This window comes from Notechis scutatus, chromosome 6 (genome assembly GCF_049901735.1).
Source record: "Notechis scutatus isolate UNSWTSFEM ecotype Mainland chromosome 6, rNotScu1.2, whole genome shotgun sequence".
Taxonomy (NCBI): domain Eukaryota; kingdom Metazoa; phylum Chordata; class Lepidosauria; order Squamata; family Elapidae; genus Notechis; species Notechis scutatus.
This window is the reverse complement of record NC_142014.1, coordinates 8,402,196-8,642,547: the sequence shown is the minus strand read 5'-3', so window position 1 is coordinate 8,642,547 and position 240,352 is coordinate 8,402,196. Positions and strand designations below refer to the sequence as shown.

The window sequence follows — 240,352 nt, the reverse complement described above, 5'->3', positions numbered from 1 at the left end:
TTTTCCCCCTCTTCTCTTCCCACGCACGCAGCCGGCTTCAGGTGATTTCCTCCACCCACCCACCCCCTGGCCCCGAAGGAAGCGCCTTTGGAGGCAGCGCGGGAAGGAAAAAATGCTCGGTTGAGTGGAAGAAGAAAAGCTTATACTTTCCCAGGAGTTACCGAGCGCAGAGACAAAGGCTCGGGAGGAAAAGAGCTTCGTTCAAGCTATTGTTAGCCGGCCCCTCCATTGTCCTGAGGGAGGCGGCCGGCGACGAACTACACGGATTACTAAGCAACTGAAAGAAACGCTGCTTCGCTCAAAGTGACAGATTTCTTTAAGGCAGAGGGAAGGCGGTTTTTCTCTTGAGGGAAGTTGGATTTCACTGCTCTTTGTGTAGCTGGGTGGGATACCTGTAGCGAAGATTTGGCCAACAAGACTTGACGTGGATATGACTTCCTCTTCTGTGACTTTAAAGGTCAAATAATAGTTGCGGCCCCCAACCCACCCTCATAAAAGATAAGGCATATTGCACTGCCTGAGCTTCCCACTTTGGCACCTAAGTTTGTGGCACCTTAAAAAAAACCAGCAAAATGTTATGGCACCTTTCATAGAAGAATGCTTCATTAAAAGGATGGTTGCAACTACTCCACATTTCTGCAACACGGTCCCCTCCAGCTGTTTTGGATTTAAAAACCTCATTTTCTCATCATGTGGTGCTTTTTGTTGACTCAAGTTTATGGCTGCTGAATTGAAATATATTTGGATAGTAACACACTGGGAAAGGTTGCAACAGTTCATGAAAACTGAGAGCACAATAAAACCATTCAAAATGCCATTCAATGCTCTCTGTTGTCATATTTGTGCCTCAGTGCTACTGTTCATGCTTGAAATTTAACACTCCGCACCATCCGAGTCTTCCGTCTTTTAGATTACTTTTTTTCTAGAGACCCATGAAATATGAAAAATGGACTCAGTCAGTGGCATTTCACTATTCACCAATCTCTACAAATCAATTTCTACCCTAAGAAATGCCTTCACAATAAGCAAAAGAAAAATAAAACCAGTTCTCAACAGGTTTAGGCTAGTTACTGGCTAGTCTGTAACGGTTTCTGTTGCACAAACTCAACCAGCACGATTGTTTTAGGGCTGAGTATTCTGCAAGTCTAGGTAATTGATGTTAATGGAGTGAAACAGTTCTGATCCCTATGAGCTAGAATGGCATGTAAACACAGCCTTTATTATGTTCAAATATGAGCATGTATCAGCTGAGTGTGTGACTGCACTTTTAAAAGAACCCCTCTGCCCTTTAGATTGGAAGAAGTCAGATCTTGCTATCAATAGGCACATAGAAAATAAAAAGAACAACTCACATTACTAATTTTTATAAACACCATTATATTTAATATCTATTGATGTTTCTTTCCTGGAGAGAGCATTAAACAATGCAAGCTGTTTTCTGACTAATGCAGTGTAAATGAGCAAGCTCATGTAGATTAGTTGATTATGGGGGTACGTCAGTTTATATTCAAAAACAGTTGGTAAATTGCAGTTTCAGTGGCAGGTTTTTTTTTTAATTGCAGTTTAGAATATATTAATATCTTCTGAGATGAATTATTTGATAATCACATTTTCCTTGTGGTAACTTCATTTTGTCTTGCCGTTATCAGGTTAAAATGTATAGAATCAAAATATAATATGACAATACAAATAACAATTTCTGCCTGTAACTTAACTCCTAACTACAGAAGTCAGTTTTTCACTTAACCATATGCATATGTCCTTTGACACTAAAACAAAGGCAGAAAACTAGCATTTAGGGAGTATGAGTAAATGTTTTTGTTTGCTAATGTTTTGTTTAAAAAACTGTAAAACACAAATGTTGGTGAAACCTTGTGATTTTTCTAAACAGAAGATGCTATAAAATACAATGTCCTTATCCTCCATTTAAACTTAAATGGATATCTGTTGCTTTTCTTCTCTATGCCGACCTACTGAGATAATGCAATGGACCTCTGAGAAAATTCAATCTGTATTGTCTCTGTTGTGACTGTCAGGGGTGAACATCTTTCCCTGGAGACCCAGATTTAAATCACCACATAAACATCATCAAATCACCATCTATTTGTGGGTATATGACTCCTGAGAAGATACTAAATACATGGACTGTTCTGCCTATAATACTCTATTTTATATATGCTCCAGAAATAGGGCCTCTTGAACCAACTGCTTGAATGATAAAAGGGAAGCACTGGGATTTGTAATGACCACTTTGATAATCAAACCCTTGCAAGCATGAGCAAGCAAGTAGAATATAAAATATTTTGTGCCAAGTAAGTGCATTCGTAAACTATGACAGTGCTCAGAATGAGAAGGAATGGGTGACTGTTCTTAAATTGGGGTGCACAGCTTCCTTTCCAAGTTTACCCCAAATCTGTTTTTATTGCATATAATGTTAGTGCTCAAGAGTTGACAGAAACAATTTTCCTTTTCACTTCCAATCCCTTGAATCCAATTTCAAGATAACCTATAATCACTGTGTTCCAAGACTATGAAGTAGAAATCAGTCATATTCCAAGCTGCTTCAGGTTTTGGTAACAAACCCCTTGCTACTAACTCATGTAAAATAAGGGAATTGCTTGTATCCTATCCTCAATCTTACTTAATGTTAATTTTTTTGTTAATCATTCATATATTCCAACAGTGTCGTGAAAGGCGCTTTTCCTCTTGTAGACCTGAAGCCCATGAACTGGGAGTCAGAGGTTCGTGCAAATGGAGGGATTTCCCACAAATTACACTGATATGCAGTGTTTAAAAGAAGCAAGCCAACAAAACAAAGAATAGTTTTGTTGTGGTTTCAAATAGAAGGCAAACATGAATAGTCTGTTATCATGGTATCACAAAGATTCAGAGCACTTTCTGGGGTGTGATGCTAATTCACCTCCACACAGTGCACCCTGGATAACACAGTAGTGTGAACCAAATGACCAGCAACCATTGGCAGCCAGACTACACTGAAGAATTGGCAGCAATGACAGCTGGCAGCCAGACATCTTTGTAAAACTCCTGGCTCTCTAAAATACATGGCAACAGATAAACAACAAAGGACAAGACAGATTGGGGACATTGTCGTGGGGTCTTTCCTCTATCCCTCAGTGTGAGTGTGGTGCTCCTCGACAAAATATTCATCACATTGTGTCTGAATGTCCTTCGAGAGTTTACACTGGCCCAGTGTCTGATTTTTTTCGGTGTGGACCACCCTGTCCTTGGATGGCTGGGTGGACTGGACATTGACATTTGAACTACTGTGGGTCCATGTATTTGCCATACGCTGAATAAATAAATAAGAGTTCTTTCTGAATAGGAATGGAGTAGTCATGTACAGATGTTCTATAAAGGAGTTGAGAGAATTAAACATGTTTGCCCAGTAATGTTTCATGAGTATCAGTATCAACTTCATATAGTGTACTAAGCCAAAACCAAATAAATAAATGTATAGCTTAACATGATAGTGATAGCCTTCTGTCTAAACTCTTTTTGCTTCCTTCATATTTATACTCAGTGGGTTTTGTACTTGTACTGTTTAGCTTTATTTATTTATTGCATTTATGATGTTCATCTTGTTATTAAGAGTGACTCTGGGAAGCTTCCCATTCAGAGAGGTCCAAAGAAACTGCTATCAGGAATCATATTCTGACAATTCATCCCTATAACTGGGCATCATGGATTATCATGAAATTGTGGAATGCATGGTGCCTTAAGGCAAATCCAGAATTATAGTCCCTAACTACTGTATATTATCTTACACAGTGGTAACAATCCTCAAACTGACCTCGTTTAAGTTAAAAAAAAATGTATGTGGTATCCAGATGTTTAAAATGTGCTAGAGATATTTTGGAGATGAAAGTATTAGTCTGCTGATGCCTTTGGAAGCAACTTCTCTGTAGAAAAGTGAGTCCCCAAATGCTTAATACACAATTATATTTTGGAATCATTTGCTTAGGAGAAAATGCAGGGTAAAATTGCAGAACTTCCCTCATCTATAGCAGATATTGAACCTTTTGCATTACAAATATTTTTTTGTCCAAAATCAGTTTTTGTCAGGTAATTCATAGAATTGTAGATTTAGAGGATGATATCGAAGTTCATCTAGTCCAACCCCTGCTTGAGGCATGATCTGCTAAATGCATTTGGAACAAATCCCTATCCGGTTTTGATTTAAAGACAAGTATACCATTTTAGGAAACAGCGTACTGCACTAATGGCCAGCGTCTAATGTCAAGGTATTTCTCGTATAACTAACCTGAATCCACTTCCTTATTGTTTGAGCTCATTCTCACCCTGCCTTTTAAGTCAACAAAGGATTAAGTCTACTGCCTATTCTATATGACAACTATTTAGATTGCTGAAGATTTCTGTCATACCCCCCTTCCGGTTTTTCCTTTTGCAGATTAGACAATTTAACCAATTAGTTTCCAGTTGCCTAACCATTACATATCCTCTCAATTCACTATGATTTGTTGATGTTCACTTTAGACTACGTATCTCACAACTAGATGTAATATTTCAGGTAGGATCTGACCAAGGCAAGCATAGAGGAACAATTAATTCCCATGATATCTATTACGTTAAGATATCACACCATAGAACTTACTGCTTTAACTACATCACACTCAACTTGAGATCTGGGGTATTTAGATCCATTTTACATATACTACTACTAAGCCAGCTTTTCCCCATTCTATACCTGTGCCTTTCAGTTTTTTTCTCTCCCGGACACAGACATTTCTTTATGTAAATTTCATCATGTTTGTTTCAGCTCACAAGCAGTAGCCCCCAACCTGTTGGGCACCAAGGGCTGGTTCCATGAAGAGATTTTTTTCCCCACAGACAGGAGGACATGTGGTTTCACATGCTGCCTGCATCCTGCAAATGGGCCTTCACTTGTTTGCGCAGCTGCGGACGGTGCCGGTCTATGGACTGGGGGTTGAGGACCCTTGGTCTAGAGTTCTTTGAAACTTCATTTTGTCCTCTAAAATGTTGAGTACAGGTCCTAATTTTGTATCACCTACACCCTACATTTTTATTATTAATAAAAATGTTCAACAGTATTGACCCCAAGACAAATCCTTGCAGCCATTCACTTGAAATGACAGACTACATCTAATATACTCTGTCTTAACTGTCCAATTAGCAAACGCAAAACAAGGAAACGCTCTCGGGAGGATTGAATTCCCAAAAGTAAACCTTTATTGGATAACCATGTTGTTACTGAAGAAACAAAACCAGCACTGGTTTCTCCTGCAAATGTTTGTCCAGTTAAGCAATCCTTTTTCCTTCTCCCCGCCCCTGGATGGTCACACTGTCCAATTATGAGATAGTCTTTTGTTATGAAAAAAAAATCCATCTCTTTCTCAAGCACCTGCAGCAGTGACCTTGCTAGCTCCAATCTCTGCATACATTCTCCACATTCTTTTTCCCTCCCCCACTTCATTGGCATGTTGGAAAGCATTATTTTTGAAAGGAGCAAAGTGGTTCAGTCTTGACACCCTGTGGATATAAGTTGCTGAACTATATGAATCCATGCAGCAAGTGTGTCATCTAGCTTGTATTTTAATCGTGTTATTAATGATATTATGAAAACTTTTTCAAATATTTTGCTCGCATCAAAGTACATCATATACATAGGAGTCTTCTCATTTAGCAACTATGTTAAAATCAGAGACAGGATAAGCCTGAGACGACTTGCTTAAGAAACATGCCCAGTGTAAAAATCAAGTTGTGTAGTTTCCTGGAGCCACCTTTTTGGAAAATGAGGACACTATTTACTTTCCTGTCTTCTGAAACCTCCTAGTTCTCCAGGAGTTGTCAGGGATTATAGTTGCCAGTTCTTCTATCCTTACTTTTATGTTTAAATTTTGATTGATTTACTTATTAGAATTTGTTAGCTGCTCAATTCTAATAAATTCTGAGTAATATGAAACTGGAAACTATAAAAACAGATAAACATCAAACCAAGTGAACAGCCCAAACTATAAAAAAAATATCTTGCAAACAACACGGATCAAAGAAAACTGGGTTCCCGACAAACAGTAACATATCAGCTCCCAGCCGGGAACCAAAGATAGGTTTTCAGAGTTTTCTGGAATCCAGGTACAGAGGCCACCATCCTTATCTTCAGGGGCATGCCATTCCAGAGTGTGGGCGCCACAACAGAGAAGACATGTTTCCTTCGTCTCACAAGATGACAACATTTAATAGAAGGGTAACGGACTACACCCGCTCTCTAGGAACATGCCAAGCACAACATGCCAAGAAACAATTGGAGACAAGCATTCCTTCAGATATCCAGGCCCAATGCTATGCATGGCTTTATAAGTAATAACCAGCATCTTGAATTGCATTTGGAAGCTTGAGTGTCAGTCAACAAAACTTATATAGCAAAATTGATTAAAAAAAAAAAGATGTATTGAAAAGCACCCATTACTGCTAATGCTGCTACATGTTAAACCAACTGTAGCTTCTTTAGCCTTGGGACACCATGTGACACTATCCTTATAGTTTTTATTGAGTTGAATTCAACTTTTCCCATTTCTTATAGGCATCCCTTTTTCTTTTCAGAAAACAGTTCAGGGAGGAGTAGCATTTCTGGTGTAGGGGCATGTTTCCTTTTAGAGCAGCTCGTCCACCTTTGGTCCCCACCTGTCACTCAGCTCTCACCTGTGGCTCCTAGCAGCTGTAGCATGCCCAGCGGCCATACCTCGGGCAACAACTTCAACAGGCTGGCCAAACCAGATTGAGGATAGCCATCGGATCATGGACCTTCGGTCAGATAGGGACTTGTATATCCCAAGCATGTGAAGACAGATTCTGGTGGGCTGAACGGATGAAACGTACCAGAATAGGACAACGGTTATGAAGGCAGTCTCCACAAACAATGCGGCACGCTGAGAGCACGGCAAGACACAAAAGATGCCCTGGTCAACCACTGTGCCCAGCCCATCTCCAACTATCTCGACTCTTGTCCTGCCATTGGAGCAAGATGGAATCTGGGAAGAGAGAAGCGTGGCTGACTATGCGCACCTTTCCCTCACTTTAATTTAATAAATCAAGTTGTCAGCAAGAGAAAACAGGGATTTTTTTTAGACCTCTGATTCTTGGAAAAGTTAGATTTAGTAGATGTTAGAGAAATTGAAATCTCCCATTGTTATTGTTGTGTCTCTTAGAAAGTTTGATCCTTGGGCACAGAAAACCTTCCTTTTTATATATATTTGCCTGCCAAGACGCTCTATAAATTTCCACAACAATATCACTTTGGTTTCTCCTTCTACTCTTTGTAAATGCTTTCAACTGGATTTCTTTCTTTCTGTTTCCTAAATTTCTGTGCAGGCATAAGTTTTCTTTCTACGTTATTACAATGTTCCCATTCTGTCTATTGAATCTGTTTCTTTTGAATAAATTGTAGCATTCACTGTTTATTTCCCAATCATGAATGTGATCTCATTAATTTTCACTGAGGTCTATGCAATATTTCTTCTTCTATCTTGGGATTTCATTTCCACCCCCCTGTTTTCTATACTCTCTGGGTTTGTATAGAATAATCTGAGGTGTCAATAGAGTACCCCTTATTGGCTTCACTGTATTAATTTCCCTGTAATATCCTTTCCCCTCTCCTTTGTTCTTGCGTCCCTTCTTTAATCTCTTACCCAATTGGCCCCACTCTTTGATGGTTTTGAATTTTTGCCACTTTTCCTCTTTTTCCACTAGTTTAGCAGCCTTCTGGTTACAATGGCAATATTCCTGTCAAGCATGTGTTCTCCAGTCTTAATGAAAAGCCTCCTGTCTTTTGTCTGGAATCCCTTATGTGGGTAACATAGTTCATGGTTGAATGCTCTTCTTACAGCACTATACACAAAACTAGTTGTTTGCTTCCAGAAACCTGTTCTTTTTGTTCTTTCCATGACCTGCAACTGGATGGATCGACAAAAACTGTACTTGGACTTCCAAGACCCAGACTCTAGAGATGAGTTCAAATTTTATTCCAAATAATTCATCAAGTGAATTATTGGGGAGGGATAATTATTGATGCATTCAAGGACACCTAGAAGAAAATACACCTCCCATGCCATCACACTAGGTTTACATACTGTACTTCGGTTCTTCTTAGCAGTGAATCGTCTGCCATCATAAAATGAACACTTCATGGGATCACATTCTTCTTTCTAAAGGTGGTTCTTGAGTTTCTTCAGCTCAGGGTGCTCCAAGTGTTTATTGTCCTATACTCTAGAGCTGAAGTTGATTTGCTTAGGTGGGCAATAGATTGTAGAGTGAGCTGAACTTTATCTGTTCTCATTCTTTCACTTCTCTGGATGTAATAGTAATAGCACTTATTACTGCATGCTGAGTTGGCTTGACAGCACTCTCTTAGTAGTGTCAGCATATTGCCCCCAACAATCTGACCTTGGAAGGATAGAAGGCTGAGTCAACCTTCAACTGATCAGGATCAAACTCCTGGCTGTGGGCAGAATTAGCCTGCAATATTGCATTCCAACCACTGAGCCACCATGGCTCATCTGTAGAAAAGTATTTGAGAATGACCTTGCAGGCAGGGGAAAGAGTCATAGTCATGGCAATGGTCAAATAAGAGGTAGCTTAGCTTGTAGAATATATGAGGAAATGGCCAATGTTTCACGACGGGCTACTCCCTAGTTTCTTGGGCTGCAAAGGTCATGGGAGAGAAAGATACTCTAAGCCTTGCAAGACCGATGTTAGCCTTGCAAGACCGATGTTAGCCTTGCAAGGTAGTCAGACAAGAAATACATCAAGATGAAACGATTCTACTTTATTGTAAGGTTTCATTAACAGAACCTTGCAAATCTCAAAGTGCATTTTCCCCAATCACCTTTATCACTCAAGAAACTAGGGAGAGTCCCTTATGAGACATTTGCCATGCCCATGTTCTTTCTGTGGGCTAAGCTGCCTCTTCTCTGGCCATTGCCCTGGCTGTGTTCCTTCTCCCTGTCTCCCAAGGTCACTCTCACATATTACATGGCTCATGCTTTCACACTTGTCTTCCTCTTTGTATTCTCTGACATTCACATTTCCACCCTGAAGAGATCATCATAAAGAACATATCCTGCCTAGAAACTTTCTCTCTTTCCTAGATATTCCCATAGTCTTTCCCTTTAAGTCTTTTCTATGTTTCTCAAGTAATGGCACAAAGTTGTGCTTCCAGTACATTATGTTTGGACAGAAAGACAAACAATGGACTCAGCTTGTGGATTGCTATGCAGCTTCTTTTGCATTCTATAGTGCTTGAAATTGATTGGCATCTCTCAAATCCACTTCATCTGTCAAATCTGCATGCAAAAGTACCACCACCACCCCTTGTTCGCTTCCTCAGCATACTGTCTGGGCCCCTATCTTCATTATAGGTACCTTGAAACTGTCTTATCTAAGACAAGATGCAAACAGTACTCCAAACATACATACTGGGCAATCAACAGCACATCCTAGTAGGATAAATATTTATTACTAGCTATAGAGACTGTTGAAACTGCATACTCAAATATAGTGTCTGGGTTAACATAACTGAGCAAATGTCTGTAGAGATTCTCAGTCATCCAGGTCATGCTTGTCCCAAAGATGCTTTTTCAGGAGGCAACTGGAACTTTCTTGTTTCTTTGTTGAAGACATTTCACTTCTCATCCAAGAAGTTTCTTTAAATCTGACCAGGATAGTGGAGAATGGAAAGTTTACTTCTCATGGTTCATTGAATTCTGTAACTGATTAGTTCACATTTTATTACTATATAAGCCATGGCTTACAAATTACAAAGTTGGAGTCACAACTATACTAAAGCAAAACTAAACTAGTTTTTTTAACCTTAGTATAATGTATTAACCCAACCAAATAGGAAATCTAGGTAAATCTTATGGTTCAGATTGCAGTCCTGTAGTTGCAATCTTGTTCCGTGCTTTTCTCTAGTTCACTAGATCAGTAGTCCCCAACCACTGGGCCCCGGACTGGTACCGGTCCGTGGATCATTTTGTACCGGCACGCCTATTTTGCTTGGGTGCCGCCATCTTGTTTCGACAGCGCTTGAGAAAGTGCTTCCAGGTGAGCTTGTCGGTCATCGGTTGGAAAGTGGAGTTTGGGTGCTGAAGGAATCCTCGCGCCTTAGTTTCGTCGAGGGGGTGGTGGCTTCGAATGAAGAGCCATCCCGATGGCGGTGGAGTCTCGCGTTACTCAGGAGGAGATTAAGAAAGAGCCCGAAAAGCCCATTGACCACGAAAAGGTACAAAGGAGGAGTTGAAGGTGGCGGGGAGAAGCGGGGGACGGCTGGCTGGCCAGTCGCTCGGCTCGCCTTGCCTTGGTCGTGCGTGCTGATGCTGGTACCGGTCCGTGGATCATTTTGTACCAGGCCATGGTACAAAAAAGGTTGGGGACCACTGCACTAGATGTATTTTTATTTTTTAAAAAAAAAGGGGGGGTGGAGGCAGAGAAATAACTGCTGTTCTAACAGAAAACCTCAACTTTCTTCCGTTCTATATTATAGTAGTAATTTCTAATGCTACTCCCATTTCAGATCTGAAGGTGATGTCCCTAAATGTGACTGGCCCAAAGTTACACAATAAGTTCCCATTCAGTGAGTTTGAATAGGCCTTATCTTTGCTTTTACTAATTCAAATCCAACATTATCCTCTATAGTATACTAAACAGGCACGAAATGATTTTTAGCAATTGATCACGCATGGCCTGGCAACCATTTTGTGAGGATGCCCTTGGTATGCTCTCAAAATAATGTCTTACAATTTGCATTTTGTGATGTAAACACGTCAAAAGACATTTGACAACCTCAAAAAGAGAAAGTTATTTATTTGTTACTTCTGCTCCTATTGCAGTTCATTGTGGTAATAACACTTTGTTATTAATATTTATGCTTTCAATACAAGACTGAGCTGGTATACAAGCAAATGAGTCACCAACCCAATCACACACACCCTTTTTTCCTGTATACAACACCTTCTTTATTCTATTATGCACAGCAATTCTGATGAGGAATGTTGTTGTTTTTTTCTCATATTGTCGGTATCAGGAAAGATAATGTTTCTTGCGGTACAGAGATGGGTTTTGGCAACATATCCAAAGAAGGAAACAAAAGTTACACTCTATTTTTATTCTGAATTAAAATATCATTATACAAGAAATAAACTTTACCACCATTATGTGAAAGTCTGACTATTACCTGTGAGATCTTAATGAGATGTAGCCTTTCTATATTATTTTAAGGGATGGGCAATTTTTTAGAGGACAATTGCCCTAATTGTCCTCTAAATTAACTTAATATTTTAGAAAGGGGAAAGATAGCACAAATAGGTGAGCTAGACTTTTTTTAAAATATTTCCTGAAAATTTGTATATTTTTGTTTATAAGATTATATTGAGTTTAGGGTTTATACTATTGCTTCTGCTTCCAAGTAATGGAAAACACACAACTAGACTGTGTTTTGCAGTTGTGTGCAAAAAGGAAAGCATTTGTGGTTGTGAGCAACTCTGTAGCTAAATGTTGCCCATCTCTAGCTTGCCTTCAAGACTGTGTGATGAAGGAAGCAATCAAACATGTGATCCCTGTATACCTACACCTGCAGACTAAAATAGCATCGACTTGCTATGAGACATTAATGTTCCTATCTAGCCAAGTTAAAGCTATCATTCAAAGCATACTTAGATTGTAAGCCTGTACTCACTTATAAAATTGTATAATCCACCAATTGCACTGGAACCTACAATCCTATAAATAATTGCATTGTTACAAGGCAGTAAATGTCTCTGTACTCAGTAGGAGTATCCATAAAATTGTGTTCAAGTCCTGTTTTTTAACTAAAAATTGCACATAAGCAGTCCTGCAAATCAGAACACTTTTTCAAAATGAATCCACAACAAAACTGACCTTGCTAGATATCATTAATGTTTTGCAATATGTTTATCTTTTTCTGTTACCTACTATTCCATAGATAGCTAACCTACTTGGAAGATAAGTCCCCAACTGACCAGAAGAATGAATAATTCAAGAATTAAAATTAACATAATTTGTTTGAATTGGAATGTCCAATAAGAAATACATGTTCTATTAGTTATTTCAACAATTACTAAACCTAAAAACATTTTAAAAAGAGAAAAAGATTGAACACAGTAAAACAATATAGATACTTGTAGCATGAACAGTCTCTGATCCCACCAGCATAGTTAATGAAAATATAGTTATGACATTTAAAGTTTGTTTTAAGTAATTTAGTGCTGTTTTGCAAGCACAGAATGACACTCAATATTTTGATAAAATAGAGAAAACAGGAACATGGAACAGATGTTTAAGCAAAACCTGACAATAGCGAGCTATGTGGATTTAAAATGTTTAGATAAAGTGAAAAGTGCTCAGCTATCTCCTGAAGATAAAGTTTATATTTCAATTTTTTTAAAATAACCTACTCATCCTCTTTATTGAAGTGAACTGTGATATCTCTGAGATGGGGGAAAGTAAATTCCACGTCTATGTTATTTTGCTTGCATTAGTACTAGGAGAAAAAATTCTGCTCCATTTTTTCGTCTGCTGGTTCTAATTACATTTTCTGAATGAGATTTTTTTTTTTCCAGAAGAGAAAGGTTCAGGAAAAAAAATATAGGTAGAATATGAAGTTCCTGTACTTACTTAATTACAAAAACAGCCAAGAGTGGATGTGAACTTCTCTATCTTTGACTCAGTGAAAGATTGTAAACCATTCTAAGTGGTGACCCTATATCAACATAGAATCACCACTCTTCTATCTAGACCAGGGGTGTGAAACTTGTGATGACACATTGTCATCATGTGACGTATCCCAACTTTTTCCTCCTTTGCTAAACCGGGGTTGGACATGGCCAATGCATGATGCATCCGGCCCGTGGACCACGAGTTTCACACCTCTGATCTAGACAAACTGTTTCACTGATTAATATTGTTGCCATGAAGAATTTTTTTTCCTAATATGGAGCCTAAATCTTTCTTTAAGTTCTTATTTCCAATTTCACCAAACAATGAGTTTATTTTCTCTTACATGTGATACTGTAGACTTCTATCATATCTTCCCCCCTTGAAAGCTAGACATGCCAGCTCTTTTAATTTGTTCCTCATGGCTCTTAGTATACAGACCCATCACTATTCTGATAGTTCTCCTATAAAACAACTCCAAGTTCTCCATGTCAGTTCTAAGGTATAATGTCCAGAACTGGGTATGGTATTCTAAGTGCCGCTTAATCAGTGGAGAGTCACAATGGAATGATTAACTCCACGGATGTATTCCAAAGGTACTTTTCAAACTGGATTTTCATAGGTTTTTCTTGAAAACATTTTGCTTCTCATTCAAGAAGCTTCTTCAGCTCTGACTGAATAGCGGGGATTTATGTTATTTGAAGTCATCTGGTCATAAGCACTCTGAAGGTTGATTCTCAAGAGAATTAATCACCAATCTTCAGAATGCTAATCATCAAATGACTGCAAAGAACATAAATCCTTCCCTTCCCGCCATTCAGTCAGAGCGGAAAAAACTTCTAGGATGAGAAACAAAACATTTTCAAGAAAAAAGAAAAAGAAAGTCCAGTTGCCTTTTTGAAAAGTACCTTTGGAATAACCATGACCTGGATGATTGAGAATCAACATAGATATACAGTAACTCCCTGGATATATTTCTTCTATTAATGCATTCCAAGATTACATTGATCTTTCTGGTTGCTACATCATACTGGTTGCTCATGTTTAGATGGCGGTCACTAGTACTCCAAAAAACCTATTACAATGCATATACCACAGCTTTCCATTTCTGTATGTATAGACTTGATTTTTTTTTCACTCAAGTGTAGGATCTTAACATATGTCATAAATTAACCTCATCCTATTGGATTTGGGACAGTGTTCAAGCTTCTTGAGCTCATTCTGATTTTGTGATTTTTGTCTTCTACAAGAATATCAAACCCATCTAGGCTGTCTTCTGCAAATTTGGGAAGTGTTCCTTTAGATCATTTATAAAGCATCTGAATATGAATGGGCTGAGGAGGGAGCTCTGGGTGGCCCAACGCTATATTTTCCTCTAGGACAATGCAGTGCCAATTGTCTATGGAGATACTCAGTCATCCAGGCCATGGTTGTCCCAAAGGTGCTTTTTTCAAGAGGCACTTGGGCTTTCTGGTTTTTCTTTGAAGACGTTCAGGGCAACACAATGCCAGTTGCAAATTTCTCACCTTACAGTACTATCTAGCTCCTATTTATCTACCGTGTCTGCAAATATATCATGAGAAATCTTGTAAAAAGCTTTACCAAAATGAAGATAATATATATTATAATATATACAATATAGCTTGTCTTGGTCTTCTTCTACAACTATCATAAAAAGAAAAAAAGGATAGTTTGGTTAAATATTCATAGACCCTGTACTTGACTATCTATTTTAGTACCTGTTTCAGGATGGCTGTTAAATTAATAGATTTCTGGGGTTTTGGTTTTCTTTCTCTCTCCTTCTCCCCCTGAACCATGTTTGTTTTTCTCCAATGTTCTGGCACTTCTCCAGTTCTCCAGAAGTTTTCAAATATTACCATCAGTGATTCTGAAATCACTTTGGCCTGAATTTCTATGCCCTGGAATTTATTTAGTCCTGAAGACCTAAATTTATTTAATGTAGCAAGCATAAGCTCTAGCTATGCCACTATCATTCCTGAATTGTATTTCTCTTTTTCCTCAAACCAACATCTTTCTTCACTCTTTGGTTTTAATTTCAGACATAGTCTCACTCTTATCTACTTTAAATTTCTCATAACCCTCATCTCATCTGAGACTTCACCTTCCTGACTCAATTTTTACAAGCTCTAAATATATTTGTTTGTACACCTCCTTATTTATTAACTCCTGCTTCCATTTTCTATACATTTCCTTTTTATTCCTCATCTTCTCAGGGAGTTTGCTTTTTATCCATAAGGGGTTCATTTTGCTAGTGATCTCAGTATTGATTCATAAGATAATTTGTACCGTGCTTTCCATAGTCCTTATACATCTTTGGCAATTATCCTTTAGAATTTCAGTGTATTCTGCCCATCTTTTCCTTGAATTCTTTAAACTCTGTTCTTTCTAAATTCAGGGAAACCCTTCTCTTAATATCTTTCCCTAATTGTTTTGAAACTAATATGATGTGATCACTTATTATCAAGATCTCTTCTGTCCATCAGCTGATCCCCCCACCCCTGTAAATCTTGATTAATTGAGAATAACTAAGTCCTATTCTTGTTGCCTCAACTTTTTTAAAAAATAAAACTGCTACCAAAACAAATGAGAAATCCATGTGGCTTCCCACTGTTAGCTGACTTCCTTTTGCAGCTGCTAGAGGAATAAATGAAGTCTTCATTACCACTTTGGGGAGTTTGGGGAGCTGATTTTTGAAAAGTCCAAATATCTTGCCTGGAAAGGTAGCTTCTGATAAATTCTCACAATTATAACTTATTTCTTTTAATCTTACCCAATGTTTTCCCCATAGTACCTCCCCGCCACACACACACACATTTTCTCTGTCAAATCGGTAATCAGCAAGATTTCATCTTTAAAAAGACGTATGAGTAAATAACTCTGATTTATTCCATGCAGTCTATATTTAGCCAGAGTCATGGAGATCTGCAATAATTTGCAAGATTTTTTTTTTCTTCTGATGGAGGCAACATCATTTCAGAGCACGGTGATATTATATTGATGGTTCGGCAGGGACAGGCTTCGTCAGTAACACAGCTGCCCTCGATTATTTCTAGTAATGCAATAATGGGGAATCTACAGCACCTAAGCATGTATCTCCCTCTTTTCTTACACTCTACTTTGTTTAAGACAACTGAGGATGGTGGGTAGTTTTGGTTAGTTTGAGGCAGGAATTACACTGCTGCACATTAAGAGTGCAAACCCAATAATAGGAATAACATATTTTAAAAAGAATGAAGGACCCTATCAAAACTCTTTACTCTTCAGGGTAACTGTTCTGTATTAACATACTCCAAAAGGTAAAATCTGATTGGTCCACACGAACTGCATTCTGATTGGCTCACTCAACAACCGTGATTGGCTTACTTAGAATCGACCACAATTGGCCGAGCCAATCGTGGGAGATTCAAAGCCCTGTCATTGGCCGACGAGCCGCGAGCAATCCCTATATGAAGGGCTGCCGCGGCTCCAAGATCTTGTACAGGTCTATACAATGAAATAAAGAGCTTGAAGTACACTGGTCTCGCGTCTCTGATTGGAACCGATCTACCCGATCTAACAGTAACAAACACAAAAGACCTAACCCTCTCTACTTGCATTATCACCCTATATACTGGGGCTTTATCAAAAGATGCCATACCCCTGCACTAGGGCATGGAGCTAAGAAAGTGCCACTTGATTAACTTCACTTTTTAAACTCTTTCCCCAGATTTTCCAGTAGCACCAATAAGGTGCTAAAATTCATATTTGACTACCCTGAATAATAATCATGACAGAAAGGAGGACCAAAAAGAAAGTAACCAAAGGCTGTGGGGAGGGGCGGGAGATGATTTTGGAGTCACCACACACCTGATTTTTTTTGGTAAGTTCAGATTGAGTCAGTTTATTCTAGATGTTCTCTGTTTTCATACTTTCACATCGTTTTGGTTTTCCCCACCCCATTTCCCCAAGTGAGTCTCCTCGCAAGGAAAGGTTGATGCTCCCAATTTTATCACTAATCTGCAGATGGATTAAGAGGCATGAGGTAACTCTGGCCTTGCTACTTGTCTTACCCTTCAGGACAACAGCCGATGCTTGAAATGGCTGAAGCTTAGTGAAAGTCCACATATTTCTTTGCTCACAATTGTTATGTGACTAGCCCAGACAAGAATTAGAGGGTGGAGATGTGCTTTGGACAGAACATGCTGATTATGTTTGTGCTTTTCTTAATATTTGATCCCTCTATTATCCCCACTCCTTTATGTCTCAGTCCTATGAAGAAACAGGAAGAGGATTTGTTTGATTTGAGCTTCAGGCAGCGTAGAAAACACACCTGTGACTGTCACTCTGTTTGTTCTGTCCGAGTTCAAAAAAAGAACATAAGGTTATCTAATCAGACCTTTAGACTTTCAAAGTTTATTTCTTTTAAATCATTGCCCTACAGCAACATATATTAGCTAAGGCTGAATTCCTAAACAGACTTGCTTGAAAGTCAGTTTTATGTAAATAATATTAGGATAATAATAAGGATTATATTAGTAATATTAGGATAATAATAAGGATTATACTCAACAAATGTTTTTAGGATCAGGAGTGGTAAAGTTACTATACCCATTTTAAGAAGAGTTCTGGAATTTTGTGTGGCTATGACTGAACAAAAAGGAGAATCGCCAATATACACTTTCTGGAAATATATTTGGGTTTTTTGCATTAAATAATTCTGTTTGCTGGGTAAAACAAAGCCAAGGATCTGGGCAATCATTTTGGTCTCACAATAACAACCTGTATCTAGAATGGATTCCAGGCTTCTGAGATCTCTTCAGGCTACCGTTGACTATTCAACTTGCCTACTCCACTCTTCTTTTTCTCCCTTTTCTCCTACCAATGATCCATTAATCCCTAGTATTGTGAACCTGGCAACATAGGCTGAAATTAAAAAAAAAAAAAATCTAATCCCTTGCTGAACTCCTTTCTCTCGCTGCTGCTGCAAACAGCTAAACTGACTGGCTCTTTTGAAATGAAAGTGCAGAAACATTAACAGGTTGGAAATAAACTGAATTATCTAATCAGAGAACCATTTGAAAAATGTAGTGAATTGCTTTGCTGATCCAGAGGCACTACTAAGTAGCAAGAATAAAAAGAGACATTCTTGCTTCTACAATATTTGGAGGATTAGGCCTAGTTCTTCAATATTTTTCACTCTATCAGGAAAAAAACTGTGTATATTTATATCAAAGTAAGTACTGTATATTTCTTTGCCAACTATCTTGAATGCAAGATTGTGTATCCTGATTCTTAAGCCAAAGATTACTTAATTAGCAATCCCTTGAGGATCCTTAGGGCAACCCAAAGAAAAGCATTTAGAAAAGTAGTTCAGCCAGCAATATCTTGTTTATATCTCTGTTTATATTGCTTGGCAGTACAAAAAGGTTGACTTATGAATAGCTGGTTATTCTGTTCCAAGTTCAGGTTACAATATCCCAATAGGCCTCTTATGAGTTGAGCTGAGTTCATAGAAGCATCCTGAGTCAATACACTGCAACTGGTTGGAGGGATAAGGGCATCAATATTTCACATAATGACCAAAATTTGTCACAACTGATCATCTCTCTCTCTCTCTCTCTCTCTCTCTCTCTCTCTCTCTCTCTCTCTCTCTCTCTCTCTCTCTGGTATTCAGCTTTGTTCGGGTATTTTCCCACATCATTATAGTTGTGCTTTTAAAGTTGTAGTGACGTTTCAAAGCTGAATACCATACATATAAATACCTGCGGAAACTTAAGAAAACACAACACACAAAATAGTTCTGTGTAGATAAGAAGTTTATATAGAGAATCACCAACACTTTGTCAAATGCTGATGCCTAGTGTCTAGGCAAGTATCTAGTGCCTGATCTCTTCTGCTATCTTAGGCAAAATTACCATGAAGAGAAGTTGCCAGTAATTGACACGTCCTCAGCAGTCAAAAACAGACCAAGCCCCTGCCATGTTGTCAACATAATCTCTATCAAAGCACCACATGCCTTATGCATTATACTGTATAAAGCCTGCATTGGATGACATGTTTCAGTTTTCCCTTCATATCTCCCAAACTCAAATATGTATATTTGTGAAGCCACTTGGCTTCTGTGTAAGACCAGAAAAACATGTAGTTTTTTTTTAAAGTACCACTGACTCATATGTCAGTGGAATGGAAAGCTCTATCTACTTCATATCTGATTATTGTATATCTTCACTTTCAACCTGTGCTTGTTTTCTTCCATCTGCTTTTTATATTTGTATGAGAAGTATACAATATGAGATCACAAGCCACAAGCCAGAAAATGACACTATTATGTCGGTACTATTTTTTATTTATATCAGAGTTAAAGATATACAGATGGCATTAATTCCTCAAAAAATTATATACTATTGATAAACCAGTTTTCTTTTTGCTCCTTACCTGGCCATGTTCTTAGATGTTCATGAAGGCCTATCTTGTCCTATTATTAACAGAATATTAACAGACTATTCATGACCCTCTTCAAAAACCTTTTATTGGTACCAACTCTATTGATAGTTTGGCATCACACTAAGAATCACCTGTTTTTAGGAGCTAAACATCACGAAATGAAGTAGGATTTATGGAATCACATATTTTCCCCTGATCTTTTTGATTGGTTTCAATGTTTTTCATAATATTTTAGTCCTGTACTCTTAAATATACATCTCTGGGATTTTTGCAGAAGAGTGAGATGTGGAAAACAGTGAGTGATGAATGAATGCAATGTCACTTGATGAATGATCAGGAATTGAACAAAAGAGGTGAACAGTTCACCCATGGTCCATTTAACATAACAATTGAGACCAAATAGTGTTCTCTGACAGAGATAAAAGAGTTTGACTTTGGACTCAGGCAGAATCAAAATGTTTTATGTTTTTATTGAGGATTGGTCAATTAAAGCATCATTGTGGTCCAGTTGCTTTTTTAGGAACTGATGAAATAGTTATGATTAAGCTGCATGGTGTACAAAACTCCCACTAAGCTTTGTTTTAAATCTATAAAGGAAAAGAGAAGAAAAAATTGTCAAAGGCTCACAGGCATCCAAGGAAAGCCAAAGCTGTAGTTCTATGGATACTTATCTAATAATTGCTATGGAATTTAGGCAGATAAAATTCTAAATAATCACACAACAGGGAACTATTTTGTATATGTTGTTAGAGAATCTATTAGTCCTCCCCTTCTTCTGGTATTTTAATTATTTTTTCATTTTGATACTTTTAATGATTTTCTAATTTGATATTCAAAATATAATAGAAATTTAGACTAAGCATTGGTCTAAAAAAATATACCGTATTTGCCGGCGTATAAGATGACTTTTTTGCCCCGAAAAACATGCCTCCAAGTGGGGGGTCGTCTTATACGCCGGTATATCCACTGCCGGCTTCGGATGCTTGTTGGACGCAGCGAAGGCGCCTCTGGCTTCCTGGATCCCCTGCGCCGCTTCCGCTTCATCCCGCTCGCCTCGCTCCGCCCGAGGCTGCAGCCTTCCTGCTCTTCCCACGGCCCCTGGCACTCTGCCCTGCCGCTGCAGCCCCGGGATTTCTGGAGGGCGTTTCCGGTGGTGGTGGGGGTCGCCTTATACGCTCGGGTCGTCTTATACGCCGGCAAATACGGTATGTCTCAACAGGTGGAAGTACCTGGCTGACCTTATTTGGGTTCAGCTGTTAAGTAGAGTTGGCTTGTATGGTACATAAATGACAATCGGTTACAAGCAAATGCCAGGGCTATAGGCTAGATTGGGAAGCTGCAAAAGCAACTGGGAAAAAGATAATACAAATACCTTCTATATTACTACCAAGCAAACTTACAAGAATATGCCCATCAAGTCACCAGAAACTGAGCTGAAGTTGAAACAAATGTGAATTTAGAAAAAGGAAACCTACCACATCCACACTTCTTTTTAGTTTAACTTTTACCAAGAAATATGTTTTCTCTGGATATAGCCTTTAAAAAAAGCTAAACTGATCTCCATTCATTCCAATATTTTTTTAAAAAATCATTCTAAAACAATATACACCCCCAAACTATTTTTAAGAACCCCATGTTCTTGGATATCATGACAATAAAACCGAGCACAAGTTAATTAAGCATAGATCAATATTTGGTGGCAAACAAAATAAATGATTTTGTAAGCTCTGAATCACCCATCACCTTTTTGCTCTCTTCTCTCAGCTGCTGAAAAACATACAAGATAATTTGCAGCTATGAAATGAGAGGTGATGTATTCAGATATTTTTATTAATTAAATTAAATAAATAAAAACTATAAAAATGTAAAAAACATATGAAAACCAAACACATTAAATAAATACAGTATATAGCTGAAAAGGTTTCATATGTCATATTACCCAATTCTCCATTTTCAATCCAAATAAAATATGATAGCTAATGCTCATATGGATTGTGGGTATCTGATAACATGAATAAAGATGCAAACATAAAATGTTGATGTATGATGCTGATCACTTATCAAAGTGTTTAGGGTGCTTTTGATTGCTAACTTTTTTAACTACACACATTAAAAGGTTCCTAGTGAGACTATGTTGTGAATAAACATATGTAAGATTTACAAAAAGTGTTTTTTTCCTTATGAGTTTTAATTACACTAACTTCAGCAATGAACTGTGGACACTGAATTTTAAATACCACTTTGGTGAGGCTTTCTGGCTATTTGCAGGACTAGGATAACTTGATGCATGTGACATTTAGCTCACACCATTAGCTACCAGAAGACTGCTGCTACATAGATCAGATATTTATTGTGTGCAATAGCTGCTAGATTAGAAATAGTCTTGCAAACAGTTTAACATTTCTATTTTGTATGTGTATGCAGGCAAGATGTATAAAGCATGCTACAAGGAGTAGAAGTATTCATTGGCATTTAGTAAAGGTAATCCTCGACTTATGCTTAGTCACTTAGTTACACTTTGATATTACAATGATGTCCAAAAAGGGACTTACAACCCAGATCTGAAGTTCTGATGGTCATGTTCTGGATTGTGACCACAATTCAGGCTCTTAGCAACATGGCCACGTTTACACCCATTTGCAGTATCCCATGGTCACATGAGTATATTTTATTTTATTTTATTTCTGAAAACCAGCACTTGTGGCTTTTGACAAAACTGCACGATTAGTGAACTCTGACATTTGCTTAATGATTGTTGTGTTCACTTTACAACTTCTTCATCTGTTTAACAATCCATGTGAAAAAAAATTGTAAAAATTGAGTTGGTCACATGACTGACTCATTTTATGGCCATTAGAACTTAAAACAATAATGGGCATGCTTCATTATGGTCGTAATTTGAGGACTATATGTACTGACACAAATGTGGAAGAATCCAAATATGGTCAGGATATGAAATGTGTATATGGGATTTGTCAGGATATGAAATTTGTGATACATTCACAAAAGAAAGCTTATGATGATATTATTGCAACTGTTTTCTTAGACATAACAACACACCTAGGTTTAAATAACTATTCTGCATAAACATTTACATATTAAATTAACTCTATTCAATGTTCAACTGAGCTGAACACAGTTCTTTATATATTTATTAAATTTATTTGCTGCCCATCTTGTTTACTGTTCCCAAACAGATGACAAGGATTATTTTAATACATGGCGATGAATGTTTGGATATGCTGATGAAACTGAACCATCTCAAATGCTCTAAGGCAGGGATGGGAAACGAGCACACAAGCTTGAAGATTTTATATGGTTTTATATGGCAGCTTTCTTGTTGTCAAAAATTTTGGGTGGTCATGGGGGTTTGGTGGTTTGTTTTTGCAGTTTCTGGATTTTTTCTTTTTCTTTTTGTAAATGATACAAAGATCACATTTGTCATTCAAGAGGCAAAATAACAACCAATAGGATTGTTACAGGGACTACCTTACACACACACACACACACACACACACACACACACACACCCACACACACAATTTCAATTGAGGCACCCACTACTGACTTTTGTCCAGATAAACAAAAAAAAGCAGCTTGCTCAAGTAGTAGACAGTTACTCACCTCTGCTCTCGATTATAGTTTCTATGAAACCTTCCCTTAGCCAAATATTTTTGATCCCGACAGTAGGAAGGCAGCTCTTCATTTATCAGGTTAATTTTAAAATGTTGACACTAGAGATTGATTTGTAGAAAACTAAGGGATTTTGATGGAATAACTCATTTATAGGCCATTCCTAAATATAGCTATCTACTGAATAATTACTGGAAGTAAGGAAGTAAATCCTACGCATGAAAATGATCGAGTGTTTTCATGCATAGGATTTACTTCCTTATTTCCAGTAATAAGGGCAATTGCATGCAGGGTCTTTGCACTGCTATATAGAAATGACTGTACATTTAGGTGAGCTCATGTTATCATCTGTGTTCAGCTGCTGAACAATTTTTTCTGGCTCACCTGCAGTAGCTGGAATTTCACAAAGACACACTGTCCATTTGGAACCCTAAAGCTGAGGAAAGCTTTTGAGTGGGCAATTTTGCCATTTGTAACAACTTTGATTAGAGGGCTGGAGGCTAAAATAAGAAGAACAGTTGAAATAATTGGGTAAGTTTAGTCTAGTGAAAAGAAGGACTAGGGGTGACATCAGGGGTGGGATTCTACCAGTTCGCACCTATTCACTAGAACCGGTTGTTAACATTCTAAGCAGTTCGGAGAACCGGTTGTTAGAAGAAATTACTGGCCTAATCCTGTAAGGAAGGCAGGAAGGAAACATTCTGGTGTTGCTTACAGAAAATGACTCTCTGTTAACCCTTATTACATTCTTGGCAGGACTAGACTTCCTGTCTCAGGAACTTCTCTGGAGTTTTTTTCCCCTCCTTTGCTGGTACTTTGCTTGTGTGGAGTGACCATTCAAAGTTACAATGGCACTGAAAAAAGTGACTTATGACCATTTTTCACACTTATGACTGTTGCAGCATCCCCACAGTCACGAGAGGCCAGGCGAGGAGATGCGTGCCTCGATGTGAATGATATTGAGTTGGCCATGCCCAGCCAATAACATGACCACCAAGCCACACCCACCAACTAAGCCACACCCACAAAAGCGGTTGTTAAAAAATTTGAATCCCACCCCTGGGTGACATGATAGCAGTATATTACTCCAATATTTGAGGGGCTGCCGCTGCCACAAAGAAGAGGGAGTCAAGCTATTTTCCAAAGCACCTGAAGGCAAGGCAAGAAACAATGAATGGAAACTAATCAAAGAGAGAAGCAACTAGAACTAAGGAAAACAGTGAGAACAATTAACCAGCGGAATGGCTCACGGAAAATATGTGTGCTACATCACGGAAGCTTTTTCCACTTCTCTGGAATAGTATAGGATCTCCTGCCTGAGCAGGGAGTTGGACTAGAAGACCTCAAAGGTCCCCAACTCTGTTATTCTGTTATATTTGGTCTCACTCTTCCTCCCAGCTCGTGAGTTCATATCAGTATCCCAACCTTTTCTAAAGTCTTTCTCGCTTTATTATGATGACAAGATGCCATCCTTTTGACTGATTCTATTAATGAAACAGAGGTGTAATCTCTTGGATCTGTAATAATCGCTCTCATAACTGCTTTCTTTTTCTTTGGCAATCACCAGGCATATTTACACCATGTGAGCTAAATACAGTACATATTTGGGCATCATGCTCTTTTTTGGTCAGTTGGAATAAGCACTGACTCATAGTGTTTTAATATATTGAGGTAGGAAGCAGAGAGGATGACTATGGATAAACTTGAAACTTCTTTGGAAGCATTGGGAACAGAATTAAATGGCATGATGGTGGTATGGAAATCTCTGGAGAGCTAGATGGAGAAAATCAGTTGAAAAGTTTAGAAAAGTTAACAAGAAAGAAAGTAATAAGACAACATTTCAATAGAGTCAAGAAAAGGAAGAATGAAATACAAGAAAGATACACCGGTGAGGGTAATTAAGGATAAGCAGCCCTTCTGTGCTTATGGGCCTATCTCAGATGTTGAGTATATATTGGGAGATATTCTCACAATGTGGTTGCCAGTGGGGCTTGGGCAGTTCCAAAATACCCATTTACCAGACAGGCAAACTAGTAAAGGAACAATCCTTGCCAAGTCTTTCCAAGGCTGTTCCTTATTAAACCAGATATAAAATAATCAGTTCTCAGAAAGGAATAATCGTGCCAAATGCAGTTAGTGCACTAGGATGCACCCTACCGGCCAACTAACTTTGCCTATTTTTTTAAGACAGGTGGGGCCACTTCCCCAGGATTAGACTATAGTCATTCGTAATTTACTTTTTAATGCAAATGAAGTTGCATTTAATCCAGATTTTTAAAATTAGAGCAAATATGAAAGTCTACTGCAAGTTACTACTAGAGGCACAAATGACCAAGCTCAAATTATTCTAAGTCAGCGCGCTTTGTGAAAACTTAGCTCTCTGTAGAAGCTCTAATGCTGGGAAAGGTGGAAGAAAAGAGAAGGGGATTCAAATACAGTGGCAATTAGTACACACTTGGGAGACATTAAAAAACAGATTAGGAATTGATCACCCTGGAGAAAATCTATGCGATCAACTATGAGTCAATAAACAATAAAATGATTGCAAATAATTGAATACACATTTTAAACATTAAATTAAGCTATAGCAATTTTATAAAAATGCTTGTGGAATTACACAGGGATTCATAGAATTATAGTATGTAAGAATCAGAATGGACCTTGGAATTCACAGAATCTAATACTCTGCTATAGCAACAATCTACTACTACAGCATTCTGGAACGTTCTGGAATCTCAAATAAAATGATGCTTTTTCTACTTCTATATGCACCACGGAATCCTGAAGTTCACAATATAAGACCTTCCAATTTTGTTCCGATTCCTCCAATCTCTTTTCCACCACCTCAGTTCTTGCCTCTACTGTGTTTAATTTTTGTTCATTTTTTGTCATTGTCTCCTGCATCTTTCTGATTTTACTATTCAAAGTTTGTATCTCGTTCTTCACTCCTCCTATTTCTGTTCTCATTTCTAATTTCATATCTTCGTGATTCCTCGCTATCAGTTCCTGGGTTTTTACTATCATTTCCTGCATCATAGGAAGTGTTGACTGTACTGCCTGAAAACTTTGGGCAGAACTTGTCTTTTCTACCAGTAACATTGCATCAATCTATCTCTGTCCCAGAAGTGAAGATGTCACTGTTGTAGGTTTCTTCCCTGATTTTACATTTGTAGTTATTGTTGCCATTTTAACTATTTGTAGAAGCTCTCTCCAATCCACCATCAACTATCCCTAGTAAAGTTATATTGTCTTCTCCTTTGAATACAGTATACGTATTAATACATATATTGTTAAATAAGAGTTTTCTATTATAGATAGTCCCAGACAGATCTTATTTCTATTTCTTAAATGCTCAAATATTCTAAGGTTTAGAAAGTTAAATATTGATCCAATATATATATAGTTAATCCACTATAAATACAATTAAATAGATACCAGTATGCTTAACCAGAAAACACCAGACCTATATAATTAAGTAATTAATGTAAATAGTTAAAGCACCCAGCTCATTAATATATTTGAATTCCTATATATATATATGAATTTATCTATTTCCTTAAGATTATATATTTAATCGAAGTAAGTAAGTCTAATTTCTTTGGCCCTTTTAGGTCCTTTTTTCCCCTTAGAACCTGCCTTTCTTTTTCAATGTCTTTTCCAAAATGCAATGCTATGTTAGAGACCCTACACACCCACTTTATGGTCTGTTTCTGTTGCTCCCCTCTTGGAGGTTTTAAAGTATTTCTAGCAGGACTACCAGATTTGTAATAGCTTTATTCCCTATATGCTATCCATCTGGTAAACTCACAAGATTTGTTTTTCTCACTATGTACTGCACATGTATAAATGTATGCATCCAAACTAAACCGTGTTTAGTTTCTCTGTGTCAAATAATATATGTGGGTATATGCATAGTTTTGCATTTATTTAGTCATGTTTATGTAGTGTATATTGGAGGTGGTGACCCTTTGAGAGCTATATGCAATGAAATTTAATTTTAATGTATGCCGATTAGTGTACATTCAAAGTGAGTTATTCTAAGTCTAAGTCATGTGGTCTGGCCAGTACAGAGTAGAAAAAATGGTGGCTTCTCTATCTTTCTATTGTAGTTCTATTGATGCAGCAAAAAGGATTGTGGTTTATTTATTGCATCTGCATCACACTGTCAGCTCATGTTCCATCAAGTGATCCATCAAGGTGGCCAGATTCTTTTCATGTGTATTGTTGGCTGGTATGATGCTGACTCTTTATCCATTTTTCCTATCCAATGGATGATGTACAACTTTGCATTTGTTCCTGTTGAAATTTCTCTTGGTTTTTTCCCCTCATTATTCCATTGAGAATCATTGTCCTCAGATATTCATGTTTGTGGTAGCCGCTTTCCATCTAGGAGCTCAAAATCATAAGTCTAGGTTTCTTTGTGTGAGAGCTCTGCAAAGTATTATGAAAGTCAGAAGAAAAGAGCTTTTGTTGGCATTTATGTAAAGTTCCTTCATTTTTCCATCTCTCCCCACTTCCATCCTTTCATATCTTATATCTTCTGATGGATTTATTGATAGTATGCCACTTTTCAAATGTTATTTCGAATCCATATTTCTAAACATTTAATGATAAATTGGCGGAGTGCATGGGTTTACTTCTAGCTGCTTCATCTTATGCACTAAGAGTGCAAATAGCATTTAAACATATATAATGCTTTCTTACATTTAGAGAAGAAATCGTAGCACATCCAGTGCAGATCACAAAGGAGTTCTATCAAACTCTGTGTTACTCAAGTGAAAAAAGAACTATAAGAAAAAAGAAAAGAAAAAAGCTACCTTTTTCATCTTTCCCTTGTCAAGCTACCGTTTGCTCTCCCTAGTCACTCCGCCAGTGAACCACTTAGGGAAATGAAGATAACGCCAGAGGCTGTTGCTTTGCCTCTCAAATAAAAAATACCGCCATCCCTCTCTCTTGTGGCTTTTATTTTGCATCAGTCCTTGTAAATTTAAACTGGTGTGTCTTTTAGTCTTGAAGATCCTGATAGTAATATGCATCTCCCCAAATGCAGGCTTTATTTACAAAGCCAAGTCTATTAAAGCAAAATGCCTTTTCTTTCCTGTAAATCGGTGGTAATAAGGCAAAATAGTGGCAGCAACTTATTATTAAGAGAAATCTGGACTGTATGGATAGCTGATCTGAGTTAACCGCTAATGTCCAAAGAACCTGGGACCACCTCTTAGATGGACTTCCTCAACCTGACACTTGTAAGGTGCATTATACTGCAATTCCCCACGTTCCATGCTATCTGACTAAGAATTCTGGGTTTTCCAAGCTTAATATAATAATCCAGTGAGTACTGAGGTAGAGGCTGATTTATAAGATTGCTACCCAAGTTTCATGTTGCTATTATAAAGGAATGCAAATATTTCACAGCTTATTAACCTTAAAAAAATGGAGTTTCCGGGTGAACAATCAGAAGAATTAGAAGCAGCAACAGAAATGTTTTCAGTTTACTTGCCTGCTTATTTTTATAAGTGAGGTTTCTTTCCAGTCAATTAGCATTGTGAAATCTGTTTATATGTTTAAAAACAATGCAAGAACTAAATAATTGCTACTGCTCATTGTATAATTTCATTTCTTTGCTTTTCCTTTTTTTTTTGTCAAGTTTTTTATTTTATGTTACATACACATATCAATGCATGAACAGTGTGGCACCTGAGCACCATAAATTTCAATACAAACAAAACAATATTATTAATCAAAGCTGTTACATTTATCTAGCTTATATGTTTCTAATAATAATACATATTTATTTTAAATTATAACCTTTGATTATTTCATATTGTTTAAACATATATACTACCACTGTTCAGTTTCTAAACCTCCCTCTTATCCTTACATTTATCTTGTTTTATAAAAATGTGTATATTGCTATTCCTCCTTTCTCTTATTTCTGTCTTCATTCTAACTTTTATTCACTTTTATATTAGAAGACATTCCCTTTCTATCTTTCAACTCTCTCCTGCTTAAACTCTTCACATCTATTTGTATTGCAATACTACCCATCGTTATTTCATTGTACAGTATTTCAATATATAATTCTAATGTCAATCAAAACATTATTTAAATATACAAAATAATTATATTCATATTTTTTACATTCATCTAATCTATTTGATTCTGGTGTTTATACATGTTTATATTAAGACATATTCTGTCATTATTTAATTGCTCATCATTTCACTTTTTTTATTGGACTGCTAGTCATAATATTATTTAAACATACTCAATAATACCATCATTTAATCTCTAATGTTCCCATTTTTAATATTTAGATCTTATTTATATTTCCCATATTTTATTATTCAATGTTTCAATGTTTTAATATGTTATTCTAATATCAATCACAATATTATTTAAGCATACAAAATAACTTCATTCATATTTTTTTGTTTTCATCCATTTATTCTAGTTTCTCCTTGTGACACGATTATAGAAAAAGGAAAGAGAAAAAAAATATTTTTTCCCCTTTTTCTTCTCTTTCCCATTGCTCTCTATCCATCATCTCTTGTCCGCATCAATCCTTTGATTCTTATTCTTTTTTTGACTTGCGTCCCATATTCTTCCCTTAGGTCCATGATGGCGAACCTATGGCAAGTGTGCCATAGGTGGAATGCAGAGCCATTTGTGCTGGCACACGAGCTGCAGGCAAACTTACCTCACTGGGTATGCGTGTGCCTCACAGCTGATTTTAGGAAAAACAGGAAGTGATGAAATGGGGCTAATTTTCGGCCTGCAAAGCCTACAGAAGCCTTCCTCAAGCCTTTGGGAGGCCGTAAAAGGCCTCAAACCAGCCAAAAATCAGCTGTGAGGCGCAGTGCAAGTAAGGGGGCAGTGGGGGTGGGGATTACGTGTTAGGAATATAAGTCACCTAACAGGTATTTGGGTTAGAAATATATAAACCAGGATAAACATTTTAGTACTATGTCTTTAAGAGATTGCAAAAACTGCAATTGGGTGTGGTTTTTCAAACAGCCATAAGATGGAGCCAGAAATCTGGTTTGCTTAGTCTTAGTCTCAGAAAAGAGTGTGTCTGAGTGAGTATCTCTGTTTCCTTCTGTTGGAAAGTATTGCCGTTGCTCCATTTCTTCTAATTGACTGATATTACTGGATTTAATGTAAGTCTGATACTGAACTGTTTTTGACACTGGAATTTGATATTTGGATTATCCCTGGATGAAAAGTGACTGATTTTACCTGTGAATGACTTTGAATTGCTTATTTTGGACTTTGCTTAAACCTTTCTGGAAGTAAAAACCTACATTTACTGTACAGTGTATCTGTGTGCTGTATGTGTATTATTCAAACACTCCTCTCAAATACGTCTCCCTTTATGCGCTCATTCTCCTAACGGGAAATTACCTCAACATTACATATGCATGTATAGGGGCTGTGGAGGGGTGTGCATTGCCTTCTGGGTACTGGCACACGAGTGCAAGTGTGCAAGAGTGCGCACAATTTTTGGCACAGGAGCCCAAAAAGGTTAGCCACCACTGCCTTAGGTCTTTATCTCTATTTGTGTCTTATGTCTACATCCTGTCTAGTCAATCTAAGTGTTTCTCCCATCCCTACCATCTTCCACTGTCTAGTTTTGAGACTATCTACCCTAACCTCTGTCTCCCTTCCCAGGGCATCTTCCTGTTCTTCCCATTCTCTTTTCAGTTCTCTTGAAATGTTTTCCCCCTTGTTTGATTCATCAGTCATTATTGATTTTAATGGTGCCTCCTCTTCATTATCTTCTTTTCTCTGTTCCCTCAATTCTGCTTTTCCCTCTGTTCCTTCTGCTGACTCCTTTTTTTTCCCCTGGGCATCTTAATCTTTACTCATTGTCCCTTGTGCAATATTATCCAGTTTTTGATCTATGCCATCCATTAATTCCATAAGCATCTTATGTTCTTTCTGTATAATATCCTTTATGCTCTGAAACATCAACTCCATTTCATTCAAAGTCCCACTCGTTTCTTCCTTACGTTGCATCTTCTTGTTTTAGTAGGTTCCACTTGTAGCCAATTGCCCAAAAATTATTTGTTCAAACCTGAGGTTACTCTTCAAAATATGCACTCATTACAGTTCTTTATATTCCAAAAATAGACAATCAGTTCTATTTAAATAGTCCAGAGGGTTATCCAAGCCTCTTTAAGTCGCCTTTTTAGGTTCAGTCATATAACATAACCTCAGGGGTCTCTTTAACTGAACTTCTTCCCTGTTCTCATATTTAAATCTCTAGTGGTCATAGGTTAAATAAATGAAATCCAATATTCAATTGAATATTCCCAGGTGTATATATTTTCCTTTTCAGGTGGCGCTCTCTGGTTAGTTCAATATTATCACTAGAAAACTCTAATTTTAATTATTTTAAGTTGTAATCCACTTATACAAGCAGTGTTCATTTTTTAAATCCGTAATTCCAGCATTTTAAATTGCCTTCCCAATGCCGCATCCTCCCAGTTTGAGAGTTCTATTGTCTGTGTTTCTAGAGAATTCCCCCCTCCCCCCCCTTTGATTATTTCCTTCCGGTCTGGTAATTTCCTCAAAGTATTTGATCGCTGCTTCAATAAATAATTCAAAGTAAATAGTCCTCCTACATTTCTCTTTGGGGTTATATTTCAGATAAAAAGTATCCTCTCACCCAGTTGCACATTGTTCACCAAAATCCACTCCACAAAGCTTAGATGGTTATCAGCTCTCCCAGCTTTGTGGCAGCCATCTTTAGGCTGCCTCTTCTCCTTGTGGTTTAGAGAGGATAAAAAGGGCCAAGTGAAAACAGAGAGCTGCGATTCTCCGAGACCTTGCAGGGCATCCCTTTTAACTTCACCGCTCCTCCAAGGTGGCTTTGGCTCCTTTCGGAGTCCACCAATGGGGAGAACTCGGTATGGGAAAGCAGAGCCCCGCTCTCTGTGTCCGATCTCTCCACGACATCAGCCGGAAGGACCTTTTCCTTACTTTTCCTTGAAGGCCTTCTCTGGTAAAAGATATATAACATATACACCAATTTTCTTTTTCTTTTTTAAATACATTTTTATTATTTTTAATTGTTACAAACAACTCATGTGTGAACAGTGTGGTCCCAGAGTGTTTTACATTTTAAAAACAAATCTGACAATAATTTTACATTAATATTGTTGACTTTCTTATATAATTTTGTATTCATATGTCTTATTAATCTTAATTTTAATTCTTCAACATTCCCATATACTATTTTGTATGAATCTCTACATTCTTAACATCCCTTCTTTTATTATAAATACTGTATTATTCATCATATCTGCAATATTTAACAATTTGTATAATTCACAGTCATTCATTAGTCCAAGTTTAATTGATATTTTCAATTATTTATCCCCTATACACACCAATTTTAAATTTCTGTGTTCTACTAAAGGTACAATAGCATGAGTAAAGAGCAGTTTAACTGTATAATAGGTGTACAGTAATAAACAATAGACAAGACAAATCTAAGATAAAAGCCAGTGACAAAACAATTTAAAGCATATGATTTAATAGGAAAGTATATTTTATTTTTATTTTACCTGAATGCTATTGAACATGCTTAATAAAAGAAGAACATGTTTTAAATGTTTTAAAATGCACAAATACTCCCACAGATTGACTTAGGCTCAAGCCCATATAATCCTTCATTACTTGGTTATGTGAATAAAACATAAAAATAACAAGGGAATTATATGCTATTTTGCTGCAGATTACACATGTATGGCTTGGGGGACAGGTTATTTAAAACAGTGGCCCCAAACCTTTTTTGTGCCACGGCCCGGTACCAGCATCACAAAATGATCCATGGCCCAGTACCGGCATCAGCACGCATGACAAGGCAAGGCAAGCCGAGTGACCGGCCAGCCAGCCGTCCCCCGCTTCTCCCCGCCACCTTCAACTCCTCCTTTGTACCTTTTTTGTGCTTTTTTGATCTCCTCCGCCATCGGGACGGCTCTTCGTTCGAAGCCGCCCCCCCTTCAATGAAACTAAGGCGCAAGGATTCCTTCAGGACCCAAACGCTGCTTTCCAACTGGAAAAGCTCACCCGGAAGCACTTTCTGTCGAAACAAGATGGCAGCGCCCAGCAAACCGGCAGCCCGGAGAAAATGATCCACGGACCGGTACTGGTCCGGGGCCCGGTGGTTGGGGACCCCTGATTTAAAGGATTGCCACTGACCCATTATATCACCCAGCTCACCAGGATGAGAAGACAAGGTATGTTGCGGCGCCCATCTATCAGGGATGTACATCTGATGGGACTGTCAAAAACAGCCTTCTTGGTGGTGGCCCCTTCCTTATGCCAGAGATACCAATGGCCCCCATGTTGCTTTTCTGAAAGATTCTGAAGACTTGGTTTTCTCAGTGGGTCTGGGGACCCTGAATGGTGATGGAGTTGATCCAAGTGATTGATCTGATTGTATTGTTGCAGCAATGAGAATATGTGCGTTACACATATTTTTATGTTGTGATTTATAATGTTGTAAGCTGCCCAGAGTCACATGTGAGATTGGGCAGCCGTATAACTTTGTTTAATAAATAAAGTACCTAACACCATTGCTTCTAATAATATTTAAAGATTATTTATGTATTGAATGTATAGGACAGTGATGGTGAACCTTTTAGGTACCAAGTACCCAAAATGCAAGGCGTGCCTCCCTGCACATGCGCCCTGCTCCTTGTGCATATGCCCCACCCCTGCATGTGTGCACCCCCTGTGCATGCATGCACAGCCTGCGCATGCGCCCCCACCCACCCCATACATACGCAGCAGAGACCCAAAGACCAGCTGGCCGATGGGAGGTACACACACATGCGCGGCAGAGCTGAGCTGGGGCGATAGCTCGCATGCCCAAAGGGCTCTGCGTGCCACCTGTGTGCCATAGATTTGCCACAGTTTTAGGACGAAGAAGGTCATGTTGAGCTTCTGTATGAAAGATGGGATGTAAATCAAATAAATAAACAAATAGCTACGGCCAAAAAGAAACTACTGCAGTACTTGATGTAGTTGCCAAGATCAGAAGTGTTATGCCTACAACTTCTGAAGGCAAGCTGTTCCACTGGTTAATTATTCTCACCATTAGGGAGTTTCTCTTTAATTCCAGGTTGCTTCTCTCCTTGATTAGTTTCCATACGTTGTTTCTTGTCTTGCCTTCTGGTACTTTGGAAAATAAGTTGACCCTCTCAAATACTGGAATACTGCTATCAGGCCTCCTGGTCCTTCTTTTCTCTAGACTAGCCATGCCCAATTCCTGCAACCCATTCTTCATAGGTTTTTGTCTCCAGGCCCTTAATCATCGTAGTTGCTCACCTTTGCACTTTTTCTAAAATCTCAACATTTTTTTTTTTTGTAGCGTGGTGACCAAAACTGGATGCAGTATTCCAGATGTGGCCTTACTAAGGATTGATAAAGCAGTACTAATACTTCACGTGGTTTTGATTCTGTGCCTCTGTTTATTATACGACAAAGATCGTATTAGCATTTTTGGCTGCTGATGCACACTGCTGTCTCATGTTTACGTGATCATCCATTACGACTCCAAGAGCCCTATCACATTTACTGTCTACTCTGAACTTGTGCCTTTGGTTTTTCCTGCCTCCCTGTAAAACTTTGCTTTTCTCCACATTAAATTTCATGTTGTTGGATAGGGCCCATTTTTCAAGTCTATCAAGATCGTTTTGGACCCTGACTTATCTTCTGCGGTGTTGGCTATTCCTGTCAGCTTAGTGTCATTTGAAAATTTGATGAATTCCCTTTCTATTCCCTCATTTAAGTCATTTATGAAGATATTGAAGAGTACTGGGCCTAAGATGGAATCAGGAGCTACCCTACTGCTTATTTCCCTCCAAGTAAAGATTATACTCAAGGACAAGGGAGATGGTGGTTAAGAAGTATGAAATATAAATAAACAAACATGTATTATCGGATAATGAGAACTATTTATAGTAATTATTATTGTCTGATAATATAAGACATTTAAAAGTACATTTAATTCTCTTTTAGTTTCCAACTCGGGGAGATTATGTTCATTTTTACTTCACTTTTTCCCTCCATCAGACATAATATTCCTGTATGGCAGTGCAATAGATAAAGTATGCATATGAAAAGCTTGTACCAATTAAACTGAGGGAGGATTGAATTCCTAAAAATTTTGGCAACAGCTACCACCCAGATGGGAATTTAAACATCCTGGGAATTTAAACACATGATGACAATGTACTTTATAAGGCAATTTTTTTTCAACTGCTGCAATAAACTTGGATGCTTTAATTTGTTATGAGCAAGTAAGAGGAGTTTGAGTGGCATTTGAAATTTTATTTTACATAAATGTAGGCTGGTTTTCTATGCATAAGGTTGCATTCTGACTACAAGGAACGTGAAATAAATCATATTTCAGTCAAAATAAACAAGTTAGTAAAAATTCTATACAGACAATACTAGGTAACAATTTAAGAATAAATAAAACTTTACAACAAACAATAGTAAAATTAGAATCAACTCTGAAATTAGGATTACAATACAGCAAATGCTATTAATATACAGCTTATTTTAAGTTATTAGTCAAGAGTCCAAATATATCTGAACTTCAAAATAACACACCTTCATCTTTCTAATCCAATTCCTAAACCTTTGGACCAGCTGTATAAATATGTTTGATCTTATGTCCTTTACAAGGACAGGAATCTCAAACTGCCATAGTTGTCATCAATAGTTCCTAAGCAAAAGTAATCTGTAAAATGGCTAAAACTCCTGTTAGATCTGGATGATAGTTTACAAACTGATTTATAGACCAAGTGGTAGGATATTATATTCTGTCCCCTTGCTTTCCTCTGTTCTAACCTTTTTCTCCTCTGCCTATAAATAGGAGAAGAAGGGGGAAAATATCCACAGAATATGTCTAGAAGGGCTAGCACAGAAGATTTTCACTGAGACATTTTTTAAAGTCTTGCAATAGACCGCAAGGGGGAATTTTTCTAGAATCATTTGAGAATAATCGCAGAATACTTGGTGAATTCTATGAAAAGCATTTGACTTTACTACAGTGAGAGCCAAAAAAATAAGTGTGTGCAAATAAGCACAGATAAATAGCAAAACAAAATAATTTAAGCAGATAGTAATAAACACGATTAAAACTTCTGCTTTGTGCTCTTTTCTGGAAAAAGAAGAAAAGCTTTAGACCTTTATCTCAAGGGCCAAAGACTGGATCTTTTTATTAATTCACAGATAATCAGCAAACATAATCTGGCCAGATATAACTGGTAAGGACAGAAATGTCTTACTGAAGCTATGTAACAAAGGTCAAATTGTTCTTACCAAACGTTACAAGCAAGATGCATCAAAATTTTAACAGTGCACAAGAACAGAGTGACCCTCAACGCTTGTCACTTGATAAGGGCAAACATTCAAAATCATCTCTACCAATTGCATTCAACAAGGGCATTCAAATACTTTAACAATTAGGTCACTCCGAGGCCTAACAAAGAGGGTAACTTGGTTCATTAGTGCCTGAATTCCATGAAAAGGTAACCAATATCTATTCAATTCAAGTAAAATGCCAGCCAGTTAAATCTGGGCAGGTTACCAACATGCCATTTTTTATGAAACTCCATCCCAGTTTAGATTAAAAAAAAACAAAAAACTTCATACTGCTGGAAACCATTCAGAAGTGTATCTAACTAAGGATGATAATGCTTCTCCCTAAGAATTAAAGTGAGCATGTATTTGAATAAGATAGAAACCATTTTATGAGCTTTCAGCTGTGTTTCCTTGTCTAGAAAAAGACAATGTTCTATTGGTACTCTTTAACTTACAACCATTCAAAGGTACAGTGGCATTGAAAAATATTACTTACAACCAGGTGTCACACTGATAACGGATGTAGCATCCCCTTGGTGAATTAGTCAAAATTTAGGTGCTTGTCTACTGACATGTATTTACAACAGTTTTAGCATCCGGGATCATGTGATCATCATTTGCCACCTTCCAACCAGCTTCCAACAAGCAACGGAAATTGGGGAAGTCAGATTTTCTTAATGACCACCTGATTCGCTTAACACATGCAGTGATTTGCTTAACAAATGTGGCAAAAAAAGATTGTAAAACTGACAATCACCTTGTTTAACAATAGAAATTCTGGTTTCAATTGTGGCTGTAAGTCAAAGATCACCTGTATTACCAAACGAGGCTTTTGTCTTTTTTCTTTTATGATCATGTGGCTGATTTTAGCTGCAGATCCGATTGTCATCATGTCATCATAGCACTCCCGTCTGAATTTCTGCAATTGTTGCCAGTTTTTTTTTTGGTTTGCCATAATAACACAGACTTATAAGGTACTGCATACATTCCCCCAATGGCAGTGTCTAGAGCACATCAGAAGTAAATTGGAACAAACTTTTCAGTTCCATTTATTAATTATTTTGTTTAGAAAGCCCCGCTCTGAAGTTTCACCAAATTAAGTTTATTTTTTCCCATTAATCCCATCCCAGCAATTCCTTTAAGTCATTGAAAATCAGGAAGAAAATGTTGGCTTTAATATTCTGATGATGTCATTACATCACTGAACAAAGCTTCTGAAATCCTTGGAAGCCTGTTAAACACATGGATTTCACAGATTTTAACAGATTTAACAGATTAACAGAGTTGGAAGGGACCTTGTAGATCATCCAGTCCAATCCCCGCCCTGCCTAAGCAGGAAACCTTACACCATTTCTGACAAATGGCAGTCCAATCTCTTCTTGAAAGCCTCCAGTGATGAAGCTCCCACAACTTATTTTTATTTTATTTTTATTTTTTATTTGGTTTGTCAATTGATTACAAGATAATAAGTATAGTTATGAATACATGGATACATATAAGAAAAATAAAACAAACAATAGGACAGGGACGGTAGGCACGTTGGTGTTATGAACGTCCCCTACAGACCTCTTAGGAAAGGGGTGAGGTCAATAGTAGACAGTCTAAGGTTAAAGTTTTTGGTATTTGGAGAAGAAACCACACAGTCAGGTAGAGTATTCCAGACATTGATCACTCTGTTGCTGAAGTCATATTTCCTGCAATGAAGTTTGGTGCGATTAACCTTGAGTTTCTATTGTGTGCTCTTGTATTGTTATGGTTGAAGCTGAAGTATTCATTGACAGGTAGGACATTGCAATGTATGATTTTATATGCTGTACTTAGATCGGACCGAAGGCGGCGTAGTTCTAGGTTTTCTAGGTTTAGAATTTCAAGTCTGGTGGCATAAGGTATTCTACAACGAGTAGAGGAATGGTGAACACTTCTTGTGAAATATTTCTGGACTTTCTCAACTGTGTTAATATCAGAAACATAATGTGGGTTCCAGACTGATGAGCTGTATTCGAGTATTGGTCTAGCAAATGTTTTGTATGCTCTAGTTAGTAGTGTAATATTACCAGAGAAAAAGCTAAGTAAGATTAGGTTAACAACTCTTAATGTCTTTTTGACTATGTAGTTACAGTGGGCTCTAGCACTTAGATCATTAGAGATGAGTACTCCAAGGTCCTTGATAGAGTTTGGATCATGAACAAGGTCTTGACTATTCAGCATGTATTTTATTTTCTGAATTTTTTTGCCAATATGTAAGACAGAGCATTTATTTGTTGAGATTTGAAGTTGCCATTTGTTTGACCATTCTGATACATAGTCGAGGTCTTTTTGAAGGGTAGCAGTATTATCTGTGGTGTTGAATAGCTTTACATCATCAGCGAAGAGAACGCAGTTGCTGTTGATATGACCACAGAGGTCATTTATCTAGAGTATGAAGAGAGTTGGTCCTAGAACACTGCCTTGGGGGACACCACTGTTGACAGGTACAGAATTTGATAGGACTTCCGAAGTCTTCTGAAGGCAAGCTGTTCCATTGGTTGATTGTTCTCAATCAATCAAAATTTTTCTTCTTATTTCTAGGTTGAATCTCTCCTTGATCAGTTTGCATCCATTATTCCTTGCCTGGCTTTTGAGTGCTTTAGAAAATAGCTTGACCCCTTCCTCTCTGTGGCAGCCCCTCAGATATTGGAAGACTGCAAACATGTCTCCCCTGGTCCTTCTCTTCACTAGACTTGCCATGCCCAGTTCCTGTAATCATTCTTCATATGCTTTAGTCTCCATTCCCCTAATCATCTTGGTTGCTCTTCTCTGCACTTTTCCTAGAGTCTCAACATCTTTTTATAGTGTAGTGACCAAAACTGGATGCAGTACTCTAGGTGTGGTCTTACTAAGGCTTTATAGAGTGGTATTAGTACTCACTTGATCTTGATTGTATCCCTCTGTTAATGCAGTTTAGGATTGCATTGGCTTTTTTGGCTGCCGTCACACACTGCTGGCTCATATTTAACTGGTTGTCCACTAAGACTCCAAGATCCCTTTCACATTTAAAGGATTCAAGAAAATTACCTTGTTTTCTGTCCGTAGAGCACCCAACTCAATGACAGTTATAAAAGAATTCTTCATCTCTCATGGTATTCAGCCATATACACTGAAAGGCACAATGTCAGGCCTGCCTCCATTCAAAATTCAAGAAAGAAACCCCCCAATTCCATTGAATTAGAGAAGAGATACTTTTATTAAGTTTGAAATGATAGCAGCAAAAGCAAGGAAAAATCTCATTCAAAACAAGTGAAAGTTATACATTGAACGTCACCCCAAATGCACCTCCCTCCAGGGTCCAGCACTGAGTGTCCCATCAATGTCCAGTATTTTGTTGTGGGAAAGCTTCTCTGCAGGTATCTGTCACATATGGAATCTCAGGATGGTTGGCCTTGAGGAAGTATAAATAACTCCACTCAACAGCATCTTAATTCATGAATGCAAACCTCCCCTCCAGTTCTCATGGGACTCCTACATACCAGCTCACTTCTCCATCCCAAATGCTCATGCCCCCCTCTCAGTTTCTATGGCAGCCGAGAGCAAGCATGCTACAGAAATCCATGCTGAGATGTAGTGACACACAACGTTCCAAATTCAATTTTACACCTTATATGTTTTGCAACTTTCTCTCCTATTGGATAGCAAAACCTATATGTACTTGCTGTTTATTTATATACGACTCTGGTATGAAGACCCGAGAACAGCATGCAAGACATCAAATCTAGAAAAGGATCAAAAGCAATAAGAAACAATAACAAAATTACTCATAGCATTATATCTAGTTTACCTACACCTCAATGATCTTTCATTTTGTCTTCAAATAACATCCAAAAGCTCTCCTAGGTCACCAAAAGTTTAATAAAGAAGGAGTGACCTAAGAAAGCTTAATAATGGGTGTTGTAATGATGAGGCAGTCGAGTTGTTTGATCATGAAAAACTGAATCATGATGATTTTTATTGGAGTCTAGCCTTGCATTTATATACATTTTTAGTCATCCTCCATCACTGGTTAACTTTGGTTACTGCTTAACTTTGGTTACTGTTTAGCACAGTAATCCATACAATTAATTATCTCTAGTTAAAGTCTAACATATGTTTACTTCCTCTCTCTAATCCTCCTTTAGATTAGTGACTTTGTTTACCTGAGTTGTATTTGCTTGGAAACATTCCTTATCTGAGGTTTGCCATCCGAGATTGGAACATTCCTGCAATTACAACTCTACAAATGGGCTCCCTGTAGATGACATTTCCTCAGTGGGGTGGGGTGGGGCATCTTTGGAAGCCTTGTCTTCCAGATCTCAATAGATGGATTAACGTAAACAGAGCAGGTAATGGTGAAGATTTCTAAGCCCTAAACCAGACAGGGTTTAAAGGTGAAATCTAACACCTTGATGAAATGCCACATAGAAGCTACCTGGCAGACAATGCAGCTCTTGCTGTAGTGGCATTACATAAGATTGAAGCATATCCATAATATACTGAAAAAGCTGAAATTTCCATATAATCTTCCACTCACAGTTGTTTATTTGCTTATTTCTATTTCACATTTTTGAACCATCCAATCTTTCTCAGAAAGGGACTCTGGGCAGTGGACAATAAAAAGTTAAAATATAAAAACCACGTATAACAGTACATAAAATATAAAAACAGGGTTTTTTAAATTAGATTTTTAAAAGGAGGCAAGGATAATTGAATGCTGCTAAAATGAGTTAAAAGGTGAAGAAAGGGAGAGCTCTCACAACACACATAGAGTGAATTGCAAGAGGAGAAGGAGATTAGTGACTCTGAGCAAAGCCTCCTGTTTGAGGAACAGTTGGAAGTGACACATAAGGTTTAATTATATTATGCAAAGGTCCTCTTAGCCACAACCTTCATTGGCGGTTCAAACTGGAGACTGAATGCCTGAAGACCTTCAGATTATGTCTCTGTTTCAAGGTAAGCAAGATAAAGAAATAGAGGCAGTGGAAATTCCAGGAATGCTCTTTAATGTTGTAAAATAGGGTAACAGAATCTTGAAAGCCTATCAGAGTTTCCCTCCATGTACCAAATAAAATCAAAGGAGGGTTAATCTGAGTTTCTCACACTTTCCACTTTTTCAGTACTGAGTTGCTGTTTTGTTTGTCTTTAATGTTTCATTGTGCTCCTTCCACTTCTGAAGGTCAGATCTACATTTTTTTAAAGAGCAAATTGCAAGCCAGCTCCATCACAGAAAACACAACCTCATCCACCGTTAAAGATGGACTACCTGTGGAATCAGTCAGTCTTTGGATCCATAGCTATCTCATTGTCCAGATACTATTCAAATTCATTACAATAACCCATCAGCCAATCTTTTGGCATTGTTTTCCATAACAAGACGCGAGCAAACATAAACAATGCTGCTGGATAGCTAGCTGCAGGTGCAATAAAAAACAGAGAAGTAGCGCTACGTTGCTATTCTAAACCGCTATAGTTTAAGACTTGAACTTGGCTCTTCCTCATGTTCTATTGCACTCATTCTTTGCTTTCCTTCAACATGTTCTGCCATTTCATCTCCACACTTTGTACCACGTCTCAGATTCTCTCTCTCTCTAAAAAAAAAGTTAGATCATATGTGTTCCCTCTACATGTTATCTAAGGTATACCAATGGTTGTCATTGTGGCCCTGAACTCATCAGCTGCCTCCACCCAAGGGCAAATTGAAGTCTCTCCAAATCAAAGGACAAGAGTACTCCCATATTAATGCTGCAGTGAGCTTATACAACTCAGACAAGGATGAAATTATGTAGCAGAAAGGCCAGTACAACAACAACAATCCCAATTTGTAGATAAAGCACAAAAGGAAAGGGTTTCTCAGAGAAGAACATTTATTCTATTGGTTGATGCGTGATAGCAAAGAATCCAGAGGGGATTAATTTTGAGTTGGGGTTAGAAAATGAAAGACAAACTAAAAGAACCAACATTCCTGACTAGAACTTAATGGTTGCCATGGCTATAGGCAGGTAGTGTTTATATCAGCTAGTTTTACAATTATATTGAAACATTGTCAGCTAAGTGTATCTACTATTGTTTATTATATTATTATAAATTAATATTAAGTGATATTAAAAGTAACTTATGCAACTGAGGTCCATGTGCTTTCTGGGATACTGAATATCTGATATACTTTCAGGAATTTTCTTAGGAAAAACAACACATTTCAAATCTCTGTATCGAACTGTGGTTATTGCAAAATATATAGAGATTGTAACAGCAAAACAGAAAATATGTATGTATGTATGCATATGTGTGTGTATGTATATATGTGTGGGTGTGTATCTATACACACACACACACACACACACACACACACATATGTCACAACAACAGAACTCAGAAGGTCATCACACAGCCCATTACCCAGGTCGTTACAACACAGAAGGCTGATAGACACACAGTCAGTACCTCAGCCACACAGGTTCTTACAAAAAAGCCAACCAATCTGCAAACATCGATCAACCAATCAAGAAATAACAACACAGCCAACCAGCCCGCTTACAACAGAGCCAGCACACCACACCTCCCCACCAGTATTTATAGAGAGACGGCAGCCCCGATCACGCTTTGCTCGCACAAGCACGAAGCCGAAAGCACCAGCCTGAAGATGGTGAGTGGGACCTCGTCGAAACGTCACCAAGATACTCTCAATCTTACACGGGAAAAGACCCGAACATGCCAAAACCTGCATATATATACAATACACAAGCCTGATGATGGCAGATGAGATTCTGCCAAAACGTCACTACAACTTTAAAAACACAACTATAATGACGTGGGAAAATACCTGAACAAAGCTGAATACCATACATACATACATACATAACATACATACATACATACATACATACATATATCACAATTATGCATGGTTTTGCCACTCAGTTCTGTTTGTGGGATCACTGCTTGGGGATGCTTATTGATATTCAACAATTATATGCAAAGCAGGATATCATAATCATCATCCATTACTATAATTATTATGTCAACCATTATAAATAAGTCTTTGATATGCCTTTATCATTTTGACCATTATGATTTATGTTGAGACGCATGCAAAATGTAGCCACATCCCTAGCGGTGTCCAAACAAAACAATATTTCAATAATCCTGTCTTGTACAAGGAACAAAATCTGTAGTGATTTCTGATGACTGGACTTTGAGCTGGAAAAAGGGCAAGATAGTATATTTATATTCAAGTTTCTCTACATTGTCCTATTGTCCATTATGGAATTGACAGGAAGATCTTTCATCTGCTCAGGAATGATTGTGTAACCTCGAAACAACCTCTCTGTCCAGAGTTATCTTGAAGTAAGATGGGTGGCCTATAAATTTTATAAACAAGCAAATCAAGAAACAAACCTAATGTCAGCCAGTCTGCTGCCTTGGAGAGGGGATCAGTGGATTTTTTGAATCAAATACTTTTTCACAACATTTCCCGGCCTGGCTATTGCTTGCCTCTGCTTGCCTAACTACTAAGGGTTTGGACTAAACGGATTGTTTCAATTTGCTGCTTTGCACGCTTTTGCCACAGATCTTGCCTAAAGCTTGTTGCATTCAGTTCTCTCCCAGTAAAAGTACCTTTTCTCTGAATCTATGGAGCCAAGGGTTTTTCCTTTCCTAGGAATTGGACAGAGGCAGCACCAACACCTACTTTTCCCTCTGTCACTGTGTCTTAGTGTGGAAATGGAAACTATTGCCTTTGAATCATTTAGTGGTTTATCCTGCCTGAAAAAACCTCAGTATTTATATTGCCCTTTACAGTTCTAACTCTACCTAGACCAACTTCTTTTGATTGAGGAATATCCCAATGCATGTACATTCACACAAATATGTTTCATTCATAATGGTCCTCATCCAATAAGGATTTTAAAGCAGTTCATTCGACATGCGTTCATTGCTTTAAATAAAGTTGTCTGGATCTCCATTTTTTTTTGTGGGTTCGGTTCAATAAGCACAAAGGAAAAGGCAAACCGGGCCTTTGTAAAACACCACTTAGAACACAGCTGAGGAATTTGCTTCTCGAAGGGCATATGAAATATTCAGCTCAAATTATCTTGTACACAAATAATGTATAGAAACATCTGACACATGTGGCCTATTTTTTCCCTAGTAGTCTACCATGTGATGGCAAAGGGAAATGGAACCTAGAATGCCAAAAAAGAAGGATAAAAGAGAATGAACAAAAATATGACAGAAAAAGGAAAAAGAGAAGTATGATATGGCAGAAAATAGTAGCTTTGCTCTTCAATTTTATTTGCTTCAGGGTTACTCAGCACTGGGAAGTGATAAGATTCCAGAACATTAATTCTGAGGAAATGTGGACTTTAGGAGAGAGAAAAAATAGAGAGAAAGCGCTCTATCAGTGACTTCAACACTTTCTGGTGTTGATCCTATTTAAGAAATATGCTAAGAAACATATTTAGAAATATGAAATAAGAAATAAGAAACAGTGTGGCAAAGAACCACAATGTTCTGCTATATATAATGGGGCTGATAAGCTACATGAAGGTACAGGAACCTTGAAAACTTCCTTAGGCATTCAAAAACCAAATCTTTAGTGCAAAGATAGTGCACTAATATTTTTCTTGGCAAGATAACATGTTTATGGTGTTTCCGAATAGTTAAGCAAGCGCACTGGGGGTGCTGCCACCCAGTGGCCTGGCTCTCACATTAGCAAACTTGATCCAGTGATGTAAATGTGTACAGGTAGTCCTCAATTTACGACCATAATTGAGCCCAAAATTTATGTTGCTAAGTGAGAAATTTGTTGAGTGAATTTTTGCCCCATTTTAAAATTTTTCTTTAACATTTGTTAAGTGGATCACTGCAGTTGTTGAATTACCATGTTTCTCATATAATAAGGCCGGGTCTTTTTTTTTTTGAGCCCCGAAAAAAAAATGGCTAGGCCGTCTTTTCGGGGGTGACTTAATTCCCCCCCCTTGCATCTTCAGGCGGGCGGCGATGGCTTGGATGTTGACCTCGGCATTGGTGGGGCACTTCGTATCGGGGTCAACGCAGGCAGCACCATATCCGGGTGTGCAACAAAAGTACTTCCTAATGGCAAGCCCCCCACCATTCCCCCCCATTTCGCATGTTTTAATATAGGCCTTAATTTGGGGAGAGGGGCTTAATTTCATTTCATGCCTATAAAACATGCTGGGACTTCCTATTGGGGGAGGCCGTATTGTTGGAGAAACAGGGTAGTAACACAGTTGTTAAGTGAATCTGGCTTCTCCATTGATGTGTTTTCTTGTCAGAAGGTCACAAAACGGGATCACATGACCCAGGACACTGCAATCGTCATAAATATGGAGCCCTTGCCAAGCATCCAAATGTAAATCCTATGACCATGGGGATGCTGCGATAGTCGTAAGTGTGAAAAATGGTCATAAGTCATTTTTTTCAGTGCCATTGTAACTTTGAATGGTCATTAAGCAAACTGTTGTAAGTCGAAGACTACCGGCATAAGGATTCCTCATCAGTTGAAAAATCATTTCCTAAAACTATTTCCCCAACTTTACTTACTTTACAGTAATATTGATAATGATGTGTTTTTAAAATGGAGTGCTTTTCATTAAAGCGTGATCGTGCTTTAAAGTGCGATTGTGATTGTGTAAAATACATGAAAGGGACGTATTCCTTAGTTTGGTGAGCTAATTAGCCAGTGAGTTGCAATGCTTTTGTCTGAATGATTGCAGACTATAGCCATACCATCTTCTTCAGGGGTGGGATTCTACCAGTTCACACCGATTCGCTAGAACCGGTTGTTAACATTCTAAGCAGTTCGCAGAACCAGTTGTTAGAAGAAATTACTGGCCTAATCCTGTAAGGAAGGCAGGAAGGAAACATTCTGGTGTTGCTTACAGAAACTGCCTCTCTATTAACCCTGATTACATTCTTGGCAGGACTAGACTTCCTGTCTCAGGAACATCTCTGGAGTTTTTTTCCCTCCTTTGCTGGTACTTTGCTTGTATGGAGTGATCATTCAAAGTTACAATGACACTGAAAAAAGTGACTTATGACCATTTTTCACACTTATGACTGTTGCAGCATTCCCACAGTCTTGAGAGGCCAGGTGAGGAGATGCATGCCTTGATGTGAGTGATATTGAGTTGGCCACGCCCAGCCAATAACATGACCACCAAGCCACATCCACCCAGTCACATGACCACCAAGCCATGCCCACCACCAAAGCCACACCCACTACCTAAGCCACGCTCACAGAACCAGTTGTTCAAAAATTTGAATCCCACCCCTGATCTTCTTCCACCAATTTCAGCAGAATGTTTTAAATAAGTGGATTTAAAAAGTGAAATTAGGAGGGGGAAGGAAAGGAAAAAGGTTTTTTCATCCTAGTTGGATGTCCCAAAGGTGCTTTTTCAGGAAGCAATAGGATTTTCTTGTTTTTTTTCTTTTGAAGACATTTTGCTTCTCATCCAAGAAGCTTCTTCAGCTCTGACAAGATGGTGATGAATGAAAGGATTTATATTCCTTGCAGACAGCTAGTCATTTGCATCCTTTTTAGCAATTTCTGATAAAGGATGAAGGCCATTCCTCCACTCGTGACTTATAGTTTCTTGGAGCATTACCCAGTTGTCGTTGAGGTGATATAAAGCCTTCCCTCATTACTGCTACATTGACGCCATAATTGTTGGATCATAGCATAAGTCATTAGTAAGGGCCCTTAATTTCCCCGGACCCTAAGAGCTAGAATAAAGCAATGGTATTGAATCACACCATTTGTGGGAATTGGAGTGGCTGGTAGATTCGCCCTTTATGGATTGTACTTTGATCAACCCAGTTAGAGGAAAGAGTAAAATGCTTCAGAAGTTGTTGGTATTTCCTTGCGCTAAGATGTTCACCAGATAAAAGTATTTACTCAAGCTGATCAATGATCTTTTGCCGAAATATTGGATTCTGAACAGTTTATTTTATTAACTACTGTTCAGCTTCAGTAGATACGTTGTAATTCATCTTCTATTTAAGCTACCTGTACTGGAGGCAGATTTCACTATAAACAATTTTTTTTTTAAAGTATTGATTTTTCGATTTCAATAGGTTAAAAGCAAGGAAAAAGGCAAGTAGTGTGAGAGGAAAATTAACAATGCCTTGTTATTTAAAGATGACTCGTCTGCACAGAAATACTTCGGACTTTGGTAGAAATACTGGGACCCACATAATCTGCTTGGAAACAATAATGCTTTTCTCCATGGAAGAGAAAGGAAATTGATTTCACAAATCATTTCAAAGCTTGAGAATTTGGAAGAAAAATCCCTATCAGGTGATGGCATCAAAAACAGCAATAATTATGCTATGCTCAGGTGGGTTTTCTAGAGTTTCATGCAGCTCTATCATATAAATGCAGAATAGTTTAGACACAATGCTGCAAACAAACACCTAAATAGTAACATTTAAAAATGAGACATGATTGTAGATTGTAGGGCTGGAAAATTTATCAAGACAATTTGTTTGCCTTACTGAGTACCTGTATCCCACAGATGAAGAGTAGAAAGGCTTCTGTCTTCTGTAACGTATTTCGTTTCTTTTTCATTAGAATCCTGTACAAATTGGCTTTAATGTCTATGTTGTCTAAATAGCCAGCTGGTACCAAAGATTCAGTTTAGTGCAATGATTAAAGCACAAGGCCAGAAACCAGAAGACCACAAGTTCAGGTCTTGCCTTGGGCACAAAGCTAGTTAGGTAACCTTGGGCCAGTCATATTCTCTCTGTCCTAGGAAGGAAGCACGGGTGGGATTCTACCAGTTTGCACCGATTCGCTAGAACCGGTTGTAAACATTCTAAGCAGTTCGGAGAACCAGTTGTTAGAAGAAATTACTGGCCTAATCCTGTAAGGAAGGCAGGAAGGAAACATTCTGGTGTTGCTTACAGAAACTGCCTCTCCGTTAACCCTTATTACATTCTTGGCAGGACTAGACTTCCTGTCTCAGGAATGTCTCTGGAGTTTTTTCCCTCTCCTTTGCTGGTACTTTGCTTGTGTGGAGTGACCATTCAAAGTTACAATGGCACTGAAAAAAATGACTTATGACCATTTTTCACAGTTACGACTGTTGCAGCCTCCCCACAGTCACGAGAGGCCAGGCGAGGAGATGCGTGCCTTGATGTGAGTGATGTTGAGTTGGCCATGCCCAGCCAGTCACATGACCACTATGCCAAGCCCATCAACTAAGCCACGCCCACAGAACCGGTTGTTAAAAAAAATTGAATCCCACCCCTGGAAGGAAGCCATGGCAAATACCTCTGAAAAATCTGGAGAAGAAAACTTCAAGGTGTAGTCCAGGCAATTGCCAGCAGTAAACAATGACTTGAAGGCACACATACACATACAGATGTACACATACACACACAAATAACCAGGCAGTAGACAGAAGTGAGTTAAAACTTAGACAAGCCAATAAATCGTTTTTCAAGAAAAGTTCTAGCCCAAATGATAAATCCTTTTTGGTCTTCTTTCCCTTAGGGATCTGATAGCCAATTTAGAAAGGTGAGTGTTATCAAGAAAGTAATTCTCGTGTTTCTGTTTCTAATCTTTCAAAATAACAAAGCCAGAATACACATTTAAGATTTGTTAAAAGTTTAAAAAGCTACCCTAAGCATGTATTAGGACTGCACCTTCCAGCGTTCAAGTTGCTGGCTGGGATTTTGGGTGGTGCAATCTCAACTGCCCAGTTTTTAAATAACTGGAACGTTCATTTCATAATTGCCTTAAAATTGCCTTTGTTTGTTCTCATTGCAGTTAATATTCTACAATCTACTATTACTTGAAGCTAGAAAATGGCTGGCACTTCACTGGTGAGTCATGGTCTACCTTGATTCCCACATCCTATACTGCTTTTTGATAGCTACAAAAATAGCATCTAGCTTTCATTGCAATCAACATGCTGGGTGGGGTGGGGGACTTCTAGGCAAGCTTGTGCTTGCAATGATTAACCATATGTCTGGCTAGACTAATCAAGGTTAAAACCTAGCATGCTGTGCGATTACAACCTACATATGTGACACATGCACAAATGTATCCAGCTATGTTTGATTTTGTCAACAGGTTACAGAAGGATGAATTAGATAGAAACATTTCCACATATCTTTGTCTTTAGAATTCCTTTCTGGAATCAGAGTGATTATGCTTTTAGCTGAGATACTCTGAATTAATACACTAGCATGGACAAACTTTGGATAGCCATACTAAATGTTTTTGTTGGAAGACAAATCTAACAGAGATGCAAAGTTGAAAGGCAACAGGATTCTATTGTGCACAATCTTCTTAACTCCTGCAGGCCTTGGCATGTAGGGAAAATGCTTAGATCACTAAGAACTAATCAGCATTCTCATCCAGTTGACTGATAAGAGACTTCAAAAACTTTCTCAGTTCCACCCCTTAACTGTTGCAGTTCCTAAAGCAATTCTGTTTGCGGTTGCCCACCCATTGCTATTTTTTCAGAAGTCTAGGTTCTCCTCTATTTTAAGTAAATTGGTAAGTAAATTGCGTACTACAGTCTCCTAAAAATAGTACTTATGGGATTGTCCTGAGAGCTAAGGGGGCTATTTTCCTTTTGCTTCTGCTATAATTTTGCAATTGCCATGAGCTACCATAAAGAACCAGGTATTTATGCTCTGGGAGAGGGAAAAAGTGCAAAAGGTAGAAGTATTCTGACTAGATACAGTGATCGTTTCAAGGCAGATTCAAACTTGCAAGAATGAACAATCTGGTTAGGAGAGGCAGGAAATTAGACAAGTGCTATGTTGTCTTTATGAGTCAATCAGGTGATGATTCAATAGTTCTTTGATAGTCATAAGATGAAACTGATAAGTAAATATTAAAATTTAAAGCTCTTTTCTACACACCCAGCAATGTGCTTTTGTTTTTTCCTTAAGACTAAAGAAAAGTACTGGAAAACTATTGTCTCTATAGCATTCCTTTTGCTGCACCTCTGAAATGAGACTGGCTGAGAATGAGGGTTTTGCAATAGGCGGATTAAGACATAAGACATAAGAATTTATTTGTCATTACACTCGCAAGCGGGTGCAACGAAATGAGGTGCTCTTCCACAAAGTAAAAACTGGACAAACACCACTAAAAAGAAAAAAATTAAACTAAACACAACCAACCATACAATCATCTCTATGCAATTTAAAAATGTAAATACCCCATTACTCTCAGCCATTTAATTCCACAAAAATCTGATGACCCTGCATTCAAACTCAAAACTGCACTTGGATAAAAACTGTTCTTAAATCTGGTCGTCCTTGTTCTTAATACCCTAAATCTCCTTCTCGATGGTAATAGTTCAAAGAGCTGATGTCCCGGATGAGAGGATAAGGGGATAAGGAACACATGGCAAGGAGGGGGACCTGTTGGGCATGCCATACAAGTGGAAGATGGCAGTGGGCTGTCCAGAGGTACTAGTAGGAATCGCAATCTCACGAAAAACATTCCATAAAGTTAATACTCTCCTTTCCGAGCACAAAAATGGTTGCAAGGTGGGTTTTGTTTTCACCAATATTTGAAGAAGAAATAGCCTCAGAGCAGTGGTGGGATTCAAAAAAAATTACTACTGGTTCTGTAGGCATGGCTTGGTAGTATAATCCTAGATATAGCTATTTGGAAGTAAGTTTATTTATTTTTATTTTTCACATTCCTGAACTGCCCATCTCCCTCAAAGAGGTCTGTTCTGCTTAATTTCCTGGCAGTGAAACACACTGAACATGTTCATATGAGACACCAAGTGAAATTTGATGCTTATCAGGCCAAGGGCATTCCATTAGTTACCTGGCATTCTGGCGGATGATGTCACTCGAAAAGCTGCAGAACTGCATTTCCCTAGGTCGTCCTTCCAGGATGCCATTCATAATAGGCAATCTTAAGACCAACCAATGGGTCCCTAGTCACTTCTCTGAAGTTCAAGAAATGCTACAATAAATTTGCTTTTAAATTATTTTTCAAAGAGGACAAATAATAAAAAAGGAGTTGTTCACTGAGATATTTATGCCAAATTTTTCAGTAAAACTGTTTACATGGTTACTGAACTACAGACTAGCCAACCCCAAATGCAACCAAAGTGATTATGGTTCTGCATATTGTATGAGTACAAAATATTGGATTGAGAAAAATAACCTCTCTCACACACAGGCAAATAATCTCTCTCACACACATGCATATGCACAATGTTTGCAAAAGAGCATGCTTAAGTTATGCTTTTTTGCAAACACTGTGCATATGCATGTGTGTGAGAGAGATTCCAATCAAGAATATTACCAGAATAAATCTTAAGGTTCTTCTTAAAGCCTTGATAAGTTATAAGCACATAAATAAATAATATCAGAAGATATGCCTCTATAATATCACATGGGATAATACACAGTGTTATTTCATTTTGCCATGGATTCCATTACAATTTATATTAAGGCTACGCTGTTTTTCCAACATGTTATATAATGGTACTTCAGATAATTAACAATTAGAATTAATATGTTTAAATTTAGCATCATCATCAAACATTGCTTTGTCTGTAATCCCTTATGAAGCTGTGATTTATTTGTCTCTATTATATGCTCCAGTCATCCATTGTAACTGTGATATTTGTATTTTAGTGGCTTTTGAAGTTGCTCACACTTCATTCTCCTTCAGTGAGCTTAAAGAATAATCCATTGTTTTGTTTTATTTGTACTTCTATATTACTCACGCTCTGATTTGTGGATTTAACAAAAGTAGCACAATAAATGCTCTTACCCTGTCTTGGTATCATGCTTTCTGAATAATTACTTTAGCCATGCTTTTTATAGGATTCTTATTGACGTCCTTTTGACTTAAGTTGTTTGTCTTGACTGCCTGATGTTCACCTTCCAAGATGCAAGGAAAGTCCATTTAAACGAATGGTGTTGCATTTATCTTCATAGCTGAAAATACTGTTATTAATCATAGCTTGAATTCTGAGATCATGGAGAAGACAAGACGCGCAGCGAAAGCTTTCTTATCCTTTCTTCCAGTCTTGTATAAACTCAGGAACTTTCCAGTTTACTTCCTCTATATCATCCCAAATTAATTATTTCACCTGGTTCAGCGTTTATTTTATAACCAGAATATCTCAGTGGCAGTTTTAGGAAGTGTAATTACTCTAATAAGCTGTTTTGAAATAAGGAGACAATTAAATTAAAGCTTCCATGCCCACAGGGAGCAGGAACAAGTTATTAAGAGCCAATCCAGGATCATTGTGATATGGTAGCAGTCGAGAAGCCCTGGTTACTGTGATAGAAACAAACAAACGAAAGGGATCCCAGAGGATATAGCCCAAAAGACTGCTCTCCAAGTATTAATTCCTTGCTTAAGTGCAAGCATCCAAAGTAAAGTATCCCAAAAAAGTCTTCCAGCCTCCAGCTGAATACAGTGGAGAGGGGCTCGGCTCAGAACGCCCTAATTCCAATATCAAACACCTTGTGTGCTTAAGACATATTTCTAGCATTGAACCAGGATCATCCTTCCCTTTACTTAAAGCCATGAAGTGTTGACTTGTACTTTGGAACACCATGGAACAAACCCCTTGATCTCCTTTGTGACATCTTTTCAAGTAACTGAAGAGTGCAATCATGCCATCCTGTGTCTGTTTTTTCTCAAGACGAAGCATCTCTCACTCAAAAGACATAATTTCCATTCCTCCATTTTCTTTAATTCTATGTGTTCATTTGTCAGAATCTGGTGCTCAAAATGGCCCAGTAGTTGAGATACTTTAACCAATGAAGAATAGAATGGAATGATTATTGGCCAAGTTATTAATTTAAACCTTTAGAACTAGACACTTTTGTGACTATTTTAAGAAGTCAAAGTTTATATTGCTGAAGTCTCAGAATGTAATCTTATTTTTCCTTACATGAGAAAAAAGAAACTGAATTTAGAGAAATTGTTTTATAAACATTCAACATGCATAGAAATACATGGCCATTAAATCTATGTTGATTTCTAGAAGGAAATGTCTTCTTTTGTTTCCTCTGTCCCATTTTACAGAGTTGTTCTATACCTATATCCATATCTCCATGCCAATAGTTTGCCAACACTGGCTGCTAAATTATAGATGTGGTTTTTTTTTCAAAATTTCTTTATTTCTTCTGGCCTTTGTATAAGTAATTTCCTTTAAAGCATAATCAGCAGCTACTCCTAGAAATTAGCATCCATCACACAGGTCCATGAAAACTGTCATTCCTTGCTGATGAATAGAGGATGAAGTTACAATTGCTTTTTTTTACAGCACAAAAGAAGGAGCCATATTCCTTGGCAGGCACTGACAGACATTGGCAAGACCAGAAACTGATGAAACACAAGTAACTTAGCAGATGATCACAGCAAGCCTTGCCGTTCATTTCTTTAAACCCAAGATTAACCATTTTCTGTTGTGTTGTATCTCCAGGTTTTGAGTTTAGTGTCAATGTAGTGATCTTGGGACTGCAATGCAGAACAAAAGAGATGCTGTAAATGAGACAAAAAGATTCTCACGCAGAGGCAAACTTTCTGTGTCTTTTTTGGGATAAATGATTTCTAAAAGTTGTTAAAAACTATACCCGTTTTCCCTATCCCCTGAGATTTGCTAGTCTAATGAATCTTCATTCTGACTTTGCAAACAGGTGTTGTCACCCAGGCAGAGAAGCTGGAGCTTCCTGAAAAATGTTTTTGCCATAGTGCATCATTCATGAGCTGAAGAAAGGTTGTTAGGAAGGTGGCTTCTGTTCAGTTCCCATGCCCACCAAGTCCATGATCACTCAGCAGATACCATCTACAAAAGGTCCATTGTGGAGATATGCTTTGGCTCCATAGTTACCACACAAAAGAGACAAGTGGCATTTTCAGGAATCCCACCCCCCAGCTTTCTTGGCGTATATTGCAGAGTTTTAAAACACACTGATTTCTATTTCGTTGTTGAAGCCATGTGTGCAATTGTGCAACAAGCACAAAATTAATCCCCATGACCAAACTTTTTCCTTTATACAACAAAGGGTTCTACAATAGTTCAGCCACATTTGACCGCTAATTGATTCTTAGATTTTTTTATTATAAAGAAATGTGAACCTCACCCCTAGTGATAACATATTCGACATTTATCTGAGGGTAAAATAAGAATCTATGCCAGAACCAGTTGGTAATTTCACTCCAACAATATAAACAAAGCAGGGCCGAAAGCAAAGTCATGAGCTAATTAAGCCAATGTAACCATTCCCATGAACAGATGTAAAATAACCACATGTCATGCCAAGAGTGCTACTACTTCAATCATTGAGGAAAGGGTAGAAGCTACATTAATAAGACCCACTGCATTTGGCATAGACCATCTAGAAGAGAAGATATGAAGATGTTCTAGAACATTGGAAGAAATGGACTTTGATACATAATTATGTTTGATAGTGGAGGAATGTACTCAAGGTAAATTTCATTTTTTGGGAACTATATCTTCTCTTTCTCTCCAACAAATGGGGCTCAGGATGCCTAATGATCAATGCTGTAAATAAAATCCCCAGCAGAGACAATTTAATGTGCCATTAAAAATACTATATCAAATTCAGCAAAAGCAGCCCTCCTTCCAACTGAACTGTCAGACCAACTAACACAACCAAATTTTGATTAAATAGAAAGATTTCTTACCTGCCATGATCTCTTAGCCTGATGCTTTTTCAGAAGGAATTGCATACTTAGGGGATAAACCACAAAGAAGATAACCTAGGTGAACTCCCAACTTGACAGTGAAGGGATTGATTGCAAAATAAATGACCTGCTTTTCACTGTATCTGGTTAGAAGACAGTTGAGAAATGGCCACATAAGAAGCTCAAAACTGAATTGAAGGGCTGAGCTGCAATGAGCAATTGTCCCTTGTGCCTGGAGAACAGTTGCTAGAAGAGAAGGAAAAAAAAGGGTGAGCAGCTCTAAGCATTAATTAAAAATGAAAATGAACTACGTGGGTCCACCAGTTGAGATCTCAGCGTATGTTCTCCAGGGCACTCCTTAAATTTACTTAATTGATGGACAATGTGTCATAAAGAGTAAACTTTAGCAGCACAAAATAGATTTTCTCCATTAGTATCTGCCCCTATTCAGGTCCATCAGATCTTCAAATGGTGTACCCATCGCCACTATACAGTAAATGAGTTCATTCACCTCTCTTCTGGTTGTCTCTCTTTCTTTCTTTTCAAATGGCACTAAAATATCTTGTTATAATTTAATTTCAATTAAGTTACATTTATTACTTCCCCCACCCCCTGGAGCAATAAATAATTTGGCTGTGGCCCTCTGCCACTAATAAGTCAAGCGTGTCCCTTTTGAAAGCTATTACAAAAAGAACAGAAAAGACTAGCCATTTCCTTTAATTGTAGAAAAAAAAAATGATAAAAGAGAACTGTAGAACTGCTGATCCAGTTCTACAGAGGAATTATTGAGTCTGTCATCTGCACTTCTATAACCGTCTGGTTCTGCAACCCAACAGGACAGACACCGACTTCAGGGAGTAATTAGGATTGCAGAAAAAAAACAATTTTACCAACCTGCCTTCCATCAAGGACAGGTATACTGCACGAGTCAAAAAGAGGGCTATGAAAATATTTACAGAACCCTCACATCCTGGACATAAACTGTTTCAACTCCTACCCTCAAAATGACACTATAGAGCACTGCACACCAAAACAACTAGACACAAGGACAGTTTTTTTCCTGAACTCTGCTAAACAAATAATTCCCTCAACACTGTCCAACTATTTACAAAGTCTGCACTACTATTACTGTTTATCTTCTCATCACTCCTTATCACCCATCCCCTCCCACTTGCGACTGTACGATTGTAACTTTGTCACTTGTATCCTTACGATTTATATGGACTGTTTCCTAGTATGATTTGATTGCTTATTGTACCCTATGATTATTACTAAGTGCTGTACCTTATGATTCTTGACTCTTGACGAATGTATCTTTTCTTTTATGTACACTGAGAGCATTTGCACAAATTCCTTGTGTGTCCAATCACACTTGGCCAATAAAGACTTCTATTTTATTCTAAGTAATTAGTTCAGACATATTTAATTTTTTTAAATTCAGCCCCACCATACCAAAACCAAAGTGAATATGAGAGCTGCCATCATTGATATCTCTTACAACATTATACAATAAACATAAGAACCAACAAATCCAAAGTATAAAAATAGAACGTGGAAGACCTACAACTGAAGATAGATATCATTATAAGCAGTACACTTTGTGTAATATGGATTCTGACACATGTGGAGATTCTCCATGAATAACAACATTTGTCTATATGTTTAGGTAAATGAAGGATGAAGGTTAAAAGTCATATCTAGGAGTGATTCTAGTCCTCTGGACAGAGTCCAGGACTGAAATATGAATCCTTTCTGTTTCCTATCCAAGTGCAAATCTTGTCACTTTTATGTTGATAACTTCTATAAAACCAAAATAGTCAAGGTGGAGAATGAACTGTTTCTGTAAGAGTTTTACAGACAGATTTCTTAGACCCCTCCTTTTTTGGTCTGTATGATGGCTGAGCTCACATTCTGCCCCTTCCTATACATGTAATCCTTGACTTGCGACCACAATTCAGCCCAAAATTTCTATTGCTGAGCGAGACAGTTGTTAAGTGAGTTTTGCCCCGTTTTACAATCTTTCTTGCTACAGTTCTTAAGTGAACGACTGCAGTTGTTAAGTTAGTAACATGGTTGTTAAGTGAATCTAGCTTCCCCATTGACTTTGCTTGTCAAAAGATAATCACAGGACCCTGGAACACAGCAACTGTCATAAATATGAATCAGTTGTCAAGTATCTGAATTTTGACCACATGATGATAGGGATGCTGAAAGCGTCATAAGTGTGTAAAACAGTCATACGTCACTTTTCTTTAGTGCTGTTGTAACTTTGAAAGGTCACTAAGTGAACTTTGTAAACGAGAACCATCTGCAGTGGATTTCCTTGCTTCTGTGGGAATCCTGAGTTCTGAGCTAATGAAAATTATTCTTTTAGAAGCAAGTTCTAATATACAGTCTGGAAGTAGGGGAAACAAAAGTATCCTCTCCACACCTGTATTTCCAATTTTGAAATGTGTAATATTTAAGCCCTTATTAAGAATCTTGCCCGTTGATACTCTGAATGAATAGAACAAAATACTTTTAAAGGAAGCAAGATCCATTATTATTATTTATTTCATCAGTAGTGTGCTTTATTACAACGCACACTGTTTGTTACCATAGGAACAGGTTCCCCAGAAGATCGTCCTCAAATGAAAGTAACTCTGGCAAGATCCAAAGTCAATATCAATAACACAAATTAAAACTAAAAGGCCAGTGAGCCAGCAGTCTGTCCCAACTTTATCTGTCCTTAATCACAGGCAGATGCTATCAGAATGAAGCCAAGTTATGCTGGCAAAGAAAAGAAACCCTTGAATAAGAGAAGAGAAGATGAAACAAAGGCTTGTCTTGCCCGACCTTGACTTGCCAGCTTAAAGCAAGGCAGCTTAAGGGTTGGAGAAAGGTGCTGGGCAGAATGCATTCAGATCTGAATGCCAAAGTCCATAAGGAATCAGTACTTCATCTAAGCAAATAAGCTGCAGAAAATTTTGAATAGAATTTAGGAAGCCAGGGTCAATGTAGTAGTCATGATGGATATTAAGCAAGTATATTATCACTATGCCGTTATCAGACATAAACAAAATTGAGGGGACAGATTTCAACGTTACCTGAGAAAGAAGTGTGAAAATGAGACATTAAAAAAACCCCCCACCTTCTAGCAGTTTTTCTTTAGTCTGTCTCTAATTCAGTAAATTGCTGAAAACAGGGAAGAGCAGAGAAGCAGGCCGAAACCAGTGTTCATTTTTTTGTTTGCATTTCTCCATTTTGCCTATTCCCAACCTTATCCTGAGTTGGTCCTTCTATTTTGTATGGGAATAGGAGAAATGCAGGGGATGGGGCGAGGGACAATGACTACATTGTTGTTACACAAGGCTGCATTTTTTTGCACATGCCTTTGGACATCACAGATGTGTTTAAAAGGGAGGGAGTTGGTTTTGTAAAAGTGTGCCACTGCTTTTCTCATTTTCCAGTTCTGTGGAAACCCCTGGGACCATCACTGCTGCTTGATTACATCTGAAGATGGGCTTGCTTCCAAACATTTGTTAGAAAGGGATGTGCATTCTTTAATCATTCAGGTAAATACTTCAGCTTTGATGGAAGAGGTGCATAAAATAAATACAAATATATATATTCTGATTTTACAGAGACTAATATATCTTACTTGCAGATTAATGTACCTCAAGTGAAAAGCCACTGATTATAGATATGCCTTTATCCTCTTGAAGAAATAATGATTAATACGGTTATTTCGATGGAAATATATCACAGAGGGAAGAAATCCGTATTATGGATTCACACTGTAATAGGAATTCCCTCCTATCCTTTTACTGGGAAATACATTTATTTCATAAGTAAATACACTTCACTTTATTTCAACCAGCTTTGTGAAATGATCAGCAGCAATCTAAACATTAAGCATCAAAAAGGTTAAGAATGGAGATAAATTATTTCAATACTGTTATTTCTGTCTTCAGGGATATTCTTAGTCTTGTAGCTTGCTGCAATCCTGAGACTACAATGACAATTGAATAATTTTTTTTTCAGTTTTAATTATGTCTTTTGGTAAGCTATATTTAGTTGTTTCTATCCACAATAAATGATAGTTGAAACAGTTCATAAACTAAAGACGGTATACGGGCCTCTTTATTGTTGGATCAACTCCATTTTAAGGGGAAGAAGAAAAGCTGCTATGGCAAGATTAGTTTGATTTATTCATGAGAAACTACTGCCTCTTGGGTAAACTTTTGTTCAAGTTTTCCTCAAAAAGTAACTTCATAGATATCTCTGTGTCACTTTCTTGACAACAGTATAGAAGCAAGATGCCATTGCCTCCTTTGTAAATATTTTTTAGTCTACAATTCTTGTTTGACACAGAGGCCTTCCATATAAGTATTAAACTATGTTGGCTTTTCTGGCAGCTGTAGCACACTGATGGCTCATGTTTAAGTGGACAATCATTTAAATATGAGCCAGCAGTGTGCTACAACTGATGGTTCATATTTAAGTAGACAATCATTTAAATATGAGCCAGCAGTGTGCTACAACTGATGGCTCATATTTAAGTAGACAATCATTTAAATATGAGCCAGCAGTGTGCTACAACTGATGGCTCATATTTAAGTGGACAATCATTTAAATATGAGCCAGCAGTGTGCTACAACTGCCCAAAAACTCAACACAGTTCTAGGCTACATTAACAGAGAGATAGAATGAATGGCATATGAAGTGTTAATACCACTTTATAATGCCTTGGTAAGGCCACATTTGAAATACCGCATCCAGTTTTGGTCACCGAGATGTAAAAAAAAGATGTCGAGACGAGAAAGAGTGCAGAGAAGAGCAACAAAGATGATTAGAGGATTGGAGGCTAAAACATAAAAATGGCTGCTGGAATTGGGTCTATCTAGTAACTAGATATAGTTTAATGAAAAGAAGGACATGATAACTCAGGGGTTGCCAAAAAGAAGAGGGAGTCAATGTATTCTCCAAAGCACCTGAGGGCAGAACAAGAAGCCATGGATGGAAACTGATCAAGGAGAGAAGCAACCTAGAACTAAGGAGAAAATTTCTGACAGGACAATTAACCAGTGGAACAACTTGCCTCCAGAAGTTATGAATTCTGAAACACTGGAAGTTTTTAAGAAGAGATTGGAGAGCCGTTTGTCTGAAATAGTTTAGGGTTTTATGCCTGAGCAGGGGTTGGACTAGAAGATCTCCAAGGTCCCTTCCAACTATGTTCTATATTCTATTCTAAACAGAGCTGAACCTGCTTCGGTTAGCTTCTGAAGCAAAAGCTACCATACTGCTATTACCTTTTATTGGGGCTTAAGATATTTAGCTTCTCCAAGGTAGGCTAAAAAGCAGCCCAGAGATAGGCAGCAAATAAAATTTATCAATAAATGAAAAAATAAAATAATTAAAACTTCATAAATAACAGGATCAAATCAGGACATCCTATTAGCTGTCTCTGCGAGATCAGTTGCCTATAATAATAGTTAAGTGTATTACCCTTCTCAGTAAGTTGTAAAGAAGTTGAAGTATAGGAGGAAAGGTTAACATAGTTGAAATCAGAAACTAAGTCGCAGAATGCAGACAGCAGAACTTCAAAGATCAGGTTTTGGGGAAGAAATTAGAAACTATTCCTAGACTTGTTGGTTTAAGATTATCAGGTTAATAAGCCTAACTCCAGCTCTTAAAGACCATATATGGAAAGAGTGGATCTTTTTAAAGGTACCCTGTTTCTCCAACAATACGGCCTCCCCCAATAGAAAGTCCCAGCATGTTTTATAGGCATGAAATGAAATTAAGCCCCTCCCCCCAAATTAAGGCCTATATTAAAACATGCGAATTGGGGGGAAATGGTGGTGGGGCTTGCCGTGAGGAAGTACTTTTGTTGCACACCCGGATATGGTGCTGCCTGCGTTGACCCCGATACGAAGTGCCCCACCAACGCCGAGGTCAACATCCAAGCTGTCGCCACCTGCCCGCCCGAAGATGCAAGGGGGGGGGAATTAAGTCACCCCCCGAAAAGACGGCCTAGCCATTTTTTCGGGGCTCAAAAAAAAAAAAAAAAAAGACCCGGCCTTATTATATGAGAAACACGGTAGTTCTCACTTACCTACTACCTCATTTAGTGACCATTTCAAATTACAAATGGTAAAAATGTGACCAATATTCACATTTAATGGGGGTCACAGCATATGGAGAAATTATATACCAAGCAAAGTTTATGAACAGTGCCAGGATACTGAAGAGTGAGAGCAAAAGAGAGCAGGAAGGAAGGGAAGAAGGGAAGAAGAGAAAGAAAGATGGCTGCCATTTGGGTGTCCGGAGACATAGTTAAGGCTGGACTTTCCATTTACGGAAAACAGGTTAACTCTAAAGAGCAGGCGGCAGCATTGCAAAGACTAAAACAGATTGGCTCTCAAGTAAATTGCAGCAGAATAAGAAACACTGCCAAAACCAGAGAACAAATGAGTGCAGAGGTCCACAGCTGATTCAGAAGCAATGCAAAAGCTGTCATGGAAGTACCTTTCGCCTGATGAAAGAGAATTAGCTCTCAAAATTCCTTTAAAAAAAAAAAAGAGAGGCTTCTCACACTTCATTAAGCCCCAAAGGAAGGCAGCATGTGGGATCTCCTTCCATGAAGTTTTTTTCAGATGGGAAATGCTAGCAACAAATGACGTGCCAGAAGAGGGGAGAGACCTCCCTCAGGGGAAAAAAAAACAAAAAAATACCTCACCAGCAGCTTTCAATTTGAGTAAAGTCAGCTCCAAAGCATATCAATCAGAGAAATTTGAAAGAATTCTTGAGCAGCCTGAGAATAAGATAAACAAAACAAAACAGAAGCCTCCTTCCCTGGAGAGCAAAACTTTGGAGAAATTGCAAGGCAAACTTTGGCACCGTATTAATTCAGACCTCTGGCACGAATAATGTGTCGTTCTCTGGCAGTCTTCAGGGCAAAGAGAAATATATGGAGAAAATGAGGGTGCCAGAAAATACCTCCCCCTCCCAAAAAAGGAGCATCAAGCATGATGATCAAATTTAGTTCTGACTTTGGCCATACCTGATGTTTGCTTTGGGCCTTTCCCAATTTGCAGGAAACGCATCCCTCAGCAGAATACAGCTTTGGGAATAGAGTTCTTGATAGACCACAGTACGATAACAATTATAGTCTATATTGCTATTTTGCCTTTGGTTTGTGTAGAATATTATCACAGATATATCTTTTTAAACCCATGCTCCAGCCCTGTTCTTTCCACTCTTTTATATCATTTATAAAAGCTGATTTAAAGTCAAAACATGTGCCGGTTAACTTAACTTAAGGCTCCTTTATATTGACATATTATTATATTATAAATATATATTAACATTGCTTGCTTGCAATGTTACCATTCTGTTTACATAAGCATTTGGAAACAGTTCCTATTTTACTTTAATACATTGGCTCTTATTATGTGACAATTCTTTAATTGTAGAAAAATAAGTATACTACATATGACAGAAAGCTTTAAATGCATTTGCCTCGGGGAAAAAACAATCTGAGCAAAATTAAATTTATAACAAATACTTAACAAGTTCATACGCCATCAAGATAAGCATGAAGCCTAACATTCAGCTGGCCCCTTCTCTGAATGAAAAGGAAAAAAAAATAGCCTAGAACAGACTTTTTTGTAATTTCAATAATGAAATACAAAGAACTCACATGATTTAACGCCTGCAATTTTATTAGGCAGATATATCCAACTGTTTTAATCATATTAAAGTGTTAAAGGTTTAGCACACTGGATGTTCAGATTAGCACTGTCCTCTGCTGGCTGAATATTTCAAGAATGTTAGAACAGGCTATTAATGTGTATTGCTACATCTTGAATACTTCAACATGCAGGAAATATTGTCCTTATCAGAATCTCTCCCATACAGTTGGCAGGACAGCATGACTGTCAAATGCAGCAGTGGTTTATGTATGAATTCTTGCAAATCCCTTATGGATTCTGTCCATAATAGGGACATATGAGGGAAGGATATTTAATGTCACAACTATCTGTTAACAGTGAGAGGAATGGAAATAAAGATGAATTATGTGGAACAATTTTTTTTGAGTTTGCTAATAAATCAAGGAAATATTTGGCATATAAGCTGGAAAAAGAAAAAGGAAATAAAGTGATATTAAGTTACAAGGAGGAAATACTGTCATAACACAATGCAAAAAGACAAAAACTTTCGTCAATATTATTCTACTTTTTGTAAAGTTCTTAGAAATGGTGGGGTAATATTTACATAAAATTTATGAAGGACCAGAGAATCAGAAACAAATTTTGAATGGACCTATAACAATAAGGGAAATACAACATGTGATAACATGGTTAAAGGAATGGATAAATCTCAGAGACAAGATATTGTTATATCTAGAAGGACATGACTTATTACTGGGATGGCATGCCTTCTTATGGTATGAGAAGAATAAAATCCATAGATATTTTCAAAATCACTACATAAGAAACTTACTAATATCTGTATAGGAAAAAATAAAACCTAAAATATATTTGAAAATTCCAGAATGGCTCTCAATGATAGAAGCCTTTACATACCCAAGTTCGAAGAAATTAGGACATGTAAAGATATTTTGGACACTGAAGGGAAATTAAAATCTAAGCAAGAATTATGAGACCAGGGCATTATCATGGTGCCTCAATTGCAAATACAATCTAGAGATGATTTAGATATGAAAAAGTATGGCTTTTATAAAAGACAAACACCATTTGATCAGACACTGTTGAACTCTGATGAAAAACTAATTAAGAAGGTATATAATTTTTTACTAAATTTGAAAATGGGAAATGAACAAATAAAAGACACGATGGTACAATGGGGAAAAAACTTTGGCTATAACCGAACTAGATAAATGGCAATATTTATGGGAAAGGAACTATAAATTAACAATGGCAACCTCTTAAAATAAAGAAAACTTATATAAAATAGTATATAAGATAGCATTTACCACCTGCTAGGTTAGCTAAAATGTTTAAAAATTTGTCTAGCAAATGTTGGAAATGTTACCAAAAAACAGGTACATTTTATGATATGTGGTGGACTTGTGTTAAAGTAAAAAATTCTGGACAAAGATACACAGGTGGCTAGAAAAGATGATAGGGAAACATGTAGATTTTAAATCTAAACTGTTTTAATTAGGTGTAATATCAGAAAAATTAGATAAGAAAAGAATGTATTTAATATTACATGTCATAACAGCAGTGAGTATTATATTCATGCATTGGAAAAATGAGACACCATGGGATTATATTGTAAGTTTTTTTTTAATTTTTATTGGTTTTTAAGACAAACATAGACAAACAAAACAAAAACATCAAGCCATAATCCATATATATACATACAGTGTGTTGGTTGGTTTACAAATTGTTTTGTGCTTCCATTTCGTAGTCTTCAATTACAATTACATTGTATATATTCTCATATTTTCAATCAAATATTAAATACATTAATATCATTGTTAATCAATCATTTGACTATACTTTTATTTATTCATGTTTTATGAAATAATCCATAATTTGTTTTATGACAGTTTATATTATCATCTCAAATCTATCCTACAATCATTTTGCAGATATAATAAGAAAAGAATACATCTTTATATATTTATTATTTTCTAAGAATCTACATATTTCATTACCATGTTTTATTGTCTAACCATTGATAGATCCCAAATTTTATAAAATTGTTTATCATCCATTATAAATTTTACAAGTCAGATAAAACCTTATTTTATACAATACAATTCTATTTTAAGCCATTTCCATATGAGCATAAAAATACCTCTTATCCAATTTCTTTTACTTTCTTTTACTCTTATTCAATTTCACTATTATTATTTCATCTATTTCTTTCTGACTTGATTACCATTATTCTCATTTTGTATTTCTACAAGGTTTTATTAATACTCTCAAAAACATAAACACACAACAAACAAACATATAAAAATCTTTTAGGAAAGTAACTTGGCCCCAGGTACCTCTCTTTATATGGGCTTCAATTATATTCATGCTCATCTTACATATCATTACCTATTTTGTTTACCATTCTCTATCTTCTATATAAACTTCTCCACACATTTCACTCTTCATAATTCTATCTTATTTAATCCATCTTAATTTAAATCATTATATTTGTATCTTTTGCCCATTCTTTATTATCCTCTATCTCATTCCTTATAAAAAAAAAAAAAATTTCTCCTGAAATCACTAATCAGAGTATGATGCCTTTCTATCCTCCCCCTAAATTAATTAGATTAACATTTAAAATAACACCTAATACCCAATCTGATTCTGCTTGGTACATTCTATCTACTAATTTTATCCTTTTAATAACAATAAAAACAGAGTGATAAATCCAAAATGATTAAATACATAGTTAAATAATAAATCTAAATATTAAATCTTATAACATTCCCATTGCCTTTCCCTTTAATATTTTATTACATTTTAAAATCAATCATTGTTAAACATTTCAACATTTTAATTTCTTATTAACTCTTAAGCCATTCTAATTTTCTATTTCTAATACAGATGTTACAATACCATCTTATGTACCTTGCAAAATCTTTTTAAGGAAATTGTACTTTACCCTTTGTCCCTAAAAAAAATTCCTCTTTTCCCATCTAATTTCAAAACTTTGTGGCTTTTCTCCCGCCTTTCCCCTTTCTTTCTTCCCCCAACAAATCTTCCTACCCCCTTCTTCTAGCCTCTGCCTTGCTGGCGTCCCTTCTCTGTTGTGTTCCCTTTTTCTTTTGTTTACTATCATTATATTTATTTTGCATCTTATTTTTCTCTTTCTTAAATGTTTTTTTAGATCTTAAGTCCTTCATTTTCCTCGCTTTCTTCCTTCCTTCTTTCTTAGTTAAATTTTGGAATTCATTAAAGATGGCGTCTTCATCTTCTTCTTCTTGTTGTTCTTCTGCCTTCATCTGTTGTATTGTTTGTTGATAGTTAACCAGCACCATTTCTAAAAATAGGAAGGCTTTTTCCATACCATCTTTACCGGCTGCTTTTGTTTGCTCATATTCTTCCTCAGTTCCTCAAAAGAAAAAGCCATTATAGATCTTTTCTTTTCTTTTCTTTTTCCCTCTTTCTTCTTACACCAACCAAGATATTTCAAAAAAAAAGTAAAACAATCCCAAAATCCACAATCCTCAATCAATCCAAGCCAAGACAAAATTCTCCCTTTCTCTTCCAGGGGTAGTATCAGACAAAAGAAAAAAGAAAGTCCAAATCTGTATTTTGAAGCCTTATTGGAGTTCTATTTCTGTCTTCAAATCCTTAAGGCATCTCCTCCAACAAAATCAAACCAGATAAATATATTTTTTGTCCTCTCCCTTCCGACTTATCCCATAAAGCTAGTTTTACCTGAAAAAAACAGGTTTCTCTATGTCCACTTATTAATTCCATCGGGAAGGAGAGTAAACTTTCCTTTCAGCACCACCAAACTGCCGCTTTTTTCCTCTTAGACACACCATTTGATCAGACACTGTTGAACTCTGATGAAAAACTAATTAAGAAGGTATATAATTTTTTACTAAATTTGAAAATGGGAAATGAACAAATAAAAGACACGATGGTACAATGGGGAAAAAACTTTGGCTATAACCGAACTAGATAAATGGCAATATTTATGGGAAAGGAACTATAAATTAACAATGGCAACCTCTTAAAATAAAGAAAACTTATATAAAATAGTATATAAGATAGCATTTACCACCTGCTAGGTTAGCTAAAATGTTTAAAAATTTGTCTAGCAAATGTTGGAAATGTTACCAAAAACAGGTACATTTTATGATATGTGGTGGACTTGTGTTAAAGTAAAAATTCTGGACAAAGATACACAGGTGGCTAGAAAAGATGATAGGGAAACATGTAGATTTTAAATCTAAACTGTTTTAATTAGGTGTAATATCAGAAAAATTAGATAAGAAAAGAATGTATTTAATATTACATGTCATAACAGCAGTGAGTATTATATTCATGCATTGGAAAAATGAGACACCATGGGATTATATTGTAAGTTTTTTTAATTTTTATTGGTTTTTAAGACAAACATAGACAAACAAAACAAAAACATCAAGCCATAATCCATATATATACATACAGTGTGTTGGTTGGTTTACAAATTGTTTTGTGCTTCCATTTCGTAGTCTTCAATTACAATTACATTGTATATATTCTCATATTTTCAATCAAATATTAAATACATTAATATCATTGTTAATCAATCATTTGACTATACTTTTATTTATTCATGTTTTATGAAATAATCCATAATTTGTTTTATGACAGTTCATATTATCATCTCAAATCTATCCTACAATCATTTTGCAGATATAATAAGAAAAGAATACATCTTTATATATTTATTATTTTCTAAGAATCTACATATTTCATTACCATGTTTTATTGTCTAACCATTGATAGATCCCAAATTTTATAAAATTGTTTATCATCTTGTTCTCTGATTTCAAATGTCAATCTACTCATTTCAGCACATTCCAATATTTTCTCCTGTAATGGTATTTTTTCATTTTTCCAGTTTTTGGCAAATACAATCCCTGTTAATACATTTACAATCAGGTATTTCAATTCTTTACTATATATTTCAGGTAAAATTCCCAATAAAAATATCTCTGGTTTCAAGTCTATATGCTTTTTTGTCATTTTTTCCAACCACGTGTGGATTTTAGTCCAATATTTTTTGGCATCCGCACAAGTCCACCACATATGGTAATATGAGCCAGGTATCTGATGACATTTCCAACATTTTTCAGATTTGTTCTTGAACATTCTTGCTATTCTTGTCGGGGGAAAATGCCACCTGTAAAACATCTTATACAAATTTTCTTTATATGCTGTTGACGTTGTCATTTTATAATTTTGAGACCACAGTTTTTGCCATTTCTCTAGATCAATCCCATATCCAAAATTCTTCCCCCAAGCAATCATAGTTTCTTTAACTTGTTCTTCTTCTAGTTTAATTTCTGATAAATATCCATACAATTTTTTAATCACCTTTTCATCACTACCTGTCAAAATCTTATCTAAGTCAGTCAGTTTATCATAGAAACTTTCTGTTTTAGAATCTTTGTCATACCTTGAATGTATTTGCGCATATGAAAACCAATTCATCTTTATACCTTGTTCCTCTAATTTTTGCATAGATTTAAGTTCACTCCTTTCATTCAATATTTCACCATATCTAACTGTTTGTTCCTTTTTATATATTATAGGATAAGAAAATGCTTCAATAGTCGATAGCCAGACTGGAATTTTCAAATAACATTGCCTTTTAGTCTTCTCCCAGTTTAACCACAGAGACTCCCGTGTTATATTGTAAGTTTCTGACAAATAAATAAATAAAAAATGTTGCATTAATTCAGAGTGAAAAATCCTGGGTGGAGTTTCACAGCACACAGGTCGATTGCTTTCCTTAGTATGTCCTTTTAAAGCTTTCGCAAAGAAAAAGTTGGTTTTATTTCCTTGTTTTACTTCCAATGCCCCTTTCAATGATGGAAGGGCAAATGGGAGATTGTCCAGGGGTGAAATTACTTGAATGAGGCTTAAGTTTAAATTCAATTTAAAATTAAAATGTTATTAAGGCCAGAGAAGCCATGCCTCCTGTAGAAATAGCCTCATAAAGCTAATTTAAACTTAAGGGGAGGAAGAGAGAAAACAATTTTTCATCAGAGTGTTTTTGAGGTGTCTCCTTTTTCTGGCTTCACCTGTGTCCAAAATATTGATCTGGCAAAATCATGTACCTGAATTACCAGAGAATTCAATGAGAAAATTGGTGACCAATGGTAGTGAGAAATGATGAAAGGCAGAAGGATTAAAGCCCAGGGCAGTTAAATTAGTCTGTTTGCTCTGCAACTGCAGTTTTCCAAATCACCCAGTTTTTGCATTCCATTTCAGACCCAACAAAGGTTCTTTGCCAAGGTAGATGTGGGCAGTGTCCTTCTTCTCACCTTTCTCCCTTCCCTTCCTTTCCCTTTCTTCTTCTCTCCTTCCTCCCTCCCTTCCATTCTCATCTGTCTTTCCTCCTGTCCCCTCCCCTCCCTTCTTTCTATTTCTTTTCCCCTTTCTTTCCTTTTTCTTTTTTGGATTCCTATTTCTCTTTCCCTTTACTTTCTTCCTTCTCAACCCCCTCCTTGTGTTTTTCTCTTCCCTCTTTCCTTTCTTTTACATAGTTTTTCCTTTTCTTTCTATATATCTTATTTGTTTCCACTCCCTTTCTGTTACCCCATTTAAAGGAGGAAATCCAAGATTTAAGGAAGCAAAATCTGGACCTTGTGGGTGGACAATATACCAGAAAGAGGCCCTGGCCCACCCAGCCACAGCCACCTGACCGCTGTGAGTCATTATAGTCTTATGTGGAACTGGCCCTTTAAGGGCCACCATAACGCTAATGTGGCCCTCGGTGAAATTTAGTTTGATACCCCTGCACTAGAGGGATTATTATTTATTTAATTAATTAATTTGTTAAATTTATTTACCGTGTGGCTCCTCTAGGTGAATTAGAAACATTAGTAGGAAAATTAAATGACTTTAATATGCTAGCAGGTTTTAAGATTAATGATCAGAAGATGAAGGTGTTAAAATGAAATTAGAAGATTAAATAGAAGTACTGGGGTGTTGTGACTGGAAGGTTTGAGCCTGCTGTGAGCTTTGAGTCTGATGTATCAGAAGACACAGGTTCGAGTGATGAGGAAGGTTTGGCATTGGAATTGGAGCCTGCTCTAATGAGAGATGCAGACGTGAGCCAGGAGGATGAGGGAGTGTCGGAGACACCATCCTCTCCAGAACCTTCCACTTCAATCATGCCTCAGGTGTCAGCAGCTGATCCACAGAACATACCAGAGTCCTTGAGTGATGATGAATGTTGGGTTGATGCAAGGACTAGACGCAGGTTGAGACGTCAGGCACAATTTGAAAAGAAACGTCAAGTCAGAGACTAATTAGAGAGACTGATACGCCCCTTCAAGGAATATAAGGAGGCGTGTTAGTTAACGGTCCTTGTCCGGATCAAACTTCGTTAGTTACTGCGGAGCTTTGAAGAAGCCTTCTGTTCCTGATTTATCTTGTGGCTCGTTATCTTGGTTTGAAGACAGTTTCTGGGAAAGCTGCCAACGACGATTACAGAGACAAGTTAACTCTGTGGTTTCTGGTATTATTTGTTCGTGTTTATTTCTTTGAGACATTTGGACTCTCACTTGTGGCTACAAGTGAGACAGAACACTTGGGTATTTATATGACAAGTATGAATTGTATGTTATTTCAAAATAATTATGTTAAGACATAGAATAAAATTAAGATCATGTTAAAAAGTGGGAAATTAAAATGATCACTGTTAAGAAGAATGTTTTGATAAAAATAAATGTTTTGCCTAGAATGATGTTTTTGTTTCAGACCATGTCAGTCATATAATGGCAAAAATACATCTAAATATATATGGCAAGGGAAAATAGTTAAATATAACTTTTCATTTGACAACTGTGATACATTTTTTTTGTAAAATCAGGTCTGATTCAACTTATGACCTTAATGATTTCCAGTGGAAATCCTGGTCCTAATTGTAGACCAACTATAAAAACTATGAATGATAGAAAGGAATATTAATTATCAGACTTAAGCAAGCTTAAGGGGAGTTTCTCTCTTCTGTAAGAAATCTTACGGGAAATCACTCCTCTGAAACTACCTTTTGTATTGGGAGAAAGTTGGGGTAAAAGAAAACCCTTCTCCTAGTATAAAAATTATCTTCAGAGTAATAATGTGTGTAAACTACAACAGGGAAAGAAAAGGCTAAGTATTTCTAATTCTAATAATATTTAGAATAAATATAATTAGTATGTTTTAAATGCTCCTGCTTTCATTAGGTTTGAAGCCCTGCGTAATCTATTGATTTCTGGAAGTTAAATGGGTGTAAAATGAGAACAACACAATGAATAATCCCCGCAAGTGTGAAAGCTTTAGAATACTGCCAGAGAATTGCAAAGAGTGATTTATCAATCACACAAGCATTTTATTTTATTAAACTTGGCTTGGTGCCCAATCCTTTGGCATTTTAAATGTAAACTTAGACCAAAATATATTGCTTTATGTTGAACGTTTGTAACCTTTATGGATCATCTCAAGTGGAAGCACAGAATTAAAGGTCTTTATTATTGATGTGGAAAAGATTATTTCTCTACTGTTCTCAGTCTGCAGATATCCATCATAGTCCCCGAAGCATTCTTCATTAATTCTTCTCTTCTAGAAGCTAAACCTGTTTGTTTGTTTGTTTATTTATTTAATATAGTTTATATATACTGTGTTTCTCATATAATAAGGCCTGGTCTTATTTTTTTTTGAGCCCCGAAAAAATGGCTAGGCCGTCTGACTTAATTCCCCCCCCTTGCATCTTCGGGCTGGCGGCGACGGCTTGGATGTTGACCTCAGCGTTGGTGGGGCACTTCGTATCGGGGTCAACGCAGGCAGCACCATATCCGGGTGTGCAACAAAAGTACTTCCTAACGGCAAGCCCCCCCACCATTCCCCCCCCATTTCGCATGTTTTAATATAGGCCTTAATTTGGGGGGAGGGGCTTAATTTCATTTCATGCCTATAAAACATGCTGGGACTTCCTATTGGGGGAGGCCGTATTGTTGGAGAAACAGGGTATTACTTTTAGTTCAGGGGGAGGCAGTGCTTTCATTGTAATGGCCTTAGTTATTTGCATGCTTATTGTCCTAAGAAATTTAAGTCATGAAATCCAGCTCAATAAAATTTCAGAGAGAATGAATCATCATACCACAAGGGAAAAATGGACTGTAAATAAATAATGAAACTAAGAGAGATCAGTTTCAATCTTGTTTTCCTGATTCAAAGATGAAGTGCGCATTGATTCTGGTCCTACGAATAACCTTGTTAAGAAAAAGGAAAGATTTATTCAATTAGACACAGAAATCAGCAATTTATTTAACAGATTGGTAAGTTATTTTAACAAGGAGAATACCAATAAGGTTTTCTTACATTCTTTTGGATGTATTGAATGTGCCAAATGTAGAACAAATACAGTTAGCTTCCAATAAAATATGCCACAAAAGAATACAAAGTAACATTTAAAAACAATCATTGTTATGGGACTTAAAATCATCATCCTTCAAGAAATTGCAATGGATTGTGTATTGTAGAGAATAAGCTGGGAAAAATGCAGTCACATAATTTATTTAAGATTATGGCACAGAATGATGGAGCGTATAAATCCAGATGGTGTTCATAAATTATAGGAAAGAAAAGGATTGAGATAAAAGCCACATGCAACTTAATCCAATTGACTCTGATAATGAAAAGCTAAAGCAAAATCTCTTATTTCCTGGAAGAAAAGAGACAAAGCAGCCCCTAGAATTGTTCCGTCGTAATATGTGTGGGTCAGCGCAAGTAACGTCATGCATAGACAAATACTTATTGACTTTTATAGATGATTGCTTTAGTACTTGTTTTAGTGAAGAGCCAAATACAACCCACCCCCCAAAATTGAAGTAATATGCAGCTTTGGTGAGGTACACATTTGGGAAAACGTCCCAGTTATCCATAAGTATTGAAGATGAATGTATGATAGATAAAAAGAAAAAGGACTCTAATGAGCAAGACACTCTACTTAGATTGGAATACCGTATATCTCAGAACAGAATGATGTAAAAGGCTAGAAAAATTACTATCTAACAAAAATCATGATATGCAAGATGCCGAGCTTATAAATTCAAAAGAAAAGTAGCAATACTGGCAATAAAAACAGGTTATCAACCAAGATCCCATATGACGTGCTATGAATTATAGCAACAAAGGAAGCCTCGGGCACACCAGGAGTGTTTGGTATTAAAGTTTATGTTTATATTTCAGGAATAGAAGAGAATCTCAACTGAACATCTCAATTGGCCTTTTAAAATACATCTAATACAGATAGTCCTCAACTTTCAAGCATTTGTTCAATGACCATTCAAAGTTAGAGTGACGCTGAAAAAGTGACCAGTCCTCACACTTGCAACCATTGCAGCGTCTCCAGTCACATGATCAAAATACAGGTGTGTGTATTTACAACAGTTGCAGAATCATGTGATCGCCATTTGCACCCTTCCCAGCCATCCTCTTTCAAGCAAAATCAATGAGGGAAGCTGGATTCACTTAACGACCATATTATTCACTTGACAACTGTAGCACTTCATTTAACAACCATGGGAAAAGAGATTATCAAATCAGGCATGACTCATTTAACAACCACCTCGCTTAGCAACAAAAATTCTGGTTCCAATTGTGATCATGAATTGAGGACTACCTCTACTGCAAAGTATGCCAAATTCTAGGATTCTTAATACATGCAACGTTGCTTATTGTGATGACAAAAAATAAAGAGGATAACCCTGAATACCTTGTCATTCAGATGACCAATGAATTCAGTCCATAGCCTTCAATGGGGTGTTCACCATGGACCTGAACTTCAACAGCAAGACCCAGGAGGGAAAACAAATGGGGCACTGATGCTAAAATGCCCAAAGAGATTCAACAATGGGTTTTCATTCCATTTTTCCTACATTACCAGAAACAACAGTTTGAAAAGGCCTGGAAAGTCCATGAAAAGACATTGAGAGAATGTTAGCGGTTGAATCTTTGGAATGAGAAAAGCTGTGGAATCAGAAATTAAAGCAGTCCATTAGGAATTGATTAATCTACCCACAGGGAAGGCAACCATGGGATGTAAATGAGTTTTCAAGATCAAATAAGATGTAGAAAGGAATCTCGAGTGCTATGGAGCTAGACTGGTAGCTATAATTCCCTCCAAAAAGGCAAAGAAAGTAGCAAGATGTTTGCACCAGTGATAAAGCATGCTTCAGTAAGAATATAGGCTCAGCTTAGCTGTATAAGGATCATGGGAGTTGTTCATCTTGTTGTAAAGACTGCCTTCCTGCATAGAGAAATGCAGCTGCCATCTGACTTATTAAAACCAGGAAAGAAAGACTTGGCATGCAAGCTTCACGAGACAGATTAAGGCCTGGGGCAAGCAGCAAGACAGCCTGGAATGAGAAACGAAAGCCGGTGCTTGTCCAGGGAAGGTTGGTGTATGGTTTTATTCCAGATTCAAAGGCAACAGACGGGCATGTATCCTTACTAGGTAGATAATATTGTCATTATTTACACCCACCCCACCCCCTGCCACAAAAACAAAAATCCCAATAACCCAGAGGTTGTTTTAAAAAAAATGCTTTAACATAGAAATGGAGATGAAAAAACTGGGAAACATGTCGTACCGCTTAAAGTTCCGGATGGAAGGAGAATAAGATGGAAGCCAAGAAGACAAACACACTTCTTTAATGCTGGGAGCTGATTGAAGCCAACAAAAATAGTATGCCAATAGAAACTGAAAGTATGGAATAAACGTCAATAAACTGCTAATACAAGCTGGAAAATTCACATTGTGGGTGGTGCTTTGCTTTACAGTACACTTTCTTCTCACTTTGAAGCAGTATTGTCAGCTGGTGCTCCGTTCAAAATCCAGGGAAGAAATACTTAGACTCTTGTAATTAGAGAAAAGATATCTTTTACTGGAAATGAAGTGGTAGCAACAAGAGAATTCTGAATCTGGGGAAATAAGCACGTACATCACATATATCAAGGGAGTAAAATGTTCCCACCCCCAACAGTTCAAACGGTTCTTCTAATTAAAAGTTGTGAACCTCAGCATGTGGACATCTCCAGGTGGTGTTGATTAGTTGACCTTGGCTTACTCAGAGAAAGGTTTGCAGTTGCGCAGAGAAGAGAAAGCTAAGCAGGAAGTAGAAACCCTCCCCAGTTTATACAATATCAGTCAGTAACACTTTGAGCTCACGTCCCATACATTTCCCCCCTCCACCCCCTGTTACCCATGGCAGCCAGAAAGAAGCAAAGGAAAGGAGGAAGATCTTGAAGGCTGACACAGTGTTTTCAAATCTGGTAATTTTAAGATGTGTGAACTTCAACTCTGAGCTGGTCAGGATTGAACTGCTTGCAGTGGGCTGGCATACTACATTCTAACCACTGTGTCACCATGGCTCCTTTGGAATTTCAATTTTAATATATTGGTTTTTTTTATTTTACCCCAAATTATGAAATATTGATACCACTGCATCTAGATTAATCCAAGGCATCAGTGGGATGCAGGCAGCACTTGAACACCTCTCCTCCAGTCCGAGGGAAAAACCGCTCTCCACAGAACCAGTCCCTGTGACATAAATTTGAGGTCAAGCTATTCAAAATAGCATTTTTCAATAGTTCTTTTATTCTTGTTATTCGGACATAAAGCAAAGCAAATGTACAACTAAGCTTAATTCGTTCTTTTATATTTGTACATGTACTTATCTAATTTTAAAGTTATCTTACTATAATAAGCTATGCCCAGGCTATTCAGGTCACTATGCCCAACAAGGCTATTTAAAAAAACTATGCCCAACAAGGCTATTCAGATGACTATGCCCAACAGACTACTCAAGTTGTGTAAGTATTGTTTGCCCAACTAGGCTGCACATTCACAGAATACTCACATTCACTCTCAATACAGGTGATCAGGCTGCATTAGAGCAGACTGGGAAGCAGATTCAGGGCATCCCCTGCTCCAGGAAGAGTCGTCTCAAACTTTGAGAATCTGGGTTCATAACAGTCTTATCTTTATACCAGAGGTGGGTATTCAGCAGGTTCTGACCAGTTCTGGAAAACTGGTAGTAGAAATTTTGAGTAGTTCAGAAAACCGCACAGCTGGATCATCAAGTGCCTGTATGTCATTGGAATATGCAAATGCATTGGCATTTTCACTGCATATGCAATGAAGCACTGGAAAACAGAACTGTTTATTGGAAGTGAAAGCTACGGACTGGTCAACATCAAAAGGGATTTTCCAGGGTGATTCTTTGTCACCTCTGCTGTTCATCATCACCATGACCCCCCTGTCAACAATCTTACAGAAAACTAACCTGGGTTATCAAACTGCTAAAAATTCACAGAAAATCCCTCACCTGCTGTACATGGATGATCTGAAGTTATATGGAAAATCAGAAATTGAAATCCAGTCATTGACCAATACAGTTCAAATTTTCAGCACTGACATCAGCATGGAGTTTGGCCTGGACAAATGTGCCACAGTGGCACTGAAGAAAGGGAAGATTGTAGAAAGTGATGGAATTGAAATGCCCAATGGACAAACCTTCAAGTGCCACCAACCTGAAGCTTATAAATACCTGGGCATACTGCAGCTGGACAATATCACAACGACGGAATCCCCAATTATAACTTCAAAAAAGGCAACTATGATCTTATAGACAACGATCTCTCATCCCTTGATTGTCAATTTCTATGCACTGGATGCAATACTGTAGAAGACCATTACAACGTATTTTTACTTGAAGTCAAAAGAGTCATCAAACTATATGTACCAATAACAACTCCCAAAACCAGAAAAAACAAATTACCCATAACAATAAGGAAGCTTCAATCCAAAAAGAAATCACTTTGGCGGAAAAACAAATCTGGTCACGTTGCCAACTTCAAAAGCTGATACAAAAATTTATTCCACCAGATAAAAACTGAATGCACTAATTATCATATTAAACAAGAGGAAAACCTTCTATGCACCAATTCCACCTGCACTTTCTACAATTTTGTAAACAACAAACTAAAAGACTCAAGGTCCATCCCACCCCTGAAAGGACCTAATGGTAAAGACTGCAACGACGACACTATTAAAGCCAACCTCTTTAACACATTCTTTGGCTCAGTATTTGTAAACAGCAATGGATCATGCCCAGTATTTCCTAGTCAAACCACAGACAACTACAATGATCTAATACATATCCATTTTACAGAAGACATTATTCAAAAAGCACTGCGCAATCTAAAACCATCTCTATCTATTGTATTGGACGGAATATGTGCCTACTTCTTAAAAAAGCTACCCACTGCCATAGCCGAACCTCTAAGCATAATCTTTGAAAAATCTTTCAGGACCAGCTCCTTGCCAAAACTATGGTCACAAGCCACAGTCATCCCCATCTTGAAAAAGGGAGACCCCAGCCTAGTTGAAAATTACAGACCAATCTCTTTATGCTGCATCACCTGTAAAGTCATGGAATCAATTATTAACCAATCCATCATCCTCCACTTAGAGACAAACAACCTACTCTCTAATAAACAATTTGGTTTAAAAAAAACTATCTTGTAAATTTGTAACTTTTACACTGCAAAAAGATATGGACTACACAACTCAATCAGGGCAAAGCAATAGACGCAATCTACACAGACTTCTGTAAAGCCTTTGATTCAGTGGTACACAACAAACTACTCCTCAAACTAAAATCTTATGGTATCTCTGGACACCTTCATAACTGGATAGAAGCATTCCTGTCAAACAGACAACAAATGGTCAAAATTGGGAGTGTTCTGTACCTGTCAACAGTGGTGTCCCCCCAAGGCAGTGTTCTAGGACCAACTCTTTTCATACTCTACATAAATGACCTCTGTGATCATATCAAGAGCAACTGCGTTCTCTTCACTGATGATGTAAAGCTATTCAACACCACAGACAATACTGCTACTCTTCAAAAAGACCTTGACTATGCATCAGAATGGTCAAACAAATGGCAACTTCAAATCTCAACAAATAAATGCTGTCTTACATATTGGCAAAAAAAATCAGAAAATAAAATACAGGCCGAATAGTCAAGACTTTGTTGATGATCCAAACTCTGTCAAGGATTTTGGAGTACTCATCTCTAATGATCTAAGTGCTTGAGCCACTGTAACTACATAGTCAAAAAGGTGTTAAGAGTTGTTAACCTAATCTTACGTAGCTTTTCCTCTGGTAATATATTACACTACTAACTAGAGCATACAAAACATTTGCTAGACCAATACTCGAATACAGCTCATCAGTCTGGAACCCACATTACGTATCTGATATTAGCACAGTTGAGAAAGTCCAGAAATATTTCACAAGAAGAGTTCTTCACTCCTCTACTCGTTGCAGAATACTTTATGCCACCAGACTTGAAATTCTAAACCTAGAAAACCTAGAACTATGCCACCTTTGGTCCGATCTAAGTATAGTATATAAAATCATACATTGCAATGTCCTACCTGTCAATGAATACTTCAGCTTCAACCATAACAACACTAGAGCAAACAATAGATAACTGAATAATTCAAGGTTAATCGCACCAAACTTGATTGCAGGAAATACGACTTCAGCAACAGAGTGGTCAATGTCTGGAATACTCTACCTGACTCTGTGGTTTCTTCCCAAAACCCCAAAAACTTTAACCTTAGACTGTCTACTATTGACCTCACCCCTTTCCTAAGAGGTCTGTAGGGGGCGTGCATAAGCGCACCAACATGCCTACCGTCCCTGTCCTATTGTTTCTTTTATTTTTTATTTTTTCTTATATGTATCCATGTATTCCTAACTATGTTTTTACTTATACCTATTATCTTGTAAGCAATTGACCAACCAACCAACCAACCAACTAACCAACCAAATAAATAAACAAACAAACAAACAAATAAATAAATAAATATCAAGCACGGGCAAGTGAAAAATGTGGTCAGCAAAGAATACACACAAAGGGTCAGAAAACTTCTAAAAAGCAAACTGAATGGCGGTAACACCATCAAGGCTATAAATACCTGGGCCATACCCATCATCAGATATATTGCTGGGATTCTAAACTGGACACAGGCAAGAGCTGGACAACCTGGATAGGAAAACAAGAAAACTGATGACCATACACTATGTGCTGCACCCGCGTAGTGACGTCGACAGGCTATATTTGCCCAGAAAAGCAGGCGGCAGAGGACTTTTGCAAGTGAAGCAGACAGTCGAAGAAGAGAAGCATGCTCTGGCAGATTATATGAAAGACAGCGTTGAACCAACCTTGATGGAGGTCAACAAGAGGAAGCTGCTCAAAGTGTAGCAAAAAAGAATCATTATAGGAAAACAGTGATGCAAACTCAGGCTGACAGCTGGTGTAACAAAGCACTGCATGGACAGTTCCTTGAAAAGATCCAAGGAAAAGTAGATATGGAAAAGACCTGGTTATGGCTGACCAACAGAACACTGAAGAAAGAAACAGAAGGCCTGATTCTTGCAGCCCAAGAACAAGCCATCAGAACAAATGTAATCAAAGCCAGAATAGAAAAGTCTGCTGATGACCCCAAATGCAGACTCTGCAAAGAAGCAGATGAAACCATTGATCACATACTGAGCTGTTGCAAGACAATAGCTCAGACTGACTACAAACAACATCACAACACAGTCGCTCAGATGGTCCACTGGAACTTGTGTCACAACTACCATCTGCCTATAGCAAAGAACTGGTGGGATCATAAGCCTGAAAAAGTGGTTGAAAATGAGCATGCAAAACTACTGTGGGACTTCTGAATACAGACTGACAAAGTTCTGGAACACAATACCCCAGATATCATGATTGTGGAGAAGAAAAAAGTGTGGATCGTTGCCATTGCCATACCTGGTGACAGCATAATCTATGAGAAACAATTTGAAAAAGTCACCAGATATCAAGACTTGAGAATCGAACTGCAGAGACTCTGGCATAAACCAGTGCAGGTGGTTCCAGGTGGTGCATAAAGACCTAGGCAAGCACTTAAAAACAATTGGCGCTGACAAGATCACCATTGGTCAGCTGCAGAGGCCACCTTACTGGGATCTGCTCTCATAATCCCCCGATACATCATGCAGTCCTAGACACTTGGGAAGTGTTTGTGATATGAAACCCAGCACGGTTATCTCGTCTGCTGTGTATGCTGTCATTTTTGTGTAGTAGAATAATAATAATAACAATAACAAAACAACAACAACAATAATACTAATAATAATACATTATTTACATGCCAATTTACAGTTGCTACATTGCAATTCACAACAGCCATGAGGAAAGGAACAGAAGCTACATTATTTTTATTCCAGGTAAGCATTTTAGCACCCTTGGTTGAAGCCAGCATTGGCCAGAAAACAAACAGTGCCTATCTGAAATATAGTTTGTTCACTGCAGTTATCTGATAAAACAACCAATTCTAAACACAGCAGATATAGTGTAACTTAATATTAATATAGCCTGGAATTCCAAGGCTATTCCACTAAAGAATTTAGTCTGGTTTGATCCCACTTAGATGAAACTTATACCACCTGGAGTAACATCTTATTATGTTTCAGTCCTTTCTATGCATTTCTTTGTAAAAGGTGAGATCCCAAAAATATACAGAGATCCTGAACATTAGTGCTCAGAAGGTGCTATAATGTCAAGCTCTTTTGCAAGTCTGGGGGTGAAGATGGGTTTATTCTTGATTAAAAGTTCACACTTCAAGGAGATTGGAAAAATTACTGCTAAACTTGTGAAAAATGTGTAACATATGGAGATTTATAAAAACACTTTGACAGGCCTTATCCCACATGAGATGTTTAAAACAATCTGTAGACTAATATGCATAGGCAATAAGTCCATATGGTGCAGCCATTTGATATGACACAATAAATTACATGCCATGAAAACTCCTTTAATCATCTTCAAGGCCTTGACCCATTTGATCAGACGCTCAAGTTCTCAGGTTCTTCTAGGGATGGGGGATAGGGCTGAAGTTTTTTTTAAAAACTGGCTCCCATAGTGCAACGTCCAAGTGCTGCAATTCTTCAGTAACGAATTACCACTAGAAGAATAACAATGTCAGTATTTCTTGCAAGAGAGAAATAATTTGATGCTGAACATCTGTCTGGCATTTATTTCCACTTCCTGGCTCCTCTTCCCTCCTCCTGGAGCAGAGGTCAAGGCACAGGTGCTATTGATGTGAAACCTCCTGCCTTAATGTTCGATGGTTCTTCTAAAGAACAGCTGGAGAAGAGCTGGGTTTAGACATGCTTATGTCAAGATCTCTGGAGTTCACATTAGTGGTTTCCCAGTGATATCCAAAACTGAGCTTTTTTTTTGTGGAGAACATAACAGTTTTGAAAGTCTAGGCACACTTTAAATGTTTTTTCCCTCTTTTCCTAATAGTTAGAATCCTGTTTGTCTGTGTTGCTGAATAGCTTCTGGATCAAAATAAGGTTTCTAGTACAGATTTCTGTCCCCCCCCCCCCCCCCGTCATTTCATTTCTACTCTATTGTACCTCAACAGTCAGCTAGGTAAAACATTTACTGAAATTAATTAATCATAGGCTATCCTTCAAAGGAGGTGTATCTCAAGAGAAGCTTACAAATACTTCAAAATCTAAAAAAGTAGGTTGCATTCCAAAGTGTGAAGTATACAATGAAGCAAATTAAATAAGCTGTTAAATTAAACTAAACCATTAAAATGGCTCCTGGGTACCGGAAATTAGGTTAATTCAAATCATAATTAGTGTATTAAAAATAGTTAGGAAACTTGCTGTGCACCTTCAAAAACTTTTGGCTTATTCAATTTGGTTATTTTACACATTTGGAACATACTGCACTCCAGACAAGCATCTCTTCATGACTTCTGGTAAAATGAGACAATAGTAGCCAATGAAATTTGTCCTAACTTATTAGGTCATTCAAGATCAAAGGTTTTTTATTTTGTTTTGTATATACAAATTTCTGGAGGCCCTTTTAACAGACAGCCACCAGATGGCAACATCTGCATTCAGTTTATCAAGGCGTGCCTATTAGGGAGTAACATTTTTGTAAAAGCTTAGCATGTTATGTTTTATTTCCTTGAGCACATAGGATTGTATGACTAAATGATTCGATGCAGCCTGTTTTTTTCTAGACATTTTGGACCACAATGCCCCTAATTCCTGGGCAGTATGTCCAATTCTAAATTGGGGAAGACAGCTAGGCAAAAATGGGAAGGTAAGAAGAATTGAAAAAAATATTTTTCCATAGTTAAGAATGGTTAGATTTTAACAGAAAGTGAGCAGTACATATGAATGTAATGCAGATAGTACTCAGTTTACAGCTGTTCATTTAGCAATTGTTCAAAGTTACAATGGCACCAAGAAAAGTGCCTCACAATCTGTCTTTGCACATATAACTGTTGGTAGAAAGGCAAGAGTAAGTTTGAAATTACTACAAGACTCTTCTCATAGAGAAAGCTTTGGGTTGCCAAACTGGGAATTATACTACCAGACAGCTGCTCTTACTTGGTTAAAAGAATGGATAGCTCTAAGTCATAGACAACTATTAACATTGGAGGGACATGATTTGCAACTGGGGTGGCATGCCTCCCTATGGTATGGGAAAAATAAAACACACAAATATTTTCCAGGGAAATTAGAAATACTTTGTTTTCAGTATGGGCAAAATCCAACGAGAAACAATATTTGAAAATACCAGTCTGGCTCTCCATGATGGAGGCAGTGACATACTCAAATGTGATGGATATGGGAAAAATCATAAGATATAAGGATATTTTGAATGAGAAAGGGGAATTGAAAAACAAACAGGAATTGAATAGGCAAGGGATAGACTTAACATGGTGGCCGTACGTACAAATACAATCTAGATATCAATAATATGCTAAAATATATGGTTTTCATAAAGAACCAACAGAACCAGATCAAATTTTAATAGGACTGAAGGAGAAACTAATTAAAAATTCTGTAATTATTTATTGAGTATTAGAATGGAAGAAGAGCAAGTAAAGGAAATCATGATAGCATGGGCCAAAAACTTTGGGCACTCTATACCGGGCTGGAAAGAATCCTTTTTAAAAAATGGCGGCTTTCTTCACCTTCGGTGAATGCTGCTGGGATCAAGGATCAAGGACACAAATGAAAGAAGGGGAGGGAGGAAGCAACCGGAAGCCTGTCCTTCTCTCTGGCTCAGCTCTCAGTCTCTCTCTCGCTCCTCCACCAGCACAGGAAGAAACTGCTTCAAAAGAGCGGGGCTTTTCCTGTCGCCGAAGCGCCCGTTTCTCCCCACCCCGTCCGCCCGCCTGCCCGGCGCGCCCTTGTGCCCGCGGGAGATTCCAACCAGTGCTCCGTTCTGCCTGCCTGCACCTTCGTTAATGGTTGAATCGGAACAACCGGCTGAGTAAAAGAGCGAATAGTTATTATTCTCAGCGAAGCTGTCCCAAACAACCAGGAAACTACAGGCAGGCAGGCAGGCAGGCAGAGGCGGGACACTGTGGATTGAAGCGGGCGGGCGGGGTGGGGGGGTGGGGGTGAAACGCAGGCGCTGGAATAGCTGCGGCGACAGGAAAAGCCCCCCCCTTCTCTCTCCCCGGTCCTTGCAAAAATTTTCTGGTTGAAACCGGTCCCTGGTACAAAAAGGTTGGGGACCACTGCTCTATAGAATTGGATAAATGGCAAAAGTTGTAGGACAGAAAGTATAAACTAACAATGTCCATTGCATATAAAGAAAATTTATACAAAATGTTTTATAGATGACACTTCCCTCCAGCTAGATTAGCCAGGATGTTTAAAGATATGTCCGCCAAGTGTTGGAAGTGCAACCATATCCCGGGTTCATACTACCACATGTAGTGGATGTGTCCAAAAGCAAAAAAAAATTGGACAACACTACACATCTGGATAGAAAAAAATGATAAAGGAATATATAGATCTAAAACGGGAAATATTTCTGTTGGGTATTATACCAAAAAAATACAGTAAAAGGAACATGTATTTAATAGTACATGTGTTAACAGCAGCCAGAATCATGTTTGCGCAACATTAGAACAGCGAGGAGATCCCTACAGAAGAGAAGATAATGAAAAAAAATCTTAGAATGTGCAAAGAAATGAGTAGAGTAACTCTTGAAATTAAAGAAAAGGAAGACACTGAATATTTTGAGATATGGGATTTATTCTATCGATAGTTAAATAAGAGAAACAGAATTTTTAAAATTACAAGAGAAAGATTAATTTTATCCTTATGGATTACTACTGTAAGCTATTATTAATTCTAATTAGTATAAATAATTAATATGTATTAATATTATGAAGGAAAAACACTGGTATTATAAGATTATTGCTAGAGAATAAGCATCCCAACAATCATGTGATTAAAACACAGGCAAGGGTCACGACCCTGGGACACTGCAATGGTTATAAACACATGGCCATTGCCTGAATTTGTTTCTTCATTTACTTCCCAGCAAAAATATAAAATTATGTAGCCACTAAGAGTGTGCAGGCTTCATCAATCTATTTTGAAATTTGTTTTTCTATTAACTCCTACCCCCATTTCACTGCTTCTGTCAGATAGTATTGTTTTGCCCATGGATTCTCAGTGAATTAAAGTAGTGATTCGTAGTACATTCGAGTAAGATCATGCAAAATTGGGATGCACTTCTGGTGTGTTTAGCTAACAACAGTAATAACAAAAAGAAATCCTTAATCTTTTATTTATGTGTAAATGTTTTTAAAAAAATGAAAGCATCAAATCAAAGGAACACACATTTTTTTTACATGCAGCCAGTTTAGAAGATCAAAGGAGACAGAGTGAGATTGGCATTCATTCAACTTGAGAGGCATGAGGAATTTTTTTATTTTGGCAATAGTGGCATAGATACTCTTGGGGCCAATCCTAGCTGTACTGGATTTCTCTGTTGATAGTTAATAGGCATCTCTCCAATGTCCTAATAGCAACCCAGTGAAAGCCTGTAAATGACCATAAATGACAATTGTGGACAATGACTGGCTCTTTCTGAAGGTTAGGTGTGTGTGTGTTTGTGTGTGTGTACGGACATATATTCCATATATACTGTATATATTATATATTCTATTTCTTTTGCTCAGTCCTCTTCCATAAAGAAATTAGAGAAGAGTAAACTACAACCAAAAAGAGACACAAAGAAGGATAACTGAGATATAGACAGAACAGTTCAATTTTATTCTACTTCACCCTCTCTGCACTCTACTTTCTATTTCTATTCAATTATTGTAAGACTTTCAGTCAGCCTCTGCCATTATATTCTATTCACCAGCAGCCGATTCCATTCTTTACCCTGTCAGCTTCCTCAGGTCCCTTGTTCCTTTTCCAATGACTCAATATTTTCTGTCTATTGTGTATGTGTTTCTCTCTAATAAATCCAGAGCTTTAAACATGTATAAAAATCATTTCTGCTTTCCTCAGTGTCTCCAGTGTTCGCCTTAAGCTGAAGGTATTTCTTCAGTCACAATCCTTTTTATGCTTGTTTGCAGAGTTCATTGTACAGATAAATCCATGATGTACTGCTTGTTCAGGCATATTGTTGATTATTTACATTTATTTATATGGAGACTGTCCAATCTATAGATAAATCTGGGTAGGTTACTTCTAAAATCATTAAACAATAACATAAAAAAGAACTGTATATATTTATGAATAGACACAGCACACCAAAAAAACTAAAGTAATTACATTTGGGGACTCAGACAGCAACCATCCTAACCCCATGCCTGAGAACAAAACCAGATCTTCAAAGACTTCTAGTATAACTAAATGATATAAAATTAAGATGTGACCGCCAGAAAAAGTGTCTAGAATGTCCTGTATAAAAGTGGTTCAAATCTATGTTGGAAATGTGAATAACAATCAGAGTAATTTTTACTATGCTTGGTGGACATGCAAAAAAGCTAGAAGATTTTGGATTCAAGTGCATATACAGTACTGATTCAGAGGATTTTAAAGACTGATATACAAGGGATTGATGGATAAACATTTGGAAAACAGTCGTGGACTTTTATTTTTATATGTGGAAACAACAGTTGAGTTATTATAGGCACAAAATTGGAAAGATTTGGCAATATCCAAATGGAAGAATATTTGGTGAAGATGATAGAACTTGATGATGAAAGAGAAGACAATGTCATCTATGCTTATTGATGACTGAAAACAGGTTTCTTGCATTAAACAGAAAAAAATAAACTTATGTTCTATGGTTTTCATGATTAAATAGGATAGATTATAGAAAGAAGAGAGTCACGATGTACTTTAGAGAAAGTGGTAAATCTACAATTAAACTTATGCACCAAAGGTGCTTTTTCAAGAGGCAACTGGACTTTCTCATTTTTCTTTGAAGACATTGCACTTCTCATCCAAGAAGCTTCTTCAACTCTGACTGGATGGTGGGGAATGGAAGGATTTATACTTCTTACAGACAGCAGGTCATTTGCATTCTTTTAGAGAGTCATTGAGGCCACCTGGAGGTTTATCTATGTTGTAGGGGCACCTGAGTGTGGAGTCTTCTTGGAACTATTGAAAGGACTGTGTTATAGACTGGAGATAGATGATGTCATATCCCTCCACCTCTGTTTAGAGAGGACTGTTCAATTTTGATAGCTTCTTTGACTTCTTTTCAAACCAACAGTCCTCTCTGTCCAAAATGTGGACTTTGCTGTCTTCAAGAGTGGCCTTTGTCTTTTCAATGCAGATGGACTGCCGAATCTTGTCCTGAGGGGTTTGTTCTTCTGGATTGTGCCATGCATTTATGATGTGGTTGTTTTGTTTCCCCAATGTACGGATCTGTACATAGTTCACTGCATTGTACTGCCCATATAACCCATATGAGTGTATTACAGTAGTCCTAACTTGACTAAGTCATAGTCATGAGTGACTGTCAGAAGGGCCTCCTACTGTAGGAAAGGGGATAATTGGTGCACTAGGCTCATCTGGCTACAGCTGCCATGTGCTCTTCAAGCAGGATCTGTGAGTCCTGGACAACCCCCAGATTGCCCACCATTTTTAAATTGGGTTGCAGAACTCTATCCAAAAGCAAAGATGGACTGGCCAAATGGAAAGACCAAACAGAGCCACTTGGTGTTGTCCAAATACGAGTCCATGTTTGTTTCTTCCCATCCAGACCCATACAACTTTCAGGTGCTAAATCACAATATCACTTGGACAGCCTAGGGTTAAGATGTGTATTTTGGGATATCCTCTGCATATTGATTAATAGAGAATTCCAAACAGACGGATAACCTCACTCTACAATTTCATGCATATGGTAAACAGGAGAGAGGAGAACATTGAGCCCTAAGACACCCCATAGATCAAGGATGTCAAACTGGCGGCCCACAGGCTGGATGCATCACATGCAGGCCACACCCACCCCAGCTCTGCGAAGGGGAAAAAAGTCACAATACATCATGTGACAGCAATGTGACGTGGCAAGTTTGACACCTGTGCCATAGATGAAGGACTGCGGACTTGACATAATCTTTCCTGTCAATGCCAACTGCAACTGGCCATAGAGGAATGAGAATCACTGTAAGATAATGACCCGTATCCCAAACCAACTATTCCAGAAAGATATCATGATTGGTAGTATTGAAAGCTGCTGAAGGATCAAGGAACACAAAAATGTATGCACTGCTTCTATTCTGCCACTGCTTAACAAGGGCAACCGATACTGTCTCTGTATTGTACTCCAGTCTGAAACCCAACTGAACCCAGATAGTTCACTTCCTTCAAGTGCTCTGTGGAACAAGAGTATTACAGAAGTCAAGCAGATATTTTTTTTTTTGAATAAGGCAATCATTATCCAAGGAGGAGGATTTCACATTCTCTAAAATTCAGATGTGCTTCCCAAAAATTGGAAAATTGAGCCACTGTCCTTAAGTCATGATGTGGATTGGTTGGTTTTAGCAGATAAGCATGGCTTATTGAGTAAACCATAGCTAAACAGACCATAGCTTAGAGTAATACGTGAACCTGGCCATTCTACATCGAAGTGTGAACCCAATCAATCTGCAAACTTATTCAGACTTTGACAAACTACCATATGGAAGCTGCAGCGAACAGACTATAGTTTCTCGAACTATCCAAAATCTTGTACTAATAACTAGAACTTATTTTTAAAGAGAAGAATGATTCAGACCAGTGTTTGTATTAAAACAGCTTTTATTGTGCAGATTGTAACCATGGCTATTGAACATGCAGAATTAAAAAAAATGGCAGTTACATCTTGTAAGCATATGTGAATATCTTGGATCAATAATGTCATTTGCTTTGAGATGCACTTTCTGAATATACCATTCTAGGCAATATATTTCAAAGTGTTTTTTTTAATTATATAAAACTAAAATATGTTTACATTCTCACAAAAAGTGTGCTGTTGCTGTATTACAACTTATATAGATATATCTATCTATCTAAATAATATATCTTATTTATGTACATTATAAAAATTATGCCAGACCAGTGTATGTTTTAAATGCAAAAGGAAAACATATAAAGTTATTTATATTTCAAAAACTGGTGTTCAAAACACACACAAAAAAGCACTTTTATAAAATGTCTACTTCTAGTGTTTAGAGTTACAGTACTGAAAGCTGATTGAAATTTTATAGGGATTTGCTCCTGGGTAAAACTGATATTTGTGGGTAATATTCTATAGTGCTTGTAGCAATTGCACTTATATCCTGCACCATAGTGTTTTACAGCATTCTCTGTGCACTTTACAATGCCAGCATATCAGCCCAACAATCTGGGTCCTCATTTTACTGACCTCAGAAAGATGGAAGGTTGACTCAACCTTGAGCCCTATCAGGACTGAACTCTAGGCTGTGCTCAGAGTTTGCTTGCAATACTGATATTTTAATCACTTCACTAACAGGGATCGTCTACTAATTTCTTGGCCAACAGAATTATTGCAATGTTACATTTATTGAGCAAACTGTATATAACTACATTCTCATTACTTCATGTTATTTCAAGCTCATCTCAATGGTCTGGACTACATGTTCAACCTGTCATGAAATGAATACATTTTATATTAACCATTTTTGAGCAAAACACATGAATAAACACTACTTCCACATTCCATACCAGCATTCCATAGCTTAAGGTCCTCAACTTCTGGACTTCAGTTTCCATAATTCCTAACCAGCATTCTAGGGGATGGAATTTATGGGAAGTAGAGTTCAAAACATGTGGAGTGTACTACTTTGAGAAAGATTATTCCACTCCCCACAAAGTTTAGTTGGGATATAAATATATTATTAGCATAGGATAGTGATAAAAGAAAAACAATTCTACACCTGTATCTACTGCAACAATTGCCTACTGTCAATAAAATACTCATCCTTTATTCCAAATAATGAGCTGCTATGATCCTGTATCAATGCACGTGGACATGAAAGATAAATCTATCAACTAATTATTTAATGTGTTAGAAATGTAATTTAATGAAGGACACCAAGGTTATTCTTAGTAAAACCTGTATTAGCAAAAAGCAAGGCATTTACAGACCATCCAAGCAATTTTGGTATGTTAGTTTCATTTACCCTTTCAGGACTGGTCCTGTCACGTAGCAGAATGAAGTGTTGAGGAGAGACGAGTGGATTTTTAATTTTATTATACAGGGGCAACTTTAGGTTGGTGTAGGAGAAGAGAGGTGCCATTTGAGCTCCAGTTCAGATAAGCAACATGTTTGGGATCAGCACTTGCCTTCCTCACTTGATGGAGACCAATCTCTTCATGAATATGCTTAGGCTTGCATTGAAAAAATTGACAGATTGAAGCAATCAGACAATTAAAAAAAACTAGCTAGGGCATTATTAATAATTATGCTTAGGACTGTACCTGGAACCTATTCTAGATTCAAGCAAGCCATCTAGTTTCTAACAAAAGCTGAACACACTTTGAAATTCCTCAGTTTTATATTTAAGAAAGCTCATCCTGTTTAATAGGAAAGCAGCACATTCATGCAAAAACTAACCTCTCACTTCATTGTCACTGTGGTGACAGTAAAGATTCTGCAACACGATATTAAACAACGCGATAAATGCTTTATTTCTGTATCTTTTGTACAGTTTTATGCACCTGGAAGGCTCCTTGAATTATGTATAGCTCAGTTGAGAAGGGGTGGGAGGGAAAGGTGAACCGTAACATAGTGCTGCCCAAACCACTTGTATGGTTGATTAGGGAAAAGTTAGCAATGTGTAAACAGGACTAGCAGACTTGGGAATTTGCTTGGATTTAATGAATTTGTTTTAAAGGTTCTTCAAACTGTCTCTCATAGAAAACAGCCAAATCACTCTTAAAATCCAATTTATAGTTGGCATGATTCAACACAATTTGTACATACCTTGCTATCTACTTTTAAGAGAACAATTAGACCCTTTGTAGTAAGTTTTGTTTAAATTAGTTAGAACATCTGTTCTTAAGAATGATGCTAAAAAAAATTAAACACAAGTGTCCTTGTTATTTTAATCTAGGGATAATTTAACTTTCAATATGTGCACGCCATAAGGATTTTCTTGATGGAAGCATTTTCAGAAAATAAATCCAACCAGATTCCTACCTTGACTTTTGGTTTATATATGGAAAGTTTTAGAAGTCTTTCTTCAAAGATAAAATTGTGTTGTATTTCTAAAGAGCTATCTGTTCAGATCCTGCCATTTCTAGTTAAGAAGATTTCAAGGAAAAGGGTCCATTCTTTGCATGAAGCTTCGCATGCAAGTGTCACCAGGGTTTCATAAATTATTTGGTTAAAGCAAAGCATTAAGGCCACCCTTTACATTTTCTCTTAGTGACATATATTATATATTTATAATCCAAATACTCTCTCATGGGGACCACAAGATAAGACAGAAGGAGCACTAGTAGCTTTTTGTCAACATGCCCAGTTATTTGAATTGAAAGCTTTGTCTTTTTAAAGACACTTGATCTCCTTTTCTCAGCACATATGTTACAGTAGTCATTTCTTTAAATCTGTGTGTGGCAATTAGATATGGTCACTACAGTAAAGCGCTACAGTCATCTGACAATACATCTATAAAAGGAACATTCTGTTGACGTCTGCCAGCTTGTTGCCATGTGCATTACGCTGCAGTAGCTTTTATACCTCTTTTACTCACAGTAAAATGAAGAGCAGCGTGAAAGTGCTGGAAAGCGTATTTGCAGTTCTGCATTATAATCAATGTGAGTTTAATTTGCAACAAATGAATGGAAGGGTTAAGCAAAACAGAACATTCATCAAAGGTCAGCAAAACAACAAGCAGGTAAAATGGACGAGCAGCTATTTAATTTGTGTTTGTTTAATGCAAATTGACTTTCCTCCTGAAAAAAAGTAAATAGCATAAATCCAGGAAGGATTAAGTAGCAAAGAAAGTTAAAAAAGGAATTATTTGCTGCATTCAAGTTGGTTGGTTTTTTTTTTTTTTTTGGTTTTTTTTTGGAGTGATGCTGTTAAGTGCCGGTCACTTTATTAATTTATGGAGGCCTTGAGACTGGCATCAATCTATGAAGGAAGGGGGAGGAAAAACTCATTTCTTCAGCTCCTTGAAATGTCATTTATGCTTCCTTTCGTACTGTTACTCTGATAAAGCTCAGCATTTTGCCAACAGCCTCATAGAATGGGTCACAGAAGGTATGGACAAAGATAGAATAAACTCGGCCAATGCACTGGATTTCAATTAGGTAGCTTCTGATACAAGGCACCACAGCCCAGATGTGGAAGAATGACAAAATGGCAAAATAAATGCCCCAGATAAGAGCCATGGGAATGCCAAAGATTGCAGACAATAGGCGATAAAACCAGTATTTTGTCACAGTGAAGGTGGTGAAACTGGCCTTCCAGATCCCATCGAAACTGTGGGTTCCTGCAGGTTCGGCAATCACATCTTCAAAGTCAATCTATACACAAAAGATGACATAAGTTAGAATGAAACTCATAACAGACGTTCCAACACATGCACTTTTAAGTCACAATCAGCAGTATCCACAAGTGGAGGCCAAAAGAGTCAAGGTGGCAGTTCCCAGCATGAGGTTGAAGTACCATTCCTTTTTTTTTATGAATGTTGCATAATACTGACATTTTTCATCTCTGCTCAGGATGCCCCTGGCCACAAGCTAAATAAATGGACAAACATTTCAATGCTACATATGAAAAAGAAAGCCACGTTCCATATTCCCTTTCAAATCATCTGCCTTCCACACCAGAATTTTTACCTACACCCTAAAAGCTCATTACATTTACATCTGCAGCATGCAGAGCAAAATAGCACTCATGAGTTATTCACACTTTTTACAACTGAAATGCTAAAGGGATGGAACTGTAGTAGAAAGATCAAACCAGTAAGTCCAATCATGCTTTTCAGCAAAATTTCTATGCACTACACCAGCAAAGAATAAGAGGATGAATAGAGTGCCACACAGCTTAGATTTCTGCATTGACAACTCTAGAGAGAAAAAACAGATCTTCCACTGACACATTATGCACAGCTCAAGTGAACATGTGCATTCTGCATATTTTGGAGCTTTTAAAATGGTTCTGAAGAGGAAGACTTGATGGATTGATGAAGGCATCTTGAATCTCAATATCAGGAAAAGTCAATTCTGTGAGCTCAGCAGACCAACCCCCCAAAATTAGGTAGTCCTCAATTTACAACAGTAACAAAGCTGGCCAATTACACTCATAGATCGTGACAGCCATAAAATTGGGTCATCACATAACTGACCCAATTTTACAATATTTTTTGTCAACAGGTGTAAAGCAAATGCAGGTAATCGTCAACTTACAACAGTTCATTTAATGACCATTCAGAGTTACAACGGCACTGAAAAAAAAATGACTTATGACCGTTCTTCATGATCAAAATTCAGATGCTTGGCAACTGCTTCATATTTATTATGGTTTCAGTGTCCTGGGATCATGTGATCAGCTTTTGAAACCTTCCGACAAGCCAAATCAATGGGAAAGCCAGATTCGCTTAACAACCGTATTACTAACTTAACAAATTCAATGATTCACTTAACAACTGCGGCAAGAAAAATTGTAAAATGGGTCAAACTCACTTAACAAACGTTTCACTTAGCAACATAAATTTTGGGCTCAATTGTGGTCTTAATTCAAGCGCTATCTGAACTTAATTATAAAGTGAATGGTTCGCTAGGGAGTGTTTTTCCTGAAAACTGGAAATAAATGCTGGTTTTTGGCAAAAACATTGCAAACTGTGGTCATGTGACTGCAGGATGCTGCCAAACACTATAAAAGCAGGCTGATTGCTAAGTCCCCAACATGTGGTCATCTGACCATGGTGGTGGTGGCCATCAGAACTTCTGCCAAGCCAGTAAAGAAGGCAGAAGTCTTCTACTAATTCTTAAAAGAGAACCTGGTTAAGATACAATTCTGAAGACATTCCCCAAGAATTCCTTTAACGAATTCTCTTGATATGAGAAGCCATAAATGCTTTCTGAATTCAGATAATTCTTGTCCTGAATCTGTTTTGTATGGATACTGTGAATATCTAAGAAAAAGTAAGACTTCTTTATGGAGCTGCTGGCAGGTCCAAAGAAAGTGTCCATCACATACATACCAAGTGAAGATGAAGTAATGAACAAAATCTTGATATGCGCTGAAATGGACAAGCTAACTTTAGAAATGAAACATAAAGACGAGTCGGCATATTACACAATTTGGGATAGATTCTATCACTGGTAGGAGCAGAAAGGAAGGTCTTAAGTTGGGAAAGGAATTGCTGAGAGAGTAAATGAATGTGTGAGACGAAAAGAGGACCAATGATGTTGGAAATATAATTCATGAGCGAACAAATGTATATATTTGAATAACTGTATATAGGAAACTATATGTTTATCTGATACTGACCAAAAGTTATGTCAAACCAACTTAACTATGTTCAATGTTTTTAATTGTTTTGTTCAATAAAATATTTTTTAAAAAAGTGTCCATCCCAATTCTGAAGCACTTTACTACTCCAGATCTGAATACTGCACAACTTCAGCGAAGCAACTCAAGACTTTCCTTGCCATGGAGTACACCCATGCCTCTAATGATACATTGGAAACAGGTAGAACCTTCACTTGTTCTACTCACTTGTTATACATACAGCCGTACAGAGGCCGCCTTTTAATTTCTTAGACTGACAACCACCCATCTTACACCACCTCTTTCTTATCTGCATTCAGTTTTAATTTATGGACCCTAATCAAGTCGAGGCACCCGTCAAGAAGCTACAGGCGGAAAGAAGAGAACAGAAGAACTAAGGTCCATCAGTGTGCTAATAACTTTGAATTCCAAATTTCTAGATGACCCTTTTAGACACTCTGTTACTATTTTAGCATTATTTGTGGAAGTACTGTCATGCATAAAAATAATCTAAATATCTTTTATTATTATGGAAGTATTAATTTATTCCTATATGCAAGGCTGGATCTTGATTTTAAAGGCTAACATGTGATTTGACTACTAAGAAGAAATACCTGGTTTTTTGTTTTTTTAATTTTGGGAGTTTGAATGTTGGTATCCCATGAAAGGGGAAAATGTTATCCAAGGAAGTATGTATTTATTCAAATGAAATGCCAAAATATCCCAGGAGGTTTGTCATAACATTTCCAAATAGAAGATTAACAGAAACAACTTGAGACAAAAGAGCCTCTCTATGTATCACATGACTATGTCTTTGATATAATCCACAGCACAGGATATTTATTGCAGCTAAAATAACCAAATAATAGACGTATGTCAAGTCCACAGGAAAAACATAACACAGAATCTTGAATGTAATGAGCTATACACTAAATATGTGCATAATAGACCTTCTGGGAAACTCTTCAGTCAAAGTTTTTCATATTCCTGAGAAGGAGCTACAGATCGCTCGGGAACCTATTGCAATTAAATAAGACAATAGAGTGGTAGCTGTTTGAGAACATGACAATTTTCATAACCTGTTATTCTTGATTAAGCATCTGGAATTCACCAAATTGTTTTATTGTTCTTTACAAGTGGTATAATATGTTACATTTGTCTGAAACATTTTACATCAGTAGTCCCAAACCCTTCCAGTTTGGAAACCAGTGGCAATGGTAGAGGGAGGGGATGGTTTCACACACAAGCCCGCTGCTTGTGCAAATGGAGCTTCGTGCTACGTTCATCCGTCGCTTGCGTGGCCTGGTTCCCAATGGGCTGCGGACTGATACAAGGCTGTGGACAGGGGGTTGAGGTCCCCTGTCCTATATCGCTTCCTAGCAGATATAATCTTCCACAATATGTTCAACAGTAAAACTGACTCAGAAAAAGAGCAAAATTGAGGCTATCAGGTATACTAGCACTAGAATCACATGGCATTTTCTCAAATTTTATGTGTCCACTGATGATAGTTTAATTTTCTTCAGGAAGATAGGGAGATTCAAGATGGATCCTGACATGCATTATTATAGTATTGATAGTTCTTTTTTTAGTACCCTGTTTCTCCAACAATACGGCCTCCCCCAATAGGAAGTCCCAGCATGTTTTATAGGCATGAAATGAAATGAAGCCCCTCCCCCCAAATTAAGGCCTATATTAAAACATGCGAAATGGGGGGGAATGGGGGGGGGCTTGCTGTTAGGAAGTACTTTTGTTGCACACCTGGATATGGTGCTGCCTGCGTTGACCCCGATACGAAGTGCCCCACCAACGCCGAGGTCAACATCCAAGCCATCGCCGCCTGCCCGCCTGAAGATGCAAGGGGGGGGGGAATTAAGTCACCCCCGAAAAGACAGCCTAGCCATTTTTTCGGGGCTCAAAAAAAAAAAAAAAAAGACCCGGCCTTATTATATGAGAAACATGATACTCAAATAAGCTTGAATTAAATCTGTCAATTTATGAAGGTGTGTTAAACTATAGGTTTATAGATTAAGTTTTTTTCTCAATAATTAGAAAGTAGAAGCTGAAAAGTAGCTTCATATATGGAGATTGTTCAGTTTTACACTAGACAACTTTTCTCATCAGGCTCAGCAGTATCATGTCACAAATAGAATGTTTTGTTCTGCCCATCACAGAGAATGTCTATACCTATAGATAATGCTTGTCAGGCTACCAACTGTGAATGTTGAAGAATGTTGAAGATTTTCTCTAGCAAATGTTTTCAGGAAGCCTCTGTTTGGAATTATGCATTTCATAAAGAATTATCCTAAATGACCTAAATGAACTGGAAGGAAGCAATAGTTCTGGAATTATTTACTGCATCTGCTTTATTACTTTTCTTTAAAAAAACCAATCCACTTACTACCTGCTACTTAGATATTTCTACCAACTATTTTATAAAAACCTGCTGTGCTAGCATAATAGAAAGCATGCTATTATAGTAGGTAATTTTTTCCTCAGAGTAATATTTTTATAGAAGGCAGATTAATCAATAGCAAATTATAGTATTACATGAATTTGTAACATTATTTTATAACATTTTATATATTATATTATATTATATTGTTATATTATATTATATTATATTATATTATTTATTATATTATATTATATTATATTATATTATATTATATTATATTATATTATATTATATTATATTATATTATATTATATTATATTATATTATATTATATTATATTATATTATATTATATTATATTATATTATATTATATTATATTAAGAGAAGAAAAGAAAAGAAAAGAGAAAACTGGGTAAAATCTCAAAACACAAAAATCTGCAAAGAGAAGTAGAACAATTGTGGCCAAAAAAGCAAATATAGTACCAATAGTACCGTGTTTCTCATATAATAAGGCCTGGTCTTATTTTTTTTTTGAGCCCCGAAAAAATGGCTAGGCCGTCTTTTCGGGGGTGACGTAATTCCCCCCTCCCTTGCATCTTCGGGCGGGTGGGCGGCGACGGCTTGGATGTTGACCTCGGCGTTGGTGGGGCACTTTGTATCAGGGTCAACGCAGGCAGCACCATATCCGGGTGTGCAACAAAAGTACTTCCTAACGGCAAGCCCCCCCACCATTCCCCATTTTGCATGTTTTAATATAGGCCTTAATTTGGGGGGAGGGGCTTAATTTCATTTCATGCCTATAAAACATGCTGGGACTTCCTATTGGGGGAGGCCGTATTGTTGGAGAAACAGGGTAATAGGTTTCTTGGGTGCAATCCCAAAACCAGTTGAACACCATTGGCATTGACAAAATCACTACCAGTCAATTGCAAAAGGCAGCTTTACTTGGAATAGCTTACATTCTGTGACAATACCTCTAACATCATCAAGCAACATCTGCCTATCCAAGATCTTTAGTAAGGACTTGATTAAGGGATAAAAATGCCAAAACCAGTCTAAACGTCTGGCTGACTCTGAAATCAACCATAATAATACAAAATTATTTTACATTATTATTATCATTATCATCATCATCATTATTATTAATTTGCATTTCTTATTTCTTTACAAATTAGAATTAGGTGAATTTTTTTTTTCTAGTTTTCAGAAACTCATTTGGAAAGACAAGTGTTACTGAAAGAGAAGTACCGTAAGTAACTATTCTACATCTCCAAAAAAACACTAGAGTAAAACTCTCTTTGCTCATATCCTGTAAAATAATTTTCACTCAAGACAGACATAATCTTAGACTTAAGTACATTAATGAGTTACTTGCTTTTATTCAATGTTTTATGATCTATGTGAATTCAGTGATAATCCCTATAATCTTTACTATACTTTTTCACAAATAAGTGGATATAGGACCGCAATATTAAAATGGGAAACATTAAAACCAGTAAAACTAGTAAGATGGGAATGTAAGCAGAACAGAACAGAACAAAACAGAGTAACATAGTTGGAAGGGACCTAAAACTTCTGGTTGTAAACTACGAGAAGCCTCCAAGCATCAATATGTTATACAATTACTGATAAAGAATAAAAGGTGGCTTGATCCGTATGACTGAATTTGTTTTATTTATAGTAATTAAGATAATACTTTTTTTTTGTATTCCATAACCCTTTAGTACTGGCCATGTTCTTTTAAAGATCTTATAATTAGTTTGCTAATGACTTTTGTAATATTTCCTATAGGAATGCTGGGTATTATGTTTCTATGGAATCCGTGATTCTGAGTAATGGCTGAGGACACAATTACCATTTGGCATTTCACAGGACAAAAGTGAAGAACATCCCTACTGCCATAATAAAGTTTAGTTAATTGGGAAACACAGTGTTGCTGTGTATAAAGATATGGGCAGAGAAGACATATTCAGATGCAGAGCGCCAATATCTTCTGGCCGGGGTTGCCCCATATTACCTCATCATTGCCTTCATCAGTCATACATTAGTGATTTGTGACATCTTGGTGATACCTTTTATAGTCTCTCTTTCTATATATTTGTTCACTGGAATGTTTGGGATTCTTGCCACATTTAGCTGGGGACCAGGTGATCACTGCATTTGCTTTGTATGCTAATGAAGAAAAAAAACGCTCAAGATTTCCAGCAAAATTTCTTAAAGATGGGCAACCTTACAACACTCTTGACATTTCTGAAAATTTTGAACTTTTGGTAACATTTTTTTAAAATGTAAAACTAATGTAAGGGACGGGTTTGACCAGTTGGCAAGAGGCTTATTCTTTTTCTACGGAACATCCAGATAAAAATGTACGCCAGCAGAGGATTTCCTCTGGCAATCTGCTAGTGATGAAAAGTTGATACTTTAAGATGAATCATAAAGGAGAACGAATACTTTGATGTAGTACACAAGTTTATAAAACATTTTGATTAATTTAAAAGATACGTCTTGAACCACAATCTGGATGGATTACTTTTTTCAGTAAAAACAGTCTTTTCTTGATAGTAGTCTATTTAATATAAAATATAAATATATAAAAACAGTCTATTTTCTTGATAGAGGTTCAAGTAGACTAGCAAACTGCTGAATTTGGTCAAAAAGATTTTTTTAGGCTTGCATTATGAAAAACATTTGTGTAGGGAAACTCAAGACTTCTTTAGTTAAAAAAGACTTCACAAAGAAATTTACAATTTAAGTCTTTTAATGTAGTGATTACTATATATTATATACGATATATTGGGTACATATCTTTGAGATATATTGTGTACGCATTTTTATGGATAATATCTATGTGGTTGCTAAGAGTCAGCACCAACAGGATAGCATAATCAGTCAATAATGTTGTGGTAGAGGGAAGTGGCCTATCCTTTCTTCTATTTAATAGAATAATATATTGCATTTCTTTTTGTATGTGTCTGCTTTTCTTTTGAGTTATATCTATGCATGTATGTATCTATATCTATATCTATATCTATATCTATATCTATATCTATCTTTCTACTCTATCTATCTATCTATTCTATCTATCTATCTATCTATCTATCTATCTTTATTATCTGCTCAGTATTGTTCAGTGTTCGACGTTTCCTAAAGCACACTGTAGATGTGCTTTAACAAACTGAATACTACATAGCCGTGAAAACTTAGAAAACAGATCCATCTGCCATCATCAGGCTTGTGTTGTGTGTGTGTGTGTGTGTGTGTATGTCTGTATGAGTCAGACTTTTACTGTAAAAGTCTGTAAAAGGAGACGAACACAATACAGAAGCCTGATGATGGCAGATGGATTCTGCCAAACGCTGCTACAACTTTAAAAGCACAACTACAATGACATGGTAAAATACCCGAACAAAGCTGAATACCATACATGTAAGTACCACATAAAACTTAAGAAAACAAATACATACATACATACATACATACATACATACATACATACATACATACCTTGGGAAGCATAAGGCACTTACATATGCTCCACTTTGGATCACATGACCAGAAAGGAGACAAATTTATAATGAAACTGTCAATAATATTCTGAGCTGCTGCTTAATTGTTTCTATCATTAGGATATTTTTTGAAAGACTTTTTTCTGCAGACCAAAAATAAAGTCTTTGGGGATAACAAATTTTAAATAAATGGGAGAACACTGTCAGCAGATACATACTTTACTTCAATATTATCCAAACACTTAGCAGAATAAATCATTTCTGATCTAAACAGCTGGGTAAAACTTCCAAGACTTGAACAGCACATTTTGAACTGGAAATCTCACTCATCTTTAATTTATCTCAACAGAATAGCATTAGGTTTAAGGGATGCAATGCTAAATCTGAGGTAATTCTATTATAACTATTCTATAAATATACTCTTAATTTGGTTATTAGGTTTTTATAGACTTACTTTTTTATATATATTTAATTCTTTTTCCCTCTGAAAATTCCAAAGTAGCCTATGTTGTTCTTTCCTACGTTTCACTATTTCAACAATGCATTGAGGAGAAATGAAGAGAAAGGCTTTGTTCACACATTGTGCCAACACAACTCATTTTACCAGAGGAAATTAACGGGGCTACTAAATACACTAAGCAAAAATCAAACAACCACATTGTATTTTTAGTCTTCAGTTTTATCTCAATTCATAAATAGCCGAAGATTACACAGAAAATCCTACAGTTGAATAAGGATTTAAACCAGGGGTGTCCAACCTTGGCAACTTTAAGACTTGTGGACTTCAACTCCCAGAATTCCTCAGCCAGCTGGCTGAGGAATTCTGGGAGTTGAAGTCCACAAGTCTTAAAGTTGCCAAGGTTGGACACCCCTGATTTAAACCATCACCTCCCTTGTTTACAGTGATAAACTCTTTAATTTGGAGTCTTCTAGTTTGATTTAGTGGTTAAGATATCAGATAAGAAGTCCACTCTCTCAGCCCAACTCCACCTCACAGAGTTTTTGTTGTGGGAAAAATAGGAGGAAGGTATATAGGATATGTTCGCTGCTGAGTCGTTTGTAAAAATAATAAAAGCAGGATATAAATAAATAAATAAATAAGATTAAAAATAAATTAGATCATCTGTTCCACAGCCAGCATGATGATGATGAAATTGGAGTGCAATAATCACTAGAAGATGATGAGATTGAAGAGGCTGTTTTAACAACCTCATCACAGAAATGCAGTGTTTTTTTTCTAGTAGTTTGACCAATTCAACTTACCAGATTTGCCAATATCAATTAATTAATTAATTAATTATACGCCCTGGTCAAACTCATAAATGGGCAGATTCCTATAATACATATATAAATTATATGCAACCTGTATAAATTACACAACTATATAAATGATCAAGGCAAGTTGTGAAGCGAACTTGACATTTAAAATGCTAAAGATATTATAGTACACTATAGGAAGTAAAGAAAATACGTTTTGAGTAGAGACAATAAGTTTTGTAAAAACCATTTGTTTGGGGCAAAAGATTTTAAATTGCAACAGCTTCTCTTTTTCAGTTGCAACCCACATCCTGATCTCAATGCTTCTTTGTTTCCTACTATTCAATTTGGGCATGTTATTTTTACAGGGTCTTTTGTTCGTTTTTGCTATAAAAATACTAAAAGCTAGTGTTCTATTCAGGACATGATTTACCTTTTTTAAAAAAGAAATGCAGTGAATTCTGGTATTTTAATGAGGACAGTTTCAAACACAGGCATTCTTGCGCGAAAATTGAAGTTTAGATTCTCAGCCAAGAACTGTGTGTAGAAAACAAGGATTTTATATAAAAACATTTTTTCTACTTAAATATATACTATACTGGTGGCAGTGCATATCACCAAAGTAGATGGTTAGAAGAATATCTGTGACTAGGCACAATTTTGTCACGAAGATCATCACCTCTCCTTGAAGAAAATCAATTAACAAGGCATTTTGATTGGCAGTATACCATTTTAGCGATCACACTGCAGTGCACACTGTTAAATAAATGAGATTATTATCCCTCATGGAATATCACATGATGGACAGTTTATTTGTGAGCGAGCGTGCAGCTTATCACCAGCATTTGTAGACTGTCAACTCAGCAAAGATTCCTGCATTCAAAAACCGAGAGTAAAAGCCATAAAAACATAAAACAAGAAATAATTTGCAGCATGTAGTATCCATTTGGGGGCCATCGCCTAGTTAATTTTAGGTAGACCGCAAGTTACAGGCAATTGGGGCTGTAATTTCTGTCATTAAGTGAGGTGGTCACGAACTGTAACCTCATTCATGGCAATTCCTGTATTCCTGGTTACCTTCATTCTCTGAATCCTGTAGTTGTTAGGGAGGCAACTTCCTGCTGGCTTCCCACAACCAAAGTCCCAGATCTACAAGCAAGCACATGGCTGCTATGGATGGGAAACAGAATCAGGGGGTGGGTAGGGGTGTACAAAGGAGGGTCGAGGAAAGTGTATTCCTTATTATCTGATTATTCCCAAGGCAACATCTCTTGAGATCACTCCAAACATGCCATTATAACCAACAGAGAAGGTTCCAATTGGCAATCACATGACCATGAGGTGCTTGGCAACTTGTAAGAACAAACGGGTTGCCGAGCACCCTGATCATGTGACTGGGGGGGGGGGGAGTGCTCCAGTGACTAGAACTCTGAGCACCGGTCTTAGCCACCATTCTTCCCTGTGGGGCAGGGAGCAGTTATAGAAAATTCCCAAACTATTAGAAGGTGATCTGACCATGACTAATGATAATATCTTCCAACTCTAAAACATCAGGTCCATGGTTGCCATGGTAGCCATGAATTCCTGAGCCACCACTGCCTCTAGAGAAGACAAACTGGAATTCCACTACCAACCAGCCACACACCACGAAGCGTTCCAAGAAGGGAAGACGCTTTGCAGCAGGTAAGCTGATACAATAGCTGCTAACCCATCTGATCTCATCCTTCAACTAACTTCACAGAGTCTCGCATCTAGTTCTTTGAAGAGCAATGCCTCTGAAAACTAAGAATATAGTCATAGCCCACCCTTTCTGGGAATGCGTGGTGACACATTCAAAACAAAGATGGCTCATTTCTTAAAGTGAAATCCTCTCTGTGTTCGACTAGGTCTTGATGATGTGCATCAAGTCAGCCCTCTCATCCATGGTTAAGGGCTGGATGAAGGAGAATTTATGGTAGGCTATCTTGGCATTCAGTAGTAGCAGCCAAAATATCCAATGACTAGGTAATGGGGAAGACCCCAAAGGCTAGGATGTGAAATCTGTTGTGGGAAACAAAAATATAGGCTATCTGTCAAATTCAATAAGGCCTTTGGATGATAGCAGGCCCCAGAATAAAGAGACATGAACCAAAGTTTTAGATAGAATGATTTCAAAATGTACCAGAACTATTTGTAATCCTGCTGAACTGTTGCTAATTGTGAAACATGATTTTGCAAAGTTTGTAGCTTTATAAATATATTTGGATATAGAAGGACAAAACCACGAGAAATAAGGAACTGAAAGAAGATGGGGGATAGAGGTTTGAGATGTACACAGGTACATGTGGAGACTGTCAGTAAGAAAGAACAAGGAAGTAAGTTGTGAAATGAATGCAGAAAAGTATAAAAAGAATGTCTTGGGATGAGTTCAGTGCCACTGGCTGTAGCTATTCCTTGTTGGATCTAGCTATTGTCTCTGGACCTCATTGCAATGGGTTATTACTGTAAGTTGTGCTATGCTGGCTATTCGTGTTTTAAATTGCTCATGAAAAAAAAACTTTGAATCTTAAAGTTAGAATTATTGTTTGTAGTTTGTCTGTGTTCCTCTTTATTGGGATATTTTTATGATACCGTACTAGCACAGAGAGACAGTCAATCCACAAACACTTCCCTTACAACATATTAAAACATATTTTGTTGTCATTTTCTGATACAACCAATACATTGACTGAGATATCTGCTTTATTTTGCCTGAGGTAAGTGTGCCAGAAGAACATTGGTATCCTGGAGGTAGTTCTTGACTTACAGTCATTTATTTAATGACTATTTGAATGGTGCTAAAAAAAAGTCCAGCACTTGCTTTTATCAATGTTACACCATCCCATGGTTATGTGATTGCAATTTAGGTTATAAAGCACTATAAGAGAAATTTGAGTAAATCCCTAATATTTGGACAAGAAGACATGGGTACTTCTCATTGTAGAGTGTATGCATCTAAATGGAGGGCAAAAAGAAATAATAGCAATCAAATTTAAGAGCTATTTCCAAAGCATTAAAATATTTATTTCAAAAGAAGTATTTTCTAGAAAGCACCTTTGATGTATTCTTGGAACTGGCTTCTACAAAAGTGGGGTGGAATATTACCAAGCATATTTTTTTGCTCTCTCCTTACCAATATACTTATATACAATGACATCATCAGATGAAGTACATAGAAACAAAACTGAATATTCTGTGAGTCAGAGGTGGTTATTCAGCAGGTTCTGACCAGTTCTGGAGAATTGGTAGCAGAAATTTTGAGTAGTTAGGAGAACCGGCAAATACCATCTCTGACTGGAGATTTTACAGTATCCTTCCCCTGCCATGCCTACCAAGCCACGCCCACAGATCCTGTAGTAAAAAAAAAATTGAATCCCACCACTGCTGTTGAGTATAACAAAACGAAGAGCTCGGTTGTGGACAGATTTGAGTGTGGAAGAGATTGCAAAATGGTCATGAGCAAGTCCGATGCCAAGCTAAAATAGAAGAACAAAGTCAACCAGTTTTTACAATATGATCTTGGGCATATTTCCCCTGTCCCCCCATTTTCAAGGACAACATCGGGAATCGCTCTGAGAACCCAGAGGACCTGTACAATGAAATTAAACAGGCTGCTAAGGATAAATATGAAAAGTGACTCAGAAGAAATCAAACAGAAGGAATTAAACTGGATGTCGGAATAAACAGAGGACATTGCCAAGAGAAGAGAAGTTAAAAGCCAAGAAAGACAAAGGAATTTAACACAGACATCAGAGAACTGCTAAAAGAGACAAGAAGTAGTATTACAATTTCTGTAAAGGCATCAAAAGATAGAAACTTATGTGGAAAAATGTTGTATTGGTCGGACGGACACACCAGGCAGACACAGGAGCTGAAGAATAACGTTTCTTTATTTGAAGCAGTAACAGATTAACGTGGCTGCCCAGCTGGGCTGGCAGCCAGCTGGCTGGAGCCGGAGCCCCAAAAGCCCCAGTTGATGCCGTTTGACAGCTCCTTATATAGTCTGCTGTCAAACGGCACCAACCAATGGGAACAGTCAGGTGGTCCCGCTCAAAATGCGGACCAGGTTGAAGACTTAGCTAGTCAGGGACACAACACCCCTTTCCCCTAGCTAAGGGCATGCGCTGCCCAGCCTTTTGGGAATACAATGGTATAACAAGGAAATTGAACTAGTAGCTGCTTTGCACACCTATCCACTAGGCTTACAAAAAAATGGCACCCCACCTGTCACAAGGCAGGAGCCTGAGAAGGGGAACCAGATAAGAGGGTGAATAACATGTCTGGTGACTGCCTGCATGGGGTAGGGCAGAGGTGCCTGAACCCTAAGGCTGGAGGCTCGTTGTGCTCTCCTGGCCCCCTTGGGACACAAACATCCAACCTCCCACCTACCTAGCTTTCGCCCCCCCTGGGGAGTGTAGTGCTACTGTCAAGGGAGACAAGCCCCGGTGGGAGAGACCCTGGAGGTGGGTGCATGGAAGGACTTTAATGGTGGGTGCGCACCTCCTTGTTCAACGCCTGACACCCACCACCCCCTAAATACCGGATCCCATCCCCCAGAGTCAATGGGAAGGAGGGGGTGCAGAGAGAATTTTCATTAACAAAAGTGAGAGAATGAAGAAAAGTCTCAAACAGCTCAGTGAATCATAGAAACAAACACCAGCCATGCTCAAAATCACGAAGGGGCTGCAGACCTGCAGAGCCAATGGCTGCACCCAGTCCACAATGGTGAAGAGCTGCACCGGCAGTGGCCCGTCGCTCGGCAGCCGGTGGGAGTCGAGGAGGCGCTCGGGCTGTCAGCGGCGGCGGCGGCCGGCGGCCGGGACGGGAGGCGACTGCAGCGGAGGCGCGCGGCGGCGGAGGCCGAAGAGGCCGTGCGGCAGCGGAGGAGGAGGCCGTCGCGGCTGAAGAGGCAGCTGCAGCAGAGGCCGCCGCGGCGGAGCGAGGCGGCAGCGGCTGAAACGGCGGCGGTGGCCAGAACAGGAAACAGCTGCAGCGGAGGCCGCGGCGGAGCGGAAGAGGCCGCGGTGGCGGCGGCGGAGGCCGCACGGCAGCGGCGGAGCGAGGCGGCGGCTGCGGAGGCCGCACAGTGGAGGCCGCGGCAGCGAAGGCCGCGGCGGCAGAAGAACGGAGGCCGCGCGGCGGCGGCGGAGCGAGGCTGCGGCTGCGGAGGCCGCGGTGGCGGCAGAAGAAGTGGAGGCTGCGGCGGCGGCAGAAGAGGCGCTCGGCGTCCTCGGCGGGAGCGGCTGCAGCGGAGGCGCTCGGCGTCCTTGGCGGGAGTGGCTGTCGGTGGCGGCGGCGAAGTGAGGCGGCAGAGGCGACAGCTCGGGAAACCGCGGCGGCGGCAGCGACGGTAACGGCGGCCGAGTCGGAGGGGGGGGCAGCAGAGGCCGCGCCAGTCTTTACGGGCCTTGAGGCGACGTCTATCCCTCGGCTAGGAGTTGTAGGCTTTTGCGCTCTTGTAGCGCCAACGGGGTGCCCTTGGCACAGGAGACGGCTCTATGCCTGCTCTACGGGGGTTTCGCCGGCCTTCACGGGCCTTGATGGCGACGTCTGTTCCTCGGCTGGGGAGGCTTTCAGACTTCTGCGCTCTTGATAGCGCCAACGGGGGTTTCACCGGCCTTCACGGGCCTTGATGGCGACGTCTGTTCCTCGGCTGGGGAGGCTTTCAGACTTCTGCGCTTTTGGTAGCGCCAACGGGGTGCCTTTCGCACGGGAGGCTAGAGTGCCTTTCTCTTCAGTCAGGAGACTTTCAGCTTCGCGCCTTCAAAAGGGCGCATGCAACAGGGCCTGTCAGGCAGTGACTTTCTCCTCAGCTCAGGGAGACTTTCTCCTCAGCTCAGGGAGACTTTTTTTTCTCAGCTGAGGAGGCTCTTTAAATTTGGCGCGCGCAGAGACTGTCTGCGGCTCCAGACATTCTGTGGCTTCAGCTCTTTCTTCAGTGACTTAGCTTCTTGCCTGGGTGTCTCTTCTGACATCCCACCCTCGTCGCCAGTGTTGTATTGGTCGGACGGACACACCAGGCAGACACAGGAGCTGAAGAATAACGTTTCTTTATTTGAAGCAGTAACAGATTAACGTGGCTGCCCAGCTGGGCTGGCAGCCGGCTGGCTGGAGCCGGAGCCCCAAAAGCCCCAGTTGATGCCGTTTGACAGCTCCTTATATAGTCTGCTGTCAAACGGCACCAACCAATGGGAACAGTCAGGTGGTCCCACTCAAAATGCGGACCAGGTTGAAGACTTAGCTAGTCAGGGACACAACAAAAAACAAGTACATTCTCCCAAAAGATGTCTAAATTCAGAAGGAGGTTCCAACCTCAGATTGGTAGGTAAAAGATGCCAGTGGATAGATAACAAAAGATTCAAAAAGTTCCAAGAAAGATGGGTTATATTGAATTTCCATACAGTAGAGATGTCAACATTCAGAATAAAACTTACAAGACATTCCATAGTTACAAGAAGCTTTGTACTAGAACAGGGGTGTCAAAACTCAGGGCCCGTGAGCCAGATCCAGCCCATGGGGTGCTTAATTCTGGCCCACAGGGCAGCCGTGAAAACAGCGGACTGGCCTGCGGTGCCTCTGCCAGCGAAAATGGAGCTTGGGAGGGCCGCACGTGCCCCGCCTCAGGCTCCGTTTTTGCTGGCAGATGGCTATCAAAACAAACTAAAAGCAAACAAAACAAAAGGAGAAATGTTTCCCCTTTTGCATTTGAGCATCCAAGAAGGGGCAGGAAAGGAGAAAAGGAAAGACGACAGATAAAGAAAAAGAAGAAAAGACGAGAAGAGAGTAAGGAAGGAAAAAGAAGAAAAGGAAGGAAGGGAAGGGAAGTCCTGCCTTAGCACTTGGCCATCAGCAGATGGGAAAGCTCCTCTGGAGGACAAGGATTTGGTGCTCTTTCTGGTCTCACCTTCCACTACTAGAGACAATGGGTGCCCCCAGCCCCGCCTGGGCCATCACAGGTGCCCCCAGCACAAGTGATGTCGAGCTGACCACGCCTCCCCAGCCACACACCCCGAGGTCAAACACAACCCTGATGCAGCCCTCCATGAAATTGAGTTTGACCCTGTATTAGAAAATGAAATTACATCAGCACTCTGAGATTACCAAGTCAGAAGTCTATAGGAATGAATGGAGTATCTACAATAATATGGCAAATAACAGAAGACGAATCAGCAAATCTGAAGAATGATGCAATGCCCTACAGAATGAAATCTATATACCAATGACAAAGAAAGAAGGTTCATTAGGGTGCAAACTATCGCACAGTAATCTTAATTTCATATGCTAGCTAGCCAAATAATATTTAGAACCAGCCAACACACATTGAACCCTATGTGGAAAGATAGCTGCTAAATATTTAACCTGGCTTTAGAGAAAGACAGAAAACAAAGAACATTATTGCTGATGCATCGTAGATAACTGAGAAAGTTTGAAAAAAGAAGTCAAAATGTGCTTCACTGATTATAGAAAGGCCTTTGAAAATGGGAATCCTGTAATTTCTTGCTGTCCTTGTGTGAAACCTATACATAAGATAGAAAGTTGTAGCCTGGACAGAACATGATGAAGCAGACTATCTCCAGATAAAATGCTATATACCCTTTCTTATTTCTTCAACCTATATGCTGAATATACACTGTGGGAGGCTAGAATGGAAGAAGATAGCATGGAGGAAGAAACATCAGTAACCTTTACTTTCTGGATGATATCATGCTGATAGTGGAAAATACAGGTAATCTCCAAGCTTTCGTAATAAAAGTCATGGATTATACCATAGTGACTAAATTTATTACAAAAAAAGAGTCCATTAACGACAACTGGTACAGCAAACAGCCTAGCCTTAGATTTGAGAATGAAGTATTTATTAGATAGCTTCTGCCTTTAAGACCGATTAACATGGAAGAAACTGGCAGTCAAGAAATACATCACAGACTAGCACTTACAAGGTAGCACTGAAGGCCTTGGAAAAAATATTCATATGCTAACTGTCAACTAAAAAGAGACTCCTTTGGTTGTTTTAGCTGCCAGAAAAAGGGAGTGGGGGGGAAACAAGGCATTCCTTAAGTGCCTAGATAATCACCCCGGCAGCCCAAAGTTGTCGGAGCATAAGAAAGTTATTGGAGAGCATGATGGATGGCTCTTGGAGATGGATGTGTCCCATTGGAGAAGTCACATCCAGGGGGTGGGGGAAAGACCAGGGTCAAGGGGGAAATGTATGATGTGATTTAGTATCAACTGCATCCAGCTTACGCCAACATGGCCACTCCTAATAAATCAATTTACTTTTCTCTGAGATGCAGCTAGAGAGTGGATTTAAATGAGTGCAGATTTGTTTCAGCCCTGACACTAACACACACACACACTCACACACACGTGATATAGATTCATTCTTTATTTTTGTTTTTTTGTGATGTCTTTATCACTTTTATACACAGTCTATCTATCAGTCTATTTTCACTTTAGCTTGTACCATTCTATGCTCACTTCCAATGTTAAAACGATTGATGACAGTACAATTGCAGAATATAGTTTTATCATTTGACTTGATGTTGTCCATTTCACTTGTGTACCCAAATGGACTCTTCCATGTCCATTTACTGCTAGCATTTTTTCTTGTAAAATGAGTTCACGCATCCTTCCGCAAAATCTATTAGTTAGTCACTTCTATTATCTCATTCACCACTTCCATACGGGCCAGTCACTTTTTCTCCAGGTATTGATTTTCCTATTCTTGCATTAAAGAATTCTTTAATCATTCTTCCCTTGAAGAACATCTGGAAGCTTCAGTTGGCACAAAATGCAGTAGCCCGCAGGGTTTTGTGCAGACCCCAGTGTGCATGTTTCACTTCTTCTGCGGAAGCTGCATTGGTTGCTGATTTGCTTTCGGGTGCAATTCAAGATGCTGGTTGTCGCCTTTAAAGCCCTTCATGGCTTGGGACTGGGTTTATCTGAGGGAACATCTCTTGCCGGTCATATATACCCAACCCATCAGAGCAGGGAGGCAGGGAATGTTACGGGTCCCATCCCTGAGGGTGATACACCTGGTGAGGCCCAGAAGAAGGTCCTTCTCCATGGTGGCTCCCTCTCTCTGGAACATCATTCCCCCCAGAGATTAGAATGGCCCCCTCGCTAATACTCTTCCGGAAGGCACTGAAGACCTGGTTCTGCCAGCAGGCCTGGGAAACCCATAGCGGGATGGAGCCCATCAAATGGCTCAAGTGATCTGCTGTCGTCGGGGTGGGGGATGGGAGTTGGGGCGTGATTTTTTATTTTTATTTTTTTCCAGATTTTGTTCTTTTGTACTTTATTAATTTATTTGATTCTTTTTGTTAGTTTTTATTGTTTTTTATTTTAAATATGGTTTTACGTTCTGTAAGCTGCCTCAAGTCGCCATGGGAGAATAGGTGGCAATATACATTCAATAAATAAAACAATAAATAATATAAATTAAAGTCACCCATTAATATTTTGTATTGGCAATTTTCTTTGTCCTGAAGGCGGACCACATCATCTTAAAACTTTTTTTGACCTCATCATCACTATAGTTTATTGTTAGCACATAAGCTTGGATGATTTGAAGCTTGTATTATCTGTTCAATTGAACGATGCATTGGGCTACTCTTTCTAATATACTTTCAAATTTTACTAAAGAGTCTTTCAGCTTTTGGTTAATGAGAAAACCAACTGTACCACATTGTACATTTTGATACCTCTAATGTAGAGTAGATATCTAGCTCTATCAAGTTCAACTCAATTTATGCCTTTTCATTGTGTTTCACATAATCCCAATGCATATCGTTGAGTTCAACCATCTTTTTACTTAAGCATCTGTTTTCATTGTTCAAATGTTGAGCGTTCCTATGTCCAAAGTCCAAAGGCAGCCTGATTTAACCGGATGATTCGTAGCACCCTTTGCCTTCAGGCAGGTCTTCCCGCTGCTGTGGGCAATTGACCCAGGGCCTCTGGAGAATGAGGGTCGTTTTTGATGTTGTATTGGCATGCGGAAGAAATAGACTATAATTTGCCACACTGGTCCAGTGCAGGTTGGTAGATGAGATCGGTGTTAGTCTGGGGTATCTATCATGGCTCACCTTTGGAAACCCTTTTGGACATATACATGTCTGACAACATAGCCCATTATTTCATTTACCCACACAAACCCCTTCATCTCATCAAGGCTCCAGTCATAGAAGGATATATTTTGATCTTTGTGTGTGTATGTGTGAGTGTGTGCGTGCGTGCATGTGTGCACACCCATGCCCACACCCACACACATACATACCAAGATCAGACTAGGGCTGACAATTATTTTCCTCGTAGAACCCTATAGAAAACAAAGTTGAACATTAAAGAAGCTCAATAGAAAAAAGATTGGAGAGAAACTTGACAATACCATAAATAGACATAAAATGAATAAATGGATCATAAAACAAATCATTCTATAGATCTCAATTAAAGCCCAAATGATCTGGCTGAAATTATAATCTTTTGAACATATTATGCAAAATTTTAGCTCCCCTGTGAAGTCCATATAGCTAGGAAATGGGAAGGGAAAGAGAATAGGGTGGACTTGGTTATAGTGGCAATGGGGAAGCCTTTGGAAAACCTGAAGGGGCAGATTCAGAGGTGCTATTCAACCGCTTTGCACCTATTCGGGAGAACCAGTAGCGGTGATTTGGTGTGGGTCGCAGAACTGGTAGCGACCCCTGGCTGGCCACGCCCCCGAACCGGGTCGCCTAGTCGCCCGCTTGTCCTGGTCGCTCTCCTAGCTTTCCCTACCACGTGGTGGCCATGGCGCAGCTCAGGTGGATGTTCCAGGGCTGCAGCTTCTACACATGCAATACGCATGTGCAACAGCCCCGGGACATCCGCCTGCCTGCCTGCCCTCCCAGAGCACATTTTCTGCTTTCTCCCGACTGACGCACCTCTTCCAGCCCAGCCCGGCCCAGCCAGCCAGCAGGTGGGTGGGCGGATGTCCTGGGGCTTCTCGCCACCTTTATCCTGATATGCCTGCAGCAGCCCCTCGGGCCGGCTGAGCTGGGAGCCACCATTCCCAGGCTTCTACTCTCCCGAGCTTGGTCAACGCCTCTTCACCTTGCCTGAAGCGGCTGGTCCTCCTGCCCTCACCCTCCCCTCCCTCACCTGGCCTGAGAAGGTAAGGGTGACAGCAGGGGATAGCGGAGCAGCCAGGTTCCTATCTTCCCCTCTCTCTCCTCTCTCTCTCTCTCTCTCCCTCAAAGCCACAGCTGGGCTTTCCTTGGTGCTCTTCGCTACTTTCATTTCTTTTTTTTTGGAATCCAGACTGGCTGAACAAGGATTGCCAGCCACTGCTGGAAGCGCCTCTTCGGCAACCTATCTCCCCCCCCTTGCAACTGGCATGCACACCCAAGGAGGAGAAGGAGGGGGGAGATGGGTCACCCGAAGGGATGCTTCCAGCGTGGCTGGCGATCCTTGTTCAGCTGGTCTGCATTCCAAAAAGAAGAAATGAAAGTAGCGAAGAGCACCAAGGAAAGCCCAGCCGCGGCTTTGAGGGAGACACACACACACACACACACACAGAGTGGGGGAGAGAGGGGGGAAGATAGGGAAGAGGCTTTGAGAGAGAGAGGGAAAGAGAGAGAAAGAGAAAAAGAGGGAATGAGAGAGGAAGGGAGAAGGGTCTTCTAGTCCATCCCTCTGCTCAGGCAGGAAAACTGAGGACGCCAAGTCTGAGTGGAGGGCCAGGCAAAGGTGTCAGAATAATCTTTGGAGGGACCCTATACCAGGGGTCTCCAACCTTAGCATCTTTAAGACTTCTGGACTTCAACTCCCAGAATTCCTCCCAGAATTTTGGGAGTTGAAGTCTACAAGTCTTAAAGTTGCCAAGGTTGCCTGCCCTATATACCATTTCAGAGAAATGGCTGTCTAGTCTCTTCTTGAAAACCTCCAGTGTTGGAGCATCCAGAACTTCTGGAGACAAGCAGTTCCACTGGTTAATTGTTTTCACTGTCAGTAAATTTCTCCTTAGTTTTAGGTTGCTTCTTCTTTGTTCAGTTTCGATCCATTGCTTCTTGTTTTGCCTTCTGCTGCTTTGGAAAATACATTGCCCCCCCTTCTTTGTGGCAACCCCTCAAAACCCTGTTTTGTGACCTGCCTATCACACCCTTGGGCAAAGCATGTGAGCCATTTCCTCCTTTCAGTGATCCATAAAAGTACATCTATAGTATGTGGATGCAGATAATAAAGTAGAAAAAAGGTGAATTTTTTTACAGAACTATAGATACATTGAGGCGGGGGGTAACAAGGAGTGTTTGGGAAGGGAGGGACTGGGCGAAACGCCCCTTGACATGAGTGATGTCGGGTTGGCCACGCCCACCCAGTCACATGACCACCAAGCCACACCCACCAAATAAGCCACGCCCACAGAACCGGTAGTAAAAAAAATTGAATTCCACCACTGGGCAGATTGGGAATCAAGAAATTGTGCAGAAGGACTATGTGGTCTCAAAAAAAATCACATTGACTTGATAACTTATAATTATCTTAGTCCCTAGTAAATTTGACTAAATTAGTAGACCAGCAAAATACTGTGGACATAATATATTTAGATTTCAGCAAGGCATTCGATAAAGTAGGCCACAACCTATTTCTTGGTAAGCTAGAAAAAAGTGGAATAGATAGCACCACCACTAGAAGGACTCGCAACTGGCTGGCAAACCGTACTCAACGAATAGTCCTTAATGGGTTTAAGTCTCTATGGAGGGAAGTAAGCAGTGGGGTGCCACAAGGTTCCGTCTTAGGCCCAGTACTCTTCAATATCTTCATTAACGACTTAGATGAGGGAATAGAAGGGGAACTTACCAAATTTGCAGATGATACTAAGCTAGCAGGAATAGCTAACACCCAAGAAGATAGGCTCAAGATCCAGATGGATCTTGACAGACTAGAACACTGGGCCATAGCTAATAAAATGAAATTCAATATAGAGAAAAGTAAAGTCCTACACTTAGGCAAGAAAAACCAAAAGTACACATATAGACTGGGTGAAACCAGGCTCAATAGCAGTAACTGTGAGAGGGATCTTGGAGTCTTAGTGGACAACCAGCTAAATATGAGCCAGCAGTGTGCAGAAGCAGCCAAAAAAGCTAATGGAATCCTAAGTTGTATTAACAGAGGGATACAGTCAAGATCAAGGGAAGTACTAATACCACTCTATAAAGCCTTAGTAAGACCACACCTAGAGTACCGCATCCAGTTTTGGTCACCACATTATAAAAAAGATGTTGAGACTCTAGAAAAAGTACAGAGAAGAGCAACCAGGATGATTAGGGGACTGGAGGCTAAAACCTACAATGAACGGTTGCAGGAACTGCGCTTGGCTAGTTTAGTAAAGAGAAGGACCAGGGGAGACATGATAGCGGTCTTCCAATATTTGAGGGGCTGCCACAGAGAGGAGGAAGGGGTCAAGCTATTTTCTAAAGCGCCTGTAGGCCAGACAAGGAATAATGGATGGAAACTGGACAAGGAGAGATTTAACCTGGAAACAAGGAGAAACTTTCTGACAGTGAGAACAATCAACCAATGGAACAGACGTTGCCCTCGGAAGTTGTGGGAGCGCCATCGTTTGAGACTTTCAAGAAGAGATTGGACTGTTATTTGTCAGAAATGGTGTAGGGTCTCCCGCTTGGGCGGGGGATTGGACTAGATGACCTAAAGGTCCCTTCCAACTCTGATTATCTGTATCTGTATTTGACTAAGAGAAGTTAATCAGTCTTATGCCTCCAATCCTATATCTACTTATCTTGGAATAACACCATTTGCCTTTTGGGACTTGTCTTTGAGAAAATACAAAGGTTATCTAATGTTATATTGACATTATTAAAGTACTCAATAAGCAGTGCTGTGGATTAAGAATTCATGTTCAGAGAACTGATATTGTTCATAAATGAGCATCCAACTATTTACTTACACGATTGTCTACATCACAGCTGTCAAACTCGCTGTGTCACATTACCATCATGTGATGTTTTCCAATGTTTTTTCCCTTTGCGGATTTGGGATAGGTGTGGCCTACGCATGACACATCCAGCCTGTGGGCTGCCAGTTTGACACCCCTGGTCTATATTGTTTAAATATTTATTTTTGTATATGGATGAGAATCTATCTGAAAACTTGACACAAACTTGTTTTTGGAAATCACAGAAATTGGTCATGTCAAGGCCAGTATCTTTGAATGCTTAATGTTCCAACTATACAGCTGAAAACAATAAGGTTTATCACAATAGAGAAAGATTGTTAGCGTAGTCATATTCTCATATAGCCCTATTTCCTTGTTTAACAATTAAAAAGGGTCAAATAGACATTGGTCATAACATGGTCATGAGTAACTCCTACAAATCTACATTTGGGAAGGAGAGAAAAAACACCAAATATATAATGAGGCCAAACAATTAATTTTGCCAGGTTCAAATGGGCAAATGGACACTACATTCGTCCATAAACTCTGAGATGATGATGGTGATGATTGATGGTGATGAGGACATTAAAATATTTGGAGAACCTTGAAAGTTGGACCTAACTTGTAAAAACAATTTTCAAAAAGCTACAGAGGAATGCGGAGCTAGCGAAGTTATCTGACCAGCACTTTTCCACTTCCTTTGGAATATACATGTAACCCACAGACGTCCGGACATTCACTCCACTTATCAAAGAAACATTGCATTTGAAGAGGAAAACCATGATAAGTCACTGTCCACATGACCTGCAAGAGATAATGTTTAGGACAAACATGTGGGTCTGATTGTATCCAAAAGGTTTAGCGCTAAACTACCTGATGAAAATAATTTGGGGCAGGCAAATATTACGGAGCCTTGTAAATCTCTGCACAATACCTCTCACATACCTATTTCTGTGTGCATATGTATGCAAGTAGATATGCATGCGCGAGCACACACACACACACACACACACACACACACACACACACAAACATCTTTCTCCTCTCCCTATCTCCAAGTTCTACCAAGTCAGCAATACTACTCTATAGTTCAGTGGCTAACAAAAAAGACAAGAGTCTGTTTGAATTCCTTTATCTTTTAGAAGTGGATGTGAAGCTGTACAGACAATTCTCAGTAATCAGGAAGCTGAAGCAGCGCCAGGAACAGATTCAAGGGATTAAGATAGAAAGAACACACTGAGGCCATGAAAATTTTCTTGCACAAGGAACCCTTGTGTACTCTTTCTGAGTGGATGGATCCAGTTGACATCATATTAACCAATAGGGAGACATGAAAAGCTGGCTGGGGAATTCTGGGAGTTGAAGTCTTAAAATCATCATGGTCTTGAGAAAAAACACTGTTCTAGGAGCTCAACACACTGAGCAGCCATATCTAAATATTCTTGATCCCAGTCATAGTTGCTCCTGGCAATGGTTTTGCTCATCTGATACTAATTGTAGAGACACATTTACACAGAGGTGGTATTCAGCAGGTTCTGACCAGTTCTGGAGAACCGGTAGTGGAAATTTTGAGTAGTTCGGAGAACCGGCAAGAACCACCTCTGGCTGGAGATTTTACAGTGTCCTTCCCCTGCCACACCCACCAAGCCAATCCTACAGAACCGGAAGTAAAAAAAAAATTTGAATCCCACCTGTTTTACACTGATGAGTAGGATTTTAAAATCAAGGTTTGAGTGATACAATTTGCATAAAATACCATTTAGCCTTATAGGCTGAAGTATTGTATGCACATCACACTAAGATAAAAAGGAATTAAGTAGGTCACAGCAGAGAAGGTGAATTATCCTACATCCAATTTTTGCTCTCTAGTTTTCATTATGTGGACATTTCTTTGCTGAGTAATGATTTACTGTTAAAATGAAAGTTAGAGTACCACCATAAATAGACATCAACACCACCCAAAAATGTTTTACAGACATCTTACTACATCACCAATCATTTTCCAGTCCTTTTAAACTCATTTTTTTTTTACAAACAATGCTAGGTTCAGCTGATGGGCAGTGTTAAATCAGAAGCAAACACAGCAGTCACAAACACATTACAAGATCTTAGGTGCAACAGTGTTTGATCCAGGAGCTGTATGGCAATGCTTGCTTTCTCTTATTTTCTTCTGTAAATAAAGTGAAACAAATAAATTTCCTTCCAACTGAGTCTGATGCTTGGTGACTTCATGAACATGTCCACCTGGTTTCTTAGTGACACTGCTTTTTTTTCCAGTATAGTTTGTTGGACTTTGCAGTTTAGACCAAAGCCCTGAAATTTGTAAGGACAGGTCTATCCATCTCTGTTCTTTTTTTTATTTATTTATTTTATTTATTTGATTTGCCAATTGTTTACAAGATAATAAGTATAAGTGTATACATAGTTGTGAATACATGAAATGGGTACATATAAGAAAAATATAAGAAGAATAAGAGAAACAATAGGACAGGGACGGTAGGCACGTTGGTGCACTTATGCACGCCCCCTACAGACCTCTTAGGAAAGGGGTGAGGTCAATAGTAGACAGTCTAAGGTTAAAGTTTTTGGGGTTTGTGTGTGTGATCAGCCAAAATTGTCTAAATGCTCTCCTTTCAAGGATGCATCATCCAGAGCCTGCTGCAAATGTGTACTTTTGCCATAGAGTTTGCATAGAGAGAAAAAAGAAAAAAACAAAACTTGTGTTCTTTAAAAATCTTTGCTTATGTGTAGGACACAGGCTTACTAAAGAATGCAGCAATTTTCATGCTTAGGTGTGATGGAAACTTTCTCTTTCCTCTTTGAGGAGCTGACCTTATCAGCCCCACTTTGTTAAAAATGAAGCAAGTGCATCAGATATAAATAAAGCTTTGGATCATTTTCATCTCTTATGTAATTCTTACCAAACCCATGTAATTCTACAACCTACAATTCTACAATGAAATTGGCCTTTACTCGAGCAAAGTCACAATTTAAAGCTGTGAAAAGAAATGTCCTGAAAGGAAGAGCAAACTGAAGAGCAAACTTGGCGTACTGTCCTGTAACTTTTAAATTACTATTCTTATCTTTTTTTCCCCCTCTGACATCAGAAAATAATGTGTAGAAATGGTAACAAAATCCCCTTGGATCATACATGTGTTCACTTCATGTAGGATTTCCCTACTGCTTTGAAGAATACCTATTTATATCTGTAAATTAAAAGAGAGTGGAATATATACTCATAATCTATGCGTTTTGAGATCAGTTTAATTTAAAAAAAAAAGACTAGTGAAAAGTTAGTCATTAAAAGTTCATTAGTGAAAGGCTAATGAAAAGAAGGACTTTTCATTAGACCAATCGGTCTCAGTTTCATTAGACTAATAAGGACTAGGGGTGACATGATAGCAGTGTCCCAATATTTGAGGAGCTCCTACACAGATGAGGAGGTCAAACTATTTTCCAAAGCACCAGAAGGAAGATGAGAAACAATGGATGGAAACTAAGCAAGGAGAGAAGCAACCTAGAACTAAGGAGGAATTACCTAATGATAACAGCAATCAACCAATGGAACAGCTTGCCTTCAGAAGTTGTGGGTACTCCCCACAACTGGACAGCCACTTATCTGGAATGGCTATTCTTTGATGTTCTATCACACCTATTTGGTCTGCCCTACACACGTTCCATAGACCCTGTCTAGGTCAGCTTAAATGAGGTTGGTGAGCCTGTATTTCTGCAAGATGCCAAATAGCATGTAGAGAAAGGATATGCGAATTTACCTATTCCTTCACTCCCAGGGTTGAATAAAAGTACAGGCTCAGCTGAATATATGTTCATCTACACAATCCAGAATCGGATTGTGGGAGATTACTGATATCCCAGAGAAACAGAAGTGCATAGAGTTGCACAACTCTCTTTTCTCTTGCCACTATTTAACTGTAAGTCTGTCAGAGATGCTGAGGCAGAGGATAGGGTAAACTATTCATGTTTATTGGGCATATGGAAAGAAATACAGTATATGAAATGGCTATGTTCCACTGAATTCATAACATCTATTAATGTGGAAGGCAGCTGGCACTGTCCTAATGTGCAATTCCAGTTGTCCAATGTATGCTTCCTATGCATGGATAGGATTAGAGAGCTGACTCTCGCATTTTGAAACATCTATTCTAATAATTTCACAGTATGAGTTTCATGCTAGACTCCCTCAAGCCAAATGAATGGATGTCTTTGCTTCCTATCTTCCTTGCTACTTTTCTGTGTTCCGTGTTTACATGATATCTTATTCCACAAAATCTGCAGATTGCCAGTCTCCAGTGAAATATCTTTGCGTGTTTGTTCAAGGGAGTCTTATAAAATTCAATGGAGTTAGTTCTTAAATACAGGCACAAGACTGCACCCTTAGTAAAGAAAAAATGACCATCAAGAAAATAATCAAGCACTCCTACCTCATGCCACTTCCTACTCTCATATCTATACTTATCCCTTACTCCTATTTTTTCTTATTTTTCCTTCTAAAACATTTGGGCTTCTTTAAAAAATGCTATTGATATATGGAAAGAGTGGTTCTGGTGTAGTAATAATGCTGCTGGACTAGAAACCAGGTGACAGTGAATGGTGTTCCTCTCGTAGCAGTGGTGGGATTCAATTTTTTTTTTACTACCGGTTCTGTGGCTGTGGCTTGGTGGGCGTGGCAGGGGAAGGATACTGTAAAATTTCCATTCCCTCCCCACCCCATTAACCTGCTTTCCAGCTCCATTCTCCTGTGCAGGGCAACCAAAGAAGACCCAGCCAATCAGCTGGGACTCAGTGGGAGGCGGAGAATAGATGGGGGCGGGGCCAGCCAGAGGTGGTATTTGCTGGTTCTCCAAACTATTCAAAATTTCCGCTACCGGTTCTCCAGAACTGGTCAGAACCTGCTGAATACCACCTCTGTCTCTTAGGCATGAAAGCCAGCTGGGTGACTTTGTGGCAATCACTCACTCTCAGCCCAGTTGAACCCATAGGGCTGTTGGGGGTAAAAAATAGGAGGAAGAGCATTATATATGCCACCTTGAGTCATACAAAACAATGATGGGATATAAATCTAATTAATACTATAATAATTGCATCAAGGTAGTCCTCGACATACAAGAGTTCATTTAGGGGCTGTTTGAAGTTACAACAGCACTGAAAAAAAGTGACTTATGGCCATTTTTCACACTTATGACTATGGCAGCATCCCATGGTCACATGATCAAAATTGAGATTCTTGGCAGCTGGCTGATATTTATGAAGGTTGCCGTGTCTTGGGGGGCGGGGGAACATGTGATAATCTTTTGCAACCTTGTTACTAGCAAAGTCAACTGGGAGGAGAGATTCGCTTACAAACCAGGTTACTAAGTTAACAGCTGAACTATTTCATGCAACAACTACGGCAAGAAAGGTTGCAAACGGGGCAAAATTCACTTAATAACTTGTCTTGCTTAGCAACAGAAATTTGGGGCTCAATTATGGTTATATGCCGAGGACGACCTGTACTTCAGTGTTGTTGGTTTAGAGTTATATACAATGGATAGATCTCTGAATTCTATCATTAAAATCAAGGTGTTAGGATACAAATCGCGACTAAAGGGGGAGGCCAGGTAGGGAAGTGTGTCTTTCACATATAGGATTATACCTTATTTGCTGCAAGATATGCCTCATCAATGATAGCGCAGCAGTGTTCTAACACTGCCACAATGCAAACAGCAAGTAAAGAGCACACAATAGATACAAACTCAAAGTTAACCGCACCAAACTTGATTGCAGGAAATACGACTTCAGCAATAGAGTGGTCAATGTCTGGAATACTCTACCCGACTCTGTAGTTTCTTCCCCAAACCCCAAAAACTTTAACCTTAGACTGTCTACTATTGACCTCACCCCTTTCCTAAGAGGTCTGTAGGGGGCGTGCATAAGCGCACCAACGTGCCTACCGTCCCTGTCCTATTGTTTCTCTTATTCTTCTTTTATTTTTCTTATATGTACCCATTTCATGTATTCACAACTATGTATACACTTATACTTATTATCTTGTAAACAATTGGCAAATCAAATAAATAAATAAATAAATAAATAGCTTGCTCTATTATTATGGGAAGCTTTGTTTCCCCCATCCGGTGCTGCTCTGTCGGATGGAATGCACATTCCAGCATGTTTCTCCAGTGGGCTGCTTTTCATTGGAAACACTGCCCGCCACATCCATGCCTGCCTAACTGGTTATTTTACGTCACCTATGAACGTAATTAAGGTTTAGCTTGATTTGACTATCATTCAGTCAGTGGCGGCAGGAGCCCGAAAGTTTTTGTGGTCTGCGGTAAATGACGGCAAAGGGAAGGAAAAGCAGGCTGGATTTATGGTGCAATTGCAAAGGAGTTTGAAACTGAGTGGGGCCCTTGGTGCAGCAGATTAGTTTTATCAGCCCATATAGAAAGCCAGAGCTATAGCAATCCAACTAATTTATTATTTTCCAAGAAATTATCTTGAGGAAATGCCCATCAGTTAAATGCAAAGGGTAATTCCAATAAGCAATAATAAATCAGCTGTACATTCCCAATACATTTGAAACTGTGTTTTGGGGCATTATTTTTTAAAGTGAGCAATGCCTTCAGTTGAACCATTCAGCCTGACTTTACTCATCTTCAGAAGTTATTCTCTTAAAACGCCTCCTTTCTGATCAGCACTGAAGTATAACTAATACCGATTCCAGAAGCCAACATACCTAGGTGGGGCTGGCAAGAGTTTGTTAATCTCCAAACTAAGTATCTGGGCTATGTCTAATCCTGATGAGAGTTAATACCAGGCTGCTGAAAGAGTTGCTAAAGTGAATGACCTGAATAACAAAACTGCACTTGTGCAATGGCTTAATGTTGCTGATCTTTGCTTGGTAGTACCAAGCCATTCTTCGCATGTTTTGATGGCTTGATTGCTTCTGATGAAAACAATGTGCGAAGGGTCTAATAGCCAGATCCTGGTCTTCTTTGGAAGTTAATATTAACCAATTGGCAAGGCATTTATTTCCCAGTAAGCATGCACAGGATTATAACGTTAGTTTAAAAAGCAACTAAAATGAAAGAAGTTATAGACAACAAGAGTAGGAGTTGGCAAAGGGGACACACACACACACATATACAAGGCCCTTTTCTCTCTCTGCCGCACCCTTTCAGGAGGCAGCATAATATAACTGGCTGTGCTCAAGCAGGCTGAAAACAATAATCCGTTGCTGCATCTGTGGCAATATTTACCGATTCAGAGAAAGGCCACGAGTGGGTGTAAAGAAACGCTGCACATGGGGAAGAAACAAAAAAGCATTGGGAAAAAAGGCTGAATTCATCCACCCTAACGTACAGAATTATGTGCATAAACTTCACAACTGTTTTAGGCATGTGAGAGAGCACACAGCTTCTGGACTCTGTGTCATGAGGTTCTTCCAGCAACTAACCTTCTCTTTCTCTCTCTCCCTGTTGTGTACTCTTTATATATCTCATACTACAATTTTAAGCTTGTTTTCCCATGTTTCTTATTAGACCATGTCTGTTTTAGATTTTTTTTTTAAAATTTTAAACAGCAGCTTTCAACTATTCGTGCTGGCATTGGATGCTAAAAAGTTCAGACAAAAATAAACAAATACTCATTCTCCCCAATTCTAAAGCGGTTCTGTGAGCTCTAGGGACTGTATATTATGGTTGTGTAAGATACATAAAAAGCGAAGTGGCTATGCTGCTTTATAAGGAAAATGCACTGTCAATAGACTTGTTTATGGGAGTACTAACCATCGTCTTATAACTGAGCAAGCTTTCAAATTCTCTCAGAGCTTTGAACAGCAAAGGAAAACTTCTCAGCAGTGAGCTATTTGTACAGTGACTGATCAAATACCTGCTTTCCAACCCGTCAGCCAGATCATTCCAGGGTTTCCAAAAATTGCTTAAAATTAACAGCCTTTCCTACCCTCTATCTCAAATTTCTGATTATTGACAAGTAGCTGTCTTTGACCCTGGATTACACTGGGGCTATACTGAGTTATTACCAGGGGTGGGATTCAAATTTCTTCACAACCAGTTCTGTGGGCATGGCCTAATTTGTGGGTGTGGCTTGGTGGTCATGTGACTGGTTGGGCATAGCTTGTAAACATTTATATAACTTGTAAATTTAATATAACATTTATATAGCTTGTAAACATTTATGTAAATATTGAATTTTTTAATGTAAATATTGATTTTTTTTATGTAAACATTGAATTTTTTTTATAAAAAAGAAGAGCAACTTTTACCCAAAATCAGGCAAAGCAGGCAGGCAGATTGAGTTGCTCACAGAATCACAGATCTACCTTTCTGCAATCTGCTGCCCGAGTCTGTCACATAAAATTTGCTTGCAAGCAAACTCATAAAATTTGCTAGCAAGCAAATTCAAAAAATCAACTCGCAACACACCATGTATGTAAATATTGAATATTTTATTTAAAAAAGAGCAACTTTTACCCAAAATCAGGCAAAGCAGGCAGGGAGATTGAGTTGATTGCAGAATCACAGGTTCACTTATAGATCTACCTTTCTGCAATCTGCTGCCTGAGTCTGCACTGAAAAATAGAAGCTTCAGTCCTACTGAAGGGGTTCAGCTCTGCTCTCAGGCCACTTCTTTCCCCCCACTCAACCCCCTGAATGCCACCCCTGACTGGGCCTCAGGGAAGTCTCCTGGGTGAAGGCGAAGCAGTACAACAGCGGTTTATATTAGTTAGAAAGCAAGAAATCTAACAATTTCCTGCTTTCTAGCTAATCTAAATTGCACGGCACAGCTGATAGTTGAAACAGCTGATCATTGGGGGGGGGGAGAAAAAATAGGAACTTACCAAAAATTAGGTGAAGGCACAATGCAGGCAAGTGGGATGGCATGCATGCGAGGTAAGGAGTGACTGGGTGGGGCAAGGCAGAGGGAGGACGGCAGGTCCAGCCAGTGGCATGATTTGCTGGTTCTTCGAACTGCGCAGAATCATAACAACCAGTTCTATAGAACCGGTCCAAACTGGTAGAATCCCAGCCCTGGTTATTACAGTCTAGTTGTGATAAGCCTCTCTTCTACAGCAGTGTGTCTCAAAGCAACTGTAAAATGTGTGAACTTTAACTCCCAGAATTCTCCAGCCAGCTGGGGAATTTTACAAGTTGAAGTCCACATTTCTTAAATTTGCTAAGGCTGAGAAATGTCCTTCTTTTAGTTATCCAACTTTTTCAAAGAGCCATCTTTAAATGTGAATTAGATAACATATATTGGTAATATGGAAAAAGCAATAAAGAAGAGAGAATATTGGGGGGGAAAATGATTTAATTCATTGCCTTTTTATTTTTCCAAGCTGCTTTCTCCAATTATATTTACGCAGGATTAAAAGCAGGATTAAAAATGCCAATTTGCTTTGACATATTGCTAAATGCAAAATACTGTAGAAATCAAATTGTTTCTTATTAAATTGCAGCTTAGTGCACATATGGAAATCCAAGATTTAAGGTCTGAATGCAGCGGGAGCTTCTCTTTACAACCTCAAACCCCACACTCCACTGCCAATTATCTATGCTTAGTGTTTCTCAATCTTAACAACTTTAAGAAATGTGGACCAACTCCCAGAAATCCTAGACAATTTTGAAGTCCACAATTCTTTAAATTGACAGGTGAAAAACACTGATTTACACTATGGTTTCTACTATTTTGATATTGGGAACAAAAATGATGGCATAAATCCAGGAGCACAATTTTAAAAAGAATTTAAAAAGTCTTCCAAACAGGAAAAAAAAAAGAAGATAATAAGACTCACTCATTTTGAATTATTATCCCATTGACTTTTGCCCCAGAAATGCTAACTGTGGCTTCTGGTCAGTGAAACTTTCCCAATTCAGGTTTCATGAGGTCTGTAAGAATCCAGATAATTGCTAGATAGCAACCAAGTGAAACAGAAAATTCTAACCCCATTATCACTGAATGGATGCCTGGATTTATAGCTCAGATTAATACAATTCTTAGCCCAAGTCAGTGATTTTACCATAAACTAGCTCAGAGCATCTTCTGACTTGCTTTTAAGTTTCTTATTGCTGGTTTACCATAACAAAACTTCATATCCAAAATCTGGACTATTTAGACAGAGGATGCAAATAATAAAATTATAAAAACCCACTGTTTTTCACAGATTGTAAAACAATGTTGGAAACAATACTGACATCATCTGAAGAATTGCTTGTTTTATTTTGCATGGATTATTCTTGTGTTTTTCCACCAAGGAGAGCCAAGGAGGTTAGGCAGTGTCAGCAACTCAACATTGTCCATGCAAACCAGCAACATTTATCCAGCAATATGAAATTTAATTCCTCCTGAGACTTCCCCCTGTGTGGCTGTTACTTTCTGCCTTGTAAATGTCTCTGTCCCCTTTGGTATAAAGTTTATGCACTTGGCACTGACACACCGACACCCCCAAATAATGAACAAATACATAACATTATGAGGCACTTTGTGAAACAATAATGAAGCCATGCAAAGAATTGCTTATAGGGCAGATTCCTTGGCCTTTGCTTAATCATCTGTCCGTGTTTGGCTGTGTTTCTATGTAAATGTTGGCATTAGGGAAACACAATGCAAAGATCCTAAACAATGGCTACATTGCACAGAATATAAAATAAACCAAATAACTGGAATAAACCAGGGATTCCATAAAATACATGCAAAAATGTGACTCTGAAGAGTGTGTATCTATTAGCACTATCCAATGTATTCTTCATTACTCGATTTCTTATTTTCCTGGCCTGTATCAGCAGGTTCTGACCAGTTCTGGAGAATTGGTAGTGGAAATATTGAGTAGTTCGGAGAACCGGCAAATACTACCTCTGACTGGAGATTTTACAGTATCCTTCCTCTGCCAAGCCCACCAAGCCAGTCCCACAGAACTGGTAGTAAAAAAAAAATTAATCCCACCACTGGCCTGTATGTATTCAATGAAACCTGGAAATAATTTTCCACTTTAACCAACTTATTTGCATGGAAAAAGACCTGGCAACCCCACCAGGCCCCTTTGAGAAAACATTGACTCATAAGCACCAAGAGAACATTATGTTTGCAGGACATATTTTTAAAACAGGGATATAGCATGGTGAGAATAATAAAATAGAAGTCCCACCCCAGTAGTGGTATTCTACCGGTTCTGCTGGCATTTTGGATGCCAACAGCTGCCCCTGCTGTGGGCACGCCCACCTGGGCCCCATGTCACCTGTATCTTCTGCTTTTGAAGCACAGCTGCTTTGCGCGGCACAGTAGAGCGCTGTGCGGCAGCTGCTGAAGCGACCGAGATATATCCCAAAATCTGTTTATTCAATTGTAATGGATGCTCCATATATACCCCAGGCACCAGGAGGGTTTGCAGGGATGAGTTTAAAAAGTCAAGATGGAAGTCACAACTGTGCAATCAAAGTCCTGAGGCTTTTGATATATGTGTTGATATGACATGCATGTCAAACGTGGTGGAGCTTCAGTCATGTAGTCATAACTACCATCTGATTTTTTGACTTCCTCACAGATGTCAGTATCTCTATACTCTTGGTTCTACTACAAATTATCTACAATTTTATAAAGCTAACTAAAACACAACTAACCAGAATCAACTTGAGTCCCCTTCAATTTCATAAAAGTCCTTCATAGAAACTTGGAAATTTAAATCCCAGAAGCATAAATTCAGTTGCTTGCTGGCCTTAAAAACACTTTATTTTATTTGTCAAATTTTACATAGCTGTCCATTTCACACACAAAAAAGTGACCCTGGACAGTATTCCAAAAGCTTTCTCGTAGTGCATATTAAAAAAACAACATGAATATATACTTTAACAAAAAAGATTAGGGAAATTATTTACATCGCTGGCACAATCTAACAAAAGCGGTGTGGCACAGTAGAGTGCTGTGCGGCAGCTTGTTGAAGCAACTGGGAGAGTGCAGACTTGCAGGAGATTAGTTGGAATGCCTCTGCGCCTGTGCAAAATGCGTGCTTTTTGTGTGCACACGCACAAAGCGCGGCCACCAAGCCACGCCCACAGAACCAGTGGTAAAAGTTTTTGAATCCCACCACTGTCCCACACCTATCTGCCTGCTACCCATGGTCAGTGTCAATAATGTGTTCTCCTCCTATTTTCTTCTGTGACAACATCCCTGTGAGGTGGAGTGAGAGACAGCGGCAGGCCTAAAACCACCCAGCTGGCTGTCATGTTTCAAGCAGGACAACAAATCGGTCTCCTGTTTTATAGGCTAGAGCCTTAATGGCCAGACCAAATTGCCTCCTTGCTAGACCAAACTTGTTTCTTTGTTATTTATTTTATTTTTATTGATTACATTTCTATGCTGCCTATCTCCTCTACAAAATGACTGTGGGCTGATATGGTTTTGCTCTAGAGTGTTGTTGTAGGAGATCGAACAGGGTTGGCCTCATGAGATGGGGAGCAACCTTCAAAATAACAGATTTTAAATACAGATCTTAACAATCATTTTATAGTGATAAAGACTCCAAAGGTGCTTCCATGAAATAAAACCCCTTGTATTTTCTGTTGCCGCAGAAACTAGGACCAGAAATAATAGGTATGAATTATGCTTTCTAAAATTTCATTTAAGGATAAGAAAGAAAATAACGTTATTTAAGTTGTGGATTTTCCATCTCTAGAGAGATTTTTAGGAAGAGTCTTGATAGCCACATCTCAAGGAAGATCTAATTGGTTCTGTGGGCTGCAAAAGGGAGAACTAAGTGATCTTTGCAGTCTTTTCCAATTTTATGATTCCTAGGAATAAATGAACACTAAGCCAAATATTGTCACCACTTTTGCTCTACGTTCTTATTCAACTCCAGTTCGTAAGTTACAGCATGAGCTAAGCCAGGGCTGTCAAAGTCCTGCCCCGTGAACCAAATGCATCTTGCGCTGGCCACGCCCACTCCCAGTTTAGCAAAGGGGGGAAAAGTCCCAATACATCACGTGATGCTGCTGTGATGACGTGAGTTTGACACCCTTGAGCTAAGCTATCACTTGCTGAATAAAGGAAATGAGGCATCTTCTGGTAGGAGAGCAGGGACAGCAAATAATATTACAAGCATGCTGATGCCATTTTGCAAAGGAGAGGGAGGGAAAGAGAGAGAAAGAGTGGCGGGGGGGAGGCTATAAACCAGGAGATTGTGAGTTCTAATCCTGCCTTAGCCATGAAAGCCAGCTGTTGGACCTTGGGCCAGACACACACTCTTTTAGCCCAACACACTTCACAGGTTGTTGTTGTTAGGAAAATAGGAGGAGAAAGGAGAATGAGATATGTTTTTTGCCTTGAGTTCCTTATAAAAATAATAAAGGTAGGACACAAATAAATGAATGGACTTGCATCATTTCTCATCATGACATTATAATGTGGGTGTCATTATGTGAAACAACTTTGCGGCTTATAATGGATGCCTATGAAAGAAATATGAAGAATGAATTGACAGGAATACCTTCAAAAGCTCCCCCTGTAACTGGGATGAAAACAAAATGCATATTTTTTGGATGGGCCATACTGAATGATTATCACATCTGTCATATCATAACATGAAGAAGCCCTAAAATGGCTGTGGGGGACCAAACATTGAAGGAAATAAAGAACATCACAAGAAGACAAATAAGGGTCTACCCTGTGCCTTAAAGATGCATGTTTATTTAAAACCAGTATAGTTGCAAAAAAAAAAAAGATACAAGTATATAGGTAGAAACTTCTCACAAAAAAGGAATTGTGCCTTTCAAGTCAATGAAATATGTGACAATTGCTAGAACTTTATTTTTAAAAATTATGTATTTTATTATCATTTAGTATAATTAGCGATCCCATGCATGCTTATTTAAAACTGGAACTTAGTCATTTCAAGGAAGCTGATTCCTAGATAAATGGTTGTATTTGCAGCAAATTACACACGTTCAGCTACTTGGCTATAGGCCACACCCAACTAACTTTGTCTGGGCTTGAAAGTTAAGCAGGATTGGGCCTGGTCAGTGACAGCATGATTTAAGCTATTACAGGGTAAATGTTTAAAGATGGCACTGCTGTTAGGATAGGAGACAACAAGAAAACACCATAGCTGTGGCTAAATTGAGAAACTGAAATACATTTGAAAATAAAGCAAATTTGCCCTACTATTATTCTGGACTTAGGTAAGTAACTTTGTTTCTGTCCTTCACACAGGGACCGAAAGTATTTATCAGTGTTCCAAACAATTGCAATTCAAAAGTAACATTTACTTCAAGATCACTATGGGCAGAAAGTAAGTCAGTAACCATCTGTAGATCTTTAGTGATCTGTTCTAAATCAGCAAGGATTTCTGATCTTCAGCTGTTTAACAATAAAAAAATATATATCTTCCTAACAGAAGCAACAAAAATTTGGATGCAAAACTTTACTATAAATTAGATCTGTCCCCTAATCACTGCAGTCTGAAATAAGCTTTATATAACATCACCCAGTTTATACTTGTAAAACTTGGATCTGGCTCTAAACTATTCTTGGAGGTGCTTGCTGTTTTATCTGACTGAAAGAACAATTATCTTCAAAAGAAAATACTGCAAACCTCTATCCCCCAACATGATAGTTTTTTTTTTTAAAGCAGCAAATGAGACTATACTTTTGAAATACCTCACCAGTAGCATGGGAGTACATGGACATGGGAGGAAAAAAAACCTTTTTGTATTTAATGGGTCCATAATTTGAACCTGTTTGTAGCAATATAGCATTCCCATTTTATTTAGGACACTAGATGTTACTGACACGTTGATTTCTCTCTAGAGGAAAGTTTGCAAACATTTTCCCTGAAATATGCATTGTTGCCCTTATTTTTCTTGTAAGCTGCCTTTTATTCCCAGTAGTATCCTTCTTTTTCTGTTTGGATATGTTGCTAGACAGCAATGTAGATTCCATCCTGCCTTTTTTAATATCACGAAGCCTTATAAGATGTTCTTGCTTTGCGACCTTCAGCTGTTCTGAAGAACAAGCTAAGAAGTATGTATGTTCTCTGAATTCCCCAAACACTCCCTTCTTCCCAAGCCTATTTTCTCTTCCCAAGTTAAAAACAAAGTTATGTTGCAAGTATTAAGCTAGTTTCTCATGCATTGTTCTGCAAGATATCTTAATTTTATGTACCGTGGGACAATGTCGCCTTATGGTGAAATACCCAAATCCAATTCAGTGGGATGTGCTTTAGTTGTGTTTAGTTCTACCTAACAGATTTAGTTGTGCTTAGGTGCGACCTAAAAGTAAATTAGAATACAGTCTCAAATTCAAGTCTATCTCTGAGTTTTGATTTGCAACAGCTGAAATCAGAATATTTGACTTGGGGGAATTCTGCTGGATGATTGTTGGGTTTATAAGAGGTACTACCTAGATGGTAGTGACTGGTGAAAGGGTCTAGATTAGAAGGCCATTTGGCCAATCCTAATGCTGATTATTTGATGGAGAAAGTGAAAGTTTCCTATCCTTTTCATAAAGATTAAGAACTAATGGAAACCCAGAGGAGAAATTTGGCAATAATCATTTTAGTGTACCATTATAGAATACAGATTATAGTAGACAGTGATGATTCCTCATTTGGCAACCAACTAAAAGGAAATTCTTGAGAGAATCTCAGGGGAGTTCTGGCATTAGAAAACATATAACAGGCAGAAACATCCAATTATACAATCTCCTAAGTAATATATGTTCCTAACCAGTTCACTGAACCACTTGTGCTATAGAAGGAAACACCTGAATTAGCTCTGAGACGAAAGAAATGTCAATAATGCAAGCAAAACATTGTAAGAAAAACATTGTAAGCAAAACACTGTGAATGATATAATTTCCTTTCAGGAAATGAACTAGCTTAAGAACTACTTCAAGCTTATGAAATGTGAACATACTAGATTTCAAACCTCAGTTGAAAAAAATCTACTTTGAAAGCTCTAGTCATATATCCCAAATACATATCATCTGTTTATTCAATTGTAATGGATGCTCCATATATACCCCAGGCACCAGGAGGGTTTGCAGGGATGAGTTAAACAAGTCAAGATGGAAGTCACAACTGTGCAATCAAAGTCCTGAGGCTTTTGGTATATGTGTTGATGTGACATGCATGTCAAATGTGGTGGAGCTTCAGTCATGTAGTCATAACCACCATCTGATTTTTTGACTTCCTCACAGATGTCAGTATCTATATACTCTTGTTCTACTACAAATTATCTACAATTTTATAAAGCTAACTAAAACACAACTAACCAGAATCAACTTGAGTCCCCTTCAATTTCATAAAAGTCCTTCATAGAAACTTGGAAATTTAAATTCCATAAGCATAAATTCAGTTGCTTGCTGGCCTTAAAAACACTTTATTTTATTTGTCAAATTTTACATAGCTGTCCATTTCACACAAAAAAGTGACTCTGGACAGTATTCAAAAAGCTTTCTCATGTATATCAACCTAATACTAGAAAAATCTTGCCTACTCCAATATTCTAACAATAGTGTTAAACTCAGTTTTTCCCCCTTTACAAAACTTCCACTAGGCAACACTGCTGTGTAACATGGATTTCTCTATCTTAGAAGTTTCAGGCCTGATAGTGCTGTACACCCTTAACTGAGACGTCCAAGTTCTTCCCAAATTTGCCACCAAATCGTAATTTCTAATATAGAAAAAAGATTAAAATGATACAATATACTAAGAGGAATCACTTTAACTTTATCTAATTAGTTTCGATGGGTTTAAATTAATTACATTAAATAGAAATCAAACCACCTTTATTCTAGCTTTTCCCCCCTTTGGTCCTACAGCATACAGTCTCTGGCATTCCACTGAAAAGCCAAGTGCAACTTTCAGTTGTTGCATGTCTCAGTATTAAGCCAAGTACACTTCAGAAGGACAGGCTCCCAAGATTTCAATTATATTCCCTTCACCCTCAATAGTCATATCTTCAAATGCAAATATCCAGAATTCTCTTTGATAATCCCCCCCCCCCCAGTAATTTCCATTGGCCATTCCATTTGTTGGAATGGACCAAGTCTGACTAACAAGGCAATAAAAGATGTTTAAAAGTTCTTCAACCCCATCATTTCTTGTAATTTTTCTTTTTTTTGGGGGGGGGGACATTTTTTAACAGACAAAAGGTGTCTACAGGTGCAGTCTGGACTGATGAAGCTCAAAATGGTTTTTTTGTAAATCATCTTGCATGAAATCCAAATCAACATAATGGAAGTAGTGCAGGCCAGACGGGACCTGCAGCACAATGTGACAGTATAGATATCCAGCCAGACCCTTTCCAGCCTTCTCTAATGCATGGTCCCAGGGCTGACCTGGACTTTATTGTAGGCATATGGTACATTGCAGTGGTGAGATTCCAATTTTTTTACTACCGGTTCTGTGGTTGGTGGGCGTGGCAGGGGAAGGGTACTGTAAAATCTCCAGTCAGAGGTGGTGTTTGCCAGTTTTCCGAACTACTCAATATTTCTGCTACCGGTTCTCCAGAACTGGTCAGAACCTGCTGAATACTACCTCTGGTACATTGGCTGCTTCAGGTATCAGAGGAGAAAAAGTGAGGAAGAATAACCTTATTCTTCTTCTCTATCTTCCTCCCATCCTTACCATATTGGTTGCTTCCTCCACAGACCATGCATCTGTTGCAATGACACCATTCCTCTGACTCACTTTACTGAGTGCAAATGTTTACTGTTGTCACTTTTAATGGGTATTAGTATGGAACCACCTTTTGGGAAACTCTGCTTTTCTTGTTGTTTTTACCCCCCTCCACTATTTTAGTTTGGTTTTACCCAAAGGTGGTATTCAGCAGGTTCTGACCAGTTCTGGAGAACCGGTAGTGGAAATTTTGAATAGTTCACAGAACTGGCAAATACCAATTCTGACTGGAGATTTTATAGTATCCTTCCCCTGCCGCGCCCACCGAGCCACGCCCATAGAACTGGTAGTAAAAAAATTTGAATCTCACCACTGGTTTTACCCTTTTCTGTATTTCCACAAATTCTAATTCTGTTACCCCACCCTAGCCTATCTGTGATCTGTGAATCCACAGTGCATACATAGGCAGGAATACTGAGGCTTGAAGCTAGAAAATTGAATAAAATAATTTCTTTCTTTTCATCAACTGTGAATCCACATCATATAAATTTTCAATTCCTTTTTTTTTTCCAGTTACAGAAATCTGGACCACCCTTTAATGATTTAGAGTATGGGTTTCCAATTTTTTTTTCCAAACTGCAGAACCTCTTAATCATCAACAAACACAAAATGGAGGCCATGGCATTTTTTCCCCATGGGAATACAAGTCCCACCCTTTCTTTATGCTTCAAGAAAATTTCATATGGTTGTTGCTAATTGCATTTGAATGAAGTTTAAAAACAACAACTTTGAAGCCCTTTGAAAAACTCTGAATCGGAGTTTAGTACTGTGCATCCAGAACTGGTGAGATTTAAGGCCAATCTTCATGCAATTACATTCTAAATGTACTTGTACTTGGGCAATGGTTCAGAACAAAATATCACCACTGCTATACCACAGCTTTCAATGTGAGGCCATAAGCAACCCCCCAAAACTTATATGAGACTTCTAGACCATCTCCACAAGTTGCCACCCGATGGAAAGGGTGAAGAAGTGAGATATATCCTGAGAATTAACTTGATTCAAATTTTGTTTTTGTCTTGGCAGGTCCTGTTTACTTTATGTGTAGCCTCCAGTACACATCTCAAAGTGTCCCTTTCAATTTTGCAACCGTTCGTTTTTCCTGTTTTTTTCTCTTGTTTTTAACTTTGTTTTTGTCTGTGGCTTTTATATGATTTCGATTTATTTCATTAATGCAAGCATGATGGACAGTACCAAAATTTCATAAATAAATAAAAGCCTACATACATTTCTCAACATCCCTGCTTTCCCTCCTTTTACCCCTTTAATAAACATCATCTTAGAGCTGGCATTTCCTTCCGTGACACAGAAAAATTGGAATAAGTTTCTAAAGCGGCATTTCATATTTGCAGTTGTTGAAAATGCCTATCCATTGAAAAAAACAATTTGCCCAGTTCCATCATTTTAGAATTAAATAAGAAATTAAAAAGAAATTAAACATTTTAGACCTACTCTTTTCCATTTGTTTAGCTTACCAATTAATGATGAATGGTTCTCCCCTCCTCCCCACTTTTGTAACTCTTCCAATCTTCTGAAGGCAGATTTTTGGGAACAGTGTTATGTTTAATGAGAAAATATTTAAATGCATGTTTCCTCTTAATCCCACAACCTCCAAAACTTATAGTTGTGCTTTTAAAGTTGTAGCAACATTTTGGCAGAATCTCATCTGCCATCATCAGAAGCCTGATGAACAAAGCTGAATACCATACATATAAATACCCGCAAAAACTTAAGAAAACATATATATATATGTTTATATTAAACATTATATATAATGTTTTCTTAAGTTTTCGCGGGTACTTACATGTATGGTATTCAGCTTTGTTCGGGTATTTTCCCACGTCATTGTAGTTGTGCTTTTAAAGTTGTAACAATGTTTTGGCAGAATCTCATCTGCCATCATCAGGCTTCTGTATTGTGTTTGTCTGTGAGTCAGACTTTTACAGTTGTTTCAGTTTTAAATGTGGGATAGTGATAGCCACAGAATTATCAGAGAAGCCATAGAAATTGAAAAAAGACCTGAAAGCATGAATAGAAGAGATGACTCCACCAGACTGTCAATTATCTGGAAACCTGCACTCTCAAACAAAAAAATCTCCACACCACAAGCCAGGCAAACATCTGGGCACAAACAGACTCCCCCTGATACCTCCAGCTCAAACACACCCCAACCAGGCACCCAGATGAAACCTAGCTTCCTAATAAATGATAGCCGTCCGTTTACTCGGAGCCAAGCCGCACTAAAAGCCTCCAATACAGGAAACACAATGTTGCCAGCCAATCAAGACAAAAAAAAGCCACAAAACAGACAGAAGATATTAGAAACACCAGTCAAGCAGAAAACAGCAAACTCCAAGACCAATAAACACAGACCAAGACTCCCAACCAATCAGGATGAAGAAAAAACCATTCTGGCACAGCAGTAGGCTAGCCCCAAATTTAAAACTGAAACAACTGTAAAAGTCTGACTCACAGACGAACACAGTACAGAAGCCTGATGATGGCAGATGAGATTCTGCCGAAACGTTGCTACAACTTTATATATATATATACACACACACACACACACACACACACATATATATATATATACACATGATATATTTGGCTTGGTTGGGTCTCATGTAAAATACCTCATCTGCCATCATCAGGCTTCTGTGATGGCATGAGTCTGCTGAACGTGCTACAACACATGACGTGTACCAGCACCCATACATGTAAGTACCAGAAAACTTAAGAAAACAAATACATACATATATATATATATATATATATATATATATATATATACATATATATATATATATATATACATATACAGATATATACATATACAGATATACATACACACATACATACACACGTACATATATATATATATATATATATATATATATATATATATATATATATATATATATATATATATATATATATATAAACACACACACACACACACACACACATGTAGAACATTCAAAACTTTATGGAGGATGGCCTGTTCCAAAACTCCAAAGCCAAAACACCTTTCTACAAGATCTACTGTTCTTTTTTATATATTTTGTGATACTTCTACTTTTTCCACAGTTTTAGCATTCTTGTCACCAGCACAGTTTCCATTTTGCAGGTGATCAACAAGTTATTCAAATATTTACTTGCTGGGGGGAAAAAAGAGAGAGAGAGAGAGACCCACATTCAGCTGCCTGCAGCTTTTCCGGCTGGTTATTTCCGAAAGAAGTCACATTTTCTTAAAAGGTAATCATATACTCCAAGATAAGAATCCATTAGGGAAGGTTAAAACATGAAAAAGCTTCACGGGTGCAGTAAGTAGAGTGCTTTTCTCGTTCTAAACCTGTTCATAGATCCATTCGGCCATCGAAATGGCTTTAGCCAAGATAAAAAGCTGTACATCCTGCATCTCTCTCTCTCTCCGCTGGTTCGTGCATCACATTTTACCCACCTCCCTTCAAAAAAAACAAACGAGGACTGAGCTACATTATGCAAACGTCTAGCCCTGTATGAAAAGCCCGAACTTAAGAAAGAAATTTTGTCAGGAGTTAAGTTTTCCCTGGGGATGAAATCCCTGCGCACCTTGACGTGGCTTTGCCAAGTCCCCTCAGTCCGTTCCGACACACGGGGGTGGATGGGGGAAGCGTAGCAATGGACCCGCGACACTTACCTTCACCACTTCGTCGTTGAGATGCTTTGGGTCCCGGTTAACCAAGTCGATTTCCTTGGTATGGACGTCCTGGAATTCCTTCTCGCTCAGTTCGTCAGCCATGACCTTGTTGTTGGGCTTGTAGATGTTGCCTTGGTCCCGGAGAGGCCCCGTGTCGAGAAAATCCTAGAGAGGGAAGCGGGGTGGGGGGGGAAGATGGGTGGGAAAACGATCAGTCCGTCCCTGCGGGGGAGCAAAAAAAAAAGGGGGAGGAAGGAAAAAAGATTCTCCCGACGCTTCAGAGCTGCTGAGCAGATCCAAGCCCCAAGGGCAAACTTCATCCAAGTCACCGTCCCTTCAAGGCTGGGCTTTTTGAAAAAGTTACCTCCAACACGAACCCGGCCTCAGCCTGCAGTTCCGCCTCCCGCCGCCAGGGGGAGGGAGCAGCCCTCTACAAGCAGGAGCAGGGCGAGGCCAGCTCCGCGGGGCAGGGAGCGGCTACCTCGCCCTTGAATTCCGGGCGCTTCCAGCTCCGGGCGCCGAAATGGCCGCCAGAATTACTCACCCCCTCCGTGTGAGGGGGAAACCAGACCAAAACTTCCCCCAGATCCTTTTGGGTTTTACGGAAGTTTCTTGACTTCAGTGCCCACGAGATTGTTTCGCGCGTTGCAATGAGCTCCCCCTTTGAATAGAGTTTGTGTTTTGAGGTAATTCCCCGGTAGGAGAATGAGCGCATACAGGGAGACGTATAGAAAGGAGTGTTGGAATAATACACACAGAGCACACAGTAAATGTAGGTTTTTTACTTCCAGAAAAGGTTTCAGCAAAGTCCAAAATAAGCAATCCAAAAGTCATTCACAAGTTAAAATCAGTCAAGTTTTCAATCCAGGGATAATCCAAATATCAAAAAGTCCAGTGTCAAAAAAACAGTTCGGTAACAGACTTCCATTAAATCCTAACAGTTTGCTCTCTATGAGGGAACGCGGGTGCCTATCGCCTAAAGCCTTCCTTTTATTTCGTTCTTAAGATTAAAAAAAAGATGCGACCCCAAAAAATGGCTCCTCGGGGCTATTCCGGGCAAGGATCTGAGGTTGGCATAGAAGCTCTTCGCCCGCCTCAGTTGAGCATCCCCAAGGAAGGGGGGTGGGGGTGGGAAGGAGGCCACGCAGCAATCCTTCGAAGTGCAACTTCGGACAGTTTGGTCCGTTTCCCACCCCACCCCCCACCCCCCACCCCCGCAGGCAGGTTGGGGACGAAGAGGGGCGACAGCTATAACTTTGTTCATTGCTATTTTAAAATCGCGGGGGGGGGGGTGATGAAGAACGAGAGACTTGGAACGATTTAGTTTGAAGTAAAGCCCCAAGGGAAAGTGAACTTTTTTTTCAAGCTTTCTCCAACTTGGACCGCGTCAAAAGGCCTGGCACTCTTTTTGAATACCCAGCATCCAGCCAGCAACTGGTGGTCACTGGCATCTAGACTGGACCGCGTCGGAAAGGCTGCCTGCTTTTGAGGGTGCCCGGGGAGGGAAAAAAAAAGGAAACCCGGCTTTGTAAACCTAATTTGGGGAGATGCTCCTGAAATGAACGGGGCAAACGCCCTTCTGATCTGCTCCACCCTAACCCCGCTTCGACGAAGGTGTGTGGCCGCTGGGCTTGGGAAGGCGTTCTCCAGCAAGCCTCTCTCCCGCCTTGGTGGATAACCACAACGCAAAGCTGCGTGTGTGTGTGTGTGTGTGACTGGGGTCCTGCACCCGAAGAGATTTGGCAGAGGGGCAAAGCCCCCCCGCGCCCCGCAAACTGGACGTGCGTGTGTGTGTGTGTGTGTGTGTGTGTATGTGTGTGATTGGGTCCTGCACCCGAGAGATTTTGCAGAGGGGCAAAGCCTTCCCCCCGCGCCCCGCAAGCTGGATGTGCGTGCGTGTGTGTGTGTGTGTGTGACTGGTGACGGGTCCTGCACCCGAAGATATTTGGCAGAGGGGCAAAGCCTCCCCCTCGCGCCCCGCAAGCTGGATGTACGTGTGTGTGCGCGTGTGTGTGTGAGTGAGTGAGTGACGGGTCCTGCACCCGAATAGATTTGGCAGAGGGGCAAAGCCTCCCCCGCGCCCCGCAAGCTGGATGTACGTGTGTGTGTGAGTGAGTGAGTGACTGGGTCCTGCACCCGAATAGATTTTGCAGAGGGCAAAGCCTTCCCACCCCGCGCCCCGCAAGCTGGATGTGCGTGTGTGTGTGAGTGAGTGAGTGAGTGGCTGGGGTCCTGCACCCGAGATTTGGCTGAGGGGCAAAGCCCCCCCGTGGCCCGCAAGCTGGAAGTACGTGTGTGTGTGTGTGTGTGTGTGTGTGTGTGTGTGTCTGGGGTCCTGCACCCGAAGATATTTGGCAGAGGGGCAAAGCCTCCCCCCGCGCCCCGCAAGCTGGAAGTACGTGTGTGTGTGTGTGTGTGTGTGTGTGACTGGGGTCCTGCACCCGAAGATATTTGGCAGAGGGGCAAAGACCCCCCCCGCGCCCCGCACTTACGCGCCGAGAGCTGTTTGCCTGCTGGCCTCCGGCTGGAGAGACGCCCGTAAACTGGCGCGCTCTCTTTCCGACTGCTTGCAAGGGCCGAAAGAAACTGAGCAACCCAGCTCGGGCTGGAGGGTGGGGGGAAGTGGAGAGGAAAGAGAAGGGCCCGACCCAAGGAGATCGAGTTACGGGCCCCCACCGAGAGAAGAACCTCCTTTCCCTCCCCCCCCCTTTGCCCGGGAAAATCCGGATTGCCTCCCCTCCTCTCGAGAAGAGGCTCCGAGGTGGGAGAGGACGAGAGATAAGAGGCGAGCCAGACGGCTGGAGCAAAGGTAAATCCGGCTGCCAGGAATGTCAAGCAGGTTTAAAAACAAAAAATAAAAAAATAATAAAATAATAAAATAAAAAAAATAAAAAAATAAAAAAATGCAAAGCAGCTCCTACCTCGGACTCTCCGTATTTGCTCCCAGACATGCCGGCTTGAGGCGCTGCAAGGAACTTTTCGGAGGGATAAATCAGCGCAGGGTCCGAAGAAGAAGAAGAAGAAGGTGGGGACCGGACGCTGGCAGCACCCGACGATCCCCACCCACCCCGCACCCGCACCCGCACCCGCAGAGGCGGCTGCCCAAGTGGGAGGTCTCTCCAAGCGGCCGGGTTGGCCGCCGGCCAGGCTTTCCTTCTGCTGCTCCCTCTGAGTTGATCGAGGTCTTGGGGGGACACAGCCCCGAAGGATGCGGGGGACACGCGCGGGGCGGGGGAAGCCCCCCCCCACGCCAGGGACACCCACACCGCGTCCGAGAGACCCCCTCACGCCCCTTTGATCTCCTCCCCTCCCCCCACAGTTGAAACCGGGGGCGGGATGCGCTTTTTTTTTTTTAGTCCAGTCCCAGCAACCCTGAAAGTTGCCCCGGTGTCCCCGCGCTGGCGCTAAGACCTACTTGTTCCGTCCGGCTGCTCCCCGCTAAAAGAGCGCGCGGGGGGTGGTGGTGGAGGGGGGAAGCAAAAGGAAAAAAAGCAAACGAACACCGGTTGCCTTGTTTGCAATTGCTGGTTGCTGAGAGAGAGAGAGAGAGAGAAGGAGGGAGGGAGGAGAGAGAGAGAGAGGGAGGGAGGGAGGGAGGGAGAGAGAGGGGGAGGGAGGGAGGGAGAGGGAGGGAGGAAGGGAGAGAGAGGGAGAGGGAGAGGGGAGGGAGGGAGGGAGAGGGAGGGAGGAAGGGAGAGAGAGGGAGAGGGAGGGAAAGAGAGAGAAGGAGGGAGGGAGAGGGAGGAGGGAAGGAGGGAAAGGAAGAGAGAGGGAGGGAGGGAAAGAGAGAGAAGGAGGGAGGGAGAGGGAGGAGGGAGAGGGAGGGAGAGAGGGAGGGAGGGAGAGGAGAGGAAGGGAGAGAGAGAGAAGGAGGGAGGGAGAGGGAGGGAGGGAAAGAGAGAGGGAGAGGGAGAGGGAAGGAGGGAGGTAAAGAGAGAGAAGGAGGGAGGGAGGAGGAAGGGAGAGAGAGAGGGATGGAGGGAGAGGGAGGAGGAAGGGAGAGAGAGGGAGAGGGAGGGAGGGAAAGAGAGAGGGGAGGGAGGGAGAGAGGGAGGGAGAGGGAGGGAGGGAGAGGGAGAAGGAAGGGAGGGAGAGGGAGAGGGAGGGAGGGAAAGAGAGAGGGGAGGGAGGGAGAGAGGAGAGAGAGGGAGGGAGGGAGAGGGAGAAGGAAGGGAGGGAGAGGGAGGGAGGAAGGGAGGGGGAGGAGGAAGGGAGAGAGAGAGGAGGGAGGGAGAGGGAGGAGGAAGGGAGAGAGAGGGAGAGGGAGGGAGGAAGGGAGAGGGAGGGAGGGGAAAGAGTTGGCCATTTGAGCCGGATCAAAACTTGAAGGTCATTATGAAGCTTCTGCAGGAAAAACCTTCCAGCTTTGGAAACTTGGGCTTCCCTCAGTGCCAGCCACATGGGGACTTTTCGTTCCAGGCTGCTCCATTTCAGAATGTTTTTATTTGCTTGGTTTTCTCTCCTTCTCCCCCCCCCCTTCCCTCAAACACCCCCCCCACACACACACACACACCGCTTCCATAATTAGTACAGTATTCATACGATTATATTAAAGAGCTGGTTTCTTCTTCATGGTGTTTTATTAAATGTAAGCGATGGATGGGTACCATAAACAGCAGAAGCAGCAAATGTGTTGCCTACAAAGGTTTTTTTTTACCACCTGGATTGCATTTGGTATTGGAAACGGTCGTTTAAAGGGCATATGGGGTTGGCTGGTAACGCACAGGTATTTTAAAGGGCATTCATGGTGCAGAAGAGAAGAGAGAGGCTCCAAAATTGTTTTGCTCCTATTGAAAGCTGTGGAATCCAGGGTGTGGTTGCTGGCAGCAAAACAAAAAGTGTACGGAAGGAGCTTCAAGAAAGCGAAGTAGGCAGAGAGGCAGCGTAGAGACTTAGAACAGGACAGCTGGGGCACTGGATCCAACCCTCCAGCAAAATCCTGGGATTTTTAATCAAACATCTGGCTGTCCAGTTTATACACTGGGCAATGAATTTGATCTTGCTTAGGATAAAGAAGCTGCTCCGGATTCAGTCATTCCACTGGCTGTAATGAGAGTCAAATCGGTGCAGGGTCTGAAAGGCACCGGGCTAAAAATGGAAGGCTGTGAATTCTAGTCCTGCGTGGAGAAGCTAGCTGGGGGATTTGGGGGCCAGTCCCTTCTCTTTCAAACCCCAGGAAAAAGGCAATGTCTGAAAACGTCGTCGCCAAGAAAACGACACTCGTAGTCACCAGGAGTCGAAACTGAATAGAAACCACACAAAACAACACACACATGCACAAAGTTGATTTCAGCGGCCTGCTGGGAATAAGACTAACATTAGATCTGTCTAATGATTTTGCATCTCTATTTCATTCGTGCAATGTGTTCCAGAACCCGCATTCTTAAGGAGACCGCTCCCTTTCCTATGTTCCAGTGCTGGTATTTCAGATTCACTGTGCGGTTTTCTTTGTGTCAAGATTGAATCAATCCAGTGAGTGGATACAGAAGGATTGTGAATTATGGTATTTCCACAGTAGCCCCACCTCAACTGAACCCAGCCCTGCTATGCTCATCCCTCCCACCCCCCCACCCCAAAGGATAAGGCTGCATAAATCATGGGAGTAGGGAGTAAAACTGGGTTTGCGGAGCCATTCTGGTAATCTTTAAATAACTCCTAAAGGCAGGTTCATACTTGAAGAGTTTTTAGCCCCAAAAGTTATTGGAATTGTCCAGAGGACAGCACCTTTATTTATGATAACTTGATCTCTTCTAGGCTCCTAAGTGGGAGAATTTTGCCACACATCAGATGCAAATAGTAATAAATACCGAAAAATCTTTTACCATAAACATTTCAAGCCCTTTCCCCATGGGCTAAAAAGACCAACATACAATCCAGGAACAGCAAAGTTTGTTAAAAGAGCTATATGAAATAATTTACCATAGTAAAAACCAAGAGCTAGGAGGATGAAATGGCCAAGATTGGGCTCCGGAAAGTTGCTGTCAGACAAGCTCTTTATGAAAACAATATTTAAATGTCTTTTTTTCCTCCTTAAAAGCTACTTGATCCTTAGTTTATAGGGAATATCTGAAAAAAGTGCTTTCCCTGAAGAGCTTGATGGGTCACCGGGAAAAATGTGATGGCAGGCAAACCTTCATTTATCCTAATCTCAATTCATTGAATTTCTGAGCTTCAAAACTTCCTTCCTTCCTTCCTTCCTTTCCTTCCTTCCTTCCTTCCTTCCTTCCTTCCTTCCTTCCTTCCTTCCTTCCTTCCTTCCTTCCTTCCTTCCTTCCTTCCCTCCCTCCCTCCCTCCCTCCCTCCCTCCCTCCCTCGTCTAATTATTTATTATTTGCATTAGGCATAAAAATTCAGTAAACGTTAATATTTGTCAGAACTTTAAAATCCTATGTAACTGTTTTCTGTTTGGTGGGGGTTGTTGGTTTTTTTCTAATCACCATGCAGGATTGCAAGAGACAGTTTCATGCTGGCACAGTTTATATTTGGTTTGATGAATTCCAGGACATGCTAGGAGGAATTGTGATGTCTGGTAAAGTGGTCAAATATGCATATTTAAAGTCAGTTGTGAAATATGGGTATAAAAGGAATGCAGATATTTGAAATGATTTGTGATAAACGAAATACATCACTAAGATCTAGAAGAGCAGTTGCAGTTATAGTTGCATTAACCAACATTTTTATATCTAGAAAGCAGAGCAAATTCCCTTCTGAAATAAATGATACCTTTCAGCTGCCTTATTTATGGAGTAGAGCAGGTACCATAATATGAATGTAGCTTCCATGTATCCCTGTTCAACAGAATGCTCACTGGAGCAAATTTCAATTTGTGTTCAAATATAATGGCTAGAATGCCTTTGAACTGACAGCCTGTAAAGCCACCTTTATGAAAATGCCTCCATTCTTTTCTACCAATTATTTGCTGAAGGAAAAATAAGATAAATAATAAATAATACATCCTTGAAAAGAGAATAAAATACGACTAAGAGTATGGATTGTCTTCAATAAACTGTGTGTCAGCTTCTTTAGATCCAGGCAAACAATTGCTACAATATACTAAGTCCGTCTCTGGGGGTCCTTTGCTGTATGTTGCACAGAGTTGTGAGATAGCAATAGCACTTAGACTTATATACTGCTTCACAGTGTTTTACAGCCCTCTCTAAGTGGTTTACAGAGTCAGAATACTGCCCCAAGAATTTGGGTCCTCCTTTTACCCACCTTGGAAGGATGGAAATCTGAGTCAACCTTGAGCCTGGTGAGATTTGAACTGCCAAATTGCAGGCAGCCAACAGTCAGCAGAAGTAGCCTATAGTACTGCACTCTTAACTGCTGTGGCATCAAGAGTCATGCAGTTAACAGAATGGTTTTGTCTACTAGATAACACAAGAGAGTCATGAGATGCCATATTTGTTCATTTGCTTATCACATTTCTACATCACCATTCACTTAGAAGATAGTCCCGTTAACAGTGATGTGGGTCTAGGAATCCTGTAGACAGGGTGTGGCAAGCATTTTGGGGGTCAGGATCTTAATAGAAGTCCAAATAGCACTTGATTTTCTAGATAAAGCTGCAACATACAATAGATTCTAGATTACCCTGTCTGGGCTTTGGAGATAGAGCAGAATTAGCACTGGTTACGTTGGATGGGAGACCACCAAGTAATATCAGAAGAGTAAGGTAGACTGGAAGTCAAAGAATTCCCTAGAAAAAGACTTAACAAAATCACTTACAGATTCCTCCCTCCAAGCTTTTCTCTGGTGAATACCATTCTTTCAGCAGCCGGGTATGGCTAATAAATTAATGCTAAATTAGAACACAGAAAATACTGGATCCGGCTAGTAATTAAATGAAGAGGTTCAAATAAGGGGAAAAAACAAACGTATGAAGGGAATAGTGGCACTCCATTTCCATTTTCCATTCTGTTTGCTGCAGGGTGCTTTCCTAGCTAATCCAGTTATTCTATTAGGAGCAAATAAAATAAACCCAGAAATAAACTTCACTTTCACTTGATATTGTTAAAGGGTACCTTACTGAGAAATCAGAAACTCCGTCAAGTCAACTGATTGCATGAAAGATTTGGAAAGAAGCTACATTATCAGATTCCTTGCGTGGCATGTTGCCAAGTGCATCAGTAAAACGATGGACAGGAAGGGGCCGGCAACATTGGCTAAGTCAAAAGTGTCCTTCTGCTCCAGCTAAATGATTCCCAGCCTGTGCAACCTGTCAATAGTTGTTGAAAGAGCAACAATCACACTGACATATTTTGTACCTACCAGGTGCCCATATTTCTCCTGATCTCTTTCCATTGCCACCATGCTGTAGGAAAGCGTCACTCTCAGTCATGTTTTAGTGCCCCAAAGGATTGGAAGAATGTATAAGATATTGCTGAACTTCATCTCCCATAATTCCCCACTGTAGTCTATGCTAGCTGAGGTTGATGGAATTGTAGTCCAGCAACATTCAGAGGGCTGTAAGTAGAAACGATACCAACATTTGATATTTTTTTAATATTTTTTTTTCCAGTTTCCTTGAAGGGATGATGTCTCATTTTGTATCATGACAGTGAGTCTGCGACAGTTTGACAGAAAGGGATGATTCTGAAGACTTGTCATCATTTCCCAAATTATTATCCCAGAAACCAAAGAAGGTGATATGCATTATTCGAACACACAGAGAGGATGGATAGGATATAAATGTCCTGTGTTAAAAATTTAACTTCACTTGGTGTCTGCTTTGTTGAATATATAAATAAAATATTCTATTGCAGTTAATGAGACCTTTATAATCTCATTAAAAGGACTTTGAAAATACAAATTACTCCACATTTCACATCTATATTAGACCTGGAGGTCACACCCAATCTGATTGATTTTCCAAAGCCTTTTAAAACATTCTCTACGGGTTGTTTTTTTTTTTCAGTGTATGAATAACACTGATCTTGTGATACACTGCTTTGTGATACCCACACAAATTGCTTTTTTCTAGAACCATAGCCCTTTTGCCCAATTATTCTTGCTCAAGCACCAATTTGATGTGCCATGAAAGGCAAGGGTAAATCACTTAATGTGTGTGTGTGTGTGTGTGTGTGTGTGTGTATATATATATATATATATATATATATATATATATATATATATATATATATATATATATATATATATCTTAAGTTTTCGCTGGTACTTACATGTATGGCATTCAGCTTTGTTCAGGTATTTTCCGCGTCATAGTAGTGGTGCTTTTAAAGTTGTAGCAACGTTTCAGCAGAATCTCATCTGCCATCATCAGGCTTTTGTATAGTACACTATTTTTTATATTTTTAATATATTTAATATATTTATATTTTTAATATATTTTGTATATACACTATACAAAAGCCTGATGATGGCAGATGAGATTCTGCTGAAACGTTGCTACAACTTTAAAAGCACTACTATGACGTGGGAAAATACCCGAACAAAGCTGAATGCCATACATACATACATACATATATATATATACACATACATATACATATATATACACACACACACACACTATGCTATAACTATGCTATGCTATGCTATGTATGCTATGCTATGCTATGCTATATTATACTATACTATAAAAGGAGAACTCATCCAATTAGCAGATGACACTAAACTGGCAGGAATAGCAAACAGCCCAGAAGACAAGCTCAGGATCCAAAAAGATCTTGACAGACTTGAACAATGGGCCCTATCCATTAACATGAAATTTAATGTGGAGAAAAGCAAAGTTTTACACCTAGGCAGGAAAAACCAAAGGAACAAGTACAGAGTTTACTGGCTCAAACAACAGTAAATATGAGAGGGATCTTGGAGCCCTAATGGATGACCACTTAGACAATAGTGTGTAGCAGTAGCCAAAAAAGCTAATAAAATCCTTGGTTGTATAAACAGAAGCATAGGATCAAAACCGCATAAAGTATTAGTACCGCTCTATAAAGCCTTAGTATTAAGGCTACACCTGTAGTATACTGCATCTAGTTTTGGTCACCTCATTACAAAACTGCGGTTGAGACTTTGGAAAAAGTGCAAAGAAGAGCAACTAAGATGATTAAAGGCCTGGACAAAAAAACACGTGAATAATGTTTTGGAATTGGGTAAGGCCAGTCTAGAGAAAAGAAGAATTAGGGGTGACACAATAGCAGTATCCGAGTATTATATATATGCTAAGCGCAGCATGGACTGGCCTATCCTACTATATTTCGCTGTCTTAGACTTAGAATAACTTTGTAACTGTATACTAACTGTATACTAACTGTATACTAATTGGCATACATTAAAATGAAACTTTGTAAATTTTGTCTTTTTCTCCCAACCATTCACTTTCTTGTTTTCTTTTAAGTCAGATGTAAAAAGGATCTTGGCAGATGCCCAGCATTCCATTGATACTTCAGTAAGGGTGGTCATGGGCATTATATCGCTTTTTAACTTTGTTAAAAGTGAATCCACTTGGCAATTGAATTGACATACCTATTTCTGCAATGTTTGTCTATGACTATAATAAATTTTAACTAAATAAATGTTCTTTGCAAGAGAACATCCTTCTAGCTCTATACCAGTAATATATTTATTATGAGAAGTACAATATTTATATTCCACCATAAAGACAGAAAAAATTGAATGTTGTATCAACCACTTTAATAAAAGTCTTTAAAATAAATACTATAGAATTGTTGCCTAGGTTGTTTGAAGCATTAAAGGTAAATTACACGAGTCTTGTGTGTGTTTTGAATTGAGCCTGTACATTGCAATGGAAGTTTTATATAACTTAATCAAAGGCTCTTTGATTAATACAGCTAATTGAACATCTCTGTGTTTAAAATGTATATAAATATTGCACAAAGTAAGAGCACTGCTTGTAGATTAAGTATCTGCACATCCTAGTGTAGAAAGGAGTATCTACAAATTTTTTAGTTCTATGTGAGATGCTTAGTTTCCAGGCACAGTTAAGTGCCACGCTTGGTTCTTTGTATAGAATTCAACCTCATTGGACGGCCTGCTCTTTCTATCTTGCATGCGTGAAATTGTCTTTCCATGCAAGGCAGATCTCTAGAGCAGACCACTGGCTGAAGTAGTCCATGTTTTTAGAATAACCATTTGGCAAGATCAGAAGAATACTTCAAGATAACCTTTTACTTTGTCATTTACATACAAAACACAATATATACAAAAAAAAAAAGTTTAATTAAATATAGCATAATCTCTCCTCTCAGATCAACATCTCATTTTAAACAGTGGATTTGGGAAGGTTTTGTTTTTCTTCTGATACCGTACTTAGGAATATCCACAGAGCTGTACAAAAAGTATTCAGCCAGTATCCTTTATCTGTTAAGCTTTCTGTCTACTTGCTATACAACTCTTTTGAATTCACAACTTTTTACAGAATTTTGGAAACGCTCAAATCCTCTTAAAAGATATCCCCTTATAACCTCCCTCCTCCCATGAGGCATATACCTGGTTATTTATTCTAATTCAGAAGTTCTGCAAGATCTTTCCTATACACATTCATGCAAAGAAAAAAAACACGATTGCATGAATTCTTCTGTTATTTTGAAATTTGCACAGCTGTATATATGTTCCAAAATATTTTTAAGCATTAAAAACAGGGGAAAGGGTCCCCAATGACTTGCAGGCAATATTGTATTAAGTTTCTCAAATGGCTGTGCCCACGTAAACTGTTTTTGCTTGTGTTGTACTATAAATATTTCTGACCTGCTGCTCTCTAAGCAACCATCGAAATTTCACCTTTAGTATTCACGGAAGGTGAAAGTGCATGGATTCTACCAGGTTTTAAGTCTTATTGTGTTGGAAATCCATGGGTTTGGGAAACTGTCAGTGCTTGAAATATGAATTACAGGTAGTCCTCGACTGACAATGGTTCATTTAGTGACTCTTCAGTGTTACAGTGGCACTGAAAAAAGTGACATGATCATTTTTCATTCTTATGACCGTTGCAGCATCTTTGTGGTCATGTGATCCAAATTGAGACGCTTGGCAACTGACTCATATTTATGAAAGTTACAGTGTCTGGGGTCATGTGATCACAGTTTGTGACCGTTTGTGGGGAAGCCAGATTCACTTAACAACCATGTCACTAATTTAACAACTGCAGTGATTCATTTAACAACTATGGCAAGAAAGGCAAAATTAACCAATGTTTCACTTAGTAACAGAAATGTTGGGCTCAATTGTAGTTGTAAGTCAAGGACTACCTGTATCCTAAGAGGTTACACAGTTCAAGAAGCTGATAGATTATAGAATCTATATACGAACAGACCTAGCTGTTTGTGTGGCTAGAAATGCTGACCAGCAGAATTCAAATAAGAAAACTCTTGAAAAGTAATCCTTTACATTCTGTTCTTATTTCTAAGAGTTGTATAGCCTAACATCAATAAATATGTCAAATCTATTGGTAGAATGATTTCCAGGAGATTTTGAGTAATACAATAGATGAAAATTTGATTGATACACCGCAAGATGACCTCCTTAGTTATCCACAACACATTTATGGAAACCAAGCATTAGAAGTACCATTACCTTAACATTGTTAAATATCACTTGTTATCTTTTAGTTACAATATTGGTATGTCTTCCCTGTCCCCAAAGCAAAGTTTGCGCCCCCCATAAATGTGCAACCCAGCTGAAGGGCGGAAATGTCATTCCCTTTAAACAGCAGTAGCTTTGGAATGAATGCTTAAGTGTCCCTATATTATACCAATAAGGAGACTTTAATAGCACTTAAGACTAAAATAGCATTGGATCCAAATTGTTCACTCTTGGTCCAGATGTATGTTGATTGCTGAAAAGCACCGTCCCATGCTGTGACACACTGGTGCAATGAAAACATCTGTCAAGCTCTTCCACACAGCTTGCACGGGTGGCAAGATCAAAAGGATAGACTTTATGAACGGCATCACAACCCTAGGCAAAAAAAGGAGAGACGTGTTAGCAATCATTTCTTAAACTTTGTTACCTTTGTAATGAAGGTGAGTAAATCTGAAACGTCCTGAATAAGAGATAATTTTAGTACATAAGCAGCAAGGTAGAATTGGTCTTACTGTAGGTTACAGGTGCCTACAAAATGTTTCAATTGGGTTAGAAGCACCTGTGTTGCAATTTGGTGCAATTAATATCCCTTTATTTATTTATTAAATTTATATAGCTACCCATCTCATGAAAAGTGACTTTGGGTGTCGTACAATAATTGGTAAAGAACAATACATGTATAAAAACATACATTTTAAAATAGAAAAATCAGAATTAAAATGATTAAAACTCAAAAGACAGTATAAACCCCAAGTGAGAGAGTACATCCACCTTAATCTAGATAATATTTACTCCAACATTATTACGTTTCAATCACATTAAATAGGTCTGATAAAGTACTGACAATCTGATTATGTTTATAGACAAAATAAATTTTATTCACATATACACTTTGGTATAATAAAGATTAACAAATTTTACAGCATTTTATAAGCATATTGCTAATATTCTATCTTGTGTTCTCTAATAATTTCCGCCAAGCTGAAAAAAAACTGTCCTCCTTTCTTCCTTCTTTCTGCTAGAACTATAGAATGATTTCTTCATCCTTTTCAGAAAACAAATAGGAAAGTTCAATCTGCATTTTGAAGGTATTTTTTCAAGGGGGTACAGTGGGTATTTCTGCAAGTCTTAAGATTCCTGTTTTTCCCCTTTAAATTTCTGTCAAAACGTCCACGATTTTGCATCCACAAATTGGGGCCCGAGGGCCAAACAGGCAAGCAACTAATCACAAGTTTGATTTATCTTTGGCATGGTTACAATAGCCAAACCCATAAAAGTGAGGAGGATCTAGGAAATTTCTTTCAATCCTCCCAGGAAACAATAATAAAATAATAAATCTGCAGTGAATTGCATGCATTAACATTCTTGTTTTCATTTCAGTAGTTTAGGTTTCCATCTTATCCATATAATTACAGACAGAATTTGGCATCTTTTACTGGAGACATTGATAATGAATCAATAGATTCATTACTGCCAAGGCCAAGCGTATACCACAAGGATCTATTTTAAAGAATATGTAAATATTCATACAGGACTTGCAATGTACTTCTTGACATTTCTTCCTAAATTGAACTCTGCAACTAAACGAAGGAGAAAGAACTATCTAGGCAACAGAAGAATGCAGAGTGGCAGCTTTGCTAGATCATGCTTGCAAACAGCTCATTCAAAGTGGTTGGCATTGGCACAGGTTCAAGTTATTCTTTTATGCCTAACAGATAATGTAACTATGGCCACAAGTATAACAAAACCTACAAAAGAGTACAATAAGTTAAAGGTCCACATTAAATTAAAATAGAAACCATAGCTTTTAAAGAACAAATTACTGTATTCTCATGATTATGATTTTTTTAAAAAAAAAAATCTTTCAATTATCCTCCAAGCCTGATGAAGTTATTTTTTTGTGCATGCTCTTAATTCAGTTCATGGAGAGGTGAAGCTCTCTGTTCTCCAATGTGGGTGTGTAATTGTTTCTCCATTCAGGGTGCGTTCTGGGTGCAGAAGGAATGCGAGGTCAAGTTCTTCTTTAAACTTTTGGCAGGCTAACAGTGTAACAACTCCTCTCTGTTGGCACGTTGGCAATGCTTTCTGACGGATGGTTGCAAAAGTGCTTCTCTACCCATGGTGGTAATTCAACCTCCAACAGCTATCGCCTTAAAACTGGTAAATAATAAAACCTCTTGTTTTGAAGGTGAAGGAACAAAACATGGCACTGGAATTGCAATCGCTTATGAAACTGCATGAAGCAAGGTGTGTGTTTATGTCTGTTGTGCATTGGTGAATGTAATCCACAAACTGGAGTTACTTTGGCTCTTTCCCAAAGGACATTGGGAGCATTTGAGAAGAATTCGCTACCCTGCCCTCAAAACAAGCAACAGTTGCACACTCCTTAACCAAAGGGATTCCACAGGAAGACAGAACAATGGTCTCACATGTCCATTCACCTGACTCAGCCTTCAGATTTTTGGGCAAGCATTCCTGGAATGGGAAATCACCCTTTGGGGAGTCCTAAAAGGTCCTAGTAAAACAGTAAAATGACCTTAAATGCCCTGTTTCTATGGGTAGGGGCTATAAAAGCACTTACTTGACACAGCCGTTGCAACTTCCCAGGGGAATTCAGTTATGAAACATGCTTTGGATTCTCTGATTTTTTTTTAATATGAAAATATGAGCTAGATTGGGACCATGTATGTGAAGGAAGACGAGCTTACTGTTTCATTACAGAAAGAGCTTCTCAGTGGTAATATCCGACTTATGAATTTTTCACTCCAAATGGCCTCCATAATAATAGCATCACTTTTGAGATTTGTCAGTATGTCATCTCTCCCTCCCTCCCTCTGTGTGTGTGTGTGAGAGAGAGAGAGAAAGAGAGAGAGAGAGTAATTAAGCCTTGAATTATAGTAGTAAGTCATTAAGCAAGTCACTATGGGATTGTGCCCTATTTTATGACCTTTGGGGGCTGTTGTTAAGTGAATATTGCACTTGTTAAATGAGCACCATGATCATTAAGTGGACATTTTCCCTCAGAAACTAGAAGTAAATGCCAGCTTTTTTGGGGAAAAAAATCTCCATAAATCATAATCATATAACTGTGGGATGTGTAATTGACCATAAATGTGGACTAGTTGCCAAGTGCCCAAAATACAATCACATGACCGCATTCTGTCTTTTTATCACTTTGACCAAATCTTCAAGGCTGACCATGTATAGTCTGCAGCAATGCAGGTCAATTTTGGGGAACAGGTAATGTTGGATATTTCTTAACATTTATTGAAAAATTGCCTCTGAAAGCCATCTTTAAAAAAATCTATTTCAAAATGACATGTAGATTTTTGCTGGTCAATAAGAATTTGAACTATGCTGACTGAAAATCATGAAGAAAGTCCAACAGATTCCAGGCTAAGAAATGCTAATTACACCACTGTTTCAATTAGAATAAGGCAGTTCTGTCTAGGTTCCATGAAACAAAGAGAGATAATGCAATTCCAAGAACTATAATCAAGAACTTGATAACCATGGGATAGACTCACACTTGACCAATAACTTATAAAAAATGTGCCAAGTATCACCTTTCTTCAGTGGTCATAGAATTTTTGAAATTATCAACCATAGCAAATCAGCTTGCTTGAAAGCTTACAATCTATACATGAATTACATTTAAATGATAGCACAAAAAGCCTTAAATAAGCCTAGAGATAGTCTTTTCTGGATGTTAAAAACCTCATTAATGAAATATTTCCACTTTCTGGTTTATTGAACACATCCCTTCTGAAATAGTTAGTATCTTGAATGCAGTCTTGGAAGGGTTTATGTTCACAAATGCTCACAATGTAGAAAACCGCTTTCCTATATTTGTGCCATAGTAATGCCTTATAAGGAGATATATTTTCAGTGAGATAATTTACAATCATGGTTGAAGTACAGGGATTCAACACTCGTTAAAAGGACATCTCAATAATTCCTTTTGATAGTGTTGTCACTGTTGTGCATCTTGCATCAAATAACATGCATACACTTTCTGCATCTTTCACATACATACAGACTGAAAAGTTGGAGGCTCACAGTTAACAAACTGATGCCACAATCAGCTTATTTTATGGATTATGGCAAGATATCTCTTTACTCTGGAAACATATGTGAATAATGGTGTCCATTCCTTAAGGGAGTGGGTGTTCTACACATATTAAGTAAATATGTAGGTACATTAATAAATAAATAAGGGGTCCTTGGGAGTCAGGGTTTAATTAAGCTTTCTGGGAAAGAGTGCCTCAGTTTTGTTTAAAAACAATTTCTGCTCCTCATGTGTGTTTTTCACCTAATGGCTATAGTTGAAAGATGTGCAAAGATCCACCATGAACGCTTCCCTCAATGATATCTCAAATACAGTGTTTCATAATACAGCACATATGCACATTCAGGCATCAACCATTGCAAGGAAAAGCAAAAAAAAGGGCACAGGCATGTATATGAACTTGACCTAAGTTAAACCACAGTCATTTCATAAATAATTACTTTAAAGGATTTTGCAAATCAAAGCTGCACTGGTCCTGAAGCAACATCTAAGATACTACAGAACTGATCCGAGAACCACACCATCGTGAGAAAAAGAGCACCAACCATTTTGCTGGAGAAAAAAAAAATTCAATATAGGATCATGTCCCCTGTTTAGGGCTACTGCAGATTTTTATTTGTTGGATCCGTTAAAATTTGGAGGTTGGGAAATCCCATTCTCAAAAAAATCTTCCCAAAGGATATGGGGTAGGGAATTAAGCAATCTTGCCATTCTTCCATATGTCTGGCCAGAGAATGACATGAGACCTGTTCTAAATATATTCTCATTGTAAGCAGAGGAAGATAAAAAGATGTCTTTGTTTTAAAGAGAAAAGGAAACCAACCAGCCAGGAAATAGATGCAACCTTTCTCCCCAGCCCCCCATTCCAATTTTCTCTTCTTCTTTTTGGCCTTCCAATCTGCAGCCAACTGGGCACAGGGTAAGATGGCACCCTTTAGTGATGCTAAACTCCATCTCATTGGCATTCATTAGACATATTAAGCATATCCACTCAGTATATATATATTTTTTGCAGTAAACGGAATGCAATTAGACTGCAAGGCCTAAAATCACTCTAACATTACTCTTTGCAACCCATCTAATTGGCATTCATTAGACATATTAAGCATATCCACTCAGTATGTGTGTGTGTGTGTGTGTGTGTGTATGTATGTATGTGTGTGTGTATATATATATATGTGTGTGTGTGTGTGTGTGTGTGTATGTGTATATATATATATATATATATATATATATATATATATATATATATATATATATATATATATATATATATATATATATATATATATATATATATATATATATATATATTTGCAGTCAACTGAATGCAATTAAACTGCAAAGCCTAAAAACATTACTATTTGCAATATTGGGGATCCCAAGAGAGGACTGGTTGCATTTGGCACCTTCACAGGGTGCAAACGATTCACATTTCCGTAGGAATTCTTTCTTACCAGATGTGTAGGCAACTGAGCACAGCGAAAAGCAGCCCTGCCACCAGGGCCAAGGGAATGGCAAAGACAAAGGTCAGGAGCTTATAGATCAGGTACTTGCTGAGCTCAAAGAGAGCGTGGCTGCAGACCCAGACTTTGTCGAAAGAGTGCGTGGAGGCAGGCTCCGCAATCACGTCCTCAAAGCCCAGCTGGAAGAGAGGGGAGAAAACGAGCAATGAGTCGTGGCAAAGCAACAGCTTCTCTTCTGAAATTGCAGAGCGGGGACTTCACGGGGAGGGGAAAGCGCGCCAGGCAACAAACAGGCAACAGTAACAACCTGTTGTTGCTTTTGTTGGTTGTTGCTTTTGTTAATTGTTCTGGAAGAATCTGGCTGATTTAGCGTGGAAGGCTTGAGAAGGGTGTGTGTGTGGGGGGGCTACACTCGAGAACTCAGAAACTATCTCCGAGCCCAAATACAGGGGGCTTTCCTTGCCTTTCTCCCTGAAGAGCGAGGAAACCGGCACCCCAAATGGCAGACCAGGGAGGAATTCGCCCAAGGCTGGAATCGGGTGGGTGGGTGGAGAGAGGGTGGGGAATCCCACGCGCTAAATTCGCCTTAAATGGCAGCAAGAGAAAACGCTCCACTTCCTCCAAGGGGACTCGAAGGCGGCATTCAAAATGGGAGGGGGGAAAGGAGGGAGGCCAAGAGTTTGCGCGGGAAGCAGGGCGCCCCCCCCCCTCACCTTCAGGTGGCTGTTAAGCCCGTGCGGGTCCCGGTCGGGCGCTTTCTCCAGCCGTCTGTCGGTCTCGGACGGCGCGGGACTCCCGTCCCGATTGAAGCCGCCTTCGTCCATGAAGATTTTGGTGTCCGCTTTCTCTTTCTCCAGCCCCATGGTCGCTCGCCTGGGCAGCCTTCGGGTCTGGCGGAGCAATTCCTGGGCTGCGGCCGGGGACGCACCCCCCACCTCTCGGTGCCCTTCCCTTTGCCCTCAGGGGCTCCTGCACTAGGGCGCTGCCGGACAAGGCGAGGGCAAGCCCAGACCACGCCTCAAAGCAACCACCGCCCCCTCCACAAGCGACGCCCTCCGCGCGCGGGTTCTGCTGCTGCTGCTGCCGCGAACAGGAGCGGCAGAGCCCGGTGGAAGTGGCAGACGTACCCCGCTTGGTAGCCGCGCATGCTCGCAAAGGCAGCGTCTAAGTTCTGACAAGCCAGCTTTCGTTCGATTTAACTTTATCCGAAGAGTCCTATCTATGTCCCCAAAGTGCTTTTTCAAGAGGCAGCTGGACTTTCTGGTTTTGCTTTGAAGACAGCTTCGCTTCTCTTCTCTTCCAGTTGTTCTCCTGTGTTGTGCCACGCGTTTGTGATAAACTGGTTCATGGAGGCTTCATAAAGTGGTTCATGATGCTTCATAAAGTGGTTCATAAACGCTTCATAAAGTGGTTCATGGATGCTTCATAAAGTGGTTCATAAACGCTTCATAAAGTGGTTCATGGACGCTTCATAAAGTGGTTCATGGAGCTAAAGTGGTTAGCGCTTCATAAAGTGGTTCATGCTTCATAAAGTGGTTCATGGGACGCTTCATAAAGTGGTTCATGGACGCTTCATAAAGTGGTTCATGGCGCTTCATAAAGTGGTTCATGGGCGCTTCATAAATGTTCATGGGGTTCAATGTTATGGCTTCATAAAGTGGTTCGTGGGCGCTTCATAAAGTGGTTCGTGGGCGCTTCATAAAGTGGTTCGTGGGCGCTTCATAAAGTGGTTCATGGAGGCTTCATAAAGTGGTTCATGGATGCTTCATAAAGTGGTTCATGGACGCGTGGCACAGTGTACCATCAGGACTTGAGTCAACAGTCCATCTGCATTTAAAAGACACAGGCCGCTCGCTCTTTTGAAGACAGCAGAGTCCACATTTTGGACATAGAGGACTGCTAGTTGAAAGAGGGCTCGAAGAGGCCGTCTAAGTCAAAATTGAACAGCCCTCTCTCAACAGAGAGGGAGGGATATAACATCACCTATCTCCAGTCTGTACTACAACACAGTCCTTTCCACAGTCCCATAAAGGCTCCACACCCATTTGCACCACTCAGGTGACCCTGATGACACAGATAAACCTCCATGTGGCCTCAATGACTCTCTAAAACAGGGGTGTCAAACTCAATGTTATTGAGGGCTGCATCAGCATTATGGTTGCCCTCAAAGGGCCAGTTGCATGTAAGACTATGACGATTATTCACAGCCGCCAAGTGGGCACGGCTGGGTAGGTGTGGCCAGCTCGACACCACCTCCTGTGCAGTGGTGGGATTCAAACTTTTCTACTACAGGTTCTGTAGGCGTGGCAGGGGAAGGATACTGTAAAAGCTCCAGTCAGAGGTGGTATTTGCCGGTTCTCCTAACTACTCAAAATTTCCGCTACCTGTTCTCCAGAACTGGGTCAGAACCTGCTGAATACCACCTCTGCTCCTGTGCGCATGCACAGGGGAAGCACCGGGCTGAGGTGGGCCAGGGCCACTTTCTGTTTATTGTCCATTCACAAAGTCCAGATTTTGCTCCCTTAAATCTTGGATTTCCTGCCTTAAATGGGGTAAGAGAAAGAGAGTGGAAATAAGATATATAGAAAGAAAAGGAAAAAAAATATGTAAAAGAAAGGAAAGAGGAAAGCGTAAGAAAGGGGTTGAGAAGGAGGAAAGGAAAGGGAAAAGGAAAGGTGAATCAAAAAAAGAAAGAAGGGGGGAAGAAATGGAAAGAGAAGGGAGGGGATAGGAGGAGAGAGATGAGAATGGAAGGGAAGAAAGAAGGAAGGAGAGAAGAGAAGAGGGAAGGGAAAGAAAGGGAAGAGAGAAAGGTGAGAAAAAGGACACTGCACAGAGATGGCATTTATCTTGGCAAACGACCTGTGCCTAGGTCTGAAATGGAATGCAAAAACTGGTTGATTTGGAAAATTCTGCAGTTGCAGAGTAAATAGACTAATTCAACTGCCCTGAGCATTAACCCTTTTGCTTTCCATCACTTCTCACCACCATTGGTAACTTTCTCATTGAATTCTCTGGTAATTCAGGTAAATGATTTTTCCAGGCTTGTATTTTGGATACAGGTGAAGCCAGAAAAAGGAAACATCTCAAAAACACTGATGCAAAATGATTTATACTTAAAGAAGCATGCAAGAGAGGCCAAACTTCTCTATAGCTGAGTTCAAGCCTCTGGCTTTTTAAATTTGGAATTTTTTCTCCAAATTTTTCTCAAATGGAACCTCAGAAGCTGTGCCCAATCGAGAAAGGAACCGTACCCCTTGCAAACTACCCATTAGTTCAATATCTTCATTGATAGTTCAATGTTGTTTGCTTTTATCTGTTGTCATTAGTTTTGCCTTCTTTACATTTACTCTTAATCACACTTTTCATACTCTTCATGATTTTCATTATGAAAGTTTTCAAATCATTTGCTAACTGAGTTGTGCCATCAGCATAGGACATGTGATTGAAGTTTTTTCCTCCAATTTTAAAATCACACTCATCTTCTCCCAGACTGGCCTCCCTCAATATATATTCAGCATACAGGTTGCATAACTAAGATTACAATATACAATCTTGTCTCATTCCTTTGTTGATCTGAAACCTGTCTGTTTCACCATGTTCTGTTTGATTCAGGGTTTCCTGTTGCTGTGTATAATTTCACATGAGGACAATGAGATTTTCTTGGATTACCATATTCTTAAGGACATTCTATAATAGATGTGGTCAACATAATCAATTTAGTGACCGTTTAAAGTTACATTGGCACGGAAAAAAGTTACTTATGACTATTTTCACACTTACAACCATTGTAGCATCCCTGTCGTAACATGATCAAAATTTGGATGCTTGGCGACTAGCATGTATTTACAACGATAGCCGTGTCCTGGGGACATATGATTCCCTTTTGTCACCTTCTGACAAGCAAAGTCAATGGGAAAGCTAGATTTACAACTGTGTTACTAACTTAACAATTACAGTGATTCACTTACCAACTGTGGTAAGATAGATGATAACATTGAGTAAGACTCACTTAACAACTATTTTGCTTGGAAATGGAAATGTTGTGCTTAATTGTGGTCATAAGTGAAGGACTACCTGTAGTCAATAACACATTTTTATTTCCTTTTGGTATTCTTTGACTTTCTGAATTATCCAGTGTGCATGTGCAATACTGTCTCAGCTTTTTGCAAGACCATCTGAAGAATCTAGCATCTCCTTTTCTATGCAGGACTCTAATCTTTATTGGCTGAACCTTAAGCATTGTGTACTCTTGTGTGAAATTAAGTGTATTATGCAATACTTTCCATACTTTGTTAAGTCTTCCCTGGCATTGGTATGTAGATTAACCTCTTCCAATCTGTTGGCCACTGTCTCTTTCTCCAGATTTGCTAGAATAATTGATAACAACCTTTGCAGATTCTTTTTTGTTGTTGTTCTTCTTCTTGTTACTTCTCATCTTTGCGTAGATATCTATCAATTTCTGTAGCCTTCTGGTTTGGTAATGATTGCTTTGTTAATCTAAAGTTTAACTTCTAAATATTATAGGTTCGTATAAATAAATTACATCTCCTAAGGCATCTTAGAAGACCTCTTTACTATATAGAATTTAATTGTGCTTCTGCTATTTTTCTTTGATTTTCTTGGTGACAGTTATCATTTGCCACTTTAAATAAATAGTGCATGCACATTTTTTTCTTGCTTCACCAGGAAAGAACAAAAAACAAGTAGCTTCTTTTCTGTTTCTTGAAGTTTCTTAAAGTGTCCAATGAGTATTAGAAAGAAAGACTGGCAATTATGAATTCATTTTGTGTCAATTTTTACAATTGCACCAAATTCTGTTCTCACCAATTGTTCTCAGTATTTCTTTCTCTTTGATCTCACTTGATTCCAATTTGCTTCTTTAGTAACAAGATAAGCAATTAAAAGAAAAACATTAACAACCTTATTTGACTTGTAGGTTGTATGGGGTGAAAAGGAGACAAGTCAGCAGTAGTCAAAAGCTAAACAATGGGAACTGCACCGAAAATGGTAAAGTTCGTTCATTTATCTTTTGATCCATAAATAGAGGATATTCCTGTTTAATCTGCAAGACACAGACTTCTGTATTTCATACACAAAAGAAGCTATCTTCCATAAACATAAAAAGGATTCTGCATATTCCTAAAGTGTTAAAAGTTTAGAACTGCATTTGTTTTTGTAGGAAGGATTTCCCTAACAGAAACTGGTCATATTGTTCTGCTAGGCACCTGCTGAGTCATCGATTCTTCAACCAAAAAAATAAAATAAAAAACAAAACACCCTTCTTTTTGAAACCATGGCAATCTGTATTATATGCATATATTTTTGACCAGCTCACAACAACTGAGGTGTCTTTTAGTCATGAATAATACTCTTACTTGGACAAAACATTTTTTCATGTACCAATTAGGCGGTTTATGAATGGGAACTTCCATTTCTCTTTGGCAGTCCACCACCTGCTTTCAAGATGTTAAAGGTGCTGACTAACCTCAAAGGTCTGAGTGCCCCTAAATTATTATACACGTTCAGTACAGAAAAGCACTCCTGGTTTATTGAGATTAGATCAGTGATGGCGAACCTTTGACACATATGTCGAAGGAGATACGGCACCATGTTTTGGGTGACATGCCAGTTTTCAACAGCATCCAACAACAAAAGCTTGACCTGTTCTTGGGTGATTTTCAGAACCTACAGAGACTGTTTGAGAATGGGGTTATGCTCTTGAAGTCATGCATGAGGGCCATGCTGTCACACGGCCTGCAGAGCCTTTGAAAAATCACAACAGGATGACACCTGCTTTTGCGTAGTTTTGGAGGCTTCAGCGGCCACAGAAAAGCATTTTCCAAAGCTGCTTCCAGAGCAAAGGCTTTTTGTGGCCTAGAGCAGGGGTCCCCAACCACCGGGCCCCGGACCGGTACCGGTCCGTGGAACATTTTCTACCGGGCCGCCGGTTTGCTGGGCGCCGCCATCTTGTTTTTATGAGAAAGTGCTTCCGGTGAGCTTTTCCGGTTGAAAGCGGCGTTTGGGTCCTGAAGGAATCCTCGCCTTAGTTTCATCGAAGGGGGCGGCTTGAACAAAACTAAGGCGCGAGGATTCTTTCAGCACACCAAGGCAAGGCGAGCCGAGCGACCATCCCGAAGCCGTCCCGAAGCCCATCGACAAAGGTACAAAGGAGGAGTTGAAGGTGGCAGGGAGAAGCGGGGGAGAGGCGGGCTGGCTCGTCGCTCGGCTCGCCTTGCCATGCGTGCTGATGCCGGTACCGGGCCGCAGATCATTTTCTGATGCCGGTACCGGGCCGTGGCACAAAAAAGGTTGGGGGCCACTGGCCTAGAGCAGCCTTGGGTAGGCCACAGGGGCCTGTCAACAGAAAGAGACCACCACCTGTAGATAAGTGGTATGCAGCAAATCCTGGGGAATGGTGGTCCACAGAAGTGATCACATGTTCCCCAAGGCTTGCACATCTTGGAGAACAGCATGAGGTGACCTATTTGAGTGGCAGTGGTGGCACTAGGGCTGAAGTCAATGCTGAGGCCTAACTTCACGCTGTCACTGAGTGCTGCTGTAGATTAGGAGGAGATAGAGAATTGTTTTTCGTTTGTTCGGGCAAATGTGCTTGTGACATGCCAGCAGAGTCCAATTAGGGATTTTCCAAATTTTTGATATGCCAAGACCAAAAGGTTTGTCATCACTGGATTAGACCGCAGACAAGGATTTTGTTTTTTATTAATTATGCATCAACTGCTTTGGGATTCTGTTTGCTGAAGAGCAAAAGAAATGCTTCAAGCAAACAAATAAATGGGTTGCCATATTAATATGACAAGACAATGTAGGCTGCAACTCTGAACTCTGCAAGATTTTCTAAACCACAATTCTAGTATCTAGTAGGTAAGCAATTATATCATGTCATTAATCATTGTCATTGGGATTAGGTTAGTTTGATGTTAAAAGTAAAGCAGTGAGACTGGCAATTTGGTTCAGGAATTGTATTTGTTTCTTTTCTAAGCCTGTTGTCAATTCATAAAATATTTCTATGGTCGTGTTAGAATTGCCAAAAGAAAGGGAGGGGGAAAGGAGTTTGAAAGAGTAGTGCGGAAACTCGGAAATCGAAAGTGCATTCCATACATAGTTTTTCAGAGATAGTAACTAGGTGACTGAGGTTTCTGCTCCCGCAAAAATCTAACTGGAGAACATGATTGATGACTCTTGGTTATGGATGTGTCTCATTGGAGAATATGAATTATGATACACCAGGGGGTGGGGGAAAACCAGGGTCAAGGGTGACAATGAATTATGTGACTCAGAGTCGGCTACACCCAGGCAGCCGGAAATGTTAACTCCCAATAAATCCTTTGAAGTTTTGGAAGTTTTGCTCGAGACTCATGATTTAATTGGGGTAACTGCCGGAATCCTGACATCTGTTCCATTGCAATTACTACCTCTTTGTTTTTTTCTTTATTGACCAAGTATGATTGGACACGCAAGGAATTTGTCTTGGTGCAAATGCTTTCAGCGTACATAAAAGAAAAGATACATTCGTCAAGAATCATAAGGTACAACACTTAATGATAGTCATAGGGTACAATAAGCAATCAAATCATACTAGGAAACAGTCAATATAAATCGTAAGGATACAAGCGACAAAGTTACAGTCATACAGTCACAAGTGGGAGGGGATGGGCGATAAGGAGTGATGAGAAGATTAATAGTAATAGTAGTGCAGACTTTGTAAAGAGTTGGACAGTGTTGAGGGAATTATTTGTTTAGCAGAGTGAGGGAGTTCGGGAAAAAACTGTCCTTGTGTCTAGTTGTTCTGCTGTGCAGTGCTCTATAGCATCATTTTGAGGGTAGGAAATAGTTTATGTCCAAGATGTGAGGACTCTGTAAATATTTTCACAACCCTCTTTTTGACTCATGCAGTATACAGGCCCTCGATGGAATGCAGGTTGGTAGTAATTGTTTTAGAAGTTAGAAATATTTGCTGTTTCTATTATTGCCCAAAGCAGAAACCTTCTGCAAAAGGTATGCAAGAACTTTTATTATGATTTTTCCCACCCAATCTGGACCCATTGTTCTGCATCATGTATGCAGTGCTCATGTATGCATCATGTATGCAGTGCTCCCATATCTCAATGTTAGCTTAATCATGGATGTGAATAGATTAGTGTTTCTCACCTTGTGCCTTTGAAGATTTGTAGACTTAAATTCCCAGAATTTCCTAGACTTTGAGTGGCCAAAATTAAGAAACCCTGGAGTAGAGGATGGGTCAATATGATAAGTGACAAAATCAGCCAGCAAAAGGAGATGGCAGTTTTGAAGAAAAAAAATATGGAAGGAGACTGTTTTAATTATTTATTTTTCCTCACCTTTTATTTTTTTCTAGCTGCTTTTCTTTAGGATTGGATGAATGAATTGGATATTTGTAGGAGTGAAAATTGAGGGACATTTACTTTATTTTATTTTATTATTTTTTTATTTGATTTGTCAATTATTTACAAGATAATAAGTATAAGTGTATACATAGTTATGAATACATGAAATGGGTACATATAAGAAAAATAAAAGAAACAATAGGACAGGGATGGTAGGCACGTTGGTGCGCTTATGCACGCCCCCTAAAGACCTCTTAGGAAAGGGGTGAGGTCAATAGTAGACAGTCTAAGGTTAAAGTTTTTGGGGTTTGGGGAAGAAACTACAGAGTCAGGTAGAGTATTCCAGACATTGACCACTCTGTTGCTGAAGTCGTATTTCCTGCAATCAAGTTTGGTGCGGTTAACCTTGAGTTTGTATCTATTGTGTGCTCTTGTGTTGTTATGGTTGAAGCTGAAGTATTCATTGACAGGTAGGACATTGCAATGTATGATTTTATATACCATACTTAGATCAGTCCGAAGACGGCGTAATTCAAGGTTTTCTAGGTCTAGAATTTCAAGTCTGGTGGCATAAGGTATTCTACAACGAGTAGAGGAGTGGAGAACTCTTCTTGTGAAATATTTCTGGACTTTCTCAACTGTACTAATATCAGATACGTAATGTGGGTTCCAGACTGATGAGCTGTATTCGAGTATTGGTCTAGCAAATGTTTTGTATGCTCTAGTTAGTAGTGTGATATTACCAGAGAAAAAGCTACGTAGGATTAGGTTAACAACTCTTAATGCCTTTTTGGCTATGTAGTTGCAGTGGGCTCTAGCACTTAGATCATTAGAGATGAGTACTCCAAGGTCCTTTACAGAGCTTGGATCATCAACAAGATGAAGACTTTATTTGGTAGTACCCCTTTCAGCCTAACCCTTCTGATTGCTGGAGCTCTGGAGTGAGAGTGTGTGTATTTAGCCCCATGACTTGGGAGGCTGAGATTTGGAGTATGGGGAGCTGTGGGCAAGAACTGCTGTTGGAGATGGGAAGGTGAAGATATGAGAAGAACGTGAGGGGCAGACACTCACAAGGTGAATGGATATGTTGACACATCATTCCCATTTGCCAGACCCTCCTCTGCATTGAAACCCAGTGCTAGGTTACTGGATTCTTGATGTCCTAGCCTCTAATAGGCTATTAAATGGCAGACTGAGGTATAAATGAATACATCTTCCTCCGTGACTTGATTGTGCAGGAGTCGGCTGACATTGCCTGTATAATCGAGTCCAAGTGGGCCAGTGTGTGGAAATGTGCTGGCTTGGATTTGTGTTTGGCAACAATTGCAATATCAGGGTATGAGGGGAAGGGTGGCAGTTGTCATGTAGGAATGTGTGATGGTTTTTAGAGATTCTGCGCCACAGATAATGGAATGTGAGAACATATCTTGAACTTTCACTTAAATTTATTGCTGTTGTACTGACATACCAGCTGGGCAGTGAAATTCCTGTCTACTTGATTCTATTGCTGGGTTGGGAATGAAATTCCCAATTCTTGTGGCCTAGGAAGCATAGAATCTGGGCTATCTCCATTGAGTTCATGTGAGGACAACAACAAAGGATCTATCCCAAATTTATTGAGAATTACAAGTTGGAGGAAACAGATTATTCTGATATTTTTGTCAGTTAGGCATCAGGTTAGGCAAAGTGGTCATACTTGACACTGGTCATACTTGTTGATTACCTGTGGGAGTTATCATGATAGTGATACATCTGATCTGGCCTTCCTTGAACAGGCTTAACCCAATCCTGGCAAAACAAAATGGTTAACAGTACTTGGATCTTCTGGTTTTGGATATTTGTCATCCTTGCACCTGAATGGGATGGTGATTCCCCATTTGTGACTAATGTGTAATCTAAGGATCTTCCAAGACCAGTGATGTCTAACCTTTTCATCGTTGCATGCCAAAAGTGCAGGCATGCATGCGCATGCATGTCTGCACCCATAATACAGTGTACGCATGACCCCTGAATCTCTGCGCATGCAAGCATGACCCCCACACTCCCCCTGCCCTCTGTGTAGGTGCAAATGACCCCTCCCGCACTTCCTGCCCCTTGCGCATGCGCGCGCAACCCCCCCACTTCCCCCTGTGCATGCACATGTGTTGTGGCTCTGAGGTTTGAGCCTGCATTGTTAGAGGATGAAGACTCAGACAATGGGGAAGAGGAGGATTTGGAAATGCCTTCCTCCCCAGGACCTTCCTCTTCGGCAATGCCTTCCTCCCTGATTGTGCCTCAGGTGTCGGCAGATAACCGAGAGGGAAGACCTGAGGCTAATCAAGAAAAGGAGGAGGGCCTATCAGAGTCTCTGACTGAGAATCAAGCAGAGGAATGCTGGCTTGATGCGAGGCAGCGTCGCAGGCAAAAGTGTGAGCTGCAACGCAGGAGGAAGGGACGAATCAGAGACTGAGCTGAGGGACTGACACACCCCACAGGGAATAAAAGTGGGTGTGTTCGCTCTGAGACTTTCGTACGGGACAACGTGTGACTTATTCAGAGGAGCTCCGGAGTATTCTGTGTTGTGACAGCTTGTGTGATTTATATTCCTGCTTTCTTGTCGGACTTGGCAGACAGCGTGTGTGAGACTGCCAAGAACTTTATCGGCTCAAGGAATTAACTCTATAATTACTGGATTTGCTTGCTTGTTTGTATTCAGTTGGAATTTGGACTTCTCACCTCCTTTGTAAAGGTGAGACATAACACACATGCATCTCCCACATGCACCCCTTTCCCTGCACATGCGTGGCAGATATCAGACAATCAGCTGGCTAGTGGGAGGCGTGCATGCATGCATAGTGGAATTGAACTGGGCTTCCGGCACGCATGCCATAGGTTTGCCATCACGGGTCTTAGACCCTTGAATCCTAGTCAAGGAAGAGCGGTAGTTCTGGCTAGAATAGCCTTTGTACAAATCCTATAGGTGTACCAGTTGTGCCCATTCCTAGAGCAAAAGATAGTCCATACATTCAGTCACTCATGTCTTATATCTTGCAAGTGAATTATTGTGATACACTTTGCATGGGGTTGCCACGGAAAACCATTCAAAATCACATATGGTTCAGAATGCAGTGGCATAAGCAAGGATAGACAAAGGCACAAAGCGCGTGGTCACCGAACCAGTTATTACACCGGTTGAATCCCACCCCTGAGGTAAACTCTTCTTCATCATATCTGAAATATTTTTCATGGTATTTCGGTTGCCACAAGGATAGCAATACAGCTCTTGTCTCTTCTAAGGTGCCTTGTTGACCTGAAGTGAAACAGATAAATCCCTTGATTCTGGAAAAGAAAGAACTTTTAGTTATGTTTAAATATCAAGCAATATGTGGCATGAACCTTATTTAAGCATCAAGGATTAAGAGTTTTGAAGTATGATTCATGATTAGAAACCACCTTTAATGCCAGAGGCCATGCCAAGAATGTTAGAGTAGGGTTGTTATCTCTGTCATTAAGAAGTCCAAGAAAGTGTTGCATGACGAAAGCATGAATCTCTCTTATGAAGAATAAGAAAGGAAGGAACCCAAACAAAGAAGAATTTGTCACACAACGAAACACAAATGTTCAAATGATGTTTTGAATTCGTTTGCAGAAGTGCATGGGCCTTCTATGAAAAGTAAATATGCACGGGTTGGGCTTTGTGGGTTAATTTTCTTAGTATTAGCCACAGAGGGCAGAAACAAGATGTAGCATGCCTTTAGCAGTAATATTTAGGTATGCTTGAGGACAAAACACCTTTGAGGCAACCTTCGTTTGAAGAATGGTGCCATGCAAACTTGCCTCAATATGCTGAGGGAAACAATGGTTTCTGAATAAAGCTTGTTTGTTTCTTCCATGCATTTTTACAGTTAGTAAGACAGTGGTAATTATAGGAGGGAGAGCGTGAGAAAGAGCTGAAGTGCAATGTTTCAGAAGTGAAAAGTTGCAAAAACCGTATGGAATTTACAGAAGGCATATTCCAATTCAGTCCAATACAATACTGCAACTCAGTGAGAAAGGATACAGCCAACTCCCTACTTTTAGAGTTCTTGTAAACAGCAAATAGCACACAAAAAAATTTGGATAAAGAGTACTGAATCTTTGGGACTGATCCAGCAGGGTTGCTCTTGTTTGTTAACAGCTCAGAGCTTCCATACATTTATCTGAAAGTAACTCCCACTTATTTCAGTTGAACAAACTGCCTATTTAGCTGAGTTTCAGCGCAACAGTTTCAAATAAGTTCCACTTGTGCTTCAGGAAACGGCAGATTCAGAGCTTCTTTGAAAATTTCATGCAGTATAAAACGCAAATACTTTGCAAAGTCTCATGGACTCTTATGGCTTTACATATCAGGATCCAAAGAACCACAATATGCCTGGGTCTATCAAATCAACCCCATGTTGGAGAGGGAGATTTATTAAGTGCTGCTTTCCCAATCTTTCTGATGCAGTGCAAGTATGTGACGCAACATTATCTAGTTAGGCAACCATGCATGCAGACGTCCAATAGGTCCAACATCATCTACAGTCACATCTAGAGATATACATGTAGAAGTCAGCATGTTCAACTCAAAGATTTCAGTATTAAACACCGATTATTTTAAGTACAAATGATTCCTCTGGTTTTGACAGAGGTTTTAAGAGAGCATCTATTAATGTGGTTAAATATGAACTGTTGCTGCTTTCACACTTGAGTCACAAATAGTTAAATGCTAGTAAGCTATATGGTGTTTGTTATGAAACACACCCACACATACACACACACACTTATGACCAATACAGGTGAAACTCAAAAAATTAGAATATCGTGCAAAAGTTCATTTATTTCAGTAATGCAACTTAAAAGGTGAACCTAATATACGAGATAGACTCATTCCATGCAAAGCAAGATGGTTCAAGCCGTGATGTGTCATAATTGAGATGATTATGGCTTACAGCTCATGAAAACTCCAAAAATGCCCTCCAGGAGGCTTGCCTGAGGCCCAGAAGGCCCAAAAAGTGGGGCGGAAGGGTGGCTGCAAAAAGGAAAAAAAAAAAAAGGAAAAAAGCCATGCCCACCTAGTCACATGGCTATGCCCCCTAGCTAAGACCACAGAACTGGTAGTAAATTTTTTTGAATCCTACCACTGTATCTATCCCACATTTTATTAATTTACCAAGAAGTAGGTGCTGGTCTACTGTGTCGAATGCTTTGATAAAGTCTATGTATACTATGGCCGCAGCATTTTGCTGGCCTACTAATCTGGACCCTTTGTCAAAGAATGAGATAAGTTTGGTTTGACGTGATCTGTTTTTAACAAAGCCATGGTGGCTACTAGTTATAGCTTTATTTGTTTCTAGATGTTCACAGATCTGTGTTGTTTTTTTTGAGCTAAAAAAATAATTTTTTTAGATTGTGATATGTGACCCCAAATCTCACTCCCTAATCACAGTCATTTGTTCAAACAATAAGGAGCTAAAGAGTTGAAGGCTTTCAGGGTAATTCCCCTGAAGATTATGTTTTGAAATCTCCAGTTTGGTTGCTGTCCACCAAGCATCATGTATTTCCTCCTTTGAGGCCTAGGGATTCTTTGTCTTCAATTGCTGATTGACATATATGTGTATAAAAATTAAGCTGCTAAACTTCTTGCATATTTGCAACATTTACAAAACTTCACCAGTTGGACCTTACATATTTGTTATCAGCACAATAACAATGCCAGAAAAGAATACTATTTCCACAATCCCATTGCAGAGGTCTTCCATTTCAAGTTCAACCATCAAGAACTTTCCTGGCTGTTTTGCTTACAATTTGTTCTACCGATTGAGCTACTTGGTTCAACCAGATGCAGACACTGGTGGTTTCCCAGCAATGCAATTCTCCAAGATATTCTTCCAGCTTTCTTCTAGAGCCTTTCCCCCACCTCCCTCTGCTCTTGTAGTACACAGGGTCAAGTCTTTGATGTTTCTTAGTCTTCGTCATGCACTCAGCACGATTAAGTCCTGCCCTTGTTTCCGGGCCTGTACAAAAGTCCTCCTTATTGCTTTTCCCTCAACTGCCCTGAATGAATGGATCGCTTCCAGAATTTGTCTTTCTCCATTAGTAATATGAATGATTTGCTGCTTCCTGTGTTAAAAAAATTAACCCACCCCCCAAACAATGTAGACAAAGCAAAAATTAAGCTGCTACTTCCGGCAAGTCCATTGTCTTCTGGATCCCGTGTGCAGCTGCAGATTGTATGGACATTCATTTATGAAGCATGCAAGAAATCAAGAACTAAAACAGATGCCTGATATTATCAAAGTGCAGTATTTTTGTCATAACAATAATGGAGATAGCTTTTGGAATCTCTGTATATATTTTAGGCAATTTGTTTTGAGTCAAAAAACATAATCTCTTATACAATATAAGGACTTTATTCCCATGCAAAATATCATGGATCCAGTTTTCACTGAAATAAAAGCTGACTTCTTGTGGTATAAGGTACAGGTTTTAAAACTATTAGAGGAAATGAGCTGTAATAAATTCTGCAAAAAAATCACAAACGTTTACTTGTATTTTAAATTGTATCTTAAAATATACAAAATGCTGTAAATGGCTAAATACAGTATTTGATCTTCAACAGCTACTCAGAAAATGCAAGGCAATGTTAAAATGGATCCCTTTGTCATGAATTCACTAAGTTTCTAGTTTGCTTAGTTATTGATTCTCTTAATATAAATCTCATGCATGTAAAGCTTCTATTCAAATGCATATTCTGGGAAGGTTAGATTATCTGGAATGTGGAAGAACTCTTGTAGATGTTGGTGCTGAAATCAAGGTGAAATGAAGGCACTGTCAACTGCCTTCATAGAATGAAATCAATAGTAAATGTTTATGAGACAACGACAACAAGGCCTTTGTTGTGTTTCACACACCTGTTATGAAATCATTCCTATATTCTAAAAGCACACATGATATGATCTTCAGCAAGGTCAAAATTCTAGTGTGATTGGGCTGCATGGCTTTTATCCACATCTGTTTTCCTGCAAGGAGAATAGCAGCAATGATATCCAGAGAGGGAGGATCAAAATCAACAAAATGATGGCTGGATGGAAACCACACCTCTTTTTGAAAGTGTTCCTTCAACATGGGCAGAGCTTGTGACTCAATGGTGTTCCTTCCTCTATCTTGCTGATTTTGTTCAACCACACTAGCAAAGGAAGGTTTTTAGTCAAAGAAATAATGGATCTGTGCCCATTGTGCACATCTTCCATTTCAGATTGCAACCTCTGTACAATGCACTTTACTATACATTATTTTCAAAAAGACATGAGCTTTCTGGACCAAAACTTTCCTGTCCAATAGAAGTGATTGCTGCAATTAGGTTTACAACTGTTTCCTAATAATTGCATATAGGTTACATTATCAGAAACATGCTCTTTGTCCTGGGAAAGTTTTTCCCAAAGTATTCTGATTGTATTATAAATTATTACTAGCTACCAATAAAGAAATATTTTGGAACATGGAAAATTACTAAGAAGTCATGTTGCTTTAAAAATAGAATTTTAACTTTGGACTCTCATTTGGAGTCACAAAGCCTATGATGTAGGATAACAATAAGGAATGCACTTTTTTTGTGTGCATGAGACTTTTCTGAGAAGTAAGAACTAGTTTTATATTCTAAATATAAGAAATATCTGAAGCAAGCCAGAAGATCATGTAAACATACATTCTTGTTTATTCAACCGGTGTTCTGTTAGCTTTCTGTTCTCTTAACAATAGCAAATCTTGACAAAGCTAACCATCAGAAGATGATTTCGGCAGCAGTTGGGTCACAATTCAGCTTTAAATAAAGTGTATTGTTTCAGCTGCCAAAACATATGGAGACTTTCAAATTGCTTTATCTACTGTATCTCTTATACTATTGTAGGTATAGAATCAGCATGAAACTTTGACATGTGACTTCTGCACTGAGAGTTCAATGCTGACAGATTGACACAGAAGCATAACATGGGTTGACTGAAACATTTTGATGTTCTACCATGAAGACAAATGTATAAGGCCTGGTTAGTAGATACATTGCAAGGTAGGATAAATGAGATCCCAAATAATGTTTAATACTCTTCTGGGATCAAATGGAAAATTAATAATCCAGATAAAAGGCCAAGAGGCTGGGATGGAAGATGAGGATGGAACACATATACTTCATTTTGTTCATGACAGCATATATTAACGTCTTTCAGTGAAAGCCATAGGGATATATTTTGACCATTTTTCTTCTTTATATTGAATAAATATAACCGGGTAATTCAAACTTATTATAAGATCTTGAATGAACAAGTATAAAACATGTGAAAAGATTATTCTTCTCTTCATCTGTTTAATTATATTAATACTAATAGATATTCTAAATAGAATTAAGTTTGAATATGTTCTTTAACTTAATATTACATTGCTAAGAACTGTTTACATTTGTATCTCCATTAGAGTTCTTTGCAGATTAAATATCAAACACAGCTTTAGGACAGTGATAATTATAACAGTTTGAAAAACACCATTACTCAGGTAAATAGGGCTGAAAAGTGCTTTAGTCCACTTAGTATTTTCTGGCCAATAAGATCCACTATCTGTCCCTGCACTTTATGCCCATATTTTTTTCAGTTTGCAAATCGTACAGTTAGTGGTTGCTCCTCTCATAGAATCATACAGGAACCTCTAAATTTTGCATTCAAATTTTGTTATTTGTCCAGCCTGGGGTCACTATCCTTAATGATAGGCATGGCCCCTTTGGTTGCCACTTCTTTCAGCAAACTCTACATAAAAATAAATTCCCATGAGAACACAGAAATACCATCTGTGCTGCAGGCTGCTCTGCTGCTGGTGGTTGAAGTAAATTCTGTTCCATCTGTTGCCTTCATTGCGTGGTAGCATTTTGCTACACATTATTTACAAATTATTTGTAAATTCACATGTTGGTTTTGCAAAAAAGCTGCACCAAGGTATTCTATAGATGGTGGAGAACCCTCAGGTAGAAGATCTTCTTCACTAAAAAAATGAGATCTTCAGCTTCTCTTTAAAAGAGAGAGAGAGACTTGTTGTCAGCCCCACTGTGTAAACCTGACCAGAAAATCAGTTGCACAGGAAAACTTGAACAATACATTGGGGTAGAGTATAACAACTGAACTTCACAAGTCTAATTATACTTTTGCTTCCTCACTATTATATATCAGCGAATCAGGGAAATGAGCCACTTCTGAATGTTATATTGCTTCTCAAGACTTCAAGGATATTTCAGCCCTATTTACCTGAGTAATGGTGTTTATATATTTCTTGCAAGACCATCTCCCTTACTTTCTAAAACACAGTTACGGAAAAGGCTCACGTTCTAGTTCTTGCCAAATAACACTTGGATCTGAAGTTAGCCCACCATATCCAATCTAATGGAAATGGGTAGATATTCTCAGAGAGAGGTGGTCCCTCAAATAATCTGACCCTTACCATATAGAGTTTTAATGGGGATAACCAATATCTTGAACTGCATCTGGAAAGAAAGTGGAATTCAATGCTAACACAGCAGTGATTGATATGAAATGCAAGATCCCCCAAATTATGCGTACCACTGAATTCTGGACCAATTGAAGTTTCTGGGTGATTTATATGTTCAGTTTTGTATGAATCCAGCTAGCTACTGTGAATTGTAAACCACAGATTATGACTTGGTATTATGTGTGATTATGTTTTTTTTTTTTTTAACAAATCACATTGAATATGATATAAAAGGTATCTTTTAAACCATTTTTGGTCTGTGTACTTTTGCTTCTATATTGAATATGTATATTTAGAGGGCTGTTCTTGAGAGCATACAGATGATATATTTATTTCATAGAGCATCTACAAAACAGTACAAAACAAGACACAAATTTGATCTAACCGGGACCACAGTTGTAACTAGGAGAAATGAAGGAGAGAAAAGATCATTCCTCAAAAGCTGGTTTTACACCAATAAGTCAATAAACAAACATATTGACATTGATCCAGTCTACCAATCACTGAGAACGAAAGAACTGCATCAACCACAATCCCAAAGATAGCATTTAAAAAACAACAACAGACACCCCACTACGCAACAACAAAATCCACAGTATGAAGCTACTACTCCGATTAATGCCAGCTGGAATGACAAAGAATATAAAGGTTATAGTCCAACATCTAATGGCCATCATTTATTTGTACCTATTGCAGGATGATATCTGAAACTTTATTAACAAGAGTATGATGGGATGGAAGCTCCAAATCATGACAGAAAGTTTATATTTAGATCCTTGGAGTAGTAGCTTCATATGCTTAATGTAATGATTTTCCATGTTTCAACTATCATGAAAATAATAGACATTCATTAACAACATTAAGTACTAATTATGGAGTAAGAAATGTTATTTTTAAAAATAAATCATTTATGGGAGCATTGTCATCAGGCCTGAGCTACTGGATAATACACTGGTGCTTTGTGATGTCACTGCTACCATAGAAACGATTAGTCTACACTGGGCATATCCTAGATATGAGCAGGAGAGCTTAGAAAGCTAAGAGAAGAGACAACATCTTGAGTCTGGCAGGGTCACCAGAAAAGCTCAGCTTCAAAACAGCAAAATGTATACCCGTAATAATGGACAGGAAAAGAGAAATCGACAAGCGGAGCCTTCTCCTTGTGGAAGCAAAAGTTTAGAACAAATCATTTCAATGGATGACTGTGCCAAACTTATTATTGACAGTGCATTAATGAAGATTCAGCAGCAGCTAATGAAAAAAGCAAAGCAAGGTGGACCTTGTATGTCAAATAATCCTTCACTTGGCTACAAACGTCAGGATTCCAGTTACGAGAGGGCAGGGATGACCATGGGTGTCCCTACCCCTAACTTTAGCCCTTCAAAACGAGGAGCGGGGTGGCAGGAAAGTCAGTACCAAGAATCAAGAAAAGAAGATATTTCAAGCATCCTCACATCAACCATCCAGAAGGTCATGCGTGAAGCTGTTTCTAATGTAGACAGCAATAGCAACAACATGAATAGGAGCCTTCGGCAAGTCCCTCCTCCTGAAAGCAAGCCTCAGAGAATAAAGGCTACCTCAAAACTACCCAGTGGACCACTGGATATGTATGGCAACATGGACCGTATGAATATGCTAGATATTGACCAGCTGGTGAAATCTATGACTAAACTGTGCCTTTTGGAGCCCGGAAGCAATAGTTCAAATTTAGGCAGCGGAGACACATCACATAAACAATATAATGGTTCGTCTCAAACTTTAGGAGGACCAAGAACAGCTGCTTTGGTCAGATCTAATATGAGACAAGGTGGCTCAAACGGAGTTATAGTAACTAATCAGAACGGTGAAAACGGTTCTTTGAACAAAGAACTCCAAGCTGTCCTCCAGTGGATGGTCGCTTCTCATTTCAATGTGCCCAACCTGACATTCTTAAATGACAGAGAAGGAGAACTGGCTGATCTTCCACAGCTGGCTCAGAAGGCAACCCAAAAGGGCTACAGTGTGGGAGAAATTCTTCAGAAAGTGATGAGGTACCTTGAAAGAACAGAGATGGAAGAAGCAATGGGGAAAAGGTCTCAGTGTGGACTGATCCGCTGGCTACATGCCAACTTGTAAAAGCCAATAATTCCCTCTCACAGTGATGCAACACCATACAGGCACCTTCAACCGCATTTACCTGGTGGATCTGATAACTACAGTATGGCTGCCAGCAAACAGCATATTGAGTTCAACAGTTCAGTTCACAAGGCAGCTCAGCAAGATCACCAATAAAAAAAAACATTTTTTTAAAATGTGAATTTAGAGAAAGAGTCTTATTTTATTATCCGTCCGACATCGTTAAGAAATAAGAACCGGAAATGTATATTTGTGAATTTGTATATACTCTTTCGATTTGTTACTTTGATCTCTGCGATTATAGTCTAATACTGCAGGAGCCATTAATTTCATGCTTACTCCCTATTGCATGTAAGTGCACTATGGCAACCTAAAATAATTCGGTAGATTTGTGCTAAGAAAAGCTGCAGTGCATACTTCAAGTGACATCTGTAGGGAGTTAAAAAAAGTCAAAGTGGCAGCTATTCCTAGAGATTCCACTCTTTTAATATTGCACATACGGGCCATATAAAAAAGAGGTAGAGTTTTGATTGTGCCCTGGCAGGTGCCATCTTTCCTTTTTTTGGTCCCCTCTGTAGAGGCCTTGTAGACATTTTTTCTGAAGAAAAAAGGCAGAGCTGTTTTTTTCAACGCCCCAATCTTTTTTAGAGAACCAACATAGGTAGAAGTTGTACAATTCATTACAAAATGAATAATATCCAAATAAGATTACATGCGTGTAAAAGCCAGTTACAGATTAAATGTCCAAGAATTTAGCTGTACTTCCTAACCGTATCCTTATTCATATATGAAGAAGCTCTAAATAAATAATAGACTTGTTCCGAAGGTTAGAGAAGCTAGACATCTGTGTCATTGGCATCATTGAAAATTATGGACGTGTTTGTTAAAAATACATAATCTGTAGTCATCAAATGCTCTAACACTCTGTTTCTCAACGTGGGTAGCTTGAAGATACATAGATTTCAACTCTCAGCCAGCATATCCACGCATCTCCAAGCTGCCAATTTTGAGAAACACTGTTCTAAACAATGGCATGAACAATGAAACAGCAATCACACAAACTTTAAAGGTTCTGATTGTGAGATTTATATTTAAGCACAAATGGGACCTGGCTGTGTATGCAAGTTAAAGACTATATCTGGAATATTACTCTCAGCAAGATTGGAAAATGAGTCTACAACAGAGTATGTAGTGAGGCAATATTAGCAATATTGCTCAAAACTGTTCTTACATAGCTTTCCCCCATCATTTTTGTCACCCCAATATCACAAATTAGAAGTAAATATATTTTACATTTAAAAAATGATAAAAAAAAATAAACATCCTCTTTCAAAAACAGCAATGCAAAGTCACTTTTAGGACTGAATATAGCTGTAGTAAGAAACAGAGAGTGCTCAATGGTTTCCCATTCATTCTTCCTCCATTCCTATTTGTTTTAAAGAAGGATAAAGATACTTTTCCTATCTTTCATTCATCTGTTTTTCTGCATTATTCCCCCATTTGCCCGTGCTCCATCAATAATTTTGTTTTCTTTTTCCTCTTCCAAAACCTTGTTTTAAAAATAGCATCAAAATTGTTTTAGCTCAGGTACAAAAGTTTGCTGACGACATATAATTATTTCCTCAACTGGAGACAAAGGAAGAGCAGATTTTCTAAAGGAGTAGAACTGCCAAAGAAATTCCGGAGAGTTCTTTTGATGGCTACCATCTGCCTATCATAGCATCTGATGTGATTGTCCCATGGTGCTTAAACTAAGCCTTGGTCTTTGCTTAGTTAATGGTAAAGATAGGATCCTCCCAGAGGATTCAGAGGGATCTTCAATTTTACTCATACTTTAGATCAGGGGTCCCCAACCACCGGTCCCCGGACCCCTACCAGTCCGTGGATCATTTTTTACCGGGCCGCAAAACTTGGGCGCCGCCATCTTGTTTCGACGGCGCTTCCGGGTTTTCGGTTGCTTCCAGGTTTTCAGTTGGAAAGTGCTTCTGGGTTTTCAGTTGGAAAGCGGCGTTTGGGTGCTCGTGCCTTAGTTTCGTCGAAGAGGGGGGGGCGGCTTCGAACAAAGAGCCGTCCCGATGGCGGTGGAGTCTCGCGTTACTCAGGTACCGGTCCGTGGAAGAATAAATAATCGTGAAACTGGTCCCTGGCTCAAAAAAGGTTGGGGGCCACTGCTTTAGATGATCCTGCCATTTGTAATAATTGCTATACTTCAGCCATCAAAGATATTAGCAATAAAAATTACGAGAAACATATGGATGTGAGAAAAAGCATGTATTATATCTTTGTTCATTTTGAGAAAATATATGATAAACTGAACGGGCTTGAATTATGGATTACCTGGCATGAATAAGGAGTTGATGGTTTGTGTTAAATATGGGAAGGATGGAAGTAAGGCTGCGTGAGAGTAAATGGAATATAGGTAGTCCTCTCTTACGAACCACAATTCAGAGCAGCAACATGGCCTTTAAGCATGGCATCACAGGTTCACACTGACTTATGTCAGTTCTGGCTGCAGTTATTAAGCAAATCACAGCAAGCTGTTAAGTGCAACACCATGTTTCTACAACTTGCAACTTCCTGCCAGCTTCTCCGTTGACTCTGCTTGTCAAAAGCCAGCAGGGAAAGTTGCAAGTAGTGATCATGTGAACACAGAATGCTGTAACTGCTGTTAAATGTGCAACGCTTGCCAAGTAACCTGAATTGTGATCACGTGAATGTGGGAACACTGTCACGGCTGCAACTCATCTTAAACCTCATTTTTAGTGCCATTGTAACTTTGAACAGTCCCTGAATGAGGGGTTGGTAAGTATGAACTTCTTGTAATGGGAAATGTTTCAACAAATTTAACAGGGAATAACACAGGGAATGTGAATAGTTATTTTATATATTTATACATATGTTTATGTATAAATATTGATTTTGAGGCGTGTTTGTTGGAGATGTGAATATGCATGGACTAATACTTTCATATAAAAATGACACTGTGCTTAGAAATCAAATGTTTCACAGTGGAATGTAATGAGAAATATGGATCTGACAATTAATGTATCAAGGATCAAAATACTTGTGTCTGAGAAAGTAATTGGAGTGAATCGTTACAAGCTACACATCTTCTAGAAGAGGGAAATTGGTTGGAATCCTGGGAACCTACACATCTTTAAGTTGCCATGGCTGAGAAACACTGCCTTAAAATAGAATGCTTACCAAAGATGGGAAGATGAATGAAGAGATTTTATGAAAATGTTCCGTGAGGGCAAAGTCAGAAGCACAGGGCCTGAGAGCAGACTGATCCATTGCAAAAACAATGCATCACTGTCAATTGTTTCTCCCACCCAAGAATAAATGGTCCTCAGCCTGACACGACAAATGGACAGGATAAAGAAATGTCAGAGTTGAACCTTGGCCCTGTATATACTGTATAAAGATTGAGCCCCAGAGTCTACCTTTCTTTGTACAATCTCAGATTTTCCTAGAAATAAAATTAACTTATCAAGAGCTGGGTGTCTTTTATTTCCACATTGGACTGGGTGAAATCTGACATGCTGATGGAAAGGTTGTAACATATGGTCTGTTGCAAGGAGTTAATGTTTGTTGAAGGGAGCAAGAATAGCTATGTAAGATGTTCTATCGCCAGGACAAAGCAGACTCGAATACCGGAGTTGAAATCAGCTCTTTATTAGCAACCAGTAACTTCAACTGAAGTCGAGCCGCGGCAGCCCTTTTTATAGCGGCTGCTCGCGGTTCGCAACCAATGGCATGTGTTTAAACTTCCCGCTGCTTATGCGGCCAATCGGAACCCGTTGTTCTTAACCAATCGTTACGCTGTGTTAACTAACCAGTAAGAATGTAGTATTAGAAGTCTATATTTGAATACACTACATAAGAGGTTTCCTGTCTACTTTTTAATATGGAAGTAAGAGCCAGGTACAGCAGACAAAAACATAAAAATATGCTGAATACAATGGAAATGAGATACTTAACCCAACTCCTGGACTGTGGCCCACTATGTGAGCAATGGGCAAGCATGTGTGTGTGTGTAGCTCTGCTTGCACAAGAGGAGGGCGCTCGCATGTGAAGTTCCATTCATGCAATTGGAGCTTTGCACACAAGTATTCTCTACTCACGTGAATGAAGCTTCATGTGCAAGCACAAGCATCCTCCTCTCTCACCAGTGGAGCTTTGCACATGAGTATAAGTGTTCACTGCTCGTGTGAGCGGAGCTTTGTGTGTGAGTGCAAGTGTCGTCTGCTCACTTGCAAAGCTCTATTTGTGTGAGAGGTGGGCACATGCTTCTCTCACCAATGGAGCTGTAGGTGTACCTGTGTTCCTGCCGCAACTTCCATGTCCCTCCTGCGTCGGGCCAGGCCACTAAGGGGGAAAGGTTGGGGACTGCTGACTTAAGCAGTACATGTGTTAAAAACAAGAAAAGGTACAAAAACAAATGTGCATTAAGTATATGTGTATTAAATGGAATGAGTGACCAATCATAAATGAAAAAAATTGGAATCCATTTGGTCCTAAATTTAAATACATTTGTAGCTAAGAATCCAATAACTAAATTTAACTATTTTATTAATTGATTTTAATAGTTTTACTAGTGCTTTAAGGCAGCAAATGGATCCTTGTGCATGAGTGGAAGATGCTTGTCGCACACAAAACTCCACTCATGGAAGTAGAGAATGCTTGTGCTGGAAGCTCCATTTGTGCAAATTGAGCTTGGCGCACGAGTACCCTCCAAGGGGAGTTTTGTGCATGAGCACAAGCGACCTTCACTCAAGTGCCCTCCACTCATGCAAGTGGAGCTTCACGCACAAGTGCAAGAGCCCTCTGATTGCGCAAGTAGAGCTTCACACATGCACACTTGCCCATCACTTGTGTGACCTGGTTTCAAACAAGCCGCAACCTGGTAGTGGACCGCAGCCGGGTTGTTGGGGACCCCTGCTTTAAGGAATTGATTTGTCTTGAAGAGGAGAGAAGGATATGGAATGGCTAGTTAGGTGGTATGAAACTGCCTGTTTTGTAGAATGAGAAAGTTGGAAGGTCAGTGCCATGTCCTGTACTTTGGAACAATTAATTGGATGGAGGTGAATTCAGGACACAGTGTTCTTGATATCCCTTTCAAGGCACGTCTACATAATGATAAGGCTTCAAAATAGCAAATGTTTCTTGGATTATAGTGGAAATAGCACCTCTCCAGCAACATCTCACTATGCTTATGGCTCTCATAGCAATCAACATTCGGTATTTTTCAAGAGCAATCAAAACAGGAAATATTCGCATTTGATATTTTTTGCATCCTTCCAAAGAAATAAATAACTTTGGATGTACTCATCTACTTGTTGCTCCTATATTTCCCACCATTTCTGATCACCACAATGGTCCAAAGATCAAACATTTTCAGCACTTGCATAGATAAATATAACTGTGTAATATACATTACAAATACTGTAGAATATATTGATTTTTAAGATATAAATATAAAAATATTCACAAGCAATACATATTCCCCCAAAATCCCCTAGATATCTAGTTAATGAGAAAATGGTGGAATATGCAGTAGTTTTGAACAACATTGAATTTTATGCCTAAAGGCATTGGTGATAATTGATCAATACCAGAGGTGGTATTCAGCAGGTTCTAACCAGATCTGGAGAACCATTTTGAATAGTTTGGAGAACCGGCAAATGCCACCTCTGATTGGAGATTTTACAGTATCCTTCACCTGCCACACCCAACAAGCCACGCCCACAGAACCGGTAGTAAAAAAATTTGAATCCCCCACTGATCAATACCATTACATTTCCTTGCTATTACAAATACTTTGGGAAATGTCACTGCAATGCCTTATCCAGGGTTGTATGTCTGTTGTCACATGTCATGAAAGATAGTGAATTTCAATACTGTGTTAGGTTCATGGATAGCTGTAGAGAGAAAAAAATGTGCAAAGCTAGATAGGGAAGCATTATGATTGATTTGCAAAGTTTGCTTATTTTTTAAATACTTGCTGTCATCAATTTAGTACAAAAAGAAAAAAAATAGAAAGAAGCAAATAAAACTAAAATCAAATAGGGCATATATTTGCAACCTTTTTAAAACCAGGCAAGCAAGTTCCAATCCCATGGTAGCAAATCCCAAACTTTAATTACATATTGTGTAATTAACATATATTGAAGTTTAAAAAAAGGATTAGAAGTGAATACATTATGAAAGTGAAAAAGATATTAAAATATTAACATTCAAATTCAGTGAAGAAATATCATCAGAGCAATTTAATATCTGGGCAATTCCAGATACACATCTGGAATAGTGGACTGGAGTCAAATAGAACTAAAAGCCTTGGATAGGAAGATCAGAAAAATAATGACAATAAATCATGTCCTCCTTCCACCCACTGATGTTGACAGACTACTTAACATGGAACACAAGTGGCCATGAAATGATATAAGTATGCCAGACCATTGAAGAAGAAAAAAGGACATTGGAAGAATATCTGAAGGATGGGCAAAACGATGCAGTGAAGCTAGTATAAAATAAAGATTTACTGAATACTAAATTGACCAAAGTAGCCTGTAAGAAAGACCAAATGAAGAATAGAAAAGAGATTTGGCAAGACAAAGCGTAACATGGCCAATACCTAAAAAGAAAAATAGCAGGCAGAACAGGGAACAAAATGACCTGGCAATGGCTAAGAGTGGAAAGTTGAGAAAGGAGATACAGGGACTAATTGTGGCTGCATAAGACCAAGCCTTAAGAACAAATACATACAAAGACAGTATTTAGAAGACAGCAACAGACACCAAATGGAGACTGAAGAAATAGTGGATCACCCAAATATCTGCTGCAAGATTGGACGAACTGACTACTTTCTCAATTCATTTTTGTACCACTTGAACAACATTGGATGACAAAATCACCATCAGTCATATTCAAAAGACAGCTTACATCCTGCAGCAGTACCCTTGGAAGGACTCAACAGGGAATAAAAATGTCAAATCCAGTTTAAACATGTGGCTAACAATGAAACCAACCATAATAATATTAGATTGAGCCCCTGCAGACAAATTGGACTATGTTGGTAGGTTCAAACTAACATCTGTTAAGACCACATTCAATGGAAACAAACTGCTTTTTTACTCCTAATGAAATCAGTTGTGAGGATATATAACGTATTATTACCCAAATTGGACTGGGGGAGAAGATTAATATATTTGCATACAATTGTGCAATTATGTTAAGCATAATATCTAGCTATGAAATAAAGCGACAGTGAAACACTATTGGGCTGTTTCTCCTAAATATGTAGAAGTTGTGCTTTTAAACCGGTGTCGTCATACGCAACCCAAACATTGCAAGAATAAACAGCCCAGCCTAGAAAGCAAACTCAACTGAACTCAGTGGAACTTATTAGCTGTGCTCAGATATCATACTAGTATAGTTAAACACATGCTTTGTTTAATAAATCACAGTGGCCTGCTGCTCATTCATACACTTTTGCATCTAAAAGTCTTTTTAAAACTTTAAAAAGTTGTATTCATACAGTGTAATGACTTTTAAAGCTGCTACAAGACTTGAATTGAAATCTAAAAGGTGTATGGCCTGGCACGTATCACATCAACACACACACACACACAAACACACACAAACAAACAATTGTTTCAAAAACTATTTAAATATCACTTGTGAATATGTATTATGTATCACCAATTAGTGACTTAGCTTGAGTTTGGGTGCTTTTGAAAATTGTATGCCAAGAAGGAATGAATTGAGTTATTTTCTTTCTTTTTTCCTATAAATTTTATTAATTACACATTAGAACATTGGACACAGTGTGACTGTCCTGGCATCATCCTTGCCTTACATACTAAATTATCAAATAAATATCATATATACATTGCTACCTTTATACAGTTAGGGTTATTCAGTATATATATATTTATAATGATGTCATAATCTCACCTGTATTATTAAGTTTTTACTTTTGTCTTATCTATTCTATTCAGTTATGATTACATACATAACCTCAAGTCTCCATTCTATGAATCTTAGTTATTTTTTATTCTGGTACCCTCCTTTCAGTTCCAACCATTGATAAAAATTTATTCCATATCTCATGATATTCTGTCTCGCTTTTAGTTTTCAATTCGAACATCAATCTATCCATTTCTGCACAAATCAATATTTTCTTTATCACTTCACATTCTAAGAGAATTTCTCTATTTTTCCATTTTGGGGCAAAAACCATTCTTGCTGCCATTATAATATGTATTATTAAACAAGTCATCTCTTTGCAATATCTCTCTGTTGTTATTCCTAATAAAAATAATTCTGGTTTGAATTCTACTTTTGGTCCAATCAACTCTTCCAATCATGTCTGAATTTTTGCCAATACTCCTTTGCTCTTTTACATGACCACCACATATAATAGTACGCGACTGATTCTTGATTGCATTTCCAGCAATTTGGTGATTAAACATTTTTGCCAGCCTTGTACCTGTACAATATTTTATATAGATTTTCTTTGTATAGTATTGTCAGTGTTATTTTCCTATTCTGTCCCAGAATTCTTGCCATTTTTCCAATTCAATATTATACCCAAAATTTTTGGCCCATACCAGTGTGGTTTCCTTAACTTGCTCTTCCTCCATCCAATAGAAATTTATAAGTTTTTTTTTTATCAAATTGTCATCTGTCCTCAGTAAGATTTTATCTATCATCCTTGGTTCTCTATTAATACCCCATCATATCTTTCAGATAACATGATTGGATTTGTAAATAGGACCACCACACCAATTCTACCCCTTGTTCTTTTAGTTCTTGTTTCGATTTCAATTCCCCTTTTTCATTTATTATATCCTTGTATGTAACATTTTTTTCCCTGATTAATGAGATTTGAATGTACCAACACTTTTAAGGTGGATAACCAGATCGGAACCTTCCTGTAATTCTACTGTTTAATTTTATACCATACCACAAATAAAGCCTGTCTATGCTTTTCTAGGCACAATGTAGACTTATATCTTTTTAAAAATGTTGGTGCAGAATAATGTCTTTGGAAATACTGATGTGCTACATGTTTTCTGTACCACAAGAATGCATGCCATCCTAAGGTGTAAATCATGGCCCTCTAACGCTACTAGTCTCTTATTCTTTAAATTTATCCACTCTTTCACCCAGGTGAGCATTGTTGCTTGATAGTATAATTCTGGCAAGCCTAATGAGTTGGGTTATTTTCATTTACTACTGCTTTCCAATGGCTTCAGAGAAACTACTATATCAAATATGCTTTTCTAGGCACAATGTAGACTTATATCTTTTTTAAAATGTTGGTGCAGAATTTGACAGATAAAAGTTCTCTTGTCCTGATCTCTCACACACATATTTAGTCACTTTCTTTTTTTAACTCACACCTCTATACAGAATTTTAAATCCTGTCCTGTTTGCTTCCTGTGTTCCCAACATATTCTTGTAAAGTAGTATCTGCAAATGTAATTAAAATTCTGTTTACTCTGTTCCCTTACTATACAATTGCAGATTAGCAATCATGCAGTGAAGATCACCTAAATTTAATACTTTCCACATTTTTTTCATATTGTCCTTTCATTATGGTATAGTTGTGGTTTAGAAGCAAATATATCGACTTTACATTGTTTCACTGTGCATTTAAAACATAGAAATGGAACACACCAGAATTGATTGGTATTCAGCAGGTTCTCACCAGTTCTGGAGAACCGATAGTGGAAATATTGAGTAGTTGGGAGAACTGGCAAATACCACCTCTGACTGCCCCGCCGAGTCCCAGCTGATTGGCTGGGTCTTCTTTGGTTGCCCTGCACAGGAGAACGGAGCTGGAAAGCAGGTTAGTGGGGTGGGGAGGGAATGGGGATTTTGCAGTAACCTTCCCCTGCCACGCCCACCAAGTCACGTCATGCCCACCAAGCCACATCCACAGAATTGGTAGTAAAAAAAATTGAACACACCCAGAATTTAAAAGCTTATGACTGATTTCATGCCTGTGCAAGGTCCTTTTTTTTTCTTGGACTTCCATCAATAAGACTACTATGAGCTGAATCAAAAAGATCATTTTTCCCTAGTAATAATACATTTATTCTTGTTCCATACGGAGCTCACAGTATTATTCTGACACTAATTTAGAATTTTGGAAGACCAGAGTTGTTTAGAATTCATGAAAGGAGGTTGATAATCTCTTCCTGCATCTGATCCAAACGTACACACATAATTTGTACCTTGTATGGATTCCAGAATACAATGGTACAATAGCAACTATGACTCACCATGACTTTAAAGTTTAGCAAGGAACTATCTCCCATTTTAAAGACTTTTGGGGAAGTAATGGAAAGCTGCAATAAAATGCCTGCTTTCAACTTCATTCTAGTCCATTCTGAGCAAATAGAATTAAAGCCAGCTTTCCAGCAAACACAAAAAGACTGTTTTGGAGCAAAATGCAAGCGTAGTTCATAGTTTAGCATAAACACTCTGAACACTGTATTCTTTCATGTAACAATTCAAATATTTCATTATTAGCGTTGTCCACCAATTGGATGAAAGAAATCTTTTTTTGGACACGGGTTTTATCATAAGCTGTTTATTCAATTTGGAAAAAGCATGACTACATTCTTTATTTTATTCATCTCATTTCTATGCAGCCCATTCCCAAAGGCTAAAATACTTTAACCTAAGAAAGTTACAGAAGAAAAATGGTTCTCTTCAGTTTTGGATCTTTGGATCCAATGGGAAAACTTCTCATAAATGTCTTAAGAGCCTTCTGAACAAAACCACAGATAAATATGTGTAATATTTACAAAACTATGTGCAATTATTTTATTTTCAAGAAATGAACTGGATATGTACTAGGTACTTTACAATATTAGTCACCAATGTTTGCGCCTGTTTACATAATCCACAATCCTGTGATTATTGGGAGAAACACAACACAGTGGGAAAAAAAGGGCAAATATGAACTCAATAGGAAATAATTGATCATAACTTGAGGAATCGTCTTTTTCTAAGAGTCTCTACTCACCCAATTTGATCCAGCAGATCCCAGCATCTAAAGACTATCAACTGGCAGGAACTAGAAGACCTTTCTCTACTATAGCTTTGCAGAATACGGTATTCTCCCATCAGATTAGAATGGCCTCAGTCCTGTTGGCCTTTTGCAAGGTTTAAGAATTTGGTTATGTGCTAAAGCCTGAGGCTTGGAATATGTTAAAGGCCATTTCTTGACTTAAGTGACAGTTGTCTAACTATCTTGGCTATAGTATGTATTTATTTATGGATGCTTTATTGTTTTGAAATAACTGTTTTATAGTTTTTATAATTGTTAGCTGCCAGACAGCTTTGCTGAGATAGGTGGCTATAAAAATTGACTAAATTAATGAATAAATTTATTTCAGCGTGCACAGTTAAATCTTGCCTGGCTTTAAATTTAAAAAAAAGGCTCAGTTGTTGTTTTTAACAAGCAGATGCTATTTTGAAACTCTGTAAAGCTCATTATGTTTAAAAATAGAATAGTGGTCAAAGTATTCTAGCTTCTAAACTATCCACAATATGAAACTCAGTTCAGTGCAATTTACTACCTGAGATAAAGCAGTAAATAAATAATGGATGAATTTTTATTCCACATTTTCTATGTTAGCTCAAAGGGGATACAGGATACAGGGGATCTTTCCAAATGTTACCGTGTTTCTCATATAATAAGGCCGGGTCTTTTTTTTTTTTTGAGCCCGAAAAAAATGGCTAGGCCGTCTTTTCGAGGTGACTTAATTCCCCCCTTGCATCTTCGGGCGGGTGGGCGGCGATGGCTTGGATGTTGACCTCGGCGTTGGTGGGGCACTTGTATCGGGGTCAACGCAGGCAGCACCATATCCGGGTGTGCAACAAAAGTACTTCCTAACGGCAAGCCCCCACCATCCCCCATTTCGCATGTTTTAATATAGGCCTTAATTTGGGGAGAGGGCTTAATTTCATTTCATGCCTATAAAACATGCTGGGACTTCCTATTGGGGGAGGCCGTATTGTTGGAGAAACAGGGTATTTATATAGCCAAAGGTATTTAATATGTGTTAAGCTGGCAGTTTCAATTAAGGCCCCATTCTTTTGTATTTGCATAGGATGCCGCACAAGGGGCTGGACTTTGATCCATGTTGGTGGTCACAACTGCCATTTTGATATATTTTTTTTAACTTCCCCATGGATGTCTTTGTCTACAACAATTCTATGAGTAAGTTTGGGCTAAGGGAGAACAAGTGGCCCAATGAGTTCTGTGATTAAAGAGTTTATTTAATCCAAATCCAATCCCTTAATCCAATATACACCACACAGACTTTCAAACAGTGCCTCAATTCCAAATGAACTGAGGCCTTAGTAGGCATTGTCAGACTTTTAACATGAACAGTCATGGGTTGAATAGAATATTTATTGCAGGTCAATGACAACGGCAAACATAGTCAAACAACTATCCTCAGATAGTCAAAGAAAGCTGCCCAAACTAAGATATTTGTGATGGGTCCCCAGGTCGTTGTGACTGCACAATTTCTTCATCTCTGCTATCCAAAGTATCATTTACTTTGCTTAATGATAAGGCCGAATCAGGACTGAGATGGTACTTAATGGCCCTCTGCAAACATTTCCTCAGTTTTATCTTTACAAACTATCATTTGTCTTTCAAATCAAAACACACAACTAATATAAATAACAGCTTTATGGGAAAGGAAGGTAGGGGTTAATCAAGAAAACTACATAAGGACAAAGGTTAGAAAATTAATTTTAAAAAGCCGACTCCTGATGATTCAGACAGTTTTTATCAGTGCTTTGCAGCTGCTTTTAAAGCATAGCAACTGTGGAAGATCTGTTTCACAATCTCTTTAGTCAGAGAAGAAATACATAGTTACCAAAGAAACAATCTTCTTACAGCTGGGAATAATTCATGGATCTGTTAAAATATTGTTTCCTTGCCAAAAAAAAAAAGGAGCTATTTCAGTATGTATGGGTAGTATGTGCATGCATGTGGGGAACAGGCTCATGCATTTTGTGTTTGGGTATCTATGATAAATTGTGAGGGTTTGTTATTGTCTCTAGTCTATATACTCTGCTGTTGCTGTTGTGCTGACGCCCGGCATAAGGAGTGGGGGTGAAATATTCACAGGTCTCAGCCTGTTCTCCCACATAAGTATCAAGAATATCCTTGGAATTAGTTCCAAGATGCAGCTAGCAACTACTTTGGCTGGCCACTGAGTTTTTATTTGTTGAGCAGTTCTTTAAGTGATTGGATCTCTTTTGATCAGATGGGAATGTTGCTGTTTGCACCATGAAAACAATATACTCTAGGACAGGGTCAAACTCAAGGCCCGTGGGCCAGATGCGGCCCATGAGGTGTTTAGATCTCGCCCATGGGCCCACCCTGCAAACAGTGAAGGATCGGCCTACAGTGCCTCTGCCAGTGAAAAAGGACCTCAGGGAGGCCGCATGCAGCTTGCCTGGCTTCCATTTTGATGAACAAGCGTATATGAAATGTTAAGTCACGGGAAAAAGAGACTCGAGACCAGTGTGACTTTTCAGCTCTTTATTTAGTTCCTAAATTCCAGCTTAACCGGAGAGCCGCGGCAGCCTCTTTTATTGACGGCTGCTCGTGGCTAGTGGCCAATGACGGCTCCTTGAATCTCCCGCCGTCCAGGCGGGCCAATCGTAGGGTAGGGATACTGTCCAATCAAAATGAGGTATTTGGGCCAATCAGCGAGCTGCCCTGGTGGGCCAATCAGATTACAGGATTTCAAGTATGTTAATACAGAACATGAAAGCTGGCAGAGGGCTGCAGGAGGCGGTCTCAGCCAAAAACGGAGCCTTGATGAGTGATGTTGAGGTGGCCATGCCTGCCTCCCCACCCCTGCCCCGAGGTCAAACACAACCCTGATATGGCCCTGAATGAAATCGAGTTTGACACCCCTGCTGTAGGAAAAGAGATAGGATACAGCTTCTTGAATTCTCCCAACTCTTTAATTAGCAGTGATCATATGAAGCATTTGTATTTTCTTCTTGTAACAAAGGTGTATTTGTGCATGCATATAAGCTGAATACAGTGTGTACATGTGCAATATAATACAAAGTCTTGCCCAGCCTGTATTTTGTATTATATTGCACATGTACACGCTGTTTTTAAGTGGGTCACCATGGTTGTTGATTGAATCTGGCTTTTCTTATTGACTTTGCTTGGCAGAACCCCCTGGGAAATTGATCACATGACCCTGGAGTGCTGCAACCATTGTAAATACATGCTGGTTGCCAAGTGTCTTAATTTTAACACATAACATATGATGGGGGCACTGCAACAGTTGTAAGTACAAGAATTTGTTGTACATCACTTTTTCAGCATGGTTATAATTTTGAAAGGTTGTTAAACAATTGGTTGTAAATTGAGGATTAGCTGTACTACACCATCAAGACATAGGCTCCACTCCTTTCATATACGCATGTTCATCTGCTGTAGGACAATGCTGAATGTATTGTAAGGCTATTCTGGACCCCCTGCATCATGTTGCTTTTCATTGTCTTTGGTCAATACTATTAAATTAAAATATACCCTGCTAATTCAGAAAAGGGAGCCCATTTTCAACATCCTGTTCTATCACGAAGATAGCACAGATTTGGTTAATACAAGATGTGGGGTGATGTCAGAGAAACAAGAGAGCAGAAATGAGTTTAACAACTTGTTTCTAAGTGATACTTTGAAAACAAGGTCTTATAATAGCTGGAGTTCTAGCACTAAGAACACCCATTTGTGGGGGCCCCGCCACATTTTACACAAATACATACTAATGCATGGTTCTGATATAAATCTGTTCCCAAATTCAATAAAACAGGAAAATAAACTGCACTGCACAAAACCTGTACCTTATTCATACCTAGGACTAATGCATCTGGGCTATAAAAACCCAAACTACAATAGATGACAGCAAGGAGTTAAGAGTTTGGGGTATTACTTTTTAATGGTTGTTGGACACATAACTGGAACATTTGCAAATGACTTTTTTCTCCTGTGACTTCCCCAGACCAGTTTTACTAGGTAGCAGCAATACACTGTTACTGCTTATTCAGCATGGGCTTGATCATAATAGATTGATAAGCTGACAGTGCAGCTTCTACTCTGCTTCATTTGGCCATGCGATTCCCTCTGGGTAATGTTGGGCCAGCCACTCAGTCTCAGTCCTTGATGAGAAGGCTGAAAAATACTTATTTACTAACCCACAATGTAACTTTATGCCCCCCTAACTTTAACTAAAGAGATCTTCAGCTTGCAGTGGTTTAATCAGGATCATCATCATATATACGTTTATAGTTCTACTGTTTTTTTTGTGAACTGCCCAGAATTATTGAGACTCAGGCAGCATATAATTAATTAATTAAATAAATAAAGCATCTATTGTTGTAAATGGAATTCAGTACAGAAGAAAATGACCAAAGAAGAGGTTTCAAAATTATTTCTTGAATGCTGATTGCATTGATTGTGAAAATAGTCTGATATGGAATCACTTACATAGTTCATTCTTTTTTTTTTTTAAATTTCGCACACCTGCCTTTTTAATTATTTGATTGGTCTGAATTGTAGAAGTCGCCATTTTACACGTGATAAAATGCATGGGCACCAACAGAACAGAGACATAATGGGGGCATTTAGGATTCTTCTTCTTCTCCCCATCTCCCCAGAAAAATTAAAATTTGCTGAACCTACTAAGGGGAAGAACGACAGCAGGGATCAGAAATTATCAACAAGAAAAAAAAGAAAAGAATATCTATTCTACCCCCCAAAGTAGGAAATGTCATTTGAAATCAGAGAAAGGAACAATTCCCTGTGCAAAGTGGACCATTTTTAAAAAAACCACCAAATCTTTGGAATTTTGCAGTCGTCATCATCATCATCACTATTTTTACTGGGCTACACAAATGTTTTAACCATTTTCAAGTTTTTTTTCTGGTTTTGTACACTTTCCAGGGTTGCTGAGTTGGGCACCCAATAAATTTAAATTCATCTATATCAGCATTCAGCTGTTAATGGTGTTTATATGATACTGCAAAGTAGCAACACACAAAAATGATTTTGAATCTGTTACCATCTCCCAACAAACAAGGACTTCAACTTAAGCTGTATTTTGTCCAGAAATGTCCAGCACGGAGGGAGTAAAAACAAATCTCTCTGAATTAGCAGGGTATATTTTAATTTAATAGTATTGACCAAAGATGGTTTTACTAAGAGATGTTGGTTGCAGAAAAGCCAGCCATAATCTAAAAGTTCCCAATTCCTCTGGTTCACCATCCCTTCCCCCATGACCAATCCATCCTTGAATTACGCCGTCTTCGGTCTGACTTAAACATGGTATATAAAATCATACATTGCAATGTCCTACCTGTCAATGAATACTTCAGCTTCAACCATAACAACACAAGAGCACACAATAGATACAAACTCAAAGTAAACCGCACCAAACTTGATTGCAGGAAATACGACTTCAGCAATAGAGTGGTCAATGTCTGGAATACTCTACCCGACTCTGTAGTCTCTTCCCCAAACCCCAAAAAACTTTAACCTTAGACTGTCTACTATTGACCTCACCCCTTTCCTAAGAGGTCTGTAGGGGGCGTGCATAAGCGCACCAACATGCCTACCGTCCCTGTCCTATTGTTTCTCTTATTCTTCTTTTATTTTTCTTATATGTACCCATTTCATGTATTCACAACTATGTATACACTTATACTTATTATCTTGTAAACAATTGGCAAATCAAATAAATAAATCAATCTTTAGTCAGTTAGATGTTTTGGGAAACACTGAGCTAGAGTTGGAAGGGACCTTGTAGGTCATCTAGTCCACCACCACCCCGCCCAAGCGGGAGACCCTACACCATTTCTGACAGATGGCAGTCCAATCTCTTCTTAAAAGTCTCAAGTGATGGCGCTCCCACAACTTCCGAGGGCAACATCTGTTCCATGGGTTGATTGTTCTCACTGTCAGAAAGTTTCTCCTTATTTCCAGGTTAAATCTCTTCTTGTTCAGTTTGCATCCATTATTCCTTCTCTGGCCTACAGGAGCTTTAGAAAATAGCTTGACCCCTTCCTCTCTGTGGCAGCCCCTCAAATATTGGAAGACCGCTATCATGTCTCCCCTGGTCCTTCCTCTTCAATGTCATTCCCCTCTCCTGAATTCCCACCACAGAACCATACAACTTTATTGTCCATTTGTTTTTCTCTCCCTTCCTTGATACTTTGATGACGGGAAGTGCCAAGGATGGTTATAAGGATGGTGGATCTGAGATGTTTGTCTCTCCCATGACAGGGACATTAGTTCTGCAAAACAGAAGAAAAAGACAGAATGGTTAGATATGCAAGCTATTTTGGTTTATCAGGATATTGGTTAGGAAAGCGTTTAATGAACCTCATCACTTTGATGTGCTTAAGATTTACCCATTCAGTTTGGGAGGGAGGAATTCTTTTCATGCAAGTAAATACTGGTATTTGCTTTGGTGTTTACGAGAATCTAGAATGTCTTTAATTTCTAAGTGTTGCTCCCCTTCAATCCAAAATGGCTCTGGTAGTGGTGATGGCATTGGGTGTAGTGGGGACAGATTTTTTGGGTTTTAAGAGACTCAATGGGACATCAAGCCGAAGATAATGGATCTGACAGGTAGTTTGATTTTTTTTAAAAAAATTTTTTTATTGGTTTTTAAGATAAACATAGACAAACAAAACATAAAAACATTAAGCCATCTTCCATATATATACATACAGTGGTAGTTTGATCTTGACAAATAGACTGAACTGACTTAAAGCTTTTGTTTGCATTAAGTTTCTTTTAAAGATATTCTTCTTATATATTAAGTATTAAAATCTTTATTTTAATGCTGGAAATAATACTGTATTATAACATGGAGTCATATAGATCACCTTTATCCCTCTGTCATTAATTTAATCAATGTACATCATCTTCAAATAAAAACATTCAACATAAAATACGTAATGTAATTTGTAATAATAATTTATGTGAATTTTTTTAATCTGAAGTGACATTGGTGGTTGGTTAGATATCAATACAAACTTATATGTACACTGATTTTATCTGACAATGTAAATGAACATGTTATTAATTATGTGTAAATACATCATTTATATTTCAGTACATTTTGTTTTTCAGTAAGCTGGTATTTGATGTATATTGTAAAAAGTATTGAAGAAGTTTTTTGTCCAATGATTTTATAGTTATAGTTTATAAATAAAATTTGATATTTCATTAATTTAAAAGATCATCTAATATTTGCTCTAAAGAGATATTTTACTGAAAGATATTGAAAGTTATTAGATCATTTTTCCTGGTTTCATTAAAAAGTTTCTTAACATTCACTGAATGCACATCCTTTTGTTTTTCTTGTTCGTTGGTTGTGCCTTCCATTCAACTTAACATAAACTGCTGTCTTCCAGATGTTGATCCAAGGAATGGCTACATCAAGAACAGGAAGCAGTAAAGTAAAGTAAGAGGTTTATTGAATAGTCATAAGACCTTATCAGTAGCATAACATAAATATATAACAAGACAAAATACAGATAAGTTAGATATATAAGAATACAGTAATAAAAACATATGTGGAAAACCAGGGAGTCAAAAATTAGATAATAGATCACCCTTGCAGGATACACCAATTTGTTCAATATATTGGGTTCTTAAGACTGCTGCCTTGATTATAAACTTAGCAGTCCTACGGACTTGATTATAAACTTAGCAGTCCTACGGCCTGGGGGAAATATAACAATCTGTGGTTTGATTCCCAATGGGCTGTTCTTTCCAGTAGAAATGATAAATATTTAAGCCTAATGGGGGCATATATTTGGCAGTTGAACAAGATGTGGGAAATATCTTCAATGGCAGATGAACCACATAAGCAGGTTCTCTCATGGTATGGTACATGGTGTATATGCCCATGTCTGGACATGGAATCCAGTAACTCAAATCTGGCTCTGGTATAAGCTCTTGTCTGTAATTGTGACATACCCATTGAAAGGTACTTTTCAGGTTAGAAGGTGTTTTTATTCTTAGCCAACCATCTTAAGGATCTGTTTTTGCTAATAATTCCATGTCAGTCTGGGCACTAATATCCAAGACTCTCTGTTTAAAAATTTCCCTTGCCTGGGAAACCCTTGTCAATAAAGATTGGGTGGAAAATCCATGTCTTAAGATGGCTCTGTGGAGTTGACTGGCCCAGGAGTTAAATTGGAACTTATTTAACTGTTCAGTTAGGCATAGTTTGGGAAGTCTATCCGCATCCATTGATTGTATCTTTAGCCAGTATGTAAATGTTTTAATTATTAAGTGGCTATGTAAGGAGTGGATGCCCAATTCCACTCTGACTGCTGAAGCAGAAGTGTTCTTATCAGTCCCCAATAAGTGTCTTAAAAAGCGGGTCTGTGTTTGTTCAAGTGGGGAGGCTTTATTTAAACCCCACAGGTCTGCACCATATGTCAGCATTGGAACTATTTTTGCCCTAAATACTTTCAACATAGGGGTCAAAGTGCCTGGGTAATTATGGTTAAATAATTTATATAATCTTTTGGTGCTTATCTCAGCTCTTAATGCACTACTTTTAAAGTGATTAGACCAAGATCCTGTACTAGTAAAGATCACTCCTAAGTAGGTGTAAGAATTTACTTGTTCAATTGACTCCCCATTAATCTGCCAATTATATTTCCTACTTTTTGTGCTGAAAACCAACACTTTGGATTTGCTTTTATTAATATTTAAGAAATTCAAAGTTGCCAGCCCAACTCTGCTTTGGCTAAAATTGACAAGCCTCCAGAGGTCCTTCCTTTAGTCTGAGATTTAACTGCAGGAATAGACCACGAATCAAAGCCAGGCAGATGGATCTGTTCTTCGTCCATGGTCAGCCAGGTCTCCTGAAGGGCTATAAGATCAAAATTTGTCAGGAAATCCTCCAAGTCACCATCCATGGCTCTGGCTTTCCAGCCAGCAATATTCCAGGACAATAGGTGAAAATAATCTACTTGCTTGTCATTTGTCATTATAGGGAGGGAATTAATGTGAGCATTGGGAGGGACACTAACATTTTCCAGTCATTCCACAGGAGTAATATTATCCAAGATTCCCTCAGAATCAAAAAAGACGCACTGGTTTGTTAGGTGTTTGCCTTCACTACTGCCAAATTGGTAGTCCAAATGCTTCTGAGGGCTAACAACCTGTTGCAAAGGTATCATTGTAGGTTGGCCCAGTGGGATAGTGTCCGAGACCAAAGGGAGTAGCAATGAGCAGGTGGGAACCTCCTTATGACGCAGTTCAACACCTACTCCAAGGTCATCTTCTATTTGTTGTTCTATTTGTTGTTCCACAGTAATTGAGCAACCACTCCTTTCTTCTCGCCTGTACACCTCTTTTACAGAGTTATTATTTGCAGTATCTATATGAAGAGGAATTTCATCAGAATTCTCAGCAAGAGCATTAATGACATCTGCAACCGGGATAGCAAATTCTATGGGAGGTTTTGCAGCTTTACGTGTGACTTTTAAAAGATCCTTCAGGTCATCTAATCTTTTAATGATGCCCGCTTGTTCTAGCTCTGGCAAAGTACAAAAATAATTAAACAGGCTTGACTCCAGTATCTCAGTATGCTGCTGGATAGGAGGTTGATTTTTCAAATTGCCACTTCTCAAGGGTGCGGGAGCGATAACACCCTTAGAGTTAACAGCTTTAAAATCGTTGCAATTAGGATTGTGGAAAGCAGTGCTCTTCTTGCCAATATGAGTTATTAAAGGACTAATACCCTCCTTAGTAAACACGCGATTAGGAAAAATTCCAAATTCACTGAGGAAGGAATTCATTTTAAACAGCATACTGGCTATAGTGGGTTGTTTAAAAGTCAACAAAATACGTTTAAAAGCCCCTCTGGTGGGAAGCCATTCCACCCTCTGCAAATCCACCAGCTGCCTTTCACAGCGAAGAAGCTGGCTAAGGGAAAGAATAACCGCATTTCTAAATCCCCACTTCCCTTTATTCGTTTGGTTATTTAAAATTTGTAAGGTAATCTGATGCCTCTGTAGATAACAGTTAAAACTTGTGTGCTTTTTATCCGAGACTTCTTGGGAGAGAGAACCTTACTTAGCATGCACCTCTAGGTGAGGGAGTAGATCACATGACAAGTTTTTTATACTTTTAGTGAAACCCAAGTTAGCGTCCATCTTTGGATCAGCAAACTTAACAGTTGACTCTTTTAATGAGTCCACTTTATTGTTGACCTCAGTTAAAAGCTCAAAAGTAGTCAGCACTGTCTGTGCCGTCAGTATGCATTGCCTAGATATAAAATCAAAAAAGTTTTTATTTTGTAATTCCCCATACTCTTGTTGCAACAAACCCTCAGTGGCAACACCGACAGCTGATGTTTGAAAGAGGGAAGACTCCCCTGATAAAGAAGCAGAAATGTCCAGAAGCTGTGAGCTCTCTACCTCAGTTTGTAAGTCCCATTCCAGTGGATCGTATCTGTTAGAAAGGCTAATAAGTGAGGATGATAATTTATTACTTTTGACCGTTGACTGAATATCATTTAAAAAGTCATCCATTTTAAGTTGTTTGGTAGGGTTGCATATGGACTGTGTAGTTGAAAGAGGACACTCCCTCTTCTTCCGTTTCCCGTTGCTCATGGTGGGCCTCTCCTCCCGCCGCCCGTCTGACTTGTTGATTTTCAGGGCGAAGGCCTTCCGCTCGGCACTGGGCAGAGTAGCCACGGAGGGTTCGCCCCGATTTTCCAACTCTGAGGGGAATTTGGTCTGGAACTGTCACTTGGTGCCACTGCTGTAGTCCCTTTGGATGAAGACTTTGCTGGCAAAAGGCGGCGGCTGTGACCTCATCTCACAGCTCAAACTGGCCAGTGGGCAGAGCCCCTCGAACAGGAAGCAAAACAGAAAGTTATCTCAAAGAAACAGTACTTCCTGTTGTGAGGTGCTGATTCAAACTAGAATGACCTGCAAAACCATGTGTCTGGAAGTTCTTAAATCACCTTGAAATAGTCCACGGAATGGAGAAAATAATTTTAATCTTTCCAAGTGAATAGGATCATAAAGATAACATGCAGACTGATTAGAAAATTGGAAAGTTGTTTATTCCTTTTATGACACTTTATACATTATTATAAGAGGTTTTAATTTTCATTAAATGTAATATTTTGGGGGTGAAATGTCTGTTATAAATTTGCCATGGAAACAATTAATCATCTTCCAGGACTAGAGACCTGCTTAAATGTTATCTTATAGATATATTTAGCAGTTGCATTGCTTTTAATAAACATGCTATCAGAGAACTCAGCAGTAGAAGAATGAACTAGACTTTTGAAAGGACACCAATGTATTATAATTCATCTGTTAATTCTAATGAAACAGGAGAGAAGGAGGAGGAAATTTTGCTATTTTTTAAAACCATTTGAATAAACCTAGATTACAAGGAGGAGATAAGATGGCTGGCTCCGCAGTTAAATACGCTGAGCTTGTCAGCTGGAAAACTAACAGCCCAGTTCAAGGCCTGAGTGCAACACAACAGGATGAGCTTCTTGCCCCAGCTTCTGCTCACTTAGCAATTTGAAAGCATGGAAATGTGAGTAGATCACTGGGAAGGTAGTAACATTCTGGCCACTGTATAGTCATAGATTAAAAACTTCAAGTTCTAACCAAGAACCTAAGAGCTGTTAAGGTAACGTCTGAGTATATAGGCAGTTCCTACTAAGGTAAGTTCTTGCAAAGTCAGAATAGTCAGATCTGATAACTTCAAAATTTCTATGTATCTAGGCAACCCTTTGGATATTTCTCCAAGGGCTCCTATTACTATTGGTACAACCGTTGATTTTTTTTCCTCCACAATCGCTCAACGTCAATTTGCAGATTGTGATATTTCGTTATTTTTTCCAGCTGTTTCTCTTCAATTTGTGAATCACCTGGTATTGCAATATCAATGAATCAGGCTTTTTTTCTTTTTCACAATAGTGATGTCAGGCATATTATGGGCCAGATGTCTGTCTCTTTGGGTATGAAAGTCCCACAGGATCTTGACCTGTTCATTTTCAAGAACTGTTGTCAATTTGGTATTCCCAGTAATTTTTTGCTGCATTCAAACCTAAACTTCTGGCAAAGCTTCAAATATATGATTTTTGGCAACTTGATCATGACATTATTACTGTTATTATTATTTCCAATTTATTGTTGATTCCTGCTACTATTAATAGTACACTATCTTGTAAAACATTCCAAAGATGATCTAAACTAACCATTCTCAGACCGCTACCTCCATATATATTAAAAGTTATCTTATTCCCCTATCACATCGCCTTGGGATGTTGAGTAGGATTTATGGGAGTTATAATCTGATCTATATGGAAGATGCAAGTTTGTAAAGGCAGCTTTGCAAGGGTATCTGCAGAGTTTGGTATCAAAGGCTAAGTTGGTGGCGAAGACTATACGATCAAAGCTCCATCCTTGTTTTATGTATGTAGCATGTGCTGGTTTGTAAAAAGCAGGTTCAAATTATTAAAAGGCTGTGTGACTATGAGAGAATGGAGCAAAGATTCACAGAGCAATATGTAATCTATAATCCTCACTTAATGACTACTCACCACAAAAGGTACTTATGACCCAGTTCTGAAATCTGACAGGGGCACCCCCCCTCCTCACATAATCATATTTTGGGCACTTGGCAACTTGCCTTTATAGCCAAGTTGCAGCATTTCCTGGTCATATGATGCAATTCAGATTTTTTTGTTTGGCCAGAAACTCCCATGCATTGATTCATTTAACAACCATGGCATTTGCTTTAAGACTGAAGAATTTGCTTAATGACCACTATGAAAAAGGTCATAAAATTGGGTTGGTTAGTATGACCACCATGACTTACATTAGAAATTCTAGGCTCACTTACGGTGGTTAAGTCAAGGATTACCTGTACTTGTGAGTAATCCTTTTTGTTAATTAGAATCTTTTACCTGATTGTCCTTCATTCTTTGTAAAGTGTAAGAAACTTATTTTCAAATCTGAGCACCACTGTGCTACTTAAAAGCTGATGTTGTAATCTGAGCCCTTAGCCCTGCTATGTGAGCCACAGTCAGGATTTGCATTACAGTAGAAGTGGGTAGAGTGTCAGACTGAAAAAAGCTCATGCCAATTAGAACAAAAAGCTTACATATCAATTTAAAAATACAACACAGATTACAAGGCTCCATTTTAACAATTGTTTCCCGGATAGTCATTTATATAACTGAGGTGTACAAAAAACAACTGCCTCGATCTCATCTTCTGCAATAGTTTGAATTTAATTTACGGAATACAAACTAAAGAACCCTTTTCCAGTAGTGACCACAATATGATTGACTTTTGTCTCAACATACGTCCACACAAAAATCACCACAATGATGTAATCCCCAATTGTAACTTCAAAAAAGGCAATTATGATCTTATACACAACGATCTCTCATCCCTTGATTGGCAATCTCTATTCACTGGATGCAATACTGTTGAAGACCATTACAACATATTTTTACTTGAAGTCAAAAGAGTCATCAAACTATATGTACCAACAACAACTCCCAAAACAAAACAAAAAAGCAGATTACCCATATCAATAAGGAAACTTCAATCCAAAAAGAGATCACTCTGGCGGAAAAACAAATCTGGTCACGTTGCCAATTTCAAAAACCGATACAAAATTTATGCCACCAGATAAAGACCGAATGCACCAACTATCACATTAAACAAGAGGAAAACCTTCTAAGCACCAATTCCACCCGTGCTTTTTACAATTTTGTAAACAACAAACTAAAAGACTCAAGGTCCATCCCTCCCTTGATAGGACCTGATGGTAAAGACTGCAACGACGACACCATTAAAGCCAACATCTTTAACACATTCTTCGGCTCAGTATTTGTAAACAGCAATGGATCATGCCCAGTATTTCCTAGCCGTACCATAGATAACAACAATGATCTAATACATATCGATTTCACAGAAGACAATGTTGAAAAAGCACTACGCAACCTAAAACCATCTCTATCTATTGGACCGGATGGAATATGTGCCTACTTCTTAAGAAAGCTATCCACTGCCATAGCCAAACCTCTAAGCATAATCTTTGAAAAATCTTTCAGGACCAGCTCCTTGCCTAACCTATGGTCACAAGCCACAGTCATCCCCATCTTCAAAAAGGGAGACCCAAGCCTAGTTGAAAATTACAGGCCAATCTCCTTATGCTGCGTCACCTGTAAAGTCATGGAATCAATTATTAACCAATCCATCATCCTTCACTTAGAGACAAATAACCTACTCTCCAATAAACAATTTGGTTTCAGAAAAAACTATCCTGTAATCTGCAACTCTTACACTGCAAAAACATATGGACGACACAACTCGACCAGGGCAAAGCAAGAGACGCAATCTACATAGACTTCTGTAAAGCCTTTGATTCAGTGGTACACGACAAACTACTCCTAAAAATAAAATCCTATGGTATCTCTGGACAACTGAATAACTGGATAGAAGCATTCCTGTCAAACAGACAACAAATGGTCAAAATCGGGAGCGTACTATCAAATCCAGTACCTGTCAATAGTGGTGTTCCCCAAGGCAGTGTTCTAGGACCAACTCTCTTCATACTCTACATAAACGACCTCTGTGATCATATTAAGAGCAATTGCGTTCTCTTCGCTGATGATGTAAAGCTGTTCAATACCACAGACAATACTGCTACCCTACAAAAAGATCTTGACTATGTATCAGAGTGGTCAAACAAATGGCAACTTCAAATCTCAACAAATAAATGCTCTGTCTTACATATTGGCAAAAAAATCAGAAAATAAAATACAAGCTGAATAGTCAAGATCTTGTTGATGACCCAAGCTCTGTAAAGGACCTTGGAATACTCACCTCTAATGATCTAAGTGCTAGAGCCCACTGCAACTACATAGCCAAAAAGGCATTAAGAGTTATTAACCTAATCCTACGTAGCTTTTTCTCTGGTAATATCACACTACTAACCAGAGCATACAAAACATTTGCTAGACCAATACTCGAATACAGTTCATCAGTCTGGAACCCACATTACGTATCTGATATTAGCACAATTGAGAAAGTCCAGAAATATTTCACAAGAAGAGTTCTCCACTCCTCTACTCGTTGTAGAATACCTTATGCCACCAGACTTGAAATTCTAGAACTAGAAAACCTTGAATTACGCCGTCTTCGGTCTGACTTAAGCATGGTATATAAAATCATACATTGCAATGTCCTACCTGTCAATGAATACTTCAGCTTCAACCATAACAACACAAGAGCACACAATAGATACAAACTCAAAGTAAACCGCACCAAACTTGATTGCGGGAAATACGACTTCAGCAATAGAGTGGTCAATGTCTGGAATACTCTACCCGACTGTAGTTTCTTCCCCAAACCCCAAAAACTTTAACCTTAGACTGTCTACTATTGACCTCACCCCTTTCCTAAGAGGTCTGTAGGGGGTGCATAAGCGCACCAACGTGCCTACCGTCCCTGTCCTATTGTTTCTCTTATTCTTTTATTTTTCTTATATGTACCCATTTCATGTATTCACAACTATGTATACATTTATACTTATTATCTTGTAAACAATTGGCAAATCAAATAAATAAATAAATAAATAAATAAAGTTTATATGCAATGCAGCATGGTTAATTTCCCTAGTAGTTTGGAATCTAATGTCCTTGAGTCTCTATAAGTATGGCCAAGACCTTGTTTCCTTGGCAGAGACAGTCTCCAAGACATCGATTTACTTGTATCACTAGTAAAAAAAAACATCTTTTTTCTTCCCTTTTCAGTCTAGAATCTTGAACCATTGCATTAAGTTGAGTGGCAAGACAGTCAAGGCAGGCAAAAAGATGCTTCACAGCTAATTCATTCCATTAAAAAAATATGGTATTTGAGAGGTGTTAGCAAAAGATAAAGTGCATTAGCTCAACCCCCTTAAAGAAAACCAACCATGTCCACCAGAAGGCTTGACTAGCAGTTTTGTTGACAGTTTCTGTGGAGGTTAATCAATGCATGAAAACAACCTGGCAAAGTCTTCAAAAAAGTTATGAAGAGTGTATGAGAGAACATAGCTATTTAATGCTTTGAAAAGGTGCATTTTGCACAGAAACACGGAGTGCTTGTGAAACACTCGTTTAAAGTATTTCGTACAGCCCTTGAATTTGTTACCACAAATTTGGGTGGTTAAATTGGAAATGCAATTTTATAAACTCATAATGCATAAATGTATATTGATTTCTAGACATACAAGCTTGAAACACTATTTCCATGATAGAGGCAGCAAAATTTGATTTCCAGTGTTGGGAAGTAGAAGTGAAAGATGTGGTTTTCCCCAATGACCTTGCTTCTGATACACCCCTAGTAACTACATGGCCGATATGGAAAACTTGATGCTGGACTCAATGTGCCTTTTGTCTAATTCATCATCATACTTTGGGACTGGGTCGGCTAGAACAAATCTAATAACAACAATCATAGAAACAATACTTTGTTTCTAATACTTACTTAATACTTACTTCTTCAATATATTTTTGGATTGTTCTAAAGATTGGATTTGAAATATAGACCAGTTTATACAACTTAAACATTTGCTCTTTTGTGTTGATATAGTTAATGGAAGTAATTATCTATTTCTAGATTGATTTTGGCAAACAATAAGTTGCCCAGTGGAGAACTTTTAAAAATGATAATTTCAAACCTAAATTTCTGCTTTGAGGAGGATTTTACTGTATCATGCTTCCATATTAACATTTTCCTAGACGTAGAGAAAATCCAGATGAGCTCAGTTCACATACAACAGAAACAAATCTGTTCCTTTGTATAACTTTGATCATAGCAGTGACCCACAGGATCATTTATGTCAGTAACAGGCGTAGAGCAGAGAATTTCTCTTAAGCCAAAACTCTGGATTCATTTACCTGAAATTCATCTTATTTGACTGCAAGGACTTCTTAATAATGTATAAATTTATTCTGTAAAAAACAATTGAAATACAATAGATGTAGTCAACGTACAATCACAATTAAGCCCAACATTTATGTTGCTAAGTGAAACATTTGTTAAATGAGTTTTGCTCCATTTTACATCCTTTCTTGCTACAGTTATTTGTCAATCATTGCATTTGTGAATCGTTCTTAAATTAGTAACCCAGTTGTCAAGTGAATGTGGTTTCCCCATTGATATGGCTTGTCAGAAAATTTCAAAAACTGATCACTGACCCTGGGACTCTGCAACCGTCATAAATATGGACCAGTTACCAAGCATCCGAATTTTGATCACATGACCATTGGGTTGCTGCAACAGTTGTAAGTGTGAAAAACAGTCATAAGTCACTTTTTTTTCAATGCCATTGTAACTTTGAACTGTGACTGAATGAACTGTTGTAAGTTGAGGACTACCTGTAAATGAAGAATCCTAAGAAAAGCTTTTGAAAACATTAGATTGGAGGTGAACTTATTCATGCTCAGGGCAGACCTATTGACATCTAAACACGTCTCACTGGAGTTGACATAGCTTTGCTGTCTGGGGGGCGGGGGCTTTCATCCCCAACAAGTTGGATTTGTACAGATTAAGTATGTTTATTTGCAGGAACAAAAGTTAAAGCAATCTCCACAGAAGCACATTTGTTCTAATTCCTCTTATGCGTTGTTCAGACCCCGAACAAAATTTCTACATCAAATCCTAAGAGGAGTCTAGTTTCAAAATATGATTGCTGGCATCCAACTTGGCTTTTACCCATCTTTCCAGAGCACTTATCGCCAAGAATGCTGTTTCTAATAAAACTTAAGAAGAGGGGAAAAAAGAATAGCCTGTAGGGAACCAAGCCTTAACACTTGACTATTCTGAGCTTTGGGGATCAAACAGCTTCTTTTAAAGGACATTAAGCACAATCTGTAACAAGTAATCAAAAACTTCATTTAAAGCTCTGTAAAACCATCAAAGAAATAAATGGGAGTTTCCTCTGTGTCGCATGTTAGTGGTAAGCATGATAAGAAACAAGTTTACGTTATAAATAAACACCACATTTTTGCTTCCTTGCCAACAATGCCCTCATACTTAATTTTTAGAACTTCCTAATTTTTGTTGTTTATTATTCTTTGTAATAAGGTTTCCCACATTAAAAAAAAAACCAGATACTTTTACTTTATTCTTAATTACGTGGTGAGCCCTGAGATTTCTTAAGAGGTATATGATTTGCAGACCATATTTTAAAAGTCTCCACTCCAGTGCTACTGATGTAGGATTTGTGAAAGTAACCAATTGTAGGAAGGCTCTCCCTCCCCAGAATAAAATATTCTTTATTCTTAATATTTAAAAAAAGGCAGAATAGAATATATCCCCTGAAGGAGAAGAGGAGAGGCATTTCAAGCAGAAACTAGCAAAGGAATGGATATTTTGTATGCATTCAGAAAGCTGGGCCAGTCTATGGTGAAACCAGGCTCAATAGCTGTAACTGTGAGAGGAATCTTGAAGTCTTAGTGGACAACCAGCTAAATATGAGCCAGCAGTGTCTGGTGGCAGCCGAAAAAGCCAATGCAATCCTAAATTGCATTAAGAGAGGGATACAATCAGGATCAAGTGAAGTACTAATACCACACTATAAAGCATTAGTTAGACAGCACCTAGAATACTGCATCCAGTTTTGGTCACCACACTATAAAAAGATTCTAAAAAAGTGCAGAGAAAAGCAACCAGGATGATTAGTGGACTGGAGACTAAGATATATGAAAAATAGTTACAGGAACTGGGCAAGGCTAGTCTAGCAAAGAGAAGGACCAGGGGAGATATGATAGCAGTGTTCCAATATTTGAGAGGCTGCCACAGAGAGGAAGGGGTCAAGCTATTTTCCAAGGCACCCAAAGGCCAGACAAGGAATAATGGATGGAAACTGATCAAGGAGAGATTCGACCTGGAAATAAGGAGAAATTTTCTCACAGTGAGAACAGTCATCCAATGAACAGTTGCCTTCGGAAATTTTGGGAGCTTCATCATTGGAAGCTTTCAAAAAGATATTGGACTGCCATTTATCAAAAATGGTATATGGTCTCCTGCTTTGGGGGTGGGGTTGGATTAGGTTCCTTCCAACTCTATTACTCTGATGTACTCTGATGTCAAAACATAAGATCAATCCATCCATGATGTACAGAGCAGGCATGTCATATCATATATTGTGCAAAGATGAAAAATAAATGTGTAACTTGAACCAGTTTAACTTACTTTTTTATCCTCTTATCATATATATATTAGAGATGATGGATAAGTAAATATAACTATGAATGAAAATCTTTATTACTTGCAGAGCAGAATATAAAACAAATTATAAATAGTAAGAAGCAGACTTTTGCAAGTAGAAAATGTGTATTATCTCTATCAGCTAATAAATATTCAATATAAAATTCATCTAGCTAGCCTGAAATACTTTTAAATAAAGACTGGATTATAAGTATTGTAGGAATGCAATAGAATGTCATAGTGCTATGAACAGGGGTGGGATTCTATCGGTTCTGCCTGGTTCTATAGAACTGGTTGCTCTGAAGAGCAGCAGACACCAAACCGGTTCTGTGTTTGCTGCTGTTTGGCCCACTCGCCTGCCCAGGCTCTTATCTGTCCTTTATTTCTTGCTTTTTCAACCTCAGCTGCTTTGCGCGGCACAGCTGAGGTTGAAAAAGCAGGAAAAAAGAGGCTTTTCAAACACTGCGCACCCGCGCGCAGCACTTTTCAGCTGTCCAGGCGGCACAGCTTAAGGTTTTTTTACACACGCGCACAGCGCAAAATGTAGTCACCGAACCGGTAGTAACACCGGTCGAATCCCACCCCTGGCTGTGAACCACTGCATCTCTGAACCTTGTGTCTGTTATTGTATGCAAGAACCTATGTAGATCACTATGTCATGTGTTCAGTAGTACTGGGGCTATGGGCTTGACTATGGATTAAATAAGAAGGAAACATTCATTCTTGCATGGGGATTGTATTTTTCAAAATAAAAGGCGGTCTCTGAAGGCCAATGGTGATATAGTTAAGGATGTTATAAGGTCACTAGAGTGACTTTGTAACTACATATAACCATAAAGGAGCCTGCCCATTATAGTTGTACATCATAATGGCTAGAAAATGTAAAAAAAAAAAAGATTTTACAAACTTTTTTTTGTGGTGATTGTTAAGAGACTGTGGTGTTTGGAAAACAGCCGCAGCAATGGTTAAGCAAACACAGCAGTCATTAAATGAACCAGTGGTTTGATGCTGGTTTTCAGCAAAACTGTTGTAAAGCTCAGTGATCATAAGTGTAAATGTGGCCATGTTGTTGAGTGCCTGAAATTTGGTCACATCAGAATTTCAAATCCAGATAAGGCCCCCTTTGAGTTGGTCATGACTTTGAATAGTCATCAATAGAGATGGCCCTAGTCAGGTGGGGAAGGAAGGCTCTGGAGAATTCAAAGGTGATGCTGTGAGCAATATATTGTTAGTTTATCCCTATATTGTATTCTTTTAGTATATAAACCAAGAATGCAGATGAATAATACTTTTCCAGTCCTCACATCTGGCCTGTTGCTTGTCTCTTGTGCTATTCCTCTATCTATGACTTTGCTTTGTTTTCTGAATAATTGTTTTGAAAAAAAAAATTTAAGAACTGAGATAAAAGGCAATTTTAGGAAGCTCCTTTATGATAATGAAACAAAACTCTGAAACTGAAGATGGTGTTGTTAATGTTTATCGTAATCTCCAAGGATTCCTCTTCTTTAAGTTGAAGTTGGGCAACCTGTTTCAGCTTTGGGGGTATACTTCCTCCTTCTATTTTGCCTAGGAACTACAAAGAATTATTGCTGAGCGTTTATATTGTCACAATCTGGGCAGTCCCGTTTGTTTTTAACTACCTTAACAAGAGTAATTGGATCCACTTTTCAAGGATTTTTTTTTTTAAAAAAAGAGGTGTAATGCGTGCTCTATCTCCCTAAAAGGCTTAAGGGACTATCTTCCTCTCCCAAGGCTAACCCAAACACCACAACCAAAGAAACACCCAAGATTTCAATTTACTCACTCAAGAGGCTCTGGGGAGGCTCCCAAACTCCCTATCTTTGCTCTGATGCATCTAAACTGCAATTTAAAATATTACAAAAACCCAAACTTTATAATAACAAAATCCTGTCTAACTTCACCCTTGCACTGTAGCATGGAGGGAATGATGATTACAATAAAGAGAATGGATGTTTTTCTATTTATATAAGTTACATATACTTTTTTTTCCAGCTTAAGGATAGGAAAGAGCACTAACATGATTATGAGGAAAAAGCTCTTTGAATTCATAGCAAAATCTCACTCTTTATATCGGAGTTATAACTAGAACTTGACATGAAGCTAACTACCACTGAAAGTGGCAACTCCGTGTCAAATTTCCTCATCTGTAGAACTTTCATGCAGATTTATTGCGTTTATATAATTTTTCCACATTTCTCCCTTGTGGAAGACAATTATGTACCATGGACGTAAGAAAACAGAGGATGTTGAAAGATTGCAACACGGATAATAACTCTGATAAACTTTATTGGGAGAGAAGGTACAATTCTACAATACAGGACTTCCATTTTATGGAGCAGATCTCCCAAGTTTGGGAGATAAGCTTCCAAGTTCCACTTTCATTTTATTAATGAACAGAAGTTGTGAATGTTCCAACACTGGAAGTTTTTTAAAAGATATTGAACAACCATTTGTCTGAAATGGGAAAGGGTTTCCTGCCTGAGCAGGGGGTTGGACTAGAAGACCTCCAAGGCCCCTTCCAACTCTGTTATTCTCTTCTGTTATTTATTAAATTTATATCTCACATTTATTTTGATAACTCACGGTAGCATATACAATACCTAGCCAGTTTCTGCGCCTCAGTGAGAACTTAGGTACTAGAATACATGGTCAGTTTTCAATCCAGCTCCTTAACCACAGTTATCCTTAGTCTAGCAATATATAATAGATGAGTGAAGAATTGTAGGATAATTTAATTTTAAAAATGCAGGAATTGAAAGGAACACATATTCTGTTGTCACTCTTTATTCTATTTTTTTTAAAAAACCCATCTTTTCTAGTAACTGTGTATATATATATTTTATTTAATAAAAATATTTTGAAAATTAAAATAAAAAAGTGTCTCATTCCATTCCTGTATTTTTTCTTAAATGACAAGGGATTTGGAGAGAGCAATCAACGACATCTAATTAATTTGTTTGCATTCGTTATTAATGGTAATGAACCTTCATTTTGACTCATATCTTCCTTGACTAATATTATCAATTCTATGTATTCTGGATTCTGCCTGCTTTTTCTGACCCAAAGAAGGCCCTGTGATTTTCTTTCTGGGATCCAATTCTGCTAGATTTTTGCGTTCTCTATGGATATACCAGCTGTGATGCTCACAACGGTTCTGGGATCTTTTTGCTTCCTGGGAAAATTATGTTCCATTCTGCTCCTTGTTAGATCATAAACTGGACAGATGTTAAGCAGCTCTCATCATCTGCCTTTAAAAAGAGTTCAAGAATTACCCAAGGTCTGAAAAAACGGAATATGAGATCCCATATTCATGCGAGTTGGCAGATGTGTTTGGAAGAATCACATACTGCCAGGGTAGGCTTAGGAATGGAGGGCAGCTGCATTTGATTTGGGAAATGTTAGTCAATATACATTTTTTCCCCTCTGTGTGTCCTGAGGAAAAGGTTACACACATAAGGAATTTGTCATTAACCAACTGGCTAAAACGAATGCAAGGGGAAGATTTAGTTTACTGTACTAATGCTGGGTGACTCAGGGATTCCACTGTCTCTTCCTGCCAAGTTAAGGCGTAATTAAATGAAAGGCCTTTTTTGTGATGATTTTTTTCCCTTTGCTTTACTGCAGATGCAACATGATTTTATGGAATTTAAGGGCTGGCATGGGGAATAGGTAGGATATAATAGAAAATGAAAAACTATTATCCTAATCTTTGGGGCATCATCTTCTTCTGTGTTGATTCAGATTTTTGATGAATTGCCTTTAACTCATTATTATATTGACTTTGGAATATAGCTTGAACGAAGACACATAATTTTTCTGTTCAGACATTTCCCAGTGGGAGAGAAGAACAGTTATCATTTAAAGAACGTAGCTCCCAGAATGATAACATATTACAGTACAGAAATGCCAGATTTCAGGTGCATGAATCCAGACTACCTCTGGATAGTGCAAAAGATAAGAATTTTTCTTTACCTCTTTGCTGCCATCTCATGGTTAATTAGGTTTTTTGCCACCCAGATAATGCTAACACTAAAGAGCATGAGTGTTATTCAAAAACTTTGATTTAAGCAACTTTTTGTTATTCATTTCAAGGCATATTTTTCAAGGCCTATATTGTAGACATATTTATTTACGAAAATATATACTAGAGGAACATATTTCGAGAAACATTTCAGAACACATATTTACTCATAGTTGCCTTTATAAATTAAGTCATGTAGGAATATATTCAAATGAAAAGAAAACTCAGAATCATATTTCACATAAAGACATGTCTCTTTATGAAAATCAATGTGAGGAATGTCGACAATGTAATGCATGAATAAATAACAGAATGACTCTTTATAGAGGTTCACCTTTTGATAGAGATATGCAGAATATTTTGAATATGAAACATTTCTGAAATTTTGTATTTTGAAAGAAGGTATTCTAGCTGTCCTGAGAGTGTTTTGATGCTATATCAAATACTGTACTTGGGGCTATTTCATATTTGAAAGCCTTCCAGAATGGTCAAAACAACCTGTTTCAGATTTAAGGCAACTGTTCTAAACTTGAAACAGAGCTCTTGGAGTTCCAAATATGAAATGTTATACACAGCACTAATTACAGCCTGTTGGCAACTCATTATCCTAACTTGAAATGTTTGGTTGTTAAAGAAACAGAGGGATTGAAATCATTACAGTTGCTTCAGAGTTGTCTAGTACGAGTTGTCATCTGAAGAATTACTTATTTTATTTATTTATTTATTTATTTTGTCAAGCAATTATAAGATAACAGGTATAAGTATAAACATAGTTGTTTTCTTAAGTTTTCGCGGGTACTTACATGTATGGCATTCAGCTTTGTTCGGGTATTTTCCCACGTCATAGTAGTGGTGCTTTTAAAGATGTAGCAACATTTCGGCAGAATCTCATCTGCCATCATCAGGCTTCTGTATAGTGTTCATAGTTATGGATACATGAAATGGATACATATAAGAAAAATCAAAGAAATAAACATAAAAAAGAAACAATAGGACAGGGATGGTAGGCACGTTGGTGCGCTTATGGACGCCCCCTACAGACCTCTTAGGAAAGGGGTGAGGTCAATATGAGTTATCCGAAAGCATTGATTCGGTAGGTAGGTAATAAGCCACCGGATGATATGTATCCCACTCCTAGATTCCAAAATCCACTCATTCCCTTTTAGAATTTCCATTCCAAACATTAGAAAAAAAACCTGAGTGCATACATTGCACTAAGCACTGGGTTCTTTAAATGTGATTTTACTCATTTCCAATTACGTGAGTTTAGGCAAAATGAAATAAACCCCTATATATAATATCACAATGCAAGGCACTGGTCTTCAATTAATCATTCCCTTTTCTTGAAAAAGCTACTTTGGGGCTTATTCATTCTGGGAAATGAAGGTGGCCGGTAGATGAAGGTTAGTAAGAATAAAATAAAATAAACCAGATGCAGGGAAATGTGCAGTCAGGAACCATACTATCTTCTGCCTTCTCTTCTGCCTTATTCATATCTAACACCACAATGGAATGGATCCCTAAAATGTTGCTAACTATGATATACCTTTATTTGTGGTGATTAAACCAGCCTTTGGATTCCGTTTTATTTCAGTTACAAACCCATATGGAAATCTGAGGCAGACTAGGACCAGAGCTCATGCAGTATATCAAGACAGTTTTACTGACAGTTGAAAACCACAATGGATAGCATTTTCACAGTACATCAACGGTGCTTTGTATAGTTTGCTTCAGTCTTCCATCTGCAGTACAGCTACCATCTCAGCTGCCAGTACCTAGACCACCTCCAGAAGCCAAAAAGAGACATAGAAGGCTCTCTTTGTTCCCACCTAGTGGTTTTCTGTATTTTGGGAGCTCAGTTCTGATATACAGACATTGGCAAAAGTAATACTGTGGAGGAGAAGGAGTGGCAGAATCTGGAGTCAGCGTTAAAAGAGGTATCAACCTAAAATCCCTGTGTAGCTACAAGCAGACCCAGTCCAACTCCGCCTTGAATTTTGTTGACTCTTCTCTAACTCCAGGCAGGTGCTAACCAATATTTGAGAAGGTTCCTGTGTACAGGCTTTGTAGGAATAAATCAGTTTAAGTAGACCTTCACATGTGGAACTGGCCTTTTATGCCTGTCATACTGGTATGTCTTAATAGTTCATTGTAATGATACTTTAGCTAATGTATGTATTGGGAACACTTTAAATGTATTGCATCGTTGTTAATTATTAACAAACAGCTGATCAGATTACTCCATAAGCCATTTAACCTGTAGTGACCATGATTTACATATAGAGTTTGAATAGTTAGAGATGAATCAGAAACCTGAGAAACGAACAATGTAGCCAGGGGGATTTTAATAGGTATAGCATTGTGGAAAGCAAAAAATAACAATAATAATCAATCAATCAGACAGAATAGAGCTGGAAAGGACCTTGGAGATGTTCTAGTTCAAGACCCTGCTCAAGCAAGAGATCTATACCATTTCAGACAGGTGGCTGTCCAGTCTTTTCTTAAAAACCACCACTGATGAAGCACCTACAACTTGTGAAGAGAAGCCGTTCATCTGGTTAATCATCCTCACCATTAGAAGCTTTTTCTGAGTTACAGGTTGCTTCTCTCTTGATTGGTTTCCATCCATTGTTTGTTGTCTTGCCTTCTGGTGCTTTGGAAAATAAGTTGACCCCAGAGGTGGTATTCAAACGGTTCACACCAGTTTGGTAGTGGTGATTTGGCGTGGGTCACCGAACCCTGGCTGGCCACGCCTCCAACTTGCCAACCAACAGTTGCTCACTTGCCCCGGTCGCTCTCCTACCTTTCCCTACCACGTGGCAGCCACGACGCAGCTCAGGCAGATGTCCCAGGGCTGCTGCACATGTGTACTGTGTGTGCAGCTGCTACACATGCAGTGCACATGTGCAGTAGCCTCAGGGACATCTGCCTGCCTGCCTGCCCTCCCGGAGCATGCTTTCTTCCTTCTCCCAGCAGACATGTCTCTTTCAGCCCAGCCTGGCCCAGCTAGCCAGCAAGTGGGTGGGCAGATGTCCCGGGTCTTCTCCCCCCCCTTGTTGCAATATGCCTGCAGCTGCTGCATGCTTTTTTTGGTGTGGCTGGAGTTCAGCAGCCATACCGAAAAAAGCATGCCCTGTTCTATGTGCCGGGCCTGGCAAGTCTGAGCAGCTGGTGCATAGAATAGGGTGGCGCCAGACCATTGGAGAAGCGGAGCGAAGCTGGAGATCAGTAATTTTTGCTACAAGAAGCCTGCGACTGCTGCATGTTCTCTAGTCCCACTGAAAAAAGCACAACATGCGCCAGCCCATTGGAGAAGTGGAGCGCCAGCTACAGGGTTCTCGCACTGAAAAAAGGGTGGCTGGAGGCAACTCTTTTTCGGTCTCCAGCCACCTCTTTCACAGCGCAAGAAGCCTCCCCCAACCGGCTGGCTGCTCTCTTCCTCCTTCTTGGCCATACAGAACAAACAGGCAGACAAGGAGGAGAACAGCTGGCCCAGCACATAGAGCAAGGCATGTTTTCTTTGGTGCAGCTGCTGGACTCCAGCCGCACCGAAAAAAAGCACACAGCAGCTGCAGGCATCTTGCAACAAGGGGTGAGGACGAGAAGCCCAAGGACAAGTGGCCACCTGCTGGCTGGCTGGGCTGGGCCGGGCTGGGCCGGGCTGGAAGAGGCGCGTCTGCTGGGAGAAGGAAGAAAGCGTGCTCCGGGAGGAGGGGGTCCCTCCCTTCACGCTTCTTGTGCATGCCGGGAGTGCCTAACCGGAGCAAGAGAGAGCAAAGTTGGCTGATATAGGGTGAATGCCTTGGCTTCCCCTCTTGCTCCTCACAATCGCCCTGAGCCAATGCGGTTCTTTACTTGGGTAGCCAGATACCGCAGCAGCACCAGGCAGCGCCGCAACAATGAGGTACAGTAAGTAGGATTGGCTGAGCTGGCCACACCCACCCAGTCACATGACCACCAAGCCACGCCCACCAAACAAGCCATGCCCACAGAACCGGAAGTAAACATTTTTGAATTCCACCACTGGCTGAGCCCCTCTTCTTTGTGGCAGCCCCTAAAATACCAGAATACTGCTATCATGTCACCCCTAGTCCTTCTTTATTCCAGAGTGGCCATACCCAATTCCTGCAAATCTTCATGCTTTTTTTGTCTCCAGGCTTTTAATCATCTTAGTTGCTCTTCTTTGCACTTTTTCCAAAGTTTCAATATATATTTTTGTAATGTGGACCAAAACTGGATGCAGTATTCCAGATGTGGCATTACAAAGGCTTTATAAAGTGGTGCTAATACTTAATGTGATTTTGATTCTATGCCTCTGTTTATACAACCAAGGATTGTATTAGCTTTTTTTTTGTTGCTACCACACACTGCTGGCTCATGTTTAACAAATCGTCCACTAGGACTCCAAGATCTCTCTCACGGTTACTGTTTTTTTTCCCCCACAAATTTTATTCAGTTTTTCACATTAAAAACAAAAATCTCTTTTTAGTGGACAATGTATTTCCGGGTCATCACCTTTACATACAAATACGACAGCAATTATACATTCATATATGCATACTTAATTCTATTATTACCTTTTCCATTCCAAATTTTCAGTAAAAAGAGAAACAAACACATTAATTCTAGCCTCTTTCATTAATCTCAATTGAAACATCTTTTTGTTTCATTTCAATTGTTTCAAATATAATCCTTTAATATTTATTTTAAAAATAAAGATAAACAATATGTGTTTGCCTAATAATAATAATAATAAAGTTACCAATGTCTCTCCTTGCTTTTAATAGTCTATATTAACTTATTAATTTAGTTGGTTCTTTAGTCTGTCATATTCCCTTTCCATTACACATTCTTTTTATAAATTCTAGATTAATACAAATTTTAACACTAAAAAAAACACAAGTATAGGTTTCCCCCCTTTTACTGCTTTGAGTGTGACACCTCAGTGATTAAAATATACCTTTATTCCCTCATCTTGATTCCCAATAAACCATTATTTTTAAGAAGTTACAATAATAATCATTACAACTTTTCATTTAGATTCCGCAGCATATTTCTCCCCCTTGATTTTTAATAAGAGTTATCAGTATCTATATTACCCTATTTTCTAAATATTTTTAATTGCAGAAATATTATTACCCCTTGTCACCCTACAGAATCCCCTTTTTAATTCATCAACCATTATCTCTGAAAAAACCATTTCTTTTCAACATTTTACTATTTCCGTATTTCTTTATTTCATGCACTTGTTTCTTACTGCTTCTCCTCCCCCTCTTTTCCCCATATCTTTTCTCATTCCAGTTTATATCCCTCTCTTTCTTAATATCTCCCTTTCCCCTTTTCTGCTGGGTCTTTCTGCCTTTCCTGACTTCACAGGTATTCCCCCTTTTGATTGCCTTCTTAAATCTCAACTTTTTAACCTTCCTTCTTTCCCCACTTCTTTGTAGTGTTCTTTGTGTTAATTGTCTATTTAAGATGTCTTCTCCTTGAGTCAACTCCTCCTCCTCTGAAGCTCTTTCTTCTTGTTCTTCAATCGCCATTTCCATTTTTTCTAACACAGAGCAAAGTGATTGGCCTCTTTCCTGTAATAATTCTCTTATATTTTTAAGTTCCATTTTTAATTCCTGAAGAGATATCAGCATTACACACTCTTATATTTTATGATCGCTAAAGTCCACAAAAAACAAAAAACAAAACACTTTTACTTTCGTTCTTTCTTCTTTCAATTCAATTCAATTTTCTAAAGTTCTCAGTTATTCCAGCCCAGGGTCTATGCCAAAAACATCAATCAATCCTACAGTCAATTTTTCCTTGCTTTTTTCTTTATTCTGGTTCTGCTTTCACTTTCTAAGATTCTTACTTTGTTTCAATATTTCTTTAGTGTTACATCCACACAAGTTCATTCAGAAACAGGATGCTTTCCCTTTTATTTGAGCTCAAGTTTTTGTCAAAAGGTGGCACTCTCCATTATACAAAGTCTTCACCTTTTTCCCCTATTTTTTTTTTATTTAAGGTTTTTCAAACCTCAATATTCCAGCACAGTCCAGCCTGCAATTTGTAAACTTTATTATTATTTTTTCACAATCTTATGTCCAGATTTATTTTATGCCTGTTTATTCCCAAAACATTTTAGTCCAATTTAGTTAAATCTTTAGTTCTGGCTTCTTCCTTTCCCAGTTCAAAGCCCTGCTTAGCTGTCAAAAATATTTTTTTTTCTTGTCCCTTTCTAATTTCACCGCTCACTTTTCTTTTCTTAAAAATTCCACATTACCTTAATCCCGGGGTACTTTCGTTTAGTTGTATTGCCCAGTTGTCCCGGTTCAAATGTTATCCACCTCTTTCTTCCCTCCTGCACAAATCTTAATCCAGCTGAGTCCTCCTCTTCGGGGTGGCCATTTTAAACCACCGCTGCAGTCGTCTTCAGGGGGGAAAAAGACCAAGTCCAGGGGGGGAGATGCGGCTCCCCTCAACCTGTCTTGCGGCTTCCCCTTACTCCACCACCCCTCTAAGGCAGCTTCAGCCCCTAACCGTAATGATCGGGGCTCTCCAACGAAAGAGCACGGACCATAGCCGCAGAGAGTCACGATCTACGGTCTGTCAGCGAGGAGGCTCCGCCTTCTTTTCACACAGTTACTGTTTTTGAGCCAGGTTTCACCTATTCTGTACTTGTATCTTTGAATTTTCCTGCCTAGGTATAAAACCTTGTTTTTCTCCATTAAATTTCATATTGTTGGATAGGGTCCATTGTTCAAGTCTGTCAAGATCTTTTTGGATCCTGAGCTTGTCTTCTGGGGTGTTGGTTGTTCCTGCCACCTTAGTGTCATCTGCAAACTTGATGAGTTCCCCTTCTATTCCCTCTAAGTCATTTATGAAGATACTGAAGAGAACCTTGTGGTACGCCACTGCTTACTTCCCTCCATGTAGATGTTGTATCATTAAGGATTACTCATGGAGTACAATTTGTCAGCCAGTTACAAATCCATTTGGTGGTGATACTGTCTATCCCACATTTTTCTTGTTCATCAAGTAGGTTGTGGTCTACTTTGTTGAATGTCTTGTTGAAATATACTATGTCCACAGCATTTCACTGAACTACTAATTTAGCCATTTTGTCAAAGAATGAAATAAGATTGGTTTGGCATGATCTGTTTTTAACAAACCCATGCTGACTTCTAGTTATTACTTTCCTTTACTCATTTCCAGAGGTTGGCAGATCTGTTTTTTTTAAAATTATCTTTTCCAGTATCTTCCCAGGTATTGCTGTTAGGCCGATAGGTCTGTAGTTTCCTGGATTGGTTCCCCCCCTTCCTTTTATTGAAGAAAAAAAAAAAAGCTCTTTTCCAATCTTCTGGTAGTTCCCTGGTGCTCCAGGATTTTTAAAAAGATATGGTAATTGACAATTCATGGTCTAGTTGTAGGTTTCCCACAGGGATTTTATTGGCTACTTTATGATATATTCACACAAATAAGCTAGTTCATGGTTTATCACTAAAACACAAAAACCAACAAAAATAGGTATATTACTATGTTTTCCCGAAAATAAGACCCACCCCAAAAACAAGACCGAGCCTAAATTTTGGGGGGTAGACCTAATATAATCCCTATGCCAAAAATAAGCCCAGGGGATACACGTGGCCTGCCAGCCCCTTGGTGCAGATACCTGTAAGTCCAAGTGTGGAGACTGAGGCAGGGATGGAGTCAGGCGATCTGGATATGCTGCGCAACTGCCTAGCTCATGGGATGCTCATGGGAGGCTTGTGCAGCAAGCAGAGGCAGAGACACAGTGGAGGAGGAGGAGGCAGGTGATCCTGATGCTCCATTTAGGTGCCTGCCCAGCATGGCTGGAGGCATGTCGAGAGACAGTGGGATGGAGCGGGTGGCGTGTTGGGATCACCTGCCTCCACCCACCCCCCATGCCTCTGCCTCCACCTGGCTATACCATGCACTTTTTGCCCACAGGAAGACAAAGCTTTATCTACTTGCAAATGTGTCCCATTTGCAAGCAGATAAAGCTTTGAGTCTCCCTCATTTCTCCATGTGGGCAAAAATTATTTGGGCGCCTATGGGTTGCTTGGGAATGGAGTATTTCGCCTTGCTGCGTTGCTCAGCCTCCTGCTCCAGTGCTGTGCTGGTGCTGGAAGAAGTGAGACGGTGGCCACATGGGCTCCTGTTGTACATGGGTGCTGGTGCTGCCACTGCCAGGCATGGGGCCCTGAGGTAAACTGATGTGCATGTCAGGCAGCTCCACCCCCCCACCTCACGGTGGTGGCACTCAAAAAAAATTAAGACACCCCTGAAAATAAGCCTCAGTGCTTATTTTGGGGCCCAAAAGAAAATAAGACTGGGTCTTATTTTGGGGGAAAACACGGTGGTAAAATAAAGCTAGAGTAATTTTGAACCTTGCATTCTAGCCAATGCTTCTGTTGTTTTGCAATTATGTTTGAAGCATATGAATATACATCACCATGTGGGATATATGTTTTGGACAAGATCTTTATTCATAGTGTATGTATGTTAAACAAGATATTACAATTCCAGCTATTCATATTCCACAAATATCAAGTTTTAGGTCAGAATGGCAATCACAGTTTAATTCCAGTGAATTCAGTGGGACAGCCTAGTCATGACTAACATGCTTTACTGAGTGATATGGGATCACAGCAGGGGAACCAGGTAACCAGTTCAGTATCTAGTACAAACATTGTACTATACTATGCCACAGCTCTTTTTAAACCAAGGTTTATGATACAATTGGCTTAGGGGTGGGATTCAAATTTCTTAACCAGTTCTGTGGGCGTGGCCTAATTTGTGGGTGTGGCTTGGTGGTCATGTGACTGGGTGAGTGTGGCTTGCTGACTGGGCATGGCTTGGTGGTCACGTGACTGGCTGGGCATGGCTTGTATGTAAACATTGTAAATATTTATGTAAATATTGAATTTTGTTATAAAAAAGAGCAACTTTTACCCAAAATCAGGCAAAGCAGGCAGGCAGCTTGAGTTGCTTGCAGAATCACAGATTCACTCACAGATCTACCTTTCTGCAATCTGCTGCCTGGGTCTGCACTGAAAAATAGAAGCTTCAGTCCTCAGGAAGGTTCAACTCTGCTCTCAGGCCACTTCTCCCCCTCTCCCCGAATACCACCCATGACTGGGCCTCAGGGAAGCCTCCTGGGTGAAGGCAACAGCGATTTAGGTTAGCTAGAAAGCAAGAAATCCGACAATTTCCTACTTTCTAGCTAATCTAAATGGGCGGCACAGCTGATAGTCAGAATAGCTGATCGTCGGGGGAAAAAATAGGAAAAATAACAACTTACCAAAAATTAGGCAAAGGCACAACGCAGGCAAGTTGGATGGCACGCATGCAAGATAAGGAGTGACTGTATGGGGCAGGGAGGGGCAGGCAGGGAGGGACAGGGCCAGTCAGTGGAACGATTTACCAATTCTCAGAACTATGCAGAATCATAACAACTGGTTCTATAGAACTGGTCCGAACAGGTAGAATCCCACCCCTGGATTGGCTGGGTTCATGGAACATCCTAAACCAGGTGTTGGCAACCCGCAGCTCTGGAGCTGCATGTGGCTCTTTGGGCCCTCTGCTGTGGTTCCCTGTCCCATCACTGGCTGGCCCCACCCCTCATCCTCCCTCGCCTGGGCTGAGAAGGTAAGGGCAACTGTGGGGGATGAAGAAGAGGCAGAGGCTGATTCCCCAGTGCCTCTCTCTTGCTGGAGTTTCTTCTGGCCCTTGCTGGTGCTGGGTGTGCCTTGGTCGTTTGGAGGAAATGTGCAACCTGCTCTCTGCCCCAAAACACGGGGCTGGACCAGCTGCAACCAACGCCCGCCTTGCTAACATGAGGGCTGATGGGGTGGGAATGGGATCTGGGAGGATGGGACGATGGAAAGGGGGCTGGCCCCACCAAACCCTGCACGCTCACCCTGGTGGGTCAGGCTCGGAGAAAGCCAGAGCATCCTTGCTAAAGATGCTTGCCTTTTCTCTCTCTCTTGGAAAGCTGCGGCTGGGCCAAGCCAGCAAGTTTTCTTTGAGGCTCTTGGCTACTTCTTTTATTTCTTCTTTTTTGAAATTCGGGCTGGCTGAGGATGGGTCACCAGCTGCAGCAAGAGGCTTCCCTTTGGGTGACCCTCCTTCTCCTCTTGCAACCCCCTGACCATCTGTGTGGGGGGGTGTGCACCCATGGGGAGACCTTCCTTAAGTGAACAGCCACCTGCCCCATGCGTGCCTTTGCTGCGCTTTGGCTGAGCCCGGCTGCTGACTTGAGGAGGGTCTCCCCGTGTATGTGTGTGTGCACCCTCCTGACCCCATCACAGCTGGCCAGTGGGGTCGTGAAAGGAGAAGGAGGAGGATGGTCGCTGGAGCCTTAGTGCAGGAGGAAAGCGACCTTGTACCTACCTTCACACCACATTTGCGCATAAGGCAGCCTTTGCTTCCTGCCGCTTCAGACTGGAGCTTGTGCCCTGCGTGCTCAGCCAAAGAGCTGCTGTGGTGGGGTGTGTGGGGGACGACAACATGGCAAGGCGATGGCTGGAGCCTTAGTGCAGGAGAGAAGGTGCCTCCTATTAAGACCCTCCTTAAAGCGAGCGGCCCCAGAGAGAGTTTGCCGGCTTGGCCCAGCCCCACTGAGAAATAAACTCAGTCTGATGTGAATGATCTGTTTCCTTGTATTCGGCTTATAAATGTCTTTACTGTCTCTTTCTGCTTTTTCAAATTTCATTTCCTGCTCTTTTTACTTCCATTTGGTGCTCTGAAATCTCTATTAAAGTAATTTTTTTTTGAAAATCTAGGATCGAGATTTAATATTGCCAGGAATGATTTACAGCATGTGCAGTGCTGGATACAAAGTCCTAGGAATGCATACTATATAAGCCCTTGCTCTCTAAATCAAAGCAAACTTTTCATTTTTTCAAAATCTTAAGCTTAGTTTGTGGAGTTAATGTTTAAAAAAAGAAAAGGATCCATGCCAGAATAGATATTGGCAGGCACCCTGGGTTTTATCTCTCTCTAAGTCTGTATTACTTCGAGAACATCTCTCGCCTCCCTCAACTTTTTCTCATAGCATTACAAAAGATGTATACGGGAACTTGTTTAATATCCCATGGGATTTGCCAACATCATCTATTCCAACTGCATGGGTTTTTTTTCCCCCCACTCTGAACATGCCTTCCAGGTGTTCCCATTTCACCTGAAATTTTCAAAGCCTTCCCCATGTGTTTTTTATTGCAATCTCTCACACCCACACAAACCACACATGGAGACATTAGTAAATGATCCCAGAAGGAAACAAAGCAAGTCATGTCTCTAGACACCCCTTCAAAGCGTTTTTTGAAGCACAAGAAACAGAATGTCTCATTTTCAGAACAATGCATATGTGAGTTCCAAATTGATCCCCACAAGGACACTTGGGTTGAGTATTGAGTCCACATTTTTCAGGGTTTATATATCTAAGATATCTAAGATTTTCTGTCTTTAAGAGTGAGGGACAACCTTGTAATTTAGCTCAACAAAGTTCCCAGTTATTGGGACTGTGGCAAAGAAAGAAGGAGTTGCCATTCCCTCTCTCTCAAGGTCTCTATTCACATAAAAAGGAGTTATACAGCTTGATTTTATTCATATAATTAATGTCACACTTACTTTGATCTTATATATTCCACATGTGATAGATGGTTCTGCCATTTTAAAAGTTGTGACCCATTTCAAGGCTTATTGACATGCATTCACACTAATTTTGGAATCACTTAAAAAAAAAGCAAATTACAAATACACTTCTCAGAGTTAAATATAGTTGCTTGTGAAACAGATTTCTCAATCTAATTGGCTCACCAATTCTTTGGGTATTTTGAGATGCATCCCAGTTTACATACAGAAGTGCTATTAAAATAATGTTCAGAAGACCAAATTAAAGAGTTGCCCATATTAGGTTAATGTGGACCACACAGAATACATTACAACCTGATCCCCTACAAATATTTTGGAATTTGAAGCTGAAAACAGTTGGAGGTACTTAATTACTCATACTCCAGTGAAAAACATATAAAGCTTATTCTGATGCAATTTCTATATACTGCAAAAACTAAATTATTGTTTAAAGACGTGTTGCTTATTTTCACCATCTGAAGAAAAGAAGATACAACTTGAAAAGGATCATGACTGATAGCAATAGTCAAAGTGTATTGGTATATTATGCTATGGTGTCAAACCAGAGGTGGTATTCAGCAGGTTCGGACGAGTTCTGGAGAACTGGTAGTAGTAATTTTGAGTGGTTCGAAGAACTGGCAAATACCACCTCTGACTGGGCCTGCCCCCATTTATTCTCTGCCTCCCAACTCCCGGCTGATCAACTGGATCTTCTTTTGTTGCCCTGCACAGGAGAATGGAGCTGGAAAGCAGGTTAGTGGGGTGGGGAAGAAATGGATTTTGCAGTAACCTTCCCCCAGGAGTGGGGTGGGAATGGAGATTTTGCAGTATCCTTCCACTGCAACGCCCACCAAGCCAAATCCACAGAACCTGTAGTAAAAAAATTTGAATCCCAACACCCTCTTATAAGTTGAATTCAGCAGGGGAGGAGTATGTTGTATTGGGAAGTTGACACACAAAATAAGCATAAAAATGATTAAAACCTTTGAGACTTTAGTGATCACATAATTCTTCCAAACTCTTCCAAACTCATTATTTGTTTTCTTTAAAAAAAAAACAACCTGAAATATCAGAAGAACATGATGATATTTTGAAATTTTGGTTGTTCATATTTTGGAGGCTTCTGTAGGTGTTATAACACCCATAAAGGTACAATGTTCCAAGGTCACAAAGGGAATATTTTTAAGATCTTTATTATTTATTTAAAGAACAATTTACTTACAGTGGTTTGATCTTATCAGTAAAAGAAATAGCAAATGCAATCCAATCAAGATGGCTTTGAAAATGATGGACACACTTGAAGAATATATGCATAGACACACCTTCCACTGGAATGTGAATTTGCCTGGGTTATTTCTGTTTAGCATGGCCTTCCCTCCTGAAATCTCCCTTTAGTAAGCCAAATGTTTATTAAATGTTTGTTTAGAAATATTTGTGGAACTCTGGCTTTTAGAAAAATGAATGATAGGTTTTTTTCCCCCCCCAAAGCTAAAACTGGCCCCACAATGACAGTTATGTTTAAATAACGAAATGTTCTTCCAAGCAGAGTCAGTACCACATAAAATGGAAACTGAAAATAAATAAGACGAAGCAATGTGCTGAAAAAAAAAATTCAAAAGCTAAAAATAAGTTGGAGTAATGTATAGGAGAACAAATGAAAAAATGCTTATTACTTATCCCCAGCAGGAAAATGGGGTATTTCATATTATTAAACTATCAGAGTGGAATTGAATTATACTTGAATGTGAAGCCAAGACTAATTAGATACCTAGCTCAGGTATGGTCTAAAAAGTTGTTCAGAATGTAACACCATAAACAATGCTTTTTGAATTACTTTGATGACCCAATGGAGTAATATATCTCATCTAATAGAGTCACCTTAGTGAGATGGGCAGCATAGCAGTTTAACAATCAATAACTCAAGATATTGTCCACACCTACACATATGAACCTCTATGTAATTCCTAGCTAGTCTTGTATCATCAGTTGTGAACCAGGATAGTGATATTTCTTCTTCCCTACTTATAAATCACCATTTTTTCTTTGCATCTACTTTTCTGTTTTCAAATATCCACAGAATGTGTGCTTGTATTCAGAGCATAAAGGAAAGGAGAGTATAAATTGAAATAAATCTCACAATCTTGGGCACAATTTTCTTCCATGCAGGAATCATCTGGAAAGTTTTATAATCTAGTAAACTTGGCATTACATGGAATATTAATGCATAACCACCGATTTTGTGATCTTATTAGAATCAGGGCCACATATAATAGCTCAGTCTGAATATTATTTTTCACCATTTTTTCCTTTATATCAGCCTTCACTTGACAATCAGCAATATAGATTTTTTTTTTATCTTTGACTTCATATGATTCATTGGCTTTACATCATTAGTTTCTTCTCATATGTATTAGAATTGAAATACAACATGTGCAAAGAATACCAAGTTGGGCAAATGTTTTCATAACTGCCATTTTTCAGAAATTGAGCAATGTGATAACCTTTGTTCAAATGTTCCAGAGATTTACAGTTTACCAAGTAGTCAAACACATATTTCAACATCTCTGAAAAAATCTGTGAAATCACAGTTCATTGGTCCAGCTGCTAGCATGTCCAAGACAACTGGAACCAAGTTGCACACTTACTAAAATCACTAGAGGACTGAAGTAATTGCAGCAATTCCTTCATGTTGGCATAAAGCCCCTATTTTTTCCCTGGTCAAAGGAATTTGCTTTCCTGTGATTTAAGCCTGGTACTTTTGACAATGGCAATTGAAGAATGTGTACCTGGCTTTAATTTCGGGTGAACTAATTAGCAAAATATACAATTCGATGACAATATTAGTTAAGGAAAAAAGTAAATACCAAAGGCTGTTTTAAAAAAATGCAACTGTCCATATGTAAAAGAACAGCACTTGTGTATGCATGTAAAATAAAAATTAATGCAGATATTTATAAGAAGTTAGATTATAAGTGGACCTCTTCAATATTTGGAATTGTTTCCTGCAGAATATTATTGGCAGTGTTTCACTCAGCAAGAGGAATGGGATTTTCTTCTAAAGGAGACATGATGCAAATGGTATAATAATTGAACCTTCAATTGCATTCACATAAGGCTACACTTGGAATACTACATGCAGTTCTGATCGTCAGAATACAAAACAGATGTTGAGATTAAAAACATTCAAGAGGAGAACAACAAAATTGATTAGGGACTGGAAGCTAAACATATGATGAAAGGTTGCAGGAACTAGGAATGTCTACTGCAGGGCTCTCCAAACTTTTCAATCTGAGACCACATTGGACATTTTGTAAACATTCAAAGGCCAGGAAAAAAAAGAATTTTATAAATGAGTAAAAATAATAATAATTGAATGAATGTTTTATTTTGTTCAATGTGATTTGGTTCACAACAAGGAAGCAATCCTCCAGCTGGCTCAAAGCAGCAGACATTTTAAAGGGGAAGATGCTTCCTTGTCCAGCAACTCTCCAGATGGCTTGCACCCTCCCATTGGAGAAATCAGGGAATCCTACCTTCCTTTCCAAACAGTGGTGAATACAAGCTTTCTTTCTTTCTGTGTGCTGTTTGGAAAGGATCAGAGCACAGAGTATTAGCTGGTGGGCCAGAAGGAACCTTCTGGAGATGTACAACATGTGGGCTGTAGTTAGGAAAGAACTAGGGGTGGCATGATAGCAATCTTTCAGTATTTGACAGGCTGTCATAGAAAAGAAGGGGTCAACCTATTCTCCAAAGCACTTGAGGATAAGACAAGAAATAACCGATGGAAGATTATCAAAGAGAGAGCCAACCTAGAATTAAGGAGAAATTTCCTGACAGTGAGAATAATTCATCAGGGCAGGGGTCCCCAAACTTGGCAACTTTAAGACTTGTGGACTTCAACTCCCAGAATTCTGGAAGTTGAAGCCTACAAGTCTTAAATTTGGCAAGTTTGAAGACCTCTGCATCAGTGGAATGGCTTGCCTCCAAACATTGTGGGTGCTCCACTGTTGGAGATTTTAAAGAAGAAATTGGACAGCATTTGTCCAGGATGTTCAAGCAGGGGGTTGGAGCAAAAGATTTCCAAGGTCTTTTCCAAGTCTATTATTCTAATGTCCTGATATTTTGAACTCTTTAATAAACCTTTCAAATGTTTGCTTGAATCCTAAGAAACCCCAAAGATAAAATTGACCTGGAAAACCAAGGCATATATGAAGTCCCCTGCACATCATGCCCTGCCACATACATCGGACAGACCAATAGAAGAATAAGTACCCACCTGGATGAACACAAAAATGCAGTCAAAAAGCTGGAACACACTTCCTCACTAGTCCAACACATGAAAGCCACAGGTCATAGCATCGACTTCAATGGCACCAAAACCCTAGCCACTATAGAAAACCCCAGCTACAGAATTATCAGAGAAGCCATAGAGATTGAAAAAAGACATGAAAGCATGAATAGAAGAGATGACTCCACCAGACTGTCAATCATCTGGAAGCCTGCACTCACAAACAAAAAAATCTCCACACCACAAGCCAAGCAAACACTTGGGCACAAACAGACCCCCCCCCCGATACCTCCAGCTCAAACACACCCCAACCAGGCACCCAGATGAAACCTAGCTTCCTAATAAATGATAACCGTCCATTTACTTGGAGCCAAGCCACACTAAAAGCCTCCAATACAGGAAACACAATGTTGCCAGCCAATCAAGACCAAAAAAAAAAAAAAAATCCCGCTACAAAACAGACAGAAGATATTAAAAACACCAATCAAGCAGAACACAGCAAACTCCAAGACCAATAAACACAGACCAAGACTCCCAACCAATCAAGATGAAGAAAAAAACATTCTAACACAGCAGTAGGCTAGCACCAAATTTAAAACAGAAACGGCTGTGAAAGTCTGACTCACAGACGAACCCAATACAGAAGCCTGATGATGGCAGGTGAGATTCTGCCGAAACGTCGCTACAACTTTAAAAGCACAACTATAATGACGTGGGAAAATACCCGAACAAAGCTGAATACCATACATATAGATACCCACGAAAACTTAAGAATATATATGTGTGTGTGTACATGTATGTGTATTCTACATGCTGTAAAACAAATCTGTTATTCATCCCACAAAAAGTGCATCTGTGTATATTGTTCCTATCAGATCTAATAGTGACATGCTGAATATATACACTGCTAGTATTAGTCTATACATTGAACATATTGAATAAAGCAGACAGTGAAGTATTAAAAATCCTATTTGATATATGTACGAATTATTGCAGGTCGAAAATTGGTTATGAAAATTATATTTAAATATCACTAAAAGCAGTGGTGGGATTCAAATTTTTTTACAACTGGTTCTGTGGGCGTGACTTGGTGGGAATGGCAAGGGAAGGATACTGTCAAATCTCTAGTCAGAGGTGGTATTTGCCGGTTCTCTGAACTACTCAAAATTTCCACTACTGGTGCTCCAGAACTGGTCAGAACCTGCTGAATACCCACCTCTGACTAAAAGCTACAATTTGTTTAATACCTCAAAAAAACCAAGAGTTTTAATCTGCATTGCAGATTTAAAAAACCACTAAGCCATTGGTAGTTGATTAACAGAACACATACAGACTAGTTTTATCCAACTCATCCACTACCACAACCAATATTGTTTTAACTTGTACTAAGGTGTAAAGTTGCAACATATAGTTAATGATCTCAAAAAGCTATACAAAGTTTTGACTGGTTAGTATTTTGGAAGTGAGATTTAAATGATGTCCCTGGACAAATAAGTTAGATCATGAAATGATTAATTTAATTATCATTATCCTGGAAGAAGACAATTAGAAACCATTATATGCAATTGCCAAGAAAACCACATGGACCAATCTAGGAGGTGCGTTTGTCTTAAAGGAAACTTTATTTCATACCATAATATGGCTTAGTATTATATGTAAATGAGACTAGTGGAATATTAATCTTGTAAGCACATTAAAGTAAAATATGCCCTTTGTAACTGTTCATTTCTTAAATGAAAAGGGTGACTTCCCTTGATCTCACCATTTACCATTTTTTACTAATTAAGGGAGTAGAAGACATTGCTAAAATATGGATCTAATAAATGTAAGTGAACAAAGCAGATATACTTGGAAATAAATGTATTGCAAATTTTAACCCATATAAGGCAAATGTAGTCCTTAAAAAAACCCAACAACCTTAGTTGACTAGGGAAACGAGGATAGAGCTTGATTGGTAAATATACAACATCTGGGAAGAGATTTATGCCAAGTCTTATTTTAGATCATTTTTGGAAAATAATAGCTTGATAGCTGTTGCTTCAATTCCCAAGTGACATCAGGGTTTCTCCGTTTTTTTAATTGAGAATTCACTGCATGGAGTTATTTGTAAAAATAATAAAGGCAAGATAAAAAATATATTAATAAATGAATAATTTTTATGCCAGTATTTAATGATAATAAGAGCCTACACTGATTTTACTGGTCTAAAAAGAAGAAAGCCTTGGAAATGAAAGTAGCTTATTTTTTACCAAAGTTGGGTCATTCATAAAGGAAAATTAAGTCCTGAGTATTAATTGGCTCCAGATTCCAAGATAGAGCTTCAGGTCAAAACTGCATCAAAATAAATTCAAAATTATGAGGGGTGTGTGCAATTATGCTCCATACCTTTTCTGCAAAATGAGAATGGTGCCACACCAATCATTACAAATTTATCTTTTTATTGATATCAGTAACATAACTTTCCATTCATTTATTGGTTTTTCATGTAACATTTTCATGCTTTTTCGCATGAAAAACTGAAAAGTTCTAACATAAGATTAGATCAGATTTCATATTTATTTGGTATCTAAACTGCGCTTTTTGGCTTTTCTCTTGTGAACTGCAGTAGGATCATCCCTGGGGAGATTCCAGCAGTAATTGGCAAGCATGGACAGACTCCATTTCCCTTGGTATTTTTTTCTCCATGCCTGCGATATCCTGGTGGAATATAGCCCATGCTCATTACTCACTGCTCCACAGTTTAAAAAAGAAGTAGTCTAAATGCAAGTGTAAGAAGTTAATTTTCAGTGACATTTTTGCACAAAGTGCTTTATAACAGTGATCCCCAACCTTTCTTATGCCGCGGCCCGGTATCCCCAACCTTTTTTATGGCGCGGCCCAGTACTGGCATTAGCTGGGCGCCGCCATCTTTTTTTGATGAAAAGTGCTTCCGGTGAGCTTTCTACCCGAAAAGCTCACCGGAAGCACTTTTTCATCAAAAAGATGGCGGCGCCCAGCAAACCAGCAGCCTGGTAGGACTTGTTCCACGGACCGGTACCGGTCCACGGACCGGTGGTTGGGGACCCCTGCTTTATAAGACCTAAGCAAATTTTCCACATGTTTTTCATAGCCATTTGCCTTGCTGCTCTGAAAGTGAAGATAAATGTATACACTTCCATGTGGAACAAATTTCACTGTACTTCCGTACTTTGTCGAGAAGTTATGAGGCATCTTGATAATTAGACACCTCCCTCCCTTGAAGGCAAATATACTCGCCCGTGTATAAATGTTTATTGCAAAATATCTTGAAAAGTTTACTCAACCAGCACCTTTATCACCTGTTTTCTAATTCATTTAATTAAAATATTCATTTAATTAAAATAATAATTAAAAATTAAGACATTTCATCTTGGAAGTAGATAATTTCCCAAAATTTGTAGACCAGAGTTTTCTAATGGGGATTTCCCCCCATCTTAGTAAATTTCTGGGAGGGGAGGTTGAAGAGAAGCAGTCTAGGGAGCAAGAAAATGAATCAAAGTTAAAGTATAAAATAAAAAGAACATTTAGAACAGCGTAAGAAGGCAGAGACCTTCCCATCATTCTTTGGGTGCATTCCTTGACCAGTTGTTTATATTAGGAAAGTCTCATTAGTCATAATGTGACTCAGAGAAAGAATTTTGGGACTCTAGCAACAGTGAATGTGCTTGATGTTGAGAATAAACAGTTGAGTATGTGTGTGTTATACCCACTACACTCATACACATACATACATGAATATCTATACATAGACGCGTGTGTGTCTATAACATACACACACACACATAAATCCAAACTTATTAATACTTCATCAAAGCCAATTTAGAAGTTCTCTTGCTAATTCTTCTGCTGACTCTGTCACCTTATCACTTTCTAGCACACTCTTGTATCCCACTCCCCTGTTGTAACTCATTTTGTCTGCCTTCTATAGTGCTTCTCTCACTTGCTCCTTCGGAGCTGTGGGTGGCTGCTCAGACTTCTCCGGTTTTGGCTTCTGGCACGTGCTGGTGGCTTGCGTGGCCACGTGGGTACAAAAGTGGAAAAGCCAGTTCTAACATTTTGCACGTGAAATGCACAAAATTAATTCTACTCCCCTGGCTGAACTTGCCATTATCCTTTGTCCACCAAACGAACTTATGCAGCACGTCGGAAATATTATGCAATTAAATACATTAGAGTAATTAAAGGTTATTTTCAGATTTCTCAGGATTCCTATGTAATACAGTCATTCTGAAATTATAGTTATATTGAAATTATATTTAGTTTGAAGGAGTCTATCATAATCACCAACAGTTTTTCTAGAAGCAAAACTTTTGAAAAATTTTTGCCCAGTGCGGTTTGGCATCATATACCCCATCCCAGTGGTGGGATTAATTTTTTTTTACTACCAGTTCTGTGGGAGAGGCTTGGTGGGCGTGGCACGGGAAGGATATTGTAAAATCTCCAGTCAGAGGTGGTATTTGCCGGTTCTCCAAACTACTCAAAATTTCTCCTACCAGTTCTCCAGAACTGGTCAGAACCTGCTGAATACCACCTCTGTCCCATCCCAAGGAGCTTCCAAAACTAGTAAGAAATCTAAAAGCAATATAAATAAGTACAACAGAACAATTAAAAAAATAACTGATAGAATGATGAAAAACTAGATTTTTCTGACTCAAATTTCTACTTAGTTCAGCTAGATTAGACAAGTCAAACTCAAGGCCCACCGGCCAGATCCGGCCTGCAATGTGGTCAGGTCTTTCCCCCCCCGGAAACACTGAGGGGTTGGCCCCCATCGCCTTAGCCCTGTCCACAGGACTTTATTCATGTAAATCAACCTCTAGGTGGCCTCAATGGGATAGGGATAGGGAAAATAGGGATGTCAATCTCAATGTCATTGAGGGCCACATCAGCATTATGGTTATCCTCAAAGGCAGTTGCATGTAAGACTATGAGGGCAGCCATAATGCCGATGCAGCCCTCAATGAAATTGAGTTTGACACCTCTGAGCTAGATCATTATTACCAACATTCTGAATCCCAAGGAAGGATAAATACAATCTGTTGATATAACCTTGCAGTAAATTTGAACAAATTCATCTGGATATGCTCCTTGTTTGGACTATCTCACAAGACTGATAATATGTCAAGAAATTAGGATATATGTTTTGATGCACATCTAAAAGCTAATTTTCCCTATTCTGAAAATAAGCTCTTTTGAAATATAGGTCATCGTAGGAATCCATCTCAAGTGTTTTTCTGCAAGAAAACAGGTTGTTGACAGCTTGTTGAGATAGAAAATAGCACATTCACTAAAAATATAGGAGTGCTGCATATCTAAACTTTCGAATGTAAACTAAGGAGCAGAACATTCTTCTGAAAATATGCAGGTGGGAGCAATGGAAAAGAGATAAGAATTATTCTGGCAAAAAAAGTACTGAAAAAGTTTCTGTTAAATAAGACAATGTCCTGATGTAGTTAAAAAAAGGCTTTTACTTTTAATGTATGAATCTATCAAGCAAGCAGCAGATAAACACTGCAAATGTCAAAGGCTTTCTTAACCAGAGGTATAAGAAAAATGATTTTGAACCAACTGAGATCAAATATTAATTGGCATGGACCCAATGACTTGAATAAAACAAAATGTCACAGATCAGGATAATTAAGACAATTGAGAGAGATAATCCACAAATCATTTGCTCTCTAATTTTCAATAGTGAGGATTATGTAAAACTCAGAGCCTTTAGATGGAAAGAGCCTCAAATTTTGTTAATGTCAGCTCTTCAGGGTAGGTCGGGTCAGGAAACAGACACTGCAAGTGTTACTGGAACTTTTATCTATTATAACAGATATGTGAAAGCCTGTCTGAGTTTCCCATTGTCTCCTGTTATACTAAAGAGTATTAAGAAAGATTTTAAGGTGTAGCTATCTTGAGTTTCCTTCTTATCCCTTCTTCTTTACCAGGCCTAAACAGACATTTACATTCCCTTTCAGTACTGACTAGTGGTTCTTGCATTCCTTCATTTACTTTTTCTTTCCACTACAATTATCTAGAAGTAACTTTTCTTTGCCATGGCTGAGAATGTTTATGCTAGAGTGAGGTATAAAACTCAAAATAAGGTTAACTAAAAAATCATCAAATAAAACACAAATGTATTCCTATCTAAACCTGGAAAAATGGCAACACCTTCAACTGCTATTCTCTAGGACAATACATCTCTTCCTCAGTACTGGTTCATTCATATGATAATTCTTGGAATGCTTTGGGTGTCCTATTGGGTTAAATAAAACGGTTGCCCTAATTCTGACGCTCTTCCATAGCACTTTGTTCTCCTACTCTAGATTCCATATTTTTAGGAGTTTCTAGAGGTGGAGTTCTGAAGAGAAGAACACGGTGATCTTGGCAATAACTTTTTGGTACTAAGCTCTTCAGATATACTACTCTCCTTTGTATCCCTTTGGAAGAATCACCATTGTAAGATGTGAAAGGAGCAGCAAACAGGGAGTGCTAAAATTAAAAGCAAGCAAACCAACATGCAGAATGTTTTATCCTGTTAATGTGACAAAGACTCAAAAATTTGTTTTTGCTTAGCGAGGGAACATAGTGATTTTATCTTAATTTCTCAGGCTTGGCTGAAAGGAAGACTGCCAAAGAGAATAGGGAGGAAGTTGTGTCAGGATTTTTCCAACCTTTTCTCCATCTCGTCACACCTGCATACCCTCCCTGCGCACTCCAAACCTCTGGTTTCTTTCTTTAGTGGGAGATATAAGACCTCTTTGAAGAATAGCAAGCAAAATAGGCATTTATACTTTCATCAGCTGTTTGAGATTGAAAAGAAGGGCACCTTTTCCACAGCATTGATTCATACATTTCATAATGTCTGGAATGCTGTGGATTTCCTTTAAGGTAAATCAAATAGTTGTCATGGTTTTCAAATTCTTCCACAATACTATGGTTTTCTCCCCCAAATTTATGGGGGAGCTATGAGACTGGGGAGCAATATGGACTTGGCAATAATTCTGGCATAAGATGTTTCCGAGGTCTCCAGATCTTTTTCCCTTGTCTCTTCCATCTCTCCTAAGAATCACTTGTATAGGATGTGATAGGAGCAACATACAAAATACTAAAATTAAAAGCAAGCAAACAAATAAACATGGAAATTGACTTCATCAGATTAATGCAACAAGGAAACAGTTTTGTTTTCACTTAACAAGGGAACGTTTAAATAGTGACTTTATCTCAATTTGTCAGGCCTTACTAAAGGGAATGAAAACAGAGCTCTCAACAGCTTCATGTGGCTAAAGGCCAGCAGAATGCCTGAACGCTGAAGTATTACCACCCTAATAAAATGGAATTTGTTTTAATTGATTTTCCATCTGCAAAATAATAAAAGTCAACATGCCAAGAAATGCAGAACACTCATGGAAAGCCCAGAGCTTATACAATGGAGACTGATTAATATCTCTGGGTTCCATTTTATGTTCCTTCAGAGTGAAACGAAGGAAGTTACTTGGATCCTCTGCCCTTCATTTAAAAAAAAACACAAACCCCTGTGCTACAGTAGTTGGGCTGATCTTAAAACTAGGCTTCCCACAATTATAGTGCCAAATATACACATTTTTTTTCCTGGCTGGTATTCAGGAAAGTGCAGCTATGGCTGCAGAATGGAAACTTGACAGACCTTGCCTGGATTCATAGAAGCATAGACAAACACTGTTTGATGTTTAACATTGGTTGACCCTACTCAGGCTATATCCCTTTGATACCCTAAAGGGATAAGGTTGTAAAACTCTGTGTACTATTTTCAACTAAAATCCTTAACAGGTTAGTGGGAAACACAGTTTAACTTTTCTCAAAAAGATAAAAAGTTTTATTCTAAGATTTAGCAATACCCCATGAAATTTGTAACACCCAAGGGCAACTAATGGAATGAAGAGATAGACTTAACAATGACATGGCTCGGAATTGAATTTGCTGAGCATGCAAAATGAATCAAGACAATCATCACAAACCAGCCTGAAACAGGCTTTAAAATAATTTGAGACAAAGCTGATGCTATCAAGCAGTGGAAAATGCACTGTTCAAAAGACTTGACAGCTTTCCTAAAATACCTGACAGAGCAATGGTGGGATTTAAATTTTTTTTACTACCAGTTCTGTGGGTGTGGCTTGGTGGGCAGGAAGGATTCTGTTAAATCTCCTTTCCCACCCCATTCCAGGAGAAGGATACTGCAAAATCTTCATTCTATCCCCCACCCCACTAACCTGATTTCCAGCTCCGTTCTCCTGTGCAGGGCAACAAAAAAAGACCCAGCCAATCAGCTGGGACTCGGGAGACAAAGAATAGATGGGGCAGGGCCAGTCAGAGGTGATATTCCAAACTACTCAAAATTTCTGCTACCGGTTCTCTAGAACTGGTCAGAACCTGCTGAATATACCACCTGCATTCCTCGACACAGCCAGAAGTGTCAATCCCATTGTACGAAAGCTACCCTATAACTTACAAGAGCAGTGGATTACACAGGGCTCCAAATACAAAAAAATGTACAATGATCTATTTCCCCCCCCTTCTCTGGTTTTGTGGACTTTGTGTGTCAACAAGCTAAAACAAAGAAATGATTCTAGCTTTGACTTCACATTGTCATGTGCTGTTCCTTCAGGACATAATCCTTGCAAGCCTCCAGTAGCAGTCCACAAAACTAATGTGACTCTTCCAGATTCCTCTCACAGGTCTTCTAGCTCTTCTCACACAGAAACTGAGATCAGAGATCTTCACCAGAAGCCACATCTTCTTCTAAAATGAAGAGCCTTAAGAGAGAAATCCATTGAGGACTGTTTTTGTTTCCTGAACAAAAGCATTTGCTATAAGTGTGCTCATCAGCCCCCTCACTTTGCCAAGGACTGTAAAGTCAGTGTAAAATGCACGGAATGTGACAGCACAGAACACAACACAGCTTTATACCCAGGGCCAGCTCCGTGGACTTTACAGTGCAATTACAGTGCCAATGAGCACGGCAGGGAGGAAGAACACACTGCTACAACCACAACAAAAATCAGTTCAAAATGCATAAAGGTCTGCAAAGAGATTGTAGGCAGCAGGTCCTGTTCCAAAATCTGTTTAGTCGGACTCTACCCAGCAGGTTAAAGTGACAAAGCCGTTAAGCTTTATGCTACTCCAGATGGCCAAAGTAACAGGTCTTTAACCAGCTCAATCTTCTTTGATATCTTTGCAACTAAAGGCCCCAGAACTCCCTATTTCTTAAAAACTTATGTAGAAATTGTGGAGACAACGAGGAAAAGAGCATCTGGTTACCAAGTCGGTAGATGGAAAAACATGCCTGACTTTACCAACTCTTATTGAATGCAACCAGATCCCTGACCATAAATCTGAAATCCCTACACCAGATGCAATAATTCGTCACCTACATTTGAACTGCAGTCATCTGATACCAGAGCTCATGCAGAAATAGGAAACACGCATAGGAAGCAGGAAATGGTTGGGTTTCTTGCTTTCTAGCTAGTCTTTAGATCTTCGGCTCTGCTTTTAAGCACAGCTGAACCTCCCTTAGGACTGAAGGTTCTATTATTCAGTGCAGACTCGTGGCAAGCAAATTTTATGTGACAGACTGAGCTAGCCAATGGCAGATAGATAGATCACTGGATGATTCTGTGAGAAACTCAATCTGCCTGCCTGCTTTGCCTGCTTTTGGGTAAAAGATGCTTTTTTAAATAAAAAATTCAATATTTACATACATGGTGTGCTGTGAGTTAATTTTGTGAGTTTGCTTGCAAGCAAATTTTATGTGACAGACTCAGGTGGCAGATTGCAGATAGATAGATCTCTAAGTGAATTTGTAATTCTATGAGCAACTCAATCTGCCTGCCTGCTTTGCCTGCTTTTGGGTAAAAGTTGCTCTTTTTTATAAAAAAAAATATCAATATTTATATACATGGTGTGTTGTATACATTTGTGAGTTTGCTTGCAAGCAAATTTTATGTGACAGACTCAGGTAGCAGATTGCAGATAGATAGATCTCTAAGTGAATCTGTAATTCTGTGAGCAATTCAATCTGCCTGCCTGCTTTGCCTGCTTTTGGGTACCTACCAATTGTCCCTTATTTCCCTGACCGTGCAGCTCATTTTGCTCTTCCAAAATTAGAAAATCATTCAGCGGAAGTGCCATATTCAGGAACACTTGTATTTAAGTCCAGTACCTGAAAAATCGCATCAAATATGTAGACAAATAAAGTCTGCCTGATGAGCGTCAACACTGAGTAAGTTTATTTTCTTCTGTTCTAATACTATTGTAATTGAGAGTTCCTTAATCAGTTTCAAAGAAGCCAGATTTTCAGCCAGATATAGTTTCAAAATCATTTCCATTTGATCTGTTATAGTTGGCATGGACATAATGGATGGCTGAGAATAAAATTTAATATTAGATAAAATGTGATAGGGCATAATGTTTTCTACCTCATAGCACTTTGGCTGACAAAAAACAATCACAGAGCTTTTCAAACTGCTACTCTTAGCTTTTTTGAACTTTATCACCCTTGAGAACTATAGTCATTGTCAGAATTCTTCAGGTAGTTACTTGAATGAGGAGGTGAAGTCCATATATCTAAAGGCTATAAAGGTTGGAGTAAGTATGTTTATGCTTTTTTAAAAAATAGTGAAACAGAAAATTATAGCACTAGCAAGGGAAAAAAAGATAAACAGTGGTCATAGAGACCACAAGCTAATTAACTACAAAAAGGGGGGAAGATATCAATTGACATCAATATAAAACTAATTTGATTGTAATTGTTTATAGCATATTATATAAAGTCTATTTGAAACAGAAGTGAAAACCATTTGAACTTCTCATTCTAAATTCTAAAATGACACATTTATCATGTTCATATATTGCTTCAAGCTCTATCTTTTATCTCTTTGCAATTGATTTCACCTAGAATCCTCTGATATAGTGGATTAATTTGTATGTTGCTTATCTACTATACATGCAGCAACAGAACAATTACTCCTTTAAACCAATACGTATGATAGGAGGCATCATTGTTAATATTCACATGAATTAACCTGAGTAATTCAAGTAAAACTAAACAGAATTCTGAGAATTAATTAGATCTATATTTCCACCATTTTTTTTTCTTATTCTGCAGCAGGACTAGACTGGTGCAAAAGACACTATTATTTTCATACAGCTATGAGATGAACAAACTGAAAAATGTTTAAATCACGAAGCAATAATACTGCTGGGTTGTGTTCATCCCTGAATCATCTATAGAAATGCTATTGTCCGGAGAGGAAATGAAGTAACTTTGTCTCAGTTATGTCTCAGTTCCTGGGACACTTCATCATTGCATTGCCATCAAATATATCATCCAAAAGGCAGAATCATTTGTTTTGCCAGCAAGACAAATGGTTGCAGCAAAGCTGAACAACAATCATGAACAACACATTATCTCTTTTTCCCCACAAGTAGTTGCTTACTAAGAGAACTTGAAGTAGAATATTTTTTTTCATGTATGTGTTAAATGTAAGATAAGAAAAAGGGGGCATGATGAGGGAGAAGCTGGAGACTAAGTGATGGGGATGACAATAAAATAATATAATAAAGGTTAAAATGAAGTGTCCTAGATGAGATCTTGACCAATAATTTATAGGTAAATGTTTCTAAAATGAAGAAAATCTATGCAGTTGCTAGGAGTAAAAAATGAACTATTTGTTATGCCCCTGGTGGAGACTGACTCTGAGGGAGAGGAGGAACAGCCAACAGGGAGTGGGAGTGTGGCTCCAGAGTTGGTGGAGGAGGCTGGGGAAGGGCAGAGGCCGGCTGAGCAGACAGAGGAGGACCCAGGCCCATCCCCTATCCATCCTAGGGCACGCAGGGAGGAAAGGATCAGGGAAAAATGTGGCCTACTCGGGAGGAGAGGGCCATGATCCTCTTCATGGGCTGCAGGTGTGAGATCTGCATAAGAGTCTGTGTCAGCCGGTGCTGCATTCAAAATCCGAGAAAGAAATACTTAGACTCCATAAATTAGAGAAAAGAATTCTTTTACTGAAAAATGAAGTGGTAGCATCAAATAGGGTTCTGAATCTGAGATTTTAGGCGCACAGATCACATATACAAAGTGATGAAGTTGTTCCCACCCCCCATAGTTCAAAAGATTCTTTATTTATTTTATTTTATTTATTTATTTATTTGATTTGTCAATTGTTTACAAGATAATAAGTACAAGTGTATACATAGTTGTGAATATATGAAATGGGTACATATAAGAAAAATAAAAGAATAAGAGAAACAATAGGACAGGGACGGTAGGCACGTTGGTGCGCTTATGCACGCCCCTACAGACCTCTTAGGAAAGGGGTGAGGTCAATAGTAGACAGTCTAAGGTTAAAGTTTTTGGGGTTTGGGGAAGAGACTACAGAGTCGGGTAGAGTATTCCAGACATTGACCACTCTATTGCTGAAGTCGTATTTCCTGCAATCAAGTTTGGTGCGGTTTACTTTGAGTTTGTATCTGTTGTGTGCTCTTGTGTTGTTATGGTTAAAGTTTTTCCAATTAAAAGTTCTGAATATGATCATGTGGACATCTTCAGGTGGTGATGAGGCCTCTGTCCATTGACCTTGGCATATTTTGATAAAGATTTGCAGCTGCGCAGAGAAAAGAAAGCCAAGCGAGAAATAGAAACCTAAAAGCAGGAATTTATACTCCCCCCCACTTCTCATTTACACAACACAAGAATGTAACACCTCCAGCTCTCTTCCCAGACCATATCTCCCCTCCTCCCCCTGTTACTTATGGCAGCCAAAAGATGCAAAGCAGTAGAAAAGATGCAAAGCAGTAGATCTTGAAGGCTGACAGTCTGGACCTGCGTGCTAACAAACGCTGGAGACAAATTAGTGTTTTATTCCTAAAGAAGGTTTATCTTGGTTGGCGTTCTTCCAATGGACTGTCCCTGGTTATCTTCCTGAAGTTGGCAATTATCTACCCTGGTCTGTTGTGGAACTTTATTCAGTGTGGTTTGTTTTTGGTTTTTGCTTCGTTATCGGCTCTTTGAATTTGAACTGTATTTCTTTCCTTTGAAATGTTATTTTGAAAATAGTTTACTCCTCCACGGTGAACAACTAAACAGTGAAGCCAAGTTGAAGGCATTAAAGGACTTTTAGTTACGTTTTGGGTTTTGTTATATTTCTGAGATACTCTGGGTCATCACACAATTTCTAACGTAAACAAACATGCATTTTGGTAGGGAAGGATGACTGTTTTTAATCATCATAAAAAAAAAAAAAACAAGTGTGGGTGAAATGCGGAGAGATGGTCCCATGTATAGAAGCATCAACTCCAGGGGTGAGATTCAGCCAGTTCAGGCCGATTCAGGCAAACAGATGTTAAATTTACATCTGGTTCACCAAACCAATAGTTGAACCAACTGGCTGGCCCCGCCCACCCTGCCCCTCCCCTCCCAGGCATCTCCATGCAGCCTGTTTTGGATGCAGATAAGTGCAGGGTCCGTGTAGAGGCTCTGGGAGGATGAAAAATGGCCCTCAGGAAAGTTCCAGAAGTCTGGAAAGGGACCTCTTGCTAGCTTCTGGAGGGCATCCGGGGTCGAGGAGGCTGTTTTTGCTCTCCCACCCAAAGGAAGCCTCGGGACTATGGGAGTTCTGGAAACAGGCCTGTTTCTGGCTTCTGAAGGGCCTCCGGAGTTCGGGGGAGGCCTTTTTCACCTTCCCAGAGGCCTGAGGGAAACCTCCGGACTCTGGGGAAGGTGAGAAATGGTCCTCTGGAAGTTCCAGTAGGCGACACCCACCATGGCCATGCCCACCCAGCAACTGGGCAGAGAACCGGTTGTTGGGAGTTTTGAATCCCACCCCTGATCAACTCCTTGGTATAAGGAGATTTAAAGTTATGGAGTCCTTAGTGCACTTGGAGCTTGGCTGTTTGCTTGCAGATGTTTTATTACCCAACTAGCTAACATCGTCAGTCAAGTGTGGAATTCGTTCCCTGTTTATATACAGTAGCTTGTCCTGCCAATGATGGTGGGGTGTGTGGTATAGCTCCTTGAATAAGGAAATGTCTGCAAGTGAACAACCAAGTTCAGAGAGCAGCAAACACTCCACAGTTCAATCCTGAGCTACATATATTCTCTTATATTAAAATTTGCAGATTTACATAAAGCAGGCCTCACCAGTATCTAAGATGGTAGAACATATAGGCTTGGCACTAGACTGAAGCTAAGCTTCTCCTTAGGCATTTCTGAAAAAATGAGTCTAAAGTACCCCAAGAGCCTTTCTATTTGCTTCTGTCACCATGAATCAGAATGAAGTCAATGGCTAGGGGAATGCTAACTTTATGTTTGCTAGCTGGCTGGAGTCACAGTGAGTGAGTTGGGCAGCCATATACATTTTCTAAAGAGGGAGGGAGAGGTAGTGGCAGAGGGAGGGGGAGGGAGGGAGAGGAGAGAGAGACTTATATTTTAAGTTCCTTTTATCTCACTTTCCACCTCAGTTGAAATTTCAGTAGGTTACATCACAGGCGGGTAGTTGAATTCAATGTATATATTTGTGCCTCAGATCTAGAAAGCAAATCAAGAAGGATGAATAGAAACGTATAATTCTATGACTAGACTCATAGTTTCCAATCTTTATGTGGGCCACTGTATCATTACTTTCTGTGGACTGTTTAGAAAACCAGATATTCAAAACTGTTAAACTTAATTTTGGCTGATGTTCTCACATGGACTGTTCTCACAACTAAACATGCAAAGAACTTTCACATTCCTATCATATAAATGTATCATTATTTAAATTCAGAATTATAATTGCACAATAGTGTGCAGCAAATTCGTTTGTGAATAGTAGAGTTCATTTTATATTAAATTAAGTTAAATTATCTCTTTTCCTATCTCTCTTCCTCCCCACACACTACCAATAGTTGGGAGAATTAAAAAACTGAACAAAACTATAATCCTACTTCTCCCTCTTCAAAATATTACTTGCCCATAGAATGTAATTTCATTGTAAAATGAAACTCCTGTCATCCACAGCCATCCTGAAAAGAAGAAAAGGAAGGAAGGTCGACCGTGTGACCTGTATGTGTAGATGGTTTTTAATTGCCCCCCCCCAATATTCTTAAATGCTAGTAGTGAGTCTGTGAAAACAGTTCCCAGATATTCCAGGTTGTATTTAATAATTGCCAGATGTGTGTCCATGTGTGTTTGAGAGAGTGCAAGAGAATGAGAGTGTAGCCCTGTGTGGTTTAGTACAGTGGCCCCCAACCTTTTTTGTGCCATGGCCCGGTACCGGCATCACAAAATGATCTGCAGCCCGGTACCGGCATCAGCACGCATGACAAGGCAAGGCAAACCGAGCGACCGGCCAGCCAGCCATCCCCCACTTCTACCTGCCACCTTCAACTCCTCCTTTGTACCTTTGTTGATGGGCTTTGGGACGGCTTCGGGACGGTCGCTCGGCTCGCCTCGCCTTGGGTGCTGAAAGAATCCTTGCGCCTTAGTTTCGTTCGAAGCCGCTCCCCCCTTCGATGAAACTAAGGCGCGAGGATTCCTTCAGGACCCAAACGCCGCTTTCCAACCGGAAAAACTCACCCGGAAGCACTTTATCATCGAAACAAGATGGTGGCGCCCAGCAAACCGGTGGCCCGGTAGAAAATGTTCCACGGACCGGTACTGGTCTGGGGCCCGGTGGTTGGGGACCCCTGGTTTAGTAGTTAGGGTGCTGGCCTAGAAGCAGGGAACCCAGGGTCTGGTTCTTCCTTAAATGTGAAGTCAGCTAATTGGCCTTGGGGCCAGTCATACTCTCTTGGCTCTTAATGGTGTCAGATTGAATAGCCAACTCCTCATTACATCATGTGCTGATGGCTTTGGTGGCTTAACTAGGTAAGTGCAGTACAAACAAGCAGACCTGAAATGAAGTGGGACCAAATGCTAGAAAGAAGGTATAGTTACACAAAAGTGTGGCAGAGGAG

At 38.9% G+C, this 240,352-nt stretch overlaps 3 protein-coding genes and 1 long non-coding RNA gene across 6 annotated transcripts; 2 read left to right on the top strand and 2 right to left on the bottom strand.

The window, feature by feature from the left end:
- The first annotated feature begins 10,564 nt into the window (after positions 1-10,564).
- Positions 10,565-102,322, top strand: LOC148130114 (uncharacterized). Its single transcript, XR_015750262.1, has 3 exons — positions 10,565-10,627; positions 48,989-49,044; positions 102,193-102,322. It is a non-coding gene; the product is annotated as an uncharacterized LOC148130114 (long non-coding RNA).
- On the bottom strand, positions 87,749-139,554 carry CAV1 (caveolin 1). 3 transcript variants are annotated; one of them, XR_015750261.1, is made up of 4 exons: positions 138,876-139,554; positions 135,955-136,119; positions 89,776-91,504; positions 87,749-89,602 (listed from the first exon to the last, which is right to left on the bottom strand). XR_015750261.1 is itself a non-coding variant. In XM_087969310.1 (3 exons), exons 1-3 carry the CDS (start codon positions 138,903-138,905, stop codon positions 91,163-91,165), a joined length of 537 nt encoding a protein of 178 aa, XP_087825436.1. In that variant the 5' UTR covers positions 138,906-139,554; the 3' UTR covers positions 87,749-91,162. The 3 variants fall into 3 exon arrangements, 2 of the variants coding, with proteins under 2 accessions (XP_087825436.1, XP_087825437.1); XM_087969310.1 differs by having other exon boundaries at positions 87,749-91,504; XM_087969311.1 differs by having other exon boundaries at positions 87,749-91,504; positions 138,447-138,918.
- Positions 139,555-146,591: 7,037 nt separating this feature from the next.
- Positions 146,592-155,163, bottom strand: CAV2 (caveolin 2). The gene is made up of 3 exons (XM_026669089.2): positions 154,770-155,163; positions 154,048-154,235; positions 146,592-148,896 (listed from the first exon to the last, which is right to left on the bottom strand). Exons 1-3 carry the CDS (start codon positions 154,917-154,919, stop codon positions 148,746-148,748), a joined length of 489 nt encoding a protein of 162 aa, XP_026524874.1. The 5' UTR covers positions 154,920-155,163; the 3' UTR covers positions 146,592-148,745.
- Positions 155,164-173,051: 17,888 nt separating this feature from the next.
- LOC113413016 (A-kinase anchor protein 4-like) lies at positions 173,052-174,062 on the top strand. Its single transcript, XM_026669011.2, has one exon. The coding sequence runs from the start codon at positions 173,052-173,054 to the stop codon at positions 174,060-174,062; it is 1,011 nt and encodes a 336-aa protein (XP_026524796.2).
- The last annotated feature ends 66,290 nt before the right edge of the window (positions 174,063-240,352 follow it).

Coding starts and splice junctions, on each gene's coding strand:
- CAV1 (XM_087969310.1), bottom strand. CDS start 138,905: ATGTCTGGGAGCAAATACGGAGAGTCCGAG. Junction 136,120..138,875: donor GCAAATACGGAGAGTCCGAG/GTAGGAGCTGCT, acceptor TTCCCTCTCTAG/GATTTTCTCGACACGGGGCC. Junction 91,505..135,954: donor TCAACGACGAAGTGGTGAAG/GTAAGTGTCGCG, acceptor TTTTGTGTATAG/ATTGACTTTGAAGATGTGAT.
- CAV2 (XM_026669089.2), bottom strand. CDS start 154,919: ATGGGGCTGGAGAAAGAGAAAGCGGACACCAAAATCTTCATGGACGAA. Junction 154,236..154,769: donor GGCTTAACAGCCACCTGAAG/GTGAGGGGGGGG, acceptor CCTCTCTTCCAG/CTGGGCTTTGAGGACGTGAT. Junction 148,897..154,047: donor CTCAGTTGCCTACACATCTG/GTAAGAAAGAAT, acceptor TTTTTTGCCTAG/GGTTGTGATGCCGTTCATAA.
- LOC113413016 (XM_026669011.2), top strand. CDS start 173,052: ATGTATACCCGTAATAATGGACAGGAAAAGAGAAATCGACAAGCGGAG.